The following is a 247,661-nucleotide window of genomic DNA, read 5'->3' as shown; positions in this document are numbered from 1 at the left end:
AGAAACATATGGATCCCAAGTGAAATTAAAATAAGGTTTCTGTACATACTAGATACTGTGGCAGATAACGGTGCCACAGGCCAGACAGAAGGTTCCCAAGGCCCCAGGCTGCTTTCTTTCTTCTGCTCGGCTGAAGACTTTATCCAACATTTTTTTGGTGATAACACTTGTTATACATCCTCTGGATCCTCAGATGCTAAATCATTCTGCAATAGACTTCATCCAGGAAACCTAAAGGCCGGCCATATTTCATCATTTCTTAAGTTTCAGTGATTATGAAACAGCCATCTGCACATGTCTAGAAGCATATTTTTATTTGGGTTATTATTTGATAATGTACAGACTATTCAGTCTTCGATTCTCTGAAGCGTCTATTTAAAAAAAAAAAAGGCCCGTGGGAAATTTTTATGTGGCCATATTTTAAAAATCTTGCTTTATTTAGTTAAAATGTCAGTAAGACTTCATACTGGACAGGAAGAGGATAAATAATCACATGAAATAATACATAACATGTTTATTAACAAATATTTGACTACGTTATCTTAGTCAAGATAAGGGATGTTGAAAGCAAACATCCCATGTGCTGAGAGTTGGAGATGACATGTATAGATTCTGTGTAGAGTTCTGATCTTTGGGAGCCTTCCATCTAAATCATACCCTTTTACTTTTGTTTACTTTGGATATATTACCCATAAACTTGTATTATTGGATGCTTTTCACATCAACCAGATTCAAAGCTGGGAGAGTGAGTTAGTGCTGTAAAAGTAGCTTTGAAATTAAGCTGCCAATCCCTCACAACCCTGTGATCCCACATGGCCGAAACACCTGATCCTAATCCACCTGCAGCAGGTGCCTAGCCATTTGCCATTGTTTGGAATAAAGGCAAATATGCAGATACTGTGGTCAACACAGGGATTCGGAAGAAGGAAATACATCAAATATTTATTTTATACATACATTAGTGTGAATTTGTTTTTCTTTTATTTATTTATTTTTATTTTTTTCTTTTAATAAGGAAGGCATGATGACCTTGTTTATTTAGAGCAAGAAATACAGGCATGGGTATGTTAGTGGGAGTAAGGGAAAGAGGTGGTGGAAAGAACATGGTGGAAATGGGGAGTGGGATTGTGGATTAGTACAGAGCTGAGCATTATTGTTCAGGAGTGGACTATTTCAATCACTTTCCTAGTAGCAAACAGTTGTAAATCATCCAACTTGGATAATTTCGTTCAGAGATGATTTATAAAGGATGGGGCAGGGAATAGATAGGTCAGGAAGGAGTAGATCCTACAAGCAGAAAGCTGAGAAAAGAAGGTGCCTGATGGAGGCTCTGCCCTTTGATGGAGTGATATGACAGCCAGCCTGGGAAGACACTGAAAATCAAGGGCCTAGGAAGACCTGGTGGGAAGGAAGGTCCAGGCAGCATCCCTCAAAAGACTTGCACTTAAATCCCTGCTCTGCAATGCTCCAGCTAAGTATGTGCAAGTCAGTTGATTCTCTTGGCCCCAGTTTTCTCATCCAAAAGAGAGAATACTTTTTTCAGAAAGCAGTTTTGGGAATCAGATGTCAGCATCTACATTAGAGTGCCAATCACAGAGCCCAAGGTAGAAGAAAGTCTACAGAAATGTTTAAACTGAAGAGGATGCAAAAAATTCAAGGTACAGGTAAAGGGAAAGGATGACCATATTTTTCTGAGGCAGAATCTGAGGCAAATGCATAGGAGGTTATTAACTTGCATATATGGGATCACAGACAGATGTTTTAGAGACACATGTTTAAATCTGGTATCAAATTAGCACAATTTGAAAGAGAAAGGGGCAGAAAGAGAAGAAAAATACCAAAAAATAAATACCCAAGACTTGTCCTTGAATCATTAGAATCAAGAACATTAAACGCAGATACAATCATGGGGCCCATCTCTCCTATATACCAGGAATGGAATAGCTCATAGCTTTTAGAAAGGGAGTGGTTGCAAATATTTTGTCATATTTCTAAGGAAATTTATTTCATACTGACATATATGTTTTTCAACTACACTGAAAAATTTCTTCTTAGGACACAACAAGAAAACTTAAAAACACATTTTTCCTTGCTTTTATATAGAACTAGCTTTCGGTTTAAATCCCAGAATATGGTCATGTATGAAGAATGTCAATGCACTTTCTCTCCTACAAGCTACTCTGGTTAAGAGAAGTTCCTAGTGAGAAGGGATGATACATGTCTTAAATCTGCATTTGGGAAAAGAGAAATCATTTGTTTGATCTCTCGAGCTTGGTACTGTGTTGTGATACCAAGTAACATGAATGCAGTTTAAAATTCTATGTGAAGTCCCTCCGTGTTGACTGTCAGTTCAGGGTAGAAAACCATGTTGATAGAAGTGTCAAGGAAATGATGAACAGTGAAGATATCAACTTGGTTAGCTGATTTTCTTTGACTGCCACATGATTCTTCTTGTACTGTATCATGTATGAGCAAAAAAGGCATTAATTCAAAGACCAAAAATTCAATGAGTTTTCAACTAATCACCTCAAGGTGCACTGCATTTATCTACAATATCCTTTACATACTGATGTTTCTCCCTACCCCGCTGCCTTGGTTTGTATTCAATACTTGTGCCACAGAAGGGAAATGTTAATGAATGCTTTTAAAATGCAAATTTGTCAAGGTCAGAGTTTCAAAAACAGAAGCTTGTTGGTTGAACCATGCATTGCGTTTTATTTCTCTTTGTTACGTTGCTAGATTATCAATCAAAATGTTGAGTAGCATTTTTTTATGTAAGTTATAAAAGTCATTTTCCAGCCTTTTCTTTGTTTAAATGAGCTTAATGTGAAAGAAAAATCTTTTGGACAGAGGGGAGATAGGAATATGATCAGTATAAACAATACAGATACTCTATAACTTGGCTGTAAGTAAGACTTTTTGTAAAGTAAATCTTACTCCCCCAGTGACTCTTTATAAATGAGAGGCTGCCTCCTCATGGAAGACATCCGCTGAGTTATCTTCCCAGCACTCTATCTTTAGGAAATGTCCTTTCACCACCAGGGTGGGGCCCTGTCTGACATATTTTTGTTATATGGTCATGACTTCGAACTTAAGCCGCCACCAAGGCGAGACAACTGATCCAAAGCAGAGTAATACAACAAGATCTTTCCTGGAAATTTGAAGTCAAGACCTGGACTTCGCAGATTAATTTCTAGTTCCCATCCATAAGTGCCTTTATGTTCTCTCTGTAGATTCTGGGAGAAACTTCATAGCATAATAATATGTTTCCTTTTGTCTTTACCTAGTGTCCATTAGTATCTTTTACCAAAAGCAAATTTATGTCTTCCTTAGAGCATAAACTCTGTGACTGAACTGAAAACCCTGGCTTAGAGGCAGGACACGGTGGCTCATGCCTATAATCCCAGCTTTCTAGGAGGCGGAGGCAGGAGGATCCCTTGAGCTCAGGACTTCAAGAGCAGCCTGAGCAAGAATGAGACCCATCTCTACTAAAAATAGAAAAATCAGCCAGGCATTGTGGCCAGCACCTGTAGTCCCAGCTATTTGGGAGGCTGAGGCAAGAGAATCGCTTCAGGGCAGGGATGTGAAGTTGCTGTGAGCTGTTACGCCATGGTAGTCTACCCAGGGCAATAAAGTGAGACTAATACAACGTTTATGTAAAGAAATATGGAGAAATCTTAAAGAACTAAAAGTTGACCTTCCATTTGATCTTGCAAGTCCATTACTAGGTATCTACCTAGAAGAACAAAAATCATTTTACCACAAAGACATTTGTACCAGAATATTTATTGCAGCTCAATTTATAATTGCCAAGTACTGGAAGCAACCCAAATGTCCATCAACTCATGAATGGATTAGCAAACTGTGGCCTATGTGTGCCCTGGAGTCATCCTCAGCTATGAGAAAAGATGCTGACTCCATGTCTTTTATGTTCCCCTGGTTGGAGCTGAAACACATTCTTTTTAGTAAAGCATCTCAAGAATGGAAAAAAATATCCAATGTACTCAATACTAATTATGAAACCAATATATAAACAATCACATGCCCACATGAATGATAAAACACAAATATAGTCTAGCAAGGGGGAGGGGAGGGAAGGCAGAAGGGAAGGGGGAGAGGGGATGGCAATTGGAGGGAGGAGGGAAGGCCATTCGTGGGATCTTATCTAATGTGCACAATGTCAGGGTGTTCAGCACACACCCTGGGTGAAGGGCTCAACTACAACTTGAACTTTACCTTGGAAGTGAGAATGATGTAACCTACAAATTGTTCCCTCATATTAATTACAAATTTAAAAAAAAAATGCCTCTGGCTTAGAAGTGGCATGCGACTTCACCATCAGGACCTCCTGGGTTGCTGCTCCAGCAGTGAGATGCCCCTCTGCTCCTTTCTCTCAGCCGTGCCACCACGTCAGGACCTCCTGGGTTGCCACTCCAGCAGTGAGATGCCCCTCTCTCCTTTCTCTCAGCCGTGCCACCACGTCAGGACCTCCTGGGTTGCCACTCCAGCGGTGAGATGCCCCTCTCTCCTTTCTCTCAGCCGTGCCACCACGTCAGGACCTCCTGGGTTGCCGCTCCAGCGGTGAGATGCCCCTCTCTCCTTTCTCTCAGCCGTGCCACCACGTCAGGACCTCCTGGGTTGCCGCTCCAGCGGTGAGATGCCCCTCTCTCCTTTCTCTCAGCCGTGCCACCACTTCTCGTGCACACCTGCCTGCTTTCCAGCTCATCCCCAGACACGCTCGCCTCCACGACACACACACTTCTCTGATTCATACACAACTCCTTGCTTTTCCAGTGTACGTCATTCTTCTGATTTTACTTTTAAATGAACAATTTTGAATCAATCCGTGCTTTCGTATTCCATTGAGCACAAGATAAAAAGCAGTTTTATCTGTTTTGAAAACAGTTTGAAACACTGCCAGCTCCTCCTCATCTCTCCTCTCTGATGGGTCTCGGCATGGTGACCCATATTCCTAAACAGCCAGCTTTGCCCAAACCCTTCTTATCTTTACAATTTATTATTGTCTCTATTTTGCCTATACAAGAATGCACATGTGCTGGAAGGTTTCATATGTACATGTATGTTCTAGCCAGAAGCCTTGTTTATTTTTTGGAAAGGTTTTTATGTAAGTTAAAATTTGGCAAACTTACTCATGAAAAACCTAATAGTAAACCTAATAGTAAAATGTTAGGCTTGTGGGCCAGCTCTGGTGTGGTAGCTTAAAAGTGCAATATAAAAACGCATGGGGATGGATATGTCCAGTAAAACTTTATTCACAAAAACAGGTGGTTGGCTAGAGCCTCACCCTCTGTTGACTTTACTTTCTGCTTAATCCCTTCACGTGCCCAGGGGGCCACTGCAGTTCAGTTTCTGTCTGTGTCCATCTGTGATTCTGTCCATTAGCTGCTCTGTCTCCTGGGCTCTTGGAGGGGGCCTGGGGTAGAGCACAGGAAGATGGTTGGTTACCTAAGTACATTTTCTTTAAGAAGTGTCTTTATATCAACTTTAAGGTAAAATATTGTCATAGCTTATTAAGCATATGATGAAGATATCTTGGAAAACATCTAGTAAAATACATGATTAAAACAACAATTCTAAGACTGTAATAGAGGTAATACAATGAGACCCTTAACGACAGCATCCTCTTGTTACCCTGCCCTCGTATGGTAGCTGGCTATGCTTTTTTTATCTAGGGAATTTCCCTGCCTTTATATGTGTTAGCAGTACCCATTTTTCAAGATGCAGATTGAATTCCCTGTTCTTCCCAAACCATGATTTCTCCAACCCTAAGTAATTTCTCCCTCTACAGAATTCCTATTGCACATCATCCTCATTTAAATCCTACCGTTAATGGTTATTTGTTTGTGTATTAAGGTAATAACTAGAATACCCACCTAAGATGTCTCTTTTAATAGGTGTTGTATATTCCAAAAACCAAATGACAGTGCTTTAGAGACAATAGGCACGAAATGGTTATTTGATGAATAAATTTTTAAAATTTGCGAAAATGAGTGTCTTCAAATGATAGCTCCCCTTATTTGATAAAGAAGCGTTAACTCTGTGTAAAGATTGGGGTCAAAAGCAAACCTCTCATTTACTAATCTTTCAAAAATTTCCTCAGGCACTTGTGGTCCAGAATTGTTGAACTTACATTGGCATTTTTGCCAGCCAAATTTGTCACATACGAAGCCCATTGGCCATTTGGGGATTGACAACTTTCCTACTGCTCCTTGCTAAGAACTTCCCAAGAAAACTGGGATAGATAATCTATGCGCCATATGTGCTGTTAAAATAAAGTTGGATTATGCACTAATCAAGTGGTTTCCATGAGAAACACAAGGCCTCCAAAATATAAAAAATCTTTTTAATTGTAGTACTTATGGTAGTCACTCCAAAGAGCAAAATTACATTTCAAACTTTTTTATCTTAAAAAAGGAGTTAAATATCTGAAGCTTAAATATCTTGGAGCAGACACGCTGTGACTGTTAAAAATGTTATATAAACAAGTTAGAAACAAGCAAAAAAAAAAAAAGTTTTCTCTCTCTGATGTTGCCTACAAAGTCTTCAAATGAGTACTTAGCCTAAAGAAGAGGTTTTTTTTTCTTTTTGAAAGTAATGAAGACATGGTTACAGGGTGCCGCTGTGGTGTGAATGTGTTTTATTTGACCCTATCAAAACTCATGTTGCAATGTGATTTGCACTGGGGTTTGGTGACGGGGGGTAGATCTCTTACAGATGGTTTGGTGCTGTTCTCCTGGGAGTGAGTGAGTTCCAGCTCTTGGGGGACTGGGTCGGATGGGGTGAAGATGGGGTAGTTCCTCGGAGAATGGGTTGTTATGAAGCCAGGAAACCCTCAGGCTTGGCTCCTGCCCACCCATGTCCACTTCCCTTTTACCTTTGCCGTATCTGGCATAGCACGAGAACCCTCACCAGCAGGCAGGTAGATGCCTGTGCCAAGCTTTTTTCTTTCTCGGTCTCCCAGCCTCAGGGATTCCTTCACAGCAGCCCAGAACAGACTAAGATGCGTGGCCCTTGCCATGGCAGATGGCTCACAAGGGCACAAGGACAGCCCACCGGAATTCCCTTAGCTGAATGTGTTGGCTACGACCATCTTCATCTAGGTACCACTCACAGCATAACTCAGTTTTTTTTTTCTTTCTTTGTTTCTTTTGAGGAAAGTGATAGATAAGGAGGATTTACGATGGAAGACTGTTGATTTTTTATTGATATATCATACCTGTAAATCCTGTATTTATGGGGTAAATGTGATGTTTTGGTGTATGCATAGAATGTGTAGAATCAAATCAGGGTAATTGGGAATCCCTCACCTCAAACATTGACTATTTCTTTTTGAATACTGTTAATTTTTAATACTCTTAGCATCATAACCCAGCTGGTTGAAAACTGAAAATGTGGTTATCACAAAGTGATGTGTATAGAAGCACCTTAAAAACTCTAAGTTGTTATCCAAATATGTTATATTATCAAAACATATAAAAATGATACTGTTACAATTTAAACTCTTCTAAGTTCTTGTATACTGTAACCTCTTCAAAGTAGATATAAGTAGGCAATTTATTTGTTTAATCTGGGAACGGTAGATTGAAAGATTACTTATATTCTTTGCCATTTTAATCACTGCTAGCTGCAATTTGTTTTGTCTGCTTTCTAAACTGTTTCTATCTACAATCAATCTTATTTTTTGAATTTTTCTTATTTAAAATTCCTACAGCTGTGTTTTGTGTTTTAGTAGCTAAAAATATCTTACTGGTCTTGTAAAATTGCCAAAGAAGTATATTGGCCTCCTCCTTTTTCTTTGCAAATCAAATTGTGTGTTTTTTCCACCCAGAATATCTGAATTTCCCAAGGAGAGGAGTCATATCAAATGAATGCTGTATGTAGATAATTTAAAAATTCATCATTACATATTTCTTTTTTTTCATTTATGGCTTTTATTTTAATTATAATAATTATACTTTTTATTTTAATTGTCAAAACAACCAACTTAAACCTCATAGAGATTAAAGAAGTTAGAACTAGTCAATGTGTTGGAAGACAGAATCTAGCTACCTTAAATAAAAGAAATGTGTTACGAGGGAGAATGAATAACTCACAGAAGTTCTGGATTGTTGAAGAAGGAAAGTGAAGATTAACCTTTCAGGAACAACTCCCTACAGTATGCTCCAGCCATGGGCTGCAAGGTAGGTGCCTGCCCTGTCACTCACTGTCCCTGCCTGATCTCAACCAGCAAAAAAGACCCTTAAAGTCTGGTATAAGCCCACATGGGTGAATTCTCACCTGTGAGGAAATCAACCTGTAGAGGACTCTGCAGAAAGTTATGCTGGAGGGCAGTTGAATTAGTGTTAAATGATTCATCTCCAGTGTCCGCCATTTACTTCAACATTTATTTTCTATTTTCTTTAATACTCATCCCACTTCTTCCTGGGATAGTGATGAGCATCAAAATGACTAATATTTGACAACTGAGTTATAAAAGTGATGTCAAGATGTGTCAAGGACCTAGGAAGACAATAACACTCAGATACATTGAGATTTAAAGGAGGAACCGGTGGGAACCAAAGCAATTAGATAAGGTTTCATGAAGAGTATTGACCTCTCCAGAATCTTTAGGTAGAATCTGAATACTCAAAATGTATGCAAGCCTTCTACAAGAACACATCTCTGTAGATGTTTTTTAAGCCCCTATGATATGCTTAGAGTAAATCTCAGTTCTTGTTCTTAAGAAATTAATATGTGGCTGGGTCTGGCGGCTCCTGCCTGTAATCCTAGCACTTTGGTAGGCTGAAGGGAGAGGAACACATGGTCAGGAGTTCAAGACCAGCCTGGGAAATCAAGTGAGACATCACTTAAAAAAAAAAAAAGAAAACAAAATCCATAAGGGATTGATAATAAAAGTCCAATATCGGTACAATAAAAATGAAACAAAAATCTGTTATCAATGAAATCAGGGGTGTGGGCTGGAGAAACAAACTGATCGACAGTTAAGAGTGAGTGGGAAAGGTTTTGTGCTGGAAAGGATACGTTAAATCAGCCCAGAGCATGAACACTGTCTTGATTAGATTAAATGAAACGTGAACCGTGAATAGTATTTAAGTTTTTAAAAAACTTCTTAAGAATTTTAGACTTAAAAGGGCTACAAATATACTCCAGAAAGTTCTTGTATAAACCTTTACCATTAACATCTTGACATAACCATACTACATTTATCAAAACTAAAAAATTAATATTGTTACAGTGGCACTAATACTAAAAGTACTATTTAATACTGTGTATTAATGAAATGGCCTTATTACGATTTCACCAAACTTCCTACTCATAGCCTTTTTCTGTTCCAGGATCAAATTTAGGATACTGCATTACATTTTGTTGTCTTGGCTCCTTAGTCTCCTCTTCCTATACAAATTCGGAAATATTCTTAAGTTTATAGAAAAGTTGCAAGTAAAGTATTAAAAAAATGTTTTTCCAGGGTGGCGCCTGTGGCTCAAGGAGTAGGGCGCCGGTCCCATATGCTGGAGGTGGCAGGTTCAAACCCAGCCCTGGCCAAAAACCACAAAAAAAAAAAAAAGTTTTTCCTGAACCATTATTGAGAGTGTGTTTTGCTGACATGATTTTCTGTCACATCCAAGTACTGTAGCATTATTTCTTCAAATAGGGACATTCTCCTACATAACCACAATTGTTTTCCAGTTGTCTCAATAAAATCCCTTGGAACAAATTGGATCAGTCCAAAATCCCATATTACATACTGTTTCCATGTCGCCTTAGTCTTCTTTAATATGCAGTAGTTATTCACTCTTCTCTTGACACATCTCAAGAATATAATCCAGTTACTTCGTAAAAGTAATTAATTTGGATATTTTTTCATACTTCTATGCCAAGAATACTACCAAAGTGATCTAGTATTATTTTTATTGCATCCAATCAAATAGAACGTGATTTAGTTTAGACGTCAATTTTGATAATTTGATGGACGTAGATGTCTGAGAGGTTTATCCTCTATTGGAGAAAGTTATCTTTAGTCATGTCTAAATATTTTGTGGGGATAAACTATGTAATATTTTATTCCTTATCAAACTTTAAATTTATTCATATATCTATGAATATCATCATGGGCTTGGGGTTTCCTGTTTTACCCAATAGGTTATACTGTGTTTCTCTCATCATTTGTTCTTAAAAACTTTTAATTTAGAATTAAGTAGAGATTCACAGGAAGTTGCAAACAAAAACAAAAAATACCCCTAAACGGAAAAGTCCTGTGTTGCCTTTCATTCAGTTTCTCTCAGCAGTAACGTCTTATGTAACTACAGTACACCATCAAAACCAGGAGATTGATGCTGGTACAATCCCCAGAGCCTGTTCAGATTGCACCAGCTTTATATGTGTGCAGAGTCATCTGAAATTTTAATATGTGGTATTTTCATATAACCACCACCACCACCAAGATACAGACTGTTTCATTAACACCCGCTCCCTGGGATTATCTCTTTATAATGACAATCCGAAACCCCTGGAATCACTCATCTAATCTCAATTTCTGTAATTCTGTTATTTCAAGAATGCTGCATAAATAGAAGAATAAAGTATATATGTACAAGCTTGTGAGACTGGCTTTTTATTCAGCATACCTCCCTTGAGGTGGATGTAAGTTGGGTGTATCAATAATTTGTTAATTTTTATTGTTGAGTAATAATATGGGTAAGGAGATAGCACAGTTTTATCATTTACCCACTGCTATGGTTTGAATGTATATATCCCTCCAAAATTCATTTGTTGGAGCTTAAACCCTAAGGTGATGGTATTAAAAGGCAGGGTCTTTGGAAGGTGATGAGGCCAGGAGGGTGCTTTCCTCATGAGTGGGGTCAGCACCCTCATAGTAGGGCCAGGGGAAGCAATTTCAGCCCCTTCTGCTTTATGCGGGCTCCGTCTTGGAAGCAGAGAGCCTTCCCCAGACCCTGACTCTGCTGGTGCTTTGATCTTGAGCACCCTCGTTTCTGGAACTTGAGGAACAAATTTATGTTCTTTATAAATCACCCACTCAGGCATTTTGTTACAGCAGCACAGATGAACTAAGGTACCCATGGGAGGACATTTGGCAATACTTAGTTTGGAGATAATAAGATACGGTCGCTACGGACATTTGGGTATGGATCCTTGTGTGAACATGTCTCCATTTCTTTGTAATGCCCACTGACGCAAGTGCTGGGTCACACGGTGAGTCCACTTTCGGTTTTTAAAGGAACTGCCGACTTGTTTTCCAGAGCAACTGGCAATATATTAGGTGTTCAGTTTGCATCCTCGCTGGCAGTATATTAGGTGTTCAATTCTTCTACATCCTCACCAGCACTTGGTGGTGTTACTATTTATGTCGCCCTTCTCATTATTAGTATTACAGCTGTGTAATAATATCTCATTGTGGTTTCAATTTGCATTTTTTAATGACTAATGATGCTGAATGATTTCCCTGAGTTTCTCTGCCATCTATGTATCTTCTCTGGTGAGACGCACGTCCGCGTCTTTGGCACATTTTCTAATTGCATTGTTTGATTCTGATGTTCAGATTATCCTTGATTGGTCTGATCGGAGCCTCTTCAACCTCTTTAATCTGACCTCTGGGTCTTTTGGTCATGTCCTATCATTTATTGAAAACCTTCTCACTTTCTGGGACATGATATTCTAAACTCATCCATTCCTGACCCACTTTGGAATTAGCTGTATCTTCAAGGATTCTTAGTTCCTTCCAATGGAGAGTCTTCTTTAAAACCGAGACTTGAACTTCAGGTGTCCCCAGGTCATCTAAGTGGACAGAGCCATGCACTCATGTATACACATTTACCTCTGTATTTATTTCTCTTTCTATACAGCAGTCCCCCTGTGTTTGCCGTTTCCCTTTCTGAGGTTTCAGTTGTCTGTAGTCAACAGTGGTCTACAAATATGAAATGGAAAATACTTGAAATAAACAATCCTCAAGTTTTAAATTGCATGCTGTCCTGAATAGTATGATAACATTTTTCACTGTTCCACTCCATCCCGTTTCCCGTCTGGAATGCTCCCTTTGTCCTGCATACCCACTCTGTGCACACTGCTCCCCCACTGGCCACTCAGTAGCCACCTCAATTATCAGATCGACATCAAGGTATTGATACCACAGTGCCTGTGTTCAAGTAACCTTTATTTGGTTTGTGTTACAGTATATTGTTGTCATTTTTGCACTTTATCACCAAAGTTGTTACGGTCTTACTGTGCCTGAGTTATAAGTGAAACTTTATCCCAGGCATCTATGTGCAGATGAGCTTATCAGCGCTTCACAACTACATCGTATCATGTACATGAGTTCACACTAATAACTTCAATTGCAAGTGAGCAACACTGGATTTACGCTAGATTTTCTATTTCCGTATTTGTAGCTTTCTTTTCTGACCAGGACTCCCATTATCTGTAATATTTTGATTCAATTAATCAATCCCCTGCTATAGTTTGAAAATTTGTATCCTCTGAAAATTTCCGTGTTGAAACCTCATCTCCAATGCCCTGGGATTTGGGCTGGAGTCAGAGAGGTGATTAGGTTGTGAAGGTGGAGCCCTTATAACCTCATGCTGGAGGTTGTATCTTTCCTGGAGACCCAGGGAGCTGCCTTGCCCCCTCTGACATGTGAGGATGCAGTGACAAATGACAGGCAGCTGGCTGTGACCCAGGGCAGAGGCCCTCACCAGATACTGAATTCCTTGCCATCTTGGTCTTGGACTTCCCAGATTTCAGAAATGTGAAAAATAAATTTATAGTGTTTATAACACACCAGTTTATAGCAATTTGTAATGGAAGCCTGCAGAGACTAAGACATTCCCTGAATGAACAATTTCATCACCACTGTTACCCTCTCTCCAGCATGGACTCCGTCCTGCTTGAGTTCTGACATGACCACCACCCTGCACCCACACTCAGACTCGGACTGGTGCATCCGCCTACCCCGGGGACATCCTCCTCATCTTGCTTGGACTCCCTACACAGGCGTCAGGCTTCCCAAACTTCTTCCCACCAAGCAGAAGCCTTTTCACTGCCCTCTCAGGGTCTGACAACTCTACTCGGCTGCACAGAAGGCAGGTGCCCAGCAAGGGCACCCTGGGCTCAGTGTCACTCATTCCCCTGACAGGCCTCCCCCTGTTGTGAAGTCCTCCTTGCCCTGACTGTGTTCAGAGCCCCCCTGCTGAGTTGCCTTCCCTGACCAGAATTCCCAGGTACACGCTGCGTGGGCTGGCATACTCTGCACTCTCTCCTGCTCACTTCCTCATATCCAACATCAGAGATAGTTTGCCGCCTTCTGTTGTGGACTCCCCTCTTTCCTTCTTCATGCTCTGACACCCTTGGAATGCCCTCCGTATGGAGGTCCATGCTTGGGCTGTGAGTGCTCCACACTAGACATTCCCCTGTGCAGAAGTCTGCCTCCAGAAGGCTCTGAGACCTCACACCCCACGCTAGGCTGCCCCTCCTTGACCTTGGGGACACTCTCTTCTCTTAGAGGCTCAGCTTCTGACACTCTGCTTTGGAGTATTGTAGCTCTTCTCCATCCTGATGCCCATTTGCTCCCCCTCACCTCCCCGGCCTAATGGCTTTTGACCTGCATTGCTCAGTAAGGGAATGAAAGGGAAGAGAAAGAGAGATAGTGTATAAAAGGAGACAGTCTAAGACACCTGGAACAGGGTGTCAGGGAAATGCGGGTGCAAAATGAGGTACAGCCCAAAGCTATAACTGTGTATATGAGAGAAACAGTGACTGCCATGGATTCTCTGGAGCACACGAGGAGGGGACTAGCCTGGTTAGCGCTGAGGACGCACAGCTCAGGTGTGATGCTGTCATGGTGGGCCTTCCATTTTAGGAAATGATATTTCACTGGCAGTAATAAGGTAGGTGATTAATATGATGGGTTTATACTTCAGAATATTAATTACGTTGGGGGCTGGGTCAGTGGCTCAGGCCTGTAATCTCAGCACTCTGGGAGGCCAAGGATGGGTAGATTCCTTGAGCTCAGGAGTTCAAGACCAGCCTGAGCAAGAGTGAGACACCAAGACCCCATCTCTACTAAAAACAAACAAACAAACAAAAAAAACAGAAAAAAACTAGCTGGGTGTTGTGGCGGGTGCCTGAAGTCCCAACTACTCAAGAGGCTGAGACAAGAGAATCACTTGAGTTGAGGTTGCTGTGAGTCCTGGGGCAACAGAGTAAGACTCTGTCTCCAAATGGGGAGGTGGGAGGGAAGGAATATTAATGATACTGAAGTGCAGAGAAGAAGACAGAACATTCTCAGAGAAATTTCACTGGGGATTGACAGACTCAAGGGCATGAGAGGCGGGATGCAGTCACGGGACTGTGCCATTCCAGGACAGCAGCCTCAGCCTGTGCCGATTCGTGAAGTCCTGACCCTGCAGTGTTACTGACACAGTCCATTGACACAGGACTCCCAGTGTGCTAGTTGCAAGGCAGCTCATCATTTTGTGGTTGCTGTAGTCATAAACTCTGTAACTATATCACCCAGATTCTGCCTTTAAGACAAAGACACTCATTTCCCTACAGCGGAAAGTTTGCTGCTGACAGTTCACACCTGAGTCCTTCGGCACACCTGCCCAGAGCTGAAGGAAGCTGACTTGTTGGAGGTTATACCTTTATTCTGTAACAGTAATGACTGGTCCATACAGGGACACAAAACCCTGGTCCCCTTGCCTCCCTGAATTCAGGACAACCATGAAAGGACCCCCCAACCCCCCCAGCTCCAGAGCTACTCTAAGGGGGCCAGGGCCTCCTTTGCTGTTGCATCATGGCTGAACTTCCTGTCTGGACACTCCTCTTCTCTCCTTCTAGATCTCCCTGCACACAGACCCCAGACTCTCCGGTCTGTTTCTGAGAAGTTCACTTTAGTCCCACATAGTCCCAAATGCAGATGCCGGTAGTCATTCTCTAACATTGGTTGACATCACTTGTTGTCATACACAGAGAGACTAATTTAGAAGTGATTGCACCTTCCAGAAACTTTTTATTCACTCTCAGGAACTAATTCAGACATTGGGGAAATCTAGTTCTTTAATAACCATGCCTGATAAAAGTTGAAATAAGCCTTATCACCTATGGGTAGTGAGGATTTATTGATTTATGTTCCTCCTCTGAATCACCGTAGTTATCATGTAATGAATCACTTGCTGTAGGAGGCGAATATGAATCACTTCCCGTTGGTGCTCAACTTCCAGAAGAGCCACGTCTGTCATCGTGGACACCATAAGAGCATATTTATGCTTATAAATAATATAGATTATGGGATTTTTACAAATAAAGGTCACATTTATTTTATTTTATTTTTGTAGGTTTATTGTCACTACTTATTTACCTTTTGTTTTGTTGTTGCTGTTATTGATTCTGGGGTGTGAAAAGACAGAAATAAATTATTAATAGAAAACTGTAAATGCAAACTGCTTGAGAGCAGAGTCTTAACACTTGTGCTTAGAACATTACCAGATACATGGCAGGTACCAATAAACATTTGTTAAATAAAAACTAGCATGTAACTAATTAAATAAAATTTAACACGAAGCCCATGAGAGCTCTGCAGGTAGAAAAATGGACGATGACAAGTGTCTAGTGAAGATGTTTACTCAACAGATGTCAATCTCCGCTACACTAACTTCATTAAGCTAAGTTTAAGAGCTTTGGGGGTTTAATAGCATTTTTATGCGATAAAGTGATACATTCTAACATTGAATTAAAAGTCTGGTTTAATAAAAAGATAATTTTCAAAGAGGGTGGGCATGCATGGGTCATCGAGTAAATACTTCAGTGGAAAACCAAATAATTTGATAAAAGAGGAATATTTTATATTTATTTATCTAAATAATTCCCTCTAAAGTGTCTTTATGGCGTGACACGATGGCTCACTCCTGTAATCCCAGCATGTTGGGAGGCTGAAATAGAAGGCTTGAGGTGAAGAGTTGAGACCAGCCTGAGCAATATAGTGAGGCCTCGTCTCTACACACACACACACACACACACACACACACACACACACACACACACACAAAATTGCCTGAGCATCTTGCATGCCCATAGTCCAAGCTACTTGGGAGACCAAGCCAGGATGATCACCTTAGCTAGGGGTTCAATGAAATATGATGACACCAGGGCACTCTAGCAACATAGTGAGGAGAGAGAGAAAGAGAGAGACAGGGAGAGAGAAAAGAAGGGAAAGAAAGGAAAGAAGAAAGAGTCTCTCTTTCTCCTTAAAAATCTGCTTTCCCTCTCCTATTTTTGAGTTAAAATTAAAAGTTAAATGGAATCCCGGCCTGATTGCCATGGTACAAAAGTAAGTTTGAAACCTTTCCTCGCTGATCTCCAGTTGACACAATGCCCAGAGCACTTTCACTGAGGGGAGAAGGGACAGCGCTGCTGTTTCTGCCCCTTCCGTGTGGCTTGGAGACATCTCCAGTTTGCCTTTGCTTTCATCTTCCCTCATCATTGCTTAGGAAAAGGGGGACCAGCAGTTTCGTTTGCAGACAACTGACTGTCCTTGTTTCAACACTGAACGTCCCATGTCCCAGACAGTCCTGTCTGCAGCAAATTGGGAGATTGTTGCCCAGGTAATTACTGACCTTCCCATAGACTTTCTAGCACAGGAAGGTGATCTGGTTGGCTATTGGTCCATAGTAGATGGGGCCATTTCTTGCTCTGCTGTAGATCATATCTGAGCAAGTGAGTGAAATGCTAACAGCTCCAGCACTGGGCTGAATATATTACCAAAATAAATAAAGAGGGGTAATCTGCTTTGCTATGTCAATCATGTCCACCTGCCTTGTTCACAGGTCAGAAGAACTCAGTGGGAGAAGTACAGGAGGGCCCAGGAATTTTGAAGAAGAACAAGTTTTAGATTCACGGTATTTTTCTTTAATTTGGTCCTAGGACAACATGGATTCTTAGACCAGTTTGTGGAGTCCCAGAATGAATAGGCAATGAGTCACAAAGCTAGGGATAAAGGAACCCAATAAACGTGAGTTTCCGTTACTTCAAGAGGACCGAGTCCATGGTTGGCATCACGGCTCATACTACTTCACCTTCTGTGATCTTCTAACTTAAAACCAATTGTCACTATTTTCTTGGCAGAGTTTTTTTCCTCCTGGATATGGTATTAATCATGAGAGGTAGATAATGTCTTTGAGTCTGTTTTAAGATTACACTTGAAAATGGAGACCAGTTTCAACCAGCAGTAAATAAAAAGTACCTCGAACAGAAACTTTACCAAGGAAGGTGTCGATACAAATTTTGTGAAAATGTCAGCTGGTTTTAGTTCTGCTGTGGGAAGTAAAGGAGATTAACGTATTCGTGGTTTGACCCAAATACAAAATGAGAAGTGAAAACATATTCCTGGAGACCTGATGACTGCAGAAGGAATCAGAATTCCAGAACCTCAAGATGAGACTGGGAGGACAGAATTAGGCTGCTGATTACATAGCCACCCCTCTCCCTTGGACTTTCTTCTGGGGCTCAATTAATTATCCATAACTTTCATTGCTTCCTTCTAACAAAAGTGAAATTTATCTTCCGTCAAATCAGCACCTTGACCCATCAGTGCCTTCCTTCCCCACTCCATCAGGATGAAGTGGTGGATCCAGTGGATGGTGGTGGAATATCCATCCCCAAGTGCCAGTTGTCAAAGAGTTAAAAGGAATGCTAGCCATTCTCCACCCAATCTTTGACATTGGTAATGAGAACATTTTCAAAATGGCGGTCTGCCTGCATGTATTGAAGCTTTGACCCCTTCTTATCTCTCACTTTAGCTATAGAGGTGGTGGTTTATTTTGCCTTAGTACTGTAAGAGTTTCCTAATGGCTCTTCCTGTTAACATTGTTGCTAACTCCAAATTCGTTATCTCATAGAAGCCAGAATGATCTCTGAAGAACATTGATCATATCAATTCGTCCACCTCCCTGCCACTGGGCTTAAACTACTCTAATGAAGTCCTAGCATGCTCAATATAAAATATTGGATTCTTTATTTTATTTAATTTATTTATTTTAGACAGAGTCTCACTTTGTCACCCTTGGTAGAGTGCCATGGCGTCATAGCTCACAGAAACCTCAAACTCTTGGGCTCAAGCGATTCTCTTGCCTCCGTCTCCTAAGCAGCTGGGAATATAGGTGCCCACCACAACACCGGCTATTATTTTTAGAGATGGGGTCTTGCTCTTGCTCAGGCTGATTTCCAACCTGTGAGCTCAGCAATCCACCCACCTCGGCCACTGTGCCCGGCCTATCTCTGTTTATAAAGCATCACACAGTCTGGCCCCTATCTCATTTACATTGTCCACAGAGCTGCAGCCACACTGCTCTTCCTTCTCTCTTGAATGTGCTAAGCTAATACCGATCTTTGGTGTAACCAGATGTTTCCTCTTCCAGCTCTTGGAAGGGCTGGGTCCTTTTTGTTAATCATGGATTCAGTCATTTACTGTCATATCCCAATATTTTAAATCCCTGCAAACCACCTTTCCAATATGGACATTTTCTTGTTCATGTATTTATTCCTTGCCGTCTGTTTTCACTCCTTAACCAGATTGTAAGCTTCGTGAAAGGGGGAGCCTGTCATCTTGCTCTGTGGGTTAACCACACAACTCATGGAACAGGGCCTAGCACAGTAGGCAATCAAAAAAAAAAAATCTTTGGTAAAATAACTGGTTTCTATCCTCAAAGAACTGACTGGCTGTGTATCAAAAATGTAAGCAAAAAGTTAAATCCACGTGGCAATGAATGGAAAAGTTCTGTAAGTACTCTATGAACTTTTTATCAGAAAGCAATAATTTTTGTTAAAATGCAAAGGAGGAAGTGGCACCCCCTACGACCGTCAAAGTTGGCAGCCAGTAAGACTGTAAGTTCTAAAAGCCAGTTTTGACAAAAAGGAGGGCAGAAGTCACAGGTGGAGCTGGCCGGGTAAGGGGAGGATGGAGGGAGTGAGTGAAGAGTGAATAAGAGGGGATTTTACTCACACTTCAGCTTCTGCCCAGGTGTGACAAGGCCAGCCCTGCTGCCTCAGGATGAACTTCTGATAACTGGCGCTTGGAGTGAATGACAGTGGGATGACATATTCTGAGGTACACCTTTCCGCTTCTAAAGGGCCTCACGTCCGCCCTCCCCGCCCCACCCCTCCACTACCCTTCCCTTTTTCGGTTTGATGAAGCTGCTTAGGTAGCTTTTCTTTCAAAGGAGGAAGTTTCTAAACAGTGTGCGTTTGTTTGTGGGGGTGGGGCTGTCACCGCCCATGGGGTCGCTCGTCTCCGGCCTCCAAACCAGGCAGAGGGCAGTTCCAGCACAGCGTCCACCGAAACAGGCCAGGCCCGTAGGATACATGGGGATGTGTCGTTTCTAGAGGACGTTTGTTTTTCTGAACTCCTTCTCCCCTTTGCAAGCTCTGGCCAGCGTTAGTCATCTCTAACTCGGCGGGAACCCACAAGTGTGCGCGCAGCCCCGCCCTCGGCCGCACACTGACCCGCTGGGCCCGGACCCTGCGGGCGCCCCGCCGCCTGGCCAGGCTTCCCCGGAGCCGCCCGCCCGGGCCCGCGCGCCTCCTCCCCTAAAGGGGCGGCCCAGCGGCGCGGAGCCAGAGGCCGGCGCAGGAAGAAAGTTTCGGAGTGCTAGGGGCGCTGGGCCCCGGGAGGAAGGGAAGGGTCCCCGCTGCAGCCGGCTGCAGTCGCCGCGCCCCGGGCCGCCCGCCTCGCAGGGCGCTGCAGCCGCGGGACGCCAGCCCTCCCCGCGGAACGGACTGTGGGTCCGGGTCCGAGACGCGCGCCGGAGCCTGGTCCCCGGAGAGAGGAACTTCCCCTCGAGCTGTCGCCTGACCTTCATTGTCACTGAACTCTCAGGAATCCGGAGGGCCAGACTGGTCGCGCTTCCACTGGGCTGCGTCCAGAGTTCCGGCGGCAGCTGCGGCGGTGGCGGAGACTCCCTTTGTCCTCTCAGGACCTCCCTCCTTCCCCTCTCCCTCCTCTGCCAGTTCGTGGTTCCAGCTGCCGAAGCTGCCTGCGCCCAGCGGCTCGCCGGGGTCCCCCAGCTCAGGGCGCTTCCGCCCCGAGCTGAGCCGAGGGGCCCGAGCGGAGGGAGTGGCAGGACCCGGCCGCACGATGGTGGCGCGGCGGTCCCGGGCCCGCAGCCCCTGGCGCTGGCTGCTCCCTGGGCTGTGGCTCCTAGTGCTCGGCGGTCCCGGGGGGCTGCTGGGCGCCCAGGAGCAGCCCTCCTGCAGAAGAGCCTTCGACCTCTACTTCGTCTTGGACAAGTGAGTGCGGAGGGAGGTCCGGGGTACCCTGGTGAGGGCAGCCCTGGACCCGCGGGGGTCGGGGAGGCTGAGACTGTGCGCGCGCTGGGGGAGCAGCGGGGGAGCCCCGCCGCGGGTGCCCTGTTGCTCTCTGCTTCCAAAGGGCCAGCGCTTTCGGATCTGTGTGGGCTGGAGACGGGATGGGGGGGCGGGGGCGCTGAAACTCACCCGGCTCCTTGGCTCTCCGGGAAGGTGGGGTCTTCTCTGCTTGTCACTCTTGGGGCCGCTGGGCAAGTGTGAACGCGGCCTCTTGGGGTCCCGCTCGTCCTCCCCGCACCCAGACGCGCCTCTTTCTCGGCCCCTTCCCACTCTCAACCCCCTCCCACTCTCTGGCTAAAGTTTGCCTGGTTTTATCCTGGTCATAGTGATCTCATGGGAGCCAGGAAAACCTAGGGCGAAGGACACCCAATGTGGTTTGCTTTTCCAGCAAAGAAGGGCTTTTGTGTTTATTCTGGAGAGCCGGTCGTGCTCTAAACAAGTAGCGGGCAGGCGGTCCCGGAGATGCGCTGACTTTGTGGACTCCGGGTAGCACAGAGTTTCAGCTGCAGATACTGTTAACTTCGCTCGAAGAAGAGGCGGTTTTCTCCATCTTCCTAGTATTGAAAAAGGAATTGGTTTAAAATGTTTACATTGCAGTGCCATATTTTCTGTCTGTGATCAGTTCAATTTCATTTTTCAGGTCTGGGAGTGTGGCAAATAACTGGATTGAAATTTACGATTTTGTCCAGCAACTTGCAGAGAGATTTGTGAGGTATTTTTTTTTTCTACTTTACTTTTCTAGGCAGTGGAAAAGAAGTAAAATAAAGTGTATGTTTTCCCTTTGCTGAAACCTTTTGCAGGAAAAAACCTTTTCTGGAGTGTTGATTTTTAAGTACTTCAAGGTCCCTTGCTTATTAGGGCAGCCCTCCAGCTGTGGAGGACTCATCTCATCTGGATCCCAGAGACTTGGCTCAGACTCTGGGGAAGCATCTTCAAATGCTATTCCAAATGTCTTTGTGAATTTTCATCTATTTTTAATTTCAGTTATACTTTCTCATAATTTATCACATTAAAAAATAAATTTTATGCTAATAGTATCCATAATAATATTTTTCTTTCCACATAGCTCTTAGTGTTGTAGAAGTCTTCATTAAAAAAAAAGAAGTGTTGGAAAACCTCAAATGAACATGTGTTAATAACCCACTACCAGAAAAGGCACTTGTGTGTGTGTTTAAAGAGATGACTTGTGTTTACACAATGTGTGGGTGTGTGGCTGGTTTAAAATTTAACTGTTCTATATATGCAATAAGCCTCTCTAGGAGAGACTGGTTTCCTCTCCTATAAAAAGCATTTCTGCTATGAAACCCAGCTTACTCTCTTATTTAGGGGTAACTAGGAATTAGTGGTATCTCCTATTTAAAAATAACCTCAGGATGCCAGGCTTTTGAAGCTTGCTTTTTTTCTTCTTTTTCTTCTTCTTCTTTTTTTTTTTTTTAAAGGAAAAAAATGCAACAAGCAAACACAAGTTTATCAAGATAATGGAAGGGACATGAATGGGAACTGTATCATTAAATATTGCTTCTTTCAGTCTTGTTAGCCCAAATGTTTTCTGTAAAACAGGCTTGGATGATCAAAACATTTTGAAAGTCATGTTACAAGTAACTTCAAACAATCTGTAGAGGCCTAGGCAATCCTTGCCTTCAGTTATTGGCAGCAGTAAAGTTATCCCTATAAAAATGTATGCCTGTCCGTGTTCAATCATCAGCCCCCTGCTTAAGAAGCCAAGTATGACATTCATTTCTGGACAGGGTCTGAGGTAAAACTGTCTAGGAAAGGAAAACAAACAAGACCCTCTATCTTGAATGTCAAAGGCAGAACAGACAGTTGTTTATGAATTTCCTGATTGAATCTTACAGTTTTCAGAGGGTGTCAGGAAGATTTCGATAAAAGCAATGGGTCAATTCATTACAGAATTTTAAAGAAGCAGGCTCTTATTTGGTCTGGTTTTCAAGTTGCAATTCTGCAACACACAGTTTTCCACGTGGAGTTTAGTTGCTAAGTTACTCACAAACACATCGTAGGAAGTCATCTCCAGAATGACTTCTAAGATGACTTTTAAAATATGAGATAATTCTCATCACCAGTTTTATGTATTATAGTTTCATGTCTTCTGGCTTGGATCTTAGTGTCCCAGAAACAAGAACCATTTTGTGAGATAAATGCCCACAGCTTAAAAGATGCAACTGAGTGGGGCAATTGTTGCTGGTTGGAAATAAGATGTTTGAGACATAGAAAATTAAAAATGTGTAATTGTTGAAGTGATTTGTTAGTTTCTTTCATATTCTCCCTGACAGTCTTCAAGGATTCTTACTATGGGATGACTTTTGTATGGACTCCGTAAATAGTTGTGGTCATTAAGTCAAACTGGCTACTCTGCAGCCCTAAGTAACCTTAATCACCCCAAACGGTCTGACCTCCTTCAAAAAGATAAGATAGAGCACCAAAGGAAGAAGTTCTTCTTTCTTTTCTTTTCTTTTCTCCTTCCTTCCTTCCTTCCTTCCTTCCTTCCTTCCTTCCTTCCTTCCTTCCTCCCTCCCTCCCTCCCTCCCTCCTTCCTTCCTTCCTTCCTTCCTTTTCTCTCTCTCTCTCTCTCTTTTTTGAGACAGAGTCTCACTTTACCGCCCTCGGTAGAGTGCCGTGGCGTCACACAGCTCACAGCAACTTCTAACTCCTGGGCTTAGGTGATTCTCTTGCCTCAGCCTCCTGAGTAGCTGGGGCTACAGGCACCTGCCACAATGCCCGGCTATTTTTTGTTGTTGTTGTTGTTGCAGTTTGGCCGGGGCCGGGTTTGAACCCACTACCTTCAGTATATGGGGCTGGCACCCTGCCCAATGAGCCACAAGCACCACCCAGGAAGAAGCTTTTTCTATGCAAGAATCTTATATCAGTCCAGAATTTATTGTTCCAGTGAGTCTTTTCTAAATACAAGTCCTCACGGGTCATGGAGCAGTATGTGAGTGCTGAGAGGCATTGACGGGACCCAGGATGACGTACATGGTAACGTGAGGCAGACTTAGTCTCTCTGTGTTCCATTTACTAGAAGCCTGGACCATTCAGAGAGACCAATTTTAAGTGCCACTCCCTAGTTAGATGTCTGTATTGTATCACTGTTTCTTTAAAAATGATTTAAGTGCCTTTTTTCTTATTTTGCAGCCCTGAAATGAGATTATCCTTCATTGTGTTTTCTTCTCAAGCCAGCATTATTTTGCCATTAACTGGAGACAGGTTAGTGCACGATGGTTTCACAAGAGGCTTTTAGTAGAGATGCATCTCAAAGATGTGATTGATATTCCCAAGCAGTGTTTCAGGCCTCTCAGTGGAGCCAGCAGATACACAGACAATTCAATTCTCTATACTAATAGAAGAAAAAGGAGGCCCGAGCAATATAAAAGAGCAGGTGAATACCACTATCATTTATATCACCGGTGGAAAGTACAGTGCCATGTGGATCCCTGCCCTGGTTGTATATTCAGTACTTCCTACCGTTCCCTCCTCCCTGTTACTATAAGGAGTTCTGTAGTTTTCTTGTTTACATGTCATATTATTAATCAAGCAGGAATTTGAAGGATGTTGAGGAAGAGAAAAAAAATGGGTCTATTTGAATAATATACTAGATTCTGCAGATACCGTGAGTTTCTGGTTTTTTTCCTGAGTTCCACTGATACTGAATATATTCACTTTTATAAAGGAACTTGAGAGATAAATACATATATGTGTATATACTCGTGCACACACACAGGGTGCCGAAAACTGTATATGCATTTTAAGAAAGGAAAAAGCTATATTAAATGTGCAATACTCAAGTCACATTTGACTTTTGAAGTTACAAGAGGTGCTCAAACATGACTTGTATTCATCAAACATGACTTGTTATCAGCATATACGTACATGTTGAGTATTAAAATTTTAATACAGTTTTTTTCCTTTCTTAAAATGTGTATACATTTTTTTGTACCCTCTGTATTTCTACCTAGCTATCCATCTATATATCTGTAGCTCTTTAGTGCTTTTAAAAGGTATGGTTCTTTTCAAGACAATATCACAGTAGTTCATATGACCCTTTTTTTTGCCATTTGAACACATTCTCACAATAGAAGTAGTCACTAACATATTTTAAAGGATGGGCTCTATAGTGAGAAGGGAGCTTTTCCTTTCTGTATCTACTTCATCTAAAACAAAGTTTGCAGGACAGTTCTTACTTAATAAATTCTTGTTGAATAAATGATTAAAGGAATGAATGAATGAAGGGGTTAGCATTATTTTGAAATCAAATTTCTCCAAACTGTGTTGGTAGCAAGGGAGGTGCATAAACTTCTTTTGCATGATACGTGGATTTCTGAGAAGTTAAGTGTGAATGTAGTTTCTTCTGTAAATTAATCTTTCTTTTGAAAAGGTCAAGAAAGTACAATATTTAAAATAACTCAGGAGAAAACTTGTTTATAATTCACTGAATTGATTTGGAAAGTTGTATATATATGTTTCCAATTTCTTTGTGCTTTTTATTTTCATTTTCCTGGAGAGGCAATCTCTCTGTAGATGGCGAGTCTGGCATAGGACGCAGTCGTCCCATTGATCCCTCCTGGTCACTTGCTTGTGTTCAGTGGCCAGACTGTTGAGGTCCACAATCCATCTACAGCAGCTTTCTGTGCCTAGTGGTATAATAGTTCTTATTTTTATGAAAGTAAATTTTCTCCATTCCCCAGCTTAATTTCCAAAGAAACAGCTTTGGATCCAGCCTGTCCAACAACAACAAAAAAAGAACAATTTTAACATTTTAGGAAAGTACTTAGCATAATGCCAGGCACATAGAAACTCGACAGTAACTGACAGCTGCAAACTCTGTGCCAGGTTCTTTGCAAGGCACTTTGCATATGGGTCCTGCAGCACTTTGAGATGAAATGTAGGCATTGGTTGGCCAGATTGGTATTGTTTAGACATGCATGGAAGGGATTTGAACTTTTAATCTAAGTTAGAGACTTTTTTCTTTATCGTTGCTTGACTCTAATAGGGGAGGGATTGAAATGGGTTAGAAATTATTATTTTTTTTTTCAAGAGGCAGTATAATGTTGCAGTTAAGAGTCACTGGTCCAAGTCTACTTGAGTTTAAATTCTGGCTCTCCAATTTACTAGCCAAATGGTCAAGGACAAGTTGCTTAACCTCTTTATGCCTCAGTATTTTCAATCTATGTAATAATGATAATGATGATGGTAGTAATATCTACCTCATAAAGTTGTTGCAAGAATTGAAGTTGATAAATGTGGAGTGTGTGTTATAGTATCTGGTACATAAGTATTAAAGAGATAAAAGTCTTATTAGCATTATCTGGGGCTACGGAATATGCAGCATTTTTATGATCAGAGAAGAATTAAACTTATATAAAGGACTTTTTTTCTGATTAAAAGGCTTTATAATATTCTAAGAAGAATTTTAATAATGCTACATGCAAATCATTTTTTTTCTTTCAGTTTTTGGCTGGGTTTGAACCCACCACCTCCAGTATATGGGGCCGGCGCCCTAGTCCTTTGAGCCACAGGGTCACCCTGCAAATCATTTTGTACATAGCTGGGTCCTCTGTCTCTTTCTAAATAGAAATACACCGAGTTTTAAAGAATTTCACTATTTGTGGCCTGCTGAGTTAGTGTGTTGTGGCAGAAAATACACTGAGAGTGAGGGTTGGATTTCTAATTCTACCACTTACTCATTTGGAAACTTAAGGCAAATCATTTAATTAGTGTTTCAGTTTTTATGTCTATGAAGTTGAGACATAAAATCCACCATGTTGGGCAGTGCCTGTGGCTCAGTTGAGTAGGGTGTCGGCCCCATATACTGAGGGTGGCAGGTGCAAACCCATCCCCGGTCAAATTGCAACAAAAAATAGCTGGGTGTTGTGGCAGGCTCCTGTAATCCCAGCTACTCTGGAGGCAGAGGCAAGAGAATCGCCTAAGCCCAAGAGCTGGAGATTGCTGTGAGCTTTGTTGCTCTATGGCAACAAAGTGAGACTCTGTCTCTAAGAAAAACAAACAAACAAACAAAAAAAACGCCATGTTTTCTCAGGGAGTTGTGAAGATCAAAATAAGATAATGCATCAAAAGGTACTTTGGATATCACGGAACAATCTCCAGTAAAGGGTATTATTTTCATATATTGCTTTTACTAATTTTATTTAATAAAGCAGTAACTTCTTAAGTTTCCAAGGTTGAGTACAACAGGTTTCCCAATTGTGGTTCTACACGTATTACTCATAATTCTTCAGAACCTTGGTAAACATGAGAAGTAGCTTTCACGTTTCTCAGAGGGTTGCTCAAGATTTTCGGTAGAGATGAGGCAATCCTGGAAGGCACTAGGCACTCACTGTGGGGCTGTGTCTTCCGTTACCATTTCAGCATGGGGTTTAGTTCTATGTAACTGCATGGATAAAACAATTCGTAAAATAATATCAAAATGTTATCAGTTATACATTTTATATACTCATCATTTAAAAATTTATTCTTTTAAATACTTCCATTTGAAGAAAAGAAGCACCCCCCTTCTTTTCTTTTGCTTTTATGATTTATCCTCCAATTCTCTTAGTCCATCTATCCACCTACCTACTGACCTGCCTACCTTATATACAGTGTATTGAGCACCGGGGGTCTGGGGGCGATGCAAAGATAAGTAAGTAAGCTAGCATGTATGTGTGGTTAGGGGACACATATATTTACATAAATAGCCCAGGGTAGTATCACAGGGTAAGGTAAGAGGAAAGTACAAAGTGTTAATTTGTTATGGAAATACCAAGCCATTCAATGTCAGAAAATTTGGATTCAGGACTAATTTTAAAGGATATTTTTAGTTACTATATTGCATAATTGGGAATCGTGAATTATGCTCTGTTCTGTTTATTATCTTACTGCTGTAATAGTGATTTACTTGAAATTTATTGAGCAGTTATTATGTGCCAGGCAGTGTACACATTGCACTGGCATCACCTCCTCCCATCAACTGCATGTCGTAAATTCCATAATTATCTCAACTTTGCAAATGAGAAGACTGAAACTAAGAAAGGCAACGTAGCTTATCTAGGGACACATAGTTTACTAGTGGCAAGTGGTATATTAATCAGAATGATCTTTCAAGTTTAAAGCAGACCATGCCATTCTCTTGCTTAAAAAATCTAATGGCTGAGAAGGGAAAACGGATACTTCCCAAAGGCCTGAACGCCTCACTGATTCCCCCACCCAGTTGTCTCCCGCAGCAGCGTAAGCTGCAGTCCAGCCCAGATGGCTGCTCTCCCTTCCTGGGACAGACCAAGCTGGGTTTGACATTAGGACCTTTGCTCTTTCTCTGTTCCGTGTCTTCCCCTGGCTAGCTTGTTCTCTGAAGATTAATCATGGCTTCTGAGAAGCCTCGCCTGGCCAGCAAGTGTAAAGGAACCCCGCCCCCTTCCTAGCAATCTCCTGTGCTGCTGTATTTCGTCATGACTTTTTGAAATTGCTCTGTAATTAATCAATTTTTTAAATCTCCGTGACTCTAAGGTAAACATGCAAGCAGGGGGGCCTCCTTTGTCTTGTTTGCCCAAATATCCCAACACCTAGGACAGAGTCTGGCCCATAGTAGATCAGCAGTAAATACTTGGTTGGATGAATGACTGAGCAGGTCTGACTCCACATCCTGAGTGGTAAGTGCTGCCACAGATTGTCCTGACTGATGGCTTGTATTTACTTTTCTTATTTTTACCCTTAACGATTATAAATACTATTTACAACTCCCTTTTCAATATATTTGCCCCCTAATTAAAAAGTCATATAATTGACCTTAGCACAATAATTACTTAGGAAGAGAAACTTTCATAGGCAAACTTGTAGGAAATTATAAAAGAGTCATTTAAATTTAGATCAGAGATTCTCAACCTGTGGGTCGCAACCATAGGAACTGTATTAAAGGGCCGTGGCATTAGGAGGATTGAGAACCACTGATTTAGATAGCATATACATAGGTATTATTTGAAAGTTTTTTCCTAATTCCTTAAAAACTGAATTAAAAATTTACTTGGGTGAAAAGAGTCCTTTATAAATGGTTGGTAACATAAATTGTTAGCATCTAGAAAGTTCCTATCAACAATGCTACTTTTAGAACTAAGTCTTAGTGAAATACTAGTGCTAGTATACAGAGACAGGTATTGTGCAGAATTAGATATGGTTGTATTGTTCATATGGTGAAAAACTATTCAATCTGAATGGTTATCAGTTGATGATACTGTAATTAAATTATAGTATGGGATGCAGTCATTAAAAATTGGAAATTCTATATGTATTTATATGAAAATATATGCAAGATATAGTAAGTGAAAAAGTCAAGTTGTAGAACACATAGTAAGATTTTATTTTTATAAGATAAAAAGAAAACAAAATTCCTAACTGTTTCTATGGGGGGTGGAGTGTGTGTATGTGTGTGCATTATTGGAAATGCATGGAAAAAAGTCTAGAGGATGTGAAATAAACTAACTGTTAACAGTAATGCTGTCTTCGGCATAAGATGGAAGGTGGAAAAGTCTCCATAATTTTACTTTTTGTGTTTAACAAAATTTAAAAATTTAAGGTTTAAATTTAGGTGTTTTGATTTTATTTCAACAGGAATGTATTCTTTATAAAAAACATTAAATGTTTAAGTTAATGTTACTAAGTTCTGTAACCAGAGATAGCTATACTGGAATGAGAAGGGAGTTCAGGGGTGGAAAGGAAAGGTATTCAGGGATAGATCATATCCAGCTGTTACCTGGGAGAGTCCTGAAGGCTTTGGGTCAAAGAGATGTAGGAGCTACGTGCTAGCTGTGTGACTTTGGGCAGGTTACTTAACCTCTTGCTGACAAATCATGGATCAGACCGTGCAGCCGTCGTGGGCAATTCAATTCATATAATGCACGATAAAGCGTAATTAAGGGTCTGCCATATAGTGTACACAACAGATGTCTGTAACTTTATTAATTCCCTTGTCTTTCTTGCTTCATCAACTGTATTCCACTAACTAACTTTTTTTATTTCTGATTTATAATCACTCTTTTTCTTTTTTCTTTTTTGAGACAGAGACTCACTCTGTCACCCTGGATAGGGTGCTGTGGTGTCACAGCTCACAGTAACCTCAAACTCCTGGGTTCAAGCAGTTCTCTTACCTTAGCCTCCTGAGTAGCTGGGATGACAGGTGCCCACCACAAGGCCTGGCTATTTTTATTTATTTTTTTATTAAGTCTTTTGTACATAGATCATAAATACATTTATGCCAATTTCAGTGTGTTGATTATTTGTACAAATTGGAGTGCTTACATCATACTAATCAATATAGCTTTCACCTCATTTACCCAATTATAGCATTAGGACATTTGCGTTCTACACATGATAGATCCAACTTGTACTTGCAATATTCTCTGTAGTTGTGGTCCTCTCCTATTCCCCCCACCCCCTCCTATCCCTCTCCCTCCCCTTCCCTCCTTCATCTTAGGCTAAAGTTGTGTTTCATTTTTCATATGCAAGTGTGAGTGATTATAAATTGGTTTCACAGTAGTACTGAGTACATTGGACACTCTTTTTTCCGTTCCTGAGATACTTTACTAAGAAGAATATTTTCCAGCTCCATCCATGTAAACATAAAAGAGGTAAAGTCTCCATTTTTTTTACTGCTGCATAGTACTCCATGGTATACATCTACCACAATTTATTAATCCATTCATGGGTCGATGAGCACTTGGGCTTCTTCCATGACTTGAACTGCAATGAACAATCTGGTGCAAATATCTTTATTGCCAAATGATATTTGGTCCTTTGGGTATACACCTAGAAGAGGAATTGCAGGATCAAACGGCAGGTCTACATTTAGATCCCTGAGTGTTCTCCAAACTTCCTTCCAAAAGGAACGTACTAGCTTGCATTCCCACCAGCAGTAAAGAAGTGTTCCCTTTTCTCCATATCCACGCCAACATCTGTTGTTTTGGGATTTTGTGATGTGGGCTACTCTTACTGGAGTTGGATGGTATCTCAGAGTGGTTTTGGTTTGCATTTCTCTGATGATTAAAGATGATGAGCATTAGACTGAAACTGGACCCACACCTTTCCCCACTCACAAAAATTGATTCAAGATGGATAAAGGACTTAAATTTAAGGCATGAAACAATAAAAATCCTCCAAGAAAGCATAGGAAAAACACTGGAAGATATTGGCCTGGGGAAAGACTTCATGAAGAAGACTGCCATGGCAATTGCAACAACAACAAAAATAAACAAATGGGACTTCATTAAACTGAAAAGCTTCTGTACAGCTAAGGAGACAATAACCAAAGCAAAGAGACAACCTACACAATGGGAAAGGATATTTGCATATTTTCAATCAGACAAAAGCTTGATAACTAGGATCTATAGAGAACTCAAATTAACCCACATGAAAAAAGCCAACAATCCCATATATCAATGGGCAAGAGACATGAATAGAACTTTCTTTAAAGATGACAGACGAATGGCTAACAAACACCTGAAAAAATGTTCATCATCTCTATATATTAGAGAAATGCAAATCAAAACAACCCTGAGATATCATCTAACCCCAGTGAGAATGGCCCACATCACAAAATCTCAAAACTGCAGATGCTGGCATGGATGTGGAGAGAAGGGAACACTTTTACACTGCTGGTGGGACTGCAAACTAGTACAACCTTTCTGGAAGGAAGTATGGAGAAACCTCAAAGCACTTAAGCTAGACCTCCCATTTGATCCTGCAATCCCATTACTGGGCATCTACCCAGAAGGGAAAAATCCTTTTATCATAAGGACACTTGTACTAGACTGTTTATTGCAGCTCAATTTACAATCGCCAAAATGTGGAAACAGCCTAAATGCCCACCAACCCAGGAATGGATTAACAAGCTGTGGTATATGTATACCATGGAATACTATTCAGCCATTAAAAAAAATGGAGACTTTACATCCTTCGTATTAACCTGGATGGAAGTGGAAGACATTATTCTTAGTAAAGCATCACAAGAATGGAGAAGCATGAATCCTATGTACTCAATCTTGATATGAGGACAATTAATGACAATTAAGGTTATGGGGGGGGGAAGCAGAAAGAGGGATGGAGGGAGGGGGTGGGGCCTTAGTGTGTGTCACACTTTATGGGGGCAAGACATGATTGCAAGAGGGACTTTACCTAACAATTGCAATCAGTGTAACTGGCTTATTGTACCCTCAATGAATCCCCAACAATACAAAAAAAAAAAAAGATGATGAGCATTTTTTCATGTGTCTGTAGGCCATGCGCCTGTCTTCTTCAGAGAAGCTTCTGTTCATGTCTCTTGCCCTCAATGAAATGGGGTCACTTGTTTTTTGCTTAATAATACGTTTGAGTTCTCTGTGGATTCTGGTTATTAGACCTTTGTCAGTTGTATAACTTACAAAAATCCTCTCCCATTCTGAGGGGTGTCTATTTGCTTTACTTAGTGTGTTCTTGGCAGTGCAGAAGCTTTTTAATTTGATCAGATCCCAGTAATGTATTTTTGATGATGCTTCAATTGCCCAGGGTGTCTAGGCCTGGCTATTTTTAGAGACAGGGGTCTTGTTCTTGATCAGGTTGGTCTCAAACTTGTGAACTCAAGCAATCCATCCTCCTCGGCTTCCCAGAGTGCTAGGATTCTAGGCATGAGCTGCCGTGCCCGGCCCATAATCCCTCTTTTTCTTTTACTTTTTTCCTGTTGTTTGGATGATTGGGTTGGAAGGAGGCTAAGACTGACCTGGGATTTGGAGGTTATCAGTGTGCACTATCTTTACATGTCATCATGATGTGCCGGGATTCTAAGAGGAGCTTGCAGAAGTCATGTGACTGTCCTCAAAGTGTCATTGGCCAGCAGCTGGAGCCAGGATTCACCTCCAGGTCTCACGCTGAGCCAGAGTGCTTCCCCACCGCACGGGACTGACCCAGACTCTCTGCGTTCCCCCTCTCTAGTTTTTACCCTAGCCAGAATTTGTCATAATTCAAAAAAGAGTCATTCTCTGCATTTATTCTATTTTCACAAATCAGTGAAGTGGTGAGAGGAAATGACAATAGTTGGGTTAGTTTTTAAAAATTCCATTGGGGAAGTAATTACTCCTGTTTAGAAAAGTTAACACTTTGTGCTAACCCCGAGTGTTCCGGGCATGGGAGCAGCTCAGATCCCAGGGGTGGATATGTTAACAGTTACTTCACTGAAGTCCCACATCTGTTTTATGAGTATGTTCCAGAAAATTAAGTACCTGGCACACAGAAGTGGTAGAATGCAGGGGTCAGTTTCTCATGGTGCAGTAAAAAAGTGAGCAGGAAAACGGAGTAAAAATAATGTGAAATGCAGCTGACATGAACTTCAGGTGTGGGTTAAGTACTGTGCGTTGGTAAATGCAATTCAAAATGGAAAAAAAGTTTCTACAAAACTCAGATTATGCAGGGTACTTTGTTAGCAGGTATTTTTGGGTCCAGGACAGCTACCTTGGATTTATTGGTTTGGACTCTGAACCAGAGTCATCAGTATAGGCTGACTTTAGAGTGACATGCTAGATAAACAGTAAGATCAAATTAAAAAGATCAAATTAAAAAGCTGCACTGCCAAGCTTTTTATATAAACTACCCATGGGGGTGTCCAAACTGCAGCCTGTGGGCCATGTTCAGATCATTTGAGGACTTTATGCTTTTCGGTGGTGTTGGAAAGCATGAAAAGTGCACACAAACCTTTTCCCCTGGATTATCAACTTGTGGTCGGTGTTTGTATATTTAATGTGTAGCCCAAGACAACTCTTCCAGTGTGTAGCAGAAAAGAAAAGAGAATGGACAGTCCTGAATAGCCAAACCTTACTAGTTCCTAAGATGGTAGAATGTATTAGCCATGTTTTTCTTTATAGAATAATCCTTTGCTGTCTTGAAACCTTCAAAAAATAAGTTTATGAGCTGGAAAAGAACAAAGTCCTTTATCTGTAGTTTATTCTTCATGCGGTGGGCAGGGCAGTGATGTATCGTAACACAACTTGTAAATACAGTGGGTGTATTGGAATGAGTTTATTCTCTTCCTATAGTTTTTTTCTGTTTCTCATTCTAGTTAACATTGTGGTTTATTAGTGGAAAGACACAATAAAAGTAGTAGGTGAAGTTCACTGAGCATTTTGCTAAATGCCTTATATATAACTGCTCAAGTAAAGTATAGTGTGGAGTGAATTATAAATCATCAGTAGAGACATAAGTACATCTTTAGAATAGTGTTTTGTTTCATATTCTACTAAATCTTAGTAAATTTTACCTTCTAAAAGAAACATTTTAGTATGTTGTATAACTGCCTAACCATTGTGAAATTCTGTATATTACTAAATTTTGTTTTGGAGTTTCTATTTATTGGAAGGACATTAAGAAGCTGGCTGCTAATCTCTTGAGAATAAAGAACAGAATTTACCTATGATATAACTACCTGTGGCCTTTATGCAATTATATAAATTGGCACGTGGCAACACAGACATGTGAGGCCTTTTGCTTTTGTAGTAAATTGTTCCTTGTTGCTTTCCAGTGAAGCATAGAATATACACACACGTGTGTGTATACACACCCATACTTTTTATAATCTGGGGCTGGGCTTGTGACTGAGTTGTTTCCATCCATAGACGCAGGAGGCATGACTGTGAAACTCTGTCAGTTTCGGTCCCAGGTCTAAGATGTAATAGGTGTGGCAGCATTCTCTGCTGTGTCCTTGGAAACCCTGTGCCGTGTACAAACTTCGGCTGCTCTGAAACCACCATGCTAGGAGGAAGCCCAACCTAGCTGTGTGGAGAAGGCACATGGAGGGGGATCAAGACTGCTTAACAGTCTTGGCTGGACTCTCAGGGCCAGCCGGCATCAGGACTGGCACCAACCTGTGAGCCGCGTGAGGGAGGCTTTTCACCCTTGTAGACCTTCCAGGGTCCCAACTGGCAACATGGGAAGGATGAGAGCTACGCTCTCCATGCACAGTATCCTGAGAAATGGTTACGTTTGCACCACTAGTTTCGGGGATGTGGTCCCCTTTTATCAGAAGGAGATATGTTCCAAGAACTCCTGGGATGCCAGAAACTATGTTTTTCCCTAGACATACATACCTATATAAAATCTAATTTATTAATTAGGCATAGTAACAGTTTAACAACAATAACTAATAATGAAATAGAACAATTATAACAATATAATTGTTATAATAAATCCTCACAATCATTCCTGATGGGGAAGGTATTTTTATCCCTGTCTTATTGATGAGGAAACAAGGTTGGGCTTAGAACTAATCGATGTTCTCTATAATTTCTGTAAGCCTCTTCTCACCTTGATCCATATCATTCCAGAAACTGTATTTACAGTTTAAGTGATTATCCTATTACCCCAAACTCTGAAATCAAAGGAGTGACTGGAAAAATAGGTAAGGCAAAGAGCCTTCGCACAAAGTGGGAAAGTTTTAAAGTTAAGATAGATCAGAGGTTTTTTATCTCGGCTGCACATTAGAATAGTTTGGGCAATTTTCAAAAAACACAGTGATAACCCTGACCCCATCATAAACCTAGTAAACTGAAATTTCTTCAAGTGGAGCCCAGAAGAGCCTTTTATGAAGCCCCTGAGGTGATTCCAGGGTGCAGCCCAGGTGGAGAACTGCAGTGCTTCTACAGAGCTGTGTCTGCCCGCCACTTCGTCCAGCCACTCTTTCAACTGCGTTGTTTACACCTTCCACAGTGCAGTGTCTGTGGATGGAGAGTAACGTGGCGCAGTGCGTGGCAGCTGTTGGCTGGCTCCCTTTTTGTTCCTTCCCTTCTTTCTTTACCTACTCAGCAGAGAAATTGAGAGATACAAACAGAGCTGAAAGTGCTAATTTCAGAGATTAAAAAAAAAAAATGAGCCTGTGTGTGTTTACCTCCCTTCAATACCCCCCACCCCCATCACCTTCCTTCCCAGTTGATTTTAGCATTGGGTCCCCTGATTCTCCATATGAAAACCCCAGAGGTTTAATATACCATTTTGTTTGTTTAAATCTTCTCTCTTTCCAAATAGTATTTGATGATGCAGAATGGTATTGCAAAAAATTAATAACATATAAAAGAGAAGTTAAGATCTTGGAGAAGAGGATGATGCAACGTGATAATCATAGGAACTTAGAATTTGTGAATGGCTGAACCATTTGCTGTAGGCCTCCTGGTAGCCGGGGCAGGAAGCCCGCAGACATAGTTAAATAGTGGAAAGGAGGAAGTGCTTAGGAACTACTTGGGTGACAAAGAAGCTTCTGTGGCGAAACCTTACGGGAGACAACGCACGACATGACCATGACCGCAGCACCCTTGACAACAGCTTCACAACAAATACCGATGCAGTTTCAATATTACTTTTCTGAACTAGTTTCAATGTTGCTTTTGTATGTCGTTGAAAACATAATAATAAAGCTAAACTCAGTGAAGCAGGCCTTTTAAAATGTTACCAGATTTGAGCTTTATAGCATAACCATGTCTTCCTCCTCCTCTTCTTCTTTAATTTGAATAGTTTTCTCTAGAATTTTTTTTAACTTTACTGTGTGGATGGCTGAGTTCTGTTTTTAACCTACCACGTCATTTTGCCTTTCCTCAGTTGACTGTTTACCAATCAAAACATTTGGGATCTTCCAAAGGCCTGAGATCTGCTTGGCCTTTGTTGGTTTTCATTTTCCCTCCAGCAACACCTTGTTGACTGAGAAGAGCCTGGAAGACCTTTCCTGGGACTTGCCCTGAAAAGGTTATGAAACCAGGACTCACGTGTGCTGACGTTACTGTTACTGATCAGGGAGCACTTTCTTCTCATGATCATGCAGATGAGATATTACTGATGGGATTCCGTGCGGCTTGGGTATTATGGTGGCAGGTGTAGGTGTGGAGAGTAACAGCACTAAGCGCTGTCTTTTCCGATGAAAAACTGGCAGAGACGCGCTTTTCCAAGTGACTCTGAATCCCACATTCAGTACGTTCCTTCAGGTGGCGTGGTCTGGGCCTTGGAAGCAATGGTGAGCTGATTGGAGCTGAGGGAGCAGGCTATTTTTACTCTGAAAAATCTGTTTGTGTAAACTCGCGTTTCAGTTGTCTTTTTCATTTCCCTTTTGGCAGCCAGCACTACTGCTTGAGGACACTGCCACTCATTTCTGAGAAGCAGCAAATATTTGGTTTTTGTCTACATTCAGAGAGAATCGGTTTCAAGTTGTTTCTATAGATATCAAACATAAATATTTAGACAAAACAAGCTTATAAATTATGTAATTTACTCCAACATCTGTGGAATTATGAATTTTTTTCTATGGGAGACTGAAAAATTTATTGAACACTTGCTTTGCAAAAGACATGATAATATGTGCAGAGCTGGGGAATACATTACGAATAAAAGGTGATGCCCCACTGTCAAGTTTTGGTCTAGTTGAGAACTGAAGTAAGTTCGATTATTATGAAGTGGAATGTTTTTATGGGGAAATAGGTTTTATTGTGGTAAAAGTCGAATTGGGCTACCTTAGAAAAGAGATTATGTAATGAAGTTAGACAAAGGTTCAGAATAGGTAGATTTTAATGCAAGTATTAAAAGAGATAATTAATATAGGTTGGTAGAGAAAGGTTAGGCTCAGACCTTAAAAGCTGTCTTGCATTTTCTGAAAACCTCTTGACATGGGGAGCTCCTCTGATAATAATTTCCCTTACAGTATAAACATATAATCAAAGTTACTTTTAAAACACGTGGGAGGATCTGATGAATGTCTCATTTATTTCAAGTATTTGAAACATAATATCACAGTATGACATTATTTTTGAAATGTGTTATATATATAACATGTGATGTATGCATACACACACTTTTATAAATATAATTCTGAAAGCAGTATCTTAAGAAGATCTCTTCTGATCATTTAAATTTAAAATTTTAGAAATAAGTTTTGTATTTAGTTTGGATAGTTTTCTAACATTACCTTTTAAGATTCTTATGGTTTTATTTAACTTTAAAAGAGATTGGAAATCTGCATTCGTAAAAACCTGAAAATTGTGTCCTTCCTTACTCAAACGCACAAAGTAGCTCTTCACTGTATCATAATTATACTTTATGTAGATCTGGGAGTATGAGTTAGTCATAATGAAAAGAATTGTTCTATGGTTTTCATCTTTTTCATTCATATTGCCTCTTCCAAGAATCTATTACCCGTCCATCCATCCATCTACACATCCTTCCATCCATTTATTCATTTGTTCACAAAATATGTAAGAATTTATTGTATTCAAGAGCATATGCAGGTGTTACAATTAGACGCCCAACAATAACCGGTGAAGAACTCATACGAGTTATGACTCTGAAAGATGGTAATAGAAAAAGTTGATTTTCATAAGGAAGGGTTATTGTGCTTTAGGAATTTGTAGATAACAAAAAAAATTTTCCACTTTTAGGAAGGTGGGGTGAGTGTTTCAGAAATACTTTATCATTAAGCTGAGCTATTCAATGTTTGTATTTTTGCGGATGAGGGAAAGTCCGTTTTACTCTTTAGCATTTAGTAGAACAAATATAATTAAAGATATGTGTTCTCAGCTCAAAGACCCACAGTATGTTTAGGTTTTTTCAAGACATTGTTTTGGGTTTTTTGGTAGTGAAAATAAAGAAGTTATTAAATAGTTATTACAAGGGCAAAAAGTCTGAGGAGTTGCCTGCCCTCAAAGCCTATGTCCTTTCCTGTACTTCTTACTGAGGAAACCTTAGTTGTGATATCGCCGTGTTTTTAAGAGGTGTTTACTGTGATTGTTGCTAATTTTTCTTTTGTTTAACATTGTTTAACATTATGATATTATTTTCAGAGGCAAGATCAGTAAAGGCTTGGAAGACTTAAAACGTGTTAGTCCAGTAGGAGAGACTTACATCCATGAAGGACTGAAGCTAGTAAGTTCTGTTACATGTTTAAGTACAGGAGAGAATGCTTTAATAGTCTTTAATGAAATATAACTCTCTAGCGAATCTCTGACACCCATTCTAGATTTATCTTATAAGATTTTCAGGCTTTTAGTTGTTCTAGAGATGAGACTGGTAGAAAACGTTATTTACTATGGTGATAAGAAAGTTTAAGATGGGATTTTGCCTTTTAACGAATTCTCTGTTTTCCCTGTGGTTATATCCAGATTAGGCAACCACAGCTAAAACTCTCTATCATTTAAACCCAATACTAACTAGTCTATAATGTCAATATATGCACATTTCAAATAAATATGAAACAAAGATACCCTGTTTTAAAAGTTAGTAATATTTTGATTTTGTCAGACTTAGAAATTCAGCTTGATGGAACATGCTGGTGAAAAGTTAAAATTAAATTGTAAGTTGGATAATTATTCTTTCTTTTCAGGCGAATGAACAAATTCAGAAAGCAGGAGGCTTAAAAACCTCCAGTATCATAATTGCACTGACAGATGGTAAGTTGGACGGTCTGGTGCCATCATATGCAGAGAAAGAGGTGAGTATTATACTGGGACTGTTCTTTATATCCCACTGTACTTTGCTATGTGTCTCTGCATGGGCAGCTTCGTATTTGAGTATTCACTTCTCTTCTCTCTCTCTCTTTCCCTTCCTCTCTCCTTTTTTTCCATCTCCATCTTCTTCACAGGCAAAGCTTTCCAGGTCACTCGGGGCCAGTGTTTACTGTGTTGGTGTTCTTGATTTTGAGCAAGCCCAGGTGAGTTATAAGAGAGCTACAAACTTTAATCTAAATCCCATAACTGTATTAAGGAGAGTTTAGTACATTCTTTTCACTGAGGACTTAGGGTAACACTGATCAATGGTTGAAGATTTTCTATAAAAGTAAAATATTTTCTGGGAAAAGGGCTATATGTCTTAAGCTCTACCTCAATAATGTCGGAATTTTAATAGGTTTTGTTACTGAAAATGAAACTCGATATTTCTTAAACATTTATTTGTTTGGGGAAATTAATGTAAGGTAGACATGTGGACTTCTTTAGCTCCACTGACAAGACTATTATGACGGTCTTATTTAAAGTCTGTATTTTATTTAAAATTTGACTCTTTAGGCATGCAGAAATTTGGGGGGCCCCATTTAGGAGAAATTTCTAGAGTAATTTTTCTTACAAAACTATTTTTTCATGAAGTCTTGAGGGTTTATACATTAAAGTTATTTTCACTTACAAATTGTTTTCCATGTAAGTTTTTGCTCGAGAATGGATTGGAGTCTTGAGTCTCAGGACACTGCCAGCTGTTCGAGGGCTGAATTCTGGTAGAACTGCAGCCTGGGGCTAGCGTGAAGGTGCTGTGACTGATTTCAGTTCATGTCATGGTGACACTTGTAGAGGAACACTGGTGTCATCACCTGTAATTCCTGACCTTGAACACAGGTCACACCAGTAAACTAACCCAGTGGAGTAATTCTTCAGATGAACATAACTAAAATATAATGAAGTTTATAAAGTGTTCTATTTGGCAACCACCCCTTAAGTTTTCCTCTTTTTTCTAAAGCTGGAAAGAATTGCTGATTCCAAGGAACAAGTTTTCCCTGTCAAAGGTGGATTTCAAGCTCTTAAAGGAATAATTAATTCTGTGAGTATTTCCCTGGGGACAGGAAAGACTTGTAATTTTATGTATATTTTAAACTACAAGAAGTAATGTTAGTGTCTGGTGCAGGTGGTCATTATCTAGAAGAAAGAGATTAAGAAAGAGGTTTGTTCAGTATTGCAAATACGGTGTAATTCTAGAGACTTGGACTTTGTGTGTGAAGGGTGCTTGGTACTGACTCTTGCTTATAGGGCTCTGTGAGTCTGGGTTTGTGATTTCAAGTTTAAGATTTTCATAAACAGTCTCATACAGCCTTTGAGCATGGTGTTAACCGTCTTGCTATCTTGAAAGTTTTATAGGCTTTATAGATGAAATGTAAAATAAAAATTTGGATTGGAATGTGTGATTACTCCCCCCTGCAAATGTGGCATTTCTTCGTGATCAGTCGGGTAACTTGAACCAGTGGCTATTTGACGGCTGTTGTTGTTCTTTCCATTTAAATGATTAATAGTGTCACTGGAGCACGTAGTATTTCTGTTTGGAATTCAGTTGAGCTGTCTCTGGTGATCATTAGAATCCGGGCTGTCCTAAACTGGGGATGGGGAAGAGGAGTGATGAAATGTAAAGCTAAACTCCCGGGCATTCACAGTGAGCTTTATGCCTCCTTTTACTGCCTTTTGCTAGAAGCACTAGGAACAGTTGCTATTAAGTATTTATGATATTTTGGTAAACACCATCCTAAAATGGAAGTGAGTGATATACGTTCTGTAAGCCAAAGCTTTTTCTTTAATCTTTAAGGGAAAAAAAAAAAAAATCTCAGTTTCCTCTAACATTTGGTTTGGGGATTTAAAATTTCTCTAAAAAGATCATGTTTTTTAGAAATACAGAGTGGGATTTATCGAATTGGTTTTTAGTAGCATGTAGGCTTTTAAAAAAAAATTAAAAGAGTTTTACAGAGAAAACATGTAATTTGGTTCTATTACGTCTCAGTCCTAGTGGACAGACCAAACGGAAAGGCGGAGTGGGGCAGAGATTCAGTTATTTCAGGAGTTTATGTATATCACTATGCTCAGGTTTTAGGGAAAACTTACTGTGGAAAAAACAGTAAATACTTTTATAGCTGGATTCAGAATAAATTCTCTACAACTGCTATTTAAGTTTTTAAAACATAGGAAAATGTATAGACAAAGCAAAATGAAGGACAATTTGACCCCCCCAAATAAAATCAGTAGATTGTACTTTAAATAGAATTTAATTGTGTTTGGGAATTTTTAATTCTTTTAATAATTATGTTGGGAAGGAGAAAAACTGTCTCTGTATTATTCCCTATGGAATTTTTTTCCTATATATAAAAATTCAGAATTATCTAGATGACTGATTAGTTTTCTAAAACTCTATTTGTATAGGTTACAGCTACAGATTTTCTCTTTAAGAAATTAATAGCTGACTACCAGAAGAAATAAAGTTGTTGTTTTATGATGTTTGTTTGTTAAGTTTAATTTTTCTATTTGTATTAGGGGAACTTTAGAATGTAATTTACAAATACAGTCTTTCTTGCCTCAAGTTCTTGTTAGACTTTAGCTTAAGTTATGTTGAAAGGTACAGCATGAAATTAGAAAGATTTCCACTATTTAGCCACAAATTGCCAACAAAGTCTTGTCAGTGTCATCTGGAAGGGAGTGAAAGGTGTAGCTTTCATGTCAAAATAGTGATATTTTAGCCATTTTGTCACAAAAGGAGGAGTAAATTATCTCTGGGAAACCAGCCCCTGCGGAAACCCTGGTGATGTCTGGCTGAGTTAGCAGGTGGAAATGGGAGCCATTACAGCCAGACCTGATGTCATTAATGATTGACATTTTATCAATGTGATGATAGTTTGAGATTTTTGCCCACTTCATAGAAATTAGGCACTTAATGTGTAGAGATATCTCCACCCCTCATAATATGCAAAACCTATAATTCTGTCTCAAGTTTGAATTGCGCTTTATAGTTACATAGTACCTTTTGCTTAAAAAATACATTTGACCTTTAAAATAAATATGATATGTCTATCAAAGGGTTAGGGTAGATAGAAGAAAGTATTCCTGTATTTTTTATGATTTAACAAACTAATGAATGAAATTATACTGTGCAGTGTATTTACATTCCAAAGCTAGGCAAATGGAAGAGATCAGAAAATTTAAGTCTTTCAGATGTGGTAATACGAAGGCAAAATGTTTGCTAAATCGTTAAACTGTTTCTTTTTCCTGACAGATACCTCTTTTTTTGTCTTTTTGCCTTCTCCTTACCCACAAACACAAGTATGTATATTGGTTTTCTATTTTGCTCTCTCAAAATTTTCTTTAAAATCTTGGAATGTTAAAAGAAATTGTTTTTGGTTTCTTGGGAAAGTGATTGCAGGCTTATAGTTGAAGCTGAAATTTTATTTCAACTAGTAAAGGTCAGAAATGTCCTGTGAGCACCTTATGGGGTCTAGTTCAGTGTTTCACAATGCACTACTATAGAAAGATGCGTGAAAAATAAGAGCAAACTACAGGTTGGTGAACAGCACAGAAAGGGTAAAAGTCATGATGCTTTCATGTCTTTCTTTCCCCCTAAAAACAGAACCAGGGGGTGTTTCACTACTTGAAATTATTTCCACAAATATTTTTAGTGGAAATAGCTCAGAAAGTGATGAATCAGTTGTGAAGCTGATTTTGTAAATAACCCTAGTCCAAAAAAAAAAAAAAAAAAAGAAAGCAAGAAAAAGAAAAAAGAAAGAAAGAGCACTACATCCTAGGTGATGACAATTAATGTCAGAGTCTTTGAGTTCTTAATGGGAAATATAGGAATATAAGCAGGGAATGCTTACCCATGCAGGTGTGATGTCTAAAGAAAACTGTATTGGATGGTTTCTGAAGGGAAAAAAGTATAATACATATTTCAAAAAGTCGCTTAATTTGTAGGGCTGAGAATATACGCTTTATTTGACTTTTGGAGTTAAATTGTTTTCACAGTAATGTCTGTTATTATTTTGTTTGTATAGTATATAAGAAAAGTGTCTGAAAACTGTGTTTTAATAGAACAAGAAGACATTGCAAACTCATTTTCCCCACAAGCAAATAATTTTCAAAGGAGAAGATATTCTGATAAGACTATCTTAGCTAAAGTGATTTTAGTAGGCTCTGTTAGAGTGTTGACTGCTTAGCTATGAAAATCTCTATTTGTAAAACCATAGTTTGAAGAAAAACCTAAAGTCTGAGCAACTACAAGGATATATTCATTGGGAAAACAAAACGGACTTACTCAAAATTGAAAGGAGGAGGACTTACTCAAAATTGAAAATCACTTTCCAGGACTCTGTTTAAAAGGACTGGCTATAATGTGAAATTCATTATAAATCAGATTATTCTGGGCTTCTCCTTATCTAAAGATCATTGGTATTGAATGTAGATGTGGTATTTCATTAGTAAGTAATCTTCCACATTCATGGTATGAAGATTGGAAGTTTCCCCCACCCCTGTCTTGTCTTGTCTTTTCCCTTCCCTTCCCTTCCCTTCCCTTCCCTTCCCTTCCCCTTCCCTTCCCCCCTCCCCTTACCCTTCCACCTCCCCCTCCCCTTCCCCCTTCCCCTTCCCCTTCCCTTCCCCTTCCCTTCCCTTCCCTTCCCTTCCCTTCCCTTCCCTTCCCTTTTCCTTTCCTGCTTAATATAGTGTTCAGTAAGCTTAATTCATATTTATCACCTAATGAATGAATAAAATCTAGGCAAATTCTTAAAAAATACTTTTATATTTTTATAATATAGTTATGGTATATTTAAGCATTAAAAAATCAACCTTTGATTCTATATAATTTTGATTTCATCGTCTTACTTATATTCCACTGCCTTAAGACTCTTGATAACATGTGAAAAAACTTACTTCATACTAAATTAAGAAGAAAAAAAGAAAGGTACTGTCCTGGGTAACTGGGTGGCCCAGAAAGGAAATTTTCCTCGGGTACAGCTGCATGGAGAATCAGGCGTGTGCTTAGGTTCTTCTCCCTTAGTAAATTTTGCCTATGATCCCATGTGTCTCATTCCTCGTTTAGATGAGTGGCAGAGAATGGGAATTGCCACAGGTTTCCTGTGCTCAGAGAGCAAGCTCGTTGTAAAGTGAGCGCTATTCTGTCTCTTCATCAACACACAAGGTCCCAGATAAGGACTGTCAGGGACGCAGTTGAGTCCTGTGCTCGTTTGGGTACCAAAGATCACGTCCATGATATTTGGAGCAGGACCACATGGAGTGGAGAACAGTATCCCCCATAGAAAGGAAGCACTTATGTTTGTAGAAGCATAAGTATGAAAAAGTGCTTAGGGTAGGAAGCAAAAATCAGTAGTTATTATAGTCCGCTAGTCATATACATTTCAAATATTTTAACAGATTCTATCTAGTAAGGCATCCCATTTCCTCTAAATTCCACTTAACCCAAAAATAAAAAAGGGAAAATTCGCTTTTTTTTTTTTGCAGTTTTTGGCCAGGGCTGGGTTTGAACCCGCCACCTCCGGCATATGGGGCCGGCGCCCTACTCCTTTGAGCCATAGGTGCTGCCCAAAAATTTGCTTTAAATTATTGACTTTACTGGTTGATCTTTTATAAACTTGTCTTGACATCTGCTGACTAATACTCTAGCTGCATTTGCATGAAATGTTACTTAATAATAATCGCACCTTTGTGATAATTTGCCAGAAAACTGAAGTGATGAGATTGGGTCACATAGACAAAATTAAATGCCAAATTTTTATTTCTCAACATGGACTATAAAAGGAGATGACGTGGAAAGACTCAACTGTTCTTGAAAACAGATTCAACTCAGTGGAAGCTATTGAAAAAGGAGAGAAAAGAGTTAAAATGTATGACCCAATGTGCCATCAATGTGAATTATAAGGAATAAATGTATGATTTCTCAGTTATACCTCATTTTCTCCCAAATACAATAATGCCTAATTTATGCAGAAGCATTTATTGGGTAATGGCTATGTTCAAGACACTACACTGTGTACAAGGTTGCAAAGATGGATTTGGTTGCAAAGATGGATATGTAAGCCCAAACTTTTCTGAGCTTATAATTATTAGGCACATGCATTTGCAAAATTAATAGAACTGATTAAGGTTTTTTTGAGACAGTATCTCACTGTGTTGCCAAGGCTAGAGTACCATGGCATCAGCCTAGCTCACAGCAACCTCAAACTCTTGAGTTCAAGGGACACCCCCTGCCTTGACTTCTTGAGTAACAAGGACTATAGGTGCCAGTCACAATGCCTGCTAAGTTTCCTATTTTTAGTAGAGACAAGATGTTACTCTGGCTCAGGCTGGTCTAGAACTCCTGAGCTCAAGTGATCCTATCAGAGTGGTAGGATTACTGCCTGAGCCACCACACCAAGCCGATGAAGCTTTTTTCTACTCTTCTTGTGGAGGGAAACATTTTATTTGCCACTCTGGATTTGTGAAAAATCAAGTGGAACGAATATAGACTTAGATTGCTTAGCAGATCTATTTCCTATTATAGTTAATAAACAAGAGAGTGGGGAAATAGGGCTAATATGAAATAATAATAATAATATATGTGTCTGAGTGAAAAATGTGCTAGAAATAAATTTCTTTAGGTTCTGAAATAAATAAGTACATTTATTATTATATTATTGTATAAATTCAAAGCACTTTTTATAGACAGCATACTCATTCTTTAAGATAGCATTAAATAATTAATCTGAGTCCATGCTAACCAAGAGAAAACCAAACAACAACAAAAAAATTAGAGGCAGATAAACATATTTCAAATTGCAATCCATTTTTGGCATTTGTCTATGTTGTAGTGAAAAAGGGAGATCTGTTAGTTCAACATGTTATAAAAATTGCAATTGTGAGATGCGGGGGAACTTAAACGTTATTTGGTATTTTTGTTTTAAGATTTGTGATCTGGATATGTTTCCACCAACAGTATATAATCAGAGCTACGCATCTGTTTTGTTTTGAGCTGAGTAAAGTAAAAAACAATGATTATGACTTACATTCTTCCCCAGATATTTTAGGATAAAAGTTTGTGTAGAAATTTGTCATTCATGTTTTATTACTTGCTTACTTGCCAAAGAAGAGAGAATTCACATTTAGACATTGGTCATGCCGTGTTGAATAACTGATATTTTGATGCTCCAAGCATTTTTAAAGAATAAACTCAAACAGAACATGTGATTACAAGTAATTGCCCATAATTGAAGGTAATAACCTCTTAGAGAAAAAAATAGATCTGGTTGGGGTGTTTGGCAGCCATAAATAAAATAAAAATCACATATATTCATATTGAAATGTAAAAAAAACACATGAAAATAATTTGAGAAACACATTTCCAATTGTTTTAGCTACTTATTTTATGCACTTGGACAGCTATTTACTAAACCTACATTTTGTTGGGAACTTTAAAACTAATGCTGTTCAACAATTTTTTTCTCAGGAGTTTAAAACTTAGAATATTTTGTATTGGGGATGAGCTTCCATGGAGCTTAAAGCTACTTTATGAGTCAGAAAAATATGCTTGTATTTTTAGACTTTATTACCCTTACTGGTATTTCTTGCATGCAGTATGCCATGAAAGTCAGTTTTTATCTGTTAAGACACACCTATGGTGCTTATAAATTATCTGTAATCTTGGGTTGTTGATAATGTTATAGACCCCAAAATCAGTGTTAAAAAGTTATTACTGGGATGAATATTTAGAACTTTTCATAGATTTGTAAAAATTCTGAAGATGTTTCAGTAGCATATGTGAATTTATACATAAGGAAATAATCTATTTTGGGAAAAAAGCCTTATTTAAAATTGATCTTAAAAAATCACAGAAAAAAAGCCATTCAATGGGATTTTATATTTTTAATATCAAGTTTCTCTTTTTACATTTCTAATCTAAAATAAGCCCTTTATAAACATAACAATATCTTAACTTTATGTTTCTTTTTGTTGTTTTAAAAATGTTTTATTTTTGTATCTGATCCAATGCCTTACAGTTACCATCAATTGCCAAAATTTAAATTTCTCCAAATAAATTTTCTTTTCATTGTGAACAACTAATAATGTGATTTGATTAAGTCAAGTAGATCCTAAGTAAGGTCTATATTTTCATACAAACTCACCTGTTCTGTGTTACACACCTCATTTTGTTTTTGTCTTATAGTCCAATTATTTGTGCTTTTTTAGAAAGTTTTATATTTACTTTTAGACTCAATTCAATAAACATTAATTGAGTAGCTGCTACTCACAGCATATTGTGCTATGTGCTTTTTACATAGATTGAATTTTTGAATATGTGATATTACTATTCATTAAAAAAATTTTACTGCGCAGCACGTGTGGCTCAAAGGTAGGGCGCTGGCCCCATATACCGGAGGTGGTGGGTTCAAACCTGGCCCCGGGCTAAAATCAGCAAAAAAAAAAAAAAATTTTTTTTTTTTTTACTTAGTTTCTTCTAGAATGGGCTGTAGTCTCTTTTCCAAATATAGAATCCTTCCCATTTCCATTAGAAATTAGAAAAAAATGTGAATTTTTAAATTTGTCTTGGCTTATATTAATTGTAGGAGGTTTTTTTTTTTTCAAACTGAACTGCTAGCTCTTTAAATCTTGAGGCCTATCTCCTAGATATTTCTCCCCAATTCAACATAAACTTCAAAGACATCATAGTCCTAAATAACACTTTTAATTTCATCTCCCCAACTTAATTTATTACATGCTAAAAGGTCTATAGCATTTTTCATCACTTGGGTTTTCAGACCATATTATTGCTTTTACTATTGCTTGCATGTTTCATATTTGTTATTATAACATATCTGTTATGTAAATATGTTTAGGGCCTTGTATCAAATAGGAATTAATCAAAATATGGTTCAATATGACTCTTGAAATGTCTAAGAAAGAAGAAATCGACTCCTGAGATTCTCACAAAACTCAGACCTTTTTTGTTGTTGAGGCAGAGTCTTGCTCTGTTGCCCAGCCCAGTGTGTTGTGGCATCACAGCTCACAGCAACCTCAAACTTTTGGGCTCAAGTGATCCTCCTGCCTCAGCCTCCCAAGTAGCTAGAACTATAGGCACCCACTATAGTGCCCAACTAATTTTTTTTTCTTTCAATTTTTAGTAGGCATAGGGTCTCAGTCTTGGTCAGGCTGGTCTCAAACTCCTGACCTTAAGGGTTCTTCCCACCTCAGCCTCCCAGAGTGCTGGGATTACAGATGGAGCCACTGAACCCAGCAGAAACTCAGACCTTCTGATGCTTTCTTGTTATTTCTGCTATGGGGCATCCCAGTGGGATTCTTGGAAGAGCTGTGTCTGTGACTTAGTGATGGTTCTGCCCTTTCCCACCTTGCCAATTCTGGTTTCAGAGTGCATGTCTCCCACCTGTCATATCTAGAAAGACCGTTTGGCCGGTGGTGAAATCCTGCAACCTGACTGTATCATACTAGCGGTAGACTCAATGCAAATTAATTTGGATCATGCCTGGAGTATCCAGGGTGAAACACCATTCTGATGCTTCATTCAAATTGGGCTACAGAGACAGGAAGCAGTGAAATCTGCTTTCATCTCCTGCCAAACATCTGTAATCTCAGAGGCCAGCAGGCAGGACAGTCACAGCTGGCTCCTGAGCCTGGATCCGGCCTGGCTGTTGACTGAAAACTAACTCACAGGGAGACAGAAACAATCTTATCTCACTTCACCCTTCTTCCCTGCCAAATGGAGAAATTCCATTAAATGACTGGTGTTCACTAAATTGTCGAAGGTATTCTGATTGTCTGAATTGTTCAAATAATGTACCAAGATTTTGTAAAACCAGTTAGGAGCAACAGAAGATGAATAATTGTAGTTTATAAAGGGTGAATGTTATTCTATCAGCAGTGTTAACCCAAAAACTCAGAAAAGGGAAGTACTTAGATTTTGAGTTTCTTATGCTCATACATGGCAGACTTTTTGTTGTACAGGTTAATAAGGGAGGCATTGAAGACGAATGCCTCTGAATAGGAGAGAAAGTTTCAATAATGAGAAAGATAGTGAGTGAAAGAGATTAAATACATAACACCATCTTGTAGGCATTTGATTCACTAGGATAACATCCTGGAACATAGAATTTTTATATAAAACATCAGAATTTAGAACTCTCTCTGTTAACCTCTTTTCTTATGGTTTTTCGCCAGCTTGTAAAACACAAGTTATACAAATGGTATTGTGTGTATCAATAGCTTTTCTGCCAATAGCTCTTCCTCCTGGAAGTTCGCACCTCTATCTTCTACCTAACTTGTGCCCTGGGAGAGCAACTGTCGGTGAAAAAGATTTTAGAGACCTTATGGTTCACAAATATCAGAGGGAAAGAAACCAAGAAATAGAACAATGGAGGCGTTGACTTCAGGAAGACACACAAGCAGACCTGGTTTTCCTCCTGAGATGAGAATTGGTGCAAAGAAATGGACTCTTTTGGGAGGTAGGCAAAGCTGGATAGTGAGTATATTTAGAAAAGAAGTGTGTGTATCTAGAACATGACTGTGAAGGGGAGAGGACCAGAAACTAATTTATTGTATATCAAAAATTTGCCAAAGTCAGCTCTACATCCAGAAACAATAGTGGACAGAGTACAACTACTCCAAAACTTCCACTTCTCAGGTCTAATGCCTTTTCTGTTCCCAAGACTTGGGTCAGTTTTAAAGTGTTAGAACTATGAAGGCTACATACTGTTGGCATCATTACATTATTGGAAAGAATTATTCTCTAGGATGAAATAACAAATTTGATTTTTGTAAGCAGTTTTAAAAAAGTTTTTGAAGTGCTGGCTGTGTATCGAAACCAGTGTTAGGGCTTCTGGTCCCTGGTTATTCTGGTCTGGTTTCTTTTGTCTTTTATATTGTGAATGATGCTGAGAAGTAAAAAGTACATGTTTTATCCATACAAAACAAGTTTAAGAAAATAGTAATAAAGCAAGACAAGAAAGGAAAAATAGTAAGAGAAAGGGCCTTTACCGTTAGGGTATTCTACAGATTCCTAATTCATAGGATGATCTAAAATTTTAATTTATTCAAAGTTAATACTACTGAGAATTTTAAAGCAAACATATAAAAACTCCAACAAATAAAAGTGAAAACTGATATACTTTTTGAAGATAAGAAAAAATCTAGATTTGGGGTGTTTTTGGTGGTGTTAGAGTCCAGACGAAACAGATAAATTTCACTCGTTTATTAAGAACTAGCTTTGTAACGGTTAGAAACTGCTAGACGATGGATCAACCTGGAAGGGAGTGGAATGCACTAGTTAGAAAAATGGGCTTGGATTTTTATTGTTTCATGCCTTAAATTTAAGTCCTCTATCCATCTTGAATCAATTTTTGTGAGTGGGGAAAGGTGTGGGTCCAGTTTCAGTCTTTTACATGTAGACATCCAGTTCTCCCAACACCATTTATTGAATAGGGAGTCTTTCCCCCAAGGTATGTTCTTGTTTGGTTTATCGAAGATTAGGTGGTTGTAAGATGTTAGTTTCATTTCTTGGTTTTCAATTCGATTCCAAGTGTCTATGTCTCTGTTTTTTGTGCCAGTACCATGCTGTCTTGACCACTATGGCTTTGTAGTACAGACTAAAATCTGGTATGCTGATGCCCCAGCTTTATTTTTATTACTAAGAACTGCCTTAGCTATACGGGGTTTTTCCCGGTTCCATACAAAACGCAGAATCATTTTTTCCAAATCTTAAAAGTACGATGTTGGTATTTTGATAGGAATGGCATTGAATAGGTAGATTGCTTTGGGAAGTATAGACATTTTAACAATGTTGATTCTTCCTGTCCATGAGCATGGTATGTTCTTCCATTTATTAATATCCTCTGCTATTTCCTTTCTGAGGATTTCATAGTTTTCTTTATAGAGGTCCTTCACCTCCTTCGTTAGGTATATTCCTAGGTATTTCATTTTCTTTGAAACTATGGTGAAGGGAGTTGTGTCCTTAATTAGCTTCTCATCTTGACTGTTATTGTTGTATACAAAGGCTACTGACTTGTGGACATTGATTTTATAACCTGAAACATTACTGTATTTTTTGATGACTTCTAGGAGTCTTGTGGTTGAGTCTTTGGGGTTCTCTAAGTATAAGATCATGTCATCAGCAAAGAGGGAGAGTTTGACCTCCTCTGCTCCCATTTGGATTCCCTTTATTTCCTTGTCTTGCCTGATTGTATTGGCTACAACTTCCAGCACTATGTTGAATAGTAAAGGTGACAGAGGACAACCTTGTCTGGTTCCAGTTTTAAGAGGAAAAGCTTTTAGTTTTACTCCATTCAGTAAAATATTGGCTGTGGGTTTGTCATAGATAGCTTCAATCAGTTTTAGAAATGTGCCACCTATGCCTATACTCTTCATGAAGAAGATTGCCATGGCAATTGCAACAACAACAAAAATAAACAAATGGGACTTCAATAAACTGAAAAGCTTCTGTACAGCTAAGGAGACAATAACCAAAGCAAAGAGACAACCTACACAATGGGAAAGGATATTTGCATATTTTCAATCAGACAAAAGCTTGATAACTAGGATCTATAGAGAACTCAAATTAATCCACATGAAAAAAGCCAACAATCCCATATATCAATGGGCAAGAGACATGAATAGAACTTTCTCTAAAGACGACAGACGAATGGCTGACAAACACCTGAAAAAATGTTCATCATCTCTATATATTAGAGAAATGCAAATCAAAACAACCCTGAGATATCATCTAACCCCAGTGAGAATGGCCCACATCACAAAATCTCAAAACTGCAGATGCTGCGTGGATGTGGAGAGAAGGGAACACTTTTACACTGCTGGTGGGACTGCAAACTAGTACAACCTTTCTGGAAGGAAGTATGGAGAAACCTCAAAGCACTCAAGCTAGACCTCCCGTTTGATCCTGCAATCCCATTACTGGGCATCTACCCAGAAGGAAAAAAATCCTTTTATCATAAGGACACTTGTACTAGACTGTTTATTGCAGCTCAATTCACAATCGCCAAAATGTGGAAACAGCCTAAATGCCCACCAACCCAGGAATGGATTAACAAGCTGTGGTATATGTATACCATGGAATACTATTCAGTCATTAAAAAAAAAAAGGAGACTTTACGTCCTTTGTATTAACCTGGATGGAAGTGGAAGACATTGTTCTTAGTAAAGCATCACAAGAATGGAGAAGCATGAATCCTATGTACTCAATTTTGATATGAGGACAATTAATGACAATTAAGGTCATGGGGGGGAGCAGAAAGAGGGACGGAGGGAGGGGAGTGGGGCCTTGGTGTGTGTCACACTTTATGGGGGCAAGACATGATTGCAAGAGGGACTTTACCTAACAATTGCAATCAGTGTAACCTGGCTTATTGTACCCTCAATGAATCCCCAACAATAAAAAAAAAAAAAAAATGGGCTTGGAGGTCCATGAAACCTGGGGTCATCTGACTTACTACTTAAAAACTAATTGTTCTGGGGCAATTTAGACGGTCTCTCTATGCTTGGGTTTCCTCGTCTATGAAATAGGGACAAAAAAAAACCTATCTATTCATAAGACCTGTGAGTATTCACTGAAAAAATTCATTAAAAGTTCTTATCACAGTTGCTGGAACCTAAGTGCCCCTCCCCCCAAATGGTTAATGATTATCATGTTAGAATTTCTTTGGAATTTTGTATCATAGATATTTGTACTTAATTTGGAATGTTTGACTTTTTGTCATCTGTATTAATATTTGAGGATTTTTTAAAGTAGGGATTAGGTAATCATGTGTACGTTATCTTCCATTGGTAAATACTCTTTAATACTAATATGACTTTTTGAGTGAACAGATGCTTCAGTAGCATACTGTTTTCACGATGAGATAAAGTTCATTGCCAACATATGTGTGTGTATGCATGTGTATATGTGCAGACATATATATATATATATATACCCTAAAATCTCAGATGATGAAATTTTGCATTTAGCGTGTGAATGACTTAATGTGCCTTGGATTTATTAATAGCATTTGGCTTTTCTTTAAATTTTGTCGTTGATGCCATTAGCTTTATCTGATGTCAACGAAGGCCAACCCTTAGTGGAAACTATTTTCTGTTTCTATTGATTGTAGTGAAGACAGATGGAACACGTATTTGAGGAAACATCTTTACAAGTTCCTCTGTCGTATAAATGAGGAAGTGCCGCGTACAAAAGGCAACGTATCAATTATCGACAAGACACCTGATTGAATGTAACAGTAGTAAATTTGGTAAAAGTCATCTAGAGTGTTTAAAATGTCTCGTGGTCAGTTGTGGTTCAGTGCTAACAATTTTAATATAATAGGCCCATTTTTACATTTTGGACATTTCAACTTGTGCAATTACTTGGTGAGAATAGATTATGAACTATTTTGTTTTTGTGAAACTGATTATTTTAAAACTTTACAGTGTAAACTATTTGCATCCAAACATCAAATTATTTTGATTTCTAGTTGTTGCTTTCTTGATGTAAAAACATGCTAAACTTTAGATGGAAAAGCCCAATTTGGAACACATTTCATTTTCTAAAAATGCATAAAGTATTCTTCACAGTCTTCTCTCCCCACCCTTCTCTCCCTTTGTTTTTCATTTGGAAATGGTTTTGGTAAACTTTGCTTCAAATTTTGGGTTTCTGTATGTCCAGCATGTTTAACTTATCGCAGGGCAAGGTGCTGCTTGACATAAATTAACTTTATCCTGCCTTACCTGAGTCCTATTACGATTGCTAGTATGCTAACTAGACATTTGAATATTCTCACTAATTTCTGCATTCTGTGGTTATCTCTAAGCGTTTAGTGGTTGTATGGCATTTGCAAAACAATGTGTCAGGCATTGAAAGGGCTGTATAGCATAATACGATCTCCCCAAAGAGTTTGTTTTCTGATAAAGGAGGTGAGCTAATGCACTCAAACAATATAATATAAGGGTCAAAGAGATTTTATAAAATAAAATAATTTTTAGAGAGGAGCAGATAATGTGGGCATGCAGTTGGATCCCACTGGTTAGTGATACATTTTAAGACTTGTGGTCTGAACTGCTTGCTTTTTTTATAGCAGGGGGAGGTTATTATTTATTTATTTAGGTCAAAGAATTACATTTATTCTAAAAGAAAATGTGACAAAGGTTTTTACTCTCACTGCTTCATCAACAAATGTGTATTGAGTGCCAACTAAGAACAGGGCACTGTGGCAACTGACTGGATACGAGAAAAGAGAGAAGATGGGATGATGATGATGATGATAATAGTTAATGTTTGTAGTTTTCTATGTACCAAGCAGTGTTCTAAGCATGTAAAAATGGTAATATTACCATTTTTAGGTATTATTTCATGTTTAAGTGTTTAAAGGTATTATCTCACAACAATCCATCATCAGCCCCATTTTCCAGAAGAGAAAACTGAAAACAGCAGTTGACTAACTTGCCCAAGGCCTCAGAGCTGGTAACAGTGTGGGCTGGACTTGAACTGAGGCAGTCTGAGTCCAGCACCCACATTCTTCAACATGTACTGCTTGCTATTAAGTGAATGTGTTACCTGAATTGCTTTTCTGTTCAATTATGTACTTTCTATAAAACTTATTTTATTAAAATAAAGTACAAATACTGAACTAATATGAGTATTCTTTATGTATAAAGGTATACTATACGGTTTATTGCAGGATATAACCAACATTAGTTATTCTTACTCTCTGCTTAATGTAACTTAATTTCTTTAGTCACAGACTCCAGTGGAACTAAATTGCTAAGTCATCCTGAACCTTTTCTTTAAAATTAGAATACCTTACAGGGGATACACAGGGTATGGCTTTAAAGACACAGGACGTGCATACCTTGAAGGTAGTCATTCCTCAGCCTCAAGGTCTCCGTAGGATGATTGCTCATTTGCTCTTGTTGTTGGAACTCTCATTTGTTTAGAAATATTTTGATGGATTAGATAACCTTTCAATGGGAATTCACTAAGTGTACATACTTCTTAGATGTGATAATATCTGATTAAAATGATGGTCCATATTGATAAGATGAGAGAAAACAAACATAATTTAACACATTCACAGAAATCATTCTGGATGCACATTCTCTAATCTGGTCTTTGGAAACTCCTTTTGTAATTTTATGATTTACCTTATTATAGGAATTTAGAAAATGATTTATGTTTCCAATAGATGTAATCCTTAATCCCCTGCCACAATTTTCCTTGGTATTTGACATTTTTTCCAGCATTTTTCAGTAATGCGGATGAAGGTAAAATAACTAAAATAACTACACAAAGGGATTGTAAACTGAAAAATGCAATTAGCCTCCTTAATAGGATCTGCTTTGGAGTAAATCCCTATTGCACTGGTCATAGACAAAATAGATTTGGGGGTTTCGTGTTTTGCTTTGACCTTGAATCCATAGGAGTGAGTGTTTGTTACAGGAGAGAATGTAGTAGGACAAGGGGAGGTACTTGGATACAGAAAGGTCTTTGAGTGCCTGTGGAATCTCTTTAGTCATTTCTGAATTGAAATAGGTCCCAGCTGTATTTTCTCAGATATCAGATCTGACTGGATTTGTCTCCTAATCACAAAAGCCTCAATCACTATGTGAAAAGTTGGATTCCCTGGGAAATAATCTTTAAAAAAGTAAAAATGATGTCCCCTCTTTAGAGACATCTATTCAGCAGCAAAAGTTCCCGCGATTTGACACAGTTGATTTTAGGGGCTGAGAATTTATATTTCCACTGTTATTAAAGACAGCACAGAAAGCATTTGTTTCCTGCTACGGTTCTTACTTCCTGTTGTAGTCGTGAAGAGGAGATGTCAGAGACTGCTGCACAGCCTCTGTCTTCAGCTTCCGCCAAGAAAAGAATGTCTCTCAAAGATCATCCGGGATCTGTCTGACTCTGATGATGCAGACCAGAGCAGTTCTAAAAATAAAGGCTGGATTGTTGCGTCCACTAGGGCCGGCTCATTCCATCCTTGTTGTTTTTCAGATGTAGCCTTATGCCTTGTATGGTGGTTTCTGTTTCTCAGAATAAGCTAAGAAGAGCTGTTCTGTTTCTGTGTGCCGGGAACGCTTGAGTACAGAGTCTGTGTTTCTGAGAATATTTGGCTCGTACAGGGAGTCTGTGTTCTGCAGTTATAATGTTTAATGCATGGAAGGAGGATTAACATCCACAGGAATTAAGCCCGAGAAACAGAATTGAAATGCTACTGTCAAAGAAAGAACTGCTTATTTATTAATATTATATTGAACTTCTTAATAGAAAACATAGTAACTTAATAATATTGAATGAGAGGTCTGATTTGCTATCTCCATCTATGCCTGATGGAGAAGGGCAATGTAGATTTTATGGTATCAGGAAATTTTAGTTATCTTTTCATACCTGAGGCTACCAGACTTTGAGACAACACCCACTTTTCTCATGCGTATCTGGATATACTCTAATCAAATACAGATTTTACAGATACCAGGCCCCCCAGTGCTTGGTGGCTGTACATGCAATCTGCTGTAGTTAATAGATTTTCTCTGTTATCTAGGGGCTTAAAGTTATTAATAATTTTTTAATTCGCTTCACATGTTATAATTTAATTCTGTATCTTGATCTTGTTTTTTTCCTTTTTAGATACTAGCTCAGTCGTGTACCGAAATCCTGGAATTGCGGCCCTCGAGTGTCTGTGTGGGGGGTGAGTGTTTAGAATTTAAAAATATCATGTAAGAAATTGTATTTTTTTTCCCAGCTAAAATATATGATTTGAAACTCATGTTGGAAAGAGAATAGCAGAATTAACTTTTTTGGCATCTTTTTTTGTGTAAGAATTTTTAAATAATTCCTTGAAATATTTCTATTTTAAATTCAAATTTTTAAGATTGGAGTGTTATTTTAAATAATGAGCATATTGTGTGACAGGCTTTTAGAATCTTCTGTATATTTAGTTCACATTTGAGACCTTTCCTATGGCAAATAAAATAAAGTATGAAATCTTTTCTTTTATCTGATTATACAAACAGCCAGGTATCCATAGACTTGAGCTCTACACTTTCATGACCTGGCCAAGGTACAGATAGCACCTGCCAGCTCAGGGCATGCAGGGAAGTGACTTACGGGTGGATGGCAGGAAGGAAGCAGGTGGCTTCATCAGCTAGTGCTAAGAACAGACTCAGGTTTTCACACCTCCCAGCTGTCCTTGCCCAGAAAGAGTGTGATTCTCTCTGGCCTATTTTATTTCTTCTTCAAGTCTGACCTGGAGATCATTTTAACCTGACTTGACTTTAGAAAGGAAAAATATGGAGTCTAGTGGGAGAGAAAACAACTGTGTCATTACCCTTGGAGCCTCCCAAGCTGCAGGACGAGGCTTACACTCTGCATCTGGGAGATGCCTCAGTGAATGATCCTTGAGATGTTTAGGAGACATAATGCATCTAACATTCCAGAGCAGGGTTATCTTTGCAACAAGCATAGCTTAATACATTTCTAGAGATAAAAAAGAAAAAAAAATGTGAAAATAGTATTATAATATTAGTTATTATTTATTAAATTCTTATATTTTGCTGAGTGCATACTGGATCCTTTGTATTTATTATTTTACTTAATCCTCTTTACAACACTACTTGACAGTTTTATAAATCCCCTGGTTTCCAGATGGGACAGTGAGGCAGAGACAAATTCAGTACATGCTATTAGTAATGGTCTTATTTAATCCTGTCCCTCTGACTCGAGTGAGTGCCCATGCTCTTACTGAATCACATTTTAAGTTTTACCTGCACTTTCTTTCAACTTATCAGTAAAATTCCTTTAGTAACACTTTGAATGAAGTGTTGATGACTTCACAGTCAATGACTCTATGTGCCTTAAATTATCTGAGACCGCAGAAGTTTGAGAAGACTGCTGGTGTTAAACTACATTAAAATGGAGACCAGGACTGAGGAATCTCTGTGCAGATAAAGGCAGTTAGCTCTCATGAGTGAGCATAACCTTGCTTGATTTGCTAACATAATTGAAACTTAACTTGACCTATTTCTTACAAATGCCTATTTTAAGAAAAATAGAACTAATCTTACCCAGTCAAAAACAAATTTTTATAAGTAGGCACTTTCTAACAGAATAGATGAAATCGGAAAACTGCATGACTTGTAACCAATTAAACACTTTTGTTGCTTTCCTTACAAGTTCATCTTATGAAAACCTCCCCATTGCATTCCCTCAGGGAAACTCCTGAACACCTATGATTTGGAGCTGTCCAACCCATGAATTGTTGTTTGTACAAATGGACTCTGTGAAATTTTTATTGTGCCTCCGTTTACCTTTGTAAACAAGAGCTATTGTTAATAAACCATATTTCAGCTAACATTTGCTACCTATCATAGATATTTGATCAGTTAACTTTCTGACTAGCATATTCTTTCACTCCCTAACATTTTGTAGTGTCTGGACCTACTACATAGAGAGTACAGTAAGTTAAATCACCTTTCTTTAGTAACTACCTGTAGATTATTAGAAATCTGTAACACATGACCTCTGATGGTTTATACATTTGTATGCCATAGAAAATGAAACCAGGATTAGTTAGGTGAAGCAGCTGTTAATGAAGAACACTGTATGAGACAGACATAGATTAAAGAAAATGCACACGCCTTTTCCAAGAACCAAAGAACATGAATAATTAGTTTTCTTTACATTTCCTGAAATTAATACAGGACAGTAAAGAAAAACAAAGAAGTGGGAGTCTGTCTGGGAATGACTATTGAGCTTTTACTCTAGTACCTGGGTCACTATGAGTTGGTGAATATCCTTTCACTGCCTTTACCTACAGGGTCTAAGAATGGAAGTGGGGTTGGAAATTCAGAGCTGTGTCTTCACTGTTATCAGCTAACTGAACAGCATAAGAAATGTATTCTGGGTTTCCTGATACTTTCAAATCTTTTTTCTTTTCATTCTTCCTTTTTTTTTTTTGTAAAACAATGATTAAAATAATTTTTCTTTTTTTTTTCTTCTAGAGGAATTTCAAATTGTTTTGAATGGAAGGGGATTCACGTTGGGAAGTCGGAATGGCACAGCCCTCTGCACCTACACTGTAAATGGGACATATTCAAAGAGTAGGTCCCCAGTAATGTTCATGTTGCTTTGATATCTGCAAAACATATCAGCGTCAAGGATTTTCCATTTTTCTCCAACTAAAACTACCTATGTTATATTTTTTAATCAAAGAAAAATGTAGTGAAATATCAGTGATAAGACAGATAGTAATAATACTTAATACCCTGTTTTCCCAAAAATAAGACATCCTCCGAAAATAAGACCTACTGACAGGAAAGATAAGACGTCCCCTGAAAATAAGACCTAGCGCGTCTTTGGGAGCACACCTTAAAATAAGACACTGTCTTATTTTTAGGAAAACAGGGTAGTTATTGAATAATGTCAGTACTTTCTAATAACTTAATAAGAGTTGGATCGTGTCCTAAGTAAATTCATTATACAAGCAACGGTGTGTGGCTGAACGAATATAACATTTTCCTGTGGTGACACAGTGGACAGAGGTGATATTTAAACCCAGTTGTCCTGACTGTACTCTGTACGGACTGTATCAACTGCCTGGTTTAATTGCCTTTTGTCACAGACTTCTTTCTTTCCATTTTATCCAAAAATCTAATTATCTTGGACCTACTACTTGTTTTCTTATTTTTGGTCACTTGTCTTCTTTATCTAATTCCCTAAAAATGTGTCAGTTTCTTGAAGATTTTTTTTTTTTGCTTTATAGATTTTTGCTGATAATTATCATATTTGTGGAATTAGGTTTTAATTCTCCCTAGCCTCAACGTTTAAAAAAATTATTTTCTATGTTTCAGATTAATGTGAGGGCAAACACAATTAGGTTCCATTGTTTGTATTTAAGGTAAAGTCCAAGCAGTAGCTATGTCCTTCACCCAGGAATTGTGCTATATGCCCATGCACTGTTCCCTTTGGGTGAGAACTCGCCAACTCCTCTTGTGAATTTGATTGAATTTTTTTTTCACATGAGCAGGTAGTTGTTCATCTACTGGTTTCCATTTAGTATTGAGCACGTGTGGTGCTTGTTTTTTCCATTCCTATGATATTTACTTTGAAGAGTGTTCTCCAAATCCATCCAGTTTATTCTGCATCCAAAAAATACAAAATCTCCATCTTTTCTTCTGCTACCCTTGACTTTTAAAAAATAAGGTTTTATGATATGTTTTTATTTCCATTTTGAAAAAAAAAAAAAAACCTGTCCCTCTTAAATGGATCTTAGCATTCTGAGCATTTTGGGTCTCTGTTAAAACAATTTCCTTATTAATGATTTTACTGCCCACCAAGAATTCATATCATAAGTCAAACTGTGGAACTTGTAAACACTGGTATAGTTATTTTTAATTTTGCTGTTTATCGGATGCTGATAAATGGTACAATTAGCACAGCCTTGGCTACATACATGGTAACTGTTCATTATGTGTTTGTTGAATCTTAGCATGGTAAATGGGATAATTAATTCTTCTCTTTCCTATTAAGATTATGTTTTTAGTAAGGCTAAATAATTATGTTTATAACAAACATCTCATACTTGGTTCCACATTTGAGGAGGACAAAGCAAAATAGCTTAATTTTTACTCAGTAGTCATTTGTACCTAAGCATTAACTCCACTGGACTACATATTTGGTTTGTTTATAATATAAACATATTTTATACTCAGCTACATAAGTTTAAGTTTATTAAAGTAATTTTTCAAATAAGTAAAGTTAGAACTGTATTTTCATCATTTATATTCTAGGATAATCCATTTGATTATGTAGCTTTTCTGAATATTTCTAGTCTAGAAATATTTTTCCATATTTTAATAAAAGGACAAGGTTAATTTAAGCACCTAGCTATATAAAATGTATTTAGCTTTTATAGATCTATTTTATTACATTCATGAAATAAGTTCATTTTCCATTGGACATTCATCTTTCTTTTTTCATATTGTCTAAGTTCTGCTTTTAAAAAATATTTTTTTATAGCTGAATATTCTTTGGTATACATACATTTCTTCTTATAAACCTGAGGTATTTGAACAATTTATGAGAAAAAGATATTTTTATAGTATCTGCAACAGTATGTGTACTGGTTCTATGTCTGAAATATTCTTTTTTTTTTGCAATTTTTTGGCCGGGGCTGGGTTTGAACCCTCCACCTCTGGCATATGGGGCTGGCGCCTTACCCCTTTGAGCCACAGGTGCCGCCCCTTATGCCTGAAATATTCTAATGTCTGACTTACTACCACTATGTTAATGGAGCACATAACTTCTTTCCAGGCTTCATTCCTTTTTTCTTTCTCCTCTTTCTATAGATTTGCCTGTTAATATACCTAATACTCTACACCTGAACTCTGTTTGTGGCCTAGTTCTTATAGTATTAACGAAATGATGTGAGATGCACAAAACCCTTTACTGAGTCAATGGTATTTTTGTCTTCTAGGTGTGAAACCCGTCAGCGTGCAGCTTAACTCTATGCTTTGTCCTGCACCCATCCTGCATAAAGCCGGAGAGTAAGTGCTCCAATTAAAGTAATTTTAAGCCAGTTTTAGAGATAAATTATTAGAAAATGGGGACTTATCTATGTGTGCTGGTGGTTTTACTTCATCTTCTTTTCATGCACAGAGTGAGCGTTAAACAGCCCCAGGCAAGCCGCTGTAGTTAGCACTTCACTTACACACTTAGTAGGTTGAAAATGCGAAAGTGTATTTTATCTTGTTGCTTAAATAGTGATAATTAGGCTCTATAAATATTTATTTGGGTGAGTTTGAAACCTAGTGGTAGAGCCTATAAGTGTAATCAGGGCCATAGCTACCATTTTGAGCTTAGGGTATTGAATTTGCACACACACTAACGTACACATACTGCACACATGAGTTCCAAAGGGAGATTTCGAGTAATTACTATAGTAGTTAATAAATATTAAGATGAAAGAACATGAGGAACATGACTCAATCTGGTACACCTTGGACTACAAGCCATTCGAACATTTGCTTTAATTTATGTCCTATTTCTGTTAAGGTCTGTACTTTCATGCTTTTTTGTGTGGCAAAAAACAAAAAACAAAAACGTGACATCTGTTTAGAAAAAGGGATATTTAGTTTGGAGGAAGGGTCTTTGTTTAATATCTATGCACAAATAATCTTACTACGAATTTAGTGTTTTCATGCATGATTGTTTTATCTTCTCTCTATTATGAAAAAAAAAGTTGGCCAATAGTTCAGATATCCACTAGCCCAACAGCTGTGGACATTCAGGATGATGGCTGCGATGTCGTTCCCCAGCCTCACTCTATACGGATCTCACGCGGAGAGCAGGGAAAAATTAAACATACAAGGCCACAGCCCACAGTCTGGATTAGTATTCAGAGAGTGAAGATTGTATTTTCCTCCGTGAAAACTGTGAAAATCATTTTAGTATTTTTAAGTTGACTTGAACATTTAATTTTTGTGGGTTTTTAAATATTCAAGATATGGACTGCACATCACTTCTGGTCATGCAAGTAAATGGGGGTAGCATCGGCTTCTATTTTAAATGGATTGAAAGGGGCTATGTAATGTAACTTACAAGACTAAGGCTGTTACTCGTTTTCTGTGTCACATAATGATGCGGTGTTATGGACGGCGGGCCAGTGGCTAAACTAGAAAGGACTTAGAATTTGAGGCAGTTCAGTTTTGCCTGGTACTGTCTTAACCCCAAGGGCACAGTAGGACTCGATGGCTTTCTAAGTCATCGTATCTGCCTTGGTCATGATGAATCTATTGCCTTGAAGTTCAGTCCTGTTCTATCAAATCTTTCATCCCAAATTGGTCATCCTTGTTGTTCCCCAATCTGCTGTCCAAACCGCCTTTTCTCTTTTAGCCATTGGCAGTTTCCTCCTTTTTGTCGTTCAGGTCAAAAACCTTTCCAGTCATTGCTGACTTTTTTTCCTCCTTTACACCCAGTCCATCTGTAAATCTTCTCCACTCTGATTTCAAAACATATCCGGAGTCTAGTCCCTGCTCGTTGCTCAGCTACTACTACCATCCTATACTCAGCTGCTGTTATCTCTTGCTTGGATTATTAACTTTTCAACTGGTCTTTGTATTTCTGTCCTTGGCAAGAGTGATCCTGTTGAAACAGATAAGTTCATGTCATTGCTTCATTTAACCTTCTCCAAGATGAGTTCTTCATCCTACTCAGAGTAAAAGTCTGGTCGTTACTATGTTCTATAAGATTCTGGAGGATCTGGCCGCTCCTGACCTCTCAGCCTTGGGCATGGTCACACTGGCCTCTTGGCTGACCTTGGCCACACCCACATGCTGTCCCTCCAGTCCTCTTCCACTTGCTGTCCCCTCTTCTTGGAGTGCTCTTCCCTTCATGGTTCACTTCCTCGCCATCTTCAGGGCTGGTAGAAATGTCACCTTCTCAGTAAGCCCTCTTCTGGTCATCCTATTAATTCATTCAGTCCACCCCTCCCTTAAGTTGGTAACCCCCATTCCATTGCCTGTGTGTGTTTTCCCTCCTTTACTTTTTTGTTATTGTGTGTCTCCTTCTGGCTAGGATCAATTTTGTTTGGTTCCTTGCTGTAGGCCTAACATCAACACAGCGCCTGGTACCTACTAGATTCACTAAATGTTTGTTGGATGAAAGAAGGAATGAATTTGTCTCAAATATTTTGGTTTCCTAGTTAATGAAAAGAGTTGAAACAGGTCATTTAATTGCTGGGGTCAGGGTCCAATTTTAGGTAAGAGAAAAATGATCAGAATTTTATATTGAGAGACATACCACTTTAGATAGCAGAAAACCATTTCAGTTTTTTAATAATAGTGACTAAGGAAAGCAGAAACTTTCTTCTCCAAAGTAGTTATAAAATAGAGCACAGCTGTTCTAGCCCACTATTTTTATATGTCACTATTTATTTTTTCTCTAGAATTTGCCTTTGGGCACAGTTTCCTTTTGAATAGAATACCACAGAAGTTGCTGATATTCTTTCATTATTTGTACATAGGCTAAATACTCAGGAGACAGTATTTTAAAAAAATCACACGTAGCATAATCAATATCAGACATAAGAAATCACCATTTGTTTTTGACATTAATATTTCACCTACAAGCAAACTGAGAATGTTTTGGGACAGAAATCTGTCTGAAGGAATTACTTAAGCCTTCCTTTGCTTTGTATCTGGCACACGATACTACTAAGGAAAAGCTTTAGAAGATGTTATTTGTTGATGTATTAGGTATTTGGGGACATCATTATTTGTTCTACTTAGTCTGTTGCAAGTAATTTGGACCTTGCCTTCGCCTTGAATTTTCTTTGGATACTTTTGTAGGTGATAGGCTCTCTTATGAGATTGGATTAAAATCAACACAATTGAAACAGTTTAGCCTTGTAAGGTGACTGATGCTTAATATGTTTGCCTAATTAGCTTTTGGCTAAGGATTCAAACCCATTAAGTAGCTAGTTAGTCTATGTTTCAAATAAACACATCTGGCCCAACAAGGAATGAAGGTTTTTCCTGTGTGAGGGTGACAGATGTGGTGATGGTTCTCCCTGTTCTCTCACTTAAATAATTAACAACACGCTGGTGAAGTAACCCTAGACAGACAGCCTCAAAGCCAGATGCACAGTCTCGGAGCTGGATCCCTGGGCAGGTGCCTCGTCTCATTAGCTGCTCTATGAGTTCCTTTCTCATTTTTTATGTTATTTCACAAATTGTGTTTTGTGTGAGGATTATTATTTTTAAAACGTAGGGTTTATGGCTTTTGGTTCAAAAGGAGATTAATATGAAGATGTTTAAATGGAGATTGGGACTGAGAATGTAGCAGAGTGGCTCGACACAGGTCTGTCTTTGGAAATGGGTATCGTGGAATAAACAAAAGTGCAGAGTATCTGGGTAAATCCTATCTGGGTATATCCTTCTTGAGCATTGTTAGAAAGGGTCTTTGAAGACATTTTTTGAGAGGAATCTGTATTTGTTAAATTTCTTTATTTGATATAGATGTTCAGGTTAAGATGAACAAATTCTTAGTATTTAAACAATGTCAGGTGGTGGTCCTTCTTTTCTTTTCCTTTTATTAGACACAATTTGCTTTCCAAGTGCCACATGATTAAATAAAGCATTTTATCAAGAAAAATCTGCATATTGCTTAGGAGATCATTTCTAGCAGCGTTTGGTTCATTTGTACCAGAATGTCCCCTTAAAGTTTGAATAGGACGAACTCCCTGAAGTTCTTTGCATCTTCCCCGTTCCAGAGCAGGCGCGTCACAGTGTAACCTGCAGGTGTCAGAAGTCATTGTCTGACCCTTGTTTGGGGTGACATCAACAATAGCACAGCTGCTCTGCAATAGTTGAGCTCTCAAACCTGTGATTTGGCAAGAAGAACAGAACAAATTGGGTAAATAGACACAAACACATTGTGAAGAAAGAGAAACAGAACAGAATGAACCAGAGCCTTAGCCTACAGTTTGTTTGATAGAGATGATTTAAGGAGGCATATGGTATAGTTAAATGTGCTTTCAAAAACATTGGCCAGAATCTTCTGGCAAATATGAAATAAATATCTAAATCAGAAGAAACTGATAGTATTAGTTCTCTTAAAAGGCAGCGTGGGAAGACACTTGACAGAGTGTTTTGAGTAAGAAGTGGTGGGACGTCAGTGCGTGGGGAACGTTTCAAGCCAAACTGAAGGATTATGGACGGAGCTCTGTGGCAGACTCGGTGTCTGAACCTGACTTGGAATAGTCTTTCTGGGCCCCTCGACATTGGTATTTTTCTCCCTATCAAGCTTAATCTATTTTTCCCGGGATAAAATGGATGAATTCTAGTTCTCTTTCTTGGTTGGAAATTCTGCCTTTTCCTCAGCATCTCCTCTTTCCAAAAACGCACCTCGTCTGCCTGTGTGCATCTTTATACCTCCTCAATTCCCTTATGTTCGTCGTAGGCGATAGAACCACGGCTTGATCCTTTCTTCTGTCTCTTGCGGGGAATGAGACTTGATTTTTGTTTTTAAATCATGCATACTAACACACTAGCGATGTCTTTATTTTGGATATAAACGTTGCAATCTTACTGAGATGGGTTAAGGCTGAGGACCCACCTGTTGCTCTGTTTCTTTACCCCGTGCTGCCCCAGCCCCACAAATGATGGAACATTTACCTTTTCTTTACGTGATTTTACCATTTTTCTTACTCTATCTATCAGTGTGATAAATTCAGCTGATCTGCACTGCATGATTGCCCTCGGTGTTACATACAGTTGTGGACTGTGTCTTTGAGGAGGAACTCTCATTAATTTGAGCACCTGGAGGGGTGTTCAGCACAATGTTGCCAAGTATGGAAATGTTAAATAGGATGCAATTTAAAATACTGAGAAAAGATACAATTCAGATGTGACACACTGGCTCTTCAAACATTGGAAAATCTGTCATGTGAAAGACAGATTTGACTTACCCTTTATTGAGTAAAAAAAGAGAAAAGAAAGAGTCACAGGCAAGGGGAAACACAATTGAGGCCAAAGTAAGAAAGATCTTTCTAAAAATTAGACTTATTTATTTAGCATTTTGATAATTAAAAGTGCTTAAAAAGGGACAGCTGTATGACGTAGGGAATATTCCATAAATATGTACTCAAATCCTCTTCTATACCTGCTTATACATTTTATATTATCACAAATTTTTTTTTGTGTGTGTGTGTTTTGCCAAGGCTGGGCTTGAACCCACCACCCCCAGTATATGGGGCCGGCGCCCTACTCCTTGAGCCACAGGCGCCACCCTGTTATCAAAAATTTTATTGTTATAGCGTTTGTTACACATTATATTAGTTATTACATAAAACACTTGACCTTTTTGTATGAAAGGCAGTAAAGATTGGGTGATTATCTCCAAGCATCTTTTTCTTGTTTTATAAAAATACACAAAGCCGTTAAAAGGGGATTATTTTCACTTTGATGCTGAAAACAGTTCTAAGGTAATTTTAAATGTGATGTCGGGTTTATCTGTGCAGAGAGCTTTCTTTTTTTCTAAAATCTAGCAATCTTCCTGACTGTAATTTTTAAATTTTAGTTATGTATACGTATTGAGATATTTTAAAAATAAATCATTTAATTTGAGAATCTTTTAACCACTTTGAAGAAAGTATCCTCAGAAAAAAACATTAATTTACATATATACTCCTAACTAAAAGTGGAATCCTAAACTCGTCATAATTATGAAATCTTACTTGCAACTTAAATCTTTATTATGCAAAAAGGTAACTTTTTAAGAGCTCTGCAGAGCATTAAACAGTAGCCTTGATTTCAAAATATCTTAAGTCACCATAATTTTAATAACTTTGTGAGTAGTTGCCAGTTTAATTTTCAGTATGTGCAAATTGGAGGTAAATTATTTATTACTTCCAGCAAATGTCTTTCACAATTTGATTTAATTTTTTCATCCTTTTTAATAGATCATAAAATGGCAATCTTTTATTGGATAGGCATAAAGTCAGAAGCAAATGAATACTTTGCAAATAGGTTACTGTGGATTGAAATGTCGACCATATTTCATGGGGTATGGAATTCCTCAGGTCAGAGCAGCTTTGCCATATGGCACTGAGCCATCGTCTTGTTTTGGAGTAGTCATATGTCTTTAGACACTAAATAAAAGTATTTTAACTATTAGGACTTAATTGGATTTGATTTACTTAATTATATGTCACAATGCTATTTAATACTTTTCCATGTGGAGTAAACTTAGTACCCTTGAGTCTAGTTTTATCATTACTGGTTGACTACTAGTTGGCATAAAAATACTCTTCAGTCTTTTTGTTAAATTCAATTGTCAAGGAGTTTTTTGTTCCCCTACTTTCAAAAAAAATATTCTAAGGATGGATCAAAGCATAGATTAAGGTATTTGTAAGACATTTTAAACATTGTAGGGCCAATTTTCTAGCTGACAAAAGGAGCTGTCAGTTCTCAGCCTTTCTTTACCTCCCACATCACCTGTACCGTGGGCTGCCTGTCTCAGGAGACTGTGTCCCCTGGGCTTTCCTGCCTCCTTGTCCTCAGCCCAGCTGCTGCCTGTTGGATGTCACTGCAGCTTCCTCTGCTTGCAGTCCCTTCACGTTTTCTCATGGTTGGATGAGACCTGACCTATGGACTCAACTTCAAGCTTCTGGACTTTTTTGTTTGTTTGTTTGTTTGTTTTGTTTTCTTGCTGATGAGCTCCAAGTCTCCCAGCTAGATCTTTTCCATAGGTCTAAATATACTACCCAAATGTCCACTGTCCAAATGTCAACTTAGCCAAAATTCCCATAGCCACCTTAAACTCAAAGGTGTCACATAAACTGCTGTCGTTCTGTTCAAACTTGTTCCTCCTCTGGTATTCCTTATGCAAGACTGCCCTCCTACTTGTGTAAGGCGAGACTTTGGAGTCACTTTTATTCCTTCTTCCTCATTTCCTACATCTGATAAACATTCATTTCCTTTTCATTTTCATCCTATCCTCATTGCCACTATTTTAGTTTAATTCTACTTGGGTTCTTCTTGGAAATGCCCTGAGACTTTCTTAGCTCTATTCTGGACGTCTATTCTCCGGACCCATGTTTTGCACAGCAACAGCAAGTGGTATGTGTGATATATACTTCTAACCACATTCCTACCAAGCTTAATAGCTCTTAAAACTAATTTCAGATGTCTACAGATGACATCCTGGGTACCTCATGACCTGCTCCCCTTTTCAGTCTGAAGCCGTCTTTGTCTTCCTCCCACACTCTGTGTTGCTGGCATATGGAACGGCTCTTAGTTCCTTGACTGCTCTGTGCCTTCCAGTCTGAGTCCTTGAGTCGCTTTCTAATGTCCTTTCCTCATTCCCAGCCATTCTGTGGGAGTCACCTCCTAGGTGACTTCCTGTGGGAAATCTTTGTTGACGCTCCCATGTGATTCTCTAGTACCCTGTGCTTATGACTATTTTCCCACAATATCCCGTGCTGTTGCGTTTATTTGGCTTCACTTTAGTTACATAATAATTTATGTTATGGCAGTCCTATTACCAAGCTTGGCCCAAAAGCCATGCCTTTTTAATAATAGTGATTATTGGTATTGTAGCCAATGAATAAATACTTGTTTCATTAGCTAGTAATAGAATGAGGGATTGAATGAATTGACTGGCAAACATTCATAAACCAAATTGGAATGTAGTTTTGAGCTTGAGGTGTAAGCGCAGAGCTCAACATAACTACACCGCTGGGTTTAATCAAGACAATGTTTTATAACAGGAAGGAAATAGATCTGAAAACTTTCTTGCCACGCAATTACATGACACTATATGGTAGGCATTTTTTGAACAATTTAGCTGTTAATATTTTTGTAAGGCAGTAAATTGAATTGAAATTTCTTAAATTACAAAAAAAAGGTGTATCATTATTTCATTGCTGCTAGCTCTTCTAAATTATCTATGTTGTTTTCTGGCTTGATTTCTAAAAAAGTAGCCTGATATTTTGAATAATTTTATTATACAAATAATCAGGTATTACAGTAATTTATAGAGTACCTTCTGTGTTCCAGGCATGGTGTTAGAGATTTTATATGTATTATTTATTAAGTTCTTCTCACCAAAATAATTCCAAAACGGTACAGTTAACATTATTTTACAGGGTGAGTAGACAATTAAGACTATATTGATGAGGGTTCAAACTCAGGACTCTACATTCTCCAACACATGGGCTGCATCCATCCCTTTAAAATTTTATTTGATGTTTGGGACAAAGGAATAGGAACTATCCTGCCTGCCATTTAGGTCTTAGATTAAGTAAACACAAATTTGTTTTAATACATTTTTGTCCATAATAAAGTCTCTATAACTAAGAGTACAGGTTCCAAAGTCAGAAATATACTAACCAGAGGTAGAAGTTCTATAGGACTAGAAAGGAACAATCTGTAAAGTATAACAGGAACATCATAAAGTATAACAGACAACATTAAATTGTACTTGGGAAAGTTAGGGCTAAGACAGATCAGGGTGTTGGGTTGGGCCAGAGGGTCAGGTGGCTTTATTACACCTTTTGGCACTGGCTTCATGATAGTGCCAATACCATAGCAATGACTTCAGAAATATTTTTCTAAATAAACCACAGAAGTTAAAAGTGGAGGTCACTATATCTTCATGTTTGCAACACTTCTGAAAAATTTTCCTAGAAAAGACAATATCTACGTATACATATATATTCTCAAATAAATATCTTGTTTTAGCATATAGAAAATCCCACTCTGGTTAACCATGAGAAATGTGTGAATATAGTAAAAATTTGAGAGAGCGATATTAAACTCATGCCAATAATACTATATAAGATCCTCAAATAAGTGTAGAAATGTAAGGTGATATGAAGTGAAAGCACTTTGACTTCAAGTCAGAGAGGTCCAATCTGGGGGGGAAGGTACTTTCTTAAGACTCAGTTTCCTCATTTGAAAAATGGAGATAATGCCAGTCCCTACCTCAGTGGGCTGCTATGAGAAGTAACTGGGAAAATGTATTAATGTGCCTGGCTTAGAGTGATAGATCAACAAATGCCTGTAATTATTAGCAGTGTTGTTGATGGTAAGGCCTTGATCATGATCCTCATACTCTGAGGAAGGTGAAGATTATACGTATGGCTTCAACTAAGTCCATATGTCAAAAGATCATTAAGTGGATTTCCGTATCTGTGGAGACTTAATTCAGTTTTATTTGACACTAGCTACATTATACTAGACGGAGATTTGGGGAAACACAGTTATTTTGGTTGGCTACAAGGTCCCATTAGCATGCATTCTGCTCTGGAAAAAGTGAACTTCATTTCAAAATGATATCTTCTGTTCTTATTCCATTTTGTTACATATTAAAATTTTTGAATATTCCTTCCATTAATAAGAGAACTACTTTATTTCTGGTGAATTTTAAGTGCCAGATTATAAACAACATCAGTCAATATCTACTGATCTTTTAAGTAAGATCATTTGCAAGAATCATATAACATTATGAACCAAAATAATCTTACCCCCAAATAAAACCATACCTACCCTTTCATGTAATTCCTGGACATGCTTTAAAGTAGAGGAATTAGGAACTAGGAAAGAATTTTTTTTTAATTCAGTTATGCTTAGTCATAAAAACAAAGTAAAGCACAAGGCACTCAGTTCTGCAGAATAAGCAGTTCGACTTAAGCTTTCTTTCTTAAATAGGCCACTTGGCATTCTGTGTTGAAATAGTTCAGAAGTTCAGTTAATTTGATTACCCGAATTTCCCATTCTTTTCTGGATTTATTTATATTATCTTTTCAACAACATGTTTTGAGGCAAATGTTTTACAAGAAATATTTTGATTAGAAGTATCTCTGAATTTTGCATCTGACCTGAGGTCCTAAGATCCCCATTCCTGGGTCCTGCCCCACACCCAGAGGGAAAGCATGTGTGTGTGCTCAGAGGGGACAAGAAGAATCTTGCTAGGAGTCCCCACTCAGTCTATTATCATGGATCTTATCCTTTATGTCCAATCATATTTCTACACAAGTATCCATACTTTGTTGAGCCTACACATAATAATGGACAGTTTCTCCTATGTCTTTGAGTTTTCATACCAAAGGCTTCTGCATACACATTCATAAATACTGTATACCTTTTCTTTTACTAAAAAAAATATTTTTGAATTTTGGATGAGAAATATGTCCAATCATATTTCTACACAAGTATCCATACTTTGTTGAGCCTACACATAATAATGGACAGTTTCTCCTATGTCTTTGAGTTTTCATACCAAAGGCTTCTGCATACACATTCATAAATACTGTATACCTTTTCTTTTACTAAAAAAAATATTTTTGAATTTTGGATGAGAATTTGGCTTGAACTTTGCTGGTGGTATCTTTCCTGGTGGCTCCATCATGAATACAAACGAAATGCCACAGTGAGAAAAGAAACACTGAAAACTTTGATTTCATCATTTCATGAAGCCTTTGTGATGTAATGGAACAAGTTCAAAGTTAGTTAGAATCTGAGCTTTATCACTTTGGGCAAGGTAATTAGCATTTCTGGGCTTCCTGAACCCAGTCTGTAAAACTGTGAAATTATTACTTATTTCAAGGGCTATTGTGAAGGATTAAATGAGATAATGCCCATAAAATGCCTAGGATAGCATCTGGCAAATAGCAAGGTATGAATAATATTTCTGATGTCCCTCTCTGGAAGCATCCCTGAAATTCTGCCAGCAGCTTGAGATTGCTTCTGTTTTATCCTGTCCATGACTAGTAGGATTCGGCTCTCAAAGGCATAGAGAAGAAATCTTTCCTATATGACAAAATTCTAGTAATTCAGAGTAATTAAAGCAAAATTTCTGGCTATTAATTCTTAGAATTTAGTATTTTTCATGAAAATTGAAATTTAATGCTTTAAAACCATAGCACTGTGTAGAAACCATATTAACACAATGTCACCAACTACTGCCTGCTTTAATGAATGAATGGGTTTGATTTGTTGGCCTGCCTCTTGTTATTCATAATATACTTCATAAATTACCTTGGTAAAGTGCTGTTTCGGTACATATTTTAAACTTTCTTGTCATTATTTTCTCTTTGATATCTGTTTATAGCTGTTAAAAATGAAAATAATTACCAACTCTGGGCTAACTGGTCTCAAATAGTGAATTTGAATGAATGAAATTATAATTATTATTTGTTTTATAATTTGCCAGTTTTATATTTTTAAACAACAAGCTTGTGATGATCATATCTGGAGACAAGAAAATGAGCTACATGGGTTCTAAGGATATTCCCTCTTTTCAGGTTTTTGTGAATTTGAAACTATCTCAGCATTTCTCTGAGTTAAGAAATTTCTTAGTGTCTCTATTTATATGAATGCCTTTTCTAGGAACAGTTAGGTCCCTTTACATGAACCAGGGCTAGAACTGAGAAAGAAACCATCTGGGATAATTTGCCCAAATCTGTGACCCTCCATCTTTCAGTCTATTTCTCCCCACTGACGTTGAACCATGTCAGGACGTAAACATTTCCTACAATCCTCTAGGTTCTGATTTGTGATTATTTCTTCCTTTTCCTCCCCAGAACTCTTGATGTGTCGGTGAGCTTTAATGGAGGAAAATCTGTCATTTCAAGCTCATTAATTATCACAGCTACAGAATGTGTAAGTAAAAAGTTTGCCTAGAGTTACCTTTTTAAATTATTCCGCCTAGAAGTAATCTACGTGTCGTGTGATGCTCAGTGTTGCTGACACTACAGTAAAGAAGACACAAAGAGTAACAAAGAAGGCGACTGCAAGGAAAATTTTCAGCAGAGATTTTTATTTTGGGTTGTTTTGTTGTCTACTGAGTCCCATTTCATAGGGATTTTAAGATAATTTGACAATTATAAAATTCAGAAGTCATGAATGTATTTAAAACCAAGAAAAGGTTAGGGAATGACTTCTAAAGAAAACATTTTTTTCTTAAAATATTAAATATGGAAATGATAATATTTTTCTGTTATGAAGGTGAAATTTTAGTACCTGAGACATTTATCATGATTTGATATCTGTAGTGCACCTTCATGCGGGGCTGACTCATTTTGTCCATCTTACAACATTGGAACTTCCTGAGTAAGAAATGTGATTTTGATAGTTGGGTGATGTCTTAGTTTGAATCTACATTGAAACTATATTTTAGTTGAGATAATTGATTTGCATTGCCTATATTGCAATAGTTTGAAATGTGAACTCCATTTATTAGACAGTATTTTGCCTATATTTCATTTTGTGAATTTATAAAAAGTTTTGATATTAGATAACGGAACATGAAAACAGGAAGCACTAAAAGAGACTGACTATATAGCTATTATTTAAGAGCATAATTCTTAATAAAAAATATACAAATCAAAACAAGAAAGAAAAATCCCTGCCCTCCAAAAGGTCCAAATCCTGAGCCTAAACATTTCCTCCCATCTCACGGTTTATATTTTGATTTATCAAGGCAGAAGACATCTTTCCTCCAGAAAAGAAAATGAGACAATTCAATGTTGTCAGTGTAGAGCTGGTTGTGTTTCTTACTGTCAGACAGGGTTACAGGGAAAAGGAGCATCCACGTGGACACTTGGGCCACTTTTGAACACCTTGGATAAGTCTTTACCAACACCTGCTTCTACTTGGAAAGTAGCTAGGTTTTCTGTTTTTATATTTGTGGGTTTTTTTTTTTTTTTGTCTTTAATTCATGTTGCAATCTGTAGTTCTGTGGATGTTGCAGTTTGTATGTTTTCTGGTTTCTCAGGATGTGGTTGAGGTTACAGATACTTGTGGTTTCTAGTGTTCAGCTGACTGAAACAGTGTTGGACTCCCATCCTCCTATTTTGCACCTCCAGCTGTCTCCACCTCCTCCGCCCCCTGCTTCCCTCAAGCAGGAGCACAGGTCTTTGTTCCTATTCTGTCCATCCCATGTGAGTCCCTCGTGCGGGTGCTGAGGTTAAATGGCTCATCTGGAATTTACAGAGGGTGTGCTTTGCTAGTTCTCACAAGAGGATAATGTGATTTATGGTGCTTTAAAAATACGGTGATTTCTTTGCTTTTTTTTTATTTTAAAATATTATGGGTTACAATGTTTTTGGTTACACAGATCATTTCTGGTATGCTGGAGTCAGGGCTGTAAGTGTGCCTGTCACCCAGATAGTGTTCGCTGTACCCGTTAGGGGGGTTTTCACCTGTCCCCTCCTTCTATTTTCCCCCTGATTGATTTCCATTGAGTTTTACTTCCCTCTGGGCTTGTGTGCTCATTGGTTAGTTTCAATTTAACAGCGAGTACATATGTTGTTCATTTTTCCATTCTCGAAATACTTCACTTAGGATAATGGTCTCCAGTTCCATCCAAATTTTTGTAAAAGGCTTCAGTACATCCTTTCCTATGGCTGAATAGTATTCCGTAGTCTAAATATACCACATTTTGTTAATCCACTCATGAATTGGCAAGCACTTGAGTTGACTCCATATCTTTGAATTGCGAACTGTGAAGGTGAATTTTGGAAAATAAATATTGTTTGTGTCAGAGATGAGGAGAGGGAAGCAGGGCAAGTTATAGATTAAATAGGGGGATCAAGGAGAGTCTCACTGAGAAGGTAGGATTTGAGCAGAGATTTGAGGAAGGTGGACGGTGAGCCCTGCAGAGCATCTGAGAGAGAGTCTTCCACACTGACGGAGCAGCTAGAAGAAGCCTGAGGTGGGGCTGCATCTGGGAAGTTTAAAGAAGAGCAAGTGGCTTGTGTGCTGGCCTGGTGGTAATCAGGGAGGGTAGGAGTCTCAAGACGAGTAGGAGAAAGTGGATGGAGCAGGACAGATCCTATTTCTAAGTCATTATAAGGACTTGAGGGAAGCAGGGAAGCCTCAGAAGGTGACATGATTTGCTTCAGTGTTTTTAAAAGACCAGTCCTTCAGGTGAAGCCATCAAGACCAATTCTACCTCTATTTCAGTAATCCAGGAAAAGGTGAAGGTGGCCCCACTTGGGTGATAAGAGTGGAGGAGGTGACAAGTGGTAGAAATCGATTATATTTTAAAGGTGGAGGCCATGGGCTGCCGAGATTAATAAGGTGCGGGGTGTGAAAGAAAGAAATTAAGAATAGTTCCAAGTTTCTTCCACTGAGCAGCTAGAAGGATGAATTGTCATCGGGTACAGGAGTTTCTGGAAGATGAGCTCTGTGGGGGGTATGTCAAGTGACAGATGTCTCCTAGAGATCTCAGAGGAAATGTCAGAGAGGACCTCCATTCAAGGCAGGAATTCCAAGAGAGGCCACCAGTGACCCCCCTGCCTCAGCCCAGGCTGAAGCCTTCTATTCTGTGCTACTTTCATTATTACACTAATTATAACAAGGTAATAAATGCTGTAATTCACTTTATTAGACTGATAATAATCACAGGAAAAAAATTTTCTCATTAGATTCCATCTCCAACACTTCTGGCATGTGGTAGTAAGGTTGCCGTCTCACAGACCTGAAAGGTGAGGCGTGAGCTGAAGACGGGCGCTGGCGATTTGCACGTTAAATCTCTTCCTAACAGGAGAGTGAATATTGGATTTGAGTGACATTCAGTCTATTGGGCATATTTGCATATGGTGATTAGGTGAAATGCAGTCAGTGATACTGCTCATTATGGGGATACTGCTTTCCATTTTCTCTGGCATTTGAAAGCCAAAAAAATAAAACACCATGACTCTAGTAATAGATTAGTCCTTGTGAAAATCTCACAAACAAAGAAGCCCATCTGTGTGCCCAGAGCACCCAGCACAGGCAGGGCTCAGTCCTGTTAAAGCGCTCGGGGCACTAAACTGAAATTTCAGGCCTTTCTCACCCTCAGACCTTGTGTGAGGCCTGAGCCCTGCTCATTGCTTCCTTACACAGGGCAGGTGCACCACAGTTCTCTGCTAAATGAACAAATGAAAGTAGCTGGGTCTCTAGTTTAAAAGTGGGGGTACTGAGTTTAGATTTAAGAGATCTAAGACAAAAGTCTGAGGAGGGTCTGTATTTAGGCAGTCGTTCTCTTTATTTCTTCTCTGAGCCCTTAAATTTTTCTCTACTTTAAACAATACAGTAGAAAGATGACTTTGTTCTTATCTCTTGAGTCACTGCTCTTCTTCTGACCCTTTGGAATGACGATACCAGAATCCTGTTTTCTGAGACAGGGGGCTCAGTGCTGGTACACTCCTGCTGAGCACTTTATAATTTCATTTAACCCTCACAGGCCAAGAGGAGGCTGTTTCTATTAGGTTAGTTTTACAGAAAACTGAGGAGACCCCTCCAATCTTTAGTGTACATTTGTACGAACACTGCGGAAGGTGCTTCTTTTAGTATGTAGACCCAGCCCTCAAAGGGGTGCATGGCTTGGTGAGCAGAAACTCAGCTGATGTCACGTTCTGTTGTCCCTGAGAGAGGGATTATTTGGAGCCTGAGGCTCTGAAAGTTTAAATTATTTGCCCCGTTTCACAGCCCGGTAAATAATAAAACTGAGAATTGAATCCAAATCTTCTCCCCTTTACACTGAACACTCAAATGATCTTCCATTTCTAACCAGATTCTAAATCGATTTATATAGGACAGGGGTTAGCAGACTATCTCTATAGAAGGCCACGTAGTAAATATGTACTTCCAGCTTTAGGAGTCTCTGTCACAACCTCTGCACTCGACCACTGCAGTACAGAAGGAGCTAGGATGTTAAGTAGAAATTGCTGTGTGCAGTAGAACCACGTATGCTGAAGGTGGAATTTCATATAATATGTTCTTTTAATTTTTTTTTTCAGCCATGTAATACTTTCCAAAACCATTCTTAGCCTTCAGGGTTCTAACAAAATAGATGGGTTAGATTTGGCCCTTGGGCCATGGTTTGCTAATTCCTGATACAGAATATTCAAAAAGAGCCCAGTAAATGAAATCATCTATTCCATGACTATTTTTTTCCCTAAGTCTAAACACATGGAAAAAAATTTGGTCTGCTCTGTGTCTGTTTTTCCCTAATGTAGTTGTTGTGATTCATTATTTTCTAGATCAGATTATAACAATAACAGTTCGCACAGTTTTGAAACTCTTGAGTGATTCCTCTTTCCCCTAGTTATTTCTCAACTACAGCTAGAATTTTAGTTATACTTGGCAGAAGCAGGTTTTTTATTGTAAAACTTGCTTTTTATGAAGTAAAACACATTAGATGTGATGAAGTTCAAAAGCTTACTGAGTCTAAAATGATTAGAAAATATGTTCCTTCCATCCTAACGTCAAGCTCAAGGTTAACTTTCACATTAACACTTACAAGTGTTTTTGCTTCATGGCCTTGACTGACACCTGAGTGTTGTCTCAGCCTGGACTTCTCAGTTAATTTTCACACCAAGTCTTTGTAGACATCTGAAGATGCTATACTTGTTGAGAGCTATTGTTGGGAAGAATTGAAGCAATAAAGAACCAATCTGAAGGTCATCTAGCAAATGGCATTAATCCAACAAATGGCCAGGTCTCTCTGTAATAAATGATAGCCTTTTAGAAATTTGTGCGGATTTCTTTTCTTCATCCTCTTCAGATGTCACTCAGTCCCCTCAAACTCTAAGCTCTGATGCTCTTTCTCTTATTCTTTCAGGAAACCACTAATTCTGCCTCCCCCGCCAAACCTCCCTGGCCTTTTTAAAATATCCTCCAGAAGGTCCTCTGAGACCCAGACTCAGCCCCACTTTTACATGTGTCTCTTGTACGCTCCTTCCATGCTCCTCACACTTGTGATTACTTGTTTAAGGCTTGTCTCTCTAACTTATGGGCTTTGCCCATGAAGATTCATCCGACATTGAAATGTTGGTACCTGTGGAACTGCCTGGTGTGTGATGGGTGCTCAGCAAATGATTTTTTGATCAATAAAAGATAGTTTTAACTTCCAATCATACATACTTACTTATTCCAGTTAGTTCAAGAAAAATGACACTCGAGTGTTAGATATTTATTAGGTGTTTTATTTATTTATTTATTTTGAGCTGAGGTCTGTTTGAGGAGAGGCGCCTTGTTTCTGCCCATGATACAGATCTACGGGTTGTCATATCCTGCTTCAACCTCTTCATCTAACTCGGAAGTCTGGAGTTTGCAATGTGGTATCTCATCACAGGACTAAAGGCTATGTGTCTGACCTTTCCTTTATTTGTTTATATAGTTTTGTGAACAATGAAATTATTATTATTTTTTATGACTGATGTCTTCCTTGCCCTAATGGCTCTGGCAGTCAAAATGAAGATAATGGGAAAGCCGGAATTTATATCTGGTTAACTGAGCTAACGTCTGGGACTGGTATATTCATGAGCTGTTTCTCATCCATGTATGCCAAGATCAGGCTGCATTCTTTGCTTTGTCTGACCTTTTTTTCCCATCATGCTTGCTTAACTATGAAAAAGATTAGATCTACTGGTCGTTAGAAAATTTGTATTTTAGTTTTAGTTTTTTGAGACAAGTCTGCCATCGGTTGAGAAAATAATATTGTCATAATAAATGTATATTTGCATCTGGAGATGCACAGTGTAGTGTCAGTGCTAGTAACAGAGGCATTTTTGAGGGGAAAATCAAGGCTAACAGCCTATCAGGACTAGCCCATCCACTTTATATCCCGTCAGCGTGATCTTCTGATTTTCCTGTTCTTGGCACATGCGTAGTAGGAACAAACGAACAACTAAATTTTTAGCAGATTCATGGCCTCTAGCTGCATGTCCTTATTTCTGAACACAGAGTGTGAATTCTAAGAAAAGGGGAAACCAAATGTTCATAGGACCCTTTTGAAAGTTGTACAGCACAGCCAAATGGTGAGCCGTTTCCACGAGTGCTGTGGCCGGATCCCCATGTAGGAAAGGTCTGGTGGGGAAGAGGGTGCTCATTCTATATATGGACAGTCACAGATTGGGAGTTTCTTACGTAAACCCTTAGTTTTGAAGGTGAGATCAAGAATTTATACATTTGACAGCATTTCTCTATGATACCACAGTTTTCCATGTGTTTCTATGACATTCCTTGCCTGTTATACTCCTATTTGCTTAGATTTTAGAGCTTGATGTAACTAAGCCTATTGAGAGTGTCGTGATTTGTTACTAAATATTTAGAATTCTGTGTAGAAAGATGCACTTTGGGTATTTTCCTAAGTAGCCCGGAGTATGCTTTGACTTGTTTTCTTTGGCATTAAAAGCAGAGCACTTAGATAATTTGCCTAGAAGTTTCTATTAAGTATCCCTATTCCTTCTTTTATTCTTCCCTGAATTCTTTTCCTTAAAAAACAAAACAAAACAGAAAACAAAACATTATTACTGGGGATCCTAGAGAGCAGGGTCTTGACAGAGACACCTTGTTCCCTTGGAAACTATCTGTGTACTAAAAGTTCAGTAAGTCCTCTTGTTGGTGTCGGTGTCTCTGGCAGTCTTATGTCTCTGGTGTTCATTCTCTGAGAAAATAGCTTTTAAATGCCAGGCATGGAGTGTATGGTGGTAAGTTGGTTTGGACTTAGCCTGAGACTTCATAGAGATCACAATAAATCATGGCAGAAAATAGAAATTAAACAAAACAATCACAAAACTCATTAATTAATTATATTGTGCAAAATGATGAAGATTAAAGTAAAGAAAATTGGGAGTTATATAATCTAGAGAAGGTTTTCTAGCCAGAGGATTTGAGGAAGTGAAAGAACACCGATGTGGTTCTTGTTTGGGTCATACTTGAACTTCAGTGACATTATGATACGTGAAAGCGTGACACTGCATTCCTACCTTGATGTGTATATAAAAGTAGAAATACTTTGGTATGTTTTATATTCATCTGTTCATTTAGATATACAAAATAAATAATGTTTCATCCTCAAAAAGTCTAGGGGAATTCTGCCTAAATTCTGCCTAGGGGTAATGATGCATAGAACACAAAATGTAGGTGCCAATGTCATACCAAGGAGTGATTTTTCCTATTTTACCTTCAGACATGTTGGAAAATGATCTGCCACACTTTAGAAGATTTTTATATTTATTATCGCCTGCCTTAATATAACATATGCTAAGTAGAATAAAGGAATTTATGGAATTTAGATAATTTAAAGGACCATATCTTGGTTGATATTAATGTTTTCTGAATTAATTTCTGTCGTTCCCTTAAAAGAAAATACATTTGCAGTTCGATGGTAAGCTTCACTTACTACGTGTTTTTGTCTTTTGCCTACTTCAGTCTAACGGGATAGCGGCCATTATCGTGATTCTGGTGTTACTGCTTCTCTTGGGCATCGGTTTGATGTGGTGGTTTTGGCCCCTTTGCTGCAAAGTGGTGAGTAAGAAGGATTTGCAACTCTATTCTCTTTTTTAAAATTGGTAAGACATCAAGTAAGGCCCTAAATATGAATGACTGCCACATTGCTCAAAAATAGTAAAGTGTCAGTTACCAAATTGAATTTTAATTGTTTCTACCACTGTAGTAAATTCTAGAAAACATGCATATCAATACATTTGTTAAAAAAAACTTCATCTAAAATGTGCTTTAAAATCAGATTTCTGAGATAAAGCAGAGAGAAAGCTGAGGGAGGTAGTGGGGATAAAAGATGTTTTCATTCACGTGTAAGAGAAATTCAAGGAAATTGATTGATATATTCTGTTGGATTCATTGAGAGAAGTTGATAATCTGTTGTGTTTTTTAAAAGCTCTTATTGAATCTTTTATGTCCTCTTCAAAGGATCTAGTATTTTAGGACCTTTTTGTATGCTTCTGAAAACTATTTTAGAAATAAGTCACGTGCAATTGTTAGGGTAACGACAGGTGGTTTTAGTTTGTGTCATTTTTCATGTTGTATGAAGTCTGTGAAAGAATGTGGGTGTGTATTATTAATTCTCTATTGCTGCTGTAACAAATTGCCATACACTCGATGGCTTAAAGCAATAGAAATTCATTATCCAATAGTTGTGCAATCACAGCTCTGACTTAAGTGTTACTGGGCTTACGTGGGCTGAAAGGTGTTGGCCGGATTTACTCCTTTCTTTCCCTTTTCCAGCTCCTAGAGGGCACCCACATTCCTTTCTCCATCTTGAGAGCCAGAAATGTTACATCTCTTTGACCGTTCTTCTGTAGTCACATCTCTCCCTGACTCTGGACCCAGTTTGGAAAGGTCCTCCAGTTTTAAGGACCCATGTGATTATATTGGACCCACCTGGATAATCCAGGATGATCTCCCATCTCAAGGTCCCTTACCTCAATCATATTTGCAGAATCCCTTTTGTCACATAGATAATGTATTTGCGGAACCAGGGAATTAAGTTATAAACCTTTTTTGGGGGGGACATTATTCCTTTACCAAAGGGTAGCATATTGAGTAATACATTTCAGCACCTCCCAAGTAATTCAGTTGAGATTGTTCAGGTTTCATAGAAAAGATGATCCTGAGGATGCTCTCTTAAAAAGCATGTTTACTGCTCATTTTGGGAGTAGTCCTATTTTTAATAATCACATTATACAGAACTTTATCTTCTGTAGATTATGGTATTGTTTGGCTAGACCCCCTTTTTCCACTCTCAACCTCGCTGACCTCAGCTTCTTTGTAATCTCAGGCAGTGTATTGTATTGCCCCTGAATCTATTATTAATTGTACTTCAGTTTGTTTTCCAAGAGGTGACTTTGCAATTCTTTATCTCAGAGCAGTTGGCCCATGGAGGAGGCATAGAATTAACTCAGACAACAGCAGAGACAAGAAGCATCCTGTCTCCTGGCTGAACTAATCAGTTTCCTGCCATAGCAATTTATGATCAAACCATTTCCTGTTGTAATCTTTATTATCTTAGATACGGCTATTTTAAAGGGGCTAGCATTCTCGAGTCTCAAATTAAAAAGCAAAAAGGTGCCCTAATGCAATCTGTGCTCCTTGGTTTTTTAATTTAAACTTCTCAGTGGTGAGTTTCCTTCCTTCATCACTTTGAAATTTCGTTTACTATTGACCAGAAGGATCAAAAATGTCAAAGCGTATTATTTTTTAAAAGACATACGCAAAAACTGAAATGGGCTTCTTTGAGAGGTTGCTAGATGGTCTCAAATATGGATTTTGACCAGCATTTTGGATAGTAAAGATGGGATCCAATCAACAGATGGTGAGATTAGCTCCATTCCAACCCTGGGACTCTACAGCTCTCAAATCATGGAATTATCTTTCTATAAGGCATAGAGGGGGGGCCCTTTAATGGTGTGATATCAAGATGTCAGAAAGGTTGCCTATCTTCAGAAACATCCTGAATGCTTATTAATTTCTTAAACTTACTAATAGGACCATTTTTATTTCATACTTAGAAATACAGATTAAAAGGCACATAGAGCTGAGCGTAAATTTACCTTTATATTTATGTGTAACTGAATCGTAACAAAAGTTTTGCAAAGTAGGTTTTAAATCTGGGCGTAGGTAGCGGCAAAATTCTGGATTCAGCCCTTGGCAAATACGGATTATCTAGTAGGTGTCAGTGCTGTGTTAGGAAGTGGGGATACAAAAATGCCTATGATATGATGTGGAAATTCACATTTTACTATGAAAACACAGAAATGTGGGCATGTAAAAGCAGGGTCATGAATGCCCCAGTGGCAACATGTGTGATGGACACTAGGAACCTATAGGAGGAAAGATTTGCTAGAGACTAAAGGGAACATTCTGGAAAACTGAGTGGATGATCCCAAAGTGAGTTTTGAAGGGTGAGTAGGATGCTGGCAGTTGATGACGGCCATCCCAGATGAAGTGCACGTGTGTGCATGTGGCGTAGGCGTTACTCTGGCCTGCTTTGGGCAGTGTGAGGTTGAGACCTACTTTGCCAGGGAAGGGAATGGGGAAAGATGGTTTAGGTTTCAGCATGAACCCCATTAGGGAGGGCCTCCTACACCCTGTGGGAAGTCTGAACTCATTGCAGGGACGGTGGGAGGCCCCTGGAGGGGTCTGGTCAATCTAATCGTGTAGAAGACACTTTGCCTGCCCCACAGTAGCGTTGCCGTCTGTTCCTGGGGGGATTATTTAAGACCGCATCCGACTGAGTTCCATCAACAATTGAAAAGGGAAGGCAGTGACAGACAGTGCAGAGGACTTCTAATAAACTGGAGATAGTCAGACTCTTAAGCTGGCAGCTGAGTGGGCTAGAGAAAAAATGAAGAGATGATGTGAAAAGAAGGGGGAAACGGGACCATAAGCTTGTGAAAAGGCTCTTGAGGATTCCAGAGGGTGTGGTGAGTACAGCTGCAGGGTCACAGCTGCAGGGTGTTTTACTTTATTTGGCTCCTTTACAAAGCTGAAATTAGAATGTGGCCAGTTAAATAATTCTTAGCAGTATTGAGTTATTAGGGATGAATTTAACCTTCACTGTCTATCATTGCCAATAATATAACTTTTTAATGGAAAATGAAATGCATCTATTTCAGCTTGGTGTTATACAAATTTCTTCTTGCTTGAATGTGTTTTAAGAACTAGTGACAAATATTTAAATCTAATCTTCCCAGTGAAACATGACTAAACAGCTTAAAATGTCTTTTCCCAGGCCCATTTAGATCATGTCAGCTGTCCACCTCTGGGGGCATGATATCTCAGGAGCTCTTACCAAGACAGAAAGATGGAGAGAAAAGCCCTGAACAGGGGCCTCAATATCTGTCACATAGTCTTCATTCAGTCATTTTAGATTTATTAAGTGTTGAAATGTGAAACCTTAAATCATGCTTTATGAAATGATTGAGTCTTTCATTGTTCAGAGATTAAAATTTCAGAAATTATCTAATCAATGCCTCAGTGATGACAATGTAACTTATATTTTAGACAGTGATCCTCATTTTTTTTTCCTGCTCCAAATAACAAGAGAAACTCTGAGAACAGTGGCTGTCAGGATTCAATATTGGTGATTCTCCCTGGAAGGAAGGTGCTGGGTAGAGTGAAACTTCTCCAGGGATCAGTGTAGTTTGGAAAATCCCCCAGGGGTGAACTGAATAAAGCTCTAGGTTTTAATCCCTGAAACCCATGAATGTCACCAGATAGAGTAATAGGAGCTTTGTGGATGTGATTAAATTAAAGATGTTGAGATAGGAAATCATCCGGGATGATCCAGGTGGGTCTTCAACACAATGCTAGTCTTAAAAGAGGAAAAGAGGAAGATTAGACTATGGAAGAGGGGAAGACAGGGTGACCATTGAGGCAGAGGTCGGAGTGATACAGCCACAAGCCAAGGAATGCTGGTGGCTGCCAGAAGCTGGAAAAGACAAGAAACATGTTCATCCTGGAGCCTGTAGAAGGAACCACCTTTGCTAACATGTGATTTTTAACCTTGTGGGACTCATTTCAGATGCTTGACCTTCAAAAGTATTAAAAAAGGTTTCTGTTGTTTTAAGCCACTAAATATATGATAATTTGTTATAGCATCCATCAAAAACTGCCGTATGTCCTGAGTAGTTCTGATATTCCCCCCAGAATTGGGAATCACTGTTTAAGTCTGTTTATCTTGGGAGTTCTTTACAAAACAGAAAAGAAAACAACAGCAAAAATTCCTCATATTTTCATAGAATACAAGAAGTTGTAAGATAGGAGATAATTAAATATGAGTTCTTTAAATATTCTTTAAAATGTTTGCAGTGACCAAGTCTATTAAAACGAATATGCATTCTTTAAAATTAGAGTAACCCTTATGTAGGTATGTATTAGATCGTCTACTAGCCTCCTGTTAGCATTGAGTATATTGGATACTTGCTTTTCCATTCTTGTGATCCTTTACTAAGAATGTGTTCCAACTCCATCCAGGTTAATACAAAAGATGTAAAGTCTCCATCTTTTTTTATGGCTCAATTCAATTCAAGATGAGGGGAGGGAAAGGAGGGAGAGGGGGAGGGGGTAAGACGGGTGAGCTTCCACTTAATGGGCACCATATGGGATTATATGGTGCACCTCCTGGGGTGGGATGCAGCTACAACAGGGACTACAACTAACAAATGCAAACATTGTAACTTAATTTTTTGTACCCTCAAATTAACCTGAAATAAGAAAAAGTTTAAAAATAAAATTAAATTGAACTCTCTTAAAAAAAAGTTAGAATAACCCATTTGTTTTGTTTTGGGTAAAGTTAGTATCCATAGTGCTTTATGTACTGAGTAGAATTTACTTATTCTCCTGAAATGATAAGGAATTCCAAAGAATTTTTGTAAGAAACAGCTTTATGCTTTTCAGAATATCCAGGGAATATGTTATCAGAATCATTTTGCAATGAGATCTGTGGAGTGCTTTCTCAGGGTGATGTTATTTGCTATAAGGAGCCTATACAGTGTCATTCATATTCAGATACTGGACTATCACATTCACTGAGAGCCAGAAATTGACCTTTTTACTCTGCAGTGAAAAGCAGAGAATTTGAACAGTTAAGTAATTACTTTGTGAAACGAGGACATGTGCTTGATTAGCAGTACCAGTTTGTAAAGTCTCCGTCTTTTTTAGTGGCTGTATAGTATTCCATGGTATACATGTACCACAGCTGCTTAATCCATTCCTGGATTGGTGGGCATTTAGGTTGTTTCCACAATTTGGCAATCATAAATTGAGCTGCAATAAATAGTCTAGTGCAAATGTCCTTATGATAAAATGATTTTTTTCTTCTGGGTAAATGCCCAGTAATGGGATTGCAGAATCAAATGGGAGATCTAGTTTGAGGGTTCTCCATACTTCCTTCCAAAAAGGTTGTATTAGTTTGCAGTACCACCAGCAATATAAAAGTGTTCTCCTCTCACCACATCCATGCTGGCATCTGCAGTTTTGAGCCTTTGTGATGTGGGCAATTCTTATTGGGGTTAGGTGATATCTCAGGGTGCTCTTGATTTGCATTTCTCGGATGATGAACATTTCTTCATGTTTATCAGCCATTTGTCTGCCTTCTTTAGAGAAGGTTCTATTCATCTCACTTGACCATTGATATATGGGATTGTTGGTTCCTTTTTTGTTGCTTAATTTGAGTTCCTGTTAATTCTAGTTATCAAGCTTTTGTCCAATTTGTAATATGCAAATGTCTTTTTCCATTCTGAAGGTTGTCTATTTGCTTTGGTTGTTGTCTCCTTAGCTGTACAGAAGCTTTTCAGTTTAATTAAGTCCCATTTGTTTATTTTTGTTGTTGTTGCAATTGCCACAAAGTCTTCTTCATAAAGTCCTTCTCCAGGCTGATATCTTCCAGCATTTTCCTATGCTTTCTTTGAGGATTTTTATTGATTCATGCCTTAAATTTAGGTCTTTTATCCATCTCGAATCAATTTTTGTGAGTGTAGAAAGGTGCAGGTCCAGTTTCGGTCTTTTACATGTGGATATCCAGTGCTCCCAGCACCATTTATTAAATAGGGATTCTTTCCCCCAGTGTATGTTCTTGTTTGGTTTATCAAAGATTAGGTGTTAGTTTCATCTCCTGGTTTTCTATTTAGTTTCATATGTCTATGTCTTTATTTTTGTTCCAATACCATGCTGCTTTGATCAGTATGGCCTTGTAGTACAGCTGAAAGTCTGGTAGGCTGATGCCCCTGCCTTTGTTTTTATTATTATGAATTGTCTTAGCTATACAGGTTTTTTTCTGGTTCCATACAAAATGAAGAACTATTTTTTCCTAGTCTTGAAATTATGATGCTGGTATTTTAATAGAGATGGCATTGCATCTGTAGATTGCTTTGGGAAATATAGACATTTTAACAATGTTGATTCTTCCCAGCCATGAGCATGGTATGTTCTTCCATTTGTTAATATCTTCTGCTATTTCTTTTCTAAGGGTTTCTTTCGTTAGGTATATTCCTTGGTATTTCATTTTCTTTGAGGCTACTGTGAAGGGAATTGTGTGTTTTATTAGTTTTTGATCTTGGCTGTTATTGGCATATACAAAAACTATTGATTTGTGGACATTGATTTTATGTCCTGAGACATTACTGTATTTTTGATCACTTCCAGGAGTCTTGGGGTTGAGTCTTTGGAGTTCTCTAAGTATAAGATCACTTTGTCGGCAAAGAGGGAGAGTTTAACTTCCTTTTCCCCCATTTGGTTGCCCTTTATTACTTTCTCTTGCCTGATTATATAAGCAGTATCAGTTTGGCAGTTCTGGTAGTGCTGGAAAAATTTCCCCCTCTCTCCACCTCCATGCCAGCCTATGCAGCTTTGGAACTTTGTGATATGGGCTAATGTCCCTGGGGTTAGGTAGCTATCACAAGGTGGTTTTGGTTTGCAGTTCTCTGATGATTAGGGACGATGAGTATTTTTTCATGTGTTTATTGGTCATTCATCCATCTTCTTCAGAGAAAATATTTCTTTCCTTATAGACTAATAATTTCAGGAAGGCAGGTGCTGGGTGTGTTTGACCCATCATTGTAAACCTGAGGTGTTGCACAGTAAATACTTGTTACTGAATAGTTGATATTCTTTTCTTCTTGACCTATTCCAATTCTTAAAATTGAGAAACTTGATAGCTCTTTAAGTAGAAATTAATTCCAAAATAGGATACTTTCTTGCTAGTTATAATAAATTTTTTTTGTCAACTGGAGAAGTATCATGCTTGAGGGAATTTATGCTGTAGTCATCACTCCGTATGATTTTCATCGACTTCATTTAAAATTTTTTCTTAATATACAGTAGGAAATTTGGCCTTTGTAATTTTACATAATGAGAAATAAGATACAACTACTAAGAATTTCTTAGTTGTAATAAAACTCTGAAGTAGAACCAATTTAACTTCTGTCTAGATATTACCCCCAGAGGTTTCTAATCTGAAGATTGTGAATTTGCATAGATAAAAACATACATCTTTACTTTTACTTCTAACTGAAATTTATTGTTTCTATCATTGATTAATATAGGTCCCTGTGCACAGAAGTGTTATCAGTTCTGAAGACTTTGCCATCAGCAGTTATCACAGATATCCTACGGCATGTTTATAGTTGTTCAGATATGTTTGAAATGTCTTTTACATGGACCAGTACTTCAAAATTATGATAGTTACTAGACTGATTAGAAGTTCTTATTATTTAATGAATTAATAAGGAAATGTATATATTTCTAAGTCATTTTTTTTTTTTACAAATTTGACAATTATATTTCAATATAATTCGGGTCCCTTAGATTCTCTATTATTTTAATTTAGCATAATTACTATGGGAAGTGGTCCATAAGTTCACCAGACTGCCAAAAAGGGGCACAGAATAAAAAAGGTTAAGGAAGAAAAATAACCTGCCATGAAATATCTGGTCACCCAAGATGCATTGAACGTGAGACTATTTTATAATTTTAAATTGGTTCATTTTAAGGAGTATTTTCAATGATAAAAGAAAGAGATGATGGAATTTGAAATATTGCAAATAGTGTCCTCTCTGCATTTATAGGGACAGTGGAAATCTAAACCAAGGATGTGTGGACAACTTCATTTCGCAATACTCATAATAAAAGAGCCTTCTGGGTGGCACCCGTGGCTCAGTGGGCAGGCTCCATATACTGAGGGTGGCGGGTTCAAACCCGGCCCTGGCCAAGGCCAAACTGCAACAAAAAAATAGCCGGGCATGAGGCTGAAGCAAGAGAATCACCTAAGCCCAGGAGTGGGAGGTTGCCATGAGCTGTGACGCCACAGTACTCTAAAAAAAAAAAAGAGGCTCCATATAAAGTCGAATTTTTAGGCAGTACCATTAGTGAATTAGGGTTGTGTTGAGTTTGCAGGCTGTTCCATAAGAGGAAAGTTCTCATTTTTATGTGAAGTCATTTCTTGTTATCTAAGAGTCTGTATCGTGTTCATCGAGTAGCCTCACATGGATCCCCTACCTCTGCTTTTCTTTAATAAGGATGCCAGCAGCATCCTTCCTTCTTCATCAGGTTAGGGGAGCAGGGGTTGAAACAAAACTTACCCTATATTGAGAGTGAGACATCAGAAAGTATGGGTGTTTTCACCAATGTTTAGCTTATAGGGTATGTTGAGTTTTGTGGCAGGTTCATTGTACGACTCGGGGTAGCAGAAGTGACAGTCCTATAGCTGCATCGTTTGGAATAAGCAGACACTGCATAGAATCGCAGCTGTGAGGCTAAGGAGGTGGTGGTAGGCGAAGGCTTTTAGGAGTGTTGTCAGTCAGAGTGCCTTATACAGCTGCAAAGAAACACAAGAATATGCTAGAAATGACAGATTTTCACTTGCTCTAGTGTCATTGGTCAAAGTTCTTCATCCTCAAGGAAAATTAATTGCAAGTTCATTTTTCCTTAGAGCATTTAAGAGACTACATAAATATCCCATACATCTTCATTAAAAAGCTATTTAAAAAGTTTCCTTTTTAAAATCCACTTTGCTAAGTCAGTTGAGCTTTCATGATGAGGATAGATTTAACTGGAGCTCTATGGAATCATTTTCTTAGCCAGCAACAGCTGTGCTGTTCTTTTCTAAACAGTAATAATGCTTCTACATTTCACTTGTTTTTTTATTGTTGAGGAGGGCTCCCGGTGCCTTTATTGAGTTTGTTCATGAGCAGGCTGATAAATATATACATATTTGTGGAATTCACAATATAACAAAAGTAATTTAAATTTTAATATGCCTTCCTTGCACCATTAATTAAAGTGATTTATGTTTGGTTGCTTCCTTGAAATAGAGTGTGATGCTAGGTCTTAATGCTTTCATGGTGATGTTTTCCAATAGAGCATCTTTTATGAAACAGGGTATCAAACTCTTCCTGGTCTTGGTTTATTCGCTTTGACAGCAGCACCTTTACTTAACCACCAGCCAAATTCATTCTCAGACTGTTCTTTCTAGTCCTCATTTGGCATTTAAAGTTATATTCATTGTTTCAATTCAGGTCAGTTATTCATTTGTTTAGAGTAGAATTCTTTGATCATTGGTGAGTTTGTCAAGGAAGAAAAACAGAATGAGGTAACATGGACCATATTTTAGTCTGGATGTTGAAAGCATCTAACTTTGTGGGTTTCAGAAAAGAAGGACTTCCTAGGTCCTGACACAAGAGAACTTTGCGTTTATGCATTTCATGAGAAAGACACTTTACTTTTCTCTGATATGATTGAAAAGAACAGGGAGAATGAAAGAAGGACCCACACATATTTAAAAAAAAAAAAATCTTTTCCCAGCACTAAGAGTGATTTTTTTATTTTCTCTGTGCTCTGAGGCACCAAGATGACATTGCTGATAAACTGAGCATTTCTTCTTATCACTGGCAAGAATCAGTTCTGAACTACTCCAGGTCTGCAGTCATTGTACAGTATCTTTTTCTTTTTTTTTAATCCAGGGCAGTGTAATGTTGACAGTTCTTTTCACTCTTTTCTGAATATTGGAACATATGATTGCATCAAGCTGGCTGCAGGCTCCAGTGCTGACATTTTTTAGCGCAAAGAATGCCCGCATCACTTGAACATTTGAAAAGTGTTAATGAGCAGATCAAAAGGACTGTTGCCTGAAGCAGCTAACTTTTTTTTTTTTCAAAAGAGAAATCGGCTTTCCTCCAAACTGAAATTTTCTTTCTAGCAGCTAAGTAGATGAGATGTAAGCCTCCCTGATGATGATAATAACAAATGAAAAAAAAAATTGGAGAAGAACCAAACTCTGCATATGGTTCATAAAGTGGTGAAAGTGTTTTCCAGAATCTTCAATACAGAGCTGAAGGATGCTAAGTGGAAAAAATCCTGGCAACTAGGCAATATTATGCCTTTTAAAATCTGCAAATTCTCATAAAATATGGTGCCTATGAATACATCCTTTTCTGAAATGTGTTCCTGCACTATTTAATATAAGAATGGAATCCTCATGACTGTTATCTTTAATGTATTTGTACTAACAGTAATTTTTTTTTTCTCCTGAACTAGTTTTGCAGAAATATAGAGATGTCAGTTGAACACAGATTTTTGTCATTTTGGGCCTTTGGCCAAATGGCTTTAGATTATTTTCACCTTCCTTCGTCACTTACGAGGTTGTATGGTAGAGTGAAGACAGGGAGCGTTTAAAAACATCACAGGAAAACCATTTTGTTCCCTGTCCCAAATTTCTAGGTGAGTGATGTTAGGCATAAAATGGTGATAAACCCTATCTTACTTTATAAGCCTTTATATATTGCAGTAGGAAGCTTTAACTACAACTCATTTTATTTATGCAATTATCTATCATCGATGTATTTATCCATTCTAGGAAGTAATAGCTACCCAACAAATCCTTTTCTACCTTTCTCTTCGGAGTCCAAATTTTGAACTTAGAGTTTGGAGGCAGTTGGGTCTGGGTCTTGGGTTTGAATCCTAATTCTGTTTTCTTTTTGTTTGTACTTGGGCAAGTTACTGAAATTAGAACTTTCCTCTCCTTAAACTTAAAATAAGGATAAGCATAGTAACTGCACAGAGTTATTATGAAAATAAGAGAAATATGGAATGTGTGGTATATGACAGTATCAATAAAGGATGGCTATTGTAAATTGTGATGACAACACACAGATGAGGCGGAGTTCCGACTCAGTTTCTGAAGGTTCTGTTATTTGTTGTGACGATGGGTGTCTATTTTAAATTTACTAGATCGATATTTGATTTAGGTAGAGTTTCTAGGGCTTTGTTTTACTTGTTAACAGTGCTTGGCCTTCAAAATCACTCTAAATTTATATATAAGCCATGCATTTAATCATATGTAAAAATAATGGCATGTGATTGGAAAACAAGCCCTAATGTTCTTTACTAGCATAAGGTGAGTACAATTGCTTATAGATGTATGACCATACTTAACCATGAGAAGGCACAGAAGCAAAGGTTTGGTGGAAATATTGTCACTTCTTTTAGTGTTTTGTTAGAACGTTTATGTTAGAACACCTGCATTATCCAAAAATTAAAGTAAAAAGTACTACTAAAAAAAAAAAAGAACATTTATGTTAGAAAAAACCTATAATTAATCCAATTTTCTTCCAGATAAAGAAACTTAGTACGATTTTATATCTTCCCTTCTACCCTTGAGTTCATTAATTCTCTGACTTTATTGGTTGTTTCATTTTCCTTGGAACTAGCAATGTCTTAGTTTCATAGACATCTACCTCTACAGCTTTATCATTTGTGTGTATTTTTCTCCAATATTTTACTTATTTGAGAGGGAATATGATTCTTTCCAAACATTCTCAGTTCTTTCAGCTTCACTCTCAACCATAGTTTTAGTATCTATTTGCGGAGTACTTTATTAGACATTGATGGCATTTCCAAAAGGAAGGGAAACAACTATTGCCCTTAAGGAATTTATGCTCTCCAGCGATAACTTAAAAATTCAAAAGTAAATATATAAACACAAGTTAATAAAGCACGAATGGTTCAACTGTGCAGATACATATATATTTTTTAAAGTTTCAAGGCTTCTAGATGAAGTGATAGAAATTTGGTAGACCAGTCCCTGAAGGTTAGATGGGACATAACATGGAAATGGTCATCATATTTGGGGGAAGCGTAGGCATTATAAGTCTGGCAGAAGTAGGGATGCATGTTGGTGTACATTTGTACATGGATGTTAAGGCTTAATTAAGAAGGACTGACCCATGCTGGAGCACTTGAACGATGAAAACAGAAGAGTTGGTTCATGTAGATGTGTAGGAACGCTGGTCTTTTAGCTTGCAGCGTCTACTAGATAAAGAGGAAGAAAGCAAAGACGCCTCTCAGGAAACCATGGGAGCCTGATAGCAGTGGTCATATGAGGATTTTAAATTGACACTCATTTTTCCACATCAGTGCTAAACTAGATGCTATATAGGATAATGGATATGACATAAAAAGGAAGAGTTACGGAAGAGGATGTTCAGTAATTCTCAGGAGAATATAATATAGAACAGGGTTGGGGATACTATTTATGTCCTTAGAAATTTATATACCACTGCAAGGTGTGCAGGTAATAAGAAGAGTAAATTTGAAATACTTACAATGAAATGAAATGAATTCAGATATATTGTGCTCAGTCTTAGCAGAATGGAAGGGTATACCTTTATCTTTCTCTAGTGAGAGAGCTCCAGGAATTTGAGCACTTTATAGGAATTTGCAAAACTAAGGGTGGAAACATGATTTGTAAGGTCCCCCCCCACCCCCCAATTGACAATTGATTGATTTGACTTGTGGGTATGGGAATCATTTATCCCTTTTGACTGGTGATGTGATAGATTAAGGTTCTGTTAGAAGAGTATTGACTTGGCTATAAATAGGTTAAAATGGTCTAGCTTAGAGAAATAAGCTAGATGTCTATTTTATATGCAAGTAGAGCATGTAACCATTGATATAAAAAAGGCTATGGTAATTATAGACTATCAGTCAATTTTGTCAATATATTATTAAACAAAATTCTTAGAAGGGAGTGCAAGAAATGGGAGGGTGCCTCTGTTTTGTCTGAGAACCACTCACTTAGCTTTAATGGCTCAGTGAATACTTCAGTATGGCTCAGCCATACTTAAAATGCTATTATTAGTTTTGGAAACAACATTATGAGATATTGACCAAATGAATACCTGCTAAAGAAACTGACCAAGATGATCAAATAACTCAGAACCACTTCATGAGAAATAGTTCATGTATTTAGCTTCTGGATGGATAGACTTGTTACCAAAAATTTAGCTCTTGTCCTCAAAGCCACATCAGAAGAATGAAGAGAAAGTTGGCAGACTCCCTTCTTAGAGTATGAATGTCCTGCCTCTGAGCAGAAATAGAGCTTTTGACGAGGAAGTTTTCAGCTTGACTCCTGCTGTTCAATTATAGTTGATGGTTCTGATTCATCCCATCTCTGATCAATCTTGTGACCTCTGTCAGAACAATTCTCTTGAGCCATCTCCTATGATAAAAAGAATATTAGGACATTTCTCCAACCACTGGCCTGGGGGCAGGGATGAAGATTTTAATTCCCAAGGAAGTAGGGGAAATTTTAGAGAGACAGAAAACATTTTTACCCTTTGTCAGGCCATTCTCCCTGTTACATATTCAACCAATATATAGTAATTATCCTAGCATTAAAAAATAGGAACTGCTCTTTTCTGGAAGAAAAATTTTTTTTTCTCTGTGTGTATCTGTGTCTGTTTTCAGACTTAGGATTAGGATTAAAGCGTGAAAACTACAGAAAGGGACGCTTTGGTTTCCTGTGGGGGAAAATTTTCAAATGACGTAGGTTCTTGGTCAATGGAATGAATTGATTGTGAGGTAGTAAATTTCTTTTTATGGCAGTAATTCAAACATGGCTAGACTATTTTTCAGAATATTGAAGTTTTGGGCTCAGTGCCTGTAGCACCATGGTTATGGCATCGGCACATACACAGAGGCTGGCAGGTTCGAACCCGGCCCAGGCCTGCTAAACAGCAATGACAAATGCAACAAAAAAATAGCCGGGTGTTGTGGCGAGCACCTGTAATACCAGCTACTTGGGAGGCTGAGGCAAGAGAATCCCTTAAGTACAAGAGTTGGAGGTTGCTGTGAGCTGTGACTGCACAGCACTCTACCAAGGGCAACCCGGTGAGACTCTGTCTCCAAAAAAAAAAAAAAAAAAGAATATTGCAGTTTTGGTTATGCATGCATTGGCATGGTTGAAAAGTGTTGTATTAGGTATCAAGGAGAATCTCAAGTTTAGGATTTTAGGTAGAGGGGAATGCAATGACATGAGTCCCTTCCTTTCCTGTCCTTCCTCCCACAGTAGCCCACCTCCTTCCTCATCCCCTCCCTCCCTTCTTCCCTTTCATCCTTTCTTGCTTCCTCTCTATTTACCTTCATCCCTTCCTCCCTTCTTTTCTCTCCCTTTCCCACTTCCCTCCTTTTCTTCTTTTTCTCATTTCCCTTTCTTCTTTCTTTCTTACGTCCATGAACGTCTAATTGATGCCAGACACTGCTAAATGCTGGGAGTGCAGTGAGGAGCTAAGCAGATACAAAACCTGCTCTCAAAGAGCTTTCAGTGTGGGGGAGCTAGACAGAATTATGAACCCTGATAAATGTGGGGAGAGAACAAGGAGACATCTGTTCATATCAAGAGAGTCTCATCTGCTTTGGGAATATTGGGAGAATTCATCAGGAGGAGAGGGATGAGAGAGAGAAGGAGTATTTCAGGGAATCCATTGGTCATGGAAATGATTTTGCAATATCATTTAGAAGTGAGGAGATTATAGATTATGCCAAAATTTTGAGACTATAACTGAAAAGAGTGATTTACCTGAAAGAAACAGGGAAGATAGGAAGGAGATGTGGCTTTTAAATGAAGATGTTTGGGTTGGTTTTGACCTTGTTGAGTGTAAAGTGCTAACGGATGTCATTTCCAATGGTTGATAATGACATGAGATGCTTCTATCTTTTTCTTAGTAAAGGAAATGTACCTGTCATACGATAACTTTATTTTGTTTTACTAAAGTATCATTTTAAATCTTAATCCTTCACTTTTTATCTCTGTGATAATTGTCAAAAATCATAAATTTTTGTCCTTAAAATTACTATAGACAACTGGCGCTTTATATTCATTAACAAGATAAAATGACATTGAATAACAAGATTAAATGTAAATAACGGCATTTCCTTTGGCTTCCAAAAGAGATTCCACCAAATTAATATACTATCCAGTTATATCTGTATAGTTGTAATTACTGTTTGTGTATTTTTTTCTTCAGGTTTAAATCTTAACTAAAACTCAAATGATGAAAATATTATACGTACAGAAAGTTACAGGGTATTTCTCTAAGCATTGTCAGTAACATCAAAATTTAAAACCTTTTCATTATGGAAAATTTTAGGCATTCGCAAAGAGAAAGACTAATATAACTGATCTCCCTCATCCTCATCACTCAGCGTCGATGATTCTGAACTTATTTTCAGTCTTATTTCATCTATACTCATAGCTGCTGTCTCATCACTAATCATTTTAATAAAAATATCAGAATCATCATTTCACTTGGAAGTAGTCTTTAAACAACATGTGTGATCATAGTAGTCTACTACACATGAAAAAATAATCCACTGATAAGGTAAAGGTGATATCTCATTTTCAAAGTCATGATTGTATTAAACCTTTGAAAATTTAATAACCATGTTTGACATTAGAAACAACAAAGCAGCTACATTTTGAACGGTTTTTCCTCCCTGTATAGAAACTTGGAAGCATACCTGGATTATCAGAAGCCGTTGACACTTGGCGAATGATTTTCTGGCATCATGGGTGAACATCCAGATTCCCCAGCACCAGTAAAGGCAATTTCAAATTAGGCTTTAGCTCCATTTCTGTCCCATGAAGAATTAACCATATAGAATTTCATGAGTAATGGTTCACTAGAAAGGAATCTTGGTTCAAATGTTGATTTGTGTGCCTGTAGTCCCAACTACTAGGAAGGTGAGGCAGGAGGATGGTCTGAGCCCAGGAGTTTGAGGCTGCCCTGAGCTGTGATTGTGCCACTGCACCCCAGCCTGAGAGACAGAGGAAGACCTGTCTCTGAAAACAAACAAACAACAACAAATAAAAACAACTTGCAAGTTTCTTTGCTACCACTAGCTTCAAAAAAGTATTTGTGTCCTCATGGTTCTGTGGGTGGACTGGCTTCCCCACTTAGCCAGGTCCTTCTCACCTGCCTCTCAGCAATTGCGCTTACAGTCAGGGATCAGTAGGGCTGGAGTCACCTGAAGGTTCAGTGGTGCCTGGATGTTCAGATGGATTTTTCCCTCAGAATACCAAAAATACCAGCTGGGTGCTCAGCCATGAAATAGCTGGGGACTATCAGTGTCTTTCACCACTGAACCTGAGATTATCCTGGGCTTCCTCCAGGCTTAACAGTTTTAGGTTAGACTAACATGACAGGACTCCCCAGAGAGAGTGTCCCAAGGGTCTGGGGGGACTAAACAGCTTCTTTGGGTCTAGCCTTGGAAGTCGTGTGCTGCCGCCTCTGCGTCATTCTCTTGGTGAAATGAAGTTGTAGGCAAGCCCAGATTCAAAGATGGGCATAAACATTGGGAGGCCAAATTCAACACCTTTAAAGCTATTACAGTGTTTTATCAATCTAATTATTTTTATGCATCCTTATTATCTCCTTCCTAGGGAAGTTTTTATATTTGAATTTTTTATTTTTCTTTTTTTCTCTTACTTCTTTTTTCATTTATATTCTATATTTACTAAGTTTCGCAGGTACCCTTGTAAGATGCACCGCAGGTGTAATCCCACCAATCACCCTCCCTCTGCCCATCCTCCCACCTCCCTTCCCTCCCTCGCCCCCTTCCCTCTATTCTTAGGTTGTAACTGGGTTATAGCTTTCATGTGAAAGCCGTAAATTAGTTTCATAGTAGGGCTGAGTACATCAGATACTTTTTCTTCCATTCTTGAGATACTTCACTAAGAAGGATATGTTCCAGCTCCATCCATGTAAACATGAAAGAGGTAAAGTCTCCATCTTTCTTTAAGGCTGCATAATATTCCACGGTGTACATATACCACAATTTATTAATCCATTCGTGGATCGATGGGCACTTGGGCTTTTTCCATGACTTAGCAATTATGAATTGGGCTGCAATAAACATTCTGGTACAAGTATCTTTGTTATAATGTGATTTTTGGTCTTCTGGGTATATACCTAGTAGAGGAATTATAGGATTGAATGGCAGATCTATTTTTAGATCTCTACGTGTTCTCCAAACATCTTTCCAAATGTATTAATTTGCATTCCCACCAGCAGTATAGTGTTCCCTTTTCTCCACATCAACGCCAACATCTTTGATCTTGGGATTTTGTGATATGGGCTAATCTTACTGGAGTAGATGATATCTCAAAGTAGTTTTGATTTGAATTTCTCTAATGATTAAAGATGTTGAGCATTTTTTCATATGTCTGTAGGCCATGCACCTGTCTTCTTCAGAGAAGTTTCTCTTCAAGTCCCTTGCCCAGCCTGCGATGGGATCACTTGTTCTTTTCTTGCTTATACTTTTGAGTTCTCTGTGGATTCTGGTTATTAAACCTTTGTCAGAGACATAACCTGCAAGTATCTTCTCCCATTCTGAGGTCTGTCTGCTTGATTTACTTACTGTGTTCCTGGATGTGCAGAAGCTTTTTAGTTTGATCAGGTCCCAGTAGTGTATTTTTGAAGCTGCTTCAATTGCCCAGGGGATCCTCCTCATAAAATACTCGCCCAGACCGATTTCTTCCAGGGTTTTCCCTGCACTCTCTTCTAGTATTTTTATAGTTTCATGTCTTATGCTTAAATCTTTAATCCAGTGAGAGTCTATCTTAGTTAATGGTGAGAGGTGTTAGTCCAGTTTCAGTCTTATACAGGTTGCCAGCCAGTTCACCCAGCACCATTTGTTAAATAGGGAATATTTTCCCCACTGAATGTTTTTAATTGGCTTGTCAAAGATCAGATAACGGTAAGTAGCTGGATTCATCCCTTGGTTCTCTATTCTGCTCCAGACATCTACTTCTCTGTTTTTGGGCTTGTACCATGCTGTTTTGATCACTATCGATTTATAGTATAGTCTGAGGTCTGGTAGCGTGATTCCTCCTGCTTTGTTTTTATTTCTGAGTAATGTCTTGGCTATTCAAGGTTTTTCTGATTCCATATAAAATGAAGTATTATTTTTTCAAAATCTTTAAAGTATGACAGTGGAGCTTTAATAGGGATTGCATTAAAATTGTATATTGCTTTGGGTGGTATGGACATTTTAACAATGTTGATTCTTCCCAGCCATGAGCATGGTATGTTTTTCCATTTGTTAACATTTTCAGCTATTTCTTTTCGTAGAGTTTCATAGTTCTCTTTATAGAGATCTTTCACGTCCTTTGTTAGATAAACTCCCAAACATTTCATCTTCTTTGGCACTACTGTGAATGGAATAGAGTCCTTAACTGTTTTTTCAGCTTGACTATTGTTGGTATATATAAAGGCTACCGATTTATGAATGTTGATTTTGTAACCTGAGACGCTGCTGTATTTTTTGATCACTTCTAAGAGTTTTGTAGTAGAATCCCTGGCGTTTTCCAGATATACAATCATATCATCTGCGAAGAGCGAAAGTTTGCTCTCTTCTGACCCTATATGGCTACTCTTGATCACCTTTTCTTCCCTAATTGTGGTGGCTAAAACTTCCATTACAATGTTAAAGAGCAGTGGAGACAATGGGCAGCCTTGTCTGGTTCCTGATCTGAGTGGAAATGATTTCAATTTAACTCCATTCAATACGATATTGGCTGTGGGTTTGCTGTAGATGGCCTTTATCAGTTTAAGAAATGTCCCTTCTATACCAATTTTCTTAAGTGTTCTGATCATGAAGCGATGCTGGATATTATCAAAAGCTTTTTCTGCATCAATTGAGAGAATCATATGGTCTTTGTTTTTTAATTTGTTTATGTGCTGAATTATAGATTTATGTATATTGAACCAGCCTTGAGATCCTGGGATAAAATGGACTTGGTCATGATGTATAATTTGTTTGATGTGTTGCTGGATTCTGTTTGTTAGGATCTTGTTGAATATTTTTGAATCTATATTCATTAGTGATATTGGTCTATAATTTTCTTTTCTTGTTGGGTCTTTTCCTGTTTTGGGGATCAGGGTGATGTTTGCTTCATAGAACGTATTGGGTAGTCTTCCTTCTTTTTCTACATTTTCGAACAGGTTGAGTAATATAGGTACTAGTTCCTCTTTAAAGGTTTGGTAGAATTCTGACATGAAGCCGTCTGGTCCTGGGCTTTTCTTTTTAGGGAGATTTTGTATGGTTGATGCTATTTCAGAACTTGATATAGGCATTTTCAACATTTCCAGTTGATTCTGGCTAAGTCTTGGAAGGTGACGTGCTTCCAAGTATCAGTGAATTTCCTTCAGATTTTCATATTTCTGAGAATAAAGTTTCTTGTAATATTCATTAAGGATATTTGCATTTCTGAGGCGTCTGTTGCCATTTTGTTTTTGTCATTTCTGATTGATGAGATTAGAGATTTTACTCTTTTTTTCCTGGTTAGGTTAGCCAAACGTTTATCTATTTTATTGACCTTTTCAAAAAACCAACTTTTTGATTTATTGTATAATTCTTTTGTTTTCAATTTCATTTAATTCTGCTCTAATTTTGGTTATTTCTTTTCTTCTACTGTGTTTGGGGTTGGAATGTTCTTCCTTTTCCAGTTACTTGAGATGTCCCATTAAGTTGTTAACTTCCTCTCTTTCCATTCTCTTGAGGAAGGCTTGCAATGCTATAAATTTCCCTCTTAGGACTGCCTTTGTAGTATCCCAGAGGTTCTGATAATTCATGTCTTCATTGTCGTTTTGTTCCAAAAATTTGGCATTTTCCTTGTTAATCTCATCTCTGACCCAGCTATCATTCAGCATAAGGTTATTTAACTCCCATGTTTTTGTATGAATATGCAGATTGCTGCTGTTACTGAATTCAACTTTTATTCCATGGTGGTCTGAAAGATGCAAGGAATAATTTCTATTCCTTTAAATTTACTGAGGTTAGACTTGTGACCTAAGTTGTGATCGATTTTGGAGTATGTTCTGTGGGCTGATGAGAAGTATGTGTATTCAGTTTTGTTGGGATGAAATGTTCTGTAGATGTCTGCTAAATCCAAACGTTGAATGATTAGGTTTAAATCTAAAATTTCTTTGCTCAGCTTCTTATTGGGGGAATGATCCACCACTGCCAAAGGAGTGTTGAAATCTCCGACTATTAGGGAGCTGGAGGAAATCAAGTTGCTCATGTCTGTTAGAGTTTCTATTATAAATTGAGGTGCATTCTTGTTGGGTGCATAGATGTTAATAATTGGATTCTCATCATATTGAGTATTACCCTTAACACATATGAAGAGACCATTCTTATTCTTCGTTACTTTTATTGGTTTAAAGCCTATTGTGTCTGCAAATAGAATTGCAACACCTGCTTTTTTCTGGCTACCATTTTCCTGAAATATGGACGACCATCCTTTCACCTTGAGTTTATACATTACCTTTTAAGGTAAGATGTGACTCTTGTATGCAGCAAATATCTGGCCTGAGTTATGGTATCTAGTCAGCTAACCTGTGCCTCTTTAGAGGATAGAGTAAGCCGTTCACATTAATGGAGAATATTGATAAGTCTAATAAAATTTTGGGTATCAAGGTTTTCGAAACTGCAGTGGACATTTTTAATCTTTTCGCCACTGTGGAAGTTGGAGTTTGATCAAAAGTTTCTGAGTTAGTTTACTTCTGTGGTAGAGGATTCGGCTGGTCATTATGGAGGATAGGTCTGAGAATATCCTGAAGAGCTGGTTTGGTTATGGCAAATTTCTTCAACATATGAATGTCATTAAGGTTTAATTTCTCCATCATAAATGAAACTCAGTTTAGCTGGATACAGGATCCGGGGTTGAAAGTTATTTTGCTTTAGGAGATTAAAAGTCGATAACCACCCTCTTCTGGCTTGAAAAGTTTCAGCAGAGAGATCTGCAGTCATTCTAATATTCTTCCCTTTGTAGGTAATGGATTTCTTACATCTGGCTGTTTTCAGAATTTTCTCTTTCATATTAACACTAGTGAAGTTAATTATGATATGCTTGGGGGATGTCTTATTCAGATTGAGTCTGGGGTTCTGAAACTGTCTGCTATCTGAATTTCAGAATCTCTTGGCATGTCTGGAAAATTCTCTTACATAATTTCATGGAGAAGGGCCTCTGTGGCTTACGAGGCCACGTCTTCACTTTCAGGGATTCCAATGAGGCAGATATTAGCCTTCTTTGAATTATCCCAGAGCTCTTTGAGAGAATGATCTGTTTTTGCTCTCCATTTCTCTTCCTCTTTGAGAGTGTAGGAGCATTCAAAAGCTTTGTCTTCAATGTCAGAAATCCTTTCTTCTGCTTGTCACACTCTGTTACTGAGGGATTCTACTGTATTTTTCAGATCTTTGAGGGCTGCAAATTCTTGCTTCAGTGCGTCAAAATCTTTGGTGGTTTGGTCTTTAAATTTGTTAAATCCTTGAGACAACTTTTGAATTTCTCCTCGAATTTCTAATTCCAACTATTGAATTGCTCCTTGAATTTCCAATTCCAAATTTTTCTCCATTCTATTAATCTTGTTTGCAATCCAAATTCTGAATTGATTTCTGACATCTCGGCCAGCTGTTTATGAACGGGATCTTCAGTTACATCTGCCATATCTTTCCTTGGAGGGCTTGATCTATTGTGCTTATTCATGTTACCAGAGTTTTTCCACTGATTCCGCCCCATGATTGTTTTACACCGTTTGATTTTTCCCCTGGAGCTTTGTCGAGGACCCATACAGTGCTATGGCCTGAGAAACTGGGGACCTGTTTCCTGGTATGGTGGGGCTAAGTGGTTCTGTCTTGTTTTCAGCTGGTCTCTGTCCGACCCTTGTGAAACAGTTACTCTAGGTTGACGTCTCAGCTGTGGAGAAATACCAGCAATTAAGTCACCACGCCCCCCACAGGCAACAATTGGTAAAGGAAAATCAAACCTTCCTCGAACCACACACCCTGGGCACCACTTGAATAGTCTTCGGGCATTGGCTCAGTTCAAAAAGTCCAAATCAATTGTCTCAATCAGCACCTGTCTCAAGTGGAAGAGTTTAAATGATCTCTGGCAACTGCATCGCAGGAGTCTGGTGACAACTCAGATATGACTTGCTCCGGTGCTCCATGAAGTCAGGAGGACCCACCTAGCAAATAGATTAGTCTGAGAAGGTTGATGCCTCCTTACCCACCTTGCACCTCTGTCATACCCAGTCACTGATAGCCCCGCAGGGCTGTGACCCAGTTGCCTCTAGTGAACAGATACTCCAGGGGTTTGCACCTGCCTGAATCACAAGGAAATCTATTTCTGCTCAGCCAGGCCGCTGCTCTATCCAGCAGCAGGAGGTGAGGCCTGACAACCTTGGGCGCTCGATAGAGGCTCGGATGTGTTCACTCAGTTCCAACCCCATTCCTGATTTATGTTACTGACAGAACAGAGTAGAACAATTTTGTGGGAATTTGTTTCTGTTCCTGCTAAATTCCCCTGCAAAAGAGAAGCTATTTCAAGTTCCCAGAACCTGCACCTCAGGCCCTGTCTTTGTTCCTGCAGGTTTGTATTTGGTTAGCTGTCAGTTCTAGCCTCCTACCTTCCTTTGTCTCTAGGCTGATGATCCCCTAAGGACCATATGTGTCTTAGGCTCAGTAAAGTGGTCCTCTGGGTCTGCCCTACCCTGGGAATTTCCTGACTTTGCAGGTGCGTTTTCTAGTCCCTGCGCTCCACACAGCCCGGTACTGCCTCAGGGAAACCCTTTACTCACAGGGTCTGCTTTTCCGTCCCAGATCTGTTCCACGGTGATTGCCACCTGGGAAGATGCCTGGCCTCCTCTGGTTGTCCAGGGATACAGGGAGTGAGCCCTATTATTGCCAAAAAATGGCTGCTGTTCTGTGCCTCGGGGCACCGCTGCTCTGGTGTGGTTGCCTCTCAGCCGACCGTCCTCTCCTCACTCCCGTGCCACAGAATCAGTACTGACCAGCAGGAGTTCAGGCCCTGTTTACACCTCTCAAGAAAACACCCAAGAATCTGGACTCCTGGGGGACAGGCCTCCTGACCTCAGAGTGAGAGTGGAGGGGAGTGCTGGGAGCTCAGAATTGCAGGTAGAGAATATATACAGTTTTATACAGTTTTATGCCTGCAGGAGAATGCCATGGCACCCTAGTAGGGGAGGTAGTTCCAGTTTTTAGAGGGTCTCTCCTGTGGAGTGTAGTGGGGCTCATTTGTTTGTGGGGCACTCTGAGCTGTTCTCATGTGGGAGGGTACTCTCATCTGCTTGGTGATGGATTTTGTATCTTTTTTTGTATCCTTGGGGTCGTAGCTCGCGTCAGCAGGTTTGATGTACATTCTTCAACTTTCTCTCTTGGTGCAGTTCTAATCCACCAGGTTACTTGCTAAATTTCTGTCCGTTAACTCTCCTTCTGGACGGGAGCCTCTGTGGAAAGCTGGCTTCAGTCAGCCATCTTGTCTCCACCCCTCAAAAATTTATCGCTTTAGATGCACTTTACAACCTAAAAAGGAAGCTCCATTGATGCAACGTATCAATTTTGTTGAATGTTTCCTCAGTCTCACGCAGGCTGTAATTGCCAACATTGGTTTGATCCGTGTTCTGCTCATCACATCCCCAACTACAGCCCCACACAAAGTCCTACACAGTTTTTCTCAACCTCAATTTTTTATTTTTCTGTACAGGTTATCAAGGACCCACCTCCACCACCTCCTCCTGCGCCAAAAGAGGTAAATGAGCCTAATAAGTTGATATAGGTGTTGGATTTTTCTCTACATGCAGGTATCATCTCCAGCTTTGATCATTCCATTTGTTGTAGGATAACAATGAACCTGCAAATTCACTGTTTAATTTGTGAAAATCAGTTGTTATTTTTTGTCTTGTTATGATTTCTTTCATGTGCTAGAGGATGGGACCTTCTTATATTGGTAGATAGAGACTGGCCATTGGAATTAATAGTACATAAAGATTTAATTTATCTTTTCATACTACTATATCAATACTTCTGATGTCATTTATTTTATTTATAAAAACTTTGGAAGATCCAAGCTGGCAGTTCAAAAAATGTTATTATTCTCTTCTAAATGATTGTTGCTTGTACTGTGTTTGTTAGCCAAATTCAGTGAGGAATGAAATGAGGACTGTACCGGTGTTGTATATTTTCAAAACTTCTTACCTGCTTATCATTTAAGTCCAAATTTCACAGTTAACACATACATTGATACTTTCACTGATTGCTAAAATTCTGTCCTAATTTTAATGTTTTGGCTTTAAAATGATGTATAATGATGAAAATGATGAAAGATTTGGAATAATCAAATAATACTCAGAGTTAAAGAGACTTTGGTTACCTAGGAATGATATAAGAGAGATTCCTTAAACTTGAGGAATGGGAGGAGTTCTCACATACTGTAGACTCGACATTTGTTCTTGTAAGCATAAATACATCCACATGTTCGATATGTGATTTTTCCATCACAATCATATCATTCAGAAAAATATTTAAATGTGAGCCAGTTCTAACAATATTTTAAGAAATTAATTAAATCCGTTTAAAAATGTATTTCCACAGGAGGAAGAAGAACCTCTGCCTACGAAGAAGTGGCCAACTGTGGACGCTTCATACTATGGCGGTCGAGGGGTTGGAGGAATTAAAAGAATGGAGGTTGGTATCTTGAAAAAAATAGAAGCTACTAATCTGCCAGTAAAGACTACATATTTCTACAGCTGTGGACACTGTACTTTTTACAACTCAATATTACAATATCATCCATTTTTACTTAACACTGGGTCTTCTGGATACATTTTTTCCCTATGGAATCATCCTAGCCATTTCAAAACTGTTCAAGAATTAGTTTCACTAGTCAAAGGATTGCATTGATAAGGCCTTCAAATTCTAAAGGATAAAACAAAAGTAGGGCTTTTCTCATTATTTTGGAAGAAATTACTACACAGAACATCTGATTTGAACAAACCGGTCCCTTGAAGTTGCACCAGTACCCCTCTATGAGAACATCTAATAGTCATGCACTATTCAAGGAGATGATGTCAATAGCGTGGATATGATCTTATCACAGATGTGAAGGGGACACATTTATTTCTTCATAACAGCTTTTAGATACCACTTATGAACCATCATTAACATTATATGTCCTTTATAGAATGCATTGGGCATTCAGACTGGCTCGAAATATGGACTCAGATTGAACCTGAATGAAGTTTTGTTACCACCATTGACTATTTTTCAAAGTGATGGATTAGTTAAGAATAAGCAATCACTGCCAACATGGAGCCCTTAACAAAACTTAGGCCAGCATCCCATTCCAAGAAGCAATTCAAAGAAGTTTCTCATGAATACATTGATTTTGTTATTAAACACACATCCTTAATAATTACCCTTCTATCATACTTCTTGATAAGAAGATGTTTTGCTATCATTGCACCTGTCACATTTGTTTGTCCCATTATTACTAGCAAAAATCAGTAAACAACTCTACAGTTGTTCTGGTTTTCTCTTTTTCAGTAAAATTCAGGTTCTCAAGAAGAATTTCCCCCTATTCAGGATAAATTTCTATATTCTTCAAAAGAAGCCCGGACATACTTAACATGGTTGTCATTACCAAAGTGTTTATTCAAGTCATCTGGTAGTGATGCCCACTTTCTCTGCCACATTAGATCTTAAAACAATGCACACATTTTCCCTAAAAGCATGCCACTTTATTGCTGAAATATCCTCAGAGGCAGGTACCTTATTGCCAATAAGCCGACGTAAAAGGCAGGTGCTAGAAGCTATTAGGTTGGTCTTTGCAGAAGATACTGCATCCTTTTGCATGCAGGTAATTGCGAATCTTGAACAGTACAAGAGAACATAGCTAGGTGTGGCACCTATGGCTCAAAGGAGAAGTGCGCTGGTCCCATATACCAGAGGTGATGGGTTCAAACTCGGCCCTGACCAAAAAAAAAAAAAACAAAAAACCAACAACAACAACATGGCTAGCTAGTTCTTGTTGTTTGACACAAAAGGAAGGTTATTTTCTTTCTCTTGCCTTTGTTTTGTCATTCTAGGCTTGGAAGGTTAAGGAAAGATTGAATTGGATGTTCTTGGGTGTATAAAAAAATACAATTGCAAATAAAATTTTTACATGTGAATATTCAGATATGATCTGTCACAACTTATCTTTAGTTTCTTTAGCCTCATTCCAAACCATGCATAAAACTATGTATATAAGTGGAAAAAATGTTTGATAGGATATAACAAAAATTGTGGGTATCTTTCTCTGGATGGAGAATTTTCAAAAATGTGTGCCATATATTTCCCTATTTTTTCATATTTATTTGACAATAGAAGGTACTATTTATATTCAGAAGAATACACTCATTCCATTTTGAAATCCACACATGTAAAATACCACATGATAATGAGATATATTTTAGTATGTAGGCCTTATTGAATAATATTCTTGCTGAAAAAACTAAGAATAATGTCCAATTTTTGTTAGTCCAATATTCCAGTGTTCCAAAGAGTGAGATTTCTTTTTAAAGAAAAGAATATGCATGAACTCATGAATGAGTCTTGAGTTAAAAGGAACATTATTGGTTTATACACAGGACAGCCAAGAGCTCATACACATCCCCAAGTAACTTGTAATTCAAGTTTCAAGAGTTATTGACTCTTAATATATGAAATTATATTGCCCACCCATCCTTTTCAGTTGTAGGAAATTTATGAGACAAACTCAGCCAAATTTTAATAAATCTGGGCCCATGTTAGCTTTGGATAATTTTGGCTAAACAAAATGGAAATGAGAATGAGAATTAGGGAAAAGTGGCAAAGCAAATGTGAGTATTACACAGGAGAAATACAATACAGGTTGTGTATATCTTTTTCAAAATGACTGGGAAAAGAAGTGCTTTAGATTTTGAATTTTTTCAGTTTTTGAATATTTGCGTATACACAGTGAGATAGCCTGGAGATGGAAACATAAAGTTCAAATGTAAACACAGAAGTTACGTATGTTTCACACACACTTTATAAACATACCCTGAAGGTAATTTATTATTGTTAATAATTTTGTGCATGAAACAAAGTTTTGACTGCAACTTATAACATGAGTTCAGGTGGGGCATTTTCCACCAGTGGCATCATTTTGGCACTCGAAAGTTTTCAGATTCTGGAGCATTTTGTATTTAAAATTTTTAGATTAGAGATGTTCAACCTGCATATAAAAATGTATGAATAAAAATTGAACTGAGAATTAGCCATCGTTAAACTTCCTGAAATGGAACTTCCTTAAACTTGGAGAGTGAAATAGAAAACATAATCTGTTTTAAAAGCCTGCCTCCTCAAACCTGAAAAGTACTTCTCTTTACAAAGTACTTTAAACTATGGAAAGTAAAGGGGATTATAGAAATTATGACCCCATCTGAATTACAGAACAAATCTTCCTGACTAGGTTATTTTAAGCCAATGTAGGGATTTTGCCTAGAACTTTTTCCTTACCCCTTTAAATTAAATATTTAAACATTATGGTAATGGGAATTTGCAGAAAACTACAACTGAGCTGATGTTAATAACAGCTGTTAGCACAACTGATCCACAGTACCTAATGACTTCAAATGTGTGTTTCTGCCAATTCAGCGTGAAACTGTTTTTGTTTCTTTTCTCGATTCTGAAATTGCTTCTCTATGATATAACCTTCTAGTCATCCAGATATGCTCTGAAAATTATGGAGTTTTGTTGTTTATAATGAAAGCCAAGTGGAATTGGAAGAATTTAGCTATCAAGCTTGCACTTACTTTCTTTAATAATAAAAAGACTAGATGTATTATTTTTGCTGAGGCTTCTTTTAGCAATTGGTTCTTGTTATTCTTCTGTCCTTTTAAACTATCTTTAATGTGAGCAAGCTAAAACAGTGAAATGTACATATATACATACATATGTATGCAAATATATATGCATGTATAAATTTAATTGCTTTTAAGAATTTTAGGAATGGTCTCTATTTTCTAGCTTTAGACTTTGAGATTAAGTAAGAAGTTTTTGTGGTGATAGTGATGATGATGATCATAATGATAATGAAATAAGGCCTTCATGAGCTAACTCTAATGAATTTATTTAAAAGATTCCCTTTAGACCTCAGCAACTACTTTCAAAAGTATAGTCTTTTGATAATTTTAGTTTAACTAGCTTCATATACTTTATCTGAAAATAGTAAAGAAAGAATACAAATACCATTACCCCTACGATATCAGCTGTGAAGGGTAGTCTAGGGATATGAGTATATTGAAATCTATCATTTCTGAGTGGATCTAAATTTTATCCACTTACATTTCTAAACTGAGTTACTACTCTAAGTTATGACATTTTTAAGTTTACTTTACTGTGTTTCTCCCTTTTTTTTGTCTTACAGTTGAGACTGTACAATTTCAAGGATATGTGCTCTGGTTTTAGAGTTTTGGATTCAATGTAGTTATATCTGAAGATTTTATACATGTTAGTTTATCGAGGTGAAGACATTATGATTTGAAAGAGAAGGTCACTTCTCTGGAAAAAAGCCAACTATCTAGCACTAAAGGTTTAATAGTGTTTAAAACAATTTTAACAACCTCATAAAGAACATTCTAGTACTATTGATCACACTGAAAGATACAGGTACATTTTAATGACTCAACAGGGTCCACTTGAAATTGAAAGCTCATTCTAAAATTGTAGTTAAAAAAAAAAAAGGTAAAATCATCTATGTAAGTCTTATCAAAAAGATTTGAATAGTTCTGTGAACAGTAGTCACCCCTACCCCTACCCACTAATTTAGGTAATTAAAATGCTTTAAAAAAATCTTTTTTTTTCTTTGCAGAAATCATTTAACTGTGGCTGTGTGCGCTGGTCACAGTGTGCCCTGGACAGGTCTCCGTATTTCTTTTTAGAGCTTCACTAGTCTGATCTTTGTCCTCTCTGGCAATGTCCTGGGTTTCAAACAAAACCCTTCTCCAGGGGTCAACACCCTATTCCAAAACCCACTTTCACTCAAATTTGGGCCTTAATTCTTGTTCATTGAGAAATAAAGCAAACAAAAATTTGGTCATGTGGTTTTTCAATGATAAGAGTTTTCAGAAAAGGAAACTTCCTAAAATTTGTGGAATTCCCTGTTGTCACTGGATTTTTCTTTTCCAAATGGAGTCTTTTCAGATTTGTCTTTCTCACTGAAAATTCCGTACATTAAACAACCATACACAGATGAGCACAAAAACTAAAGACTTAACGCTACATTCCAAAGTAAAACTTTATAGAAGTAAAGGAAACTCACAGGTAATTATTTTGTCTTCAAAGTATATTTAAAACATACATTTGACCTAAATCAAACTTGAGGGGAAGTGTGGAAGGAGCAACTACTTCACATTAACCATTTCAGATTAGTTGTGTTCAAATTTTTGCCCCGCCATTTACTAGCTGTTTGGCTTTGGGCACATACCTTAACCCAACCCGCCTTATCTGGAATGAAAGAAGATAGTATATATTTCTTTGTGTTTTTTTATCCGTTGAATGCAGACTGACAGTCAGTAGTCACTCAATAAATGCTAATTTTCATGGATTTCCTCTAGTGTCATCAGTTCACATGGTGTGTGTTTGTTTAGCTGGAAGAGGATCTTACCCACTTAGGGAACAGAATTACACACTGTCAAGCATTTCGTAGGTAAACCACCAAGTGACTCCTTATTTGAAACCATGGTGAAATGTAATTGCTTAAAATGTAATTGACTCCAGAGTTTTCCAAAGACTTTTTTCCCCCCTAGGATATTAATATGAAATACATTGAGAAGAGATGAGAACCTATTAAGCCTCGGAAGTGAAGGAATTGGGGGTTAGAACAGCTGCCCGTCTCCTTTTCACTCTGAGATGGTGACCCAAAGGCCCATGGCTCCCTCAGAGTCCTTTCCTCTGAACACTTAGGTCTGATTGCAGGATTTTCCGTTTGTTTTGAAGGTTCGTTGGGGTGATAAAGGATCCACTGAGGAAGGTGCAAGGCTAGAGAAAGCAAAAAACGCTGTGGTGACGATTCCCGAAGAACCAGAGGAGCCCGTCAGGCCCAGACCACCCCGGCCCAAGCCCGCGCACCAGCCCGCGCAGACCAAGTGGTACACGCCCATCAAGGTGCCTGTCCAGATTTTGTGTCGTTGAACTTAACACCGAGTACTCGCTCAGCAAGAGAACCTCCAGATTTTTGTTATTTGCTTATTAATGTGTGAAAGCAATGGAGATGGAGGATCAGAATTTACCTTTTTCATTTTACCTCTTCAATGTCAAAGTAAATAGAAGTTGGATACATTTCCATCAGCTTAAAACGGATTCCGTGTCCCTGTAGGGTCGTCTGGACGCGCTGTGGGCCCTGCTGCGGCGGCAGTACGACCGGGTGTCCTTGATGAGACCTCAGGAGGGAGACGAGGTTTGTACGTGGGGACGTGTTGGGGAGAGCTGAGCGCGGGTCAGTAGGGAGAAGGTGGGAGGGCAGCGCCTGTGGCCCAGAGGAGGGCGCCGGCCCCATAGGCCGGAGGTGGCGGGTTCAAACCCAGCCCCGGCCAGAAACTGCAAAAAAAAAAAAAAAAGAAGAAGAAGAAGAGGAAGAAGGCAGGGAAATGGTAATCACACATCCCGTGAAGCCCTACTGCACTCAGGAAGGAAGTAGTATATTCTGGTCCAAATTCCTATTCCATCGGGTGCCGGCACATTATTAAATTCTGTTGTTGGAATGTATCTTCAAGCACCGATTTCGTACAAGCTCCTTTGCAAGGAATTCGTAAAAATTATGATCATTTGAACAGGTACTTGAGTAAGCACACTCTGTGCAAAGTCAAAGCCTTTCAGGCCCCATGGTCTGAGGTTTTACACGGTGGGAATGACAGATTAGGAACTAGCTGAAATCTTTCTCTAGTGTTTCGTAGCAATGAGGACTGGGGAGAAACCTCAGAACCTCAGTATATATCCATATATATTTATATCTTAAGGTATAAATATGTTCCCTTCAACAGTTGATGTAATCTAATTTTTTGAATATATAAAAGTGTCTTTTTAGTTATAAAAATTTATAAAAATCTGTGATAGTGATTAATATACACGTATATATACATACACACTCATATATGTATGCATTAATATTTCCCCACCAAGGCAGCCTGAGGCCTCTTTTGTTTTGCAAATTTGGCTAGAATTACTCTAGTTTTGTAACTTTTTAATATATTAGTACTATTTCTTATTGTGTTGATGTAAGAAAAATTGTTTAAGACCTTTTCATGTGTGGTCCTGGGTGGGTGTGGTTCAGAGACAATGCTATTGTAATAGTGGGATTGTTTCATTGTGTGTCAATGTGATCATTATTCTTTTTTAACAAGGAAATGAACTTCATGCATTTCAGCTTTGGAAGACTAGGTTCATTTGGGTATGATATGCTATTTTTTTAAAGATGCAATAATTGATGAAATTAGCATTTGTCTTACAATCCCAAGCTAAGCTATATTTAGGGTTATATGGTTTTAGCTTGGGGTTTAAAATGCAAAATGGTCTTGATTTTAAAATTTTACTTCTATAAAATGGGGATAATTTAAAAAAACATCTTAGTTCAATGATTAAGAAAATTTAATGTGGAAAATTCCTGTAATTTTTCCAATAGATCATCATTTATCCTTTGCTAGGACCCTATGTAGAGAGAACTAATTGGTTTATAAAGTAGCCTCTTTCATTATCAGGTCCCTGTGGGTTTCTTTTTTTTTAGAGACAGAGTCTCACTTTGTCAACCTCCATGGAGTGCTAGAATGTCACAGGTCACAGTAACCTCCAGCTCTTGGGCTTAGGTGATTCTCTTGCCTCAGCCTCCTGAATAGCTGGGACTACAGGCACCCACCACAACGCTTGGCTATTTTTTTGTTTGCAGTTTGGCCAGGGCTGGTTTTGAATCTGGTATGGGGCTGGTGCCCCACCCCAGGTCGCTGTGGTTTTTAATAGAAGGTTTTTATATAATCAAATTGGCATCTCTGTTTAAACACTATTGTGCCTGGAGTTCTGCTTCTGGAACAACATATAAAAACTCTTCTTGCTCTTCAATACTCCAAACTCAAGGTCAAGTGTTATAAAATTATTTTCAGGCACCCTTTTAGTTTTCTCTCCTTCAGTTGAGACTCTAGTTTGTTCCGTATTGAGTTGGGGGACTTGAAGTAGCACCAACGATGTATTAACCAGGAGAAAGAGATAGTGATCTCAGCTCTCTAACTAATATATTCCTTTATATATTCCTTTCACTCATGATTGAAATTTAGTTTTTAGTCTTTCATCATTTCAATTAATTTTGATTCTGTTCATTAATTTAAGGATTATAAATATGCATAAGTAATGCCATCAGGTAAACTGAGGGGTGAGTACAAACTATAACCTTTACCCTTAAGAGATCTAAAATTTGAGAAACAAGACATGTACAAAAATAAGATTTATTATGGAATGCAATCTGGATACTCTTGAGTGCATATAGGAATAAAGATTCATTCTTCCTGGAAGGATTAGAGAAAATTTCTTCAAAAATATAGGCCTTGTGTTTTTGGAAATGAGCAGGATTTCAACAGGTGGTAATAGGTATACAATGAAATGAATGTTTCCATAGATGAGGTGTGAGCAAGGTCCTGAAACAGCCAAGTACACAGTGAGTCCTGGACTGCTGGATAATCTGGGGGGTGGAGGTTAAAGCCAGAGAGGGGCTGGGAAAAGAGGAGAGGAAATCTTTGAATTTGGATCATTGGCATATTTATTTTTTAAATGATAATTATTCATTTAGTCTTTCAACCAATATTTATCCAATATCTAAACTGTATCAGACATTTTGTTAGATTATAAATAAAATTTAATATTCTTAATATTAATTATAGTGCTAGAATATTTTAACGGTCACTTCACCAGGTTTAATTATTTATTTTTCCATGGTCTAAGATAACTCTTTCATTTCTATTATTATTTTTATTTATTTATTTATTTTTTGAGACAGAGTCCTACTGTGTCACCCTCGGTAGAGTGCTATGGCATCACAATTCACAGCAATCTCAAACTCTTGGGCTCAAGTGATTCTCTTGCCTCAGCCTCCCAAGTAGTTGGGACTACAGGTATCCGCCACAACGCCTGGCTACTTTTTTTGTTGCAGTTGTCATTGTTGTTTTAGCTGGCCCAGGATGGGTTCAAACCCGCCAACTTCAGTGTATGTGGCTTGCCCTGTGCTACGGGCACTGAGCCCATTTCTATTATTTTGACCAGTATTTATTTTTTTCTAACAATTTGGTCACACTTTTGTCTGAGATGATTCCAAAGTATTTATTCTCTCAAAGTCAATTGTTTCAAAATTCAGAATCTTTCAAATTTTAGGAATCTGATATAGCCTTTATGTATTAGGTAATAGGTATGCAGTGAAATGAATATCTCCATAGATGATGTTTCCGTAAAAGATACTGCTTTCAGTATCTCCTAATCACATTATTCAGACATTTTGCTGTTATATAAAAAATTAATAATTTAATAAATTAATTCTACAAGTAGATAAATAGAGTCTATAAATATTCTCAAGTTAGCTTAGTTCAGGTTTAGTGTCAAATGAATTCTGTGGTAAATTTAGGACAGAACTTTCTGTTTTTAAAGATTCTGGATTTCAGAGGTATGGATAAAAGATAGTTGACCTTTATTATATGAGATAAACTAAAACCTCAAATTTTCCACTCTAAAACTCTATATCTGTGCTATTTATTTATTTCTTAAATGCAGGACTTAAAGCTTAGTGAGGTTTATTGCTTCTCAGCCTTTTGGCTAAAATCAAGTGTTAGTAAACATTAATGGTTGGTTCAATTAATTGATTTCTTTTTCCATCAACTATATATCATGATTCTGTGGATCTGATGAAGTCTGACTCTTCATCATTCATCATCACACCTACTCTTTTTAGCTCTCCTGGTTCCAACATTTTTTCAACTGAAAATGTTTATCACTTATTTCAAGCCACCGTTAAAATCTTAAGTGTGGCATTCTGTGAGAATTTGTTCCCGCACATTGACACAATACGCTAAATTGACATGACCATGATAAAGCTAGGAACCCACTCAAAGTACAACCTTAATTTAGCATATTATTCACAAGGATATTTAATAAATTTTGTCAAATTTCTTGCTGAATCCAACCATGCAAAATTATTTTCTTAAGAAAATCAGGTCACTTAGCGTAATTTGCTTATTCGAGTCTGTGTTTTATATTTGTAATTTTTTAGACTGAGGCTTTATGTGAAGTATACACAGTTTTCAGTGTGGGATCTTGTCCCTATTTTCCATTTGGACAACTTGAATAATCTTTGCCTCTCCTTTTCTACTTCCATGTTTCACGAAGATTATTAAGAATATCTGAATGTATATTAACTCCACATCATTAGTCAGGTCTTCTGCATTTGATAGAATTCATTCCAATATAAATTGCCCATCCCACACACATACTAGGTAACTATAAACTGCATTTTTACAATAACCAAATCGTAGAATTACTTCTTCCAGCGCTTTAGTGAGTTACCTTTCTGTACATATATTAGGATAACTGGAAGGCTGTCAACATTTTTTTTTATATGTTTACATTGTGTTTTAGGAAAGCATCATACAGTTTCAGTTTCATGATCTCCAGAATGCTTCTGTCCCTTCCTCTCTTCCCTCTTTCCTTCTATCTTTTTTTTTTTGTATCTGCTTCTTGTTGAACGTTATTTATATCTATTACCCTTTCACTTCTGGCTTTGCCAATTTCTTATATCAGTTTATGCATATTTATATGCTGATTTTTAATTGGCTTCCGTTGAATGAATGAAACCTCCAGCTGCCCTACTCTTATCCTCCTGAGCATAGTAAATATCTTTATTGACAAAGGCAACATGTGACTCTCAGATAACCATGCCAAAAAGTATCTGCAACAGTCATAGGACACTTAATCATAGTAAACATAGTAAAATGTTTATTTTTGTGGGGTTTTTAAATTTTATTTTTGAGACAAAGTCTCATTCTATTCAGTGGTATCATCATAGCTCATGGCAGCCTCAAACTCCTGGGTTCAAGCCATCTTCTCACCTCAGCCTCCTGAGTAGCTGGGCCTACAGGCATGTGTCACTACACCAAGCCAATGAAAAAAAAATTTTTTTTTTGTAGAGACAAGGTATTGCTATGTTGTTCAAGCTATTCTCAAACTTCTGGCCTCAAGCAGTTCTCCCATGTTGGCCTCACAGAGTGCTAGGATTATAGGCATGAGCCACTGTCCCTGGCTCTTTGGTGAATCTTGAGCTCAGGAGCTTGAAACCAGCCTGAGTAAGAGGAGACCCATCTTTACTAAAAATAGAAACACATTTGCTGGGCATTGTGGCTGGCACCTGTAATCCCTAGCTACTCAGCAGGCTGAGGCAGGAGGATCATTTAAACCCAAGAGTGTGAGGATGCTGTTGATACCGGAATTTTAGGTTCTTGGTCTCAGCAATAGGAAGAATGAATCAACGGACCACAGGATCAGTGCTAAGTCAGGATTTATTCATAGAAACAAAACTTACAACAACTACAAAAACCAAACCTCCTGGCAGAGAGAACCCAGGAGAAGAACAAGTTCTCCTGCTCCCTCTTCGAGGTCTGTCTTTGGGCTCTCTGCTCAGGGGTTTATATAGTGGCAGGGGGGTTGTTCTGCTAGGGTGTGAGTCCTGTCAGTTACAGCTAGCTGTCCAATGAACTCTCAGGCCTTAGAAACTGATAGGAAATCCACCAGTCAGAAGTCCACGTGGAGGAGACAGCACGGTGCCAGCATCTCCCCCGCAGGTGACCGGCCCTTGCAGCAAGCTGGTTCCTCCATCTACGGGAGCATCAACACCTCCAGGGCTAAGGCAGCAGGTCATGGTGCTGCCTTGTCCTGCATCAATTCTCCCTCTTCGAGTGGAAACTCTAACTGCTGTTAGGGAAAAGGGCGAAGATCATCTAACTGCTTCCTGCTGAATCGGGCGATGATAGAAGGGGCAGTTAGGGTTTTTCCGGAGAGAGAGCAATACAGGGGTTCAGGTCTTGGATCGGAACTATCTTTACTGTGTGTGGCCTGATAACATTTCTGGAAAATATAAATCTGATTAGTATAATTAGTAAAAAGCAAAGGTAAGACAGTGCCAGGTTAGAAGCACAAAGTTAGTGATGCTAAAAGAAAACTATATTAACATTTTTCTTGCCGTTTTTTAAATAATAACTTCAAACCTTCTTTTGGCTCACAAGTGTAGGTGGACTGTGGCTGGCTCTCTTCATAGTCTGCTTCCGTAGAAGATGGAGGGTTCCAGGATTTTACTCGTGAATGATGTATCCAGGAATCCACTCCTGTAACTTTAACAGCTGTAGAAGACAAGATAACAGAAAAGGGACCTTCCCAAGTTGGGGTTAGGGAAGGTGAATTAGAGGGAAGAGTTTTGATCATGACTAGATCCCCAGGAGAGAAAAGCTCCTTCAGTGTTGAATGTGAGAATGTAGTTGGGAGGTTTTTAAGGATTTGTTGAAATTTAGCTAAAGAAATGATACGTTTTACTAATTCTGTAGTCTCCAGATCTAGTAATAAATCATTAGTTAAAAAGGGTCTTCCATATAATAATTCGAATGGGCTACAACCGAGCTTCTGAGGTAAATTCCTTATTCTAAGGAGAACAATGGAAAGTATTTTAGTCCAAGGGAGATGAGTTTCCTGAGTTAGCTTTTGTAACTGTCCTTTGATTTTATCATTCATTTTCTCTACCTTCCCAGAGGATTGGGGCCTCCAAGAGCAGTGCAGGTGATATTTTATGCCCAGAGCTTTAGATATTCCTTGTGTTACAGTTGCTTTGAAGGCCGGCCCATTATCACTTTGCAAACTTTGAGGGAGTCCAAACCTGGAGATAATCTCATGTACTAAAGCCTTTACCACTTCCTGGGCCTTTTCTGTTCTACAAGGGAATGCTTCAACCCAATTAGTAAAAGTATCCACAAATACTAGTAAATATTGTATGCCATGTACTTTAGGGAGGTGAGTGAAATCCATTTGCCAATCTTCACCTTGATATCTACCGTGTCTCTGTATACCTGGGGGAGTTAGATGGTGATTTAAAGGATTGTTTCTCTGACATGTCTCACAAGTCCTTGTTATCTGTTTTATGGCTTGGAATAGGTTTTTGCCTTTAAAGAGAGCCTTAGTCATTTGATAGGTATTTTCAGTGTCAAAATGAAAAGATTGATGTAAAGTTTTAAGTATTTTCCATTGGCTTGCAGCAGGTAATAACAAAAATCCACTTTTGTTTTGTAACCAGCCTGATAGCAGTAGTGAATAGTCTTTAGATAAAGTCCACTCTTTCTCTTTTTGGGTATGTTGAGGTGCATGATTCTCAAGTGATCTCTCCCAAATAAGAGGTGCCACAGGGGGAATTAGTCCTTTCTGTGCTGCCATTTTAGCCTCTTTATCAGCAAGTTGTTACCTTTGGAAATCTCATCTAAGGTCTTTTGATGTCCTTTACAATGAATAACTGCTATTTCTTGTGGAGCATGAACAGCTTGCAACAACCTGTCTATTTCATGATGATATTTTATGGGAGAACCATTGGAAGATAGGTATTGTCTTTCCTTCCAAAAAGCAGTATGGGCATATAAAATGAGGAAGACATATTTTGAGTCAGTGTATATATTAACTCGTTTGTTTCTCCCAATTTCTAAAGCACGGGTTAAGGCTATTAACTCAGCTAATTGCATACTAGTTCCTGGAGGGAGAGACCCGCTTTCCATTACAGCATACTGAGTAACTACAGTATACCCTGCTTTTTGTGTTCCATGTTCTATGAAAGAACTTCCATCTGTATATAAAACTATCTCAGGATTAGATAGAGGAGTTTCTTGTAAGTCTTCTCTAGCTGCATAGTTCTGTGCTATAATCTGTTGGCAATCAGGCCCTACCTCCTCATGGGATTCAGGGAGGAAAGTGGCAGGATTCAACGTAGCACAGATGCGTAATTGCAGCACTGGTCCTTCTAGTAATAAGGCTTGATATTTCTGAAGGCGGTTATCTGACAGCCAGAGATTGGTCTTGAAATTTAAAAGTCCAGTAAGGTCATGAGAAGTATAAATAGTTAGATCTTTTCCTAAAGTTAGCTTGGTTGCTTCTGGAGTGAAGAGGGCTACCGCTCCTACAACTCGTAGGCAGTGTGGCCATCCTTTGGCCACAGTGTCAATTTCTTTACTAAGATATGCTACAGGTTGTAGAACTGGACCCCAGTATTGGGCCAAAACTCCCAGGGCAATTCCAGTTCGTTCTGTAATATACAGATTAAACTGCTGGCCAGTGGGAAGACTCAAAGCAGGGGCCTGCAAAAGAGCATTTTTCAACTGTTGGAATGCCTTATCTGCTTCCAGTTCCCATTCTAAAGTGACTAGACCATCTTTTTGAGCATTTTTAATTAAAGAATAGAGTAGTTTAGCTATTTCACTATATCCAGGAATCCAGAGTCTACAAAAGCCCATAATTCCTAAGAAGCCTCGAAGTTGTCTGAGAGTTTGAGGTATACGATGAGCTAATATAGGTTCTATTCTTTCCTTGCCCAAGGCTCTTTTACCCTGTGAAAGCTGGAGACCCAAATAGTGAACTTCTGGGCACATAATTGGGCTTTAGCCTTGGAAACTTTGTACCCACAATCAGCTAGAAAGTTTAAGAGAGCTTGTGTTGCACTCCTCTGCATCTGATGTTCCCAAGAGACTGTCATCTACATACTGAATAAGAGTCGCTGTAGGATATGAAAAATGACTCAACTTTTTGGCTAAGGCTTGTCCGAACAAGTGAGGGCTGTCCCTAAATCCCTGGGGTAACACAGTGCAAGTAAGCTGGGCGTTGGAGTCAGAGGGGTCCTCCAAAGCAAGAAGGTATTGGGAATTTTCATGACGGGGAATGCAAAAGAAGGCATCTTTCAAGTCTAAGACTGTGAAATAGGCAACCTTTTCAGGGATATGAGACAATAAAGTACATGGATTGGGAACTACAGGATGGAGAGGAATGACTGCTTCATTTATAATGTGGACATCTTGGACTAGTCTCCAAGTTCCGTTTGGCTTTGGCACTCCTAGAATAGGAGTGTTACATGGACTGTTGCAAGGTATTAATAATTTCTGTTGCTTTAGATTCTGTATTATAGAGATTAGTCCATTCTTAACGTCTGCTTTTAGAGGATATTATTTTTGATTGGGATAGATAGCAGGATTCTTTAGCTTAATGTGGACTGGTTGAGCATATCTTGCTTTTCCCACCTGACCCTCAGTAGCCCAAACTCCTGGGTTAATTTCTGTCTCTAATAAGGGAAGACATAACATAGGTTCCTGTCCCATATTCATATAAATGGTTATTACTGCTTTAGTTAGTATGTCCCTCCCCAAAAGGGGAGCAGGACTTTCAGACATGATTAGGAAGGCATGAGAGAATGGCCAGTCACCCCAATTGCAGCTTAAAGGCTGAGAGAAAAATTTGGCAACCGGCTTTCCAGACACCTCCTGTATAGTTACTGATTTGGGGGATAAAAGATAGAGAGAAGTACAGAAAAGGTTGCTCCAGTGTCCAGAAGAAATTCTATCTACTGGCCATCCACTATGAGGCAAACTCGGGGCTCCTGAGGGGTGATGACACAAGCTGGAGCCATGAGATGCCCCGGGCATCCTCAGCCCAGTTTGGGTGCGGATGGGATCACTGTCTCAGGAAGCCTTCACCTCTGGGGACAGGCCACCCTCCAATGGTTACCCTTACATTCTGGACAGGGGCCAGGTGGCTTGTCCAGCCGGCGGTACTGCTGGGGGCAGTCCTTTCTGAAGTGAGCAGCCTGACCACATTGGAAGCACTTATCCCTAGCTCCTCTGGCTTCCCCCTGCCCCTGGAAGGTGTTCATTTGTTGGAGTGTCATTACTAGAGCTGTCATTCTTTTTTGATCCCTTCTCTCTTTTTCCTCCTTTTTCTCCTGATCTCGGTTATAAAAGACCATAGTGGCTGTTTTAAGAAGATTCTCCAGATTATGATCTGGGCCTAGAGCCAATTTCTGGAGTTTTCTTTGAATGTCTGGAGCTGCTTGAGTAATAAATTTGTCTTTTAAAGTAATTTGACCCTCTGTGGAGTCAGGTGTCAATTGGGTGTGTTTCCTCATTGCCTCCTTAAGTCTCACAAGAAAGGCCGAGGGACTCTCGTTTTGCTCCTGGCAAATAGTAGACAACTTGGCATAATTCACAGGCTTTTTCTTGGACCGACGTAAACCTTCTAGGATACATGTTAGAAAATGTTTACGCCACCAATCACCTTCCTTCTCAGGGTCCCATTCAGGATCCTGAAGGGGAACTGCCTGTCTTCCTGTGGGGTATCTGTCCCTGTCTCCAGGAGACATACTGCCATCAGTATTGGACATGAACCACAAATCACCCCACTTCCTAGCTTCATCCAGAACTTCATTTTTTTCGTTAAACATTAAAGTTTGATCTAATAGTAACATTATATCTCTCCAAGAGAGGTCAAAGCTTTGTCCTAACCCTTGGAGAACATCTATGTACTTATCGGGGTCATCAGAAAATTTTTCGAAATCAACTTTAATTTGCCTTAAATCTGCTAAAGAAAATGGAGCGTATACTCACGCACTTCCCCTTTCACCACTCGCAGTCTCAACCAAGGGACACAAAGAAGGATATGGTTGCCTTCTGGGGGTCCCAGTAGGACCAGTAAAAACTCTTGGGACAGTCTCCCTCCTGGGGTTTTCTGAGCACATGGAGGAGGAAGGTGTGGGAGAAGTAGATGGAAGGTTTGAACTAGGGAGTGATGGTGTCTCCGTTGAGAATCCATGACCATTTGGGGAAGTTACTACAGTTAAGAGAGCAGAATCTATCTGACAGGTCTTACACAGCTGAGGGTTGTCCCTGAGGGAAAAGAACACTTGCACATAAAGCCTCAGACCACCTTTCTTCCTGTTAACAAAAAGCATCTAGCTGAAAAATGGTGTCATAATTATGAGTACCCTCTGGGGGCCATTGTTCACCAGCAGAGAGTTGATACTGAGGCCAGGCCTGGGTGCAGAAGAAAACCATATATTCTTGTTTCAGACATGTCCCAGTGCTCCAGAATACAGCCCAGCAGACAGGGTAATCCCACCCCGTATTCCTGAGTCCTCAGAGCGTCCTCTGACCAACCTAAGAAGCCTTCCAACCAAACAAAAGGAAGCGTCCTTCCAGTGCTTGAGGAAGAGTATGTGAGGAGAGTGGCTTCCTCAGCCCTGTGCTTGTCTGGAATTAGCCACTCTTACCAGTGCAGCGCTGGTTCTCCTGTGCTTATAACATGCCGGCAGCACAGCTCTGAGAAATCAGGTATCAGGGAGCCTTGGTCCCACCTAATGCATATATTCTACCCCTTTCTGCCCCTTCCCCACACTAGCCTCAAAGTATCAATCAAAGTGGGGATGAGCCCCATCCTGGAGAAAATGGCAGTGCGATGTTTGCACATTTAACTTTATAGACCCTGTACAAGCTTTTTCTAAACTCTCCGTAACAAAAAAGGAAAGTAGGCTTTCCAGCATGAGCACGTCTTGGTGTTAAATGCTATGCTTTTCTAATTTCCCTTTCTTTCTCAAAGGTTAGCAAGGCAACAATAAATTAGGGTTGAATTGAGAGACCCTGTGAAACTTGTTGTATTACAATTAGTTCCACTTAGCCAAGGTCCTAGAGAAACCTAGAATTATCTTTAATTTCCCCACACCAGAAGAAATCAAATACCCAGGTCATCCTCATTGCTCTTCTTTATTTTCAAGAGACTGAGCAGTAGCCAGAGTTCAGGGCTAGTCCCACCTTGGGGAGTCATCCTGGGCTTCCCTTCACAGGCCTCTGGTTGCCCAAACTGTGGAGGGGAGTCATGTCGCCTGTTGTTTGGGACTGACTTCTCTTTAACAAGGTCAACCCTTGTGTTTTTAGTGACATAAAAATACTAATGAACAGTAAAAACTTTCAACCCACCTACAACATTTGAAACTCCCTTAAAACATCTAATACACACTTCTAAAAAAAACCAGAATACACTTACAACATTAACTAAATATATAAACAATTCTTACCTACATTCAAACAAAGCATATTTACTATCAAAGAGAGGTAGAGAATGAGAAGAGGTCAAAAGAAATAGAAAAAATTGGGGACCATGGAAGAGAAGGGAAGATAGGAAAAGCTGGGAGTGTCGGTGTTGCTCGGCCGCAGACCAGCAGGGACGAACACACCAACGCAGACAGCTTTCAGCAGGTTTATTATTGGGGGCAAGCAGCTTGTCCGGGGAGAGCAGGATGGAAAAGCTCTAACCTTGTCCGGGGAGAGCAGGATGGAAAAGCCCTAACCTTGTCCGGCGAGAGCAGGATGGAAAAGCCCCCTCTAACCTTGTTTACAGCACTCTGTATATATACTCTAGGACACATCCTGTTATTGCGGTTTCTTGACCTAGGTATCTCTCCAATGAGCGCAAAGGGCACGGGCGGCAAGGTTGTTGCCAGGGCGAAGCCTGCAAGCAGGTTTCCTAAAGTACGCCTCCGCCATCCTGTTTTTGTGCCTGATCGATACATTGTATAAGGGCCCTCCACATCTCCCCCTTTTTATTTATTTATTGCGAGTTGTGACTATGCCTGTCTTAGGTTGTCCCCCTGTCCGAGTATAGTCTTACCCGTCATTGAGGGTACAGGCAGCGGTGGCCTGTCTTCTGTCTTAGGTTGATCTACATCGTGGGGGATCTTACCCGTCATTGGCTACTGGTCCAGCATGCTAATCTAGATTTGGGGGGAACCTCCTGCTTGGAGGGCGAGGAGGGCCTGCTGGACGATGATGCGGTCTGGTTGTTGTTTTTGGCGGAAGCATTACGCAGGGTACCATTAGGTTCAAAAGGGATGGGGGTAATACACAAGGAACTAAACAACCAAAGGAGAGGCATCTCTCCACATCATCCACCCGCTGCTGCAAAATGTCCACTCCCTAATCGACCAACAACAGTCTCGCACAAAGGCTTCCTGCTGCTGCGGCCCGGGTGCGCAGGGCCTCCGCAACTGAGGTGGACAATTGGTTGACAGCAGCAGCGGTGGGGACCGCCGCAAGGGCTGCAGTCGCGGTGGCGGCGGCTGCGAGGGCTGTGGCGATGGCCGTGACAAGGGCCGCGGTGACTCCGAAGTCGCGCTTCGATGTGGCTCCATGGGCGCGGCTTCATCGTGTGAGGGGTTCACTGGACGGGTGAGTCTTTCCGGGACCCACACCGGGGAGCTCTGGTCCTGTGGAGAAACACAAACTGCACCTCGGTTCCAGATGAGAACCGGGTCTGGGCCACGTCAGTGGCCAGTTAACAAATTTTTAAATGAAATTATTAATGAATTTTTGAATGAATTTTTTTTTTTTTTTTTTTTTGTCGTTTATGCGGCTATTCATGCGGCTATTCGGCGAAAGGCCAGGGTAGCTCCCCCTTTTTTATTTATTTGTGAGTTGTAAGGGGAGGCTACTGTCACTGCCTTCACAAAAGCCTTGGCAGTTTTACCTTTCAAAGGGGTACCATTGCCTTTCAACAGTACCTGCAGCGGGGCCTGAAGCCGCACTTGGTAGGTTTCATTCCCCATTTCCGTACAAAAACCCAACGGCGGCACTCTTTGTGCCACCGGCTGTTAGATAATTGAACGAGGACAGGCAACAAACCGCTGTTCTCACGCAGACTCAAGACAGATACAACAAAAGGGGTCACGAGCACAAGACAGTACACACACTTAACAAAAGACTAACACCCGCCACTATGGTCGTGGCCAATGACCCGTGTACACAATCCCCCGCTCTGATCGCGGGCCCTCGCTTTTGTCGCGAGCTGGATCCCTTTTCCTCCCCCGCTCTGATCGCGGGCCCTCGCTTTTGTCGCGAGCCGGATCCCTTCTCCTCCCTTGCAAGCTCTTCGCCTACCGCAGAAGTCTCCCCCACCACTTATCTACCTGGTGGGGCTACACGGACAACCCCCGGCTCGGGGGGGCGGCTTACCTGTCAGCTGAAAGCAGTCTTGAGAGGGGATCCTGAAGTTCCCGGGTTTCGGCACCAGTTGTCGGTGTTGCTCGGCCGCAGACCAGCAGGGACGAACACACCAACGCAGACAGCTTTCAGCAGGTTTATTATTGGGGGCAAGCAGCTTGTCCGGGGAGAGCAGGATGGAAAAGCTCTAACCTTGTCCGGGGAGAGCAGGATGGAAAAGCCCTAACCTTGTCCGGCGAGAGCAGGATGGAAAAGCCCCCTCTAACCTTGTTTACAGCACTCTGTATATATACTCTAGGACACATCCTGTTATTGCGGTTTCTTGACCTAGGTATCTCTCCAATGAGCGCAAAGGGCACGGGCGGCAAGGTTGTTGCCAGGGCGAAGCCTGCAAGCAGGTTTCCTAAAGTACGCCTCCGCCATCCTGTTTTTGTGCCTGATCGATACATTGTATAAGAGCCCTCCACAGGGAGAACACGAGTTTTCAAAGGCCCTCCCAAGTCCTAGGGTCAGAACCATTGCTGGGGACCCCAGGGCCTCTGGGTGCTACCTCTTTACTTGGCTCTTGACCAGAGAAAAGGAATAAACAGAGAAGAGATTCAACATTCTTTCAACAGACCCTCTGCCTCCTTTCTGAAGCCAAGGAGAATGAGAAAGTTTGCCTGTGACCTGGAGTCAGCATCTACACTATGCCCAGTTACATGCTGGGGGGTATTGAATTTATTAATCTCCAGTAGGATAGCTAGAGAGAAAAACAGGATAGAGGTAAGCGGTCCCATTACTTACCACAGATGTCTTCTTTCTGTCCCGTACGGGCCACCAAATATGTTACCAGAATTTTGTCTTCTCTCCTGGCTGGCTTGCCAAATATGATACTGGAATTTCAGGTTCTTGGTCTTGGCAATAGGAAGAATGAATTGACGGACCACAGGATCAGTGCTAAGTCAGGATTTATTTACAGAAACAAAACTTACAACAACTACAAAAACCAAACTTCCTGGCAGAGAGAACCCAGGAGAACAAGCTCTTCTACTTCCTCTTCGAGGTCTGTCTTTGGGCTCTGTGCTCAGGGGTTTATATACTGGCAGGGGAGTTGTTCTGCTAGGGTGTGAGTCCTGTCAGTTACAGCCAGCTGTCCAATGAACTCTCAGGCCTTGGAAACTGACAGGAAATCCACCAGTCTGAAGTGCCTGTAGAGGAGACAGCAAGGCACCATCCATGAAACTGACCAGTCAGAAGGAGGAGTGGAGGAGACAGCCATCGCTCAGAGGTAGGCAGGTGTCCAGCCCCTTGCAGCAAGCTGGTTCCTCCATCCGCAGGAGCATCAACACCTCCAGGGCTAAGGCAGCAGGTCATGGTGCTGCCTTGTCCTGCATCACTGTGAGCTAGGATGATGCCACAGCAATCCAGCCTGGGCAACAGTGAGACTTTGTCTCAAAACACAAACAGAAACAAAAACAAAACAAAACACAATAAATATGTATTATTTACATATTATTATGTAATAATAATTACTTATTTTTACATATTACTTATTTTCCAACCAAGTAATATTTAATTATATGTTTAAAATCATATTTGCATGGTGCAGTGACATAGTCAGTACTGAGACTCTAACATCTCACAAGTTCTATTTCTATTTCATAAAAAGATTTCTTTTTTCTTAGATGGAGTTCGTTTTTGCTTTAGAGTATCTTTCATTTGGGAAAATTAATTTACTTATTCGGAACATGATGACCCAGAGACAAGAAGAGTATCAGAGATTTAGAGTATACTTGGGACAGCTAATTTTGGTGTGTGGTAATAAAATAGGATGATCTGCTTTGGTAATGCTTTATCTTTGAATGAGGCAATGGCCATGGCTCATTTACTTCCTACATGTTATTGTGGCTAGTCAAGACTTCAACTGAGCAACCTTATGGGTTTGTCCCAGTTTTGTTTATATAGACATGGTCTACCTCCTAGAATTACGTGGAGTAGAGAAAATTAAAATTTAGGGGACTAAACATGCCCAGCTGGTAGTATCCTCTACTTTTCTGGTTCTACTTTAAACATAGATCAGTTGATTGATCTATCTATCTATATTTATATTTGCTTGAAGAAAGGTGAAAATGAATTGACCTCAAAATGTGTGTATGGGGTGTGAGCAGTTGTTAAATTTTCTAGGAATGCCAGGGCATAATCATTTAAGGAGAGAAATTAATTCGGGTGTTCTTTTAGATAACCATACTCACTTGTGATTAGGATATAAGCAAACACTAAATCCTGCTGTTAGTAAACTTATCCCCTTGATATAAATCAATATCTGATTGAACTAAATTATATATTGAATATCAGAATAATAATCTGAAGGACTTCATATGTGTTTCAGATGGTCGTTGTCCTTTTAAACTATTTATCACTTTTACATCAACAAATCTATTCTCCCAATAAATTATCTCATTAAATATTAGGAAATGTTGGGAGGCTGAGGCAAGAGAATCGCGTAAGCCCAAGAGTTAGAGGCTGCTGTGAGCCGTGTGACCTCATGGCACTCTATCGGAGGGCGGTACAGTGAGACTCTGTCTCTACAAAAAAAAAAAAAAATTAGGAAATGTGTATTTTATTGTATCTGTTTAGATTAGACACATAGATTCCCTCTAACAAGATTCATCTATGCATTCCAAACAATTCACTGAACTGATGTTATTGACTATTAAGGCCGATTCTTGTTTTTTTAAAAAAAAAACTTTATCAACCTATAAATTGGAGGATATATTTTGCAAGTGATTTTGTTATTTTCCTTTGTTGCCTGTGCTCACAAATGTTTGCGTGTATCTACATACACGTATAATATTTTGATTAACCTGCTTGTGAAGTATTTATACAGTAAACAAAGGGTGTGTGTGTGTGTGATTAAAAAGCAATTGTCACATTGTAGAAATTAGAGAGTTTGACCTTTTTTTCCTTTGGTTGTTAGTAATAAGAGTAGCTTTATACTGTCACAGAATAAACGAGAATGGTTTCTCGCTTCTGAATCTGAAGGGAAGCAATAGTGACTCCCTTAGTATAAAAGGCACAACAAACCTCATGCCACCACCTCGGAGACGGTAAACCAAAATTGTTTTCAGGTCGTGCCTTCTGGCTCCAAATAACACAACCTCCGCCTAGTCAACGGTGTTTTCTACCTCGGAAAGCCATCTTGTCATTTATTTATAAATTGTTTACTGCAGATTCTGCCTCTCTCGAGTTTAGTTTAATAAACAAATCGTCGCACCTAGAACCAGCCCGCGCCTTGACCCCGCGCGCCCGGTCACGGCCAATCTCCAGCCAAACGCGCTCCTTTTGTGGCTCCGAGGCCGCACGGGGCTCGTCCGCGGAAGAATCCACCGCCGAATTGAAGTCCTTGATGGAGTCATTGAAGTTCAGGCATCAAGTATGAGAGCGGAGGCTCCGCCGGCCCGACCCCTGCGCGCAGCCCCGCGCGGCCGGACCCGGACGCCGCTGTGATGCGGCCCGAGCTCCGCGGCCCTGAACGTTTCCGCGGCGGTGGCGGCGGGCGGGGGCCGCGCGGCCAGGTGGGAGCCGCAGGTTGTCGCCGACATCTGTTCTGGCGGCGGCGGCGGCCTCCCCAGCCCGCAGCGAGCGCCACGATTGTCAGCCGAGGTGGTTGAGAGCGGCAGCGCCGTTTTGGTCTCAGTCTCGCTGCCTGGAGGCCCGAGACACCAAAGGTAGGAGCGGGGCGGACACAGCTGCGCTCCCAAACTTGCCTTAGGCACAAATAAGAGATGTAATGGAGTCTGACTCCGCTGTGGTGGGGAGACCAGGACAGAAAACCACTTCAGAGACAACTTAGCGCTGCAACATCTGCCGCCAAGTTTCCAGGGAGTGACAGGGGACAGCAGGTACAGATCCACGTCTCCACATAAACAGCCTCCATTAAGCCAGGGGCTCTTTGAAGGGCCTCCATCAAACGTGCCCGAGTCCGCAGCAGGAGTTTGTTTGGTTTTCAAAGCAGTGTTTTGTTTTTCGCAGTAACAAGGTAATTTATAAATGATGCATTACCATGCGTTCTCCTTTTTGATTTGAAAAGAGAGAGAGACGCAGAAAGGCAGAGGAAGAAGAAAGCGCAGCATTAGTTTTGGAGTTGTTCCACAAACCAATTAAACCTCGGAGGAGCTTCTTGGCTGTAATGGAGGTTATGCTAACCTTCACAAGGCAGGCCCTCTTCAGTAGTGAGTAGAGACGTGTGTGTCCTGCAGTCGAATAGTAGCGCGTGAAGTGCCTCTAATATTTGTTTTTAAACTTATAATGGTAGGGGTTCTTACCACATGGAGAAATTAGTTTTTTTGCAATTTTTTTAGTAAGACAAAACTTAGAAAATTGACTTTGTTTTCTATCATAAAGTCTTCATACTTACAGCTGTATATTAAAAATGGTAAGTCAAAAAAGTAAGCAAAGATTTTCTTTTGGGGGAGTCCCCCTCCGTTACTTACATTCAGAAAGAACAAACTCAAGAATTTGTTTTCACTGAGTATTGTGAAATCTCCTAATTGTGCGCACCTGCAGGGCATGGCATACTAGAACTGGTTAAAGTATTAGCTGCACAGCAAATACTGTGGGAAACTGATGAATGGAAGAAAAATACCCAATGTACACAGCCCTACTATGAAACTAATTTGGGACTCTCACATGAAAGCTATAACCCAGCTACAACTTAACAATAGGGGAAAGGTGGGGGGTGGGTAGAGGGAGGGGAATCGGTGGGATCACACCTGTGGTGCATATTACAGGGGTATTTGCGAAACTTGGTAAATGTAGAATGTAAATGTTTTGGCACAGTAACTGAGATAACGCCGGAAAGGCTATGTTAACCACTGTGATAAAAATGTGTCAAATGGTTTATGAAGTGAGTGTATGATGCCCCATAATCATATCATTGTATACAGTTATGATTTAATAAAAAAATTAAAAAAAAAAGATTCTGGGAAACTGATGAAGATTCTGTAGTGATGTGTATTATTATCATGCATAAAGCTTAGGCTTCCTCGCCAGATGAAATAGCTCCTTGAGTGGTCTGAGATAAAGGTAGAGCTGCTGACTCAAAGGTGTCCTGTGGAGCTAAACTAGGCAGGGAGCAGTGGCCTGGGGACAGCCGCCTAGGGCGTGGCAGACTTTTCATACTGGTGGTGAAAAAGCAATATAAGTACTGTACATAGTTCTCAATGTGTCAAAGACTTTAATTGTGCAGATGTAATTTTGTTTTTTGAAATGATCGATGGCTGCTTTTAAAAAAATGTCCATTCTGACAGAACACAATCCCAGTCCTTCAATTTTTATCAATAAAAGTCTACAGCAAAGCCATACAAAAATACCAGAGAACATAGGTAGCACAAGTTCATGTTAAAAAACAGAGAAGCCTGGTAACCTCAAAGGTAAATCATTTGGGCTCTCCTTTTTCTTTTTTTATTCACCTCTAGTTCTGTCAGTCATGCTCCTGAATTCTCAGGCTGAAAACATTCTGGCCCTGCCCTTTGTAGTGGCAGCGTCCTCAACCATCACTCGGAATCCCCTGATGCTCTCAAACCACCCAGGGTTTAGTGCTTAGTGCTGTTAAACCACTAATCCACTTCATCTTTAGACTGAATAAGTATCTTGATTGCAGAGATTTTTACACCACACTTCAGTTATGGTCCCCTACACAATTGCCACCTGTGTAAGGTGTAAACCACTCGTGGGTCTTTCAGAAGAGATTGAAACCTTCACTCAATTGATTTGATATTTCAAATCTCTTCAGTGTTGGGAATTATACTGGTACTGACAGCATTCTTTTTTAAAATTAATTTGTAAAATATTATTTTTATTGATCATATGGATTACTCAATGCCATTATTTCAAAAGCTTATTTTTTTAAAAGCTACATTCTTAAATTTAGTTTTTAGGTTTCATCTAAATATTTTGTTTCCTGTAGCTGAACTTTGTAATAGATCTTAGGGGCTGTAAGGAAACCTTTTATTTTAGCCTCCATCCTATTGCATAGAAAATGTCCATGGTACTTTCATGTATTTCCTCCTTTATATTAAAATGATTGCTTCATTTTTAATGATTGTTTATATTAAACTGATTGTTTACCTTTTATTTCTATAAAATCTCAGAATTATTATAGATTGTTAGGCCAATTCTGATGTGACAATATCGGCGAGACTAACCACAAAACTTTTCTGCCCTTTATATTTCCACTAAAATCTTTGATTTTTATTGTCTTTCTTTTACATTTAAGGAAAGACATCTTTAAAATACCATTATATCTTGTTTAAATTAATAGAAGTAATTGCATTTGGTTTATACATATATGAAAGATAACATTTTTACTATATAACATTTTACTGCAATAACCCATGTTATAAACATGCCATTATTACTATCAGTGTAATCCACTGACTGATGCAGGAGTGTGCATATTTGTATATATGAAAGCGTGTATAATATGTTTAATATAAATATGTAGAGAGATATTCCTGTAGATATTTTTTCAGCGTGTATGTCATCCACTATGTTTCGTGGAATATAACAAATTCATGAAATAGAATTCTTTATGACACCATTTCTTAGCTTTAATAAAACCATCTCTCAATTATATATATATAAGCTGGCAAAGTGTTGACTTAGTCTGATTCCCTGAAGTGACATACAGAATATGCAAAATTTAATCATTTAAATTACAAAAAATTAATTTTTTCAAAGAACATATAAATAGAACTAGCATACTTAATGATGCTACTCCTCTGCCCCTGAATCTATCTTGATTACAGTTGATTGGCAACCTATTGATAATCAAGAAACAAACATTATTAGTCTAAGTATCCTTTTCTCAGATTAATCTATTGATTTAAGAAATTTAACTTCTTTTTTCCATCCTCTGTGAATTTTGAGACAAGGAGGGAATACTTTAAAAATATTAAGAGTTAACCTCTGTCATCCAGGGCTCAACATGTTATTTTGTAAGGTACATATACAGCTTTGATGTGGAATATCTTGAAGATATCAATTAAATCATCCATTTGGGAGCAGAAATGTCTGCACACATATAATTTTAACTTTTTTTCTGTTTTTGATTACTTTTACAAACTCCTGTTTTTCATTATAGAGGGTTAAATTATATATTTATTTAAACGTTGTTGTATTCCACTAGAACGGAGAGTTGGTGACATATCACATATCCACGTATACATATACACACACTTCTAAGTCAGACAGGCAGTGAATTTTAATCACATTATAATTTCTCATAATTTAGAAACACCTATGCTATTCTGTATATATTAAAAAATTTATATATATGCAGATTTTATTTTAGAACTCAGAAGACGCTGTCCAACGGGGAAAATGTAGAGCGTTTGTTACTTACACAGAATATGTTGTGATGGTGCCATCTGTCTGCCGGGCCCCCATTTACAAGTTTAGGTCAAGGAAAGCTTCATAACTTAGTGAAGGAAACTAAGTTGAGTAGGAAGCTTTTATTGTCCACTCCTACTTAAAAATGTACTTTTAGTAATACGTTATACATTATACAAATATATACATTTAAGGAGAAGTGGATTTTTATATTGGTAAGTAACCTTCATTTCACTTTTTTATTTACAAATAAACACTAGGATTTTTATAGTATGATCAATGACATGTAATAATAATAATTACTTATAACCACAAAGTAGTTTCTCTTTCAAATTGTCCTATATAACCTTTATTTATATTTTCTATAATTCCACTGTGATCAGGTATAATCTCTAACATTTGAGGAGTTTGAAACATATCATTTTGAGGTATGAAATAAAAGAAATTTATTTTTCATGCTTCGTAAATAGCAAATAGTTAAATAAGAAAGAAAAGAATATCGGTGGATATTCATTGACAATTTTACTTTTTCTAACTATAGATTAGAAATTTAACACATTTTTAGTTTCAAAGGACTATATTAAATTTCCTTCCTATTATCCTTATGCTTATTAAAAGTTAATGATATTGGGATAGTTTTTGCAAACTTATTCCAGTTTCAAAATTTTATTCTCTGATATCTTTCTCCTAACAGAACTCTTTTTTACTTAGAAAACGTGGCAAAAAAGATGTTTCTAATTTATCAAACTTCATACTCCCTTAAGGCTTATCAGGCAAGTCATTGTAATGAAAATAATACACATTGCATAGGTAATATTTATTTCATAATCTTGTTCAGTACTAAGCATATTTATATTTTGAATCAAAATTAGAGATTTCTTTTTTTAATTTCTTTTTATTTTTTATTAAATCATAGCTGTGTACATTAATGCAATCATGGGGTACAATGTGCTAGTTTTATATATAATTTGAAATATTTTCATTGAACTGGTTAACATAGCCTTCATGGCATTTTCTTAGTTATTGTGTTCAGACATTTATATTCTGCATTAATTAGAGATTTCTAACACCTTTTAAAAAAATCAAGCACTGTATTCTTACTAGGGCCATTTCCCTACAGTAATGATTTTTAAAACATTACATTATGAATTCAGTATATTTTATTCAAATGGCTTTAAGACCTTGCACTAGTTAGGACTGGAAACACCCACTCTTACTTCCTCAGTCGTGTGTCTTAGTTGCCTGACAGAGTTAGTAAGTCTGTAAAGCACTTAAAAAATACACAGCATACAGGTCAAAGTTGTAATGATGGATTACTCTCTGTTTATCTTCTCTAACTCTTTCATTTGTCTCCCTTCTCCTGCGTCCTAGTATTGATTGATTTGTAAGTTTTAACCTTGCTTTTCTGTTTCTCAAATCCCCCTTTTCTCTAGAGAACCGGTGGACTTCCCCTGTTTTCTCACTGTCTCCAGGTACATCGTTCTTAGAGAATTCTGTCCTCCTTCCTGAATTCTACTTGCATGTCTCAAAGAGCTTATACGAACATTCCACATGGGTCCCCTATAGTTACCGCAGTATCTGTTTTCAGCTGGTCTGAAGGATATTCTTCCTGTATGGCGTTCAGATTCCGTGATCTGACTCTTCTCTCTGTCATTTGCTTTGTTCACCTGTTGTATCTGAGCTAAGGCCCAGTGGACGTCACTGTGGTTCCCACACTTAGTGCTCAGAATCGCGATTTCTAACTTCCCAATCTGAGTATGGTGTCCTGTGGCGCTAGATAACGTTATTACTCTATAATACGTGTGAGACATTGATTTGAGGAACAGAATTTTGTTTGTTAATGTCCCTCTAAGTATTACTATAATTAAGGACACAGATGAACTCATGAAGGATACATAGTGGTTTATAAGAGAAACATCATTTGAATTTGTAGAATTAAAAAATTTCTGTTATTATTACTCATTATTTTATCTTCATTACTCCAGAAACTAAGCTACTGAGAAAATTAAGATGGGAAAATTCTGAAATTTGACAAATTTGAATGATTTCCTTTAAAGATATGGCTGAGGATGTGGATGCATAAAAATGTTATTTATATAGTGCTAAAATTTGTCATTCGGGGACATATAATTAACTCTATTAAACATTTTTTTGAGTTATAAAAGCATGACACAGTCATCCTTTAGGTTAAGTTTAGAATGAATGAAGGCTTGTCATTTTTATTAATTCTCTTTTTCAGGATATGTTTATCCTTTTTTTGCTTGCAGCTGCATTTTTCTCATTTTTTCTAAGACAGATTCAATCTTTGTTTCATATTTGACCCAAGAAAAGTTTTCAATGATAGGAATGCTTGTGAGGACTGTATTTGTTCCAGGAAAATATTATATTTTAATGTCAATCTCTTGCATAATCATCTCGTTAGTCCAGTTCACAGAAATGCTGGCTCTTCTCAATGAACAGTGAGGAGGCTGACGATTTAATTCCATTCCTACTCTTCAGAAGAGGTGCAGTGGCTCTAATTGTCTCCTGAATCCAGATTTATGAACTAGTCCTGCGCTCTTAACTAGATTAGTTCTTTTTCCATTAACTGCTTAAAGTAGGGCAGCTGTCCGAGCTCTTGGTTGTAAATTGTTAATGTCTACTTCATTAATCTCAGATACAAAAATCAGCAGATAACAGGATCAAAGTTTCAGGGCCGTGGGTTTTCACAGCCTGAAATGAACATGGAAGGGAGACAGTGGGGATTGAACTGATGGGAGGAAGTGTTACTTTGGGGAAAAGAGGATGACTTCTTTCATTAATCTTCATTAATTGCCAAGAGTTTTAAGTCTGAGTTATTAACACTGATGTTAAGCTCTTAATACATTGGTCGTGCTTTGGCATCAGATGCTCTTCTATGTGATAGGAAGCTTGGGAAGGAGGGAAGCGTGTGTGTGTGTTTGTATCATACAAATATTTTCACTTGTATCTTTTAAGCATTTCTCTGGGTTAATATTCAGGCCTTCACCTTTTGACAGATATGTAGGGCAGTTAGGAATGATAGGCAAGTATCAATAAATCCAAATAAAATCTCTAGTTATAGCAACAGAAGTAAATGTGAATAATATTACTTTCATGTTTACCAGCATACAAAATATTAATAGGAATACTTCACTGAAAAGGAAATGTCAGATTATAACGTGCAATAGCAGAGGGAGAATCAGGAACTAGGAAAGGGAACAGAAAAGAGGAAAGGCCAAGTGCAATGGCTCAGGGCTCGGTGAGGTGGGAGGAGTACTTGGGCTGAGGAGTTCCAGACAGCCTGGGCAGGAGGAAGACCCCATCTCTACTAAAAGTAGAACAAAACTATCTGGATCGATTTCCTTCAGCCTAGGAGTTGGAGGTTGCAGTGAGCTGTGATGAAACCGCTGCAGTCTAGCTGGGGTGACAGGGCAAGATGCTGCCTCAAACAGAGAAAAAAAAAAAAAAAAGGAAAATGAGATGAAAAATGAGGAAGAGATCATTATTTCACTCAACAACTTGTGAGCAGTGGGAAGAGGAAGTGGTAGTAAACAATAGACTGCGAAGCCCGTGTTTTTAAGGTTGCATATTTCACTGCTGCAGCCCCAGTCACTTACAGGTAAACAGATTGAAACTTATAGAGACTCAGGAGTAAAAAATAGGGCTTTTCCATTCATACCATCTGGTTCATGTCCCTTTACTATGGAGTCTGTGTTATTATTCTGTGATGCTTTTCATTGTGCAATTGCAACTAATAATGTTAATTATGAGTGTTTTTGCTATCAAAAAGGCTTGTAATTCTTCAAGGGAAAATATTTATAAAATGGATAAGGCTTACAACTTCACAGGGTTGGCTTTGAGAGGATGTTTCTTCTTTGCGGCAGTTTTTTCTTCCTTCCATGTAAATTGGAATACCTAACTTTTGAAAAGTGGAGGATACTTTCTTTTCCTTGGAAAAATTTAGAACTTAAATTCAGCTGATAGTCATTGAGTTCCTATTCTGTCTTAGGTAGATTTAACGGTGATCTCATTCTTGTTTTAATGGTGCTAAGAATTAGGTGTCATCCCAAATTATTTTGGGATGTATTCAGAATGCATGCGTATTACTAATGTACATTAAGTTTACCATGCATCTGCAAACAAAATATTTAGAAGTGGCAAGAAATTCCACAGAAATTTCATATGCTGTGCAGAATAAGGAAGTTTTGCTTTACAATGGACTTCAGAAGTTAGGTAATTCAACCCTTTGCTGTACTGTAACTTCCACTCCATTTGGATTCTTCCCAGAAAGAAAAAACATGTTCAAAGGCACAAGAGGGATAAAATAGCTTATGTATTCCAGAAATTGCATGTTGCCTTTTAGGCTGCAGCAAGAAGTTGGGAGCTGGGAGGTAGGTTATAGGAAGAAGGCAGAATTTTAGAGCGTGTCCTAGAGCCCTGGGTGGCACATGGGAAAGAACATTGCACCGGGAGCCGGCAGACCTGGGATCATGTGCGCTGGTTCATCAGCTGCAACCGGGCACAGGCTTCCTTATCTCTCTAGTCCTCAGTTTTCTTATTTGTATATAAAGAAATAAAGGATCACAAAGATATCTTTGAATTCTAGCAGTTTTTTTCTTTTTATCTAATTCCTGCCAACCCAGCCTTAAGAAGATTCAACTTTTCCTGCAGTGCTCATAAGGGCATCCCAAGACCTGCATATGGCCTTGCAGAGAGGAGGCATTAATATTTTTTGATAAATGAAAGAATTAATGCAGATTTAAAAGTCTAGTTTATTGTTTAAAATGTTTAAATTCATACTTTTTAGTATTTAGACATTGCATAAGGCCAGCAATAATTAATAAATATCTAAACATTTTACAAGTTATTGTAAGATTTAAAAAAGGGCATTCATCCCCATAATGTTCTGAAACATGTTCGAATGACAACAAAAATACTATGTGTACGTATTTAAATTTTATGCCAGTTTTCTGTCTATAGGATTTGTCTGTTTCCTGCTGATTTTCTTCTTTCAAAAAGAGATTGATCTGTGATATGAGATTATCTCCATTGTCATTTTGATATGTTGTATTTGACTGCCTTGTGTTGCAACTGTAAAATAATTTAATCACAGCTATCATTTTATTTAATACTGTTATCAGCAGAGGGGTACTAATGTGTTCCTGTCATTAAATATATATAGCTACATGCCACTGTCCTCCCATTGGGTCACACTGAAATTGATTTTTCAACTTGAGCTAACAGTAGTGGACAAATGTTAAATGAAAATCAATCGCTTTGACTTAAATCAGCTAAATACACTTCTTTTATTAAGTGGTCTTCTTCCTTATAGCTAACTAGATGATAAATAACACTTACCTGGCCTCTGACCTCTGGCCCCTGAAGGCTTTTAACAAACCTCTAGGGACAGTGGTTTGTTACAACTTTATTCTAACATAAGAGTTATCTTATTCTTTATCTATTTAATCACAAATTCTTAGGCCCTTAACATTTCAAACCTATATCAGAAATACTTCATTAAGAATAGGATGTAATAGAACTAGAAAAGTATTTGTTGAAGGAGGAGGAAGGGCATGAGGCGGGATCTCGGGTGTACAACACACCCCCTGGGTGAGGGGCTCTTCTACAAATGGAACCTTACCCTGGGAGTGACAACAATGTATACTAAATAATTGTAACCTCATATTAATTTGGAAAAAAAAAAAGTATTGTTGGGAAGTATAAGGATCTGTTAAGACATGGAAAAACAGAAACCTTTAGCTTTATTTTTAAAACAAGGGGAAAAAAATTAAAAAATCAGAAAAGATTTTGATGTAACATATCTTAGGTAATTATACGATGAGACAGTGCAAATATCTAAAATTGCAAAGCTTGACATTGTTAAGTCAAAACTTGAAAAAAACACTCAAACTAGTTGTGTAAGAATATAGTTGTAAGGAAGTCAGCATACATTACCATCATTACTAACATTATCAGCAGTGATAAAAAAATCAATATAATCTATACAGCTACATGCTGGACACTGTACTGGAAATCTTACATTATGTCACTCGAAAACGACACATGGCAAAATATTTTTATCCCCATTTTAAAGGTAAGGAAACTGAAGCTGAGAAAGGTTGGATAAGTTTCCTGTCATGTGGTTTGTGAGTGGTATTAACTCTACATAGGTTATTGAAAAGTTTAGATTACCATGTAAATTTTGCTGCAACTTATGTTTCAAAATTTACTGGTCACTTTTATATACAAAGCACAACAGTTTTAAAGTCAATGCTTTAATTATAATTTATAGGCTCGTATATTGAACTGAGAAAATTGTAACAATGAAATCAAATTGAAAAAGCCAATATATTCTATAAAGTAGAAGTACTAGTGAACATTTGATTAACATAGCAGACCCTAATGACTATCTAAATGTAAAATATTTAAAATGTAAATATTAAGCATTTTAATCAAGCATACTTTGTAAATATTAGGGCCAGAAAATTATTTATGGATTGATTTTTGTTTACCCACAGATACTGTGAAGGAACCAATACTTAAGAACAGTCATGAACCTTACGTACTTAGAAAAATGAAATATGACTAGTGATTAAAAACAAATCATTTTGTTCTTACTATTAAAGTATTAAATGTAATTGTTCCTAATCTATAAAACCCTAAGGAAGAGTTCTATCTGGAGGCTAAGATTATGACACAATCCCAAATTATATTTTCCAAATATCAGAGCTTTCAGATTCACTGTAGAAAAGCCATAATTTTTTAGTTGAGGAATTGCCAACAGCATTTGCAAATGCTGTTGGCAATTCATAGAATTTATTGTTTATAATTCACCCTTAAACTCTAGTTTTCAGAATATTTCATCATCATTTTAGACTTGAGTTAAATTTATACTGAATTTAGCGTTGATTTCCCAGATCATTCTCTCTGAGAGCTTGAGCGCTCAGTTTGATCTATGGAGTAACTGGTTCCACTTGTCAAATTTATCCCTTGATCTGTCTGAAAATAGTGTGCCCAAAATCATCTCACAAAAATACAATCCTGAAATGGTCTTTAAAATCCCTCTTTACCGTATTAGTGAAATTGAGCCCAACAGGCTGGCAGCCATTCTTTTTAAGGTACATCCGCAGTGTGAAAGCAGTGGGAGCTGGAGGCTGTGCATCTGAAGGCCGACCGCCTCCTCAGTCTGTCTGCCATCAACACCGTGTCCTATGCTGTGTGCTTTCGTCCTTAAATTCCTTACGTGTCCCATGGGGAGGAGGGGTTCCCCATGAGATAGCTGTCTTAGAACCCATTGTTTTGATGATGCATCTTGAAAGACTTTCATGTCTTGACATACTCACATTATTATTGTTTTTATTATTTTGGTGAGAAGACACCTTTTCAACAAATTATAAGAAATAAGTCTCCCTTATTCCCAGGGTATCATTCTGTATACTCCCCCTTGTATGAAAAAATAGTAATGAAAGACAATTTATATTACTGAAGACTTAAGAAAAATATCCATATACTGTACATTTTAAAGCTTACATTATAATATTTATAGCATACATTTAAAAAAATTTTTTTATGGACACTGCTTTGTTTCCAAAACCTTTTTAGGAATAATAAGCAAGTAAAATTTGGGATTAATAGTATTAATGAAAATAAAATATATAAGATTATAGGTGAATATCTGTTAGAATTTTCAAATTGTAAATGCTAGCATTTTCCTTTTTGATATGTTGGAAAACATGAGCACTTAAACACATTTCTGACTTGTCTTCTAAATTTTTGGTTAAAAAATTTTTAGTAAAATTCAGCAGAAGAAAATGAGCCATAAGTAGTCAACAGATTGTTATTTAAGAGAAATACTTTTTAAAAATTTAATGATTTATAGATAATCTCCACCTACTAGGAATTTATTATGGTCTAGTTGGAATGGAGGGAAAGTAAAGCCTCAAAAATTGCAATCCAAAGTCGAACAAACAAAATTAACAAATAAAAAGAAAAAATATTCAGTTACACACTCAGTACGGATTCTAATTTCTAACCCATTTCACCACTTTATGGCCTCCAAATATATGATAGTGATAAATACTGTGTTTTGAAGAACTAAAATGGTATTTTTGCTTTATATGAAGTTTCAGTAATGCATACATGAATATACTATAATCTATAATATATATCACATAGCAAAGAATTTATAAAATATAGGTGTATACATATACACATATGTTAATATATTTGAAAACCTTAAATTACAATTTTACATCAGATAATCAATGGTTTAAAAATATGCTAGAATTAGGATATGAGAGATTTAATATAAAATAAAATGAACCTTTTCTTCTTGAGCACCATTGAAACTCCAGAATACTTAGTCCACAGTTATCAACATGTTTGTAATCTACTCAAAGGACCAAGAATTCGCATATAGAAAGTAAAATAATGATATATTTAAATATCAATTCAAGTCAGTTATAGTTGCTGCGTGTAATTGATCTTCAAATGAGTGATCTATACCCGAATTGCTATTTAAGTTACTAAGGTAGAGAACTTTAGACCAAGAGGTAAGAAAAAGAGATTTGAGTTAATCTCAAAGGATATGTACAGGTACAGAAGGTAGGAAATATTCAGTTACTGTCTCTGGCGACTTTTGAGCTATATGTGGGAAATTGTAAGGAGTAAATTTAAGTCCTATTCAGTTTTAGAGGGTCTAATACAGTGGTTCTCAACCTGTGGTTTGACCCCTTTGTAACAATGAAAATTCATCCTGCATATTAGATATTTACAATTCATAACAGTAGCAAAATTACAGTTATGAAGTAGCAACAAAAATAATTTTATGGTTGGGGGTCACCACAACATGAGGCACTATATTAAAGGGTCACAGCATTAGGAGGCATTAGGAAGGTTGAGAACCACTGGTCTAATATATTATATTAGACTAACACTTGCCAATGAATATCTAGCAAATATTGATTACACTCTTTCTCAAGTTTTAAAAATCCTGAGTCCCTCTAGACTCTATTGAGTTTTTTTTTTTAATTTTGTATTAGGACTTCATAAAAACAGGTTGGTTTGTGGTTTGTTTTGATTTTAAGTTACTGGCTTAGTGGCAGGCAGACTGCTCTGAGAAGCATTGAAGACAAGAACAGAAAAAGGATGAAACCATTCAGCTAGAACCCCAGCGAGTGCCAGAGACAATGTTCCATCAGAACAGGACAGTCTGAATGGAGAGGAGGCCCCCAGTGAGCCTGATGACGAAGAGGAGCCAGGTGTGCCTAGAGGGCCTGAGGATGGTGCCCTGGAATTGAGCTTGACAGAGAGGTAGGGATGCTCAGTAGGAAGTTAGAAATCCTAGATTTGGCAAAAAAAGTTAGGCCTAGACGTACAAACAAGAGAGGCTGTCTGTTTAGCTAATTGAAACTGTGGAAGTGTTTAAGCGAGGGAGGGTCAGTTCTGCTCTACTTTAATATTGGACACTTTCCCTCTTGTGCGTCGAACGTGGCATCTGTTTTAACTTAGAATAGCATCACGACCTCTCCTCAGCTTCTATCCTTATTTTCCAGTTCTTTGCCATTTTTATTTTTTCTTTGTGCTTTTTCTGTGCCATTTTTGACAGCATTGAACGTACAAAAGCTGAAGTATTTGAATAACTCACAGAGTGGAGTGGGAGTGGGAAGAGGGGAGAAGAGGAAGAGGAAAGAAGGAGCAGAAGCTTTGGTTTGGGAAATGTTGAGTCTGTTCGCTGGCCACAGCTATTTTCACAGCTTCACTCCTTTAAGAGACGTAGATTTAGAGCTACCAAGATGTAGCCTTTTTTTCTCTCTAAAACAGTTGGGAATTTTGTAAATTAAATTGACTAGAGACATAACTGAGAGATGAAGGTACACAGGGTCTTATAAGCCCTTGTATGTGGGAAATAGGTGTTAAAGAATGTTTGATTCTTTTAGAGCAGTGGTTCTCAACCCTCCTAATGACTCTTAATGCCACGGCCCTTTAACACAGCTCCTCATGTTGTGGTGACCCCCAACCATAAAAATATTTTTGTTGCTACTTCATAACTCATTCTGCTACTATTATGAATCGTAATGTAAACATCGGATATGCAGGATGTATTTTCATTGTTACAAAGGGGTCGCGACCCACAGGTTGAGAACCTCTGTTTTAGAGGAATACAGCAAATAGTAACTATTGAAATCTTAAATAGACTGGGGCCAGAGTATGGATGGAGATTATAAAGGAATTTTTAGCTCTATTTCTATAACCATTTCTACGATTGATGACCCAATGGTCTTAGGATGACTGTTCAGTTAAAAAAAAAAAATTGAACCGATATTGAACAAAATAGTGAATATTAAGTAAGAATTTTTTAGGAATTTAAGTTTTCTAGCAGTTCTATAGACTTTATTAGAACCATAAATATTCAAAGAGAATAGCTCTGATCTGATAGCTATTTTTTTTTCTTTCTTAATCTTAAAATTTTGAATGTAATCATCAGGCATTTATCTTTTTAAATACTAGATAATCATAAATTATAGTACCCATAAGCTGATGGGTTCTCAGCAAAACTTTGTACAAATGAAACATGTTTACCAACAGAAAGCAATTTTAGTCTAGATTTGATCAACTTGTTCAGGAAAGAACTGGGCTTAAGAGAAAACTAAATGTATTATATACTTCTAGGTGCCTGCTGTGTTACATTCATTTTCTTATTACATCCCCATAAAAAAAAATATGTTCTCCATTATGCACATGGAATGTAACAAAGATTAAACAGCTGGTTAAGTTGTGACATTTCAACTCAGAGTTTCCTGACATCAAAGCTTTCGCTTACATTGGGGTTAGTAACTTATAAAAATAATGTGCCAAAAAAGTAAATTCTTGGGGCCTTGGAGACACTGAGATTTTATGTGTTCGTTTTGTGTGGAGTACTCAGCACTGATGGACTGTTTACCTTGCTGCATCAGCCTGTACTTCCCCAGGATCTCCATCCATCCAAGGTCTGTAGCAGTGTGGGCGCCCACCTGGGACGGGGACAGCTGCAACAGCTGAATCCAGCCCTTGTCATCATGAATGACCTGCCTTTGACACTTTATCCCAGCCATCCTTGTTGAGTGTACAATGTCTTGCATTAGAATAATTACTACCTGTCAGCCTCTGCTTGGCAGATAGCTGTTAGTCATCCAGGCCTGTAAACGTCACGTGATAATGTGCCAAACCTACGTTGCATCCTGTGGTCTCATGCTGTTTGGAGGTGCTTGTATTCTCCCTTTCTTTTCTGCTCACAATATTTAAATCTTTAATTTATACCTACATTTATGAATGTTCATTCTGTCATTCCTATCGAAAGGCTTATTCTTCTTAGTTTTTAAGTAATAGCCAGACTTTTATTAAAGGGTAAAGCACGACCAGTGGCTGCAGATTCTCTTTTCATCCTGGTAATTAACCCTGGAGAGCTGCAGGAGAGTCAGAGGAAGGACCAGCAGTGCTGGTGAAATCCAAAGGGTGTCAGTCAGGTACAGCGAGGATTATGCCACCTACATGGAAACTTTGCTTCACGTCAAAGGTCAAGGCTTGACCTTTGACATTTTCTTCTCCCCGCCTCCTTGTCCTTCTTTGCATTTAGTTTGAAAGAGATGGACAGGGATTCACTAAATTGCTGAAGTGGCAATGAAAAAAAAAAAAAACTACATCGTGATTTTAATCATAAGTTGTAGTCATCACAATGTTGTGTATTTATGGAATGGGTTTAGGAATTGTTTGTCTCAGAGATTGAAGGTTGAGACTCTTTTTAGACTTGTATAATCTTAGTTTTGCTTGAGACCTTATTCATAGGCATCTGTTATGGTTTATTTTACTTAGGAGAGTTAATCTAAAATGTGCTTCTGAATTTCTGTGTATCTTAATTTGATACTTTAAGAAAACAAAATAAGTTGTGCCTGAAATTTGGAATAACACATGCTTTGTATTTATTATGTGACTTACCCCGGCTTTATTGTCGTAAGGCCAGATTCAAATATCAGCTTTCTAATTCACCATCTGATTGGCCTTGAGCAAGTTTCATGACCACTCTGAGTCTTTTTATTTAAACAGAGTTTTTAACAGAGGCTTCTTACATAAACCACAGAACAGAGAAAGTAAGTCGAAAGACTGTTTTTTCCAATTCTCCCGAGGTTGCTACATAACTAGCATCAGGCTCGGATGAGAAGTTAGTTTATCATACGTGGTAGATGCCTTTGAGCGTTTTGTCTTGATGCCCTCATGGAATCCTGGGTAAGAAAGAATAATGATTAAAAAAAAGCCCACATTATATCTTCTTGCCACTTTTTTTTTTCTCATTAATTCAGGAAAAGCTTTGGTTTTGCAAGCTAGAAATGAGTGCAACTAATAATTTATTGCTTTTAGTTCCCAGATTTATTACTCAAAGAAAAGATTTCTCTGAAGCTAAAATTAATTTATCAAATATGTACCTTCTGGATTCAGTATAATTTTATAACAAAGATGAGAATCAGTGACAGAAATCAGTTTTTACATGGGCTTGTTCAAATCTATATTTGTGAAATTAAGTGTATGGATTCATTATACTATGGGAAGAAATCTTCTTTAAAGTTTTATAATATCTGTTGACAAGGTACTTAAAAGTAGATACTAATTATTGTGAATGTCTGCATGATTTTGCAATAAGTTGTATCGTCACTTAAAAGTGACCTTGTTAGGTGAGGGGGAAGGCGAGAGAGATGTATGGTGCCTCCTGAGAGCAAGTGGAGTGATGCATATCAGGAGAAGACACTAAAGATTTATTATCTGTGGCAAAGGAAACACAGATCTCTGCTTGTGCAGTAAGTGTTTTTGACACCACCTCAGTAGAGGGTGACTGGAAGGTAAAGGTTAGAAAATGTTCTGCTGGGGCAAAATAATAAACATTTTTATGTTGTTTTTTGTGTTATGAGTTTGTCTTTGTATCATTTAAAATGTGAATGATGGTCATGCCAAATCCATCCTTGTTGTAAATAGGATCTTGCTACTCCAAAAATTAAATTTATGTAAGTGAACTAACAAATAAGAGCAGATTCAGTGGTAAGAGGTGAAGTAATATAACAGAATCATTACTTTTTTTCATTCCAATTTCATATTTTGCTTCTGAGAACTTTCTTCCCTGTTTCCATGAGCTGGTTTAAAAGAGGATAAATGATGTTGTTTCATTTCTCTTGAAATTGGAAGGAAGGAGAATAAGTTGAATGGGAAAAACTACAAAAATTGGCAGTGGCTGCTCCCAATGGTCTTATAACAGCTACATGTGACTAAGAAGTGAGGATTTTGATTCAATTAATAGAGTTGGACTTCTGTTTGCTTCTGGCCAAAAGAAGCAGGCAGCTTACACAAAGAAGGGCTTCACAGCAATTTGGAGTATTAGCTAAATGGATATAGGAAGGCGTAAGAAAATAGATAAACCATTGTGTTCTTTTTATTTTGAACGTTATCTAGATCTCAAGGTTTTAATATAGGTATTCTAATTTCATAGGACATAAACTATGTAGTATATTTCTTTCTTTATCTTCAGGTCACAGTAAGCATCCTGAACAAATAAATGCCTCTAATTAAAAGACAAAAACAGGGAGAGGTTTGTGATTCATCACCCCCTCTATTTTTTAATCAATTTATTTTACTGGAAGTGTTATGATTTCCTTAAGTTAATACGGCAGAACTGTAGTGGCTACTCTGAAGTGCTACCAGATGCCCCTTGGGGATGGGGACACTCCCTCAGCTGCCGAAAGTGTCAGTCACTGATAACTTGTAGTTGAGTCCCACCCCTTCCAGAAAATTCCTTTCAGGCCAACACTACACCCTGTCCCTGGGCTGCCCACGTCTATGACTGATTGATTCAGAGTTGCAAAAACTTGCCATTCCAGCTTCAAAACTTCCCAGAGACTGGTTGAGTCCTGTGTTGCCACTGTGACACGGTACAAATCTCCCTTTGTCCAACCCCACTGCCTTCAGTGGATCAGAAATTGTTTCTGAAAGCTCCCCTCCCCTCGTTAAGTCTCTCATACACAATCTCTGCACGTCCTCACCTTAGAGTCTGTGTAGAGAGGCACATTACCTAACGTAATAACCCATTTTTCTATCTTGTCATACTAGATTCTACTCCTGATTGTACTATTTATAGTAAACTCTGTGCCTTTAAGCGAATTCTTAAATGCTCTCAAATTCCTTTTCTTCTTTTAAGTAGTTCATATGGAATTTGTTACATAAGTGCTCACATGGTTGGTTGAGCATTAAGGAGGCATTAAAACATGTAGCCCAGCAACTGAAGCTTGGAAAGTTCTTGGCAGATTTGCTGTTACTGGTTTTTATGCTTACTTATTGTTAGAGTGGCAGCGTGACTGGAAGTAGTTCCCAATGGAAGAAAACATGAAAGGTTTTAGTAAGAAAAAGAAAGTATTTATTAACCATCTGCACAGTAATCTGGGAGCATCCTATAGACTGCAGGCGCCAAGGAAGGACAGCCTCTGGGTTTTATCCATGACTTGGAGGAGTATCTGCTGATTCTTAGAAGTCCCCCAGGGTCTTAATTAGGTCTGCTCTCAAAACAGCCCACCTGAACGGTCTTGAAAGGTCTGAAAACAACCCACCAAGATCGCAGTTAACAACCCACCTGCAGGGTCTTAGCCTCATTCTCAGAAAAGCCTAGGTCAGCCTGACCCAGAACAGTCCAAAATAGCCTAACTATATCCTTCATCCAGTCTGCCCATCTCTAGCTAGCTGCTTAGCTTTATTATATTTCCAAAATTAATGTCTCCATTTCTCAGTTTTACAATCACCGAACTTTTTTTTTTTTTTTTACCATTTTAGATAGTATACTTCAAAAGAGCTTACTATCTCTGCTTTCAGCTTTTTTTTGTTTGTTTTTCAATTTTTAGGACATTGTTCAGTGGGGATCTGAGCATATATTTATACATAGAAACAAATATTAAAGTGGGGCTTATTGTCGTGGCCACAATTAATGTAGGTTGTAGTTGGTTTAATTCAGACCTTTTTGACTGAGTGGGCCTTCGTCATTGCTTTTCATGATATCGGAGGCAGGATGACAAACTCCTCTGGAGGCAGACGCCAGATGCTCTGCAAAATCAGTCTGAATGGAGGACACTACGGTATCCAACCAAACCTGAGTGTTTTGGTTTCAACTTACATTGGCGATCTCAAATCAACAAAAAATAGGTCTGTTAAGGCAAAACATAAAATTTCTTCCCCTTTATTTTATATTGTATAAATACTCAGCTTCCTTTTGGGGAGGATTGAATGAATTAATACAGGTGAAATACTTAGAATGTTACCTAGCATAGACAACTGTTCAACAAATGTTTACAACCGTTTTATCCATTAATAACAACACAAAGGTAATCAGTACATGACTCGCAAAAAAACGATGAAGATGGAGATGTTTTGCATGAAAATCTGGAAGCTGAAACTATCATGGGAATTTTGAGGCATACAATTATTCTGTAGTTAGATGGACGAATGCCGTATAAAGAAAGTTTAGGGCATGTTTCTACAAAAAAAGAGAGATTTCCATAGTGGAGTTCTAGGCGCATTGCTTAGTCTACTAAGTAGTCTTCTAGTGGGTAAGAAATCTCTGCATATTTGGTTTTCTCGCCATTGCTGTGAGTGGGTAATTTTCCACAGGAGTGTGACAGAAAGGTGAATGGTCCATATATAAAACAGTCTCTCTCCAATGAAGCTGCTTGAAATTGACCCTAGGTCATGAGTTAAATAATCCAGGTAATGTTTTTAAAACCAAGAATTATCTTTTTCACATGCTTCCGTGCTTGGTTTTAGGAAACTTAAGGACAGAACATTGCGGTGTCATGAGGCAGTGACAAAACAACTCTGTAATTTTAATTAAATTTCTTTATCTTCCTATTGGCCAGAGTCACTCTGTGTGCTGAAACCTTCAACTCCACAGAGAAAATATTGGCTAGAAACGAGATTCAAAAGGGCAGAAGAGACTGCCAGCAGTGCTGGACATGCTTAATGTATTTAAAAGATTAATGGGCTATTGAAATGAAAATTGCCAGCACAAAGCAGGTTGTACCAAGCTCACAAATGTATGTATATCAACCATATGGACTACAGCTCAGGCCAGTGGCTCACTTTTATATTGTGACAGGCATAGTGTAGACTGTTTTTTATATTTTGAAGGCTGAAAAAAAATACATTTGCTACACAAATCAGAAATACACACTCGAGTACAAGAACTCAAGTGCACGCTTTTTCTCTCCAGTCGGTGCAGTACATCATTTTTCTGGTGTGGTGCCAGAATATGATACTGTAAAATTCTGAACATTTTTCTCCTCCTACAGCAGTTTAAAATGGTCTTGAGATTTAATGGTTTTTAAGGAGCATAACAGTAGTAATTATTCCTATATATAATACAATATATTAGTCACCATGGATAACAAAGTAGCAATCCTTAAGGTAATGTGCTACTTTTTCAGCATTATTTAAATTTTACTGCAGGGACTGAATTGGTTATAGAGAGCTTGGCATGAGAATACAGAAGCATTTTGGATGTATTTAATGGGCTTAATTCTTTTCTAGAATTCTCTTTTCTGTCACTGTTCTGTGCTTCCCAAAGATATCCTCTAGAGTAAAAAAAATTTTTTTTTTAATTTGTATGAGCAGCACTTCCAGTGACATTAGGCTTTGCAAAGCCTCTGGCAGGTTTTAATTAGCTTGGTTGAAACTCAGCAGTGAATGACACTTTGCCTTCAGACTTAGCAAGAGAACTTCCCATTTTGTTCTGTGTTCTCCTTCCCTGTGACCATCTATCCAAAAGGTCAATAATAATGTTTATAATCAACTTCATGATAACTGTTCTAAAGAGTTGAAATATCAAATTCCAAGAAATAAGGGATGAGTAGACAAGTCATTTATGATTAAAAACTAGGTAAGCATACATCAAAATATCATTTCTTATTTTTTTGGTTAAACGCAATGCGCTAGTTAGTGTTATTAGGGAATTTCAAAGGCACTGGGGGACAGTGCTAGAAACATAATTGATACTCAAAATATAGTCAGTGGTTCAGGTTATTACTTTGTTAGTGACACACAGCATTTTTCTTTTCCTTTTTTTTTTATTTTTAGTTTAGAGAAGGAAATAAATCTGTTTTTTGAGGATGGCACAATTGAGACAGTATGCTACCAGGGTAGATACAAATCACAGATTAGAGTTACGAAAAAGGGATGAAGTGAGTAGCAGAAAAGGTCACTTGCAGATAAGCAGTTTTCTGTGGGGTACTACAGTGAAACTTACTATGACGTTATGTCCAAATGTAGACACGTTAGCCTGAGTGTTTATGGGTAATGCAAAAATCTTCAAGATAATTTTTTTTCTTCTGTCCAATCTTGTGCTGTTTTAGATGGTTGTTTTGAATTGCTTTTCAAGGAACTTAACTATGCTAAATATGACTCTTTTGAGGTTTTCCTATTACTAGTAATTGCCTCATTAAGAAGCAGAAATGGGCATCTTGTTTTCTTGATGCTGCTATTGAGACTCTAGTGATTGATTCCAATTCTTTATAACTGTCTTAAAAGCTTAATTAAGTTTATGAGTGTTTTTAAACTGTATAAAATTAGAGCTAATACATTTATTAATTTTCTAAAGAGTAAGGCAAGAAAATTATCAATACATTTTTTCCTTCTTTACAATAAAAATTAAAATGAGGAATGCCTTCAAATGATTGAATGAATGAAAAATCAAATTATTCATCACTTGCTGACTTTGTGCCTGGCATTATGCAAGTGATGGAAAAACATAGAAAATGTAAGTATATTTTTGTATAGTATAATACTGAATAGGAATGATTATAAGTGCAAAAACTCATCATAGCCCATAATGCTGTAAATAACCAGAGCTTAAAGTGAATTAGTTTAAATATTGTGGAATAATTTTCAAATTAATTGCTTCCTAATTCATTTCATATTTTAGTATTTGTTCTTCATGCCTTTCTTTTAGGTTTAATAAAGGATTTTTATTTCTTCTGTCATTTCCCAATCCCTGAGACCAAGTTGAATACTGTTGAAATATTTTACTAATTTCTTCCATCAGCAGTTATACCTAAGCTTTTATGAGGACATAAATTAAAGAAGAAGACATTTGTATAGAATTAGAAAAATGTAAGCACATTTTGGTTCATTTAGGTTTTGGATGTAAGATGAAGGAGAAACTTATATGGCATCATCTAAGAGTTCTCAAGTACTGCAACCAATTTTAGTGCTGAGTTATTAAAGAGAACAATAATAGTTTCGAAAGAGACTAGCCAAATTCTGATGAGAAGTCTGACAATAACACAGTTAAATAGTATTTTACCATTTTAAAATTTATCTAAATGGAGATTAAGTGTCCAGCAAAAAAATAAATAAAAGAATATCCCAATGACTGAATAATTACATTATTTATAATATTTGTTTTATAGTGATAGTTGAACATCTGAACCCCTTTAAAAAGTCACACTGTGACGGTAATGGGAATGATGTGTAGCTATTCTCTGCATTCCTGGGCAATTAGAACTATGAATAATATCTCATAATTGGAATATGTGACCTCTAATCATGTTGTACACTTGTCAAGTCCTAATTCCCTTTTTTCTTGCAATTTTAGAATGGGACCATAGTTCCTGGTGCTCTTTTCTTTGGAACGGGCATTTTATACTTTAAGAAGGTAGATTCTACTGGGAGCTGAGTCTTCTTCTGAGAGTTCATTAATCTAAGTGTCAGTCTTTAGTATGGCTGTATGGCAGCTGGACTGCAGTCGAAATCTACTGTGTAATATTATAGTGAATGTGAAATATTAAATGTCGCTTCCAAAAACAAGTAGTGCCAACTTACACTCACATGGGCACTGTGTGGCCATTGCTATTCATCTTAGATTTCCAGGTCCTTTGATTGAAGTATAAAAATGTGTTAGCATTTCATCACGTTTTAATATTCGTAGCCCAAATAAGTCTTCCTTTCCACTTTATCCCACGTACTGTGGCCGTGCACTTATAAATGCCAGTTCAGCATCATGCACTTCAGGTTTTACTTTGCTTCCTCATACGCATGTTATGGCCCAGGCTTCCACCTCGCTCCTGCAGCTCATGGCATTTCCCCCCAGTTTTATGTCCCCTTTATTCCAGTCCAGCTGGCTTTGAGCTTCTCTTTTTACGTTCAGTATTTCTCAGTAGACAATATGCCCCCAACTTTTTGTACTACTTTGTTTTCATATTTGTGATCTGTTATGGCCACCACTTAACTTTTAAGAGGCTGTTTATGGTCGAGCAAATTGTGTCTTATGTAAAAGTGGAAACTGAGGAACCATGGAGGGGACTGCTGAAATCCAGTCCGTGTTTGTGCTGGCCATGCTGGGTCAGCTAGAGGAAAGAGTGCTTTTTCTAATTTGCCAGGGCAGGGGTGGTGCCCCCATTTTTTTTTTTTTTTTCATTTTTTTTAAAGGGAGCATATACATTTTAAACACTCCACGTTGGGACTTTAATTTTAGTGTGTGCCTTCTATCGATCTAAAGTTTCTTAGCAATAGCAGAACGTTCAGTTGCTGTCTCCACAGAATGTCCAAAGTCAAGGTGCTGTTACTTGTCCCATTTTACAAATGAGGAAAATAAGGTGAAAAACATACCCTGCTCCAAGTCACAAAATTGGCTCTCCGGTGGTCTGTGTGGTTTTTGAAGACAAAGGGAGGCTACCTTCTTGTCAACTCATCTCATCTTATTCAAAAGCATTTACGGTCATTCACTGATACGCCTGACACAGAAACTCTCTTGCTTTTTCCGTACACATTGTTTATATGCCTCAGTTTATACATGAGAGAAAACCCAGAAGTATTAATGGCTATTAAGTTTCTTCCACTAGTTTGATTCAATAGTAAGATTACAATGAAGACAAAGTAACTTTAAATCTTTTTTTGTGGAATGAGGTAGGGTAAAATACATTAATAAGTAAAGTGTAAGAGTTTTTTTGCTTTTTTTTGTTATTAAACAAATACAGACTTGTTAAATAAAAATTGGAAAAGTTTCCAAAGGACAAAGAATAAAGGATGGGCCCCAATTTTTTTTTTCTGAGCATGTGTTTAAACATAGTTGAACTGTATACTGTATAAATACTATTATCTGTCCTGCTTTTAGATTATATCATTATTGGTTTGTATATCGTTACGTAGTTTTCATGCTAACACTTACCTAACACTTTACCAGGCAGATTTGCTACGTAGTTTATTTAGCAATACCTTATGTTTGGATATTTGATAGTTATTTTTTAGAGTGGAGAGGGCACCGTCATAACTAATGGAGAGATGATTATTTTTATTCCAGGTGGGGTATTTTTTAGGAGAAAATAGGTTTCTGATGAAGAATTAGGAAGGAATATTTTTCCAAAGAAAAATGCCCACTCCCTTATGCCATTAAGAGTTGTTATGAGCCATTTAAACAAGTGTGCAAGGGAATCCTTTCCCATTACTGTTGGGTCCCTGCTGGAACATCCCCTTTACTAATCTTCCTTCTCTCTCCAGACTGAATCCCATGCTAAGATTTTAACCCCTTTTTCTTTCTGCTAGCACTCTTCAGGAAGCACACTTAACCGTGTGGTAGAGGTAGGCAAGATCACTAAGCCACGTTAATGTTGTTAATGTTTTGCTTGTATTTAAAATGTAACGAAATATGCACACTGAAAGACTTGGTTGAGTTTACCTATATAACGGATATTTGTTGGGGTTTCCAACTGTAGAGTACGTAAATGTTAACCATCCTCAAGATAACATTATGTCAGCAGTGTGTGTAATAAATTCAAATGTGTATCTGAGTAGCGTTATTTAACATGGGAGCATATGTCCTCTGTAAGTGCTTTTATCCATCCCTTCATTTTCTTTAATATTCTTTCCATTGACAGTTTATTAGCAAGCAATGAGAGCAATCATTGAAGGAGACAGAGCAGGTCTCCCTTTTTGTGGCGTTTATTACAGAAGACTGAAAAGACAGACGATAAACAAATATTTAGATTAATTATTGAATGCGAAGGTACGTGAAGACGGCTGTGAATGAGAGTAACGTGGGAAGGCATATTTTGTATATTCCTAGGCAAATAATGATAATTTCAGGTAGCAAGTGCTATAAAGGAGACAAGGAAATAGAGAATGGTTGGGAAGAGGTGACAGACACTCAGAGCTACAGGAATACCTGAATGGATTCAGACGGTAGCACACATCAGATTATCCTCGTGTTATTTCTAAGGATACGTCATTGATCTTAATACCATCTAAATTAATGCGTTTGTGGCAAATAAATTAAATATGCTTATTTGCTTGAGAATTTCTATTGTTGATCTGGGAACAGAGCGCTCTCCCCGTTGCGGCTTTAACCTTGCCAATCACAGACTTCCTGTAAGTGCACTGCAGTTATTTGGAACCTTTTCTGGGTTGGCATCGGCCTTCTTTTGCTAGATTACATTTATGCATTAGTGCCATCTGTGCCTGCTGCACCTTCTGTGAGTTGGCCCTGGCCAGATGACTGGCATTTATCTGCAAGAGGAGAGAGGGGGAGGGTGGGAAGAGAGAGGAGAGATCCTGGAGCGTTTTCCTTCCTGTTGGCACATGTGGAAGGTGGAAAAGGAGACACACGGTAAGCACAAAATATTTGCAGCTGGTGTCCCTCCCTTCAACCATTATACAGCTACCTCTGTGCATTGGCTTTCTCTTAAAAAAAATAAAAGGTATTATCTATTTATTTTTAGGCAGCGATATGCAAAAGAAGTTAAAAGCAAGTATTTAAATAAGGAAATACAACAAAGCACATGTGTGAGATTTTCAAGAGGAGAAAAATGATGTGTAATTAGAATACGTGTGCACTTCTTATGGAACAGCGAACATACATACTGTGGGGTTTGCCTTAGCTGATTTGATTTGGTGGAACACTCGAATTGGACTCTGTTTTGATCAATGTGTTGAAATGTAGACTTTATGGCCTTGCAATTATATTTAAGAAAATGGCTGCATCAGGATACTGAATTATTCTGTAGAGCTTTTCTGATTTTGTATAATTTTAAACTATATGGTATTGCAAAATAGGTTAGTAACATCCATACCTACAGTACACTGTAGTGTGTTGGAAATAGATAATTCTTGGAGCAGTAAAAACAGATCTTGAAAAGTTGCAGGTCATTTACCCCATATCTGTATTTGTCCTATACCCACTTTTAGGTATGGTTGATTGTCTGGTTTCGCTACTTGTAGCAAATGAGAAGTGATGAAATAGAATTAGCACCGAAGGACACAGCACAGTAGTGAGTGGTAACAGGTGCAAGGAATGAAAAGGAGAGATGAGAGAACAGGCGCGCGACTTAGACCAGTCCTGCCGTGTGTGGTCATTTAGTGCAAGGAGGAGCAGCCTCTATTCCCCGGGGTGCTCTAAGGACACCGATAGACGGCATGCTGGCATGGTAATCAGTTAATCAATAGTCATCATGACAAAGCTTTGTCTTCAATGTGAAAGCACATGCAGACAGCTCATTTAAGAAGATGGAAATATGAGTCTGTTCTTGAAGAAAGCTCCATCCAAAATGGAAAATATACCTGTCGTTGATCCACAGCTCTCCTTCTCTACTCGTTGTATGTTAGGTTCCAGAGAGCAGAGTTCACTTTTCTCTAATCTCAAATAGGTATATTTATTTAAATAATACTCTTCAGATTTAATCCGTAATGTATTTGATTCCTGCATTCCCATTGGATGTAAGTTTTATCAAGGTCGGCCCTTTCTCCTGTGTTTGCTTTCAGTACTACTGGACTGCTGCTCTGCAGTATTATGAAATCTGTACAAATATCCAAGACATGCGGTTGTATTAGTGCCGTGGCGGTTGTGATTGTGGGTGTTTGTCCTCTTCTTTTCCAAGTCGTGGGCCTGCCATTTACTTACACATAATGTAGAGGTGCTTTAAAGTCTGTGGGGGATGTTGTCTGTTATATGCAAATACTCTGCTTTTTTATAGAAGAGACACGAACATTTGTAAATTTTGATACCTGTACAAGTGTTAGGAACAATGCTCTGTGGACCTGAGGGACAGCTGTGTAGAGTGCAATGATCACTACAGATGAGCAAACCAACGTGTCCATTGCCATTCTTGGTTACTTGTGTGTGTGTGTTGGGGGTGGTGAGAACACCCAAAATCTCCTCTCTTAGCTAATTTCCAGGTATAATACAATGTTATAATTATAGTCCTCGTGCTGTGTGTTCCATCTTGAAACTGACTCTTCCCACCTAACCAGAAATTTGTACCCTTGGACCTCCTTCAACCTATTTACTCCTCCTCACCCTGGGAAACACTGTTTCTATTATTCAACTATTTTTTTGTTGTTTACATTTTGCATATATGTGAGATCATACAGTGTTTTTCTTTCTGTGTCTGGCTTAATTCACTTAGCACAATGGCTGCCAGATTTATCAATGTTGTTGCAAGTGGCAGTATCTTCTTTTTTAAAGGCTGAATAATATTTCATTTTATACACACACATCATGATTTCTTTATCCATGAGTGGATGCTTAAGATATTTCCATTTCTTGGCGACTGTGAACACTGTTGCAGTGACCCCGGGAGTGCAGCCATCTGTAAGGTACTGTGCGATTCCAGCCTGGGCATTTTGCTTGCATAAAAATACAAAGGTAAAACACCGACATGAAAAGTTATGGTGCCTTCACTGCCAATTTCCTGTATAAGAAATGTAGTTGGACTTCTTAGTTCATTTAAAAATATCTACTGACGTGTTCAGCTATTTCCACATTTGGTGACTGATTTATTTTTTTACAATAAAATTGTTACTTTACCATGCAAGTGATTACAGATCTTTATAAATTTCCATTTTCCTTTCTAAGCTTAAAATCACATCTCTTTATTTCCTTCAAGATAGCAATGATCTTCCTCTTCCCATGCATGTAAGCTAAAACAACCTTTGAGTGAGAAGTTAACGTGTTTGTAAAGTGGTAAAGTGAGAATTGGAACCTTCTGACACCAGATTAGGCATGCTTTCTATCTCATTGATAATAATAATTATTTTTTGTAAAAATATTAGGGATTCCTAATTTTGGTAAACTGAAAATCATGATTAAATTTCCTCCAGAACATACACCAGAACAAATGAACTTCATGCGAATTGTTAATTCTTAAAATTATATTTAAATTCTCATTCAAAAGTATTTAGTAGTTTATAGAACACAGATTAATCACTATTAATTCTGCAGTACCTTGGTAATCTTTAAAGTTTGCCACAGCCACTATTTTAAATAGCGATTTTAATATACAGTTCTCCCAAGGTAAGGAGCATAGAACACTGAAGTCCTTGTTAAGGATGCACTGATTGGTGGTTGGTATTTTCTAAGTCCATTCTATTAGGTGTCATTTGTTAAGGATGCACTGATTGGTGGTTGGTATTTTCTAAGTCCATTCTATTAGGTGTCATTTGTCTTTTTCTCATAAACTTAAACAATGAAAGTAAAATGTTTTAAAAATACTTCTCTGAAGAAATGCTAAATGATGTTAAAATTTTCTTTCTCAGATTTCAGACACTCGAAAATGTTCTTAGACACCACATTGTGATCATACAGTCAGCTGGTTACTGCTGATTAATTTACTCCTGGACGATTTGTAAAGGCAACCTTTTAAATATTGCTCTATAACAAGTGACCCAGTCACAAAAGTGAAGGATTCTTTTGATACAATCTTTTAAAATCTGGAAATAAGTTTTTTAGAACCTGAACAATGAGATAGCAATTGTAGAAATTTCAGGTACTAAAAGTTGTATGTTTATAACAAAAAGATCGTTTCTGTTAATTTTGAGTCTCAATATACAGCATGATTTCAGGTCACTATAAAGTAATACATTTAAATAGTGTTAGTATCTGAATTAATATTTGTGCCTGGAATTGGCATTTGCTTGAGCGTATTTCCATGTGCTCTGTTTTTAACATATGCTAAATTATATATTTAAAACTATATGTATCCAAAAAACTACCATAAAAGTATGTTTTCTTCATTGTCAAAGGCTTCAATGCCATCATTATTAAAGAAAAAAAGGTGTGACTACAATTTGTCTGTAAAACGGACTTTTAATATTTTAATAGCTCTGAATAGAATGAACAGCTGGCTTTTTGCAAGGTGCATTGATGTCGTCAGAAGAAACTAAATAAAATGCGATACAATTGTCCAGATTTAGGGTTTGCCAACACAAGACCATTTTATTCATTCAGCTTCTCTAAGTTCCCAAGATTGATGTTGACTTTGATGAAAAAATACAGTGATATATATTTAGGATGACCGATCTTTCACATTGAAATCTAAAAAATGTGCTGCTGCAGTTGGATTTTTCTTCAGGGTGCCATTCAAACAAAACGTTACGTTGTCATCTCACATAGCTTTTCTATCCAGGATGATAAGATGTTAGGTTATAGAATGACAGCTTAGCACAGCTTTTATCATGGCATGGTACTAATGCATGAACCATTCATTTTTGTTTCAGTCACCAAAGAAATATTTTCAAGTGCAAAAGGTTTTGAAATAGAGTTTTCATTGTTGTAATTAACAAGTGTAGCAGTAATTGAATTTAAAGAAAATAAATTATGAGCACTGTATTTTTTACAGCATAGTTTTTTCTATTTTTTCACGTTCCTAACTCAAAACAATGTCTGTGTTCTAGTCCTGCTGTAGAATTACTCATTTTTCTACTCATCTCACCAAAGGAAGAACAGCTCTGACAACGCATTGTAGATTTAAGGATATATTTTTTTTAATAAAATAGAGTAATTGAAAATGGTTTATCATGTTATGTTTCATTATTTTTAAAATCCCAGATTTTTACTTGTTGGTGAATGTTCAGTACTTGAACTCTCAAATTTGTCAGTAAATGCCATCAATTTTGAGAGCATTTTAAAAATACATATATCTATATATTGGGAAACCTGCATAAACCGTGCTGCACTTTCTTTTTCAAATTTGCTGATGTTAATAATTGACAGAATGATTCCTCCTTAGGATATAGTCTGTGGGATGTTATCAACACAAGTAGAAATAGTAAGCACCTGTGACTCAAGGAGTAGGGCGCTGGTCCCATATGCCGGAGGTGGTGGGTTCAAACCCAACCCCGGCCAAAAAAAAAAAAAAGAAATAGTAAGTGCTCTGACACTTGTGTGAAGAAAAAAGTCATGTTTCTTCAAATGTTGATTTCTTTGACAGGAAATAACAAAGGCAAAAAGGAAAATAAAGCAGATGAAATCAATTAACTGGGCACTGATTGAACATTTTTACCTCTTTCAGGACTTGTGTACCTGTGGTTAGGTTGCTCATAAAGACCACATCCTACTTGTCAAAACATGGGTTGTATTTAGATCTAAGAATCATAATGGTTGTAGAATATGTACTTTCATCTCTGTCTTCTCTGTTGGGAGCATCAGCATGAAACAGACCCCACTTCCTTCCATCTGCTCTCTATTTAGGTTTGACATCAAGTTCAGTTCCTCTCCGATGTCTGCTCATGTCCCAGTTTAGAATCCTTCCATCCTGCAGTGCGACCTCTTCCCTATCAGTCCTGGCCGTTGGGCCCCACATGGGGGAGGCTGGACGTCTAGACCTGATTGAATATATACGGGACAAAATGTTGCCCATGGAATGGTTGCCACTGTTCTTTAATTATGAGTGAGTAAAACCTGAAATAGGGTTTTATAGTTTGGTGTTTATATTTTTAGACAAGTCAACCATTTATGGCTTGTTAATAATTGAATTGTTAGACTGAAACTTTCAATATTCATAGAAATAATGATATCAGTTATATGTTTCAGATCATTAGTGGCTACATAGATCCAATTTAATATTCAAACCCAGTAGTTAACATTTATGCAGCACTGTCTTTCGCAAAACGATCGTAAAAAAAATCACAGAGCATATAGTCTAGGAAAGAAGATAGACTTTAAACAAATATTTTGATCTGTTTGTGAAAGCAAAGTAGAAATGTTGTTTGTCATCACCCAGAGTCTAATTGTATTATTAATATTAGGCTAAGATAATAGGTAAATGATATTCTTTTTGGTCTAGAAGATCATTTTGACTTAGAATACCAGAATTCATTTTTCTCAGCTAACTTTATATTTGTATCTCTATACGTCTGCTTATTAATCTACCTGTTTATTATTTATCCCCTATTCTGCACCAGCCCTAGTCCCTGTCCTTACAGACAGACATTATTGCAGTTTCTTGTTCTGATTTATATTGAGTTATTATGTAGAAACATTATAACACAAATCAAATGGGAGATAAAGAATCAAAATCAATCTCTTTTGGTTAATTTAACTCTCAAATGTATATGTCTTCAGCACATTTGAATTCTGTGGACGAAGAAGCAAACTGTTCTTTGAACATACTATTTTAAGGCTCACTCTTGTTAGTGGATATGTTATTTAGACTAGGAATGCCTGAATTGATTAAAGGACAAAATTAATGTACTTTTAGTTTCTTTTCAAGGCATGAACGAGGAATCCCCAGTGAATGCCATTGTACACTCATTTATCAGTGAAATGACATGTGTGTTGCAAAGGCTTCTATCTCTGCAGTATAAATCCCTGCAGCTGTGTAGGAAAAGGCATGTTCAAACTTGTGTCTGCACGTGAAAGCAAGGATGGTCTTCATGCTGTTATCAGTCTAATTTTAGCATCTATGACTTAAGATCTGCTAGAAGTTTTGTTGTCCATAATATAAATTTAACAATAAATGTAGTCACTTGTCTGGTGCTCCAGCAGTTTAAAATATAGAAGTATAATGTGAAGAATTTTAATCTGTTACTTATGTGTTAAAAAAATACATCATTTTATATCATCTGAATATTAGTCTTTAATAAATATTCAAAATTAAATCATGATTTGGGGAATTTGGATGTTTTATTATTAGATATAAAAATGACTTCAGCAATTGTTTAAAATTGTCCCTAACGTAATGAAAATACCCAATACAAATATTTGTTGTCCAAAATTGACTATATGTCTTCTATTAGAACTAAACGTCGAAATGTGTTCACTTAATACTTGTTTCACTGAAAGAAAATAGCATCACAGTAACTACTTCTCCAGTTAAAGATTTAGGCATGTTTTATACAAACAATTTTTATATGTGCTATTTTCATAATTGCCCTTCAAAGCAAAACTTTGGAAAATATTTCTACAGAATGTTGGTTAATACTATCCATAAAACAACAATGCAAAAAACTTACAGTGAAGTTTATAGTATTTGTTTTTCTTTAAAAGATTTTGATAAATAATCATTCTTAGTCTCATATTAACTTAGCTGGGAATAAATCATTGCATCACCAGGGTCATACACATTAAGAAAATCCTTCTACAAATATTTTTCAGTGTTGATGTATAAACATTCAGGATTTGTCTTTAAATGTGTCAAATCAGTTTGTTAAAGGAAGTGGATGATCTCAGTGCCTGATTTTGTAAGAAAAGATACAAGAATTGCATGTAAAATTTTTGCTCTATGATATCAACAACCGAGGTTAACATTGTAAGTCTAGAAGTACTCTAGCAATTTTTTGTTTTATTTTCATGCTTGCATTCTTCCATGCTGAGCAAACTGATTTATGCCAATCCCCACCTGATTTAACAGTGGTGATGTGATGCACCTTTCATTTGGAATTTTTAAGCCACAATTTAAGTGTGAATTGTGTTTTCAGTTAGCCATTACTTGACATAGTGACTGTAGTCTGGAGTCTAGTTTGATATTGTCTGTTGAGACTGTTTTGTTTGTTTTGGGTTTTGTTCATGTGAATTTTAAGAATTTGAAATGTAAATCATTTAACATCTTAGCTCAATCGGCTGTAAAAGAGAAGGGATCCAGATGTTAACTTTGTATAGTTAGTACCTTTGCTTAAAAAATAATAGAGGATTGGTAATAGTTAACAGCTATAAGCCGTTACATATGGGGTCTCTAGTTCCTCTGTGACTGTATTTTCCACTTTCTTCATCACTTTCTCTGCTCCTGCCACACTTCCCATATTACTTTTTCACAGATATGGCAAAAATGTTTGCACTCCAGGGCCTTTGCACTTGTTGCTTTTACAACCAGAATTGTTCTTCCCTACGTATCCACAGTCTCAGTGAATCTCTTCTCAAATAACGCCAGTACTCTTTTTATAAAATTATAACTCCTCTGGCATTGACCCCCAGCATACACTCATGTTTACTGATACTTGTACCCTCTTACTCTGGTTCTGATTCACCTTTTAATTTTGGCATGGATTATTCATAAGTGATGTGGCATTTATGAGTGCATTTTAGAATGCGTTACAGAAGTTAGTTGTTCCATGATTGAGAAGGCCGACTTGGAATGAAGACGGGAAGTGGTAAAAAGTCTGGTCCACCATAGTGAATGCTATATATTGGCACAGACCCATTAGTCTTTGATTAATATTTTTCATTTTGGCATAATATATCCCAGTCTCATCTTTTATATGTCTGTCCCCAAATTGGAATCAACCATTCCATTCCCATGAGCCTTATTATTTTTTTTCCCAGTTTTTGGCTGGGGCTGGATTTGAACCCACCACCTCCAGCATATGGGACCAGCACCCTACTCCTTTGAGCCACAGACACCGCCCCCCATGAGCCTTATTATTATTTATTTATTTATTTATTTTAGATAATGATATTGAGAGAACACAGTTTTAGTGTTAAGGATATTACTTGTAGACCATGAGCCTTATAATTATTTTTTTTGGATAATGATATTGAGAGAACACAGTTTTAGTGTTAAGGGTATTACTTGTAGACCTTATTGGCAGTCAGAGTTAGGAAATTACTATAATAGTTTTGGGAAAATTATGAATTCATAGTATATTTAAAAATTCAAGTTAGCCATAAAAGATTTTACTGAGTTTCTTTCAGTTTATCCTTGTATTTCCTTTCTCTAGCATAAAAATTCTATATATAGATACAAATAAGTAATAAAATATTAGTAAAATTAAGATGGATGAATGAAATAAAACATTTATTTGCTGTTTTCTTTATCCTTAGTTCATATTCCATTGTTGATATACAGACAAAAATAGTTTTTTTTTGTATTGGTCTTGTACTCGATTCATGTATTTATTGACACTTGTTAATTTCACTGTATTTGACATCTATTTGTCACTTCCCTCTTTGTTCTTCTGTTCATCCTTTTCTTCCTTTTCTGGGTTAGCAGAGTATTGTTTTATTTACCCATCCCATCTCCTCTGTTACCTTCTGTAGCTATATCTCTATGTCGTTTTCCAGTGGTTGTTTTTCAGCAATGTGATTTAACTTTTTCACACTTTACCATCAAATAATGTTAGTTAAAGACCAGTATGTAAACGTAATAGTGGTTCCATTTCCATTTTTTCTCTTCCTTCTTGGTGTACTCTTACTGTTACGTACTTTACTTTTACTTATGTTATTAAGTCAATAATGTTATTTTTTGCCTTTAATAATCATCAAAATAAATTTTACGTTATGAATATATTTATATTTTCTGTTTACTTAGGCACATATTCATTGTTTGGTTTCTCTATTTCTTCGTATCTGAACTTTTATCTAATACCTTTCTCTTTGTCTCAAAAATGTTTAACACTGGTTAAAGTCTATTACAGATAAATAATCTCAGGTTTTGTCTGTCTGAAAAGTCTTTATTTTGCTTGCTTTTGAAGTGTATTTTCTATGGATATGTAAATACTAGTTGAAATATATTTTTTAACTTACTATTCTAGAGAGTTCCATAGTCTTGTGTCTTCCATTGTTTCTGATAAAAGTCAGCTGTCATGCTTACCGATGTTCCTTCTTTATAGCTTATTGGGGAAAGGGGCGAGTTGTTAGAGAATTATGCTTTTATTACATGTTTTAGTTTATACTTTTATGATAGTCTTTGGTTTTCAGATGTTTTACTCTATGTTCCCTGGTTTTGTGTGTATTTATTCTACTTGGCATTTACTGATATCCTTTGATCTGTAAGTTTAAGTCTTCCAGAAATTGTAGTAAATTCTTGGCATCTATTCTTCAAGTATTTCTTCTGCCCTGTTTTTACTCCTCTCCTTATGGGACACTAATTACTCATATCACAAACTATTAGACATTGTCCCATAGGGCTCAGGTCTCTCTAGTTATTTTTTTCTTTGTTTTTCAATCTGAATAATTTCTGTGTTCCTATCTTTGAATTCAGTGACTCTTTCATCTCTGCGTCTGGTCTACTTTTACACCAAATATGTTCTTTATTTCAGTATTGCATTTTTCTTCTTCCTTTTTATTTACAGTGTCCATATTTCTGCTGAACTTACCACTATCTTTATGCATGATATCCACCTTTCTTGATGGGTCTTTTAATATTTTTATCATAGCCATTAGATACAACATCCAGGTCATCTCTAGATTTGCTTATATTGACTATATTTTCCATTGATTATGGACGATACTTTTCTGCTCATGTGTGTACCATAATTTGTGATTTTATGTTGAACATAATATACAACATAAATTGTCCCATAAATGGGGATAACATTTACCCTTATAAAAGTACACATACCATTTTCTCTGCCATGTTGCTAAAATGTAGTTGGGCTGGAACTGAGTTTTGTCTCTTTCTTAGTTATTTTTAGTTCCCTACTTCTTTCAGTAATTTTTAGGGCAGGAAGAAGGAGTTCCCTTCAGCATAGCATGCTTGTTCTTGCTCTTTCACACTTACCTTCTTGTACTCAGTCCCTTTCTCTCTCTTTCCTTTGCGGTCCATCTACAAGCTTCTTAAGTGGCAGAGGAGATCTTTTTGCTCTGTCACTGCCACAATCCTCCTTTGTGGCACTATTTTCTGTACATTGGAGGAGCTATTTCCATACTGACTTCTGGACAGGCCAGTAGCTTGCACTATGAATCGGTTCCATAAGCTCCAGGGAAATCTTTCTCAGTTTTCTGCTTCCATATTTTAGCAGACTGCTACTTGGGTGGGAAAGAGCCTTGGGTCCCTCAGGGATATATTTTTTTTTCATTCCTCTTTCCATGCTCCACACCTTCAGTGAGCTGGGAAGGTCCCATACACCTTTGGAAAAGGAAATATTTCTTCCAGATTTCAGTTGACTTTTTCCTTACTCTCACAGAAAATCACATGCTCTGTGGTAGAATCTCTCTGCACATCAACTTTACTGTCATGCCCTGTGCTTTTGACAGGTTTCTGCATTGCACTCAGTGAAGGCTATTTAGTTTGTAGGAATTTCTTTTCATCATATAACCTTTTTTACATGTCAACCATTTGTATCTTTTCATTTAATGGGATACAAGAAGTTATATTGAAAGTTATCTCGTTTATACTCTTTATATACTCCACTGTACCCCCTCCCTTTCTTCCTATTGGTGATCAATTTTGTTTTCAGAGAATTCTTTTCTTTCTCTTTAAAAATATAATCAAAGAATAATGCTGATGTATTTTCCTTCTTTGTAGAAGAAAAGATGATATGGAATGTATGCTATATGCTCCTTGATTTTTTCCCCCCCTATATCAATTCTGGTCATTACTTCATGATAATGTATAGAAATTATCTTTGTGCTTTCTAATGGTGGTGTTTTATTTATAGTATTTAATTTTCTATCTGTATCTTCATTTATTCATCTTGTCTCTTACTGGTAGACATTTGGTTTATTTTCAGTCTTTTGATAATAACAGTAATGCAATACTGTGCTTTTTTTTTTCTTTTTGGTTTTCTATTGGTTTAAAGTTACATTTATAAGTATTTTTTTCTTTTGGTTAAGATGAGCACATAATCTGTACTCTAATTGAGATTAGAAGGAGGAAAATCATTTCTACATAATTTATTATGGGTCTAGCGCAAAGTAAATATTAAGCAACTATATTTATTATATATTTATCTAAATGTTAAGCAACTATATTCTATATTTATCTATCTATCTTTTGGACATCTACTGTTATGACTTACGAAGCACAAGAGAAAACATTGCCAACAAGGAGTTTTAGAGAACTATTAATATTATTTCTTTACCTACAAATGTAATTGTGTGCATGTATACACACTTATAACTTTGATATATCAAAGTTTCATATGTTGTTGTTATGAGGTGTGATTTAGGTGTGAATTTCAAGAAATACAAATCTGAAAAAAGAATATTACCAGTATGTAGTAAAGAGTTACTAATATTTTTCAGATGCCATGAAAGAATGAAATGACTTAAAAAAAAATTTTTTTTGAAGGTAAATTTTTCAGGCAAACTCAGCACTTCCTTTCATGACTTCTACTGAATGTCCATATGGTGTGTGGTCTCTACTGTAAAATGGGACATTTGTAGGTGGGGCTTCCATTAAAAAAGAGTATGTGGGATTTATATTTCAGCTCAAAATCTTGCAATTTTGTTCAGAGAAAAGAATAGCACAGATTCCACACACACACACACACATATATGGAGAGAAAAAGAGAGAGGAAGAGAGAGATGATAATAGGAGCCTTTTCTTCAGTCTTATACCACCGTTTGCTACAGAAAATCTCCACTCAGAAAGCCGATGATGTTCTCAAGTCTCTCCTTCTATTAGTGGCTTCCGGGACCTCTTGATTCCTCTTTGTGACCGTGTCTGTGCTTATTAGTGCTTTGTGTACAAATTTAAAATCTGAAACATTCTTTAATGTTGTACAGAACATGGAGGCTTAGAAACCTCTTTTTAGACATGATATATAAATAAATCAGCTATCTGTATTTGAAAAGTCTAAAGTGCAGTTGTTTGCTTCAGCTTGTCAATGGATATTTATGAGGTGAGAGTAATACTATAACCGTTATAGCAGTGAAATACATCCTGTTCAGATAGCTAGTGAAGGAGCTCACAGGTGTTAATGCCAGTGGAATTTTAATGCTCAAGATATGGGGAGCATGACACTGGCTCTGGTTAATGCTGCTATTACTGGCCACAGGGAAAATGAGAGGGTGAAGTCAGTTTTTAAATATTGCCACAGAGTTGGAGTCTGTATGCTTTACCCAACAGCAAGCATGTTGGCTCATCCTTGACTTGTTCTCGTCTCTCGGTTTACTTAACTGCAGGTCAAGAACATAGATCCAGGCATTTTTCTTTGGGGCATCTCCTTCCCTTGGAGCTTAGTATGAGGCTCAAAAGAATATATTGAAAACAGTGATTTCTGGGGAAATTTCGGGAAGTGTCTTCCTCTAACAGATACTAATTATTGCCTGAAAATCACTTAAATGAATTTAAAGCTTACAGATTCTAATTCTGAGCTTAGCCTTGATCGTGACCAGAGTTTTGCATGTGATGCATCCTTGGTATATTATATGTTTCTTCTTACCTTGAAGAAAATTATGAGCAGTAATGGAGTAAAATTTCCACACAGAGCTCTGCTTTAAGAGATGAATTGGGAATTTTCATACATTTCTAGTTTATAAAGAATCATGTTCTTACTTTTGCCTTTTAGGCAAAGAAAATGAAGTTAAATTTTCAATCTTTGACTTGAGATTTTTTCTTATAGTAGAACTTTGGGGATTAAATGAAGAATAGTATGGTTCCAACATGTTTGCATGTATCAATTTCAAGTTTACATTAATTATCTCTGTTAACTTAGTTCATGGTAAATTCAAACTGGTCATCATTTGGCATCAGCTGTCTGCATAATACTTCATTAAGCCCTCCCAGTATAAGGAAAGGCAACATTAAAAGGGAAGCAGATATGACACAGTCTTTTTTCCGGAAGGCAAACACTTAGGCACTAATTTGTTGGAGGGTTTTAGAGGTTAAAATGAATTTGGATATTCTTTATGATTGAGAAGGTCAAGAATTAAGAAAGCTATATTAGTTAAATTTACTTATACCTAGTCTACTTCTAAAGAAGTATTGTGAGAAAAAATATACAATAAAACCTCTGAAGGATAAAAATAGGGAATAATCATGGTCCCAAATCATAGGATACTTATAACAGGACGTGTATGCTCAGGGTAGAAGCTTCCTTTAGAGCAGCTTGCAACCTGAGCTTCCTAAGGCAAAGACATATAGAGAAATAGGTTGAGTTATATAGTTGCCATTATATAATAAAAGGGAAACATACCAGGGAACTTACCAGAAGTGACAAGCTTTTCCTACATTCGAACATCAAAGAAAATGGTTTCCTTAATATCATTGTCATCAATAGCAATTTTCCAAAATGCAAAAATCATAAAGGTTCTTCACATAATCAAATCTTAAGGAGATAACACTATTATTGACATAAATCTATGAAGGCATTTCTAAAGAGACAAAAATCTACACATATAGATAGTTTTACTGGTGATCTGACTTAACACAGTCATGAAAATACCTGAAATAGTAATCATCAAACTACGTCTTAGCATCAACACAATGTTATACTGAATTTCAGTATTAAAAGATAGATGAAGCTGGGTGTTGTGGGTGCCTGTAGTCCCAGCTACTTCGGAGGCTGAGGCAAGAGGAATACTTGAACTCAAGGGTTTGAGGTTGCTGTGAGCTAAGACGGCATAGTACTCTACCATGGTGACCAAGTGAAAATATGTCTCAAAACAATAAAAATAAATAAATAAATAAATAGATGAAAGTAGATCTTGCCGGCCTGCATCAAGTTTGAGAGATGCCTGCATTATGCCTACTAAATCTCTTCTTGTGCACCATTCTAGCCGTGGAGGCCACAGAGGCACATTGTAGAAGCCCTGAAGGACTTCATGTCCTATGGTATAAAAACAAAACAAAACAAACAAAAACCCAAAAATCACTGACCTAGAGGACTGAATGGCTAGTATTTCACTTAGAGCAGTGGTTCTCAACCTTCCTAATGCCGCGGCCCTTTAATACAGTTCCTGTGGGTCACGCCCACCAGTTGAAAAGCGCTGACTTAGAGCCTCCTTCCCAAGGGTGACACTGAGCACTGAACAGCTCTGGCATAGTTAGCAGCTGGTGGGGATTACCAGGAGGGAGGAGTTAAAAGGTTCTTGGGCTGACCTTTAAAAACAAAAGAAAAAAATATATATATACACATTTAGAAAGAGATATATTTTTGCTGAGTGAATTCACTTTTTGAAAACTAATGTTTCTTTTTAAATTAGCAAGTGTATGAATGTGCCCAAGAGATAGAAAATAGAAAGTACAAACTCTATACTATCCCACTCCCCCCAAATACTGATATGTTATCTTTTATTGTTTTATTTTAGGGGGCATATCTTACATAATTACAATCGTGTGTATATAAAATTTGTCATTATTTTCACTTAACATTGTCCTATATCTTCACAAAGTTTTATATTTTTTTACTTTAATGAGTTAAGTAGATGAATTGCAATTTATTTAAATATTCTGATTGTTGGGAAGAAATAAATATAAATTGCTTATATTTTTCATTGTCATAAAAATTCACTATTATAAAGATTAAATATTTTAAAATATAGCTATTTTATTTGTATTCTTTGCTTACTATATAGTTTTGCCAATTTACACTTCCAGTAGCAATGCATGAGAGTTCTTTTCTCACTGCAAAAACTCATTAATCAGCTAATGTGCTCAATGTAATATTACATAAAAGAGTATGCTTGAAGAAAGAGGCAGTTTTAGGCGGTGCCTGTGGCTCAAAGGATTAGGGCACTGGCCCCATATCCTGGAGGTGGCAGGTTCAAACCCGGCCCTGGCCAAAAACTGCAAAAAAAAAAAAAAAGAGGCAGTTTTAAATAGGCAAATAAAGTTTCCATACCAAGGTCATAATATAATGATGTAAATCTCAAGATACAAATATATTTGATATGCTTTAAAATATTTTAACTTGATAAAAACGCACATGGTAGTCTAATTGTTTAGAGTTAATTTGCCTGATTGTTAATATACTGAGAAAGGTTTCCTGCAACATAGTCAACTAATATCTGAATTTTTACAGTTTCTAAATTAACGTACTTTCAATGTATTTAGTATAACCTATGGTCAACAATAAAATTCTATTTGTTCTGCCTAACCTTAATTTTTAAAAATATTTAAGAAATACTACTTATGATCTGTCATGCAAAATCAATAAATTCAGTAATGATTTTTTTTGTACCCAAGGCTATATTCCCAAGGAAAAGAATGGAATATATTTATAGTTCATTTTAAAACTGTACACCTTAAGAGACTAAGGTTTAATTCAATTTCATATTGACTAAATTTTGTTATTGTTAAAGTTTATGACTCAGTAATTTGTAAGGAATGACACTGAATTCAAATTGGTTGTATTGATTGCCTAATTGTGGGCACTGCCTAAAGTATCGCAACAGAATGTTTAGATTTTACCCAGAATTTAGATGGATGATTAAGACATGATTTTAAGTCATGATAATTGTTTAGAAAAATATTGAATTAAAAATCCAGAAAATGTAGAAAGTTAAATTACTTTTTATATTAATAATGATACTGACAATAATTACATGTTATATCAATTCCTAAATACTTATGCTACCTTGAGTTCAAATTTCTTAAATTATTCTGTAGAATATAAAATAGACATAATGTAACACCTTTAACTCTAGCTAATAGAAATCTTGTGTTCTCCTGTTTTAGCATATTAGAATTCAGAGTGGTTTACTTTAGAAACTATTAATATACAGTCCAGTCATCTGATACTATTAACTTCTATATGGAGAATAAAGTATTAAAATTATAAATACATAAGTCTGTATGGATATTTTTATGTATTTAAGTTACATTGAATAGTTTCTTTTTTTTTTTTTTTTTTTTTTTTTTTTTTGTGGTTTTTGGCCGGAGCTGGGTTTGAACCCGCCACCTCCGGCATATAGGACTGGTGCCCTACTCCTTGAGCCACAGGCACCATTTGTTAGGGAGAGTCCTCCTTGTAGTGGTGTCCCACTCCCAAAATGTGTGCCACACACCCTTACTCTGTGCCGGTTCCGTGCAAGCACACCCATCGCCTCCCCTGCGCCTCTCTCCCCTCCCCCAACTTGAATCGAATTGAGTTTTTCTCTTATGAGAGCGTGTGTTAGATCATCCACTGGCTTCACATTAGGACTGAGTGCATTGAATATTTGCTTGTCTAGTCTTGTGAAGAGTTTCTTGTTAAACCATTTAGTTAACTTTTCTTATTTTCAGCACTTTGTTATGAAAGCGAAATATTCTCAGAAAAAGAAACATGAACTAAAACTACTCTTTATTCTGTATTCTTCTTTGATATTGGTTTGCTCCTTACCTTGACGTGTGTAGTGTAGGCATTAGAAGCAGGACAGGACAGACCTGTGAGCCTTGTTGTTTCCCGTTTCCTGCAAATAAAAATTGCTGTGCAGTGTTCTGGCATCAACTTCTTGCTGTGATATAAATGGCAGTCCAAACATCCATGACCTTAAACATAATTAGGATTGTCATCGTGTGTTTGTGAGACAGTACGGGGTGTGTTTGAAGGAGGGCAGCTTTCTCCTTTGTAGGCTCTTTTTCTCTCTCAAATTCACACTTATTCTGTCTTCCCTGTCTGTGATCTGGCTCGGCCACCAGGGGAGGTCTGCGTGAGGAGGTGCTCCTCCGCTCACCATCCATCCATTCCTTTGATTTAAGTGAGTGTTTATTGAGTCTGCTTTATGTTAAACATTGTACACTATAGAGGGGGGTGGGCAATGGCAATACCTATTTTTTATTGAGACTTCATTATATTCTAGGCACTGTTTTCAGTGCTTTAAATATACTAATGAATTTAATTTTACAACAGCTGTTTGAATAGGTCCAATTCTTATTATTATTTTTTTTTTTTTTTGCAGTTTTTTGGCCAGGGCCAAATTTGAACCTGCCACAGGCTCCGCCCTAGGTCCAATTTTTAGTCTTTTATTTTACTGTTAAAGAAACTGAGGCATACAGTAGTTAAATAACTCACTCGTGGTGACACAGTTAATAAGTGACAGAGCTAGGAGGCATATACAAGCTTTAAAGCCTTTGATTTAACCACTTTCTTTTGTTAACAGATATTCACACAAACAATTATGGCATAATGTGATATGCGTATTAAAATATATAACTGTATATTGCATTTAGTGGGGGGGGGTGTTTGTGCTTAAAATCAATAGATGGTTGTCAGCTGATGATTGATATTTATTCCCAAGCTTTGGAAGAGTTAGAGCAAGGACCTCAGAATCAAAATTAATAGGATTGTCTTCACTCAAGTTGCTATGTCATTAATCAAACCACATCAAATGAAATAGGAAATAATTTAGGTCTGGAATAATTTAGGTATTAGATTTTTGAGAGTTCAGGTAGACTATGAATTTTACTTTTTAAACTCTCCATGTGCTTACCGTGTATGATTAACTTACTAATCATTACTAATGACTACATTCTAAGAATAATCTGGTATATAGAAGAGAAGTGCTCAGAGAAGGATTCTTTTATCTGTATCAAGTTACTAAGCAATGAAGCTCAAGAAAAAGTAGAGATTCATACAGAAGAGACAAACTTTTTTTTTTGGTCCAGAAACACATAAGAAAAACATGTCATTTGTTTGCATCTTCGATGTCATAACATCATTCCTCATGGATTGGTTTGATCTCTGAAAGTTCCCGGAAGACAATCTTTCATCACATGAAATATGCATAGTTCAAATTGGTGTATCATTGTATAAGTACAGCATTGTGGTTTACAAGCACTGCTTCTTTTTTCTCAAGTATTTATATACGTCATATTCCTATCTATCCCTTGAAAAAATATTTAGAAAGGAATGCAGCATACAAATAATTACCTTAATATTTTCCATTTGGGGAACATACTTAGCTCCCTTGACTGATATGGAGAAGAGCATCTCTTAATATTCATTCTAAAAATGTTATCGGAGGGTTCTAGGTAATACAAAAATTCAGTCCTGAGTATGTTATCTGTGAGTTTTCATCACCAGGGAATTGTGACCTCCTTTGAATTTGATCTTATTGCTACTCTTTTCTGTACTTCCTTTTCATTGGTATTACTTGTGGACACATTATTGGGCACAATTATTGGGCACAAAGTAAATAATAAAATTGGCAATTGTAGTAATAATGGTGCCTCCCAAATCATTTAGAAGACAGATCATTTAATGAATGCCTTTCATCAAACATTGTTTCTTCAGTGATTTCTGAAATTTCCAAATTTATTGAGTAGTTTTTTGAAAGAAAATTGAACAAAATTCTGCTGTTATGTTCCAAACTTTTATCTTCAGCAATGTCTTTTTGTTCCTTTTGAATTTTAACTTACTCTGGATGTTAAAAACAAACTTATTCACATTTAGAGAGAAAGAACGGAAAGGTGTAAAATCTGAAGTGATTTTGGAGTAGTTGTTAATAAGAAATAGAAAAATAGGGGAGTCATCTTGACCCTTTACTAAGATGCAGTCGGCTGGCTTGTGGCCAGTGGAGGAATCTCTGAACGTGATTTAGGTAGGACAGCAGATCAGCGGGAACATAACAAGGAATCAAAAGAGGGAATCCTTTATCACTAATTGGAAACTTTGTTTGCAAATAATTCTTGGATTATTTTCAATTACATATGGAGCATGTATCTATGCAAACTTTACTGAAATGTTAAGGAATGGCAAATCCTCTTCAGAAATGTGGGGTGCAGATAATCACCATTTGAAAAGAATGAGCCTTGGTGGTGTGCAATTGTGAGAATCGGTTGAGAACAGTGGAAATGATCTTGCAAAAACCTTTTAATTTTGTCTGTTAGATAATGGTAACAAAATTCTATTCCCATTGTGTTTTTTTTCCATACTAACTTACCATACCTTCCCATAGGCAAACTTACTATGGAAAAGATTTGAATGAACCATCAAATTTTTTTGGAGTCAAACCATGTTGCTTTGACTCCACATGTTCATGACTTCATGTTTCATTTTAACATTGTCCTTTCCTCGAATAATCATTTGTTATATCATGGTAGGAACACTAGATATGATTATTATTTTTTATAATTGCTTTACTATTTCAATAAGGATTTGTTTCTTTTCTCAGGGGCGGTGCATAAACTTCTCCCGAGTTCCATCTCAGTAAAAAGGAAGCAAGAATCCGGGAGGTACGAAGACGGCACGTTTTTCACACTGCTGATTTCCAACCAAAGGAAAAACACAATCCAGGGCCTTTCAGAAGCTTTCGGAAGAGCAGCTTCATTCCTCTCAGTCAGGAAATGTTTTCTGTGCCTTCTGCTTTGCTTGCACCAAATATTTTCAAACACTTGTTCTGCCATGAGAAGTGATGGAAGTCAGTGGTAACTCACGATTCAGGACGTTGACGAGAGACTGACATTGATCTGCACATTATGGGTTACACAAGAAAGTTTGTTTGAAGGTGTAGAAGAGGAAAAAGCAACCAGAGCCATAACACAGAGATGATGCCAAAACAGGGATCATGAAACAACTCGCCGTGCTGGGCTTTCCGGGAGACAGGAGTGCTTTTTACATGGAAACGAGGCACTTGAATTGTTATATGGGAAGATCTTTAGCCATAAGCAGAGTATGAAATTTCCCACCAGGCTAGGCAAATAAAAGAGTCTGTTGCCTTATAGCCATGTCAGATCACAAAATCCTTCCATGGCCCCTATCACAGTGTGCCTTACGGGAAGCTTCTGACTGGAAAATCTTGTCATTTTAACACTGAAAAGTGCACACGCATGACAAAATGTAGACAGGATGCCTCGAGGTATTGGAAGCAAGCAAGGTTTTGCCCTTTAGTTTTTGAAGACACCTTTCTTTCATTATGCACTTGGGACAAGAAAATTAATAGAGCGTTATTCCACAGGAAGACAGCCTCTAACCAGAGATCTGGAGAGGAGTTTAAAGGACTCGAGCTTTGAGAACTTCTCCCTATGACTGGTAGATCCCCCCTTTCTCTGTTTAGGGTTTAATAGTGCATAAAGCATCAATATCGGTAAACATACCTGGGAGTTTGTTTTGCTTTTAATTTAAAGGAAGCCGTAACCACAAAGCTTCCGCTCAGGGTTTTTTTTCTTCCTTCCAGTCTCCGAGGGCTCTTCAGCGTCACAAGCCAGCAATTCTCTTTGCATGAAAATTTCAAAGTTTAATTAATATAATTAAAAGCAACAGCAAGCAGCAGCCTGTGAAGATTTTGCTCATCTTTTTTATGCCTTTTGACATTGAATGACCTATTACTCTAGATGCATTCCTTGGATTTTGAGGGGGTACTCTACTTTGGTGGTGATGCAGTACAGGAGAAAGACCTCCTTTCTTCAATTTATAGATGAAATTTACAGGAGGGCCGCCATCCCAAACATTGACGAGGTATGTATTATAATTTTTTAGAAAAACCACCATCGTGTCACGTCGATGATGCCAAATTATGTTAGCGTGAGCAGAAGCACTGTGGGGGATGAAGGCAGCAGCTGAAGGAGAAAGCTCAAATGATCTAGTCACTTTCGATACTGTACTTCAGATGCGAAATGGATATTCGACTGGAAACCTGACAAAGAGCGCCTGCTTTGATGTGAACTGGGATAGACAATGACCAGTGGCTGGGTCAGTGGGATGTCTCTCTGCGAGCACAGAGGCTTATCAAATGACACTAAAAATAAGTTCAACAACCATCACATTGGAAAGGAGAAGGCGAGCATTTCATGTTTGGCGGGCATGTGGGTGCACAAGACACAATGAGCGATTTGGAGCATCCTGGTATAATTACCCCCCTTGTGCTCTTAGTGGAAATGTCTAAGGACGGGAGTGATTCCGTTGGTTGGTACCCAGGTTTGTGGCACTGCTCCAAGAAGCCTCATGCACATACACAAATATTAAAATATGTATCCACATATAACCTCTAGCTTGAAACTTTTGCTTACATTTATTTATGTCACTGGCTGGCTGGATCCAAAGTCATGTGTCCACATGTTCATAAATAAATTTTTTACCTGTGCCCGTGTAACCATTTTCTTTAAGCTCACATAAAGCTTATGCCTTCGTTGGTTGAATATGCAATTATTCTGCTCAATTTCAGGAAGTGGAATTGTATTCAGTTCCAGAACGTCCCTCATGTTCACCAATGAGACTCTTGGTGGAATGTGTGTGTGCAAGTATAACTTGGAAGCATCGTAACACGCAACCCTTTCTGCAGTGAGTTCTTGAACACCTTAGTTCTGGAACAGGACTTTCTGCTGCTTTCTATAGACATTTGATTTCTGATCAGTGCACACCCATCAAGGGTATTTTAAGAGCATCAAGAATGTTACAGTAGCTAAGCCTTTGGTACTTACTTTATATTTCTTTAATGTCATATAGCACATCTTTGCTCCTTGAACAATGTAAATCTCTGCCTTTAAATGGCAAAACAGCTCTCTGCAGATTGAAATGTAAATACCACGAAGAGCTCTCAACGAAGAGGGAGAGGCAATGGTCTATATGTAGACTGAAAAAAGTGTCATTCATAAAGTTCAAAGAACGATGGAATTTTACTGCCCGCACAGACAGGAACCAGATCTGTGCTAAGCTTTTCTCCAATCATACTAACTAGCAAATGAAAATTTGTTTTAAGGAGTACTGTTTTCTTACCAAAAGACTAGATTACAAATCTCTACGCTCTTTTCATCAGGAAAATTGGTTAAAATAAAGCCATTTCTCTAAATTGAACAATGCTTTGTATTTTGTAGAGAGAAGTAGCTTTTGTCTCACTTTCTGAACGTGGTGCCAGTCAAGAGCTCCCTGTGTATAAATGAATAAGTGTTATCCATAACCCATTCATGTTGCATAAGGTTGCAAAAACAATTAAGTGGGAAATGACTCCTAACTTATGTGTCTACTCTGCCTAGAAAGAAAGTTTTGAAGGCATCTATATATATTTCATAACAATGTCTGTTCTTTATGGATTTGATCCATAAATATTTATCTATCTGAAAACTTTGATACTTGGAATGTTTTCCTTAAAGCATTTGGTGCTCCAAGAAAAAACATTTGGTGCTAAGAGTTACAGCACTGATGCCTTTCCCCAAGATAATTCTATTTTAAAAATTTGTATTTCCTTCCCAATGAGATGCAGAGTAAAATTTGAGGCCCTCCATTGACTAGGGAGCAGCATCTGTCATCTATGGTTAATTACTATTTTGACAAAAATATAAAAGGTTTAAACCCCCTACATTTCAGATTGTTAGAGAATGAAATGATTTGCTTATTTTTTCCTTTGAACTTTATTCTAACCATTTAAACAATAAATTATTCCACATTTGATTTTATAATAAATCCTTACTGGGTATAAGATCTGGGTGTCTCTGTGAACTTAACTTTGTTACCTAAATGTCACTGACCATGGTTTACTGTTAGAGGTGGATTTCTTTGTTTATTTGAAAATTGAAACAAAATATTACATTGACAAGGTTTTTAAAAAATTTTGACTGATCAGCTTACATGTATTATTTTTGAAATCTAAGAAGATAATATAATTAGGTCATATTTATAGGTACAAATCAAGTAGCTTCCTCCTCTGTACATAAATTGTATTTTGGTCATTTTTACCGGACTTTGCACAGCACCATATTACTTCAGAAAATGTTAGCATTTTATTAGTACTGGAAAATTTTGGTGACTATATGTACACAGGGGAGACATATATACACTATTTTAATATGAAAGGAAATTTATAATCTAGAAATACAGGCTAACTCTGGAACATCTATTATATACTTAAAGAACGGGCAGGGGAGGCCAGTGAATGCTGTCAGCGTGGGCAGACAATGAAGTCAGTGGAGCCACATATTCTACTCAAACTCATATTAATATTGTGCTTAGTGATTTTTTATGGCATATTTCTGAGAACACTTTAAATTTTAGGATGTTTCTACACTTACTAGAATCTAATTCAGTCAATTGGATAAAAGAAAGGCTGTTCGTTTTTCTTTTTGAGTGATGTACCAGGCCCTGTGCTGCTTTTTATTTTTTAATGTGCTTTATTTTTGCACTTTACTGCCCAAATAAAAGTCTGATAAGAAATACAGAGTACATGTAAATTTATATAAAAATGTACTTGTTCATATTGCTTCACAGTAACTATGTTAAGGTAAATTGCACACGTGTGTGTGTGTGTGTATGTGTGATCGAGAGGGGAGCTCAGTGTGACATGCTGCAGAGTCTCAGTTCAGGAATCGGGTGACCAGGGGCCGAGGCCACCCACCCAGCCATCAGTAAGTTGCCTGGAACCGAACTGATGGATTGCTCAACTGTGCACTGGGATGGACTGAAGAGATCTGAAGTTCTTTCCAGCTCTGACAGCATTTCTAGCAATATGGCTGTTTTGGAGGTTTTAGTATTTACATATCTCATATTTGTCATGACTGGGTTCTTTCTTTTTTTTTTTTTTTTTTTGCAGTTTTTGGCCGGGGCTGGGTTTGAACCCACCACCTCCGGCATATGGGGCTGACGCCCTACTCCTTTGAGCCACAGGCACTGCCCCATGACTGGGTTCTTTAAAAATATGTCCAGCAAGGTAATATTAGCTCTGTAAACTGCCATTCATAATAGTTACAAAAGACATTGAACCTTAATACAGAATTTGATAATTAGCCATATATATAGAACAATTTCTTAGTTAATTTCTTATGACTAGAATTATCTAAGCAGCAACTGATAATACAGTTTGTATCTGATGAAACCTCTCAGAAGATGAGTAAAATATTGGGAAAATCTATCTGTGTGTTTCATTCTGACTTTACACTCACAGAATGCATCTCAAATACATATAAATATGCCCAGAAATTGTTATGAAATATTTATTTTACCAGTTTTAATGATTAGGATATTTTACACAGTAGAAAGTTAAGTTATTAAACTCCTTTTTCCTTAGTCAAAATTGGGAGAAAAAATTGCAGTTGACAAAAACTATGCCTATCTTGCCCATTGCAAGCATTTAACGGAAAATATTTTGTCAAGTAATTTGGACACAACTTTGAATCCATAGTATTATTTATTTTTATTTTTTTTTATTTTTTATTGTTAAATCATAGCTGTGTGCATTAGTGCAATCAAGGGGTACAATGTGCTGGTTTCATATACACTCTGAAATATTCTCATCAAACTGTTCAACGTAGCCTTCATGGCATTTTCTTAGTTATTGTATGTAGGCGTTTGTATTCTGCATTTAGTAAGTTTCACCTGTACCCATTCTAAGGTGCACCATAGTGTGGCCCCAGCCATTACCCTCCCTCCACCAAAACCTCCCCCCTCCCTTCCCTCCCTTGGCCCTTAGAAAATATGGTTGGGGGCATGAGGAACTGTATTAAAGGGTCACGGCATTAGGAAAGTTGAGAACAACTGATATACAGGGATACTGTGAAGCTAAGAATTCAAAATTTTAGGGATTGGACCCTAAACATGGTCTCCTAATTTCCATAAAGTTGTTTGCATTTGAGATGAATTATATTTGCAAGGTTGTAAATGTCACTGAGTAATCTAAAATAAGTTGTAAAAGTTAACAAAATGTACATTTGATTAGATTTCAGTTCAACTACAAATAACAAGAAGGCAAAAACTAATATTCCAGAACGTAGGCTATTAAAAAGATAGGCATTGCCTCCCTGCACTAAAACACAAGGTGATTTTAAACAATTTAGATGCACAACAAAGGAACTGAGTGCTTCCAAAGTCATAAATGACAGAGGAAGGCCAGTGTCACACCATGTGCCGTATTAAAACCAAACAGAAACTTCTCAGCAAGCTCATATACTCCACCTTCTGATTTGTATAAGTAATTGGGGAAAGAAAACTCAATATGAAACAAAGCTTGACTAGTTCTAACAGGTGAAACCTATAAATACAAATTTTCGCTAGTTGAAATTCTGATGTGAGAAACAATTATCACATTAGAGTTGTCTTTTATTTCTCTGTTTCTGAAAGTCTCTGTTAATTATAACAGAGCAATGCCAGACCTGTATTTTCTTTAAATACTTTGTGTGAGGCTGTCACGGAAGAAGAAAGATATTTGAAACAATATGTTCAAGTGTAAAAAAAATCTTCAATAAGTTATTAATGTTTTTAAAAATGGGGCAAAATTTTAGGTATTTAATAATTAACATCTCCAAATTCTTTGTAATGAGCTAGGTATTTCAGAAAGTTTGAAAGGATTTTAAACAATGTTTTAAAGGCTATCAAAGGATAAGTTATGACTTTGACTATTGAGTGTACGTTTTCTAAGTTTGAGGAATAGTGATATTAAAATAGCACAAAAATTAAAAAGGAAAAGTGCAGGGATATTAGTGGTTGTTCATCATCTCTCTGTGCCTGCCTGTGTCCAGAAGCATCGAACTGACATACAATGAAATCAGTGTTTTAAAAAATTATAATTCAAAATGATGAAGGCCAATACATAATTGATTTCACATTTATCATCTTTATTCAGCTGATAGAGTAAAAATAATGGTGTTCCTCAAATTATTCCTTTGAAGTGAAATGAAAAGATGGGTGTCACTTTGCTTTAGAAAGTAACAGCCACATGTTCTGAAGGTTAGGGCGTGGACCTCTGGGGGGGGCATTATTCAATCCACCACAAAGCTTATCATAATTTTCCTTGTATTAATTTTTTCTGTTACCTGACACCATAAGAAAATATACGAAATGGTTGACATTTCTGTATTAGCTTCTTACCTGCCCAAATTCTTTAGATCTGGTCATATCAGTGACTTGTTTTTTTTTTAGGCATTCCATTTGTCCATTCTATTACTTTATATTTCATTTGCTACTTTTCTCAGAAAAGGAAGAATGCCAGGGTTTAAATTCTTGGAAGATTTTTGCCAGATGAGAAACCGTGTACAGGACTGGGAGGCTCATGGCTGTTTTTTGTTACCTCTGGAGCATTTGCTCGGCCTGTCTGCACATGCCCAGGGGTTAACCTACAGTTAGTCTCTGTAATTCTTTCCACTGTCCATACTGAAAATCTGTTTAGAAGGTATTGAAACCTCACCAGAAACAGGACAAAAATAATTTGGTATTCTAATACTAACATCACTTACATGTATATCTTACACAGATGGTTCTCCACACCTTTTAACTATTTTTCTCAGAATTAAAAAAAATTTGAAAGAAGAGTGATTTTAAAGTCAATAAAACATTGACATCAAAATATTATTCGAGGAGTAATCTTGAATAAGACACTAATAAAACTAACTGATAAACTCTAAAATAATGGAAATAAAAGGGGTTGAAATCTCTAAATAGATTTTCCTTTAAACATAACTGTCGCAACCCCTATGGCCCTGGTCTCAGTCACCGCAGGAAGGAACCAGGCGTGACATGGATTAGAAGTACAAGCTTGCGGGAGGCCGGTTAACCTTAGTTGCAGGGTAGCCCTGAGCCCCTATTAAGGTTATACGCAAGAGGTGTGGAGAGTTAAGGTCATTGACATACACAACAGGTGTGGAGAGTTAAGGTCATTGACGTACACGACAGATGTGGAGAGTGAAGTTCATTGACGTACACGACAGGTGTGGAGAGTGAAGGTCATTGACTTACACGACAGGTGTGGAGAGTGAAGGTCATTGACATAGACGACAGGTGTGGAGAGTTAAGGTAATTACATACTAGGGCTGCATTCCTAAGGATTGCCATGTGTTTTTTCCCCCCAACCCTCATGAAGAACTACTAAGCATCGATGTTTAACACCTACTTACTAGTGAGTGACTGATCTTCTCTCATTTGGGAACACTGAGTTACTTGGGGGATTGCCTCCAAGTCACAAAACGTCTCTAGGCTTGTCGGGAGACTGTCCTGTTCTTAGTGTTTCCTTTTAATGTGATAAGAATCAGTAACTGTCCTTTGCAAGCATGGTGTCCATTCCTCTACACATAACATCATGTGCTATATTCCATGAGTTCTTTGAATCAAATTATTAAATTTTATACATACAATAGCAATAATTTTCTCATCTCTCATTTTTGGGGGTTGTATAACTACATCCCCCCACACACGCACACACACTCCTTTTAAAGTACATTTAAATCTGAAAATGCTATGAATGACTTACCATCTGAACTTTTATGTACTGTGTGACCCTATGCCTATCCCTAATTATTCACATGAAGCAATTTGATATCTGTAAATGATGAGTTACTAACCTGTTTAAGGAAAACCAGGCAAATTTCCTCATGACATCAATACTTGGATTTATATATGATTTCACAACTTTCCAAAGTACTGACCCATGCGTCTTTTATTATTTTCACTTAATAATACATGCAAAATGCATGTGACATGTACGATGCTAATATGGCCCAAACCTAGGCAAATGTAGGGTTAAATTGTTTTCTAAGGCTGTATAGTGGCGGGTGGAAGGACCTTGTTGCCATACTCAGTAAAAAAGTTTGATAGCATGAATCTTGAGTGGCCTATTTAAAAATAAACTCCAATCGCATAAAATGAGATTTAATGCTAAATGAGGCCTGCTTTATACGGACAGCCCTAGATAAACTCTGTGCTGCTGAAAGTGTCTCATTTTGCTGCCACACAAATTTCAGTGTATATTAACAGCCTTCCTGGGGAATCAAAATGCTTTTAAATCATTCTATTTGTTGCAAAACATTACTTTGGTCTAACACACAGATAAGTTAAGCCACATAAAAATTTAATATCCCCTAAGGGTAAACAAAATGAAACAAAACAAAATATCATAAAAATGATGACATTAAGAAGGTTGACACAATCCCTAAGAGAAAGGAGCGTTTCTTTAGCAAATTGTTTTCAGGGCCAGCTGAAGGTCATAATGATTGAGATCATTACTTTCACGTAATTTCAGAAGTAGTTAATGGTAGACAAGAAAGGAAAGAAAACCCAGGGCAGTGAAAGGATAATTAACTCAGAGTCTTAATTTCTGAGGACACAATGGAAAACCGAACAGCTAGATTTATACTTTGCTTCTTTATCTGGTGATAATTAACTTTTCTAGGCATTTATTCTATTTTTTATGTTTTTTATTAAGTCATATATATATAGATCATGAATACATTTATGCCTTTGTGGGATGCAATGTGTTATTTGTACAAATTGGAGTGCTCCCATCCTATTAACATAGCTTTCACCTCATTTACTTAATCACAGTGTTAAGACATTTGTGTTCTATACTTGATAGATTTGACTTGTACCCTTGCAATATGCTCCATAGGTGTGCTCCCATTTATTCTATTTTGATATGAGTGTGTCACTTCACTTTAACGCTTGCCCCACACAAAGCAGTGGCTGAATGCGGCTCTGGGTCCAGCCAGGCACTGGCCCTTGGGATTTCCGAAGGCTCCTGAACGGCAGGATGGATGTGTCTGGTGACCACCTGGGGGTAGAGGAGGTTAGAGGTGCTCAATGGCCATGCACAGAACAGGTGATCACAGGAGGAGAGGTTAGGGAGCTTGGTTTTATTGCCAGCTCCAATAGAGCCCCAAACTATCGCAGGTGAGTGTCCGTCCCTCATTGACCAGGGGTGGGGGGGCAAGCGCGAGAACCGAGCCCCAGAGGAAGGGGACAGCCTTGAATGGGAGCGTTCATCACCTTCCCTGAGGAGCATTGGCACCTGGCTGTCCTGTGGCAGTGTGGGCTCAAGGAGGGGACACGGCGAGGAGAGAGGCAGTTGTTCTCCGCAGCCTCACGGCAGGTGGGGATGGGTATGAACCACAAGTTGCAGCCGTCTCGGGTCCGGAAAGGGGACTGTCAGGTGGGAAGGGCTCACTGGGGTCTTCCGAGCAGGAGCGAAGCGCGTGGTGGAGCGGAAGGGTGGGCGATATTCCCTCCCCGCCTCCTGCCTGGCCTTCCTCCTCCAGGCCCAATGCCCCCCAGCTGCAGAGCCTGGCAGGTAACAGGCTCTCAATAAATACGCTGAGAAGTTAAGCGTGCTTTATCCGACTGCCCATACCTTGAAGGCTGACCAGTCCCATTCCTCCTAGATCTTCTCTCTTACAACTAAAAATCCTGGATATAACCCAACAAAAAACTTAAGAAGTCTCAAAGGTGGAAGGAGCTGGCAGACTGCTTACAGTCCTGAGCCCAGGAGCAGCACAGGTGAGGCCCCTGGGTTTTCTTATTGCTTGTCACGTATTCTAATAAAGTGGCGTACTTAGGTATAAGATTAACAAAAATGCACAGACTCTGAATACTAAACATTACATAATGCTGATGAATAAAATCAAAGAAAGTCTGAATAAATTACGTTATTTCATTGGAAGACTCAACACAGTAAAGCTATCAATTCTTCCCAAACTAATCTATAGGTTTAATGCAATTCCTACCAAAATTCCAGAGAGGTTTTTTTTTCTTTTTTCCACATAGCAAAGCTTATTCTAAAATCATGTGTAGACACGGAGGCCCTGGAATAACCAAAACAGTCCTGAAAAAGAAGGATACGGTGGGGAGTAGTCAAGGCAATGGGGTATTTGCAGAATATGTAAATTAATTGGTTGGAAAAAGTCTCACAAAGAGACCTACAAATATGCCTAACCAATTTTTTACAAAAGCAATGAAATAAGTGAGGGCTAATAGGCAGTGATAGACCAATTAACTTTCTGCTCTGTGGTGGACCCTGTTAAGAAGATGAAAATACCAGCCACAGTTTGGCAGAAAGCATTTGTAAGAGGCACGTCTGACAAAGAACTATTATCTAGAATATTTATACGTATTTTCTATTCTTCATGTAGCTCTTAAAATTTGCCAGCTTAAAAAAAACCATAGAAAACAAAGCCCTCTAATTAAAAAATGAACAAAAGATATAAACAGACATTTCTGTATAAAAGATACACAAATGGCAAATAAATGGAATTTATTAAAGACATGGAATTAGAACTACAATGAGATATTATTACAGACTTCCTGTAAAAGTCTTTTAGAACTGCTAAAATAAAAAAATACAACAACGAATCCTGGTAAGGGTGTAGAGAAACTGGACCAACGTAGTTGTAGTGTGGTATAAATGCAAAATGGCAAAGTTGCTTTGGAAAATATTTTGTTATAAAACAAAACTTGTAATTGCCATAAGGCCCCCAAATTACACTATTAAGCCTTTATACCAAATAAATAAAAATGACTGTTTATCACAGCTTTATTTGTAATTGTCAAAATCTGGAAACAACCTAGATGTTCTTAAGTTGGTGAATTGTTGCACAATCTGTGGTACATCTACATCTGGGATGCTTCTCAGAAATAAAAATGAACTACTGATGTACACAATAGTTTGGATTAATTTCCAGGAAATGATGTTGAGTCAAGAAGGTCGATCTTTACTTCAACATACAAAGGCCTTAAAGCCACAGAGCTCTAATGAGATTCACTTTTTGGAGACTGCGCTGGTTACAGTAATGCTTTTCATGCTGTTGTTCCGTAATTTACCTAATCAAATAAAGTTAGATCATCAGGTATTACATTGGAAGGTACCAGCGTTCTCATTTGTACAAAGTTATATTTAGCTAATTACTTAAGAAATTCTTTCAGCTGAGTGCTGGACCCACACAACGGGGGCAGTGAATTTAAACCTTGCCTGGGTTTTATTAAGAAAACACATAAATAAATAAATAAAATTATTCTTCTCTCAGGGTTTTGTTTTCATTTTAAGGTAATCAGAAGTCAGAATTAACCAATATAGTCTATGCCTCTGTTAATATCGCCTAAGGCCTTCCTATATAATTGTAAGGACTTAACTAAATTTTCAATTTTATTGAGTTTTAATTTTTATATCCACATACAGTGTCTACTGTCATGAACAGCACAGGTCTGGAGGGTCATAAATTCACTTAATTCACACAAACATGTTCTTCGTCATTAAAAATATATTTTGGGGGAAACCCATTATGGACCCAGGCATAGATGGTAGAGATTCAAATTCCCAAAGTGTCTGATGGTAAAGAAAAGAAAGGGAGAGTGGTGTGCAGAGGGTGTGACAGGAGAATAAACAAGTAGCACCAGGTGCTGAGAAAGACTTCTGGAGAAAGACGGGGCTTAAATGAGATTTAAAGGGTAAAGAATGAACATGAGAGAGAAGAGCGGTTGGAAAGGCATTTGTAACATTAATGAGGCAAAAGAGAGCATTGTCCACTTGGGAGGAAATTGTCCAAGTTCAGCGTGGTTGAAGTCTGAAATCTGAAGTAAGGAAGTGTCACAAGATGAGCTTAGAAAGTGAATCGATATCCCAAGGTCGTGTCTAACTTCCCCTGCATTCTAAGGTACTTAGAACATATTCGTTAGATAAACGGCTAATTGAGATTGTTTCGTTTTTATTCTTAAGTGAAAGGGATATAATTAAATGTTCATGGTAGACAGCTCATAAGATGTAGTGTGGAGAACTGTGTTGAAGGGTGTAAAGTTTATGGGGAAGTCTGTTAGAAGATCGGTGCCATGATCTTAGCCCGAACAGCAGCAGAGATGGAAAGAACGAATTGGAAAAAAATATGTGTTATGAGGTGAGAATCAACGAGCTTTGGTGACTGGTGACTTGTATAAGGTAAAGAGAGTCAGGAAGTAAGGCGTCCCATAGGTTTCCGACATTGGCAAATTTGACTCAGATGCTATTCATTAAGAAAACCCATTCCCACAGAATGGAGTTGTTGGTAGGAAACAAACTGTTGCACATCAACCTGTATTGTGTAGAACCACTAGAAATTGTGGTTTATCTATTACAGGTGCTAATTGATACTCTAACTTGTTTTCACTCAAGGTAATAACAAATTACCCCAAAGTTAGAGGCTTAAAACAATAAAAATGTATAATCTCATAGCTCTATGTGTCAGAAATTCTCAAGTGGCTTGGCCGGGTGGTTTTGGTGTGGGATCTCTCTCAGAAGGTTGCAGTCGAGGCGTCACTTGGGGACTCAGGGTCTCTGTCATCTGAAGGCTTTCCTGGAGCTACAGAGTCACTTGAGACTCTCACACAGCTATTGGCAGAAGGTCTCAGCCATTGGCAGTGAACCTTTGGGTAGAGCCCTTTGAGTGTCTGCATGATATAGGCCGTTTCTACCCCCAGAGACAGAGAGAGAGAGAATGGAGAATGTTCTTTCGGACCCTGTCAGGGAGGTTTTGCACCATTACTTCCACCATATCACATTCTTCACAAGGCAGTCATCAAGCCCGCGCCCACTCCAGGGGAGGGCATCAGGCTCCACCTTTTGAAGGGGAAATTGTCAAAGGATGTGTGGACGTATTGGTACTATATACGAATATAAGAAGCTGTGGGCTTAGCTACCATAGTAGTGAACTTTGCTCTAACAAATACAGTAAAAAATATGAACTTAGATTGGTCCCACTAGCTTACTTGTGAAGTATGTAAACCAGGCGTCCTCAAACTGCGGCCCGCAGGCCACGTGAAGCGGTGTGAATTGTGTTTGTTCCCGTTTTGTTTTTTACTTCAAAATAAGATATGTGCAGGGTACATAGGAATTTGTTCATAGTTTTTTTTTTTTAAACTATCGTCTGGCCTTCCAACAGTCTGAGGGACAGTGAACTGGCCCCCTGTTTAAAAAAGTTTGAGGACGCCTGAATTCTAAACGGCAATTCTCAGTAGGCTCTTAAAAGTATGATTTCATACCTGGGAGGGAATGTTGGTTGAAGACATGGGAATGGATGAAATCACTCAAAGGAAGTTTGGAAGATGGAAACAGAAGATGGAATGAGTCTACAGAAATGCTCAAATTAGGGTGACATTGATGGAATTGCAGCCCAAAAATGACTGTAAAATTAACCGTCAAAATGTGTTAGGGGAACCAAGAGAGGACGATGTACTCAGTGAAAGAATCAGGGTGTTTGGAAAGAAAGGAGTGGATATAATACATATTGACTTCAGGTTGTAAGATACTCTTGGAGAAGAAGAAATAGGGGAAGGATGAGAATTTTTTTAAGTATCTCTCATATTTTATTTTTTTAATAAGCTAGAGTTCAAGCAAATATGGCAAATTCCTATATTTGTTTAATCTGAATAGTAGGTAAAGAGTGTTTGTTATACTTACTATATGTATTTATGTATTGTATATTAAATAGTCATACATTTAAAACACATATTTGTATAATTGAAATACTTGGCCAGGAGCAGTGGCTCATGCTTATGATCCTAACACTCTGGGAGACTGAGGTGGGAAGATCACTAGAGCTCAGGAGTTTGAGACCTGCCTGAGCAAGAACAAGACCCTGTCTCTACTAAAAATAGAAAAATATTAGCCAGGCATCATGGCAGGCACCTGTAATCCCAGCTACTCTGGAGGCTGATCCAAGAGGATTGCTTGTACCCAGGAGTTTGATGTTGTTGTGACCTATGATGACACCGTGGCACTCAAACCAGGGTGACAGAGTGAGACCTTGTCTTAAGGAGAGAGAGAGAGAGAATATTATAGTATACCACGGAAAGTCAAGTAGAGTAAAGGGTGAAAATGTCCACTGGATGCAGTGATAAGTTGGTTTCCAGGGAGATTGACAGGGACAATTCCAGGGAACTTGGGGTGACAGAAGCCAGATTCCAGTGGGCTAAGAAGTTAAATGGAAGATTAGCTGAAAAGGTCGGAAACAAGATGCTGTGGGGCCCCTGGATGATTAAACTGTGCATCATTTACGAAGCCAGAAATAAAAAATATAACATTGAGTGAAAAAGGAACTTGCCAAGAGTATCAGCTGTATGATAAAATACATGTGAATTTTTAAAAACAAATGCATCTTTTATGTTATGGATAGATGAAGAGAGAGAAAAGCTTCCAAAATATCCCTGGGAATGATAGAAATGAACTTGGTGACCTCGGGCAGGGGTGACAGGACGGAGGTTCTGTGACGCTAATTCCTCACACTTTATGCTTGACACATGGGAAACACCAGAGGTATTAGCTAACATCATAATAAAACATGTTCACATAAAAAAAGAATAAAAAGAAAACATGTTCACATTTTAATTTTTATTGGTATATATATACACAGTTGTCTGTTATTTTCTTCTTGTATGTTTGAAAGCATTTTTACTTAATGACTTAAAAAAACTATAAGGGCCTCTTTCTTAGTTATAGGAAGCCAATAAAATTAATATCCAACCTGATGCATGACTTTAAGTTGAACTTTCTAAGGGCCAAATGGAATAGGAAGGGGCACTGATTTGGCAGACCACACACATGCACACTCACAAGCGTCCTTTTTGTGTAACAAATAGGAATAACCTCCTTTAAAGGCTACGGCTGAGTGCCTCTGTCTGTCCTCTTTATCTGGTGAGTTCTTCAAGGGCACGAACTATGTCCCTTCATGCTCTGCCAGCCATCCCTGGCATATTGTGAGCACTTAATAAATAATAATTAATTCAGTCCCTTGATAAAAGTCAGCCACTTACTCAATGAATAATAATTAATAACAACGACATGACTGGAAAGAGTAGCAAAACTTGGAAGAAAGTTATAAATGAGATGTATCTGTTTGTACCTAACTAAATATAATTTTTTCAGAGGATGAACTTAGAATTTGAGCTCTATGAATGTAAGATAGCTATTTAATGCCTTAGATTCTAGAGTTCATGTTGTCAGCAGCGTTCACAGTTGTGTTTGCATATATTTATATAAATTATATCATGCAGGTGTGTGTACATATATGTATATATGCAAATATCCATACACCTGTGTGTGTGTGACACTATCTATAGGTAACTGACCTGGGGCAAGTCTGTGAGGCATTACATTTGTGTTTATGTGTCTCCACCCTGTGCCACCAATGACACTGCAGTGACATATTTGTGCCTCAGATTCTCTCAGTTCTATATCCTCAACTCTCGCAACGTCCTCCTCCCGGGGTCTTTTCCTTTAGGACTATAGCATGATGTGGAAAGCAGAACTCTGGAGCCATTTGCCTGGATTCAAATTACAGCTCTCCTATTTCTTATCTGTAACATTTTGGAAAATAGTTTATCTTTGTTTCATCATTCGTAAAATGAGAATAATAATGATAATAATGGGTACCTACCTCAAAAACGTAGGGAAGATCACGCAAGTCCAGATGCATACAGCTCTATATGAGTGACATATAGTACATTCCCACATATTAACCCAAATCACTATTATCAGATTAATATTTAGCTAATGTCACAAACTGATTCATCATAATGAGTTAGAAGCCCAATGAATTTCTTTCTTTAGTCAGGATGTTTGATACGTTCCTCTGAAAAGTTATCGACAGTGTGAACTCCAAGCAAACCTATGTTGCAAATACAATTACACAGGAATCTTTTGTGTGCTATTCAAATTATAGCATCTCAGGTGAGAACTGATAAGTATGTTCTTCCAGTCATTTGTTTTCCAAATATTTAGCTTTTCCAGAGAACAGATGAAACAATGAAAAATACTGATTTTTCATGTTTTACTTTAAGGTTGTGCAGACATGGTCATTACAAAGTTGCACCAGCTTTCAGAGTCTGTTTAGTAAACAAAGCAGGACATTAAGAATTAGGTGAAATGCTATAAACCAATCTGCTAAATTTTCAGTTTGTTTTCACTTGGAAGTCTATCTGAGACTTTACTCATTTGCTTCTGACTCCTTCCTGACGTCGGCTGAAACGAACTGCTGTTTATTTTACTCAGATTCAGTGTGTGCCTCTCAGAAAACTAACGAGTGCCCACCCTTCCGGAGTCGGTCCCTAGAGCAACTAAAACAGAATGGATGTGGCGCTTTTATTGATGAGAACAATTTTGCTAAAGCGTGAAAGCTTTTAAAAAGAGGATAACGTAAGAAATAGATGTAATAAAGAGAATGAGGCCGTTCTATGACGATGGGGAGAGGATAGACACTCGAAGCCGTGCTCGTGAGTTATTCTATTATTTTAGCCTAATGGCCTGGAAGATCTTTTAAATCATCGAGGTGGATATATATTACACGGACATAATAGTGTAGACAGTTGTTTCCACCTGACTTTAAAATACACTTTAAAGTCAGAGGACTTTCTGGGTTACGTGGGATCGCTCAAGTATGTACTTTCTGCATTATGTGGGATTGCTGAATTAGGTACTTTGGAAAGACCATGGTTTTCAGACACACAATATTTTTCCAAAGTGTTAAGATAATTTTCTTACTCGAAATATAAAAATATAAAAATAAATTCCTCCATTCAACCAAGGAAACTGGTTGTTGGGTCCTCTCATGTAATGACGAGTCCGTTCTGCCCCTTTAAAACTCACCTTTGTTTCTAGTGCTCACTGAAGATTAAAGGCGGTATTCAGGGAGGGCTATTTCTCATACTTTACCTGCTCAATAAATGCCAAGATAGTTTTTTACTCAATTATACATCTGCCGATGGAAATAGTGAGCAAAGAACATCAAGGCCCTGTTTTCATTTCGATCATTTTTATTTAGTGAATTACAAGGTTGTGGGTCTCCTGCAACAATTTATATTGACCTGGGCTTCATAAATCTGTAGACTGAGTTGCTGAGCTGTATGTTGTGATCACGTGTCTTCCTACTAACAACATCAATCATTTGCTCAAGAGAAAGTAGCAGTTCCCGAGTGTCTGTCTTGTGCTCCCATCAGAAAGGACATCTTCCCAGGAGGCTGACCAGAGCCCATTTCTCCTTACCAGGGCTACACTCAGTCTTCCCTGTGGCTATTCAAATTCTAACCTGCTATATCCTTCATATGAGGCAATGTCAAAATTGAACAAAACAAATAGAAAGAATGATGTGTTTCATGAGAAAAATACTGTATTTGTGTAAGCCATAATTTCTAAAGATGGCCATAAAATTAAAAGAACATTGGATATATCTGCATGCGAATAAAGGTAAGTTTTCCGTGTCTTCATTCACTTGGAGTTGTATCTGAGTTGGAGATGTATCTGAGAGAAAATAATTTTTATTTTTGTCTTTGTGATGGAATGCTTCTAACTCAATTACTAAATGAGTAATTCTTTCCGTAAGGAAATACAAAAGTTAACTGGAAACCAGCCAACACATCTGTCTCTGACGAGTTCCAAAGCACTTGAGTAAGTTATGTATCTGACCACCAACAGTTTATGTAGAAGTGAGGGCTGTGACTAATACACAGAAAATTACGTTACTTGATACTATATTATACTAGAGGATTAAACAGAACTAAAAATTAGGCTAGCAAAAATAAGAGGAAATAAATGAGACTGTTTCAGGTATTGCCTGCTGTAATAATACCATTTCTTTTCTTTGTTTTAGTGCATAAACAGAAACATAGCTAAATGTTTTTTACTAAAGAATTACTGAAAGTAAATGAATATTTGCCCTTTGCTAATCTGATTTTTTATTTGCCCTCCTATAGCAGTTATTAGGTAACTCTTAGGGAAGGTTTAATTTGGTTTACATGTGAAGTAATTCATAATCATGTGGCTGATTATTTTTAAAAATAAGATGCATTTTGTTGATAACTATTGTCTCTGAAATGACTGGATACTCCATAGAACATTTCTTTCCAACTCAGCACCTGTAGCTCAGTGGCTAGGGCACCGGCCACATACACTGGGGCAGGCGGGTTCCAACAACAATGACAACTTCAGCAAAAAATAGTTGGGCCTTGTGGCAGGCGCCTATAGTCCCAGCTAATTGGGGGGCTGAGGCAAGAGAATCACTAAAGCCCAAGAATTTGAGGTTGCTGTGAGCTGTGATACCATAGCACTCTACCCGGGGTGACATAGTGAGACCGTGTCTCAAAAAAAATAACATTTCTTTCTATCCTTTTATTATTTAACTTCTATGAAGTACAAAGTATATAGGACCCTTAGACATAATTCTTTATTCATGGCAGACATGATAGCATTTTATTGGGAAGAAACAAAAGAGTTCTCAGAATTTATATTTATCCTTCCCCATACAGTATGTGCTGCACTTTCACAAAATGTTCTGTCCTTCTTTCCATCATTTTTGATGATTTTAGGAAACTATTTCAATAAGAATTTAATTATAGACAATTTCTCAGACTGATTTCTTTCATATTGCTGCAGTTTTAATTACTGTTGATAATATTGATTTAATGGTCATACTGACTCTGAAAATAGGACAGTCAGTTGAATGAACTTCATAGAATATATTAAATAATTTTTCCAAGCCCTATGTGCGAAGGACTAAAGTTTTAATCTCATTTCTGCCTCAGATGGTGGATTGTAAAGTCATGGGTTCTTGTATAGCTTTATCTGTATGATAAAGAGCATTTTCAATTCTACAATCTCATGATGACTATAGAAGCAGATTGCTGGAAGATTTATTCACTGCTTATTAAGTCATCTTTAAACCATCTGTACCTGGACTACGTTTTGCTTAATGACAGAATTAAAATGAGTTTTCAAGTAATAAAGACATTTAAATGAATGTTAGGTAATACAATTCAAAGCCCTAAAAATAATACCAATGCTAGTATTATTTTATATGAATACAATGCAATATGATAATAAAACCACTATCAATATTTTTCATGTTATAAAATAATACAAATTCTAGAAGTACAAAAATATAAGGTAGAAAAAGTCCCTCATTATCTTAGCGACCTTAACATTGTTATTTTACAAGGTTCACTTCCACTTTTTCCTATTCATATACTACTTTGTGGTGAATGCAAATTTATAACATGACTATCGCTGGGATCCTAGTCTGTATGAAGCATGATCGAGAACTTCTTCTAATGATTTATTATAAATCACCCAAAAATACTATTTCATAGACCAGTTCTTTAAAAAAAAACCTCTCATCTTCAATTTTAAACCTCATTATTTCACGAGACTGAGATCAAAATTTTTTAATATTGAAGTACCAGCCAGTCTCAAGGATCAGCTAGGGAGAAATTGAACAGTTAAATGGAAGTATTGAGATTGCAGTGGTGGATATTTTGAGATTTCCAAGTAGAAGGTTTTAGACTCTTTTTATTTTTTTTTTTTGTCCTATCTGTAGGACTAGATGACAAGAAAGGAAAGTGACTGTCTTAGGCAATGGCTTGACAATTACAATAGCAAGCACTTCTGCTGGTCCATCTTTGGAAGCTAATCCAGTTAGAAAGCACAGAAATATTATTAAAGTACCTGAACCACATTCTTCCGGGGTACTCTTCCACTCTCCCCCATGTGCTGAAGAACTTTATGACTACATCTTCACCTGCAGTGTGGTCTCCTTTATCACTTCAGGACAGTGCACCAACTGTCCCTGGACCAGCTCTTTGGCTGGCCTGCAGTTACCTCACACTCAGCATATATAAAACTCATGAACACATTTGGCTCAAGCCAGAAAACATGGGACACTTTTCTTCAACCTGTAAATTTAATCAATAACCAAATTGTGTCACTGTGACACAATTTGCTATCTCTTGACGTGGTTTTGCTTCTCTGAACTGCATGGCGACAGTCAGCCCCATGACGTGACATCCCAGCTGAACATGCCTCTGTAGCCTCCTGGCTGGTATCCTGGTCTTCTAAGGTGCAGTGCGGACGATATAAATTGCGCTAAGTTGGGGTGTAGGGGAAAGATATAAATGAAACTCTGATTTTAGATTCATCCTTGATAAACATCTTTAAATTTTTTTTTTTTTTGAGTCTAAGCAATAGAAAGTAGGTTATAATGGCTTTTAGGAACTGGGTCTGCTGTCCTCTCCAGCATCATTTTTTAAAACTTTCTGAATTTCAAAGCCCCAAACTAACTGAAATACTATGCTTTAGTGCAACATGCCTCTCTTTTTGGGGTCTTGGCAATGTTTTTACCCTTGCTTAGACATGCTCCATTGGATTACCACCTACACAAAGCCTTCATGGGCTCCTAAGTCTGAGATACACCCCCCTGTAAGCTTCCAAAACACCTGCGCTTGCCATAATGCACTGAGATTCCTGACCACTTGTCCAGTGAAGGGTTGGAATTGTGTTCTCTTAGCCATCATACCTCGGATCAATCTTTTCCACATTTCTCCAGTTTCTCGTCTATGTACTTGTTCTCTGTATAGCTGGGCTGTCCGTAATTCGTGAACCTGCCCTACTCTCCTTTCTGTTCCTTTCCCCTGAAATCACTACTCTTAGTTGTTCTTCAAAGTTCATTTATAAGGCACTCCCTCCATCAACACTTTTTTCTGGCTCTAAAGTGCAGAACTCGTCAGAGGCCTTGTACAATTACGTGACTCTTAATGACCTTGAAAGTTAACTGAGTTTTCACCTGTCGTCTTCTCTTCCTCACGGTACGTGGTAGAGACTGTATGTGATTTATCTGTGTACCGTTATCTCCTACCAGTTAGCACCAGTACCTGTAAATAAATTCTGTTAATTTCCATGGAAGAAACCCAAACGCCAGATGTATTAACCCCTGTTTTGGAATTTCCCTTCCCAGCATGCGTTCTTTCTCTTCCCTCTGATATTTATCTACCATTTTCCTGATTCACCTCCTTAAGGAGACATTTCAAACACATCACTCTGCAGGAGTCTCCTTAAATTCACCTGTCAGATGCTGATTTCTCTCCTACCCGCCTTTAATTGTGTATTTTCTTAGTATTTCAGTTTTTAATAACATTACTTGGTACATACTAATGTGTATTTTGGTTGTTTTCAGGTAATTTTGAAGAGATTTATTTTGTTTCCTAAAACAACTTGTAAATTCTAGAAAGGCACTGTCCAATAGGAGACTTGGCTGTGATGGAAATATTCTATATCTGTGCTGGCAAATACTTACTAGCCTTGTATAACTATTAAATACTTAAAAAGTGTCTAGTGGGAGTGAGAAATAAAAATTTAAATTTAAAGATGTTAATTTAATATATAGCTACATATGAGGTTACTATATTGAACGATGCAGTTCTCAGGGGGAGAAACAATATATTTTAAATTACAGCAGCACCTCCATAGTTGACCACCTCCCTACACTGACCATCCCCTTGAGTTGACCTCACTTTCATAGAGTTCCACAATATGGAAGTTTCTCATGTTGACCATTGCTGTATGTTAAACAATTTCTTACAGTCATTTGGGTGGTCAACTTATACATTGTCTCTCTCTATAGTAGAACAAAAAGAGGTTCTACTATATATAAAACACTATTGAATACAGATCCTTAGTCAAGTTTTGGAATCACCCATTGATGTAGGCTTGGTAAACACTAGATTTTGAACTATGGTAACCAGGAAGTTAAATGATTTATTGAAGCTCATATGGTAGTGACTGGCAGATTAGTAACTGCCCCTCTCCCATTTTTTTGTTATCCTAATGCTTATACAATTATCCCTTTCTTTTTGATGTTATATTGACACAATAAAGTCCATCAGCAAACTGATTATTTTTATTTATTTATTTTTTTATTAATATTAAATCATAGCTGTGTACATTAATGCGATCATGGGGCACCATACACTGGTTTTATAAACAGTTTGACACATTTTCATCACACTGGTTAACAGAGCCTTCCTGGCATTTTCTTAGTTATTGTGTTAAGACAATTACATTCTACATTTACTAAGTTTCACATGTACCCTTGTAAGATGCACCGCAGGTGTAATCCCACCAAACACCCTCCCTCTGCCCCTTCTGCCCCCTCCCTCCCATCCCTCCCCTCCCATCTCTCCCCCTTCCCCCTATTGTTAGGTTGTAACTGGGTTATAGCTTTCATGTGAAAGCCATAAATTAGTTTCATAATAGGGCTGAGTACATTGGATACTTTTTCTTCCATTCTTGAGATACTTTACTAAGAAGAATATGTTCCAGCTCCATCCATGTAAACATGAAAGAGGTAAAGTCTCCATCTTTCTTTAAGGCTGCATAATATTCCATGGTGTACATATACCACAATTTATTAATCCATTCGTGGATCGATGGGCACTTGGGATTTTTCCATGATTTAGCAATTGTGAATTGGGCTGCAATAAACATTCTGGTACAAATATCTTTGTTATAATGTGATTTTTGGTCTTCTGGGTATATACGTAGTAGAGGAGTTATAGGATTGAATGGCAGATCTATTTTTAGATCTCTAAGTGTTCTCCAAACATCTTCACAAAAGAAATGTATTAATTTGCATTCCCACCAGCAGTGTAGAAGTGTTTCCTTTTCTCCACATTCACACCAACATCTCTGGTCTTGGGATTTTGTGATATGGGCTAATCTTACTGGAGTTAGATAGTATCTCAAGGTAGTTTTGATTTGCATTTCTCTGATGATTAAGGATGATGAACTGTTTTTCATGGGTTTGTAGATCGTGCGTCTGTCTTCTTTAGAGACCTTTCTCCTCAAGTCCCTTCCCCAGCCTGCAATGGGATCACTTGTTCTTTTCTTGCTTATACATTTGAGTTCTCTGTGGATTCTGGTTATTAAACCTTTGTTGGAGACATAACCTGCGAATATTTTCTCCCATTCTGAGGGCCGTCTGCTTGCTTTACTTACTGTGTTCTTGGCTGTGCAGAAGCTTTTTAGTTTGTTCAGGTCCCAGGAGTGTATTTTTGAAGCTGCTTCAATTGCCCGGGGGGTCCTCCTCATAAAATACCCGCCCAGACCGATTTCTTCAAGGGTTTTCCCTGCACTGTCTTCTAGTATTTTTATAGTTTCAAGTCTTAAGTTTAAATCTTTAATCCAGTGAGAATCTATCTTAGTTAATGGTGAAAGGTGTGGGTCCAGTTTCAGTCTTATACAGGTTGCCAGACAGTCCACCCAGCACCATTTGTTAAATAGGGAATCTTTTCTCCACTGAATGTTTTTAATTCACTTGTCAAAGATCAAGTAACGGTAAGTAGCTGGATTCATCTCTTGGTTCTCTATTCTGTTCCAGACATCTACTTCTCTGTTTTTGTGCCAGCACTATGCTGTTTTGATCACTATTGATTTATAGTATAGTCTGAGGTCTGGTAGCGTGATTCCTCCTGCTTTGTTTTTATTTCTGAGTAATGTCTGGGCTATTCGAGGTTTATTCTGATTCCATATAAAACGCAGTATTGTTTTTTCAAGATCTTTAAAGTGTGACAGTGGAGCTTTAATAGGGATTGCATTAAAATTGTATATGGCTTTGAGTAGTATGGACATTTTAACAATGTTGATTCTTCCCAGCCATGAGCATGGTATGTTTTTCCATTTGTTAATATTTTCAGCTATTTCTTTTCTTAGAGTTTCATAGTTCTCTTTATAGAGATCCTTCACATCCTTAGTTAGATAAAATCCCAAATATTTCATCTTCTTTGGCACTACTGTGAATGGAATAGAGTCCTTAACTGTTTTTTCAGCTTGACTATTGTTGGTATACATAAAGGCTACCGATTTATGAGTGTTGATTTTGTAACCTTGAGACGCTACTGTATTCCTTGATCACTTCTAAGAGTTTTATAGTAGAATCCCTGGTGTTTTCCAGATATATAATCATATTATCTGCGAAGAATGAAAGTTTTATCTCTTCTGACCCTATATGGAAACCCTTGATCACCTTTTCTTCCTCAATCGCGATGGCTAAAACTTCTATACAATGTTAAAGAGCAGTGGAGACAATGGGCAGCCTTGTCTGGTTCCTTATCTGAGTGGAAATGATTTCAATTTAACGCCAGTCAATATGATATTGGCTGTGGGTTTGTTGTAGATGGCCTCTATCAGTTTAAGAAATGTCCCTTCTATACCAATTTTCTTAAGTGTTCGGATCATGAAGGGGTGCCAGTTATTGTCAAAAGCTTTTTCTGCATCAATTGAGAGAATCATATGGTCTTTGTTTTTTAATTTGTTTATGTGCTGAATTACATTTATAGATTTACGTATATTAAACCAGCCTTGACACCCTGGGATAAAACGGACTTGGTCATGATGTATAATTTGTTTGATGTGTTGTTGGATTCTGTTTGTTAGGATCTTGTTGAATATTTTTGAATCTATATTCATTAGTGATTTTGGTCTATAATTTTCTTGTTGGGTCTTTTCCTGGTTTGGGGATCAGGGTGATGTTTGCTTCATAGAATGTTTTGGGTAGTCTTCCTTCTTTTTCTACATTTTGGAACAGGTAGAGTAATGTAGGGACTAGTTCCTCTTTAAAAGTTTGGTATAATTCTGACGTGAAGCCATCTGGGCTTCTCTTTTTAGGAAGATCTCGTATGGTTGATGCTATTTCAGAACTTGGTATTGGCCTGTTCAACATTTCCACTTGATTCTGGCTAAGTTTTGGAAGGTGACGTGCTTCCAAGTATTGGTCAATTTCCTTCAGATTTTCATATTTCTGAGAGTAAAATTTCTTGTAATATTCATTAAGGATTTTTTGAATTTCTGAGGACTCTGTTGTTATTTCGTCTGTTGTTTCTGATTGATGAGATTAGAGATTTACTCTTTTCTTCCTGGTTAGGTTAGCGAAAGGTTTATCTATTTTATTGACCTTTTCAAAAAACCAACTTTTTGATTTATTGGAAATTCTTTTGTTTTCAATTTCATTTAATTCTGCTCTAATTTTGGTTATTTCTTTTCTTCTACTGGGTTTGGGGTTGGAATGTTCTTCCTTTTCCAGTTGCTTGAGATGTCCCATTAAGTTCTTAACTTCCTCTCTTTCCATTCTCTTGAGAAAGGCTTGTGGTGCTATAAATTTCCCTCTTAGGACTGCCTTTGCAGTATCCCAGTGCTTCTGATAATTCGTGTCTTCATTGTGATTTTGTTCCAAAAATTTGGCAATTTCCTTCTTGATCTCATCTCTGACCCAGCTATCATTCAGCTTAAGGTTATTTAACTTCTATATTTTTGTATGAGTATGCAGGTTCCTGTTGTTACTGAGTTCAACTTTTATTCCATGGTGGTCCGAGAGGATGGAAGGAATAACTTCTATTTCTTTAAATTTACTGAGGTTAGACTTGTGACCTAAGATGTGATCAATTTTGGAGTATGTTCCATGGGCCGCTGAGAAGTATGTGTATTCAGGTTTGTTGGGATGAAATGTTCTATAGATGTCTGCTAAATCCAAATGTTGAATGATTAGGTTTAAATCTAAAATTTCTTTGCTCAGCTTCTTATTGGAGGAATGATCCACCACTGCCAAAGGAGTGTTGAAATCTCTGACTATTATGGAGCTGGAGGAAATCAAGTTGCTCATGTCTGTTAGAGTTTCACTTATAAATTGAGGCGCATTCTGGTTGGGTACATAAATATTCATAATTGAATTCTCATCATATTGAGTATTACCCTTAACAAATATGAAGTGATCATTCTTATCCTTCCTTACTGTTGTTGGTTTAAAGCCTATTATGTCTGCAAATAGAATTGCAACACCTGCTTTTTTCTGGTTACCATTTTCCTGAAATATGGATGACCATCCTTTCACCTTGAGTTTATATATTATCTTTTAAGGTAAGATGTGACTCTTATATGCAGCAAATATCTGGCCTGAGTTTTTGTATCCAGTCAGCTAACCTGTGCCTCTTTAAAGGACAGTTTAAGCCGTTCACATTAACGGCGAATACTGATAAGACTGGCAAAATTTGGGGTATGAAGTTTTTTGAAAGTCCAGTGGACATTTTTAATCCTTTCACCACTGTGGAAGTTGGAGTTTGATCAAAAGTTTCTGAGTGAGTTTACTTTTGTGGTAGAGTATTGGGCTGGTCATTATGGAGAGTAGGTTGAGAATATCCTGAAGAGTTGGTTTGGTTATGGCAAATTTCTTCAACATATGAATGTCATTGAAGTATTTAATTTCTCCATCATAAATGAAACTCAGTTTAGCTGGATACAGGATCTGGGGTTGAAAGTTATTTTGTTTTAGGAGATTAAAAGTCAATGTCCACCCTCTTCTGGCTTGAGAAGTTTCAGCAGAGAGATCTGCAGTCATTCTAATATTCTTCCCTTTGTAGGTAATGGATTTCTTACATCTGGCTGTTTTCAGAATTTTCTCTTTCGTATTAACACTAGTGAAGTTAATTATGATATGCCTGGGTGATGTTTTATTCGGATTCAGTCTGGGGTTCTGAAACTGTCTGCTAACTGAATTTCAGAATCTCTTGGCATGTCTGGAAAATTTTCTTGCATAATTTCATGGAGAAGGGCCTCTGTGGCTTGCGAGGCCACGTCTTCACTTTCAGGGATTCCAATGAGGCAGACATTAGCCTTCTTTGAATTATCCCAGAGCTCTCTGAGAGAATGATCTGTTTTTGCTCTCCATTTCTCTTCCTCTTTGAGAGTTTGGGAGCGTTCAAAAGCTTTGTCTTCAATGTCAGAAATCCTTTCTTCTGCTTGTTCCACTCTGTTACTGAGGGATTCTACTGTATTTTTCATATCTTTGAGGGCTGCAAATTCTTGCTTCAGGGCATCAAAATATTTGGTGTTTTTGTCTTTAAATTCATTGAATTCTTGAGACAACTTTTGAATTTCTCTTCGAATTTCTAATTCTGACTTTTGAATTGCTCTTCGAATTTCTAATTCCAAATTTTCCTCCATTCTATTAATCTTGTTTGCAATCCAAATTCTGAATTAGATTGCTGACACTTTGGCCAGCTGTTTATGAATGGGATCTTCAGTTACATCTGCCATATCTTTCTGTGGGGGGATTGATCTACTCTGGTTATTCATGTTACCAGAATTTTTCCTCTGATTCCGCCCCATGATTATATTACACCATTTGACTTTTCCCCTGGAGCTTTGTTGAGGATCCGTACAGTGCTATGGCCTGAGACCTGAGGACCTATTTGGTGTGGTGGGGCTAAGTGGTTCTGTCTTGTTTTCAGCTGGTCTCTGTTCAACCCTAGTGAAACAGTTACTCTGGGTTGAAGTCTCAGCTGTGGAGAAATACCAGCAATTAAGTCACCCGCCCCCCACAGGCAGCAATTGGAAAAGGAAAATCAAACCTTCCTACAACCACACGCCCAGGGCACCACTTGAATAGTCCTCAGGCGATTGGCTCAGTTCAAAAGGTGCAAATCAATTGTCTCAGTCAGCACCTGTCTCAGGTGTGAGAGTTTCACTCTGGGAACTGGATCGCAGGGGTCTGGTGATGACTCAAATATGACTTACTCTGGTGCTCCGTGAAGACAGGAGGACCCACCCAGCAAATAGAGTAGTCTGGGAAGGTTGATGCCTCCTTCCCCACCTTGTACCTCTGTCATGCCCAGTCACTGATAGCCCTGCAGGGCTGTGACTCAGTTGCCTCCAGTGGGCAGATACTCCAGGGGTTTGCACCTGCCTGAATCACAAGGGAATCTGTATCTGCTCAGCCAGGCCACTGCTTTCTGCCTCTGTCCAGCAGGGGGTGGTGAGGCCTGACAACCTGGGTGCTTGTTTGAGGCTGGGGTGTGTTCACTCAGTTCCAGCCCTGCCCCTGATTGATGTTGCTGATAGAACAGAACAACTTTGTGGGAATTTGTTTCTGTCCCTGCTAAATTCCTCTGCAGAAGAGAAGCTGTTTTGAGTTCCCAGAACCTGTGCCTCAGGCCCTGTCTTTACTCCTGCAGGTTTGTATTCGTAGCACCGTCAGCTCTAGCCTCCTGCATTTTTTTGTTTATAGGCTGATGATCCCTTGAGGGCCAGGTGCGTCTTAGGCTCAGGAGAGCGGTCTTCTGGGTCAGCCCCAAGTGGGAATTTCCTGGCTCTGTGCGTGCATTTTGTAGTCCCCGCACTCCACCCAGACCGGTACCACCACAGGCAAACCCTTTACTCACAGGGCCTGTGTTTCAGTCCCAGATCTGTTCCGCAGTGGTTGCCATTTGAGATGATGCCTGGCCTTCTCTGGTTGCCCAGGGAGATGGGTGTTGTGGGTTCAGAATATCCGGGGGTGGGCCCTATCATTTCCAAAAACAGTTGCTGCTCTGCCCCTCAGGGCACTGCTGCTCCAGTGTGGTTCCCTCTCCGCTGACTGTCATCTCCTCACTCCCATGCTGCAGAGTCAGCACTCACCAGCTGTAGTCCAAGCCCTGTCCACACCCCTCAAGAAATCACCCAAGAATCTGGACTCCTGGGGGACAGGCCTACAGATCTCAGAGAGAGAGTGGAGGGGAGTACTGGCAGCTCAGAATTGCAGGTCGAAACACCAAACTCATTGAGACCAAATGAGCACATAAACAGATAAAAAATGCTATCAGACACACAAGCCCACAGATGCACAAACAGAAACACACAGACATACAGACAACAACAACAACAACAACAAGAAAAAAACTACCATAAAAATGTTAATCATAAAATAATTGAGAAAAAAAGGTAAAAAACATACAAACAAAACGAACAGATAAACAAAAAACCCTCTGGAAATCTGATGTTAGCACTCTCAGAAACCATAAGAAGAGAAGAAGAGGAAGAGAGAAAGGAAAAATAAAAAGTGGTGTTCATAAAAAAGCTAAAGAAGGAAGAAAAAATTAATAATAGAAAAAATAAAAATAAAAAATAAAAATTAACAATAGTTCCTCCAAGAAAATGATAAAAGAATAAAAGACACCAACCGCAAAAATATTCTTGTATATATGTAGAAATATACATCTATATGTATGACGTAGGGTTCAACTTTCATAGAAATATATTTATAATACAATGTATTTTCTGGACACCAGGTCGCGCTGTGAGGGTTCCTAGGCTTATACCTGATTCACCGTTTATACTGTTACCACGGTAACCACCCTACCTGGCCAATCGCCATTTTGGAGTTTCTGTAAAAGTGTTTTTACCTAATTGTTGTGCAACCTTAGCTGCTCTGTTCCAGGTAGCACTCCTATCCGACCTCCCAACTCAGTGCAGGAGTCTGTGCTTCACAAATCTTTCCACTCTGCTCCCACATTCTCTTGCAAACTGGCAACTGCAATCGACTGTGCGGGAGGCTGCTGCCGGGTCCCGCAGGTGCCGCTGGGTCTTGCTGCCACTGTGGCTGCAGCACACAGAAACCTTATACTCAGTTTTTGTGGCTCTGGAGTTTTGAGTCCAGCCACCCACCAGTTTGCCGCACAGCCTGAACTGCCAGCCCACACCAATATTCCCCACCAGGAATGGTCCGGTCTATTTAATCACTCCTGTTGTTCTGGGGGAAGGTGCCCGCCATTTCGGAGAATTCAAAATGTCTGTTTCCTGGGTGGGATCCCTTCCCTTCAATTTTCCCTTCAATTTTCTATCAGGTTGCTTAGTTCCTTGTGATTCTGAGTGGCTCCCCTTTCGGGTGCCAAACTGTGCTCAGGAATAAATTTTCATCAGTCGAGTTTTGCCAGGAATTGCAAGCTGCTGTTCTCCGTGACAGAGGGGAGGACAGCACGGCCAAGCAGGGAAAATCTCTACAACAGAGTCCGTGATTTTAAATTACACCTCATCTACAGCAGTCCGCCAATTTGCTGCACTTCTCCAGCTGTCTGTCCACACCAATAATCCACACCGTGAAAAGGTCCAGACCCCCTTTCCTCTCACCTGATGACTTGGGAGAGGTGGGCTACATGTCCGTCCTGTCTGCCATCATGCTCCCTGATTTTTTTTTTTTTTTTTGAGAGAGTCTCATTTTGTCACCCTTAGTTGAGTACTGTGGCATCACAGCTCATAGCAACCTCAAACTCCTGGGCTCAAGTGAGCCTCTTGCCTCAGCCTCCCAAGTAGCTGGGACTACAGGCATCCACCACAACACCCCGCTATTTTTAGAGATGGAGTCTTGCTGTTGTTCAAGGTGGTCTCAAACCCTTGAACTCAGGCAATTCACCTGCCTCTGCCTCCTAGAGTGCTAGGATTACAGGTGTGAGCCACCAGGCCTGGCCTTACAAACTGAATTCTTAAAGTAAAAATTTTATGTAGATTGTAGAATCTTCATTTAATTGATCATTTATTTATTCACTCAACAAATATTATTGAACCCTAACAAGAAGCCAGGCACGCCAGATACCAGCAATAAATCTATGGATCCCTGCCCTGAGAGGCCAACTATGCATGTGTGTCTTTGGGGATGATGACAAACGGTAAATAAATGAATATATAAATAAGAAATCAAATGGCTACTGATGTTGAAAAGTGCTATGAAGACCAAAATCCAGAGGATGAAGCAGAGAGTAAAAGTGGGGGGCCTCTTCTAGATGGAGTCTCAGGGGACAGTTCTCAGAGGAATTCTCAAAGGAGAGTTCTCAGAGGAGGGAACACATGAATTGAGATTTAAAGGATGGGAAGAGCCGTAAGAGAATTCAGGCAGAGGGTACAGCAAGTTGTAAGGCTGAGAGGAATTTGATGAGCTTGAGCAATAAAAAGAAGACTTGTTGGCTGCAGCACAGTGGCTGGGGGGAGCTGTCTCAGCCAGCCCAGGCTGCCCTGAAAGACAGACACTAAGTGACTTAAACTACAGAAATGTACTTTCTGACAGCTCTGGAGACTGGATGTCTGAGACCAGGATACCAGCGTGGTCAGTTTCTGGCAAGGGCTCTCTCTTGGGTTGGGCTGCCAACTTCTCACTATGTCCTTACATGGCCTTTTCTTGCTGTGCAGAGAAAAAAAGAGTCGTCCAGGTGCAGTGGCTCATGCCTGTAATCCTAGCACTTTGGGAGGCTGAGGCAGGAGGATTGCTTAAGCCCGGAGTTCAAGACCAGACTGAGCAGAAGAGATCCCATCTCTACAAAAAAAAAAGAAAGAAAAATTAGCTGAGTGTGGTGGTTGGTAGTCTCAGTTACTTGGGAGACTGAGGGAGGAGGATCACTTGAGTCCCAGAGTTTGAGGTTGTAGTGAACTATGATAATGCCACTGCACTCTGGACCAGGTGAAAGAAACCATGAGAAAGAGAAAGAAAAAAAGAAAGAAAAAGGAAAGAACAAAATAAAGCAACATCTCCCTCTTCTACTTCCCTTTTTATATAACCACAAACTTTATTGGATTAGGGCCCCACCCTTAGGAGCTATTTAACCTCAACTACCTCCTAAAACCCTTTTTTCCCCCAAATATAGCCCCACAGGAGATTAGGTTTTAATATATGAATTTTGGATGGACACAATTCAGTCCATAGCAGGCATATATTAAAAGATACAGCTAGAAAAGCTACAAACTGCAGCAGCTGGTAAGGAATCTGATTTTATTTAGAGAGAAAGAAAAACATATAAAAATAAGAAAACATAAAGATAAGAAAGTAAGTGTTAATCCAGCTTTTTTCCAGGTCCTAGAAAATATATTCATTCAGTGTCCATTTGTGAAACTCCCACATAAGAGAGACACTCTGCCCGGCTCTAAGATGTTTAGGATGAGTCAATCAGACGCCTTTCATTGAGGAGCTCATAATTTTGGAAGCATACAGGTAAATTCATGGGAAAGGAATATTTTTGAAAAAGGGAAATGGAACAAACTTTGATTCCTAGTGTGAGAGTGGTTCAGTGGCTCAAGGTTGTCCCTGAAATAATTGAAAGTTTATTAATGGCTTGTACAGCAAGTTGGACCCGGGGAAAGCGCAGGTTTAGGTTTTATACACAACTTAGAGCAGGCGTCCTCAAACTTTTTCAACAGGGGGCCAATTCACTGTCCTTCAGACCATTGGAGGGCCGGACTATAGTTTAAAAAAAAAAAAAAACTATGAACAAATTCCTATGCACACTGCACATATCTCATTTTGAAGTAAACAAAACGGGAACAAGTACAATTCACACCGCTTCATGTGGCCCGCAGGCCTCAGTTTGAGGATGCCTGACTTAGAGGATTATCAGCAGTTTCTTGGAAGTTTTCCGAGGGTCTTAATTTACTCTGTTTTCAAAACAACCCACGTGCACTCACCAGGAAAGTCTTGATCAGACTCATTCCCAAAATAGCCTAGGTCATCTTGACCCAAAACAGTCCAACCATATCCGTCATCCACCCTAGTCACGGAGCTTACTGCCTAACACTGCCTCGCAATATACAGAAAAATGAGTTGAAGGTATATCATAGACCAAAATGAAAAAATATAAAAGCACACAGCTTATAGAAAGAAACACAGGGAAATATCTTCATGATTTGGGCACGAAGAGTTTAGACAGATAAATATGTATAATATGTATTTTTAATTAAATATAATACACAATATAGTACAAAGTGTGTTAAAACTGTGGTATAGGGCAGTGCCTGTGGCTCAAAGGAGTAGGGCGTTGGCCCCATATACCAGAGGTGGCAGGTTCAAACCCAGCCCTGGCCAAAAACTGAAAAAAAAAAAAAAAAAAAGAAAATTATGGTACAAGGAATAATTTCTATTTTTTAAAATTTGCTGAGGTTAGATTTGTGGCCTAGGATGTGGTCAATTTTGGAGTATGTTCTGTGGGCTGATGAGAAAAATGTGTATTCAGTTTTGTTGGGATGAAATGTTCTGTAGATGTCTGTTAAGTCCAGATGTTGAATGGTTGAGTTTAAATCTAAAATTTCTTTGCTTAGCTTCTTTTTGGAGGATCTATCCAGCACTGCTAAAGGAGTGTTAAAATCTCCAACTACTAAAGGGTGGGGCCACATCTACGGTGCATCTTAGAATGGGTACAGGTGAAACTTACTAAATGCAGAATACAAATGTCTACATACAGTAAGAAAATGCCATGAAGGCTATGTTGAACAGTTTGATGAGAATATATCAGATTGTATATGAAACCCACACATTATACCCCTTGATTGCACTAATGTACACAGCTATGACTTAATAAAAATAAATAAATTTTAAAAAAGGGTGATTCTGGTAGGCAAAAGAAAAAAAAGAAATTATGGTACAATATAACGCAGTACAATCTACTAAAAAATGGACAAATTATATCTGATATAAAAAGATATATAAATGGTCAAGAAGCACATGAGAAGCAACTCAACATCATTAGTCATCAGTGGTTTAAAGCCAGAGAGAAGCCTTACTATGCACTCATTGGAGTTATTAAAATGAAACAGACTGGATTATACTCTGTATAAAGTGCCTAAAATAGCTTTGAAAGACAGTGTTGTAGATCCTAATAAAGTTAAACATGTTCTGTAACACAGCAAGCTCATTCCTAGATATTTACTTAAGACATGAAAACATGAGTCCACTAGAAACTCGTGCACAACGCCCACAGTCGTAGCTTTATTCTCTGTGCCAGCAACTGGAACAATCACATGTCCGTCAGCAGGGCCATGATACAAAGTGTTATGCTCAGCACATGAAAAAAGGTACAGAAGAGCACGTGCAGAATAATTGTATTTACAAGAAGTTTTAGTACAAGGAAATCTAGTTTGTATGGATAAAATTTGAAAGAAAAGTTTTAGGGAGTGATGAGGGTCAGGAGATTGGTATTAACTGGAAAGGGGACTTTCAGGGATAATCACAAATGGCGATTACACAGGTTTCTCATTTGTCAGAATTTTAAAACTCTACCCATCAGCTATCTACATTTTACTATTTGAAAAATATAGTATTAACTTTGTACGTTGACCACCCGAGGGACTGTAACAAACTGGTTAACACACAGAGGTGGTCAACATAAGGATCTAGACCAACTGTACTAATGTGTGTACATGTGGTGCACATCCAGGCTGTGAAAATTAGGTCAACTTCAGGAGGTGGTCAATGCAGGGAGGTGATCAGCTGTGGAGGTTCTACTGTATATAAAATAAAAAAAATAAACTTACGAGTAACGTGTAATGAATAAAAATGGAGAAATGAAAAAGAAAGAAAGAATTATACCTCAGAGTTTGTCTGAAATACAAAGGAAATGGGAGTGAAGTTTGTTATTTAATGACTCATTTGGGAACAAGTGTTGGGCCCGGACACAGAGGTCTGGATTCACTTGACAACAGTATTTCACGCTACCAGGATAGTGGACCGAGCTCATTGGCTGGAAACTTCTTCCTTTACTCTTAATCTTTTATATCTAAACAAATACCTAACAACTATGAGGAAATTCTAACCCTAAGTTAGCAAGTACATTGAAATTTGTGATGAGAAGGAACCCTTCCATTGCTTTTGTACTTTTAAAGTTTGGAATCCGCTAGAAGGGTGGGGGAATCTTTAATTTTGGAGCTCGTGTCTGTTGTTTTTCTGTTGCAGCTTGAGAGTATTAACCTCTGGGCCACAGGGCAGGCCTCATCTGTTTAGCCTCATTAAGGGAAGGGCGGTTCAGTTTCAGTCTCTGTGGGAAGAATGGGGATACAATTTTTTTATGCTTTTACTTATTAATTTTAAATAGGTGCATAAGGCCAGTGAGTAGTACTAGCTTTAAGTCCAATGTGAAATGAAACAAATTATCATGAAAAAGTCCAAGACAGCAGATTGGAAAGTTTATAGCATTTTTAGAGAGAGGCAACAAAATATCAGAAGACTAAGCCTTCATAGACTTGGATAAATATCACAATTAGCACTTTCTTCTTGATCTCCATTTACTTTCCTTGTTAAGGCCCCTTTATGTCTTCCTGTTTCTCTGACATGCTTCCCCTGCAAATTCTACTATCTCCTTAAATATTCATAACTATTGCTAAGGGCACAATTTATTGCGCTCCGATACTATCTCATTATCTCTACGATATCACTGAATCGATACACTGAACTGTGATGCATGTACTATGCACTATTTTGATTCCCTATTTACAAGATGAACGAACAAAGCCACAGTAAAGATAGGTAGCTTGTCTAAAATAACAGCCTATAAGAGTCAATATTTGAATTCAAACAATGTAATGAAGATGAGAGTTTTAACCATGAAACTAAGGTTCTGCAGCTGCTGCTTTCTCTCTTTTTCTGGAGTACCAACTTTGTGCCAATAATCTGGTAAGCCTTTGCATTCAGTATCTAATTTAATTCTTGCAATGACTTTGAAAGATAGGATTTCAAAATCTCTGTTTTGCAAATTTAAAAAAATATATCTAATTCTTGCAATGCCTTTGAAAGACAGGATTCAAAAATCTCTGTTTTACAGATTAAAAACAAATACAAAAGAAGCTGATTAGCTTGCTCACAGTTATACGGCTAGCAAGGGAAGAGGACAGCTGAATTTGAATCTTATCTACCTTCACCGCTGTCCTTCTTTGTACATGACAAACATTTAAGGCAGAATTTCTTCTGGGTTTATTTGTGTTTAGATGTTCTAGTAATCCTTAAATTGTAAAATTTCAGGCATCTGAGGAAGGCGTTTGGGAAAATGGTTTGGGGTGAAAGGTTCTCAAGTGCCACTATTTTGTGGCCACTTGGCCTCCTTGTTAGGCTGACGCTGAGCTCCTGGAGTCTACGGAATGGGAAGTGGACACCCCACTAATTTTGCTGCCTCCTATGCCTGTTGCCCAGTAGTCAGTGTCTACTGGACATATGGCGATTGCTATCTAAACTTAGCACTTTTGCATGTGGTGGCCTGGCCAATTTATAACATCACTCAACTCATTTGGAAACCCTCTAACTTTGGTTCTTTTTTCAACCTGACTAAGACAGCTCAAACAAAGTGGTTCGTTGGCTACAAAATGATCCATCTTCAGAGATTGCTGTAGGGAAGGAATTTTTAATATGTTTTTGGAATCCATTCCAGTATACAATTACCTAATTAGGTTTTACTCAAGCTAATTTAAAAACAATTTGCATTCTTTGAGCAAAGGTACAGGAAGGGAACCCAGAAGTGGGTTGAAAGTCGAGAGAGAGCTGGGCAGTGTGGACATCACTGAGACAGTGTGAAATCTGCACATGTTCTATGTTATATATACATAGATTGCAAGATCTTGCAACCTCTTTACTCTTCCTCTAGCCGATGTACTATTTTAAATTTCTGTAGGCCACGTTTTTCCTATCTTTAAAATCAAGACATTGAACCTGTGGATGCCTAAGTTCTTGCAAAACATTTTATTTTTTCTATCCTATGATATACTGTGCCTACATTTTTTTTTTAGAATATACAAGTCTAAGTTTATTTTATATTAGAGAAAGGAAAGAGAGTGGGGGAAGAGATGAGAATAGGAGAGACGGAAACGGAGAGCAGGGAGGCTGTGCCTACAGCCTTCGAGTGTTTGAAATAGACAGACGTGTAACCCAAACAGATTTAGTATTTCATTTCTTCATCTGAGTTTTCATCACAAATATTTATTAAGAACTTACAAAATACTAGGCCCTGTGCTGGCTTTGGGGATAAATAAGACAGTCCCTACCCTCAGCGACCTGACCTGAAAAAAGCTAAAAAGCTATACAGAAAGCTACTGAAATTCTCCCACGTGATGAACATCCTAGAGATAACAGATCACAGTTGCTTTTCTTTTCATTACTAAATTGTGGCTCAACAGCTGCAAGTTTCCTGTCTAGAAGAGCTCTTACCTTTGGGGTAACTTCCTGAAAACCAGAAAAGGTTTTGTTTTTTCTCTTTTTCTTCTTTTTCTTTTCTTTTTGTACATAAAATGTATAATACAGGAGAAAACCGATAGCCAGTTTATATTCCCTGCTGTCCTTCCAAAGCTTCATAGCCCAAAATAAAGGTGCTGCGGAGGTGGAGAACCCAATTTCCATTCTAAGTTTCACACAGTGGGTTTTAGTCAATTAAAATTTCTGTTCCTAAGATACAGTTGCTTATGAAGGCAAGTGGCACCCACATTTTTTTGGAAACAATGAATCTTGGTCTAAAGGAACTTTCTTCCCCCGCTGCGTTTGGAGACCTCCGGGATTCTGTTCGGTCGCTGAGAAGATGTCATGAAGCCCATTTACCTCCTTTCCCAGGGATCAACTTCTTCCTTTTACCTGGGTTTAGACTCCTCTGAGCAACGCAACAAACATCTTGGGGGAAGGGAGGACAACATGTTTCCTGTTCTCTTTATTCTCACTAATACATTGGAACTAGGCCATCTGGCTGCCTTTTGGTCAAATCCATTTTATAACAAGATTTTTTTTTTTTGGTAATTCAGTAATTAAACCCCTTTGGATAGGGTTCAAGATGGACCTGCCTTATGCTGAATTTTGCTTTATAGCAAACTGTTAGTCACAGGTGCCAGTGAATTTATAAATAAAAATGAGAAGTCTCTTAGGGATTTTAGAAAATTGGTCATCTTTTTTTTTATTTTTTTATTTTCTTTTTATTGAATCATAACTGTATACATTGATATGATCATGGGGCATCATACACTCGCTTCATAAACCATTTGACACATTTTTATCACAGTGGTTAACATAGCCTTTCCGGCGTTATCTCAGTTACTGTGCCAAAACATTTACATTCTACATTTACCAAGTTTCGCAAATACCCCTGTAAGATGCACCACAGGTATGATCCCACCGATCCCCCTCCCTCTACCCACCCACCCCCTTTCCCACTTCCCCCTATTGTTAAGTTGTAGCTGGGTTATAGCTTTCATGTGAGAGTCCCAAATTAGTTTCATAGTAGGGCTGTGTGACATTGAAGATAAAGTCTTCGAACGCTCCCAATCTCTCAAAGAGGTCATCTTTTCCTAAGGTGAGAATGTGCTTAGAATTGCCCTCTGGTCTAGCCTTGTTAAGATTGTTATCTGCGTCTTTACCCTGCAACTAACCTCCTAGGGTTGAAATGTTGAAAGTGAGAGTGTTAATGTCGTCACCCACAGTTAGAGTGTAGTCAAACACCACAATAGATTTATTCAGTCACTTGTTCAGGAAATACGTATGGGAAGCTCGATGGAGACTTCAGAAATAACCAGAGAAGCACTGGGCATTACCACAACATGATTCATTACAGACTTAATGCTCCATTCTAATTGTCGTTGTTATGTTGATGTTTCACACTTTAAATGTCATTGCCATTATATCATCTTTGCATTATTTTCTGGGAATAATTATTTATTTTGAGCAATTTACCTTGCCGTCCCTTACCTGAGAAAAGTATAAGTCATTACAAAAATGTGTTTAAAAGTCATCAGTCATGTTTTCCTTGATATTAATTTATTATGGGAAAAATTTTAGCTTCCAGGCCAGTTGTGCTCCCAATTTCTTTTGCTATGAATCATGGAAAGTTAATAGTTGATTGGAAAATTCTCTTCTGTTCACTGACCCATATAAAAATCTCTTTGTAAACTGGGCGTAGTGGCTCATGCCTGTAATCTTAGCACTCCGGGAGGCCAAGATGGGCAAGTTGCTTGAGTTCAGGAGCTTGAGCCCAAGCAAGAGTGAGACCCCTATCTCTTCTAAAAATAATTAAAAAAAAAAATTAGCTGAGCATTGTGGTGGGTGTCTATAGTCCCAGCTACTCAGGAAGCTGAGGCAGAGGATCACCTGAGCCCAAGAGTTTGACATTGCTGTGAGCTGTGATGATTCCATGGCACTCTACCCCAAGGACAGAGTGAGACTCTGTTTAAAACAAACAAAAAATTCTTTGTAAAATATCATCAATTTGGACTTTGACTCTTTAATTTTTTTTTAAAAGGACTTTATATTTTTAGAGCATTTTAGGTTCACAGACGTATTAAGAGGAAAATACAGAGACTTCTCATAACTTTACTGTCCCGAGACATACATACCACACTCCATTGTCAATACTCCCCCAGAGCGGTACGTACACACAGCTGTTACAACTGATGCACAGTGACCATCCCAAGTCTTTGGTTCACCTCAGGGTTCACTTTTGGTGTGGTACATTTTACGAGTTTTCACAAATGCATGATGATATGTGGTCATCGTTATATTAACAATATTATACAGAGTATTTTCACTACCCTGAAGTTCCTGTATTCATCCCCCCACCACCGCCCCTCCAGCAACCACTGATATTTTTACAGTTCCCATAGGGTCACGTAGTGGGAATTACATAGCATATACCCTTCAAATTGGCTTTTTTCACTCAGCCATATACATTTAATTTTTTTCATGTCTTTTCGTGGCTTGACAGCTCATTTCTCTTAGCACCAAATAACATCCAGTCCTGGATGTGCTATAGTTTATTCATCCATTTCCCTACCCAGGGACGACATCTTTGCCTCCATGTTTCGACAGTTATAACTAAAACTGCCCTTCACGTCTGTGTGTGGGTTTTGGTGTGGACATTTGTTTTTAAGTCCTGTGTCATTACACAGGAGCACGCTTGCTGGATCATATGGTGTTTCACGCTTGCTGGATCATACGGTGTTTCGTTTTGTAAGAAAGTGTCAAAACGTTTTCCAAGATGGCTATACCGATCCCACCAGCCATGCCTGAAAGTTCTGGCACTGCAGGTCCTCACCAGTCCCGGGAGTTTGGCTGATCTAACAGCTGTGCAGTGGAAACTCAATGTTGTTCTCTTCTGTATTGGACGACATACAATCCAATGTCCAGCCTTTCCTATGCGTCTTTGTTTTTCCATCTTGGACCAGCCTTTCATATGCTTGTTTTTCCATCTTGTTTGGTGAGGTATCATTTAAGATCTTCGGTTCATTTTTTAAATATTTGTTTCATTATTGAGTTTGAAGAATTCTTTGTGTATTTCAGTCCTTTATTAGCTATTTTTTGCAAGTATTTTCTTTCCGTCGGTGGCCTATGTTTTCATTCTCTCAACATTGTGTTTTGCAGAGTAGAATTTTTCACTTGTAAAGAAGTCCAGCTTGTCAATTATTTCTTTCATGACTCTTAACCATTGGTGTTTTATTTAAAAAGTCATCGTTATACTCAAGGTCATCTGGGTCCTCTCCTATGGTATATTCTAGGAGTTTTATAGCTTAGCATTTTATATTTAGATCTATGAACCATTTTAAAGTTAATTTATGTCTAGAAGGAGTCACTGTTTTGCACATGGATTTCCAGTTGTTTCAGCGTGATTTGTTGAAAACCATATCTCTGCCCCATTGTTTTGCCTTTGCTCCTTCTTCAGAGATCAGTTGACCCTATTTATGCAGACAGTTAAACTCTATGCTGTTTAGTTAATACATTTATTCTTTCACCAATATCATCACACCCTCTTGATTCCTGTAGCTTTATAGTAAGTCTTGAAGTTGAGTGATTAGTTGTCAGTCTTTCCATTTTATTTCCCTTCAGTGTTGTGTTGGTTATTCTGGCTCTTTTGTCCCTTCATTTAAAAACTTTAGAATCAATTTATCAACAAAATATGCAATTTATTTTGTATAAATATGCATTTTATACAATTTATGCAAAATAACATGCTACGATTTTGTTTGGGATTGCATTAAAGCTATAAATCAAGTTGGGAGACTTCTTTTCCTTTCTGCTTTCTCTCTCCTTGAACTTCCTTTCTGATCAGTGAAATCTCTCAACATTCCTAAGTGTTTTCTTAGCTGAGATCTAGTTACAACGTTGTATTTGTATCAGCAGCGCTGAGGGCTTGTTTGACAAAGAAAGCAACCCCCTGTGACAGTTAATTGGGTAACAATTCATTTTTATATCAAATTAAATTGTTTGAATCTTTTAAATAGATAATGAGCTTAGAACCTCTCTTCGGGCATAAGAATAGCTTGCACTGGGAGGAGGCGGCTATTTGAGTCCTGGCATTGTCCTTGCTTGGGCCCAGATTTGCATTCTTTTTTGAGTCTCTATGAATGGTTACTGCAGTAGAGCCTCCTTTCCTGGAGAAGGAATGTTCCTGAATTCCTGGGTATTCACCAGATGGTACCAGATCTCAGAATACACACATCAGTGGAAGCTTCGACCTCCTTGTGGCTGCTGTGTTGACTGACATAAACCACACACTCATGGTGGAATAGCTGATGTTCGTAATTTGAGAGGAATGTGTTACATGGCTTAGATCTTGACTCTGCAAAGACTAATAGGGCAACTTAATGTATTTGGGGGCATATGACCTATTGTTTGAGTTACATTTGGGGTCACATTTAGAATAGGGTTTCTGTTTACTCTCACAAAGGTTCTTAAAAGCTGCCCATATGATTATCATTCATTTTGAAATTTCCTGAAAACAAACTTTGTCATGAGATTTTTAAAAGCATCTTTGGATATGCTTTAAAAAATACTTTATCTCATTTCACAATGTCTTAAATCTGACTTGATAATACATAATGTTTTTCTCCCCAAATTATAACATTGTGTAGGGCCACGAGAAGTAGATGGGCAAAAGCCAAGGAAAGAAACAAATATGGACAGAGTTCTTGGTGGAGAGCATTTTGGAGTCTCTTAGTCCATTGGCAGCAAGAGAGCTTTCTGCCACTTAGCAAAAAGTTGACTAAAAAGAGAAATATTTTGTTTACTTTTTTTCTATCCACAATCTTTCTTAGGGCAAATGCCATCTATCACCTCAGGCTGTCATAACAAAATACTATAAAGTTGCTGGCTTAAACAACAGAAAGTCGTTTCTCATAGTTGTGGAGGCTGGGAGTGCGAGGTCGGGGTACAGGGTGCCACCGTTCCTAGTTCTGATGAGGCTGCCTTTGCTGGCTTGGAGATGGTCTCCTTTCCACTCCTCATATGGTGAGAGGGAGAAAGAGAGGGCTGGAGTCCAGCTTCCTCTTTTTATAAGGACACCAATCCCATCGTCATGGGGCCTCGCCCTCATAACCTCATCTAAACCTCATTACCTCCCTCAATGGGGTTTGGGACTTCAATATATGAACTCAAGGGAGACGCACACATTCACTCCATAGCAGTAAGGGAGTGTGTCCCTTAGTTTGATATGAGTGTGTCATTGTTCAGTGTGGTTTTTGCTGTAAGGTCATAATCACAGACACTCACGTACCAGTGTTATGTCAAATCTCTTCCCTGATACTTACTTAGCCCTTTCTTCGTAACCGGCTGCTTCACACTTTCCAGTTGGGATGACATGGCAGAAACAGGAAGCTTTTCTTTTTTTCCATCTCAATCATAGATCCCTATTGAATTTTTCTTTTAAACAAAATTCAAAATATTTTATTTCATGAATGGGCTAAAGGGAAAGGGAAAAATTATTACTTATCCTCTGAGGGTATGAAAGAAAAAATATAAGTCATTACTGAGAGTCTGCATAATAGGAGCCAGTTGGAAAGTATTTCAGAAGTGTAACATTTAGGGAAGATGGGGACATAGGTCTCAACAAGAAGGCAGACAGCTTTACAAGAAAGAGTTTCATAGTGGCTGGCATGCATTTCTGAAGGTTTGAATTACTGCATAAACATATCCTTAATATGGTTATAACAGCCACAGGGTATGACTTAATGATCAAATAATAAATAACAATAAAAAAATTTAAGCTGCAGGTGTTACATGGTGAAGGATGGAGTGGAAGCCTTGAACAATGGGACAGGACTTAGCCAAGTAACTTCAGCATTTTGGTAGGATTTTTAAGTCTCTAGACTGAAATGAAATCTTTCTAAAATAAAGAAGTTTATCTCTTTTCAAAAAAGAGTTTTATTCATATGTATTTTCATGTATTTTGTCTGTTATAATAGAAATTATTTCCAGTTGGCTGATAATCAGCCACTGAGTTATTTAATTAACAAACCTTCATTGGGTGTTTAACCTGCACTAGGCCCTATGTGAAGCACAGGGATCCCATTACACTATGAGATGACATGTTCTGCCTGAAAAGAGCATGGAAAAGGCCTTCTGATCTGGCCTCTCAGGGGCAGCTGATGTTGAGGCCACGTGAGACAAATCTGGAAAAGGGAGTGGTTGAAAGAGTCTTTGCTAGGAGAGGAAAAAGCACATTCAAAAGCATGAGAGACTTCCCTCTAGCCAGTGCTTTTAGTTGCGTATAACTGGTATACCGTGTGTGAGATGTGTCACAGACCTAGATGACATTGTAAAGGGCCTTATTTGAAGTCACTGTGAAGCCACTGTAGGAGTGAGAAAGATAAAACTGGTAGCAGTGGGGCACAGAGGTGAAGGGAGATTCCAAGAGGAGGTATAAATGGCTGTTATGTTAAAAAAAAATAAAGAAGTACAAAAATAAAGCTCATAAGGTTCTGAAACAAAATAGAGTTGACATAGCAAGTGTCAAACATTTGAAAAATGTTTTAAAAAGTAGCGTTAATTGAATTAATGGAATATTGATGACAAATTCGATGGGAGATGGGAAAGTAAGGGAAGGTGGTGGGTTAAAGGTGACACTCGGGTCTCTAATCTCAGTGACAGGTGTGGATGCTGCCACTCTACTAAATAGAGTAGTCTGGGAAAAGAGACAGATCTGGAGGGAAACTGCTGGGCTGACAGGTTCCACTGACAGTGTGTTTTTAGGTATTCAAGTGGAAATTCTCACAGGTAGTTGAGGGCTACAGGTCAGGAGTGAGACCTGAGCTGGAGGTGTAAAATAGAGAGTTATTGCATAGTGATGGCAGCTGACACAATTTTCATGAGTATATTACCCAGGAGAATGGAGCCCAGGACAGGCCTGCAGCAACACTCTCTCTTAAGAAGCGAGTAAACAGGGTGGGGCCTGTGGCTCAAAGGAGTAAGGCGCTGGCCCCATATGCCAGAGGTGGAGGGTTCAAACCCAGCCCCGGCCAACAACTGGAAAACAAACAAAAAAAGAAGCAGCAGCAGCAAGAAAGGAAATTATAAAGGATACTATCAAGAAATAAATAGCTGGTGAAGCAGGAGGGTGGTTTCTAAGAGGGGAATTCAAAGAGCTTTGGTTACACAGACAATTGTTGGAGTACAGTAAAGGAAGTTAAACATTGGAAAGAAGAAAGAGAGATTATATACATTATCATCTGAAATAGAATAGAGTTGAGAACGAAGAGTTGTTAATAATAATTATGACATACCAGGGATACTCCAGGAGAGCAGAATAGATGATTATCCTGCCTCTGGAAGACTTATTTCAGTTAAGTGGCAGAGGGCGTGGCTGCAGATAGCAACAATGAAAGAGTGAAATGAATGATAAGAAATTGAAGTCCTTGCGTACAATTTTTTTTAACTAGTTTGCTTTTATTTATTTATTTATTGTAGAGACAGAGTCTCACTTTATCGCCCTCGGTAGAGTGCCATGGCTTCACATCTCATAGCAACCTCCAACTCCTGGGCTTTAGGCGATTCTCTTGCCTCAGCCTCCCGAGTAGCTGGGACTACAGGTGCCGGCCCCAATGCCCAGCTATTTTTTTGTTGCAGTTTGGCAGGGGCTGGGTTTGAACCTGCCACCCTCAGTATATGGGGCTGGCGCCCTACTAAGCCACAGGCACTGCCCTAACTAACTCATTTACTTTTAACAGGGAGAGGCTGAGTGGTGGTCAGAGGTGGTTAGAGGGTGACGGGAGAATATTTAGCCTGGCAGAGACTTGAGTAATCTTCCATGTGAAAGGGAAAATGTCAGTGGAGAGGAAGAGGCCAAGTGATAAGAAGGAACAAACAAACAACTTCCTGATGGGAATGGGAGGGGACATCAGCATTAACTTCAGAAAGGGGATAGGATAACTTTTCTAGAGAGACAGGAGAAAAGATAAATAGAAAGCAAATATAGTGAATGTGTGGGTGGAGAGAGTGAAATAGCACCGTTTTCACCTGGTTGCTTCTTTTTTCTTTGTAAAATATGAGAGAAAGCCTTTTGCTTAAATGGAAAGAATTAAATTTTAAGATAGGGAGCCTGAAGAAAACAGGTAATGTAAGAATGGTTAATCTGCGCACGGAGAGATAGCTGATGAGAAATGCACCGTGGAATTTCCAGCTAGTCGGGGTCAACTGGACACCGCAAACTTGCAGTGAGACAGATGTTAAGTTCAGTTTCCATCGCATCCATTTCGGGCAGTAGGGATCATTCAGTATTGACCAGACTGAAGTTAGGGTAGGCAGATGCAGCCAGGAGGCAAAAGAATTGAGGAACAGTCAGAGGAGTGATTCGGTGTGTGGTCACTACCCACAGGAGAACAGTGGACAGGAGGAAACTAGCTAATGGGTAAGAAGGGAACGGTCAATACATTTCAAGTCTCACTGAGATTAGGAAAAGAGATGTTAACAGTACAAACAAAAGGAAATGTGCTCAAAGAGGAGATATTAGATTTCATGATTTCCGAGCTGTGTGAGCTCTGGGTGTGATCTGTATCAGCAAGCCCATTTATCTGACCTAAATACAAGATTTTATTCTTTCCTGGGTTTGCTACGGATCTTGTGTCTCAGGTCCTCTTGGTTTTCCTGACTTTATGCTTTAACTCTAATCCCTTTTCTATCAGCCCTAGAAGCATCTTTGTTGTGAATGAATAGTTCACTTCTCCCTCCCAAACTCTTAGAATGTACGTGACTCAAGCGGAAGGTAAGACAATCGCTTTCAAACCTTTACCCCTGATTCTGGCCCAGCCTACACTTTCCTCACATTGTAATCTTTCTGCTTTCTCTTTTTAAAAATCCAGACTGAGGGCAGCACCTGTGGCTCAAAGGAGTAGGACGCCGGCCCCTATGCCAGAGGTGGCAGGTTCAAACCCAGCCCGGGCCAAAAACTGCAAAAAAAAAAAAAAAAATCCATACTAAAAAATAGCTTTTGCCCACCTACCCCATTTTCCACGTGGGTCATCAAAATCCACTCTGATTTTGCCGAGTGGAGGGAGGTAATTTGAATCCCTTTCACTGGTGGAGGTCACCGTGATAGCATTCGTTTTCCTATTTTTCCCCTGTCAGTGAACTTTCGAACCTCCTCAAAGCTTTGCTCCAGTGCAAAGGATTTACGGTTGTGGGGTGTTCCAAATATAAATAATCAACACGAATTCTGAAATTGAGGGTAGAGACATTTCTTCTAACAGAACCACAGTTGTGAATCTCTCGTGACTGCTCCTCTGAGATTTTTGTGCCGCTGACTATGGCAGCCCTCCTAAAAGCCCAGGCTGGGCCGTGGTCTTGGGAGGATGAGGCCACCATATGGGTATGGTGATTCTGGCTGATTTTGCCCAGCAGGAGTTTGAGTTTTTGCAAAATGACTTTGGTGAGAGTGAGATAAAACTTCTATTTTTTTCTCCCCTGGAAACAGTAGTAAAGATGGATTAATAAACACTTTCACATTAATTAACCATGAATCGAAAATGGGAGAAAAGTGAGAAAGGGTGTGGGTTGGAAGAGTTGCTGGAATGCTTCTGAAAGAAATATTGATGTTACTTGTAAGATCAAAGACTAGAGGACCGTGAAGTTAAACTTGGAGTGTCTCCCATATGGCAAGAAATTTATTCCCTGCATACATACACATATATTAAATTACACGGTCACAGGTTTCTTTGGTACTAATCAGCTTTAGCCCAATGAGAAGCAGCTTGACAGGGTAAGACGAAAATGCTGAGAACAAACAGAGAACCTGAAAACATTGTTGGTGCTGGGTTGCGGTTCTGAAGACGACTGTGACATTCAGTAGAATGAGATGAAAAATTTTACTGACTTTTCTTCTGCCGCTTGATTTGTTGTGCAGGATTCTCACAGTCGTACATATCAAAGAATCTGTGAGGAAATCAGACTCTCAGTGAATCTACATGAGCCTGCGTGTAACCGCTGAGTTTGCTTAGACGCAGGTGGGGTCCAGCATTGGACCTCATCTGCGTCTAAGCAAACACAGCAGTTATAGGGAGTTCCCATAGCATTAGGAACGTTTAGAAAATATTTTCACTGGTTAAAAGATAAACACATGTGTATAAATGTATATTACTAAATGGCTGAGCTGATCAATATTTTGTTATTATTTAGATTGTTCGATTGTTGTATGTGGGCCCATGAATGCAAGAAATTTAAAACACTGAAGGAGTCTCAACGAATGCACAGTATCTTACATTATCCTTTCAGAAATGTCTGGCAAATGAAGGAAACAAATGAAAAAACATACTTTCTCAGGGTATAGGGACACACTTTTGCCTGAAAGCCTCATATGAATTCTATATTTTGCTACATCCATATATCTGTCTTTGTAGGTAGACATCTCTTAAGTTTCAAAAATAATGAAATATTTTCTTTCTCACACTTTTGAGAAAGATGAATTTCCAGAAAGTCGTGTTCAGGTTTTGTTTTCTGGTTTGGTGCACCACCTGGCACACCCGAGCAGTGTCTAATTCAGTGAATGGTAAGTGTGGCTGAACCGTAGAAACACTAAGGGTGCCTTTTAAAAATCTGAGTGCCCAGGGCTCACTAAAGACCAGTTGAATCTGAATCTCGGAGGATATTTCTTATATTCTCCCCCAGACGATTCTAATGTTCATCCAGGGATGAAAACAATTGCTGTAGCCACATACGTCCTGTAGTGTGATGGACGTGGATAAGGTCATATTAGATGCTAGCTATCATTATACTCATCTCCACGTCATTGCTCTCTTTTAAATTGATTGCTTCGTTGGGACCATTGAATGGCCATTTGTATAATTGCACGCCCAGGCTGATTGCAGGAAGTAGAAGCTTGACCCTCCCTGAAACACGACCATAGCGTGTAGCCCCATCAGATCCTGAGTGAGTAACTTACAAGCCATCGATTCTAAAACCAAGAAGCGCATCTCCTTCTCCTTAACACCTTGAGCGTTGATCTCTCCCCCACTGATGGTAACTTCCTACCTATAAATAAAATTTTAATTGGGTGAGATCCAAATTGTTAATTTGTGGACTTTAATTATTATAATTTGATTGGTTTGACTTTTTAAAACCCCACCAAATTCTTCAACAATATTTTCGGTATTTGCTGGAGGATGGCATCCCCCTTGCCTTAATCATGTGCCAGATTACTCGTAAACCTGGACCATATGCCACTGCAATTTGCTGATGGGCCCAAGCTGTTTTGGTAGATAAAAAATCCGAGGGGATTAGAATGGCTCAATCCTCAGTGCGAAAGGAGCAGCAGCATAGGGCAGCTATCTGGCCTCCTCTCCCCTCGTCCACTCCGCACGGCTAGTCTCTTAATTTAGGTCATTGACCACACTAATGCCAACAAAAATGTATTTCACTATAAAGAGGACTTTCTTTAGACACTGAAAGGCCAAATTTCAAGTATGTAAGGGTTGGGATAGAGATTTTTCTGTGTAAGAGCAGAAAATGTCTCCCCAGTTTTAGCTTCAGGATGGTCCCTGGTGGTGGTGGTTTTAAATTTAAAATGATAAGTGCCACAAAGAATCTTTCTTCCTTACTTGGTCTGTATTTTCTGCCCAGCACAGTCAGTGATGTTACTCTCTGTCATCAATGTTTGAATGAATGCAATTGTTTTTTTTTCTTATTTTTAATAAAAAACCTCTATGATTCTTGATAAGAAACCAGAATCAGATAGCTGATTACCTTATTAAAATTTAAAATAACCTTTGAGAAAATACAATTTTCTGGAAGACACTTTCCCACACTCCCACTTTTCCTTTCTAGTACAAGTGAAACTTTATAGAAGTCACTGTGATTTATTTCTTGTGTCTTGAGATCCACTTTCTTGATAGCGGCCACTTGTTTTATATGTCTGACATGGTTTTGGTAAAGATGAAGCAGTAAAACGTATTGCTTTGAAATATTCTAGTTAATTCTTACTACTAAGAGTGCCTTCAAATTTAAAACAGTGGGGGAAATGCTAATTATGTCCTATATAAATATTGAAGATTTCAAATATTATACATTTATGTCAGGATATTGAAGAATAACTGAAGTTTCAAGTTGGAACCATTGTAGAAGTTCACTGAACAACCTTTCAATCATTTCTGTGTTATCCTGCTAAATTCAAGTCTCCTCTCCCAATTTTCTAAAAAATGTGATTGTAAACTTCTAATGATGAGGAATGCCAGAGCTACATTCTTATTTGAGCCTTCCTCTTTATAATTTTCATGCATATTTATGTGTGTGAGAGATTAACAGAGTAATTTTAATTCTGTTTTTCCTCAGAAGAATCCCTCAAATACTTGTCTGAAGATCACATTTCTAGACTTAGAAATTTAACAGTCACGATGGTCAACTGTTGCGTTTGGGAAGGGAAGCCACTCCCTATATACACAGCGTTGCCACAATATTAAAATTGTGGTCAATACCCTTACACGGGTCTAAAATTCACCACACACATACGGGACAGTTGTTCAATCAGTTACTAATGACCGAGAGTATCTTTCCAGCAGTCAAAAAAGGGATTGTGTTCTCCTGTGAATGCTCTTCATTCTCTCTTTTGTTGAACATGAAGAATGGCTCATTTAGAGAATCTGGTATCGCATTATAAAGAGGGATTTGCGTTTCTTTCACGTGCCCAGTGGTGAAGAGCTCTTTCTTAATCACACATTAATTCATATGTTGTCTCTTAGTCGACTTTCTTTTAGTAAGTTGAAAGCAACACAGACAAAACTCCACAGACCATACGAAACAAAGGCGTAATTATTTTTTGGCATAAACAGGGCTCTGGTTTCACAGTGATGGGATTCAAGCAATGTCGCTGAGATTTCCTTTCTCTCGGCGCCTTGCGCCTGCTGGTCTCATCCACTCCTTCTCCAGACAGGCTTTCTCCGTGGTGCAAGCCATATGCATATAAACAACCTTGAGTTCCGATCATTCCTAGTTTAGCCATCCTATGGGAATGGAAGAGTTCCTGTAAGCCTCCGAATAAAAAATTCCAGGAGGGTTGGCACTGAACGGGTATACCAGGACCACAGAGTGTGGCGCCACATCGGTCAGGTCAGAGTCCCATGCCCAGCTGTGCACCTCCTTTCCAACAACTGGCTTCTCTGGTCTGTCCATCATTTTTTCCATCTTCTGCTCCCACCCAGATGCCACAGCTGCTGCCCCGGCCTCTGGCCACATCTGAAGTTTATCTTTCCTTGTCTATGATTCTTAAGATGAGAAACTGTGTCCTGCTTTTCTGAAACTTAATTCAACAATTATCAAGTGGGCTAACCACACCTACCCCACAGAGTATTTGTGAGGATTCCAGGAGGGCTGCTGCATAGTAAACTGTTCAACAAACGTATGTGCTCTCCTCATGTGTACATTAAAGTTTTGAAGAAGTGACATGCATTGCTACGTCCACTGCAAGGTGGTGAGCTTATATATGCACATCATTATATGTGTTATAGTGAACAGTGGGAACTCGGAATTTGGGGGCTTCTTCAAGTGGGAGAAACATATTTCTGAAGTTATTATGCTCCTACTGTTTAACAAAAAAGGCCTAAAAAATGAATATACTTATGCAAATAATTTTTAGATTCCGAGATCAATTGTGTATTTAAACCCAAAACAATCTTTGATTTAAGGTGGATTTATTTACAGTGACTAGACAACAAAGTGATAGAATTTATGATGCACGCTCTGAGTTACGAGAAATGTCTTTTAGCTATCAACTTAAAAGACTTCAAAGGTCCTTTTTGTCACATAAAACTTATCCATGCCAAACCGTGTAAAGACATGTTTATTCGGTTTTGATAGTTAAAAAAAACTACACTAAACTTTTTTTTTTAATGTTAAAACATCTTAAGCAATCCTTATGAACAGAATAAAAGATGTGGGAAGTGTGAAATCAAAAATGTTTTCACTAATTAGAGATGACCTTATATAGTTTCACTACTTCTGAGTTACCAGGACATCTGTAACTTGTGAAAATGATTTTTGTATTGTATTCCCACATATTATGTATTTTTTCTTAGTTTTAAAAACACATAAACATGGATATTGATATTTTTGTATTTACTTGTTTATACCAAGTTATTAAAATAGGAGTTTCAAATTCATTTGTTAGGCATCCTAACAAAGGCTTAACTAAACATACTACAAAAATTATCTGTCCTTGGTCTTCCCAGGCAAGGTCACCTTTCCAGCAGCATAACAGACAAGTGTGGGTGGATAGAGAAACATCAGTGATGTCTAATCTTTTTTCCCTTATGTACTGAAATAACGGCAAAGTGAGCATAAATTTTTAAAAAAGGAAATAGGTGAATAGAAGATCAATGGATTGGGTACAAAGGTTAAACAGATAGACAAATGAAAATCATTTCAAAGAGAAGTGGTGTTGTACATAGGCAGATTATAAAAGCAGGCTGATTCTTTGTCACGGCCTTGCCCACGGATACGTGTACTGGGCAGGTCCTGCCTCTCCTTGAGCAGCTCCAGCCAGAGTTGAGGAGCCAGCACTGTGCAGTTGTGATGGGAGCTCAGCTGCTCCAGAATATCCGTGCCTCCTGCATGGAACAGGGTGAGATAGAAATAACGTCAGCTAATACTAAGTGCTACCAAAGAAGGTACAAAGTCTGACAGTTAAGTTCATGAACTCATCCTAGAAAAAGTACCACCTCCCTCATCGCTGAGTATCACTGAAGCCCCCTTCCCAGCACTCCCTTTGGCTATCTAGTGATGGTAGTAATATTCAGCAATGAAGTAGGTAGCACTTTTTCTAGGATGAGTTCACACACGTCATCATCAGACCTTGTATAAGGACAGCTCTGATGGTGTTCCAGAAAAAGAGTTCTGAAATTGCTTTGAAGGGTGGACCAGGCACTGGCCTCGGTGCGTGGCTTCCCAAGGGAGGACTTCGAAGGTGACCAGAGCGATGTTCCGCAATGAGGTGTGCAGCTCATTTTCTATGTTGAGATTTTGAACTTTATTGTCTAATCTGGTAAGACAGAAAAATAAAATAGAGTGCTAGTTTAGGGAGAAGGATGGGTGTGATGTTTTAAAAAGTAGTCAGTGAAGAGCTTACTGAGAACATAGTATTGCAACAGAGACCTGAAGGGAGTGAGAGAGTCGCCTCTCTGGGGGAAGTGCCTTCCAAGTACCGGGAGCGCAAATAAGCTCCAAGGCAGAAGCAAGGCTGGATGTTCACACCCAAAAAAAAAAGCCTGGAAAAGAGCAAGCCAGAGAGACAGAAGAGCAGGAGAAAGGGCGAGAGAGGGAGTGGTGCCGGGAAGCAGGAAGCCTCCGGGGCCTTCCTACAGACCATGGCGGGCACGTGGTCTGGCTGATGTGTTGAGACTAGAGTGGAGGATGTGTGGACAGGTGTGGAAGTAGAAACATCAGTTAGGAAGCTATGGCAATCATTTAATGGATAGATAATAATGGCTTTGTAAAGGGTGGAGGTAACAGAGGCAGGACGATGAGGTGAGATTCTAGGTATATGTCTAAGGTGGAACCAGTAGAATTTTCTACGGCAAGATGTGAGATCATTCTGAGCGGAGTGAGGGATAACTTCAAAGTTTTAATAGAGGAAGTTCACAGATACCAGAGAACCTTGACAGTAGGTAGGTTTGAGGAGACAGTAAACCTGCGGTAACTGTTACACATCAAAAGCAAAAACAATAGAATACAAATTAGGAGTTCAAGAGAGGTCTTAGGAGAAGCTGTACATTTAGGAATCTCACTAGATAACATTTAAATGAATCATAGCAGTAATGTGTGTTGGGAAATAAGAGGAAGGGCCTTGCCAATTTCACTGCCACGGGAGGTGAGTATGGAGCTGATAATGTGCAGAGGGAGTCGTGCAGGGGAAGGTGGAAAAGAGCCGTCTTGGGTCAGAATGTCCTGGTTCTAGAAATCTGGGTTAAAGAATAGTATTCTTACTTCAATGGACTTCTTACTTGGGGGTCAGGCTTGTCCTGAGTGGCCATCCCTGAAGAACTGGGAAGGAGCTGGAGAAAGGAGGAGGGTCCCTGCTGATCTAACTGAAGAAATCTGGGTTAATGAGTGATATTCTTGTCAGGGCATCATTGATGCTTTTTCAATAAAGTGAATCTCAGCATCACATATATATTTTAGAGAAATTAATTTCCAAATTAAATGATGCTAAGGAGAGATTAGAGGGATAAGTAAAAATAGAATGCTTTCACATTTGTCCAAAATAAGAGCCTATTCTAGCTGGAAATATGGTAGTAACAGTCGAAACGGAGAAGGTGACTGATAAGATTATTGTTGAGGTGAAAGTGAGTGTACTGGGGAGTTTAAAATGTCTCTCTCTATCACTGCCTTACTTTGCTCCTGAATTCATGGTCAGGAATGTTGGAAGGGCTCAGCAGGGCAGTTGCTTGGGTTGCTCATGCTGCTGCAGTCACCAGAAAACCAAAAGGAACCGGACATAAACAGTGGCTCACTCACTTGCTGGCTGCTGGGTGGGAGCTCAGCTGGAGGGCTGCCCAGGGTACCTGCAGGCTGCCCTTCTCGGGTCATAGGACTTCTTCCCTGCAGCAGGCTTCTCCAGGGAGAGAATCGGAGGAAACTTCGCACCTGTTTCTGACCTAGCCTCAGAAGTCCCACAGCATCACGTCCATCGTACTCTGTCAGTCAGGCCACTTGTAAGCCTTCCAAGATTTAAAAGGAAGGGAGACAGAACACTTCATTCTCAAAAGAAGTATCAAGGAACTTATGGCCATTTTCTAAGAACTAACTGTCCTCCCACGGTAAAACAGGAATATCTTACCACAATCGTCCATCTTGCTATCTTTTCCTCAAGTGACATTTAATTAATTAATTATGCCTAATGAATCCTTATATCCTGGAAACTTTAAATCCTGGCTGTGTAAATGACTAGCTGTGTGTCCTTAGAAGAGTTACGCAATATATCTGTGCCTCAATTTTCTTCTCTGGAAAATGGGGACACAGTACTGTCTCTCTCATAGGATCATTTAGGATTAAATGAGACAGTCTTTAGGGCTTAGTTCTTCTTAGAGTGAGCACTCAGTATAGATGAGCTGTTAACTTTTGATGAAGTAGGTCAATTAGTTTCAAAGAGAAGGACTGTCAATATTATCACCCTCATTCATCCGGCACTAAGTAAGTACAGATAAGGATTCTGCACACGCCTCGCCGTGTTCCCCAAGATGCGAAGCAATCTGCCAGGATGGGATCGTTATATCTGGTTTAGATATAAGAAAACTGACCCTCCGAGGCATTGCATAGCTCCCTCTCCATCGCACAACCAGTAAACTTATACAATGGGAACTTGAGAGTTATCAAGGACATCTCTTAACAGTTTTGCCAAAATCTTTATTCTAAAGAAGGGCCAGCAAACTCCAGCCTACTGCCTATTTTTGCAAATAGATTCGATCAGAACACAGACGTGCTCACTTGTTTACATTTTGGCTACAGCTACTTTTGCACTTGAACAGCGATTTTGAATTATTGCAGTAGAAACTGTATGGTCTGCAAAGCCTGAAATATTTACTATCTGGCTTTTTATGTAAAAATGTTTGCTAATTTTTGCTCTAAAACATAAAAGAAAATGCTCTAAGTGAAAGCTTTCAGAGTGACTGGTCATAGCCTTTACTGTATAAATGAACCACATAATATGTAATGGAAATCTGCAAAATTTATAGAGCAATAGCTTTAAAAAGATCAAATTTCTCAGTGACATGAGAGGGCAGTTCCTAGCCCTCATTTCTTACCTCCAGAGATGTTCCCTAAGACAAGACAAAAATACATGAACTGCACCCAGATTTAAACATTAATTTGGGGATGTTTGCCAGACCAGATGGTTAGAAAAGCTAAGTACCATTGATTTATTTCTTACCCTTTAGAAAGCAACATTAGTGACAACGGGCGTTATCAGAACAAATGAGAATGAACAACAGCACGCAGATCAGAGGAGAATTAAGAACAAATGCTATTGGATTTTTATTATGCTATAATTAATTTTGTATGTAGAAACAGCGTTAATTATTAGCAAATGGTGAACTTCACCGACCAAGCTTTATCTAATGGTGCTGGACAAGTATGGACTGTTTCAGGGATGTCACTTCCTTGGGTAGCATTTGACCCTGATTTCTAGCACTCTGAGAATGCTCTTTGCAAATGCAATTAACCATCCATCTGATACCTTTTAAGCATTTAGTAAATGATATAGTCTGAGAAAACAGAGATTAGTAACACTTGATCCTTGCAAACAATATTGCCATACAGTAATGATTTCCATTCTAGATGTGAAACAATGGTTTTTACCTTCACTTAAATCACAGACTGTACAGAAAATATGATCAAAGCTGCAAATTCTATATTCAGGGGGAAATGTGCAAAGATACTTGCAAAGAAAATGTTACATGTAATCTCAGGAAGTTATTAATTTCCTGCAGGTCATTTGTGGAAGTCCAGGTAGGTTTTAATCTCATTTTTAGAACCACTGTGGTACAGCACGGAGAGGAGAGGCACAGTGAGCTGGTGTGTGCGTACTGGAGGGAAAGAGGGGGAGGAAGGTACGGCTTCACAAAGAAGTTGTAGTCTAACTTCCTTTTCAGGAGATTAAGGTGGGAAAATATTTTCTAGGTAGGAGGATGGCTTATACTGAAGTAACGAGATGTGGTCTGGCATGGGAATTCAGAAGGTCAAGACAGCTTGAAATGAATGATGCAATTCTGCAGTGGAAGAGTAAGGCGTCGCAAATGTGGCTGGAAAGAGAGCAGAGATCTGGATCACGGCAGGTTTTGTAGAAGATGTCAGAATAGATGGTCTCTTTCTCTTGAGGGATGGATGATACAGCCCTAGAGGGGCTGAGCGCTATAAGATGTGCCATTCACCGTGGAGCAATTAAGGACACAGATTTGTTTCTGCCAGGTTCTTTATTACTTATTTCCTCTTTTCTTTATTTTTTAAAAATGAAGCATATGCTATTAAACAAAGATCTAGCTAGCTAGCTAGCTATGTAGCTATTACAAATTTCACTTAATTTTGTAACAGTCCTGTATGGTAAATTTTCTTTCACCTGTTTTACCCACAGAAAAACTGAGACTCAGAGAGGTAATGAACTAGACCACACTAAAAGAGGGCAGAGCTAAGGATGAAGATGTCTTTTGTTTGACTCTACACACTTACCCCTGGGTTCAGACACTGAACCAAACGATTTTTTTTTTACCTAAGAATAACTGATCATTTTTGACCAATGTAGAATACTTCCATAGAGTAAGTCATTAATTAAAACCATACTTTTAAAAAGGCAAGAATTTTGGAGGACTTACAGCGTTATGAAAAATGTATACACATGTTGAGAAAGGGAAAAGAAACTGTAGTAAAATTGTAATATTCAACACATACCAATAACAAAGGAGGAAAACAAGTCACGTGAGCACCTCCTGTAATTGCAGAATTGAAATGCCACTTGAGCATTACTAATTTAATAAAGTTTTTTCCCTTTCCTAAAATGTGTATACATTTTTTGTCACCTTCTGTATTTCTCTTTTTCATGATCCATTCACTCTTACCTATACTTACTTTGGTTTTTATTGTTGTAAAGAGAGAGTCAGAGGAAGGATTGTAGCTGAGGTTAGCTGAGCAATCTGGACAGATTGGGGACAGATTGGAAATCCTAAGACCTCAATGATCCGTGCTGGGGATTCCTCCCCCTCCAGCACAAGTTCTAAGCAATGGACAAAATGGCTGTGTATTAAAAGACAGTAACTTATCAAGAAGTTTTAAAAAATGCTTTGCTGTTTCTCTAAAGGGGGTGAAAATACTGAATTACGTGACCACAATCTGAAGAAGGCAATGATCATTGAGGATGGCGAGAGCTTGCCATGTTAGCAAATACTGTCCTCTGCAGTGCCGCGTGGAACTTGGAAGTCTCCTTAGCTTTGCATTTTGGCAGGATAGATTGTTTCCAGAAGGCCGTTTCAAAGTTTAAAGCTCGTTGCCTGCCACAGCAGCTCCTATGGAGAACTGTATGTCAATTAATGACTGCAGATTCTGTAGTGATAGAATAAGGAGGAAAGGGCAGCATGCAAGGAAATTCTGGTTGAGATAAGATTTAGGCGACTGAGTCGTGGGAGAGGGCCTGCAGCCTTGCACACAATGAGGTTCTTTAACACCAGATGCAGCCACTTAAGGATATTCCGAACCCAATGGGAAAGGAAAAGGCTATGGTGGGAGATATCAAAAGGGTGGAGGCCGCAGTTCAAGAGTCTGGCTTGGCTTGTGATTGTGCTTGGACACTGTTCTGTTGTCATATAATGAGATCCATCACTTGGTAAAATAATTTATGAGGCTTGAGGAATCAGTCACATTGAGAAGCCCCTCCTCGTGTTCCATAAATGACAGGAACATACGGAGTGTTCTTTGTCCGTGGGCCCTCCTCAGTGGAGGACAACCTCTTACCCTGTTCACTTAGGACCCGGCAGGTCACACTCTGTTTATGTGGCTGCTGTGACCTCCCTGGCGCGCCTTCCTGTCAGCTAGAGCCGGAGCCCGGCCCCATCGCACAGCCTTGCATCATCTCCTCGGAGCACAGCCAGGTGGAGACCAAACAGCTGGAAAGGAACGAGTGAAAAAATCCCCAAGGATTCTACAGAGGGGCCAGAAATCCCCTTTTGGGTAAGATAACATTAGGAGCCTGAAGTTACTTTTATCAAACATAGTGACAGTGTGAGGAGCAAGACACAAAATGCTAGTCTGAGAGGCAGGTCACATTGTAGGGCAGAAGACACTCGTTAACAGGGTAATAGGTTTGTCCATTTTCTAGCATTTGGTAATTTGATGACACACATGTTTACTAACGCCTGACAGCAGACGCTCTTGATACAACAATACAGCATAAAGTCCCACAGAAAATACATAAAGTTCCACTGTGTTTTAATAATCAAAATCCACATTTTAACAGTCCTTTTAATGGTTCAGTGTCACTGCTCATATTATGAGTCATTTCTTTAAAAAAAAGTCAGTTTTTAAAAATGATACTTTAGAACTGTCAACAGATCAATAATATAAACTGAAATTGAAGAGACCATGAGTTGTTGTCATTTCTTTTTATCTCATGACTTTACACTGAAAGAAAAACTACTGATGTGTATCTTGGATATAAAACCATTTTTTTCCTTTATTTTGGTTCTTTAAATGAATTTTGTTGTTGCTTTATAATTCACAAAGTGGAGGTTCCTGGGGAGGTTTTTGATCTCTCTGAGCCTGAGTAATTGCAGCTACAAAATGGAAATAATATCAGAATCTACCTGACACAGTTGTTTGAGAATTAGATAGAAAAATATATGTAAAGTGCTTCGGAAAACGCTTGTGACATCAGGAGTTCTCAGTAAGTGCTGGGGATAAAAATGTGTATCATCATCATTATGCACTGAAATTCAGCTCTCTGCTCGTGGATCAAAAAGACATTAATTTTAAAATTACAACTTATGTATAAGATGTATAAGATAGCACCAAATTTCTGAATATTAATTTTATATAGTTACCATTATTACTTAATTTGAAAATATACAAAAAGTGTCAGCACCCTCCAAATTGGGTGGGTAAGGGAGCTCTGTGTACAAGGGGAATTTAAAGAATACTTACCTCAAACTCTAAAAAATCTTCAGGTTGAATTTTCAGCCACAATAATGTTTGAATTATTATAAGCCTGAAAAATCTCAATAAAGTTTGTGGATAACTTTACTGGCAACACTTATTTATCTAAACTTTAAATCTAACATGTCAATATAGAGTCATTGTGGCTTTTAAATGGGTTGATTCGTTAAAAAAAAAAAAAAACCTTGGAAACATTTGTGTATCAGTGTGGAAAGCTTAAAAATGTGCTAAGCAGAGGAAGTTGAAACCAGTGTCCATGAAACCCAAACCCATCTTGTTGATTATGTTTTAGAGCATCAGACTCTCAGGCTTTACTGAGAACTGTTGAGAGTTGAGTGAAAAGTGTTTTGGAATCAGAAAAGATGTGCCCCAGTGCCTATTTGCCATAATCAGAGACTTCCCTCCCTGTGAAGGGCAGCCAGCCCCTGCTTTTGAATCTTCATTACATGTTCCAATGACATCAGTGGGAGTGTCAGGTTGAAATCACTCCAGATTTGGATACATGCTAGAGTCTTTATATCTAGATATTACGATAGTTTCCAGGCCTAGAATCAGAAGTAATAAGAATTAAATTCTCCCATAAGTTAGTTCCTTAAAAGCTTCAAGTATAATTTAATTGGGCCACATCAAAATCAACTGGCTAAACAAATAAACACAACCTCAGCAGGAACTGAGAGATATTTATCCCGGCCTGAGTCAAGTGCTGTCAGGTTGCACCTTTGGAAAACTGATCAAACCCTTCAAAGAACTAATCACCACTACAGTCCTAAAGTAGGCTATGCAGACGATTTGAGATAGAGCCCAAGAGGTATCATCCCTTTTACCTACAGTTCACCCTTCTCACCTACCAGTTATTCTCATACCCTCCCTTCCACCACAGAGTCCCTTTAAATGTAGAGGTCAAGTTTACACGGATTTAGTAACAGTGGGTTAGTGGCATGAGGTGCAGTCCTCACTGCTATAGCTCGTCCTGAAGCCGTGATCCATATTTTCTCTTATCTACCAAGCATGATGAATTTTCCTTTATTTGGCCAAAGGCTGGTCTAGTTGTGTGCCTGGTGGAGCGACCCCGGAATGAAGGGTGTGAACTCTTAGTTTTCCTGCCCTTGTTGGGCTGAGGTTGCTGAAGCTCTTAATTCTGTTACCATGGAGTGCAGAAGCATTAAAAGCCACCCCAGTGAGTCTCCTTCTTTCCAGATATATTTCCACATGACCTCCATGTATAACAACGACTTTAACTTCTTACTATAATTAAGGTCAATTATCCTCCCAAGTACAGCTAACTCTGCGTGCTGATCCTTTAGCACGACCAGATGGTAGTCATGGCTTTAAGGATAGTAGAACCCTTACAGTGTGCCCTGATAGAAGCGTTTCATCCTAGGGACCAGGGCTTCTAATGTCACCTAAAATTCTTGTGACGGAAGTATACATTCTAAAAGGAGGTCACTGGATGTGATGGTGAAAATCACCTGAAAATCACGAACCCTACTTCTATGTTTGGTTCCCATACCTGTACATTCTATTTACCGGGAATGCAGAACTGGCAATGGGCTATTGGTTCAGAGTATAAAGCACATCTAGAGGGCTGCATCTCAACCTCACGGGATGCTAGCCCTGAGCTGGTGTCTTTCCAAAGCCTTTTAACAGGCTTTTTCCCACCATTTTGTCAGACTACCTGCTGCTGGTCATGAGGAGTGCAATCAGTCTCATTGTTTTGTGGGTTTGTGCACATTCATACATCTCTGTTAAATTGGTCTGTTAGTGTATGATACCATAGCAATGTCCACATAAATACTCAAATAGTATGGTGTTGGAAAAGTGCTCTGTAGGGATGAAACAAAAAACTAGGTTTCGATTCTGGTAAAGATGATATACCAAGCAGAAGAGGTTCAGTTTACTGAGATTGAAATCAGATGGTTGGCTGATTTCCTAAGGGATGGCCCCACATTGCTCATAGTGGTAAAGGATTCAGGAGTGGAGTAACTAGATTATCTGCAGTGACAGAAAAACCCATGAAATCTGCTCTGTGCATAGCTCTATCCCTGGAAAGGTAAGTCAGGTGTCAGCATCGCTGGACTGAGCAAATCAGATGGTCACCACCGCATGATGGGCCATCTTGTCCAGCTGGTGGCTGACCACCTCCCCAAGAGTGCTGTTCAGCGGCCATTAACATATGACATGATTATTTGCATCCTCTGTACCCACTTTCTTTATGTCTTCCACTTGCCTCTTCTCCAGACTTGTGTGCCTTTGAGCTGTGATTATTGCTCCTTCAAGTGTGGGAGATAATGTCTGAGACCTTTATACCCCTTTAAAGGCCAGCATACCAGTCCCCTGGGGCTTTCCGATGGCTGTAGCCCCAAGCAAACATCTGAGGGCAACCATATAGGAGACCATTAGAGTGAATGGCTCAGCCAAGCCCTTCTCAAATTCTTAACCTAATAAATGAGGAGCAAAGTACAATACTTGCTTCCATAGTTTGGGGTAATTTGTGGAGCAGCAGTAACCCTTGGCATTGGTTACTAGGTGCCAAGGATTCTGTTCCAGGCATCATCTCAGCCGACTTCTCTATGCCTAACAACACTGTAAAGTATTGTTTTCATTTTATAGATGAGAAAATTGAGCTTCAAAGAGGTTAACACCCTCCCAGTGTCACACAGTAGGAAAATAAAGACTTGAAATTAAAAAAAAAGTCTGCCTAAATGTAACCTGAGAAATAAGATCAAAAGACAGAAATCTGTAGAGTAACAACGCTCACTTACCAAGCAGCAAGAAAAGGCAACGTGTATGATATCAAGTGATTTAGAAATACCCATATTAAAATAAAATGGATTAAAATATTTTCTAGAGTTCAGCATGTGCAGGCTGGAAATGAAAAATTTGGCTGCGAGGGCCCTAGTGAAAAACAAATTTAACTATTACCATATGAACGTTGTTGCCTGGGTAGTGTTGATGCCAAATCGCTGAGCAAAAGGTATTGGAAATAATCTGTAACAACTTTGTAAAGATGTTTGGCATAAAAACAAGGAGCAATTTTATTTTGAAATGCTGAAAAACATGAGTGAGAATATAATTAATATCTATAAAAAGTAAATAATTATAATGCTTTGCTTTCAGTGACCTTTGATGAAATTCTAGTCCTTTAATATGCAATTACCCATTTAACCTATCATAAAAAAGAGGAATTAATTTCTTTGCTTTTCATACATGTTATAGTTCAGCTGTCAAAACAAAAATATCAAACTTCTTCAGAGGTTCTTCACTGTATTTCCCTATAATATTTGGTATTTAGGGAATAGATGGATGTTTAAGGTGCAGTTATTAGGATTTGATTCGCTTGATCTGTGGTTCTCAAATTTTAGAGTGCACGTGCGTCATCTGGGGAATGCATAATAAAAACTGTAAATTCTTAGGCTCTGTTGCCAAAGATTCTGACTGGAAGGCTGTGGATTGGGGCCTAGAGATCTACTTGTAAGGAAGACATATAGAATTTCTTTTACATGTGATTTGAGTATCCAGTTTGGAAAAACACTGTCTTTGGTACTAGGCCACTAATTTCATTAACTGGCATTAGATTGTTGGATGCTATTTACCATAAGCTGCTAAATGTGTAGACCCCATTCACATGTAGTGTAAAGGTACATGGTTTCCTAAACAAACAAAAAACTTCTGCGCTTAAAAAAATATTATTCAAAAATAAAAATGCTTAAAGTACATATAAAAATGATTATTACAACTATTTGGAATTACTGCTTAAAATACATTTTTATCAAGATTTAAGGACATGCAACAATCTTAGCACAAAATATTTACTTTATAATATGAATTATAATTATATGGGATGATATATTATATAAATGTACATTATACTTGATATGCTATCATTATATAGAACTATAACAGCTATACTATCATACATTAAGTAAAATAATCATTATTCAATTCAATTGTGCTATCCAGCTTCATTTGCACGAAAACGTGCACATACAAGTAATAGAAAAGTGGCCAAGACGTAAACAGTTACACAGTCCTCATAAGCTGGTTGCTTATTTACTTGTGTTCTCCTCATTGTCATGAAGTATAGTATACAACTTATGAATTCTCTGATTGACTTAATTGCTCTTGGGCTGTATTTTTTATTACCTATATATTCTTGTCCTTTATACTTCAGCATAAATTCTGTGTAGAATTTCCCCTCATAATTTATAAAGTAGTCATATTTTATTTCAAAATAATCATCATTTGAAATCAAAAATGGGAAGGACAGACCCACTTAATTTTTCCCCACCATAATTCATTTTTGTATTAATTCAGCAACTAACCTGTTAAGGAATCTCTATTACCAGACATTTTCTCAATACTCAGAATATAAAATAATACAGAGCATCTGTTTCTAGGATCCCTGTTACAATAGACCTCTGTACCTCAAAATCTCTAGCAAATTACTTATTTTTCCAAAGTATTCTTTTTTCTATATCTCTTAATTGTTACCAAGTTAGTGTGATACATATGTTAGGAGAACGGGCTTTGAAGTCCACATTTTTAAGAACTCCATTCAAATCCTGTCCTGCCAATGACTTGTGATGGGCAGTAATACAATATTTTATCTACAAAGTAAAAACATTTAATTCACAGATTTTTCATTAAAATATTTCAAAATTTTTAGAGATAAAATAACATGTTGGTGGACGGCGCCTGTGGCTCAATGGAGTAGGGCACTGGCCCCATAAACCAGAGATGGCGGGTTCAAACCTGGCCCTGGCCAAAAACTGCATAATAATAATAATAATAATAAATAACATGTTGGTTCTCCTTCTAGTATAACAGAATGAGGTGATCCAACTTCCTAACAAAACAGATGAACAATATTTTAAAACAACCATTTTAAAGTCTTTGGAAATGGACTTAAGGAAATGAAGAAATATTTACACTCAAGAAAGTCTACTAAATCTTGGCAAGAACAGTGAAGATTGGTGGCATTTGAATCGAGACCCCCTCTCTCCTTGGCTCTGGGCTCAACTTGTGTAGCCAGGGACACAGGCTTCCCCTGGTTCTAGCTTTCCATGGGAGAGGGAGCTATTTTCCTAGGAGGGGCAGGATATTAACATTCCTCATGCTGCTCCTAGTTACCTGTTCTAAAGTTAAGTTCTGGGTAAGGATTACTTAGATACGAGCACTCTTTCCTTCTACCCAGCCCCGCACTAGTTTTTTTAGAACCTACTTCCTAACAAAAACTTCAAAATAACCATTATAGTTGTGTTCAAAAAACTAAAGAAAGCTATAATAAAATGAGCAAAGTTGTGTATGATGACAATGTGGCAACCAATAGAGGCTATACAGAGGTATAAATTATTAGAAAATAAATAAATAAAAATTCTGTATTGAAAATGTCATAACTGAAAAAATTCACTAGAGGGGATCAAAGTTTCTTACCCTCTCAATCTGGCTTAAGAGGTTACTTTCTGCTCTCATATGCTTCCGTGGTAAGGAATGGGTTATGCCCTAACTCCGTCTTGCTAAAGACTTTGCTAAGGGCTTTTAACAGGACGCTCAGCTGAAAGAGTTTATTAATAACTAAAATCCTGTGAAACCCCAGCTCTCCCTTGTAAGCACTCCCCTTACCAGGTGTTGGCTCTTGTGAAATTCGGCCCCACCCCTAGTATACCTTATAAAAGGTTTCCACCCCTGCTTCCGGGGGTCCAGAGACTTGGAGGCATTAGCCCGCCCTAGGCCCAGCCCATCAATAAAGGCCCTGTGCTTAATATGGATTCAGTGTGCTGGCGTTTCTCTATTCCACTCGCTTCAGGTATAATAAAAGAGGAATTGAAGAAGCATGGTGGTGGAATCCCATCATGATATTTAATCAATTTAAGTAAAAAATTTGAGAACCTATTTTCGAATTAACTTTTATTTGCTACTCTGATCTCTTGATTGATACCTTTCTAAGCTACACTATTCTTCAAAAAGAAATGTCTGATAGACTCTCCACCAGCTGCTCATACACCTCAGGTCTTTCCTAAGCAGTTTTTTTCACTCTGTATTTTGGACATTTGACCACTGAGGTTAAGTTGTACCTTTTCTTTCTTTCTTTTTTTTTTTTAAATACTATTAATTTTAATCCTAGACAAATAAGAGACGATGTGAAATACAAAAGGTCATTGAGTGAGAGATCTGTGTTTTTATACAGTTTTTATGTAAATATCCTGGGGTCTTTGGACTATCAGTTTAAACCTTTGAGTATCGAGTTTCTTCCCTGTTATTATTAGGATTATTCGGTCAAGGATTGTCTGAATAGACTTCATCAGGTCTGTGAACAACCACAAATTTTATGCACACTTGTCTCAGGACACATGTTTAGATTTTTAAACATTTAATTAAAAAATTTAAAATAAAAATTGACAGATAAAAATTGTATATATTCATCAAATACAGTATGTTGCTCTAAAATAGGTACACATTGTTAAAAGGGATAATGGCGCTAATTAATACCTACATTATCTCATTTAGTGATTTTTGTGGAGAAAATACTTAAAATCTCTTCTAGCAATTTTCAAGAATACAATATATCATTCTTAACCATAGTCAACAGGTTGTACAAGAGACTTTCTGACATTAACCTCTTATCTAACTAAAATGTTGTATTCTTTGACCAATATCTCACCAATCCACTGCCTCTCCTCTGCAGCCTGGTCTGAATCATCTTGACTAACTGAAAGGATTTATTGGAAAACCACTTGGATCCATTCTCAGAATAGAACAAAGTTCAACAGAATGAATGGTGACTGCCATTCTACTCTCTTCTTCAGTGCGTTGCACTTCTTTTTTTCTTTTTTTTGGCCAGGGCTAGGTTTGAACCCTGCCACCTCCGGCATATGGGACCGGCGCCCTACTCCTTGAGCCACAGGTGCCGCCCAGCGTTCCACTTCTTTACACGTACACAGAGTTCACTCTACATGCACGTGAGATTATGTGGTGTTCGTCTTTCAGTGCCTGGCTTAAAAAAAAAAAATCAAAATTATTTCCTCCGAAAGGCTAAAAACTCTGTATTATGCATTTCAAGGTCTCTTTTAGCCATAAAACTATATACTATTTAGTGAAGTACATTTTTTTCAGTCTCTAATATCATACACTTGCTTACCTTTTGCCCTATAAACTAATTATTTCTCAATTTATGTATTGTTCAGTTGTGTAGAAAAGAACTGGTTCAAAATTTAAAAACATGTTGGTGAAGTCCCTTATTGCTTATTTTCAGATGTTCACTCCTTATTTCACAATATCACATGATGTGACTTCTCATGTATTGGAATCAAAAAAGAAGTTCTACCTAGTTCTGGCTTTGTGTGTGTGTGTGTGTATTCCCCCCACCCCCGGAAAGTCTTAATAGATTACTCAAGCTAGCCCTGAATGTTGACGATAAGGAAGCAAGTAACTGACCCTTCCCCTTAAGAGCACACCGTCTAGTCCTGAACCACCTGGGGTTAGCACTCCATCTTCCTCTCCTTCCAGTCTGTCTAGAGCCCTGTTTTGCTTCCTGCAGAGAATTTACAGCATTCCTTTACACCCGGATGGTCATTAACTATATTGTCAGAAATAGTATAAGACAGTGGAAATAAAATAATGTGATTCAGTTGATAGTAGGGTGATGTGAGAAAAAAGATTGGACTCTACCTAACAAATTCAAATATTGTGACCTGGTTGTTTGTATCCACACATTAACCTGAAATAAAAATAAATAAAAAATAGGAAGCATCTGTGCTGGTAGATAGCTCTTAAGTTGTGTCATATCTGCTGAAGTAGGTAAAATAATTTATATGGATCTTCTCTATGAACTACTAGATTACACTTGGTAAGCTTGGAAGTAAAGGCTACAACTTTAGTCACAACTTATAATTCTTACCTTTAGTGTCTTAGCTAACACTTTCTGTACAGATGCTTGGTTTGTGACTCATTGCACAAAATAAGGAGAAAAAACTAGAAAGGCTACTTTATATTTATATATACCTTATATTTAATCCTAAATATATAAAATGTACTCTTATTTTCTTTGATGTCTGTGGCTTAGTCAAAATGACCTCAAAGTTTGAAGACCTTTATTTTTCCCAAGTAAATCCTAAACAAGTTGGTGGCTTTTACAGAAAACTAACCCACATTTCTCCAGTGAGTCCAGTGAGACATTTTTGGGAAATATACTGTTTGAACCCTGTTTATAAGGAACAAGGGAGTTTTCCAGGCGATTGTTTCTGATATAAGAATGAAGAACTCACAGGAGAACAACCATGTATGTAAGTAACTTTATGTGACGGGCAGTGAAAAGATACAGGAAAATTTAAAATACCTCTCTAGGTTTAAGAAGGTGTATCAATCAGTGTCCTGCCAGGAAAAAATAAACAAATTATGTTAAGTCTTTCAAAAAGAAGGAAGTCAATACAAGGATTTGTTATGTCAAGAAATGGAAGAGCTGACAAAACAAACAGCGTCAGCCTGGGGCAGCCCAGAGATTCGCTGCAGCAGAACGCTCTGACCTTCTTCACAGGTAGAGAAATAATAGGAGGGGATGTTGTTGCTAGCACCCCAAAACCGAGACATCTGGTGAGAGGGGGAGCTGTGACACAGACTGGGCACAGCAGCTGCAGGAATAACCACAGAAAGCAGAAACATCCCAGCTTCCTCCCCCTCCCTTTTCCTAATTACCCCAAGTTTCTCCCACTGCTAAACCCAAGGGAAACCAGAGGGTAGGGAGCCTGAGAAACACAAATGAACACAAGGAGATCAGAGCAGGGACAGAGAAGGTGAATGAGCCTGAGAGCGACAGGGGACACACCTTGGAGGAGCTGTTTGTAGAAACAATACCAAAGGCTAAAACAATTAGATGGAAGCATCAGAAAATATGTCACCAAGTGCTCAAAATCATACAGATGGAAACTAGGACAGAAGTTAAGACACAAGTAATGTCTCTGCTCCGTAAGGATATAGGTATGGAGATCAAGAAAGTTGAGAGGAGGTAGAACTTGCCTTGTGACCCAAATTGATTTGGGCAGAAATCAGGCAGACATTTAGAGACTAGAGGTGCATCATAAGAAGAGGCAAAGTCAGGTCAGCACGGTGTTTCACCTGTAATCCCAGCACTCTCAGGTGGATTGCCTGAGGCAAGAGGATCCATTGAGCCCAAGAGTTTGAGGTTGCTGTGAGTTATGATGTCATAGCACTCTACCCAGGGTGACAGAGTGAGACTCTGTCTCAAAAAAAAAAAAAAGGCAAAGATAAAACTTATTCTGAAGTATACATATAAGATGAAGTTGGAGAAGGAAAGAAGTTGTACGGTCTCCACTAAATCAATCTTCCTGGAACTCAGAGTTGCCCATGGAAGGTACAAAATGTTAGGTAGTAAACGACAGTGTCTATTTGTTACCCTTGGAGAGTTTAAAGTTTAGCTGTAGCTAAATAAAAAAAAAAAAAATAGAAAATCAACCAGTAAACAAAGAAATACATAATTTCAAATTGTGGAAAGGCCAGAAAAGAAAACGAAGTAAAATCAAAAAGAAAATTGTTCAGGGATAAGAAAGAGATCAGGGATTTGACCCCTCGCATGCAAAGTATTAAAGAGTATTTTGGGAATATTTGTTGGGCTGTAAAAAGTGATTCATTGAAGGTTTTTGACAAAGAAGGTGGCATGGGGAAAATTATTTTTTTGGGTTTTTCTAAGGGGTTGATTGGAGTCATACGAGGCTGTGACAACAATATATTCAAAAATCAAATTTAGACTATCAGCAATTGTGGATACAGGGGAAAAAACAGAGATATTGCAAGACTTGATGATGAACTTGACGCTGCGTTTAAGTTGAAGTCAAGTAAATTTATTGGCGTATACAAAGACTACTGACTTGTAGACATTGATTTTATATCCTGAAACATTACTGTATTTTTTGATGACTTCTAGGAGTCTTGTGGTTGAGTCTTTGGGATTCTCTAAGTATAAGATCATGTCATCAGCAAAGAGGGAGAGTTTGACCTCCTCTGCTCCCCTTTGGATTCCCTTTATTTCCTTGTCTTGCCTAATTGTATTGGCTAGAACTTCCAGCACTATGTTGAATAGTAAAGGTGACAGAGGACAACCTTGTCTGGTTCCAGTTCTAAGAGGAAAAGCTTTCAGTTTTACTCCAGTAAAATATTGGCTGTGGGTTTGTCATAGATAGCTTCAATCAGCTTTAGAAATGTGCCACCTATGCCTATACTCTTCAGTGTTCTAATAGAAAAGGATGCTGGATTTTATCAAATGCTTTTTCTGCATCTATTGAGAGGATCATATGATCTTTATTTTTGCCTCTGTTAATATGGTAGATAACGTTTAGGGATTTGCATATGTTAAACCAGCCTGGCATCCCTGGGATGAAACCTACTTGAGCATGATGAATGACTTTTTTGATGATAAGCTGTAATCTATTGGCTAGGATTTTGTTGAGAATTTTTGCATCAATATTCATGAGTGAGATTGGTCTGAAACTCTCCTTTTTGGTTGGGTCTTTTCCTGGTTTTGCTATCAGGGTAATGTTTGCTTCATAGAAGGTGTTAGGAAAGATTCCTTCTTCCTCAATTTTTTGGAATAATTTCTGCAGTACAGGAATAAGCTCTTCCTTGAAGGTTTGATAGAATTCTGGTGTGAAGCCATCTGGAACAGGGCATTTTTTGGTTGGAAGATTTTTTATTGTTTCTTTAATCTCAGTGCTTGAAATTGGTCTGTTCAGTAGCTCTATTTCTTCCTGGGTAAGTCTAGGGAGAGGGTGTGATTCCACATATTGATCCATTTCCTTCACATTGTCAAATTTCTGGGCATAGAGTTTCTGGTAGTATTCAGAGAAGATCTCTTGTATCTCTGTGGGATCAGTTGTTATTTCCCCTTTATCATTTCTGATTGAGGTTACTAGAGATTTTACTTTTCTATTCCTCGTTAGTCTGGCCAATGGTTTATCTATTTTATTAATTTTTTCAAAAAACCAACTCTTTGTTTCATTAATTTTCTGAATGATTCTTTTGTTTTCAATTTCATTGATCTCTGATTTGATTTTGGAGATTTCTTTTCTTCTACTGACATTAGGCTTAGATTGTTCTTCTTTTTCCAACTCCATAAGATGGCTTGTGAGTTTGTTGATGAGCTCCCTTTCTGTTTTTCGAATGTAGGCATCTAAAGCGATAAATTTTCCTCTCAAAACTGGTTTTGCAGTATTCCACAGGTTTTGGTAGCTTATGTCTTCATTTTTGTTATACTCAAGGAAGTTAATGATTTCCTGTTTTATTTCTTCCTTCACCCATCTGTTATTCAACAGAAGATTGTTTAATTTCCATGTCTTTGTATGGGGTTGTGCCGCGGACCGCCAGTCGAATGAGTCTCAGTCCGAGGGCTTTCAGGGCGAGAACGGCTCAGGTTGATTGAAAGGGCGACGCAGGAAAATGACAAACTGCCACACACCAAGGATGATGAAGAAAGCAGTTGTACTTTACTGATTTTTAGGCATGGTATTTATACATTTTTGACAATGTCTTACAAACTACAAAAGATATTTTTATGACTTGCTGATGCTTACAAAGTTCTTATCGAGTTTTGTAGATGGGAGTAGTCAACTGTCTTTTCTTAGACAATGTTTCTGCCCGTAAGGGGGAACAAAGGACTGCTGCTTATCAGCAGTTACTCTTTTACTTCTCTTTATCTATGTTTAAACCTTCTTTCTTTGTAAAACTGCTTTGTTCACATTTTGTATTTTTATATTTTTATATTTGATTATGATTTTTATGTTGTTAGTGAATTGATAGTGAATTATGTATATGTTTTAAGTGTATAGTGACAAAATTATAGAGAAAGCAATTTCATAGAAAACTTATTTCAAAGAAACAGTTTCAAAGGGACATAAGGTAGAGATAAGAGACCGGAGGGAGCGGGTATCTGGTAGGAACATCTTAACTTATCATCCCTGCATTCTCTTGATACATTGTTTCAATTAACTGACCTTTATGGTGGGAACGTGTTCCCTTGGAGACATTTAGTCTCCATTGTATAGATGAAGTCATGGATTAGTAAGTCATTATGTTTATTCTTAGTTTCTGAGGACATTCAAGCAACAATTAACCATTCAACTCAACAAACAAGTTTCAAACAGGTTTCAGGGTAAAGGTTATTCAGGCCTTTATGCCGCACCTCATGAATTCTTACGTTCACTAAAAGGCATGCTAGGCAACTTATGCGCTGCTGTTGCAGGCCAGGGGGACCGGGGGCAACGCTCCGGGGAGCACTCACCGCCTTACCACAGTTTTTACAACGCGGACAGAGCCATCCCGCCACGGCTTGATGCCGGGGGTGCGGCATTTCCCCCTTTTTTGTTAATGAAACGTAGCTCAAAGAGGTCTTGGCGAACAGCCTTTAAGGAGGAAAAGACACAACGAAGGAGACAAGGTAACAGTAAAACAACACAGAATATCAAGCATCCAATAATGACAATAAACACAATGTACTGAATCCAGGACACAGGATTTAAAGATTTAAGATTGTCAGAGAGGGATTGAGCCAGTGAATCAAGAGAAGTGCTAGGTAAATGAGCTTCACTGATGGCAGTGATATCTTTTTGAAGAGTATGTAAATCATGTGTAATATCATTGTCCTTCCAGACACCCTGTAGATGAGCTTTAGTTTTGTCCCAGGAAGTGGACATATTATAAGGTAAAGGAGTTACACAAATAGCAGGAAAGGCAGAATGACATCTGGTTTGAAGTTTATGTTGTATAAACTTTATATCTTGCCCTAAGGCTAAAACTACTTCTTCTAGGATGTTAAGTTTTGCTTCAAGTTTATTATCTATGCTGGCTTGAGTCATTAAAGCTAGAGTTATGTTGCTGCTGAGAGAATTAACAAAGTGAGCTGTGTGAACTTCTTGAACCAAAGCAGTAGTGGCTACCGCAAATGTTGTGACTATAGAAATTAAAGCTAAAATACCGAGAATTAAAGCAGCTACAAACCTCTTAGGTCGAATTAACTGATTAACAGTATGTAAAACTTGTAAAGCAGAATTATCATACCAAGGATCATCTTGTAAATCAACAGGTAATAGTACATAAGAGGGTCTTTTAACAATTAAAACAGAATTAAACAAGCGTTCATTGAATAAATCAGTAGAAGTAAGACAATTTGTAACTTTACAAGCGGTACAAGAAATATGATAAGAGTTTAAATCTTTCCAAAGAACTTTAGGAAGGGTGGCAGCCGATTGTGGCTGCCAATGGGAGAGAGCAGGGGTTAAATTGTTGGAGTTTACATTAAGGTGATTTAGGACGAATAAAGCATGGGTTAAAATATGATGAGGAGAGAAATATTTATGAGCTTTTTGTAGGCGTTCAATTTGTAATTTTAATATTTGATTAGTTCTTTCAACAATTGCTTGACCCTGAGGATTATACGGGATCCCCGTAGAATGAGAAATCTTCCACTGTATACAAAATTGTTCAAATGCTCGAGAGGTATGAGCTGGAGCATTGTCTGTTTTTAATTGATGAGGAACACCTAGCTGCTGAAAGCAGTAAAATAGGTGCTGTACAACATCTTTGTAGGCCTCGCCAGGTCTTGCAGAGGCACAGATAAAATGAGAAAAAGTATCAACAGTAACATGTACATATTGTAATTTTCCAAAACTAGACACATGTGTTACATCCATTTGCCATAATACATTGGGGCGTAAACCCCGAGGATTAACACCAAATTTTAAAGGATGATGAGTAATAGGACAGGCTTTACACTTTAAGACTATTTGTCTTGCCTGTTCTCTAGTAATTTGAAACATTTTTCTTAATGCGTTAGCATTTTGGTGATGTAAGGCGTGGCTTTCTTCAGCTTCAGCCACTGATGCCACCATAGTACGTGTTAACAAATCTGCAGTGGCATTTCCTTGGGCCAAAGGGCCAGGTAAATTAGTATGTCCTCTTATGTGACCAATATAAAATTGATTATTCCTTTGCTGAATTAAAGTTTGTAGTTTCTTTAATAAAGGTAGAATAGTTGAGGTTCCTGTTAAAAGAGCAGTTTCAAGAGCCGGAAAAAGAGAAGTAATATACTTTGAATCTGTGTACAAGTTAAACCTTTGTTTGAAATTATTAAAGGCCGAGATTAGAGCCCATAATTCTGTTTGTTGGGCAGAGGCTTGTGTGACCTCTTTAATAAGAGGAGACAGGCCTGGGCTAAAAACTACAGCTCGACCTGTAGAGGAGCCATCTGTGAACAAGGTTATTGCGTCAGACAGAGGCTGTTTGGAACACATAAGAGGAAATATAAGTGAAACTGTTTTTGTAAATTCAATTAAAGGATGTTTAGGATAATGGTATAAGATTTGACCTGCATAGCCTTGTAAGGCCAATACCCAATCATCATTATTTTGAAATAGTTGTTCCACTTGAATTTTATTATAAGCAGTTACAATTACATGAGGATCTTTACCAAATAATTCCCGTGATCTATTTCTTCCTTTATCAATTAATAAAGACACCAGGTATGGATAATCAGCAACAATCTTTGTCTGAACATGTGGTAAATGAATCCATTCTAAAATACCTTCCTGCCATAGGCAAGCTGTAGGAGTATACTCAGTAGAAAAAATGAGTAAAGACCATGGGTTTTGATAATTAATTTGTTTAACCCTAGCTTGAGTTAAAGCCTGTTCAACAACTTGTAAAGCCTGCAAGGCTTCTGGAGTTAAATGTCTAGGGGAACGGGGATTAGAGTCTCCCTGTAAGATAGTAAACAAAGGACTAAGAGTTCCTGTAGTAATTTTTAAAAAGGGCCGAATCCAATTTATTTCTCCTAGTAATTTTTGATAATCATTAAGAGTTTGTAATTTATCTCTCCTTATTTGCACCTTTTGAGGTGCAATATAGTCAGAGTGAATCCATTGTCCCAGATAACTTAATGGTTTATCTCTTTGAATTTTCTCTGGGGCAATGACTAAGCCAAATTTAGTTAATTGTTCTATAGCCTTTTCTAGCATTAGCTGTACTTTTGGCAGCTCAGGATGAGCTAGCAAGATATCATCCATATAATGAATTATGTAAGCACTAGGAAATTGTTTTCTCAGTGCTGCTAATGCAGCCGCCACAAATTTTTGGCATAAGGTAGGGCTGTTTTTCATGCCCTGTGGTAAAGTTTTCCACTGATATCTTTTAAACGGTTCCTGTAAGTTTAGAGAAGGAACACTGAAAGCAAAACGAGGACAGTCCTCAGGATGTAAATTAATAGTAAAAAAGCAGTCTTGCAGATCTATAATTATAAGTGACCATTGTTCTGGTACTGCTACAGGAGACGGAAGCCCAGGTTGAAGGGAGCCCATGTCTTCCATAATGGCATTTACTGCTCTTAAATCTTGTAAAAGTCTCCATTTGCCAGATTTTTTCTTAATGACAAACACAGGAGTGTTCCATGGACTAGTGGATTCCTCTAAATGACCTTTATCTAATTGTTCTTGTACTAAAATTTGTAATGCCTGTAACTTTTCTGTTGTCAGGGGCCACTGACTAACCCACACGGGAACATCTGTTAACCATTT

The 247,661-nt window shown here is 38.2% G+C and overlaps 1 protein-coding gene and 1 long non-coding RNA gene across 2 annotated transcripts; one reads left to right on the top strand and one right to left on the bottom strand.

The window, feature by feature from the left end:
- Window positions 1-5,242: 5,242 nt before the first annotated feature.
- On the bottom strand, window positions 5,243-19,614 carry LOC128586353 (uncharacterized). Its single transcript, XR_008380225.1, has 3 exons — window positions 19,031-19,614; window positions 8,299-8,520; window positions 5,243-5,434 (listed from the first exon to the last, which is right to left on the bottom strand). It is a non-coding gene; the product is annotated as an uncharacterized LOC128586353 (long non-coding RNA).
- Window positions 19,615-19,849: 235 nt separating this feature from the next.
- On the top strand, window positions 19,850-175,244 carry ANTXR2 (ANTXR cell adhesion molecule 2). The gene is made up of 17 exons (XM_053592020.1): window positions 19,850-20,313; window positions 21,032-21,103; window positions 23,545-23,616; window positions 38,226-38,307; window positions 38,765-38,872; window positions 39,023-39,091; window positions 39,886-39,966; window positions 56,560-56,620; window positions 58,932-59,030; window positions 61,406-61,475; window positions 73,016-73,094; window positions 80,637-80,732; window positions 104,569-104,613; window positions 105,456-105,548; window positions 110,865-111,032; window positions 111,244-111,324; window positions 173,337-175,244. The coding sequence occupies exons 1-17, from the start codon at window positions 20,162-20,164 to the stop codon at window positions 173,373-173,375; spliced, it is 1,467 nt and encodes a 488-aa protein (XP_053447995.1). The 5' UTR covers window positions 19,850-20,161; the 3' UTR covers window positions 173,376-175,244.
- Window positions 175,245-247,661: the final 72,417 nt, after the last annotated feature.

Source organism: Nycticebus coucang, chromosome 1, assembly GCF_027406575.1.
Source record: "Nycticebus coucang isolate mNycCou1 chromosome 1, mNycCou1.pri, whole genome shotgun sequence".
In the NCBI taxonomy this organism is placed as follows: Eukaryota; Metazoa; Chordata; class Mammalia; order Primates; family Lorisidae; genus Nycticebus; species Nycticebus coucang.
This window is presented reverse-complemented; position numbering and strand designations above follow the sequence as displayed.

Bases quoted from the DNA above. Each gene is read 5' to 3' on its own strand.
- ANTXR2 (XM_053592020.1), top strand. From the start codon at position 20,162: ATGGTGGCGCGGCGGTCCCGGGCCCGCAGCCCCTGGCGCTGGCTGCTC. The intron at 21,104-23,544 runs GTATTTTTTTTT...CTTATTTTGCAG, and splicing joins CTTGCAGAGAGATTTGTGAG to CCCTGAAATGAGATTATCCT. The intron at 38,308-38,764 runs GTAAGTTCTGTT...CTTTCTTTTCAG, and splicing joins TCCATGAAGGACTGAAGCTA to GCGAATGAACAAATTCAGAA.